At 38.9% G+C, this 288,358-nt stretch overlaps 10 protein-coding genes and 1 long non-coding RNA gene across 17 annotated transcripts; 6 read left to right on the top strand and 5 right to left on the bottom strand.

Moving 5' to 3' along the window:
• The first annotated feature begins 18,968 nt into the window (after positions 1 to 18,968).
• Positions 18,969 to 21,790, top strand: LOC148868330 (elongation factor 1-alpha). The gene is made up of 3 exons (XM_088968429.1): positions 18,969 to 19,037; positions 20,011 to 20,502; positions 20,604 to 21,790. The coding sequence occupies exons 2-3, from the start codon at positions 20,041 to 20,043 to the stop codon at positions 21,489 to 21,491; spliced, it is 1,350 nt and encodes a 449-aa protein (XP_088824555.1). The 5' UTR covers positions 18,969 to 19,037; positions 20,011 to 20,040; the 3' UTR covers positions 21,492 to 21,790.
• A 2,861-nt stretch (positions 21,791 to 24,651) lies between these two features.
• PDIL5-1 (PDI-like 5-1) lies at positions 24,652 to 35,715 on the bottom strand. Of its 3 annotated transcripts, none has more exons than XM_088968427.1 (5): positions 35,234 to 35,715; positions 34,677 to 34,735; positions 34,411 to 34,586; positions 25,271 to 25,375; positions 24,652 to 25,048 (listed from the first exon to the last, which is right to left on the bottom strand). In XM_088968427.1, the coding sequence occupies exons 1-4, from the start codon at positions 35,345 to 35,347 to the stop codon at positions 25,281 to 25,283; spliced, it is 444 nt and encodes a 147-aa protein (XP_088824553.1). In that variant the 5' UTR covers positions 35,348 to 35,715; the 3' UTR covers positions 24,652 to 25,048; positions 25,271 to 25,280. The 3 variants fall into 3 exon arrangements, with proteins under 3 accessions (XP_088824553.1, XP_088824552.1, XP_088824554.1); XM_088968426.1 differs by having other exon boundaries at positions 24,652 to 25,058; positions 35,234 to 35,698; XM_088968428.1 differs by having other exon boundaries at positions 24,652 to 25,054; positions 35,234 to 35,698.
• Positions 35,716 to 39,143: 3,428 nt separating this feature from the next.
• LOC148868328 (beta-1,4-xylosyltransferase IRX9-like) lies at positions 39,144 to 52,069 on the top strand. The gene is made up of 7 exons (XM_088968595.1): positions 39,144 to 39,209; positions 43,505 to 43,603; positions 44,037 to 44,135; positions 44,907 to 45,130; positions 49,796 to 50,311; positions 50,821 to 51,049; positions 51,674 to 52,069. Exons 1-7 carry the CDS (start codon positions 39,144 to 39,146, stop codon positions 51,851 to 51,853), a joined length of 1,413 nt encoding a protein of 470 aa, XP_088824721.1. The 3' UTR covers positions 51,854 to 52,069.
• A 108-nt stretch (positions 52,070 to 52,177) lies between these two features.
• LOC148868327 (vicilin-like seed storage protein At2g28490) lies at positions 52,178 to 54,397 on the bottom strand. The gene is made up of 5 exons (XM_088968425.1): positions 53,863 to 54,397; positions 53,593 to 53,774; positions 53,399 to 53,479; positions 52,908 to 53,312; positions 52,178 to 52,824 (listed from the first exon to the last, which is right to left on the bottom strand). Exons 1-5 carry the CDS (start codon positions 54,176 to 54,178, stop codon positions 52,351 to 52,353), a joined length of 1,458 nt encoding a protein of 485 aa, XP_088824551.1. The 5' UTR covers positions 54,179 to 54,397; the 3' UTR covers positions 52,178 to 52,350.
• Positions 54,398 to 66,265: 11,868 nt separating this feature from the next.
• Positions 66,266 to 70,863, top strand: LOC148868326 (protein IQ-DOMAIN 2-like). The gene is made up of 3 exons (XM_088968424.1): positions 66,266 to 66,796; positions 69,050 to 69,169; positions 69,767 to 70,863. Exons 1-3 carry the CDS (start codon positions 66,533 to 66,535, stop codon positions 70,490 to 70,492), a joined length of 1,110 nt encoding a protein of 369 aa, XP_088824550.1. The 5' UTR covers positions 66,266 to 66,532; the 3' UTR covers positions 70,493 to 70,863.
• Positions 70,864 to 72,142: 1,279 nt separating this feature from the next.
• On the top strand, positions 72,143 to 79,107 carry LOC148868325 (exonuclease V, chloroplastic-like). The gene is made up of 7 exons (XM_088968423.1): positions 72,143 to 72,856; positions 73,585 to 73,689; positions 74,707 to 74,828; positions 75,904 to 76,053; positions 76,263 to 76,416; positions 77,583 to 77,659; positions 78,548 to 79,107. Exons 1-7 carry the CDS (start codon positions 72,461 to 72,463, stop codon positions 78,759 to 78,761), a joined length of 1,218 nt encoding a protein of 405 aa, XP_088824549.1. The 5' UTR covers positions 72,143 to 72,460; the 3' UTR covers positions 78,762 to 79,107.
• A 3,200-nt stretch (positions 79,108 to 82,307) lies between these two features.
• On the top strand, positions 82,308 to 87,817 carry LOC148868324 (mitochondrial import inner membrane translocase subunit TIM14-1). 2 transcript variants are annotated; one of them, XM_088968422.1, is made up of 3 exons: positions 82,308 to 82,625; positions 84,128 to 84,306; positions 87,346 to 87,817. In XM_088968422.1, exons 1-3 carry the CDS (start codon positions 82,623 to 82,625, stop codon positions 87,500 to 87,502), a joined length of 339 nt encoding a protein of 112 aa, XP_088824548.1. In that variant the 5' UTR covers positions 82,308 to 82,622; the 3' UTR covers positions 87,503 to 87,817. The 2 variants fall into 2 exon arrangements, with proteins under 2 accessions (XP_088824548.1, XP_088824547.1); XM_088968421.1 differs by having other exon boundaries at positions 82,548 to 82,625; positions 84,017 to 84,306.
• A 3,181-nt stretch (positions 87,818 to 90,998) lies between these two features.
• Positions 90,999 to 230,349, bottom strand: LOC148868323 (tRNA ligase 1-like). The gene is made up of 27 exons (XM_088968420.1): positions 229,986 to 230,349; positions 228,856 to 229,344; positions 227,240 to 227,290; positions 216,210 to 216,292; positions 215,907 to 216,006; positions 210,497 to 210,575; positions 203,325 to 203,448; positions 202,356 to 202,462; positions 201,350 to 201,478; positions 186,010 to 186,074; positions 185,689 to 185,853; positions 185,419 to 185,579; positions 185,001 to 185,032; positions 177,977 to 178,158; positions 166,794 to 166,873; positions 153,980 to 154,045; positions 153,299 to 153,585; positions 152,493 to 152,600; positions 138,314 to 138,411; positions 138,077 to 138,137; positions 109,127 to 109,203; positions 97,387 to 97,458; positions 97,224 to 97,300; positions 96,000 to 96,080; positions 95,407 to 95,509; positions 94,915 to 95,073; positions 90,999 to 91,632 (listed from the first exon to the last, which is right to left on the bottom strand). The coding sequence occupies exons 1-27, from the start codon at positions 229,998 to 230,000 to the stop codon at positions 91,240 to 91,242; spliced, it is 3,444 nt and encodes a 1,147-aa protein (XP_088824546.1). The 5' UTR covers positions 230,001 to 230,349; the 3' UTR covers positions 90,999 to 91,239.
• Positions 230,350 to 236,170: 5,821 nt separating this feature from the next.
• LOC148868322 (uncharacterized) lies at positions 236,171 to 244,880 on the bottom strand. The gene is made up of 6 exons (XM_088971425.1): positions 243,438 to 244,880; positions 240,371 to 240,562; positions 240,015 to 240,254; positions 237,496 to 237,713; positions 237,048 to 237,302; positions 236,171 to 236,835 (listed from the first exon to the last, which is right to left on the bottom strand). The coding sequence occupies exons 1-6, from the start codon at positions 243,859 to 243,861 to the stop codon at positions 236,572 to 236,574; spliced, it is 1,593 nt and encodes a 530-aa protein (XP_088827551.1). The 5' UTR covers positions 243,862 to 244,880; the 3' UTR covers positions 236,171 to 236,571.
• Positions 244,881 to 262,076: 17,196 nt separating this feature from the next.
• LOC148868321 (uncharacterized) lies at positions 262,077 to 263,443 on the bottom strand. The gene is made up of 2 exons (XR_016107828.1): positions 262,854 to 263,443; positions 262,077 to 262,714 (listed from the first exon to the last, which is right to left on the bottom strand). It is a non-coding gene; the product is annotated as an uncharacterized LOC148868321 (long non-coding RNA).
• Positions 263,444 to 264,692: 1,249 nt separating this feature from the next.
• Positions 264,693 to 276,532, top strand: POP4 (ribonuclease P family protein). Of its 4 annotated transcripts, none has more exons than XM_088970928.1 (9): positions 264,693 to 265,161; positions 266,053 to 266,106; positions 266,184 to 266,260; positions 266,548 to 266,813; positions 274,223 to 274,291; positions 274,438 to 274,481; positions 275,114 to 275,215; positions 276,117 to 276,239; positions 276,342 to 276,532. In XM_088970928.1, the coding sequence occupies exons 1-8, from the start codon at positions 264,729 to 264,731 to the stop codon at positions 276,212 to 276,214; spliced, it is 1,143 nt and encodes a 380-aa protein (XP_088827054.1). In that variant the 5' UTR covers positions 264,693 to 264,728; the 3' UTR covers positions 276,215 to 276,239; positions 276,342 to 276,532. The 4 variants fall into 4 exon arrangements, with proteins under 4 accessions (XP_088827054.1, XP_088827052.1, XP_088827053.1 ...); XM_088970926.1 differs by having other exon boundaries at positions 274,438 to 274,496; XM_088970927.1 differs by having other exon boundaries at positions 276,117 to 276,532.
• The last annotated feature ends 11,826 nt before the right edge of the window (positions 276,533 to 288,358 follow it).

The following is a 288,358-nucleotide window of genomic DNA, read 5'->3' as shown; positions in this document are numbered from 1 at the left end:
ACGATACTCTGCATTTCAATTATATTAAAATATAAAATTTGTTTAATTGTTTTTTATGAATAAATAAGATTTACTTACAAAAATCTCCCTTTGGATTTTTTATCAATAAATAAGATGTGCGTCCCCCAATCCCAACTTATTCCCTAAATTTTGTGTCTAGTGTCACTTTTTAAAATGGGACAATTCAATATTTTAACTTTTAAAATGTGCCAATAAGTACTTGTATTTAATGGGTCCATTAACTAACTGTTAAGCAGAGTGTCATCTAATTTTTTTTATCAATCATCTAAATGTTGATAAAAAATGAATAATCCCAAATCCTTGATTCTTCTGTTCAAGAAAATTGGAATCACCAGAATGTTCACTGAGACATGACCCCAACTTTCTTTTTAAGTACAATAAACATTTCTTATACATGGTGGGATGCACCAGTGAGATTGGTGTGAGGTGTGATATGTGTGGAATAGATCCAGCTTCATAGGTCGTTAGTTGATGTTGATACCCATAAACCTTAGGTTTGAAAATCATCACAATGAGGGGTCAATTAACCCAAGTCAAACCCAAAGACACAAATTTTGGGCTTGAAACTGGTTGAACCAAGGTTAAGTCCGAGTTTACCAACTCATACCTAATTAGAGTTTAATAAAATAAGACTATACAACTCAGATATAATCCGAGTTTAATCGAATACAACTCAGGTTGGATTCAGGTTTAGGTTGGGTTGGGACGGGTTATGTGGATTGGATGGATTTAAAAGATTTTATATATTAAATTTTGGGCAAATGTCTTAAACTACCCTTATAATTTAGCTATTTGACTAACTCTACTTTTATTGTTTATATATTGTTTTAAAGTAGTTTTAAGTTTTTGTCAATTACTTTACTGAAAAAACGAAATGTCAAATTTACTCTCTACTATTTCTCAAATTTTCAAAATAAAATACAACTGATAAAAATATTTAGATGAAATGTTATGGGGATTTTGATACTGATCACCTCTTGTCCAAATTTCTGCTATGCTCAATCCGTCGTTGTAACTAACTACCAAATGCTCTCAATCCGCAAGGATATTTTATCGTCACTTGTTCCCCTCACCAAAGACCACTCTCAACCCTCAACAGAGAACGTTGCATTTTTTTATTTTATTTTATAAAGGGATTGTGATTGAAGTGACGAGCAAATTTAAAATTAAACCTGAACTCTGACTGTGTTCTACTTAGTGACGGTAGTAATGATAGCGGAGCAATACACTCCAAGCACCCCACATGCCTTAAAATCAGCTTGAATTCCAACACCAATTCAAGTCTTCCAGAGTCGGAGCCGGCGATGGAGGATGAATCTATTATTATTTTTGTTAGGAAAAGCAAATTCATGTAACTATCATGCCACTCTTTGTCTTTGATGAACTTGTGTTAATTAATCCAGATAATGTGAATTGTGCAGACTGCAGACCATCAGGTTTTTGCTGGCTAATACCAGAATAGAAGTAAACGCTTTGAATGCCAACATCTGCAGGGCCTTGGATGTTTTAGCAAAAGGCTTGGGAGATGCAAAAGACACCGTAATCTAGTAGATACTCGAAGGCGCCGGGGCTCTATCTCTCTGAGAACCAACAACAGAAATATTACCTTAGGCGGAAAACGCGATGAGATTTCAACAGCTGAAATTTCAGAACCGTATTCTACCAGATACTCAAAGGCGCCGGGGCTCTGAAAGCCAACAGCAGGAATTTTACCACTGGTTTATGTCATCAAATTCAGCACCACGCCACAGATTCATACTAACATCCCATGTTTTATTTTTCGAAAGCTGAAATTTTCTTTAAAAATTTCCCTTTTCCTTTTGTTCTTTTGTTTTCTTGTACGCCATTACAATTTAAAAGAAAAAACTCATAGATATCAACAAAGTTTAATCTGAACTTTGAGTTGCAGATTGCAGTTACAAAATGAAATCTTTTTACTCTGAATCTCAGATGAAGCTGACTCTACAAGATAACATCCATACCCTCTATCACTATCTACTTAAACCACCACAAGAAATTTGCATAGACCTGGTCATTCTTTAATGGGCATTTTTTCTACAACGGGCGCTATTTTTCACTGCATGGAGATGGAGATGGAGGTCATCTACGAGACGGAGATAGATATAGAGATGAAATTGGAGATGGAATGAGAAATGGAGTTGGAGATGGAGTCAAAGACCGAGAATGAGAGATTGAGTTGGAGTGTGATGAGGGGCGATTTGACCCACTAATATGAGGACACGTTTGGCGCCACGACACAATCAGGTGATGTATTAACACCACGCAACAAGCCACGAAAGCACCCCTAACGCCCTGAACTGCTAGACGACCTTGGCACCATCTCGACAGCGGAACTAAGAACCAACTCGGCAACTTAAACAGGTCGGCATGAGAGGTGACCTGCTTCTACCAATTTGACCTGAGTTCGGTTTGTGGCCTGTCTAACGTGATAGACGACCTCATTAAGTAGTTTACCATTTTCGACTTCCCCGGGATCACAATGCCATGTTGGAAGAGCCGGTTATCACCCCTTCCGTTTTGGGTGCTACTGGATAAACACCACCCGCTTCCACGGAGTCCACCTACGGATGTGAAACCACCTTCGAACTAGGCGGGCCGGAGATCTCACGCATGCTTCATGAGCGGTACGACAACTTGCTTATATAAAGGCGCCCCCTTCCTCAGGAAAGGTACACGTGATTTAGCTCTTGAGCACTCTAGTTCTCTTGCATTTTAGCAATCTTATCTCTAATTCGCTAACTTTAGCATCAAAGTGCTCGACCTCGGCAAAGCAACCTTGACAGTATTATTATTTTTTTTTACAGCTCGACTAGGTAGCCTACTTAGTTCGACGTCCGAGTTGTCCGCCAATAGGGAGCACTATATCGCGCATCATCAGAGTGGAACCATAATTTGGTACTTTAGGAATTTTAAAAATTATATTAGGCACGTGATGTCACTTATGAATGAAGTGTGATGGAAAATTAATCAAGGAAGGTTTTAGGCAATTGTTAGAAAACTTAAGAGTACTTTAAAACAATATACAAACAATAAAGGTATAATTAATCAATTAGTTAAACTATAATTATAGTTTAGAAAATTTGCTTTAAATTTCCAACTTAAAAATAAAATAATTATATGCATAAGTGATAAATTTCATCAAACTGAGCTTTCATTACAAACACGGAATTCAAACAATAAAACAAAGGACCTTGAGTGGTTCTATGAATTTGGAGAGGGTAATTGGGATTTATTTCTTCCAATTTGAGTAAAAATTGGTATATTAAATTTTGTGCTTGTTTTTTCAACCGAAAATGTAATAAGAGGCATAACAATAATTTGATTGTCTCCCTCTATGTCAAAATCAAGGCCGTGGTCTGTTTGTATGGTTTAATTGAAATGTCAAAAGGCAGAAATTTGGACAAGTATGGGGAGGTTTCATGGGACATGAAGGAAATGGTTTGGATATATGCTGATAAAGAGGGAGGCTTATAATTAAATCACACAACAGAAATACTATATTAAGAACCAAACGTGCGTCCAACGGGCAGGTGGTCTAGTGGTATGATTCTCGCTTAGGGTGCTAGGGGTCCCGAGTTCAATTATCAGAATGCCCCATGTATTTTGGCGTCATCTTTGTTATTTGGTTCGATGGAAATCATGGGTAGGAAATAAGAATTATCTTCTTGCAAATCCAACACATCCTTTTTTAAACTTGAATATGCTCCTAAGAATAGGGGTGTTAAATGGTATATGATCTAATCTTATTTAATTCATATATATAATATATTTATTTTTTAGTGTTTTATATAATTTATATATAGTAATTAAATTATATAAATAATTTATATACTTATATATTTTATATAAATAAAATATTTATTTTATATATTTATTAATTATCTAAGATAATTAATTGGTCGAATTCGAATCCATTAAATATCTGCATATTTAATCGAACTTGAATCCAAATATTAATTTTTAATATTTATCATATATCGAATTTTCTAATCGGATTCAAATTTGCTCCATTCAATATACATGCCATAATGTATGAGAAATCTTAAAAGGCTCTTCTTGGAAGTCACAAGCTTTGGTACACTTACTTTCAAGATCGACTTGAATTTGTTTGAAATCTCTTAATCAACCACTCACTGTATGAAACTCTTATCAACACTTTCGAATGAGATCTTGTCACGATTTCACAATGCACAAGATGCCTCGGATTTGGATCATGTAATGATAACGGCAGATTTGACCCTCTAGTGAAATTGTGACACCTGACACCTCATGCCAAGTAAGTGCAGCCTCTTGACAACTAGACAGCTCGAGCTAGCTACAGGCAGCTCGGCATAGCTCGCCACAGGCAGCTCGACATAACTCACCACAAGCAGCTCGACATAACTCGCCACAGGCAACTCGCCACTTATAGGCAGCTCGGCATAGCTCGCTACAGGTAGCTGGCCACTTATAGGCAGCTCAGCATAGGTCGCCACAGGCAGCTCGGCATAGCTCGCCACAGGTAGCTCGGCATAACTTGCCACAGGTAGCTCGACATAGCTTACCACAGGCAGGTAGCCACTTACAGGCAGCTCACCTCCTATTAGGCCATGAAGACTTGCCTCGGGTAGAAGCAACTCGGCACATTACCGGCAGCTCAGTGAAAAGTAGCTCGGTAAAAAGTAGCTCGATGCAAGGTAGCTCATTGTAGAGCAGCTCGGCATATCGTAGGAAGATTTCCTACATGACAACCATACCTGCCAGATCTGGTGACTGCACCCACATCTTTGGCCAGGCGGCGGCGTGCCTGCCAACTCTGACAACACCTCATGTCTGGCAGGGTCATACCCTGCAACGGATACCTACGCCCATCAGCTCAGCCCTATCAAATAACAGTTGCGGTAGAGAATCAGAGGGGGTTACGCCATATCTGTCAGGACACCGCTATATAAGAGCTCCGACCCCCCAGAGGTGAAATGGGGGATGAAAAATTGAGGTAACCCCTTCTCTCTAGCTCTCTCATTTCTCTAATATCATCTTCAAGCTTTCTACTATCAGAGTGCTAACTTAGCCATCAGAGTGGCCCCACCGGGTAAACACCCCCGGGTCCTCTGATTCAGTTCTTGTAGGTTCCTCAGCTCCCATTGTCTACAAAGAGGAGCAGATCATCTCATGCAGAGGGCAGTCAGGTTGCACTACACTAGGAGGCTTGCCAATAAGGCAGCGCACCCAGCAGCTCATCAAGGTAGCTCACCACTAGGGAGCTCGTCACCAAGTAGCTCACCACCAAGGAGCTCATCACCAGGTAGCTCACCACCAAGGAGCTCGTCACCAGGTAGCTTACCACTAAGGAGCTCGTCACCAGGTAGCTCACCACCAAGGAGCTCGTCACCATGTAGCTTACCACTAGGGAGTTCGCCACTAAGTAGCTCTCCACTAGGGAGTTCGCTATCAAGTAGCTCACCACCAGGGAGATCGCCCACCAGGGAGCTCTATCATCCTCTGAGTCACAGGCCACCTGAGAGCAAGTCAAATGATGAGGTACTTAGCCAAAAAATTGGTACATCACAAAAAAAAAAAAAAATTGGTGCGTGACCAGAAATGGTTACATCATGTACCTACACCCATTTGACCCCATATGGTAGAATTGTTTACCCACCACCGGGAGGGAAGAAAATGCTTTTGTTTTTAAATTTCATTTTTAAAATATTTATTTGTATACTATTAAAGTTAATGTTATGGATTTAATTAATAGAATCTAATGATGAGAAAAATATTTTTTAAATATAGGATTTAATGAGAGAATATACCTTAGATATGAGATTTAATGAGTGAAAACAGGAAAATAGTTTTATTTCCAATTTGTTTTAAATTTTACATTCTATTTTCATCATTAATAAAATCATTTCTTATTTATCATACTTATTCTTGTTTAATATACTGGATATATGGTGTTAAAATGTTTTCTTTTTTTTAATTTCTATATTATTTATGTTTTATCTTTTTTGAATTTTATTATTTAATTGTGAAAACATGGATCAACCCATTTGACCCAAAATGATTTAATTTCTTACCACCACCTAGATGAAAACACTTTTTTCAATGTATATTTTAAATGTACAAGCTTTTGTTTTATTGAAATTATTAATTTATTATATATAGATTAAATTAATAGAATTTAATAATGAGCATAAATAAAAATGCCCTAAATATATGACTCAATGAAGGTGATTGCAAGTTAATACCTTAAATTTTGGATTTAATGAGATAGAATTGAATATCTTAAAATTATCTCTTTTAAATCCATTTAATATCAATAACCAATTACCTTATTTGCCCTATTTTTTATTAATAAATTTAAATATGTAAGGATAAATTTTATCCTCAAAAAATTACAAAAATATTATTGAAGCTAGTCGTACTTTATATATATATATATACACAATTTCTCGGTTGGATTGGGTTATAGATAATCATCCCTACTATTTGGTGTCTCCCTTCGAAGTTTAGTAAAACTTTTATTCTTATCACCAATAATGGAAAAATAATGACCCAATCTATAAATGGTTAACTATCAAAATAAAAATCAAATAATACTAAACCTTTCTCTCTATATACTAAAACAAAACATGCTACATCAGTGGCCTTCTATTGCCCCCTTGCCCCAATCTAGCTTTATCCTCTGTCCTCAAAACATTGTGCCTAACACTCTCAACTTGCCATCTCAGCACCCTTATTTTCCTAAATTTTTTCTCTCTCATCAATCACCTAAATCATCTCATCTCCTAATTTTTCTTTTAACTACACTATCTCTTCCACCTATATATATATGTCTCTCTCCACCTTGCAAATACATGCTTCTAGAGTGTTGTGGTTCGCAGAAATAAGGGTCCATAATCAGAATCGAATTGTTCCATTCCAATTCTAGTTGTTTAATTCGGTGGAATTGGAATATCATTCCCATTCCAACCGGTTAAAAAAATAAAGAATGAAAATGACATAAACCCCTTCAAACTCTTATCTGATCTATTGTTTCTCCTTCCTTCAAACCCTTCGGCAGATGAATTCTAAAGATCTGAACTGAACCACTCTAGTGAGGTAAGTTATCATCTCTCTCTCTGTCTCCCTTCTTTCCTCTTCTTCTCTCTCACTTTTTTTCTTCCTCCCCCGTTTTTTTTTTTTTTCGTTTTTTCTTTTTTTCAGTTGCAATTGGTCATACCACCAAAGGCACTATTTCGAGTGCAAACTCTCATCCCTACAACATCAATGTATGATTTGTTTAAAATGTGGTAGCTTTTTGTTATTGATAGTAGTTTGTTTAGAGTCTTGTAGCCTATTTCATTGGTTTGCAATAAAATAACCTTTCATACAGGTTCACAATTTGTGGTTGCCTCTCTGTAAAATCTAGTATCGTACCCCGTAACTGCATTCAATAACCAATGCGTGCTTAGATCTTTTGTAAAAAATCAATACCTAATCAATAAGAAATAGGAAAAAAGAAAAACAATACTAATAAGTTCAATATAGTCGTCTCAGACCTAAAATTGGATATGCATCAATTCGAGTACTCATAGGTTCAAAACTAGGTAAAAAATGCATGATTAGGAGATGGAAAATGAACTTTCACATATTACATGCATATGGTATGTCAAACACCATAATCCCTCATTTGGCGTCATCCCACCTAAGTGAGGGTAGCCATCATTATCATGGTTGTTGTTTTTATATATTTATTCTTACATTTGATGCAACTTATAGCATCCTGGTTGCGATACTAGTAATAGTAGCTAGATGGTGAGTTAAACAATTAATTATATCAGTTTTTTTTTTTTTTTCTTTTTGAAAATTGGTCTCAATTCAGTTTGTTTTTTTGTTATTTTCTTTAATTTTGCATTGATTGGCGTCTGCATGGTGGGTAAGAAGAGAGTCATGTTGATGACAATTAATTATGTTGGATATTTTATTCGCATATGTATAATTGAATTTCTGATGTGTTTCTATAATATTTTATATTCTTTGGTTTCCCACGTTAGTTTCTAATGTTTCACCGAGTATGGATTGGATTGGATATAACATGATACATTTAAATTTAAACGGATTAGCTTCGATTTGGTTTGCACTAGATTTGGGTTGGATTGGATTCGGTCCATACTGTTTGGATCGAATTGAATTGGACCAAACCCGGTCCAATTGATAGCCCTATTATCTCTTTACAAGTCAATTGGATTGTGTTTGACTTAGATTTTCATTGATTTTTATCTTTTTATTTATATTATTGTGGGAAAAAACAAGAAAACATGGTTGATTATGATTCCAACCTCTTAATAAATCAATTAACATCAATTGGAATCCTATTCAAATTCCTATATCAACCAAACAAGTAGAGGGAATGAGCCATGTTCCAATTCCAGTTGCGAACTAGGCGGAGCCTTGTTTTTTCATAAATGTATTAAAATGATAATGTTTAAATTAAAACCTTGTTTAAAACAATTGAAGCTAAGTAAAAAATATCTAAAGTGTTATTAAGGCTAAGTTTGGAATGAGTATAAATGCAAATATGTAGAGCGCAAAACATTATATTTTGTATGTATTTATGCTGTACATATTTGCATTTGTACTATTTCCAAACTGAACCTAAGAGAAAAAAAAATAACACAATAAGGTGAATATTAAAAGTAAAAATTTAATAATTAGTTAAAAATCTTATTATAATTATAATTAATATTTAAAATGATTACTATAAAATCTATCTCTCTCCCTCACGTTTTGGGCCCGATGCATCACTATTTGTATTGACGCTTAAATTTGGTAAACACTATATAGCAAGAAGTTGAGTCAACAAAATATAAATTCTTAGTTACGAGTTTGAACAGATATTGATTTATCCAGTTTGGTTTGTCAAACCTGCTATATGATTTAAAAAATATATGTATTGAAAAAAATAGAAACATGATTAATTTCACTATTATTTTGCATTGTTTTATTAAAAATATTATTTTATTCAAAATTAATTTTAATTATATTTTAAAAAATATTAGTGTTGGCATTGGGAGCATATATATTATTGACCTAAGCGATCAAACCATTTATCATTGCGGAGAAGTACGGATTTGCCCAATGCAGATTTCTGATTTACACTGCAGAGTTATAAACATTCAAAAGGACCACAGCCCACACTCTATCCACCAACGCCCGCCTGTGAATTGGCATCAACTCTGAACTGGCACCTACCCCGATAGTACTTTGAGCCTACAAATTCTGACCCTGGGCTGATCGGTTATTCTCCCTTATCATTATGCCCCAAAACCACCAAGTCAATAGTTCCATTTCAGCCTTGAATTGCTCTTTTTAAAAATATATATAAAGAAATTAAAAAGCCTGTTGAAATGGTTAGAGAACCATTTGACCAAGCAATGGTTCACAATTTAATTTTATAATATGAAATTGAAATAAAAATTCAAAAATCAAAATAACAGGAAAAAAATAAGAGATAAAGGGCTGATTGGTTGGTAGGGGAATGATTGGAGAGAGAGAGAGAGAGAGAGAGAGAGAGAGATTCTTGCCCTAATAGTCCAATCTAGATGCTAATATTTGAAATACATGTAATATATTTAACAAAAACCGTTTAAACTTTTTGACCCAAAATGGTTGAACCGTTGACACGAAAATAAGAAGGAAAAATTGATTTGATTTATGGGGTTGATTTTTAAAACATTTATGAAAATGATATGACCTATAATGGAGGTCATGGATTGCCACCATAGTTACATGACTGTCGACATAAATAAAAAGAGTTTGGATCACCTGCCCACGAGAATTCTGCCCATGCCTACCCACAATACACTACCCCCCGTGAATTGGGAATATCTCCCCCTGCATAATACTAGAGATGTTCTCCATGTGTGGCTCCGATAAACGTGGACAGAGTTATTGTGGGCAGGAGATCCGAACTCAAATAAAAAATGTTGAATTTTTTAATACTCATGAAAATTATAAATGATTGTCATTTAAAGAAATTATTGTAAATGAATGTATCAAAACCATTGTTCTAACAACAATTTAACATGCCTTGAAGTGATATTTTAGTAGACTTGAAGCGAGTGCTTGAGATATTATTAGTAAAATTTTCACATGAGATATAAATGCTTTTTATTTTCAGCATTTTGTTGATTGTAATGCATCTTTTTATATAAACAATGGAAGTTTGCATTTTTTATGTGTTAGACCTATTAATACTTAGTTTAACTTTAAATTTATTATTATTGATGAGGGTGATTTGGCCCTCCATTGACCTGTCGATACGTGACATCTGTCTTTACTGCCTGACATCTATCTCAATGCCATGTGTAGAGTCGCGTATCTCTTTGAGTCAAGGAGGCGCACATCAGAATCAGTCTAGGATACCTCATACATAGCTTGGGTACCTCGATAGGGCACCTCATGCGCAACTTGGGCACCTCGGTGGAGCGGCTAGCAACACAACGTCCACAACCGACCTATGGTACATCTATTATCTTGTTGTTACTGGTCCAAAAGGACCTCGGTGTGAGAAGCGACCTCCCTTGAGGACTTGTCGGCTTATGGTACCTCATTAGTACCGGTCCAAGGGAGCTCAGCGTAAGGAGCGACCTCCCTCGAGGACTTGCCGATCCAATTGAGGTCTAGGTGGTGACATGCGAGATGTGCTCACCGACCTCCTCTATGTGTGTTCTATCATTCACGGGTCCTCCAAAAGTTCGCTCCCACATCGAATGTTTCGGAGAAAGGCACAAAAGCATATTTTGCATGCATAACTACCTTTGAGGACTTCGAACCGATCAATTACATCTTCCTATAGATCTGAGATGCGATGTGTGAACTCAAGCCAAACAATGCATATATAAAGGTATAACTTCCAACCTCATAAGCTATGCACGGTTTAGCATTCACAACTCTCTAGCACTCTCGCTTTTTAGTTCTCTAAAAACTATTTGTTGACTTAAGCATCAAAGTGCCCACCTCGGGTAACACTCTGATCTCTTTCTTTACAGCTTAACTAGACGACCTAGCCAATTCAACATTCAAATTATCTTGCTAAGAGGAAGCATTAGATTGCACACCATCAACGATTTATAAGAACTAGTAATTAAGTACATACGTTGCACGTGAGCAATTTTTCTTCATATCAATTACTTGAATTTTAGATATATCATAGACAAGATAAAAATTGAAAATTAACAAAAGTAACAATATAATTAAAAATAAACTTAAATGCTTATAGCAAACAATAATTATTACTATTATTATTAAATTTTGTATTGCATTTTTTATTTAATTTGATGAATATATAACATCATAAATGTTCTCGACAAAATTATGTACATTTTCATTTGGGGTGTTCTATCTTTTTTTTAATATTTATTATTCAATTATGACATCATGGGTTTCTTTGAAAAGTTGGATCATTGACCCACCATCTAGATAAGAAAATAGTTTTGCTTTTGAATTTGTTTTAAATTAGGGAAAAATATAGTGAGAGGTGCCTACATTTAAAATTAGGCTACAAGTTGGTCCACAAACCAACAAAACTTTGACTACCAACTTTACATTTTAAATTATAAAAACCCTTGCCATGCCATTGAGGGCTTATGTGGTTGTTGCAAACATAGAACTCTTATTCTATATCGGACACAACAAAAAGCTTATACCCAAATTGCCCTTTAATGTTGGGTGATTGGAAAATTTAAAAAATGTTTTTAGTCTCTCTCTCTCTCTCTCCCTCACACTCTCTCAGTCTCACAATCATCTTTATATGCTCAACGACTATGTGATTTGAAAATAAATAAAAATGGCTTTTATTTTTTGAATTTTTGTTCCCTTTATCAAATTCTCTCATTCTACCTCTCTACCTATCATTCTCATTCAATCTTTCTCATTCTCTTTCCCAATCGATCTCCCCTTCTTCCTTAATTTCTATCATTCTCCCTCAGTTTTTCTCCCGCTCCCTCTCTCATTCTTTTTTTATTTTCTTACACACATATGATATTAATCAAATTGTATAAAAGAACATGAGACCAACTTGGTATGGTTAAAAAATCATTACAACAATTTGATAAAAATTTACAAGAAACTCTTGGTTATGAAATTTACACCAATTGGAGAATGATAGAGATTGAGGGAGAAATGAGATATTGATCGAGAAGGAGAGTGAGGGAGAAGAAAATGAAAGATTGAGAGAGAGAGAGGGAGAGAGAGAGAGAGGGAGAATTTGATTTGGCCATAGACCAAAGCTGAAAAAGTGGGAGAGATAGAGGGAGCGGGAGATTAAGAGATGACTATGAGAGTGAGAGAGGAGGGAGATCAAGAGATGGATGGAGTGGGAGAGTAAATGAAAACCTATTTTCGGTATAAGCTTTTGTTGTGTCCAACATGGACTAAGAGTCCCATCTTGGCAACAACCACATAAGCCTTTGATGACTTGGCGAGGGTTTTTTATAATTTGAAATGTAGAGCCGGTTGTTAGAGTTTTGTTGGTTTCTGGACCAACCTGCAACCTAATTTTAAATGTACAACCAACTTTAACTATAATTTTCCCTTTAAATTATATTTTTCATTTGCATTATATAAAATATTTTTTACTTATCGCACTTAATTTTTGTTTGTCTTTGGTATCATTTGACTCAATACACTAACCTATTATCTAAAAAAAATAGTTTTGTGATTCTTTGTATTTTCTATCATTGGTAAAACTAAATTTCCATTTCCATCATTGATACCTGATGGAGCGCAATCCGGCCGGTCTTAGCTGTCAACGATTTTGCCTCTGAGCTGAAGCGACGAGGAGCCTGAAATGGAAAAGATGAGGGAACTCCAGGGGGAACCCGATGAGATAACTCCGAAGCTCAAGTTAGTATTCCCTCAAAGGCAAAGTATAGACCAAATGGCGCAAAGTTCACATACCTTGTCATTGGGGGTAGGGGGCTTTTTATAACCACTTCGCGCACTCGCTCTGAAGCCCTTGTCAAGTCGGGTATGATTATCCTTGCATCTGTCAGTTCGGGTGTCGTCCTTTCTGCTGGGACAGAACCGTCACTGCCTTTTGTCGAAACCATCTCTTTAACTGGAGATGGCGGTGTCAGGAGGCGGTGGCAGGTGGCCGTTTGAAGTGCGGTCGTCAAGCGTCAGATCCCAAGTCAGTCAGGTGCGCCGCCCTTGGGTACGGACTTCCTCGGAGTCAGGCATAGTACGGTTTGTTTGGTTTTGGTGTCCTAAGGGCGATGTGGTGGAATGGTGAGCGTGGCGAAGTCTTGAGTTCAGAGGTATATCATGTATTGCTATAGGGTAGGCCAGTTCGGCGAGGTGTGTCCCGAACTGCTAAGGCAGGCGTCCGACGCGGTGTATCCCAAACTGTTATAAGGCAGGCCAGTTCGACGAGGTGTGTTCCAAACTGTTACAAGGCAGGCCAATCCGGCGAGGTATGTCCCAAACTGTTACATGCAGGCCAGTTCAAATTACTGTTTGATTTGGGGCCGAAGGGTGAGTTCGGGCCCCTAGTAGGGAGTTCAGACCGTTGGTAGGGGATTTCGGTCAACCGGTTTCTCCCCTTGGTGCTCGCGCCTTAGGCGTGCTTTTGTGCCTAGCTGTTGCCTTTGCCACATGTTGTGTAACTGTGAGGTCGGGCCAAATCTTCCTTCGTCAATTGCCCCCCACTCATCACGCCAAGGGACTTTCCCTGGCGCGGGGAGTTTTGCGAGGTGGTAGGTGGATTTGTCCCATTCTTCGAATCTTGACTGCGCGAGGTGCTTTGCCAAAGTTCTCCAATTTTCTAGAGCGTCCGAAAAGGCGGGAGACGTGCCTCCTGCTTATGAATGTTGACGGACGTGGCAGCGTGCGTTTATTTTAAATTTCAAAAAATCGCGCCACTGGGACGTGACAGCGGGTCTTTTAATTTTGAAAAAAGCGCGCCTCTGCCATTTTGAGGAGACATGCGCTGGCAGTTGTCAGTTGTAGAGACGTGTGCAGCGTGCTGTCAGTTTCCGAAAGACGTGCGCCGGCGCGTCGTCAGTTTCAAAAAGACGTGCACTAACGTTTTGCTCTTTTCTAAAAGATGTGCACCAATGACGTCTCTATCTCAGGGGATGTGCGGTCGGCACGAATGCGAGCCGTCGGATTTGGCTTTGATAGGTACTATGGTTTTTGGTTACTGTAGCTATAAATAGTAGGGGACACCAGTTGATTTGTCACTTCTACAGTTTGCTTCTTGAGCTCGTGTCCAACTTTTCAGCTCGTGTTCAGGCCTTTCAGTTCGCGTCTAGGCTTGTTACTTCGCCTTCAAGGTTTTTGGCTTGTTCCAGTCTCCGCAGTCTTCAAAATTTTCTTCTGATGAGTACCTTCCTAAATCCACCTCTTCTCCTCGATGTCTAGCTTTGATAGCTCAGACGATTCTTCAAGTAGGATTGATGTAAGTTCTACGAATCGAGCCGTATCCCTCGACTGCTTTAGTGATCCTAAGGTGGAACTTGAGGATGACTTTGAACTCGTAGGCCGAGCCGCTTCAGGAAGTTTGGCATCTACCTCTCGTCGTGGTCGGATGCTAGACAGGTTTGGTCCTTCGACCATGACGCCCGGGGGCATCCAATCTCTACTTATTTCTTACAATCTGCCTGGGGGGTATACCTATTTCATTCCTTCAGGTAGTTTTCCTTGGGAACACGGTCCTGATGAGATCGTGATTTTTCGAGAGCAGCTCGTTGCGGAGCTGCGACTGTCTTTCCACCCACTTCTCATCGAGGTCATAAACCACTTCGGCGTTACCATTGGCCAGCTTCATCCGAACTCTATTCGGAACCTGGCGGGGACAGTCTCCCTTTTTTGCGAACAGAACTTCCCTTTAGACTTGGAGATATTCTCCTCTATCTTAATGCTCAAGAAACAAGCGGGTTCTCTTCCTGGGGGAAGACGAGCATATTACCTGTCTCCTCATCCGGGCTTTAAGCTTCTGCACGAACTTCCTAGCAAGGTCCTAGCGTGGAAGCGGGACTACTTCGGGGTGCGAAGTGCACAAGGGTGGCCTTTTCAGACCGGGTGGGCTGAGGTCGCTCCTGATTCTGGTGTCACTCTCGATAAAGAGACGGTAAAGGGCCTCCGGCAATGGGCACGACAAGGTTTAACAGAGGCCAAGCTTATTGCGGTCGGCCTGAGTTCGGGTAGGTTTCTAGCTCAGAGGTTTCTTGTTTGCTTTGTTCCTTCGTTTTTTCTGATGTCGAACTCTTTTCTACAGGTGTGATGGACGCAGAGATGACTCGTGGGGGGCACCTATTCCAAGGCATGAAAAGGAGGAAGCGGGTCGCCAAGCAAACTCGTACCAAGCTGCCCCCGGATGAGGAGCCTCAAGTTACAGGCCACACGCCGGAGGATCTGCCCAGGGAGCCCGAGGTGGCTTTGCATGAAGCGGCCGGGGTGCCTTACACTGAGACCACTCACACGGGTGCTCCCACCTACTCCAGTGCTCCTGCTCACTCTAGGTCCGCTCATACGCAGGTTGGGCCCTCGGGTTCGGGACCTCAAGTTGAATTCAGGAGCGTGTTATCGCCGAACTACGCTCTTCAGAAGAGTAGGGAGGCTACTTTCTCTGAGGAGATCGCGGCGTGGACCGATCTTCCTTTGAATCAGGTCGTCTGTCGTGCTGTAACTCATGCTATGGTGGTAAGTCAGATTTCGTTTGCCTTCTTCATTTTCTATCCTTCTTGCTGTTGTCGCTAACTTGTTTCTTTTGGTAGGTGAATTCTTCTATTCACGCCTTAGCAGCCCAGGTGGAGAGGAGCTCGCGACAGGCACGAGCCGCTGAGGCGGCCACTCATGCTGTCGAAGAGGCTTGCCGTGCCGCTGAGGCGAATACCCGAGCTGCTGAGGCGGCCGCTTATACTGCCGAAGAGGCTGCTCGCATCGCTCTGGCCAGGCAGGCAAGGTCTCAGCGGGATGCCGAGGCAATGGGGGTAGTCGTCAAGCACATGGCAGACTTGAGGTTGGACCTGCAGCATCAGGTCAAATATCTTCAGGAGGACATCAGGGAGAAAACGCAGATCTTTTCCTAAGGTATTGAAAACGCCAAGAAGAAGAACATTGAAGACTACAATGCCTCTTCGCGTTTGACGACCTGATGGTGGATTCTTACGGAAGGGGATTCAAGTTGAGCCGATGGATGATCCGGAACATGTACCCCGACCTCGACGTTAGTGCCATATCTACTTTGCGTATAACTCAGGAGATGGCCAATGCTGTCGATGGCGAGCCGGATTCTGAAGGCGAGGCAGGGCCTTTGGGTGTTGTTGAAGTGCCTTCTGATGGGGAAGAAGTAGCTCCGGGCATGTAAATTTTTTTTATGTACTCTCCTTTTTCTTGCAATGGAATAGACAATCTTTTTAGTTAAAGTGTTGCTCTTTTTTTCGAACTGATAATATGCCAATCTGTTTCTTGCCTGGGTTATTGTACTCGCGCGACTTGTTTCGGTCCTGAGGCTCTTGTAGCGAACTGATTTTTTTTGCCGAGCTGATAATATGCCCGACTTTTCTTTGCTTGCTTATGCCTAGGTTCCTATTGTTGGCTTTGCATTATGGCCCTAAGGATCTTTTAGTGATTTCGTCCACTTCGCTTGGCGGTTTATAGGTAGTATCGCCTTAAGTTAACAATGTTCCATGCTCGGGGTACTTGTTTGCCTTCTAAGGTTTTGAGCTCGTATGCCCCCCCCCCCCGAGCGCTCTCTTTACTTTATAGGGCCCTTTTCAATTTGGTCCAAGTTTGCCCATGTCGGGTTCGGGCACCATAACCTTACGAAGGACCACGTCGTCGACTCGGAAGCTTCGCTGCTTTACTCTGGCGTTGTAGTACCAAGCTACTTGCTGCTGGTAGGCTACTGTCCGGATGTGTGCGAGGTCCCTTGCCTCGTCCAGTAGGTCAGGGTTGGTACGTAACTCATCTCCATTTGTCTTATCGACATATGTTTCTAGTCGCAATGTTGGTACTTCGATTTCCGCTGGGATAACTATTTCAGTGTCGTAGGTGAGGTTGAAGGGGGTTTCTCCCGTGGCAGTTTTTTCTGTAGTTCGGTGAGCCCATAAAACACTTGGTAGCTCTTCCGCCCACAATCCCTTAGCTCGATCTAGACGTGCTTTCAGTCCGTGCAGGATGGCTCTATTCATTACTTCTGTATGATCGTTTGCCTGCGGGTGCGCGATTAATGTGAAGTTCTGCCGAATCCCCATGTTCTGGCTCTATTCAATACCCTATACATTAAATTTTCTATCATTGCCATCAAGTTTTGTATTACATTTCCATCATTGATAAAATTATTTCTTATGTATAAAACTTATTTTTGTTCAATATAATGGATGCATAATATTAGAGATGTACCCAATATTTTATTTTTTTATAAATATATAGCACTAAATATGTGACCAAAATTTTCTTTATCTTTATTTATTTATTTTGTTATTTTTGTGATTTTTTGTATTTTCTATTATTAAAAAAAATATTATTTGATTATGACATCATTTCATTTCTAGTTAGATTTTAAATTTAGCATTCCATTTTTATCATTAATAAAACACTTCTTACATTTCATAGTTATCTATTTTACCTTTTTTTATTTAATTATGACATTATTTATTAATCCATTTTACCCCAAATGGTCAAATTGCTTGCCCACCACCGGGAGGGGCGAAAATGATTTTGTTTTTAAATTACTTTTTGAAATATTTATTTTTATAATATTAAAATTATTGTTGTGGATTTAATTACAAGAATTTAATTATGAGAGGAATATATCTTAAATATAGGACTTAATGAGTAGAATAGGAAAATATTTTTATTTCTAATTGGTTTTAAATTTTCATTCCATTTCCATCATTAATAAAAATATTTATTGTTTATCATACTTATTATTTTTTAATATGTATGTTAAAAATGTTGTCGTTTCTTTTTTAATTTATATTTTTTTCATTTGATATATTTTTGAATTTTATTATTTAGTCGTGGCAACATGGTTTGACCCATTTGACCCAAAAATGATTTAAGATGAAAACACCATTTTTGTTAGGTAAACTTTAAAAGTATAAACTTTCATGTTATTGGATTTAATTAATAAAAATTAATGATGAGAAGAAATAAAAATACCTTAAACATTTGAATCAATGAACATGAATGCAAGTTAATAACTTAAATGTTGGATTTAATGAAAAAAATTGAATGCATTGAATATTTTAACATTACCTATTTTAAATCCATTTAATATCAAGAAACGATTACCCTATTTGCCCTCATTTTTTATCAATAAATTTAAATATAAAATGGTAAATTTTATCCTTATAAAATTCTAAAAATATTCTTTAATCTATTCATGCTTTCTAAAACAATATAGATTTTCCAAAATATATTGAACATTTTAACATGTACGTTCAAAACCAATCTAAATCTACACAATATCGTATCACCCTTCCCCAAACCTTTAGTCAAAGGTGGGATTGTTTCTGCGAGTGGCAACCGTTAAAAGATTTTACCAACATGCTAGCTGGCAGTCTGACACATTCGAAAAGGCCCTTCGATATTATATGAGCACTTTCCGTCTGTTTTTATGATAAAAAATTGAATGAGGAGGTTATTTGATATCATGTGAAATTTTGGGTATTTTATAACTTTTTAAGTTAAGATAAGGTAATAAAATGATAAAAGCCTATAATTGAGGGGTTGAAGTTACTAATCCAAATAAAGTGTTTGAAAATTGTACAGTCAAAGTTCGATCAACACAAATTGAGACAGTCTTTATGATGCAAGATTTTTGAGATCGACGGTTAAAAATGTTACTTAATTTTGAACCATTGGATAAAAAGTAGATCAAACGGCTGGCAGAAAAACCCTAGTCGCCAGTGAGGGTTAGTGGGCTTTTAAAGACGAGGAGTCCCTCTAAGCTCAGCCTCTTTCTCCCACTCTCTCCTGAAAGCCTTCGGCGACTCTATCTTGGGAGAGTTCATCTTCTTCTGGAGGTTAGATCTTAGTTTCTCTTCATGTCCAAATGGTTCTTTTAAGACGATGTTTCTACTCTCTAGTATTGTTAGTGTAAATCCATATGAACGTTTGTTTCATTTCTTTCATTTCATTTATCTATTTCCAGAGTATTTTGAATTTAATCTCAAGGTATTTGCATTTAGGGATTCTTATTTTAGCTAGTTGTTTTGTGACTTTTCTGCATGACTTATTGCTTTAGCTTTTAATTGGAACACTGGAGTTATCTGTGAGCTTGTTCCTCTCTTTTCGATCTGTGCTATTTGATTTGCATGGTTCTGAGATTTGTATCTTTAAATATGTCTTCCGAGTTTCATTTTGTACTATATCGTTTGTCTGCTATCGATCTTTTTTCCTGTTAAAATTTTGTACCCTCAAATGTATCTTTTGAGTTGTACCTGCTACTAGATCTGTTTTCCGTTTATTTATCCCTTTATAGTAATCTTCAAGTTCTCACAAGATATATCTGTTGGGTTTTCCACTCTTCCCTGGATCTGAAATCTCTTCGGAATGTTTTTATGATTTTTGTAAAGTCTCTTTTTTGTATACCAAAGAGCTTCGTTCGGTAGGGGAAATCTTTCTGTTATGATAGATTTATGGCATTAGATTTCGTGTACTTGGGTTTCTGTTGACACTGAGTTTTGATTTTAGATCTAAATGGCTCATGTCCTCGATTTTGCCTGCAAATTAGTTACCTTTCATTTAATGTATTGTTGATAGCCTTGCTGCTATGATCTGTTTATGTCATTAGATTTCGTGTGTACAGATTCTGTAGGCATGGTTGGCTTCGATTTTAGATCTAAATGGCTAATGCCCTCGATTTTTCCTGGAAAACATTATATTTCCGTTCATTTGCTTTTCATGAGATTTTGTTGGGATTTCTGCAAACAGTATACTACATATTTTTATTAATATGCTTTTGTATTCATATTCATTTATATTTCAAAATTGCAGATTTTCACTATTTTCCTTTAAAAGTTTACAATGGGAAAGGAGAAGGTTCACATCAACATTGTGGTTATTGGCCACGTCGACTCTGGTAAGTCGACCACCACTGGTCATCTCATCTACAAGCTTGGAGGAATTGACAAGCGTGTTATCGAGAGATTCGAGAAGGAAGCTGCTGAGATGAACAAGAGGTCATTCAAGTATGCCTGGGTGCTTGACAAGCTCAAGGCTGAGCGTGAGCGTGGTATCACCATTGACATTGCCCTGTGGAAGTTTGAGACCACGAAGTACTACTGCACAGTCATCGATGCTCCTGGGCATCGCGACTTTATTAAGAACATGATTACTGGAACTTCCCAGGCCGACTGTGCCGTCCTCATCATTGATTCTACAACTGGTGGTTTTGAAGCTGGTATCTCCAAGGATGGCCAGACTCGTGAGCATGCTCTCCTTGCCTTCACCCTTGGTGTCAAGCAAATGATCTGCTGCTGCAACAAGGTTAATGAATGAAAACTATGCTAGTCTTTTATAATTCAGTTATTTTTTTTAACTTGTGCATTTGTGATTTGATTATTGATTCCATCTTTTATGATGTGTAGATGGATGCCACCACCCCAAAGTACTCCAAGGCTAGGTACGATGAAATTGTGAAGGAAGTGTCTTCCTACTTGAAGAAGGTGGGATACAACCCTGATAAAATCCCCTTCGTTCCCATCTCTGGGTTTGAGGGTGATAACATGATTGAAAGGTCCACCAACCTCGACTGGTACAAGGGTCCAACCCTCCTCGATGCCCTTGACCAGATCCAGGAACCCAAGAGACCCTCGGACAAGCCCCTCCGTCTCCCACTTCAGGATGTCTACAAGATTGGTGGTATTGGTACTGTCCCAGTGGGACGTGTGGAGACTGGCATCCTCAAGGCTGGAATGGTTGTCACCTTTGGCCCCTCTGGATTGACCACTGAAGTTAAGTCTGTTGAGATGCACCACGAGACTCTCCAGGAGGCCCTTCCCGGAGACAACGTTGGGTTCAACGTGAAGAATGTCGCAGTGAAGGATCTGAAGCGTGGTTTCGTGGCTTCCAACTCCAAGGACGATCCTGCCAAGGAAGCTGCCAGCTTCACATCCCAGGTCATCATCATGAACCACCCAGGCCAGATCGGAAATGGTTACGCCCCTGTGCTCGATTGCCACACTTCCCACATCGCCGTGAAGTTTGCTGAGCTCCTGACCAAGATTGACAGGCGATCTGGTAAGGAACTCGAGAAGGAGCCCAAGTTCTTGAAGAACGGTGATGCTGGATTTGTTAAGATGATTCCCACAAAGCCGATGGTGGTGGAGACCTTCTCTGAGTACCCCCCACTTGGTCGTTTTGCCGTGAGGGACATGCGTCAGACTGTTGCTGTCGGTGTCATCAAGGCCGTGGACAAGAAGGACGCATCTGGTGCTAAGGTCACCAAGTCTGCTGCCAAGAAGGGAGCTAAGTGAAATATGCTGGTTTTATCGTCAGTTAGGTTATTAGAGACTTGTTACTCTTTAAGTTGTTTTCGGTTTTTGTTTTGCCGTTTGTGCAATGTTTTCAGTTCTTGTGCCGGTTTACTATATACTCTAGTGTTGTTGAGTGGTCGGATGCAAACCTGGGTGCTCGACAGGCGGTGGTGACGGTACTGGTTTTGGTTGGATGTCTGTTTTGTTTTTTTATAATTTGAGTTGAGATACTGTTTTGTGTCGCAAAGAACAAATTTTCAATTCTATTTGAGTTTATGGTATTATAGGTTCTTAATCAACGATTTATGGTGTTTTTTTCTTTGCATGTTATGTCTTCATTTCCTGGTTATCTTATCGTTCTGGTTTTTGGCTGACGTTCCAATATCTTCCCTAGCTATTAGGTTGCTAATATCTTGTAATTTTGATCTGTTAAATCGTGTCATTGCCATATCTATTTTGGTGTTTCATTAAGTTTAAAGGAACATCTTCTCTATCTATTTCGTGTTAATCCATCCAAATTTGCAATGAGGTGAATGGACTAGATGACATTAAAGTTTAACCTTTTTGTGAATTGAGGTATTTGATGGTTCTCTGAGCTTAATTTCCGTGATTGTTTTCCCCCCTTTTCTTCAACGATGTTTCTATAAATACGATTTTTATAACTTGCTATTCCGCTGCATGATTGGTGGTATGGTTTCATCATTTTCTAATTCCTCGTTTTTTCTTTCGTATGCCAAAATTATGCTGTGGGAAACGAGGTTAATGAGGATCGTAATGTGACGGTTTGACATAAGCTTAGCTTTGCCTACGTTTGGCATGTTTAAGTTAGGGACATGCCCGTTATTTTTGCTAGTAAGATTTTTGGGAGAACTGATGTCATCTTCAGGTATACCATGAGAAACTTAACTTGCTCTTTGAGGAGGGATGGTTGATCTCCTTGGGTGCTTAACCTTAGCACTCCTAGACCTTCATTCCCCTGTGGGGCGGCCCTGGTTAATGGCTAGAGTGTCTATTAGGGTTCCTCAAGGGCGTACACTTGCTCATGGGGATAGTGTTAGATCGGCATTGCGTTATCGATATTCAAGGGAGGCTTGGCATGCGGGCTTAGTTCAAGCATGATCCTTCACCACGCTAGTCCCTTGCCCAAGCTGAGTGAGCTATCCCGTTGCTTCTAGCGCACGTGTGTTCTGGCCCAAGCGGGTGCCTGTCATCATCGGCATTTAGGAGATCCATCACATCGGTGCTAAGTCACCTCATCATGGTCGCCTTGCATTATGATTGTCCCCTTAAGCACGTAAGCGACGTCTCACATGGACTGGTCTGAGTCAGAAGAGTGCCCCGGCCATTGGACTTGAGGTCATGATCTAGTGCTATTGACTTTGGTGGGGCCATCCCATCGAGCAACTTGTAGCCTCTTCGTATAAAGGCTTGTCCTGGCCTGCCTTGGCCAGGATGCCACACGGGTTTCTTCCGCTGTAGAATTATCCCCGTGACAGTAAGTCACAACTCACAAATTACCGAAGCGAAACAAATTCGTGCACTTTTCCGCTTTTCTTCTTATTAGATGATTGATGAAGTGCGAGCTCATATCAGCGCCTCAAAAGGCACAAGGTGGAAAACTGGGCTTTCAGTCAGTGCAAGGCCCGTTGGAGGTGGGTGAATATGAGCCTGCACGGCGATCTCGAGGTGAACTCGGCTTCAGTCAGAGGAAGGAGGCCCATTGGAACAGCCTTAATCGCCTTGCATGGAGAATATCTCCTCGTACATAGGTACGGTGATATTTCCAGTATAAAGCTATAAAGGCTGTTGGAATGATGTTCGAACGGGCCTTGCACCGATTGAAGCCGATCTCTTTCGATGTTCCATTTAAACGCATGATATTCATATTTTTGAGGTGGGAATTCATCAATGTCAGACTGAAGATAGAAGTATAGAACTGAATACATGCAGAAATTTTCATATCTCCTTTGTGTGTTTTATATTATGGAGAGAGATTCTTAATGCAAGGCTATAAAGGGTGTTCGAACGGGTTTTGCAGACTGAATCCGGTTAGTAAAAAATGTTCTCTAGCGACGGGAGACAAATGAGCAGCACCTCTCGGGAAACATTGGAGCACGGAGTCGAGTGTCTGCTTGCTGAGCAAATGAACCTTATATTGGGATACTATAACTTGGCTTAGAATATGATTAATCATACTGTTGGAACTAAGCAAAGACTTCGGGTATTCGTGCACAAGGACTTGTAATTTAACGAGCACCCAACTTGCTCGTTCATGGGCCACCAAAGCTTGAGATGGTGGATTTTAATTAGCCAAAACATAAAAAAAGAGATTTTTAGCAAAATAATGGAATATGTTACCCGTAAGACAACCCAATTCAAATTCTGAGTTTTGGTGGTCAACTATGGCATCATTCATGTGGCACTCAAGCCACTGCCAATGCAAACCATGAAACCAAGGGAGATCGGCTTCAGTCAGTGCAAGGCCCGTTCGAACATTGTTCAAATAGCCTTTACAGCCTTGCATACTTATATACTTTATTTCATGGGGTGATATTTCCTGCAAAGCTATGATGTTTGAACGGGCTTTGCACTGATTGAATCCCATTTCAAACCAAGGGGTTCTGTTCTCGGTTCAGGCATGAACATGCCTTTGCATGTGTTCAAATGATCTTCGGAATCAAGATCACGGCTTGGTTACCCAAAATAAACAAGTAAAAATAAAAAAATAAAATCAAGATCTTGGCAGATGAAGAAGACTGCTGACTCAATTTACATGCCATTCTCTCAGTCTTTACGCTTTCCCTTGCTTGAACTTGTTAGCACACACATCCCGCGGCTACAAGACTGAACGATTGATGCATATTTGCATCAACAATAGAACGATACAAAAGGGAATCCATTTATGCCCATGATGAGCAGCATATCAAACTCAGAATATCGTTGTGCTTTAGCAACCACAAATTCCGTAGGCTCCAAGTTACAATTATCAGTCCTATGAAATCATACCCCTTTAGGCTCACTTTGGGATGAGTAAAAATACAAATTTGTAGAGCGCATATACAAAGTTTTGCATTGTACATATTTGTAGTAGCACTCTACTCAAACTGAGCCGTAATTTATTCAGTTACAGAGTCAAGTCAATCAATCCTAGACTCCTAAGTTCACGGTATCAAAACTCAAAAAAATCTTGGTCACAATTTCTAATACAAAGGAGTTGGATAAATGATAAATCTAACCTGAAGCACCAAGAAGAAAAAAAAAACATAATCTCTTCAATATGAGTGAATTGTGCATCTCTACATAAATTGACTCTTAACCTAGTATTGCAAAACCCAGCTCATTAAATAAAATGAAATCACATGTAAAAACATACATTCAAATCATGTAGCCTTACGGGAGAAGCCCATCTCTGCCCTCAGTAATCTGCTATAGTACCAATGACATGGTGACTGAATCGACCATGATCTTTTTTTCTAGTTCCTGCCTTTTGGCTTCAAACTCATGATGACTTCATTGTCAAATGACAGGAAAAACTAGCTTCATTCTGTCATAAACTCCTAAAACTTCCTGGGGTAAATGCATGTAAAAAATCCCCATTAACAATGAAAGTTCGTAGTTCAATATGAACAAATTTTGCATGTTACCATAACAAAAGCAATTATTTGCTAGGAAAAAAACAAAAAAAGTTGCCACGAGTTTCATAAGCTGGTTACCTAAGTTACCATCTAGGGTTACAAACCAACAGAGAAGAATTCATAAAGCAATGGTAATGGATTAACCTGCCAGTCATCATAATTCTCCATCCTTGTCAAGTTGTGCTTTGGATGCTGCTTTCTCTGCTTCGTTCAAAGCAAATGCTTTGAATGATTCAATGTCTCTTGGGCCTGAATACATGTGAAGTGATAAAGAAAGTAAAGATCATGCCAGATCCACTATTTCACAAAAGTCCAATTTATTACACTATGCTCAAAGTACCCATATTGGCAATGATAATGTTTAGGTACAATCTGGAATTAAATTCAAATATACTGTTTCTGGTGCGAAAGGTCTAAGAACATGAGTATGGAGCTTCCCTATATAAATCCACCTATTTATGCCACTGGACCTTGTTGCTAATCCAGACTGTCCAGACAGGGAACCTAAATAGGCCACATGTTCAATCTGACAGTCCAAATCAGCTACATGCCCAACCTTCTAATGGATGGTCTTGGGTCGATAGTAATGTATTCATTTAAAACAGAAATACTGCCAATGTAGACAGCAGAGGCAGCACAAAAGCTTTACCCTACTAATATAGACCATTACAAACAGTGGCGGAGTTGGGAAGTTTCTTTTGGGTGCCAAGTTATATAACTTTTGTTTGGCTTATGGTAAGAAAAAGTCACAATGAGTTGAACTATTAAAAATAATTTCATAAACAATCTTCTAATATCTTGATTCATAATGTATTTAGAGTATTAAAAATTCGAAATTTGATATGAACATATACACAAGGAAGAAAGCAAAAGAACTAAACATCATCTCTTAGATAATTGATTAGGTGGAGATGGGGAAAGTAAAGGCCTAGGGGAGAAAAACGGTTGAACGCTAGTACAGTATTCATCAGTGATAAGAGGCTAGAACAAGAAATAAGTTACTGGTATTTGTTCAAGTTAAATATCAATCAGATTACAATAGAAACTAAAAAATGTGAAAATTGGAGAAGCCAGAAAAAATTAGGTACTTGTGAAACTTCCAAGGCAATTATGAAATTAGAATAGAAAGCTAAGTAATACTTAGTTTGCAAGCAGAGTTTGGGGCATAATTGATGTCCTGGAATAGAGAGGGAGAGGGAAAGGGCCTGTAGGAGAGAAAAAATATATAGTAAAAGAAAAGAAAAAAGTTGGGGGGGGGGGGGTTGTTTGGAACATGTGCATAGTGTCTTTTAGGCTCATATTTGATCCACCAATAAAAATTGAATCATCGAACAAGTGGGGCCAAACCTACTTGTCATGTGGAAGATTCTTTGATCATTCATCCTGTTTACTAAATAACTTGATTGGAAAACCTGCTAAACAAGAACACATATATAGACTCTTGGAGCATAGTCACATGCTATATTTCCCTTTAGGATACCATTTACAAAAGATTTGGGAAATTCATATAATGTTCAGGAATGGGTGGAAAGAAGCAGACAAGGATGCAATGAAGGAAGTTTCAATAATGATGGCAAAAGATGAACATATTTTTTTGAATACATTTATCAATGAATTCCTCATTTTTTCTAAAATGAGGTCCAATTCAACTTATAATCTGTTGAAATAATTTAGTTGTTGGTGTTAGGGTTTGTTTGTCTAGTTAAAGTGCTTTTTATTTCTATTTTTCCACTTATGTTATGTCTGTTATTGTACTCACTTATAGCAGGGGCACAAGGGTCTTCTCCCTTCTTATTTCTGCCGCCCTATATATATTATAATAAAGCTGGCGTCGCCAGCACTGTTACATTGCAAAATCCCTTATCTTCTCTTCTCCCTTCTCTCTTCTTCTCTCTTCAGAGCAGGAATACTAACTAAGGAGAGCAGATCGAACAGACTTGTTGAATCTAGGCAGAACAGAGATCCGAATCTGGACTGAGGAAAACAGCTCAAGAACTGGTACAGTTCTTCCGTTTTCTCTTCTTTACCTTCACTCGGTCCATAAAAAAATGCTTCACTCAGGAATGGGGGAATGGATATGAGTTTTCCCATGGCTGTTATTCCCTTCGATGGTCTGAACTACCTTGAGTGGTCTAGGGGAATAAAACTCTACATCACTGCTAGGGGGAAAATAGGATGCATCAATGGAAGAGTGAAGGAACCAAAGTACGAAAGTGCTAAATATGATAGGTGGAACCAAGAGAATAGTATGGTGATGTCTTGGCTCTTGGTTTCCATGCTGCCACAAGGAAGACTTTTATGTGGGCTGAAACTGCTTGTGAGATATGGGAACAAGCGAAGTCCACATATTCAAAGCAAAGACACTATGCCAAGATATATCAACTGCAAGCTGAATCCTCTACTTGCAAGCAGGGGGAGAGGAGTCTCTCGATGTACTATTCTGATTTTACATCGATATGGAAAGAACTTGATCACTATCAGAATGTGAATTGGAAGTGTGATGAAGATGCAAATGCATATAAGTCACTTGTATCTCAACAACATGTCTTTGCCTTCCTCCAAGGGCTGAATCTTTCGTATGAGTCCATCAAGGTGCAGATCTTGGGTAATAAAGACTTGCCATCAGTTCAAGAGGTGTATGCCTTGGTGCAGTCAAAAGATAGTAGAAGAAGTGTGATGAATGGTGTAGAAGGGGAGTCAGTTGCCCTAGCTGTCGGGGGAAATTCAGATACAAATGTCAGAGGTAGTTTTAAAAAATGTGACTCTTAGAAAAAAACAGATGATAAGAGCAAACTTTGGTGCCCTCACTGCCAGAAGACACTACACACGAGAGATACGTGTTGGGATCTCCATGGAAAACCTAAATGGGCACAAGATTTGGGTAAGAAGTCAACACCTGATCAGGGCAAGAAACCAGGCAGCAGAATCAGAAAAAGTATAACTCAACTAATATGGTGTCGACAGAGACTAGTCCTTTGGTAACTCAGGAGAGGCATCCCAGTTCTGACCCTAAGGAAGATATTATCAACTCCTTTCGTGAACATTTGGAATTGTATGTAGGACTCTTCGCCAAATGGATTCTGGTCCTACTCCCTCTACCTTGTTTGCGTCTACATCAGGTAATGCTGCCACAACCTTCCATGTGTCATCTCATACCACTGATTCTCCTTGGATTATTGGCTCTAGAACCTCAAACCACATGGCCGGTAAGTCAAATTTGTTTCAGACATATAACCTTCTCTCTGGGAGAGATAGGGTAAAACTAGCTTATGGTTCCTTTTCTACCATAGTTGGTCGAGTTACCATACCTCTCCCACTTGGCTTTACCCTTCCTAATGTACCGCATATTCCGAAATTACCTATTAATTTGTTGTCCATTAGTAGTCTAACTCACTCCTTGAACTGCTCAATCGATTTTTTTCCGTCTTCATGTGTGTTTCAGAATTTGGCCTCAAAGAAGACGATTGGTAGAGGAAGCATGGTGGATGGTCTCTATGTGTTGGAGAACAAAACTGGTCTTATGGCTACAGAGTCCATGAGTTCGTCAAGTGAGAGTCAAGCCTATCTATGGCATAGTCATTTAAGTCATCTTTCTTTTGAGTCATTAAAAGTTACGTTTCCAAAGTTGTTTGAGTCCTTGTCAGTGAGTCAGTTACAGTGTCAGACATGTCAATTGAGTAAGCATTGTAGAAGTTCTTTATCTTTGCAAAATAAAATATCTGAATTTCCATTTCATATTGTTTATTCTGATGTTTGGGGCCCTGTTACTCTACCTACTGAGGTTGGTTATAAGTGCTTCATTACCTTGATTGATGATTATTCTAGATACACTTGGGTTTACCCTATGCAATATCGAGATGAAGTGCCAAAAATTGTGAAAGATTTTCAACGCATGGTGTTCACTCAGTTCCAAACGGAAATCCATGTCTTCCAGTCGAACAATACGAAGGAATACTTCCATAGTGATCTCATGGACTTTTTGCTTCGAGTTGGTCACTTCAGCGAAGCTCTTGTGCTAGGACACCCCAACAAAATGGTGTGGCTGAACGGAAGAACCGCCACCTTCTCGAAATAGCTCGTGGCTTATTAATTCATATGAATGTGCCAAAACGTTTTTGGATGGATGCAGTCTTGTGTGCTACATATATCATCAATCGCATGCCCTCTCGGCTCTAGAGTATAAGGCCCCACATCAGCTTTTGTTTCCTACAGCCCCGTTGTCTACCATTCCGATGTGTGTTTTTCGGAGTCGTTGCTTTGTCCATAACATGTCCCCTACTCGAGGTAAGTTTGATCATCGGGCTATTCCTTGTGTTTTTCTTGGTTACTCTTTATCTCAAAAGGGGTATCGCTGCTATGATTCTACCTCTCGCAAATAATATGTCTCCATAGATGTATCATTCCTTGAGAATCAACACTTTTTCTCGATTTCTCCTTAGGAGGAGAGTAGGGTTGAGGAGAATCAGGCGACTCATACTCAACTACCTCATTTACCCGATCCTCCTCCATTCTGGGGTTTTCATCGTCACCATAAAAGCCAACAGAGTTCAAGAGCCGTTGAACCTGACACTATGCAACCAACATCATTGGATTCACTCGAGGCAGATCCGTCTCATCAACCAGGTACACTTGCTCCTATTGATATGTTTGTTCCTCTAAATGTTGATTCACCTGTTATCAATGATCTTAATATTCCTATTGCTAAGAGAAATGGTGTTAGGTCTTGTACCACTAATCATTATATCTCTAATTTTGTGTCCTATGATCATGTTTCACCTTCATACCGTGCATTCCTCTCTTCTGTGGACAATGTCCCCGTTCCTAAGAATGTGGCAGAAGCTTTGTCTAAACCTGAATGGACAAATGCAATGCAAGAAAAAAATGATGTTTTACACAAAAATGGCACTTGGGAGTTGGTGGACCTTCTTGAAGGAAAGGAACCAGTGGTTTGCAAGTGGGTGTTTACAGTGAAACACAAGGCTGATGGAACTATTGAAAGGTACAAGGTTAGACTGGTAGCAAGAGGCTTTAAACAAGTATATGGAGTGGACTATGCAAAGAATTTTGCTCCAGTAGCCAAGATGAACTCTATCAGGATTCTTCTTTCATTGGCAGCAAATTGACTGTGAACTTTACCAATTGGACATCAAAAATGCTTTCTTGAATGGTGACTTAGAAGAGGAAGTGTACATGACCCAACCTCCAGGGTTCTATGCCAAAGGCAGTGAACAAAAGGTGTACAGGTTAAAAAAATCTTTACATGGGTTGAAACAATCATCCTGGGCTTGGTTTAGTAAGTTCCATTTCGTAGTTCAACAGATGGGGTTCAAACAATACCAGTCAGATCACACTCTATTTGTGAAAAGAGGTGAAGGGAAAATTGCAGCTCTTATTGTGTATGTGGATGACATAGTGATAACAGGAGATTTGGAGACTGAAGTACGGAGACTAAAAAAATTCTTAGCCACTCAATTTGAGGTGAAAGATCTAAGCCCCTTACATTATTTCCTTGGAATTGGAGTTGCCCGCTCTCACAAGGGCATCTTCATTTTCCAACAGAAATATGTACTAGATCTACTAGAAGATACAGGCAAGTTGGGGGTAAAAACCAATTGATTCATCGATTCAATCTAATCATCATCTGGGAAACAGTCAGGGAGAGTTTTTGAAAGATGTGAAGAAGTTCCAGAAACTAGTGGGGAGACTTTTGTATTTGTCTATGACTAGGCCTGATATTGCATATGCAGTGGGTGTCCTTAGTCAATTCATGCACAACCCTGGGACAACTCACTTTGAAACTGCAGAGAGGATCTTGAGATACCTCAAGAAGTTTATTGGAGCTGGTTTGTTGTTCCAGAAACATGGTCACTTAAAGGTGGAAGTATATACTGATGCAGATTGAGTAGGAGCATTCAATGACCGAAAGTCTACAAGTGGGTATTGTGCCTTTGTAGGAGGAAACCTGGTCACATGGAGTAGTAAAAAACAAAATATGGTGGCTCTAGTGCTGAAGCAGAGTATAGAGCAATGGCTCATGGGGTTGCTGAAATCATGTGGATAAGAAATCTATTAGGTGAACTGGGTTTTGTAGTGAGCAATCTTATGTCACTCTACTGTGACAATAAAGTTGCCATCAATATTGTTGTCAATCAAGTCCTGCATGATAGGACGAAACACATTGAAGTGGACAAGCATTTTATTAGAGAGAAACTTGAAAATGGAGAAGTGTGTACTCCATATGTCAGCTCAAAAGAACAACTTGCAGATATATTCACCAAAGGTCTTCATCATGTGCGGCACAAGGATTTGTGTGACAAGTTGGGCATGATTGACATCTATGCTCCAACTTGAGAGGGAGTGTTGAAATAATTTAGCTGTTGGTGTTAGGGTTTGTTTGGCTAGTTAAAGTGTTTATTATTTCTATTTTTTCACTTTTGTTATGTCTGTTATTATACTCACTTATAGTAGGGGCACAAGGGTCTTTTCCCTTCTTATTTCTACTGCCCTATATATATTATAATAAAGCTGGCACCGCCAACACTGTTACATTGCAAAATCCCTTCTCTTCTCTTCTCTACTCCCTTCTCTCTTCTTCTTCTCTTCTCTTCTCTACTCCCTTCTCTCTTCTTTTTCTCTTCTCTTCTCTTCATCTTACTTCTGGTCGGCCATACTGTCAAGATAATCAATGCATTTTGGTGAGTAGATGAAATAGGTCCAATTCAACTTATAATCAAGTGCTTCTCATGGTTTCAAGATAATGGGCAATAAAACCAGAGGTGAGCATCATTGAAAACAAAAAGGAGAATCTCAATAAATTTAGTGCTAGTTAGAAACAAGATAAAGAGAAAACGTGATAAAAAGGTTACTATCTATAAGTCAAGAAATAGACATGTATATAAGCTCAGTTAGCTTGGCCTGCTTGTGAGAACAGCTTGCCTGAACTTGGCTTGTGCCTCATGGACTGAGCCTCTATGCCACATTTAGATCCATACGAGTCTGAATCAAGCTTGTATTGTTTAAAGATATGGGACATATAATCATCTAAATACAACCCGAGAGGGAAGCATAAGTTATTCCCCTGGGCAAACAATTAAAGATCCCAGAAACACATGAACAAGCAAAATTTCTTATCTTGTTTTAAATCTAAAAATTCAAAATCCTTTTTGTTTATCCAAAAAAATCACATTCGGGAAATAAATAATTGTTATATTCATTATATTTTTAAAGCATATCTGTCTTTGGTCTCTTTCAAATTTTAAGAATAAAATAATGTAAGAGCCAAAGAAAACCAAGAAGTCCACTTTGCTCACTCTAATCTTTCATCCTGACCCTCCTTTCCTACAATGGATAGTTCTAGTAAGTTCTCTCTTAACCTTGAATGGCATACTTGCTTTTCATAAAATCATATAAGTAATATATATTGATACATTTTATTATTAAAGACTTCATGAATGTTAGAAGCTTCACAGAATATACATTAAATATGATAGAGACTTTGCAATGTTGGAAGAAATTGAGGAATTGTCCAATACAAGAAATTTTGCTGAAATTATAGTAGGGAAACTGACCAAAGATTTGGGGAGAAAGCGACCGAAAGTAAATATGGATGAAATGGTATGAAGGAATGAAACCAAAGGCAAAACTCTGTTTTTTTTTTTTTCTTTTTTGATGAATCAATGGCAAAACTCTGTTGAAGCCAAAGAATTTAAAGGGACCAAACAATGGTAGATGATTCATATAATGAAGGTTTTCTCTTAGTCGAAGGAGGGTCTCCTTGCAGAAGGTCCTAGCAACAAACTTAAGAGAATGTATATAAAAAGGAGAGGGTGAGAGTCAAAAGTAGGAATAAATAATAGGAGGATGAAGGATTGACTTCTAAGCAGGATCAAGCATTTTTAAATTTCGAGACTTCTGTTCCTAATGAAATAAGACTTTTAAAGTTTGGACTATAACAAGTCTATTTCAGATATGGAGGAGGAAATTTGGGAGTTGCAATATAGCAAAGTTGAACAGATTGTGGATCAAGTAAGAGTGGTTGGGAAGAAAATTGAGCTGGAAGAAGTTGTTGAAGCAGAAGTTCAAGTCAAATTAGGGTCTTTTCTTCTTGGGTGAAGAAGAGTTTGCAAGAAAAGCTTTCATGGAAGTGGACACAGGATAGGAGGATAAATCTAGTGATTTTGGATGTTGAAAAGAAGGTGAGGGGAATTAGGGAGGTTTTGTTAAGTAAAATGGGGGCTTGATGTTATGGTCAAGGTTTTAAGGATTTATTGGATTGGGCTGAAGTAGGGTTTAATTTTGTTTCTGGGGGAAGATTCGTAGTTGATTAAGGTTATGGTGGGTTTTTTGGGTTTTGTCCTTTTTTCCTAGGTAACCTATCAGTGGCTGGTGTTATCATTTCTTTATTAATGAATTTTCTTTTTGATATATCTTCAAAAAGATATGATAAATTGGTTGAAAAAAGAGAAAGTAATGGCATGATATTAGCATTCCAAATGAAAAATTGCCAACTCTATCTGTGTCATACCAACTAAAAGATGAAAGAGCTATGTCAATGTTTTCCATGCAAGTGTTTTGTCTTTGGGAACTTTTGCTCCATTAAATAAATATAATATGAAGTTTCTTTGAATCCAAGCTCTGAGCTCATTGATAAGTGGTAAAAAGTCTCAAGTGCTTGAAGATAAATACCAAGAAAAAGAGATTTTGTTCACATGGATGATCTGGGGGAAACTGAAAGCAGATCTCATAACAATTCTCACTACATAGCATACTGTATCCAAGAAACAAGCTGTTCCAAGCAGAAATGGTGCTGGTGTAAGATTCCCCGACAGAATTTATTTTTTTATAAATAAATCACTAATTTACCAAATCAGAGTGTGAACTAGTTAAATGTGTGCTGGTTTAAGATCCCCCAACACATGGTAATTATAAATAGAAAGCTAACATTTAGTTTCTCTAGATCAACCTTTTTCAATGTATTAAGTTGGTTACAGACTGGCAGTGAAACCATACATGCTGGTAATGCATAGTGTCCATGACCAGATGGAGGTCTGGACTTGCCATATAAACCGTCCATGTCTTGGAAAAACAGAGGACCAGGAAACACTAATATTATCAAATTCAATTAATTGCTCCCTTGATATCTATTAGTTACGTTTTCCTCACAAGCAGATATACCCCAATGTAAAATAGGCAAAAGGAATGGAAGTAAAACTATTAAATTTGATCACAAGAAGAAAACCATAGATTCAGGACCATAGAGAATAAACTACGAACACTAAGATTACCTTGATATTTAGCAACTTCTTCTCCGTCATAAAATAACTTAAATGTTGGATATGAGTGGATGTCAACTTGTGTGCAAACTGGTTTACTTGTACTACAGTCAACTTGTCCTATTTCTATTTCATCTTCCCCTTCCATGGCTGCTCCCAAGTCCTCCCACAATGAACCCAAGTTCTTACTGAAACCCAGGTTTACCATTATCAGTGACCAGGCAATTTAAAAGGGCAAAATCCACACATGTAAAACCAATAGATATAAGGATATTTACCAATGCTTACACCAAGGGACACAGAATTTCACAAACCAAGCAGTATCCTTTTCCTTCACCTAAAATGAAACAGGAGAGAATAGAAAAGTAAATGTAGTGTTGTAGAATGTTGCAACCAAGAGAAATAAGATGCCTGAGCGGTGTAGAGATAACTTTGTAAATTGATCCGAGTTCACGACGCATGTAACACTGGTGTGCAAATAAGATGCAAGATGGTGATAAAAAAAAAGCATATTATGATCCTATCCCTGCTCCGATTTAAACCTAACTACCATACTCTTCAATGAAAACAGTGGTAGATAAGATCATACATCCAAGAATAACTTATGAAAGTCACATAAGGACCCAATTCGGTAAAAATGAAAATGCGTTAACACAATATATAAATTGAAGGAATTAAATTGCTTCGGGGAAAAAAATGATGGAATTAAATGACTTAAAAGGCAACAATCCTAACACCAGTTGGACATGGTACGGAACAACTCTTTGATCCAATACTGATAATAGATAACAGAACGAAAGAAGATGGAATAGGGAAGTTAGGGTTTGGGTCTTACCTTGTCAGTGAACGTATCTGGTGTAAGGGTTATAACTTCAGCTCGCGAATCTAAGATACCATCATGTAGAAGGATAATGAAGATAAACAGAAGAAAACAGGAAATGGATCTCATGGTTATGGAAGTGGTGACAGTGTCGTCTCCTTGAAATACGATTTAGGAGGCGTTACAGTATTGCCCTTTTCTTCATTCATCTTCTCCTAAATATGCATTCAAGAAAACAACACGATGAACGATGCTGATGCATCTCCTGAGCTTTGCGTTGGCGATTGGTGAATCTAGTTGTCGGTATGGACCGTCCGATGGACAAAGCAACATTGAATTTTATAATCCTAACTAGGACCGTACATACGATCTAACATCTGCCCTGTCTTGTGCTTCACTGCTTCAACCGGAGATCGCATCCGGGCCCCTGATAGAGCACAGCATATGTGAAAGTGAAACTCCTTCAAATCGGATCGAGGAGTGATCCATCTCGGCCCATATGCTTATATTGAATGCATGGTTCTAAAAAACGATCTGGAAATTGAATCATTCCGGCTACCGGTCTTTGGGTCGATGGTTCAATCGTCTGGTTCAAATAGATGATATTTTCTGACAAAAAATAAAAATGGCCAAAGCTGTTAAACAAGCTAATGGGTTGACGGTTCAATCACTCGGATCAATAGGCTGTTAAATTTTTCAACGATTTTTTGCCAAAGACTAGATTTTGAGTAAAATGGAATTGGTTGTCTGAACAGTTCCCGAGACGAAATCCAACTATTCAGGTCAACAACAGTTCGAGAACCATGATTGAATGTATGATATTATGAGAGTAACTTTCATACAAAATATTATTTTATGTTTATTTTAAATGAAAACAAATATGTATACTGATGGTGCACGATCTAGATACTCCTAGCTAGAAGATGATCCGAACTCCAATTGGGCGACGAGCTGGACCAATCTGCAAAATAGTAGATCAGAGAACCCGAGGTAGCTGACCTGGTGAGGTCGCTCCGATGCTTAAGTCAGTACTTATACCATGAATGCGAGCTGAATCTTGAGTGCTTGAATGGTAGTGAGTAAAATAATCACACATACCTTTGGCCTAAGGTTTCATATTCTTATATACTGGAGTAGTCATAGGCCTTACGAAAGAGCTCTGTGAATTCCGGGCTATGTAGATAAGGTTTGTTCTATTTTTGAAGGAGAGCAATATGTTGATAAGGTTTATCGTTTACCTCCGATCCAGGCGGAGCTAAGACGATTCTCATCGTGATCCCGAGAAATTCGAGGTCTGTTGGAGAGGCCTTTGGAATCGATTATGTGCCATTTCGGTTCTTTAACTCCGAACTGGCACTTCGATTCTTTATTCCTAAACTGTATTGAGTGTCAAGGTGTCTCTACGCCGAGGTGGTGTTTTAGGCCGAGGTGGCTGGATACTCGAGCTTCGAATGCTGCAAAGTGGGTTCGTTTGGATGAGTTGTCATCCCTCGAGCAGATTGCGTTTACGTGTCCTCTTCTTACTAGGTCGTGCCAAATCATCCATTATCAATTGCCCCCCACTCCTCGTGCCAAGGGTCATAACCAAGTGTGGGGAGTTCATGACGAATCCAAGTGGATTTGGCACGAATTTTAGATGATTTGGAGTGCGAACCGTTGGTCGGGCCTGTTCAACCATCTAGCTCAACCATAAAATGACCCATGTCGCATCTCGGGCACTGCAGACGTCACACTGTTTATAAACTCCATGGATGCCAAAGCGCGCTCAATCAATTTTGTCCTCGAGTAGTGTGCAGTCGGTTTTCATGGGAGTCGTCGGATCGTATAGGTCTCAACCGTTGATTGCCGAATGTGGTGGACTATAAATAGAGCTCCGAAGGGCCCATTACCTTTGCCATAAATCATGTAACTGAGCTCTCCTGAGATTGCATCAGAGTCCTTCAGCTCGCCATTTTTTCCTTTGTGTCCGAGATCGTTATCATCTTTTTGGTGAGTTCGTCTTCTTTCACTAGTTGTTCCCTTTTCCTTTTCCTGTTCACTATGTCTAGTGCTAGCATAGATAGGCTACTTAGCGGTTATAGTGAGCTTGAGGGTGCCAAGGTGCAGTCCTCGGCTCCCGTCGGTAAGGCCAATTCTTCATTAGAGAGCTCCTCTTTACACCTTTTAGGGGAAACACCTTTACTTGACGTCAAGCCATCTCGGCTTGAGGAACCTAAACCTCAGGTAGAGAAAATGACCTCTAGAGAGGGGGTCCCATCTACTTCTCGAGGTCGGGTTCCGAACAACATCGGCCCTTCCACGATGACCTCGGACAAATTATTGTCCTTGATAGCCTGTTACCGTCTCCCCGACACTCTTGTCTTCAGTATTCCTTTGGGTCAATACCCTTGGGTTCATGGTCATCACGAGCTCGCGGTTTTTGAGGAGCAGCTCGTAACTGGGTTGTGCTTCCCACTCCACCCTTTAATCATAGAAATCATTAAGTTCTTTAACATCACTATTGACCAGCTAGACCCGAATTCCATCCGTACCATTGTTGGCACGATCTCACTTTTCCACGAGTATAACCGACGTCTTACCCTAGACATCTTTAGCTCGATTTGCTCCATCAAGAAGAACTCTTCTTGCATGTGCGGGGACACTTACAAAGCTATTATGTCTCCCCTCGCCCCTGGTTCAATGTTATGTTCGGTAACCCGAACAAAGTATCAACCTAGAAGAGGAGGTAACTCGACTCACTAGCGAGTGGCCACTAAGGACCTTGGGGTGAGGCTAGATGCTGAGACTAGGGCGGTCATCAACTCTTGGAGGGACGTTGGCCTTGCAATGAAAGATTTCCTGGCCGAGGAAAAGCTCATGTGAGCTGGGCTAAGTCCTCCTGGTAGGCCTCCACCTCGGCACACACATTACTTCTCCTTTTTTTTCACACTTACTTCAGTTCGTAGATAATTTTTTTTTCTTCTCTCTTATAGAAGCTATGACGGGTGTTGACGCTGCTAACCTTATGAGGAGTGTTCAAAAGGGAAAGAAGAGAAAGGCCTCGAAGAGGTCACATCGAGAGGAGGTTGATTCTTTAGTTCCTGCTGAACACGAGGTTGTAACGCCTGAGCCGATCTCTATCGAGCTCCCAGGGGAGGAGGTTCGCCCCCAGCCTCTGGTTGTTGAAGTGGATGAGGACCAAGATGAGGGGGCCCCACCTCACGAGCCCGAGGGTACTTCGGTGCTCGAGCCTCAACCCCCCTCAGTGAAGGAGAGCATAATGACTCTGCGGCTCGGGCTTCTTAAGAGCAAGGATGTCATGTTTCCTACGGAGGTCGCGAAGTGGGCTGACATGCTAACGAGTCAACTCAGAGGGAGAGCGGCTAGCTACTGTATGGTGGTAAGTAACTTGCCCCTTTGTTTACTTTCTTATTCTTCTGTTAATGGTACTTACACTTTCTTTCTATTTATTAGGTGAACTCTGTTATCCACTCACTCGTCTACCATTTTGAGATCCGCTTGAAGTGAGCTCAGGAGGCCGAAGAAAATGCTCAGAAGCTTTACCGTGAGCTGGAATTAATTTGGGGTGAAGTTCTTATAGCCAAGAAGGGAGCTCGGTTTCCAGGAGGAGCTGATCCTTGTGCTAACGGAGGAGAAGAAGAATCTCAAAGGGGAGAAGGAAGCTCTCCTCCGAGAGAACAAGAACATCGAGAAGATGATCAAGGAGCGCACCGAGATCTTTGACACCGCCATCCAGGAGGCATAGATTCAAGAGAGAGATCGCATCGTCAAGGAGTTCAAAGAGTCCCCTAAGTTTCACGACCTCCAGGTCAAGTGTGGCTTTGGCTTGTACTGGTCAGGCTTCAAGCTCTGCAAGTGGCTGATGCGGTAGAAGTTTCCCGATCTCAACTTCAAATATATCTCTATGTCCATCGTCACTCCTGAGATGGCGAAGGAGGCTGACGAGGAACCTGACTCCTTCGAGGGAGAAAGTGATGATGAAATTCTCGAGGCGAGACCGTCAGGGGAGGCAGGCCGAGATGATGTGGAGGAGGACCACATGGAAACCGACCTACCTGCTGGAGGGGATTCCGACAGATCTGATGCTTAGACATGCCTCTGTTCTTGGACCCCCTATATATGATATATATCCCAGGCCTCCGAGCTCGGTTGTTGTAGCTGTTTTTTTTTTGTACTTGAAACTTTTGTTAATGAAACATGATATTTCGATAAGTCTCATGTGTGTGAGTACAACAAAATCCTTTTTGAGTATAAATTTTTCTAAATGTTGGTTATCCCGAAGTGTTGAGCTAACGAGCTAGACTCCAATTAGGAGTAACCTCATATCATTGTATGCCAAGGTGGATGGACACTGTAGGGTACATACCTGACCTGTCTACGCACGGGCTACTTACTTGCCTAAGTGTTGGCTATCCCTTAGTGCTGAGCTAACGAGCTGGACTCCAGGTGGGATTAACCTTATGCTGTTGTACGTCGAGATGGATAGACACTGTCGGGTTTGCACCTGAGCTGTCTATGCCTCATAGGCGACTAGGACTTGTCTGCCTATGCCGAAGAGGTGACAAAGACTTGTTTGCCTATGCCAAAGAGGCGACTAGGACTTATTGTAGTGTTGAGGTATTTTGTCAGTTCGGCACCATAGCCCTTAGGCTCTTGGGTGACTCGTAGTCCTCTCTCTGGTCGGTCGTCTTTTTCAATCAGTTCGGTGTTCACATAGACTTAGAGAAATTTTGCCTTGGAGTCACAGGTTCATAAGTAGTACCTTCTTAGGTTATCGATATTCCATGCTTGAGGTACCTGCTTCCCTTCTAAAGTCTCGAGCTTATATGTGCCCTCCCCAAATACCCGCTTTACACGGTACGAACCTTCCCAATTCTGTCCGGACTTACCTACACAGGGCTCAAGTACCATAATTTTCCGAAGGACCATGTCACTGACACGGATTTGTCATTTTCTGACCCAGGCGTTATAGTACCGAGCTACTCTTTGTTGGTAGGCTGCGGTCCGAATGTAGGTCAGGTTTCGTACCTCCTCTACTAGGTCCAGGTTGGTATGGAGCTCGTCATCGTTCACTTCTTCATGCAAGCCTCCAATCATAATGTGGGTACCTCAATTTCCGTGGGATCATTGCTTTTGTGCCATACGTGAGGTTGAAAGGAGTATCACCTGTCGCGGTCTTAATAGTAGTTCGGTAGGCCCAAAGGACATTGGGTAGCTCATCCACCCACAATCCCTTAGCTCAAGCTAAATGAGCTTTCAATCCACGGAGTATTGCCCTATTAGTTACTTTTGTTTGCTCGTTTGCTTAGGGGTGTGCCACCGAGGTAAAGTTTTGTTGAATCCCCATCTTGGCACACCAATTTTGAAACTTAACATCCTTGAACTGCTTCCCATTGTTGGATATCAGCACTTGGGGTAGTCCGAAGTGGCATACTATGCTTTTCTAGAAGAAATTATGTATATTGCGGGTTATGATCGTTACGAAGGGTTCGGCTTCCACCCACTTCGTAAAATAATCTACTTCTACAACCAAGAACCTCCTCTGCCCTATTGTTGGTGGGAAAGAACGAATGATGTCGATTCCCCATTGCACAAGGGGCCACGGGATGGTGAGGTATTTCAAATCAATAGTAGGTTAGTGGTGGATGTTGGCATGCCTCTAGCACTTATCACACTTTTTGATGAGCTCAAGTGCATCTACCTTCATCGTGGGCCAATACGATGAGGTGCTTTGCTTTCATTTCCCTTGCTAAGGTTAGCCCGATGACCAATGCTTCATATTTTGTCTCATTCTTCGATGCCTCAAATCCGAACCGGAGAGCATACTCTAGCTTCACCTCGCTTGGTCTGTACAGTATCAATCCTGCACCACTTCCCTACTGGTTGGACGAGGCGTCGACATGGAGGATTCAAGGCTCCTCGTCCCAAGTTGGTTCCACTTTGACTGGGACTGGCACCGCACTGGTTAATGCTCCCGTCGTGTGAGAGAGCTCGGTCAACTCGGGGTCACTGTGCTGAACGTGCACTCTGCTACAAAGTCGGCCAAGACCTGAGCTTTGACTACTAATCGAGTCTCATACTGGATATCATATTCGCTCAGCTCGATGGACCACATCATTAATCTTCAAGACACCTCAAGCTTGAACAGAATTTGCCTCAGGGGTTTGTTTGTGAGAACGACGATAGTATGGGCCTGTAAGTACGAGTGAAGTTTTCGGGCTGCTATGATTAGTGTGTATGCTAGTTTCTCGATCTTCGGATATCTAGTTTTTGCATCCTGCAAAATTTTGCTAACATAGTAGATGGGTCGTTGGACCTGATGGTTAGTACCGAACTAACCACTCATCGCTCATAGAGAGGTATAGCTTTAACACGTCCCCTTCTTTGAGTCGAGTTAAAACTGGGGCGATACCTAAGCATCTTTTCAGCTCGTCAAAAGCAAGTTGGCATTCTTCAGTCCATTCGAAGTCCTTGCTCTTTTTTATAGCTTTAAAAAAGGGTAAGCATCGGTCTGCTGATTTAGACATGAAACGGCTCAGGGCAGCTATTCGGCCCGTCAGCCTCTGGATCTCTTTTATTTTCCGAGGTGGTCTCATATCTAAAATCGCTTTTATTTTGTCCAGGTTGGCATCGATGCCGCGTCGATTGACTATATAGCCTAGAAATTTACCCGAAGTGACTCCGAATACGCATTTATTCGGATTCAACTTCATGTTATATCTTCGTAAAATTTGAAAAACATATTTTAAATCATTCAATAAAGAATTGAAAACTAGGTCTTCACGACCATGTCAATAACATAACATTCTACTTTATTACCGATTAACGGCTCAAAAATCTTATTTACAAGGCATTGGAATGTTGCCCCAACATTTTTCAATCCAAAGGGGTGACCTTGTAACAATATAACCCGAGCTCAGTTATGAAAGCGGTCTTTTCCTCATCAATGGGGTCCATCCTAATTTGGTTATAACCGGAATAGGCGTCCAGGAAGCTCAACAACTCATGCCCTGAGGTCGCGTCCACCGGGCGGTCGATCTTGGGCAGCGGGAAGCAGTCTTTTGGGCAGACTTTGTTCAGGTCGGTGTAGTCGATGCACATGTGCCATTTTCCATTGGCTTTTTTCACCAGAACTGGGTTATCCACCTAGCTCGGGTAATGGACTTCCCTGATGAAGTTTGCTGCGAGGAGCTTCCCAACCTCTTCATCGACTACCCTCCAACGTTTCAGGGCGAGGTTGCATTTCTTCTGCCTTACTAGACTGACTAAAGGGTCGGTATTAATTTTGTAAGTTATAATTTTTGGATCAATCCCGGGCATCTCTATTGTGAACCAAGCAACAATATCTAAATTTTAAAGTAAGAAACTTACTAGCTAGGTTCGAAGTGGTTCGCTGATCGAGGCATCGATCTGAAGAGTTTTGGATGGTTCGACGACAGAGACAGGTATGTGGACCGTCTCTTCTTTCGGGACAGCTCGTTCGTCGGTATACTCCACTGGTCGCTTAAGCTCGACATCCTCTACTAGCTTAGCTTTCCCTTTTAAGGCAGCCACGTAGCACTTGCGGGATTTGAGTTAGTCATATTGCATGATTCCCACTCTGTAATCAATTGGGAATTTTATCGTTAAATAGTAAATGGATACTATCACGCATAAAACATGCATGATAGGCCGACCTACTATGACATTATAGGGGGAGGGTGTCGCGACTACTAGGAACGTGTGTTCGAATCGCACGATATTTGGCCATGTGCCAGCTTCCACGGGTATTGTAATTTGACCAAGAGGTCTGACCTCCTCGTTGCTGAACCCTATAAGAGGCGTATCTGTTGGTTTCAAGTCGCTCTGCTATAACTGTAGTTTGTTGAAAGTCTCCTTGAAGAGTATATTTGCCGAGCTGCTTGAGTCCACCAAGATGCATTTTACCTCGAAGTCGTCAATCCTTAGCTTCACCACTAAGGCATCATTGTGAGTGTACTGGATCTCGCGCGTATCGTCCTCAGTGAAGTATATTGGTTCTTCGACCCGAGATCAGTTTGGCGGGTTTTTCTCTTTGTTCTCCAATTCGCGGACCGAGGTCCTCCCAGCTACTGACGTACATCCGGTGATGATGGACCTGTTGGTGATCACGTTAATTACTCCGCGGACTGGTCTTTCCTCTGGCAACTATCGCGGTGCTTGCTCATTCTACCTGTTGACCTTGGGGCCATTTCTCCTCTAGTCCCCTTGTCGATCTGCCTACTGATCTGCTTGTACCCTTGCTTCTCGCAATATGAAGTTCTTCAGGTACCCACAACGGATAAGTTCCTCGATCTCATCGCAGATGTTCCTGCAATTCTCCGTATTGTGTCCATGTTCCCGGTGGAAATAGCAATAAACATTTGGGTTTCTTGTTGTCGGCTCTCCCCTTAACTTAGGAGGCCATTTAACGAAAGAGGAATCCTTAATAGCCATTAAGATCTCTCATCGCTTAGCATTCAAAGGCGTATAACTCGTTTTCTCCACAGGCGGGGTCCTAGAGTGTCGACCTGACTTGTGGGTGCACAAGGGGGACCGACTTCTTGACTTGCTTCTTTCCTTGCTCGGGGATTTGCTTTTCTTTCTTTTCTGCCCACTATTGCTCCTTCATTCATTTTCTCTCTTCCTCTTTTCCGACAATAGATTGTCTATCTTTTGGTTGATCTTCTCCTTGGTACCGATGAACTGATCTGCCAACTTGAGGAATCGCTAGATTGATGTCCGGCATCTGCAAGCAAGTATCGTAGAAGCGCTTTAAATAGCTTCTGATTGATTCTCCTTCCCTCTAAACCATGTTCAGGAGGCTTTCTTGCAACTTCGGGCACTTCTTGCAGGTAATGAAGTGCGTAGTAAACAGGTCGACAAATTGGGACCAGCTTTTGATAGAGCCTGGCATGAGGTTCCAATACCAAGTTCAAACTACCCCCCTGAACGTAGTGGAGAAGGCTACACACATGCAGGAATCATCAGCCCCAGCTATGTGCATTTGAGATTATAAGGAATCCACATGATTGTTGGCGTCAAACGACCCATCATACTTGTCTAACAGGGGTACCTTGAAATCTTTTGGCATCGGAGTTGCCAAGAGCTCGAGAGACAGAGGAGATGACCGGCAAAGTAATGGAGGCGCAGTCTTCGTAGCTGTCGATCTCACTTCTTCCCTTTCTTTGGCTTGCTTTGCTTGCTGGCCTGGCTTCGCCAGCAGATTGTTTCTGGCCGAGGAGCGGCGTGTCTTGGACGTCGCTGTTGTTGTTTCTTCACCGGTTTGGCATTGGTATTGTTGATTTCGGTCTGATCCGGTATTTTGGTATCACCACGAGCATTATCGTGAGGTAGATCATGGTTCCTTCTTGGTAGGTTCTCTTGTTTTTGGGGTTCGCACTAGCTATCACGAGGGACGGAGGGGTCCTACCTCGAGTTCGCACGTCACACTCCGGGCTGGTTATTATCTCCTTGCGAGCTATCATTTTCCTATTGGGGGTGCCGAGGTGGATTGGCCCTATCAAGCTGACTATCCCCAGACCTGTTTCTAAAATTTCCTTCCAAGGCCGGAGGAGTGTGGTGACCGTCTCTCCTTCCACGGGGCAAAACTTGACCCCTGAGAGGAATCGGTACTTGCGAGGTCCTCTCACCTTGATGGGGGATCGGTTGACATTTTGGCTGGTTCCAGGCCAATTTGGGTTCTGGTCCTGACGCAACTTTGGGTTCCAGAGTGGAATCGGTTGCTGGTTCAGCTGCAGTGGTGGGAACTGTTGCTGGTACAGATAGTACTGCTGATACTGTTGGAATTGTTGGACTTGCTACATCTGGATCTATATTGTCCGGATGCACTGAACGGGGTCATGGAATTGGGAGTGCCCGATTCCAGGAGGGACCAAACATGGCTCAGAGAAAGTAACGCCCACTGGGGGAAGCGAAATGCTCACTTGTGTAGTGCCCTATGGTACGAACAGTGACAGGACTCCTGACACTGTAAGAGAGATAATAAACTGGCCAATGCATACCGTAGGGCCTTGGGGGAAGGTTGATTGCTGATCTTGCACCTTGTAACGTTCATCTCGATACCTTTTTTGGCATTGCTGGAAGAGTCCATTGGGATAAATAAAACTACAACTAAAGTTGGGATGACCTTTCAATTGGTTCCCACAGACGACGCCAATTGATGGTGCGCGATCTAGATACTCCTAGCTAGAAGATGACTCGAACTCCAATTGGGCGGCGACCTTGACCAATCTATAGAATAGTAGATCAGAGAACCCGGGGTAGCTGATCCGGTGAGGTCGCTCCGATGCTTAAGTCAGTACTTATACTATGAATGCGACCCGAATATTGAGTGCTTGAATGCTAGTGAGTAAAATAACCACGCATACTTTTGGCCTGATGTTTCATGTCCTTACATACTGGAGTAGTCGTGGGCCTTACGAAAGAGCCCCGGGATCTCTGAGCTGTGCAGATAAGGTTTGTTCCATTTTTTAAGGAGAGCAATATGTTGATAAGGTTTATCGTTTACCTCCGATTCAAGCGGAGCTAGGACAAGTCTCATCGTGATTCTGAGAAATTCGAGGTTTGTTGGAGAGGCCTTTGGAATCGATTATGTGGCATTTTGGTTCTTTAGCTCTAAACTGACACTTCGATTCTTAATTCCCAAACTGTATTGGGTGTCAAGGTATCTCTATGCCGAGGTGGTGTTTTAGACCGAGGTGGCTAGATGCTCGAACTATGTTGCGAAATGGGTTTATTTGGCTAACTTATCATCCCTCGAGCATATAACATCTACATATCCCCTTCTTAGTAAGTCATGCTAAATCATCCTTTCATCATATACCATGCCTAACTAACACAAAAAAGCGTAAAATTACGTTACCCAATTTCAAAGGCATGGCTGTTATCTATTAATAATACCAAGCATCACTCAAATATATTGGACAAATTAACAAATTGGAAAGACAAGCATCAATTTGGTTCACCTGCAACTTTTAGGGGGTTTTAACTTTTAACTTTGTTTCAACTGCTTTCAATAAGCTACGTGGCCTCTAAATCTCTATGTTACCTATTAATCCCCTGTTCATTAGTAAATTGACCACAATACTCATGCTCATTTGCCACTATATTGGATGCCATGATAATTTAGGATACGTGTGAGGTGGGTAAATAATTTTTTCTTTTTTTGGTAAATAGGTGGGTAGACAACTTAGTGCACTCTCCTTCTCACCTCTCTTTTTATATAACATGTAGCGTATAGAATGCTGGAAACTTGCTTATCTATGCATGTTTTTACGAGAGAAACACATGCTGAGCGATCATACTTACCTAGATAAGCAAACATAAATGGAACTTACGATTGTATTTGGAAACGATGCAAATGGAGTGTAAATTTTGGTTCAGGGTAAATTTGTATTTTAGTCTGTATGTATTTGACAACATTACATTTATGTATTGATAAATGACAGACCAATACATATTTTCATTGATAATAAGATATAAAAGTATGCAAATAGAAAAGAATTAAATTTGAATTCAAGTGGGCTTGTGATAAAAAAAAAGCATATGCTTTATTAGAATTCATATTTGCATCCATACGGTTAAGTCTGTTTTGGTAAGAAGATAAATTTGTCTATGCAAAACTAACTCAATTTTACAATTTATATGAACAGATTTGCACTCTACATATTTGCATTCACACTTATTTGCATCATTTCCAAACACAGCCTAAATAATTAACATGCTCAAATGTGCATTACTTTTGGACATTTGGTAGAGGATCCCACCCTGATTTACCACCAACATTTATGGGTGCAAATGGGTTATCCCAATTTGAAAGAATTTACATTGTGTTTGTTCCGGGCTTTTGAGTGAAGCATATTCAAATGTTGACAAATTCTCAACTCTAACCAATCCAAATTGGACGGCCCTATCAACATTTTGATTCAAATTACTTCTATTATGATTTATAGTTTGTTCGTTTCAAACATAATTGCCATCTCTACAATACATACATCCCAACCTAACATGATCTATAATTATACACACCGCAAACAGGTTTTGTACTTGTATATTGTCATTGATGGGCATAAAAGAATATATTGTCATTGATGGACCATGTTGTGGAGATGACAATCATGTTTGAGGTTTGGCTATAGACCATGTTGGAAGCAATATGTGATAGTAGATTGGTTTCCCGCAAAATTGGTAACCCACACATTTAAATTATATGGTTATATATATGGGCAGAGCCAAGTATAGTAATGTATTAAACTCTAGGTCAGTACTCACAAGAGCTCTACCTTATATATCCACAAAACACTATACCCATGAATTGAGAACATTTCTCTACATAATAACATACAAATACAGGAGATATTCGTTATGTGGGGATGTGATGTCATGCGGGTAGGAAATTCATATTGATGGGTCCTTGGCCCCAAACCTTTTGTTAAAACCATTATTTTATATATAATTAGTAAAGTGAAGGCAGGGTCGAAATAAAAGTGGGTCCTCTCCCCACACCACCCCCCTAAAAAATACTTCAAATTCTTATTAAAATGTTAGATCAGTCACTAAAAGAAACCAAAATATTTTTTTTTTTACTTATATCCCTAAAAAGAGCTGTAATAGACCCAAAACTTCTTGCTCCATCTCTATCTAAACCCAACCACCTTTACTCCTTGTCTCATTTTCTTGTTTAACTTTAACACCCCTCTCGTTTTCTTGTTACTGACCGACTTTAGAGGTAAATTATCTTCTTGGACTTGTGCGTATTTTTCTTGTCATCCTCTGTATTTCAACACTCGGTTCTGCAATGCACAACCTTTTCTGTGGCTGGAATCTCCTTCCCCGTTCCTTCTCTAGCACGAGGTTTTATTCTAGTTGAATGGACGTTGGCTTCTTCCTCCTGTAGAAAAGATGAAAATTGAGCACCAAATATTTGTGAAAAATAGAAAAGAATTAGCACAAGAAATGATGCAAGCTAGAATGTGCATGAGTGGTCATTGATGATTCACATCTAACAACTTCATTAAGCAATAATTGATATGAACAAAGTCTAAGGACCATTTAATAACAGCTGAAGTGATTGAACTGAATGATACTTGTTGCCTTGTCCTTGTATTGAGTCACTTCAGCCATTATCAATCGGCTAATTTGTTGGTATCAGTGTTTCTAGATCGTTAAGGAAATCGCAGTTGAACAAGCAAAAGGAAAATAAATGGACTGACAAGATATTAAAAAACTTGAAGTAAACTCAAAGAAGTGATTGAATCACAGAAAATAGGGTAAATTTCATATTAGTAGCATGAAAGACTCAAAAAGAAGTGATTGTGTATAGTCTCACTTTGGCATCCGAATTTTAAAACTTGTTAATTCCGTATTTGAATTTTCAAAATGTCCTTAATTTAGGGGCCGTTTGGTATGTCTTTTTGTACAGTCTTTCGGCTGTTTACAAGTTTAGCAGACAAATTTTTGGTCTATTCCTGTTTGGTTTATAGAAGATCTGGCCGCCAAAAGTTGGAGCATAAAAAAGACACAAGAAGCCCATTTTGGGTTGATTTTGAGAAGTTTCAAGTAAAGCTTTTTGAGTCTTTCATGTTTTATTCTCTCACAAAAAGACATGTATCTGCCAAACTAGTTTCAAACTACTTAGATCTTCATGTAAAACTCAATGTATCTTTTGACTGTCAGAACTACAAGAAGATTTTTCAAAAAAGACTTACCAAACAGACTCTGAAAAAGCTAAGCACTATTAAGTGGCATATGAAAGGATGCAAATGTCATATGATTTTTTTTTTTTATCAACCATATAAATGTCTAAATCCAAATGTCCGTTGTTTACCATTGCTTTTTTCAATCTTTGATTGGTGAGGAAGTAGATGATGAAAAATGCCTTATTTTAAGTTTAAGGTCACACTTTTTCAAAAGTTTTGAGAGTTCAGGTCTGTCCGGATTGACAAGTTTTGAGATTCCGGTACCAAATGAGATTAGACCCAAATTACAGGGCAATTTACCCCCAAAATAATAATACTCAATAGCGAGGAATAAAACAATAGATAGAAGATTGGAGTTAATAGCTACAATGGGCTCCTTTTCAACACACGAAATGTATAGAATTATTATTTGCTAGTTTGATAATGAATGACGATGACAAATGAGCAATCAGAGTTCATAATCTCACCGAATTAGAGAAGATCCCTGTTGTATTCTTAAGAAACACAGCAACACAATTCCATGCAACTTATTACATCAGCTGATGATGATTCAGCAGAACAGTGTGAGCTGAATCGTTGCTATGTGGGTCCTCTTTCCTGCATATGAAAACCACACGCTGGATCGTAGTGGTTGCATTGCTTAATAAGAATCATTCAAAGAAAATTTAATTAGGTGATGGGTTTCAATCTCAACGACAATTTGGTGAGAGAAGCAGCTCAACTCTTTTCTTTAGCCCGAAGAGACGACCAAATTAAGCAACAGACCAATGGCACCAAGCAAACAGGGTTGCTCTCTCACCTAATGATTTGTTTCAAGGATATACACATTTTCTTTTTGGTCCGTCGGTACCAATCGCAGGTCCAAGTTTTCGCCTCAGCCTGTAGAAACGTTACACCAACTGTCAGTGGTAGCGAATTTAAAAAGTAGTCTAATAGCAGAAACTCCGGTGGCGGTTCCGGATGGTTCTTCCGGTGATTCAGAGGGAACATCTCTACTGGAAGAAGACGAAGCAGAGTTGATCCCCAGAAAGCAATTGATCCTAATAACCCCCACTCGATCAAACGATCCTACACAAGGCGCGTTCCTGATGAAAATGGCCAACACATTGAAGCTGGTTCCTCCACCCCTTCTATGGATCGTCGTGGAGGCTCAGTCGGATTCTTCCGAATTCTCGGAAATGTTGAGAAAAACTGGAATCATGTACCGGCATTTGGTGTTCAAGGAGAATTTCACAGACCCAGAAGCCGAGCTGGATCATCAGATGAATGTTGCGCTTAATCACATCGAGCACCACCGGCTCAACGGGATCGTTCACTTCGCGGGAGCTTCAAACGTTTACGATCTTGATTTCTTCGAAGAGATCAGAGGACTCGAGTATGAAACTCCATACTTGTTGTCACCATTATTTTTCTGCAAAATAATTCATGCCACTCCGTTTTAGTTTAGTTCCAATTATTCTTGCCAAACACAGTCCGAAACTACAGTAAGTCAGTAAGTGTACTCCTACAGCCCTACTCCACCTTGATGTGGGTTCTAAAGTCTAAACTCTAAGCCCAATTGATTATGGGCTTGGGTTAAAGCCCACATTTCTTTGACAGTCTAAATCCATACATTCAATCCATCAACTAAACTTTTCTAGGTTGGTGGATACTGGATGGTGAATTTAATTTTGGATTAGGTTGGCTGATACTCTTAGAGTAGGTGAGTTGGTGTGGTTGGAGAGTATTAGCGATTTGAGTAAATATTATACGACTCCTCTTTATAAAGTTAGTGAGGGCATTTGCATGACAAAGCCTCCATAAAGTGAAGAACACCATCAATTAATTAGAAATCTCTACACTTGCATATTGCAGCTTGAATTAATAGCAAGAAATTGAGTGCAGGGTTTTTGGGACGTGGCCAGTGGCTTTGCTTTCTGCAAACAGAAACAGGGTGGTGATCGAAGGACCTGTTTGTGACTTCTCCCAAGTTATAGGTTGGCATCTAAGGAGCGAGAACAACCAGATGGACACGCCGCCTTCAATTCATATGTCAAGCTTCGCATTTAACAGCTCAATACTCTGGGATCCTGAGAGATGGGGCCGCCCATCTTCCGTTCAAGATAGCTCACAGGTTAGTAGCTTAAAATTATATAATACATTTCTGAGTATATAGAGCATTAATGGTTCTTGTGTGATGTGTGATTTGAATCAATCTTCACGTCAGTAGTACTCTGGGCCCCTTGAATCAAGTATTAGTTATGATTTGAATTAATCATGCAAACCTACCCAAGGTTTGGCCAACTAATCAGCCATTAATTCCACTCGGCGATATTAGCGACATGTGGCCTTGTTGATTAGTAATTCAAAAAGGTGGCTGTGAGGTGATTAATTCACTATTTATGAGATGACCCATATTTTCGTTAAGCACCCTAGCTAGACACAAGGTTCCAGTCCTATCAAATTCTGTCAATGGTCCACTGTCATCTGACTCAACTCAAAAGAACCGATTATGCCTGTAACATTTAGGTTTGAATATGCATCTTAATTTAATTGAAATTGTATATACCCTTTTGGGTCTAGATTTTAGTAGTTAAAAAACCATTTACAACCAAACTCTCACTGTCAAGTATTTAATCACAGTACGTGTTGTTTCTTAAATGATAAAATCCGTGTTAAATTTAATAAAATCTTGTGTCAAATGCCCAATGCTCTTTTCTTATTTTGCTTTACTTATTAGTTGATAAAATGTTGATAGATACAGAACTCGGTCAAGTTTGTTCAACAAGTGGTTAGTGAGGACGAGAGCAAGCTGAAGGGAATCCCGCAAGAAGATTGCTCCAAAATCATGCTTTGGCATCTCTACATACCATCTCGCATGATACCATTTCAACGCTCTCCTTCTCCTGTCGTTCAACCAGGAGGTACTCGTAGATAGCAACTCCAAAGAAAAGAACAAACAGGTGGAACGCATACAATTTTGATGTTTGAGTTTTCCCCAAATCTCGATTTTCTTTATATTTTTTGATAATATAATTATACGTATATTAATTTGTAGAGTTCAGTATTTTTGATTCTGTAAACATTTATTTTATTAGTCTTATTATTGTTCTATGGAGAAATTCCATGCAATGGACGTATTTGATATTGGAAACGGAAGCTTCTTACATCTTAGCTTCATGCCTGGTTAAAGCAGCCTAATGATCTAAAATTTCTACTGATCCGAGAAACGGAAGTTTTCCTTGAAAAAAAAAAAAAAAAAAAAAAAACTGAAGCCCTCTTATTCACAACTCAACAAGATAATAAGAAACAAGAAACCAAAACGGAGAACAAGGAAAAAACAAAGAAAAAGGAGAAGATGGCAGATACAAGATGCTCCTCAGAAAACGAGGCGCCCATGTCTCTTCCCCACATCTACAGTTCTCTGCATGAGCTCTAATCAAAGCCCATGATCATGTCGGATGCAAAGCTCTTGATATAAGAAGGTACACGCTTGGCCGATGATTCCTTGGGTTTCCGTGTCTTTGGTGGGGATGGCGATTTGTATGGGAGGATGACCGATTCTCTCTGTGCGTTGGTCAGGTTGCGGAACCTCTCTTCGCTCACATCGAATGCCGCGGCTAGCTCACTGCTGCTCATGGTCTGGAGGATAGAGCTCGCCCCCACCAAGAACTGGGGTCTGTTCTTTCGGGCCGATGTGGTGAATCCAAAGAATTCCATGGGTCCCATCTTGGATGCAATCTGGCAGAATGGGAAGTACCTGGGAACCCAGAATACGTCGCCCTCACTCACATCTGCGTTCATCGCCGAGGTCCCGTTCGGGAAAACAACCTCAATCGAACCGGTTCCACTCAACACTACCCCGTACTCTGTCGCCGTCGGATTGACATGTGGCGCCATCATCGATCCCTAGAAATCGAACGGAAAGATGGAAAATGTCAAAACTTTTTCCATTAGTGATGTTAATTAGGAGTGAGCGCAAAGCTTATTACCGCAGAGAGGTTAACGAGATAGACGCCAATGCCGGAGTTGCTAAGGGGGGTGTAGTCGTCCTCGTCAAGAGCAATACTCCATCCATAGTCGTTCTTGAAATCAGGTTGCCTGTCGTAAAGGTTGTAGGAGTCAGGCGATCGGACGGCATTATTTGGAGTTGCAACCTTCTTCTCCATCCCCAGAACAGACGTCAAGAGCTTCCTCCACGTCCATGTCTCCTCCTCGACCTGCTCTTCTTGGTCGGCGTCATCGTCTTCTCCCATTCTCTTTTGTTGCTCTAGTCTCTCTTGTTCTTTCAGTTTCATGATCGAGGCCCATCTGCTGGTGTCTTGGGTGTCCTGCACGTATATGATCGGCCCTCCTTGTTGTCTGGTCATGAGTTCTTTCAATTCGCTCGAGGAGACCTGGCATAATCATGGCGTCAGTGTTATTGACCATTTATTTTTCGATGGATGAATGTTGATATAATTATATATCGCCGTAAACTTACGTTAAATGCAGTTGCAAGAGTCCTGGGATCAAACCCTGAGAGTACTGATGCGGGATAGGATCCTCCACCAATGAAGAACGACTGCAAAGAGAAACAACCGTGAGAAGTATTTATTTTACAGTTTACAGAATCACAGAGAGAGAGAGAGAGAGAGAGAGAGAGAGAGAGAGAGAGAGAGAGAGAGAGAGAGAGACCTGGAAGGGACCACGTCCAATACTCTCTGTTGAGTCAATGCTGCAAATGATCTCGAGATTCTGTCTATCGTGGACATTCACCATGTAGAAAGCTGAACCAGCAGGTATTCTGTAAATATCCCCATTCTTCAGTTCCCTTTCCACCAATTCATCCTTGTAGACCGATCCAATCTTTGCATTGCCTGCATTAAAAATATCAAATTAAGAAGCAGGGAAGATAAAAACAAGAAACATTGGAGATGATTTCTGCCAACAAAAAGTCTTGGGTACCTCTGCGAACGAAGAAGATCAAACCGGAATCAATGTACTGAGGGACGAAAAGAGTCTTTGGTTCCATGGTGATGAAGCCAATGTGCATTGGGTTCTCCACACCCTTTATTCTGAACCCTCTCACAACTCTCATCTCCCCAGCTTCAGTCTTGACAACTTGCTTAGAGTGCTGCAACAAGAATATTTCTCTTCTCTCTTCTCTTCTTTCATCTTCTCCTCCTCCTCCTCCTCCTCCTGTGTGTCCCATAACCGTGGGAACTGAGAACAGCACCAGCAGTAGCAGCAATAACGTTGCTTCGCGTTTCATTATGGCCATAATTCCTTCTCTTTTCCCCTTCCCCTATCCTCCTTGTGGTTTTCTGTCCGTCACTGTGTGGAATGCTCGTTGCAGGGAAAGATGGGAGTTTATGAAGGGGAGGGTGGGGGATCTGTTGAAACACGTGTCAGTCATGCAGCGTTTGCAGTTTTGCTGGCTGTGTTCATCTCGTGCCACCTTTGAGATTTTAATAAAGCTTCGATTCTCTCGTATTACGAGGAGACTAGTCTTCAAAACTCTCCTCTTTATGGCGAAGAACCGGGATTGTAGCAGTCGAAATTGTAAGGCTTTTAAGTTCTTCGGTTTTCCATTGCCCACGTTGCAGACTGAAAAGAGAAACAACGCTCCATCGTTGCGTAGTTGTACCACCACATGGCATTGGCAAAAGCAGTGCTATCAACGCGGAGGCCCATCGGTCGTTCAGAACAACACATAGAAGGCAGAGAATTCGAGAAACTTAACTGAACACATGTGAATCCGACGATGAGCATCTGCTGTGGAATCATGGCGTCGAAAAAAAAAATCAGGATGGAAGAACTGTTTTTTTATCGATCTTTTTGGATTTCTCGGTCAAACCATGAGTCGAACAGTTAGTTCATGGAGAATTTGCCTGATAACGAGGTTATTACTTGGCGATGCGATCATCGGAACCTTGCCGGAAGACGTGCCGCGCGCCAAGAGGTTTGACCGGTTTTCTTGACGCATCAAATGGAGGGAGAATCGAGTGAATACAAATTGCCAAATTCAGTTAATCAAACAGTTGCTGTTGTATCTGGAAGACTGGTGTAGAGCTACAAATGGATTGGATTTAGTCCGACTCGATTGATTCATTTCAAGCCCGATTCGGACATTCAACCATAATCGGTTTAATATGATCCGTTTATTAATTAGTTTAACTTCGGACTTATATAATATTATTTTAAGGATAGCGTTGAATTTTAAATTCAGATAAATTTATTTTTCAGTAAATTATATGTGACAATCACCTCTGAAATTTTTACTTTGGGTGTGTTTGGTTGCTGTGCAATTTTATTTAAATTATTAATAAAATATTACATAATAGTGCAAATGAAAAGAATGTAAATTCTATGTTAATTTTGTTTTGTTTTTTTTTTATATAAAATAAAGTAAAATTTGAAATAAAAATAAGGGAAAATTCTCGATCAGAGTGATGATTTGATACTTGAGTGTTAAGTGACATCTGAAAAGTCAAAATTGCCCTTTAAATGCTATCTAATTCTCTTTATCAACCATCCAAATGTTGACGAAAATTTGAACAGTCCCAAATCTTAGCCTCTTCTATTCAAAAAAATTGGTGACTGTTTAAAAGAATCTAGAATTTGGAACTATTCATTTTATTGCCAATGTTTGGATGGTTGATAAAAAGAATTATATGAGATTCTTAGGGTATTTTTGACTTTTCAATATCACTTAATGGACTGGATTGTTATATTTTAAAATTTTGGGTATTGGATTATCACATTTTAAAGTTTGGATACCAAATTACACTCAAGCCAAAATATAGGGTACAGATCGAAAATTTTCCCTAAAAATAAATCATAATTTTCATCTAAATCATTTGCATTATCATAATCGGCATTACAATCAAATATACCTTTAATTTAGGTCAATTTAAAAAGAACATAAATATATATATATACAGTAATGTATTCTACATGCTGGATATGGGGAGGTCCAGTACTGTATTCTACATCCTGGATAGGGGGAGGTCTTGTAGGGGTGCTTACGGCCGAGTGGGCATCCCACAATCGCCCCTGATCACATCATCTTCGTGCATTGGGAACATCTACGCATGTCAAATACGGAAGATGTTCACAAGATGTAGGGCGTTTGTGGTGTGCGTCCGGTTAGGAACCCCTCGAAACTCATGCCTACCGGGGTGTAGGCCGGACCTGGACAGACCTTAATACTGTTGATACTTTATAAAATCTTGGCCCAGACCGGCCCTACTCATGGCCATGTCTATTTCTAATGAGTCCGGATCTCTTGCTCATGAGAATCTTGTTCACTTCTATCTACAATACATTATCCCGAATTAAGAACAGATTCTCCTGGATAATAATATACAAAAAAAAATGAGATATTCTTTATGTGTGACTACAATAAACATAGACATAGTTTATATGAACAAGAGATCCGGACTCATTTCCAATACCCCCTAACCCTTAAATAGAACAAAATGGCAAACAGGATTAGCCGACCCAGGGACAAGGCATAGACAATGATGATTTTATACGCAACCAAACAAGAGCCTATGCTACTTTTTGATCCATGGTTCCTGACTTTTCATATACAAATATTATTTAAATATGTTCTATACTCTGGTCTCGTATTTGTGTTAATGACAATTTTGCACTTTAATCAAGTGATGTATATGAAATTGCAACCATCCATATAAAAAAGTGCATCATTATTTCACATACAATAACGGTTGAAATTCTTGTTAGGAACAAATAACCTTAAGTTCTTATCAAAGATATTAGTATGAGAGGTCCAGCTGGCAATTGAACTTGTGTTCAAATGGCTATCACACCATTTATGTGAAGCTAGTTAATTAGGGCTGAACATTTGGTTTATTCGGTTAAAAATAAATGGAATAAATTAAAATTTTAAAATCGAAACAAAAAGATGAAAAGCAAGCTGAAATCGAATTATAAGAAAATCGAAATAATAAAAATTGAAAATTTCAGTTATTTTGATTAAAAACCGAATTTAATTATAATATTATATATTATAACCTATAATATATAATATATGTTATAATATATATTATGAAATTGAATTTCACTATAATACATTATATATAATATATTAATATATAAATATAGAGCATATTATATATTATATGTTATATATTACATATTATATAATGAATTTAGATTAATTTAGTTTTTCCAGTTAACTGAATTTCTAACTCTAAAAATTAAAACCGAAATTCCTAAAAATTGAGCTAACTGAACCGATGTACTTAAAAATCAAAAAATTCGAACAAAAAAATTGAAACAATTTTTTTTTAATTGAATAATACTAACCCTAGAGTTAACTTCTTGAGGAGAGATTAGGATTTAGGTGTGATCATTTCCAACAGCTTGGCCTTAAGAAATTTTTGGGTTTGGGCCTATTTTTTGTGTTCAAGTATTGTCTTACTTGTAATATGTTATTTATATATTTATAAATATTTTATAATATATATGTCCAATATAATAAAATATTATATATTTTTTATTAAACTTAGGTGGTTTTGGGTAGCGTGTGTATATCGTGGACAGGACCACTGTGAGATATGGCGTTCTGCTACGCATGGACAATCCTTGTCCATAAAATAGCGTGGATAGGGATGAGCTACATCTCAATTTATTATCCATAGTATTTTCTCGTGGATGGTTCACACTATAGTGTGGACAGTTTGTGGGAAGGTTTCAATGTAACGCATCCAATTACTCTCATTTTATTTAATATTTTAATAATTTTTAATATTTTATTAATAAAATAATAAATTTTAATGTTATTCTAGCACAAGTCCGACGCTTCTTCTTTTTAACTCTTTTTCATTATTTAAATATTAATTTTTTAATATTTTTATTAATAAAATAATATTTTTTATTTTTTTTAAATGCAATTATTGTCTACATATTGATGCCTTTTTTCAATTTATTTATCATATAAAATGCAAAAATTAGACATTTATGATCGACTGTGTAGATCTTTCATAAAATGTATATGAGATGCATGTAATCAAAAAGTGTGGTGTGGACTGGTTCGATCTATACAATCTATTCACAGTTCAGAACAATTGTGGACTATGGTGTAGTATGAATTAATCCCTGCCATAGAGTGTGGTATGGACCACACCACACCGACCAATTTCCCTGCCATAGGGTGTGGTATAAACCACACCACACCCCTTTAATTGGTGACAGGCCCAACCCGGGCTCGGGCTTACATTTCAGATTCAGGCCCAGGCTACAACCCTTATGACCTAGCCCATCATGACCCCTAGTCCCTAGGAGGAACATAGCGGTTAGTTTTCACACTTTTCAAACAGGTGCAGAGGGCCTTGAAACTAATGTAATGCCTCACACTTTTCATTTTCAAACATGCTACATGCCTCAGACTTTTCATTTTCAATCAACTTTTTTTTTTTCTTTTTTTTTCCTTGCTCGACATGGCAATTTGTCTGGTTATTAAAACAAGTCCTTATAACTTTCAGTCTTTCAACGTCCGTTGCTTAGTGCAAAGATAAGACATTGTGTGAGAACAAAATTCGGATTTGCTCCTTACAAAATCAATTCTCACATTGACCTCACAGATGTTGCAGCCACACAGGAACATCTCCTAGTTGTACGTTTTTTTTATTCATGGGGAGATGTTTCTGATGCATGGCTGAAAGGAATGTAAAGTGGGTGTGATGACCAATTTTGTTCTTGAGAAAACACTAATATATGTGAAAAATGCCAAAGGTCAGGTCCATTATCTAATCCTCCAAAGATCATGCCCTTTTAGCCTTGATTGCTGTCATTTGGCTGAATTAGATAAAAAATAGTGTTCATAAAAGAAATGCTTGAGTAGATTTGTTGATTTCGGAGGTATTATGTAGTGTGGATGAGAAATTGGTGGGTGCGGATTGATCCACACCACACCCTGTGACAAGGACCAATCCACACTACACCATAGTCCACAACTGTTCTGAACTGTGGATAGATTGTGTGGACTGGACTAGTCCACACCCACAGTAGTGCTCTATAGGTGTGGTCAACTTGGGCAGTAAGTCTTCACACAAGCAATACCATAAAACATGAATTTTACCTCTTGTTATGAATATAAATTACAAGGCTTTGCTTATTGGTGCAAATATATAGGAGGGCAAATGGAATTGGTGCAAATTCTGATTTACTTTTGTTTCAAAATGAAGCTCTGGTTTGGGGACTTGGTTTTAGCCAAAAGGCAGAAAAAAGTGCAAATTCCACTTTATGGATACCAATATATCATGAATCATAGCATAAAAAGTTTGGACAATGGGCATGTCACAATAGGGAAAATCTATGATGCAGAAAAGATATGGTATGGAAAGAGTTTTGATCAATCAAAACCCATCCCTGAATTTTGATAAACAACACCTAATTGGCTACCATATTTATGATTCCAGTTGACTGCTAAGTTTTTCAGATATCATATCTTTTTCATATCATTGTCGAACCCAACGAATTGGTGAATAATCATTAATGAAATTGAATTCGAATTCAAATTCAGACAATTTATCTAACTTTTGCAAACCTACCTCCAATTGGATGCTTTAGACCTTATTTTGATTAACTTTCCAGGATGAAAACAACAGATGCATTTTGCTGGAATTCCTAATAATTAGTTCAGTGGCATGTTCATTTACACATGCAAGACTATGGAGAGAAATAATAAAATAAAGAAGTGTCATTTTATTGTTTTTTTTTTTTTCAAAACAAAAGCAACTGCAACATAGACAAAATCAATATGTTTTTTGCTGATATGTATGGCAGTTCTTATTTTGCTTTGAACAATAAAATCATATACATTGACAAACACCCCCCAAAAATTTTGAGGGAGTTATTTTCATTGTACCAAAAAAGGAACTTCGGATGGTTATATGCATGTGAACCAAGGTAAAAATTGGCATTGTAAAGATGACAATAGATAATACTGTGACGGGTTTGGATATGATATGGAAAATATATGATATAAATGTGGTAGCCAATTAGGTGTTATTTATAAAAAATTTATGAGTAGGTTTTAATTGGTAAAACTCTTTCCATACCATATCTTTTCCGCATCATAGATTTCCCCCAATTCGTCATATTTGGATCATATATGAATATGTTCCTATCCGATCCAGTATTTTCATATTATCAATAACCTAGGTGGTTTAACCATTTGAATCATCACTTGGCTTTAACGTTGGCTTGGGTTAGCCTCAAACCCGCCAATTGGTTAATAACTATTAACTTGATAAAAAGTCGTTGACTTGGGCAATTGATCCACCAAACCATTTGGCCCAAGCAATGGGTCATAGGTCACAAATTACTATATACATAGGATGATAGAAAGCTTCTCGTGGCCATAACTTATGCACTTAGGGGGCGCTCGTTTTTAGAATTTTGAGACAGGGAAAGTTGGTCAATAATTATATGCAAAATATAATTGTATATAAATGCATGTGCTTGTATAATTATATATGTATGTATGCACATAATTTGTTTTTTTGCTAAATTATCATAGTAAGATGCATATAAGTAAATTAATTTTGTTCATGAAATACAGTATCAAAGTCATTTTTAATTCATTTAACTAATGGTATATAATATTTTGATAATCTTTAATTTAATTTATTTATACTATTCAATATCCATTTGTGATCCCAATTCAATTCAAACCCGATATAAATCAAGCAGATAAAATCTAATTCGATTTCGAACATAAATAAATTAAGTTTGAATCTATGATATGGGCTTTCTGCATGCATGTGGCGGGTTTTAGACCGTTTGTCAATACACTTTCCTCACTTCCTGGGCATTTTGTTTCCTTTGCTTTGGAAGTTCCTTTCAAAAGAAGATGATGGATTTGGTTGACAATCTTCCTGGAACATAACCAACTGTAATGTTTTCTCTATATGCGTAATGCTAACAAGAAGATCCAACATGGGAGCTACAAAGTGATGGTCCTCGTCTTCTTGGACCCCCACTAGAGCTCATCCTTTGCCTCCGGCAGCCTTATTTTGTTAGTTGGTAAACAGTCTTATATGCCTAGATGCATTATTGAGGAGATGTATGTGGTCATAACACTGTCAATTCCTCTTGAGTCTTGAAGATCTTAGTACATTTTTTCTCTGGGCAAACTGCAATCTGTTGTTATTTGGGCAGTCTGAACGAGAAGGGGAATCAGGAGATTTTTTTTGGGGGGAGGAGAGATTGTAATTTGCAAAGGAATTGTAGCTTGTAGGACCCACCGAAGAAAGGACACCTTCTGCCCCTTCTTGGAACAAGCAATGTACCACAGCTTCCCAACCAAGTAGTCTGGTTGAACCAGTATCACATCTCCCAAGATTAATAAAGTTTTAGTGTAATTTTCAATATTTGATATTTAAGCTCTGTTTGTTTGCCAGGCAAATCCAAACTGATGGCAAAATCTGTACCGATTTGGATTTGCGTGCATTTGTTTGTGACAATAATTTGCATCCCTATTCAATGCAAAGTTTGCACTTCTTTGTCTCATTTGTAATTATCGACAATGCAAATCTTATGTACCAATGGACTGATGCACAATTTGCACCTTCTTTCTATCTTTGTTTTTACACATATAATTTACTTTTCATTTTACTCCGGCTCAATTTGGAAGGGGTACAAATATAAATATGTACCATATAAATATATATAAAATATAAGGTTTTACACTATATATTTGTATTTATACTCCTTCCAAACTGACCTTCCCAGACAAACAACTTTCTTCCTATCTTGGTTTCTTCTCTTACAAACCAAGGGTCACATCAGGTTTCCATTTTACTCCTAGACAAACAAAACAAAGTAAAACCAAGGCATATGCATTCTCATGCATCTGTGCTCCACAAACAAATGGAGCCTTAATTCCAGTTTCCGGAGTGCTGAAAAAGAAATATATAGAGAAAATAAATTATATGATGTGAAGTAAAAAATGGAGAAGAAATAGGAAAAGTTATAGTTGTTTAAATGAGGTATTATTAAAAAAAATGAGGTATTATTAAAAACAAATAAAGATGAAAACGAGATAAAAAATAGGAAAGGTAAAAAGAATTTCGATTACACAAGGTTGAAGTTCAAGTACAAAAGTGAGTGGAAATTAAATGCATCCATTGATTAAATATGGACAAGACAGGTGATGGAAATTAAAAAAAAAAAGCATATCATGTGATAGTTTTGAATTTTAATAAGGGCTGATGTGTAAATGTTTAAATGAGGTCGTAGGGAATTGCTATGACCATAATTTCTTTTGAAACACTCAAACACCAAACAACTAATCACTATATTTTGATTAAGTTGTGGTATTTTATTTAATTAATGTAGACCGAAAGAACTTTCTCTTCCTGTTTTCATGGTTACCCAGTCAAGTATGAAGTAATATATTTTGCCAAACTAGTCTCATGACTCAGAAGGTGGCTTATGCTGAGTGGACAATTTTGGGTTAAGACAAGGTTCCTAAATCATCCTATTGATTTGTACGAGTTTATTCCTTTTGTTTATTTGGTTTAAATAAGAATAGGAATTAGAATTGAAATCAGTTGGAATGAGATTATTGATCATTTTTAAAAGAGAGGGAGGAAATGATTATTTCTTCAAACAGAAGAATACCATTCCACCAGAAATGAGAATAGGATTCTAATTCAGTTAAATCAAATGGTTGAATTAGATTTTAAACCCCTATTTCTACAAATCAAATTGCTCGAAAATTCTCATCATTTATTTATCATTATTTTTTTTACTTAGATCACAAGAATTGATGAACTAGCTAGTGGAAAACTAGTAAAGTCAGATGATCCAATGTGCGTTGTGGTTCAGTCTTAATAAATTGCTTGCAAAATGACAAATCCTCCATCTCTGTAGTCCATAGTCCATATACAAAATGATGCTTCTTTAAGCTATCCTTTCACGTGGATCAAAAAGTTGTAAGCATTTCTTTTTGTCCTACTGCCACCAAATGACCATATATATATATATATATATGGTAATGCTGATTGCTTCAGCCGTAGTTAAAGTTTATGCGTTTTTAAAGTGGTTTTCAAGATAGGACACTGTGGTGTTATACAATATGAATATTTCCAATTTCATTTTTGAGCAGAATAAATGAAAATTACCTTGCTTAACTTGTGATTTATGGAATCAAATTTGGAATACTTTTGATTCCTAAAACCGATATTCCCCTTGTGATGCTTTTGAAATTATGGATTTTAATGCGTAGTTCAAAAAAATTATTAAGATGCAAATATGTACAGTATAAATCTATACAAAATAATATAAAATATAAGGTTTTACGCTCTACATTCTTGTGTTTGTACTCATTCCAAATGGAGCCTATAGGGAAGTCTAAGGCTTATAAAAATAAACATTCTCTCCTCTAAATTTCTGGGCTCTTTTTTTTGGTAAGTTTCACCCTTCAAATTTTCTCCTCTAAATTTGAAGTGATACATGCAATCAGCGTTTTAAAAAATGACTTGGAAACGGAACTGTTCTGATCATCGGTTTCTGGGTCGGTGGTCTGATTGTCAGGTTCAAATGGATGGCCTATTCTGATAAATAAAAAAAAAAAAAATAAAAAGTAATTAAAAATAAGAAACGGTAAAAAAACCGTTGAACGAATCAACAGTTCGACCACTCAGGTCAACGAGTTATTAACTTTTTTAACGATTTTTTACTAAAAAATGTGTTTTAAATAAAACAGAACCGATTGTCTATATGGTTCTTGGGCCGAATGATCCATCCGTCCAAGTCAATAGCAGTTCGAAAACCTTGTACACAATTGATACTAGCTACGGTTATTTAGTTACCCGTGAGGGTACACAATTGACACTGGATAAACACAATATGTAACTACCCCGTGAGGGTAGGTACTCGTAATGGTGAGAACCCAATTGAATGTGATGCATCAAAAGAAAACGATAACCATCCCAAATTCCCAATCAGATGTTTAAAGATCGTCAAGAACGAATAAAGGTTATCATTCCCGTTATTTGTTATTCTGATTTGTCTTGGTTTTTTGCTTGGTTATAGGGCTTGTGGCTCGTTGTATAATTTTTGAGGGTCAGATCTTATACCCCCCTTTTTATGATCTTTAATAAAACTTTTTTTTCTTTTTTCTTAAAAAAATCATCTATCCATATAGGAGGAAAATCCACCAAATTATATAGGATTAAAAATGCTATAAAGGTTATTTTTGAAAAATTGTTTCATTTGTCCAGCTAACATTTCTTAGGAAAATGATATAGATGAATGAATTTGCCCAATACAAGATAACACTTCTCCCGGTAAATGCATTTACTTAATAATAAACAACTTCACTACAAAAGAACGGGGCTTAACTATGAAATAGTCCCATTCAAGAATGCAATTACGGTCTTGCCAATTTAGGCTGCTAATGAAATTAGGAATCCTTTAAGGGAGTGTTCGACCACATGATTGATTTTATTAAAAAAAAAAAAAACAATTGCCACAACAATAAAATTGTATTGTTTTTACTAATGTGACAGTTATTTTTATTTTCATAAACAAAACCAATATTTTGCTGATATATCGATTATTTCTGTTTTCAAAAATAAAACCAACCATATTTTCCAACACCCCTGAATCGGTCATGGAATCACTTTCTTGGTTCTTTACCGGCAACAAGTTCCCGATTTTGGACCACACGGCACAGTTTCTGTAATGAGCCAACAACTCATGAGACTTGGCCCAGGCCCAAAGCCTAACATGTGGGGCCCAGATTGCGGGTTCTGTACGTCTGTAACCGCATTAACAGTTCATTAAAAGATGAATATGATTGTTCATTGATGTCAAGATGTGATGACATTAATAATTTTGATTTTACCACCACAAACATGCTCCAGTGTGAAATCTGAACTTCAGTTTTTTTTAACCGACGAATGAAGTTGAGATTTTTTGGCGTGTTTCATCCTCTATTTGCTTCCTTTCTTTGTAGAGACTGGAGAGAAAAAAATAGGAATGATTTCTTCTTTTTAGTTATTTAAAAAAAAAAAAGTCTGAGGATAAGGATTCGGTCGTATTAAGTAAACCCCCGAAGAGACAGCGTAGTTTTGTTGTCCAAAAAATAAGTTCTTGTTCAACGGGACCCACTTGCCATCTGGGAGAATTCAGCTGTTATTCTCCAATTTCTTATCGTTGAAATTTCCTTCGCAAGATCTGCTTCTTCTTCTACTCTCTCAACACAACAGCGGTGCGTTCCAATCTCTCTCTTGTTGTTCTGTGGAGAGGAAGAGATACAGGGAGAGAAGAAGACGAGAAGATATATTACAGAGATCTAGCAATTTTCATAAACAGGTATACTTGTTTATCCTTTGCTTTGAATTTTAATTCCAGTTTTCTTTTATTTTTTTCTTGGGATTTATTTTCTTCCCCTTTTCGTGGGTTTTAGTTCAATTCTTTTCTCCTTGTTTTCTTACACTCTCTTTTGTGGCTAGATGTTTAAAGTTTTCTTTCCTTCGAAGATCTTGCCATTTCTGCTTTTAGGTATTGAATTGGTTGGTTGGATTAGAGCAAAGATTTGTCTGCCTCTGTTTCTCCGGTCCGACATTTGTTTCCAAATTGATTGTTTCGTTAAATTTTCCATGTTCTAATTATAGTAGATTTGTTTTCCGTTTTGTTTTCTAACAGCATTTCTGTCTTTATTTGTTTTAGAGTCATTTTCTTTCACTTAGATCATAAATGATGTCTTATTGTAGTTGGGCTCGTGATATTTATTAGAAAGATGGTTCCTTTGAACTGATTCGGAGAAGGAGATGGGGAAGAAAGGTAACTGGTTTCTTGCACTGAAGAAAGCTTTCAGCCCTGAACCCAAGGAGAAGAAAGATCAGGTATGGTGGTTTTCATTTCTTTCCTAGTTTTTGCTTATTGGGTTTCCTCTAAATTTGAATAGCGTTCTGATTGATTATTATTATTTTTATTGTACATTCTCCCATAGGGATTCGTCCAAAAGGTCTCTTAATTTGTTTTTGAGATCTTGAACAGTCTACTTTTTAATCATCCTTTCAAAGAGATCAATATATTACACGAAACTACATATGCTTGTTTTGTAAACTCATGAAGGTTTCATAAATTTTGTTTGGATTTGCTTGCTAAGTTGCTATGGCTTAGTTTGGAAGGAGCACATTACAAATACATACAAAATAATAGAAAATATAAGGTTTTGTACTCTACAAATTTGTATTTGTACTCCTTCCAAACTGAGCTTATATGTACTATGAATCACAATCGGTTGTTGTTCTTGTACTTAAATTTTAGACCAATCTAAAGCATCTCCTAGGTGTTTGTGGAAGTGCTCGTGAAAGATTAGGAACTTACTCTCCTCTGGTATTTTGTCAGCTATATTCAAGCGAAATTAAGATCCCTTCATTGTATCAGCTATCATTGATATAAATTTTGTTCTTTTTGTGGATATTTGTCTAACAGTATGCCAGCTATTTTGTGCACTAAGCATTCATGCCTTGGATTTTTCTTCTTAAAGACAGAGGGGGTGGGGATAGAATGCAAGGGAAAGGAAATTATTTCTTTGTTCTTTATTTTATTTTTTATTTTATGTTGATATCAAGTGTATTGTTTAATGTCTCAATGGGGTTGTTTTTTGTTACTTTTCCAGGCAAGGAGAACATTGAGGGCCTTGAGAGGGCTTGTTAGGTTGAAAACACTGATAAATGGAAATGCAGTTAAACGTCAAGTTGCAACCACTCTACAATGCATGCAGACCTTAGCCCGTGTTCAATCTCAAATCCGTTCAAGGAGGATTAGGATGTTGGAAGAGAACCAGGCTCGCCAGCGCCAACTCCAGCAGAAACGTGAAAAGGAGCTTGCGAATTTGAGAGCCTCTGTATGTACCATTTTTTTCTTTTCCTTTTTATTCTTCAGATACTTTTGGTTGTGTGTCTCTTCTAATCTTCTTGTCTAAGGGATTCTGGTCAGATTATTTTTAGGAAATAAAGTATTAGCAATGTGGCAAAAACATTTTTGGGGCGGGGGCTCTTCGATTGCTTCTGATTTGGAAACCATTTAAAACTTTTCTTTACCTAGATATTTTTCCCACATCTGCATTGAATGCTAGGCACCTGCTTGGTGATAGGGGTGCCAATTGGACTGGATTGGATCCAATCCGATCCAGTCCAGTGTGAGTCCATTATAAATGGACCAGGTCCAATCCAATCCAATGAATGTTTTGGACCAATTTGGACTGACCGTCCAATCTGTTCAAATTCATTTTGATCTAGATTGGTTTCAACCCAAACCCGGTCTATTGACACGTATATTCTTATCTTACATCAATGGACCAGATATTGGCTTAATCCAACCCAATCCAATATCAATTTGTTATGGATGGACCATGTCCAATCCAATCTAATAAATATTTTGGACCGGATTGGTCCAATCCAACATGTCTTGTTGGTCCGTCCAATCTGTCCAAATTGATTTTGGACTGGACGGGGCCCAATCCAAAATTGGTCCATTGACACCCTTACTTGGTAATGACACTTTTATTGGGACTATTAGTGTTTTAGGCTTGGTTGCTCTTTAGATAAAGAAGTATCAACTTACATCCATTCAACTTTTCGAACTTTACAGCTGAAGATGGTTTTCATTTCTCTATAGCATTAAAATTTTTAAAATATGTAAAATGGTATGTTTTAGCAAATTATACTATAAGAGTATCAGCACATGTTAGAAAATTAGTCAAATTTGGCAAGACATAAGTATCGAGAAATGGATTTTAGCTTTAAAAACTAGATATAAATGCATGATATCAACATATTACATAGGATACATGCATCTTTATCTCTGTCCAAGATTTTAGGAAATGGAGAGTTGTCTCCCTATTTCCTGTATCCATATGTGGTCTGTACCCATATCTAGGCATTAGAGGTTTTAACCCGACCTATGCCAAATGGCAAGAAAAGTATTAGGAGCTGTTTGATGACATCTGAAATGGTTGTTTGATTACACTGGGGCTTGTAGGTGAATTGTTAAAAGTGGTTAGTATGAATAATTTTCCAGCATTACTGCTATTCTTTGTACTCCCACACCTACCTGTTTTGATGGTGGGTGTTGCATAGACATGGACATGGCCACATGGGAGTTGGAAGATGATGCTGGTACAAGAGTATGACTTGGCATGACAAGAAAACATGGACTGGCAGACACATTTATAGAAAAGTATATAATATTAAAATAGTTTTTTTTTTTTTTAAATCTGATATTGCATACTTAAAAAATGGGCTTACAGTATTGTTTTTGTTACCAAAAACATTTAATATGAAAATAATGTTCATCTTGTACATTAGATGTTTATTTATGTCAAATAAGCCAGGGGATAAAGTGGAAACTTTACATGGAAGTAACCCTGAAGAATCCCTGGAGTGTCAGAATCCGGAGCATATTTGACACAGAAACATCGTCCATGAAACACTGTTTGCATGTATTGCAATAAAACTTTTTACTGTTATTCATAAAAGACAGCTAAAATGGCTGAATTAAATGACTTATTTCTTTGTCTTTTAGTGACCAGTTAATGGCTGAAACTGAAGTTAGGTTGATTACATTACTTTTAAATATTTCTTATTTAATTATTTTATCCACTAAAAGAGAGAACAATAATCATTCAGTTCAGCCACTTCAGCCATTATGAAATGATCCTTACTTTCACCTTCAGTTATATTTAATTTGTAGAATATTCAATTGTTGTGGTTAAGACAACTAGACACGTGGATGATTCAGAGGGTTCCTTATCAGTTGGAATGGTGGATGTATGACAGATCCAGTGGCACCTCATCAGATGGAGGGTCTGGATCTACCAGGCTTCCCACCATGTGAGCAAAGCTCCCTGTATGGATATAGCTTTTTATGTTTTAATTAGGTTTGCTTTATCAGCAAGGAGATATTCATTTGTGAATTTCTATTTACCTTGGGTCCCATGTTTAGGCATTTCTATATTATATAGCTGTAGATTCATGAATGTTATTAGAACAGACATAAAACAGATGCCAGGAAGCTCTTGTTTGCTATGTAACTTACTGCTTCTATGGTAAATTCTTGTCAATCTAATTTGCATGTACTTCTCTGTGCTCTGCAACAGATGGGAGAGGATTGGGATGACAGCCTGCAATCCAAGGAACAAATCGAATCAAACTTATTGAGCAAGCAAGTGGCTGCTATGAGAAGAGAAAGATCCCTTGCTTATGCATTCTCTCACCAGGTAAGCTCTACCTATGTTTTCTTACTCTTATTCTCCAAGTGTAGGTTTCATATCTCTGATTTCTCATCTTGTCTAAACATTGTTTGAAATGATAAACAAGAGTTGGGATTTGGGAAACATGGTGAACATGTGATGTTTGTGATTTAGCATGGGTTAAAGGGTGCCAAGGCCTGGTTGAGTTTTCTCTAAATTTTTATGACATAGTATTTGACTTCATTGAGCCATAAAATCTTTTATGGAAAAAGGAGTATAGACCAAAAAGGACTTGAATTCTTGAAGTTTGTCAGATTTCTTAACATTCAGTCATGTCTCTTGCATGGCATATTTTACCTGTAAGAAGAGCAAGCTTATTTGCCCAGTTCATAATTTAACAATGGGCAGACCAAAAAAGACATGGGTGACAAATGATTTAAGCACTCATAATTTAATAATGGATATGACACTAAACATAACTGAATGGGGGAAACAGGATTCATTTAGCCCACCACATATAGCTGGGATAAGACACAGATGATGATGATGATGAATCATATTCTCTGTTTCACAAACTTCAGAGTTACTATATCATATGTATAACTCAGTATGGTGTCTCTGCAGCAAACATGGAAGAATTCTTCAAGATCTGTAAATCCAACATTCATGGACCAAAACAATCCTCACTGGGGATGGAGTTGGTTAGAACGATGGATGGCAGCCCGACCATGGGAGGTTCGAAGCATGGCAGAAAAAGAACTGAACGACCATGCATCTGTAAAAAGTGCAAGCCACAGTGTTGGAGGAGAAATAAGTAAAGCTTATGCTCGTCGTGACCTTAATGCTGAAAAGTCTTCACCAAAAGCCCCAAAACCAATCCGCCCTGCCAGCCGACAATCCCCATCAACTCCCCCTTCCAAAGCGCCATCTTCATCTTCAGTAGCTGGGAAACTGAAGAAAGCAAGCCCAAGGGGAAATTTGTTTGGCCAGGATGATGACTCAAGGAGCATGCTCAGCATACAGTCAGAGAGGCATCGGCGGCACAGTATTGCAGGCTCATCAGTGAGAGATGATGAGAGCCTGGCAAGCTCTCCATCTGTCCCAAGCTACATGGCACTCACTGAGTCTGCCAAGGCTAAGACCCGGTTGCAGAGCCCATTGGGGCTAGAGAAGAATGGAACAGGAACCCCAGAGAAGGGATCAGCTGGATCTGTGAAGAAGCGGCTGTCTTTCCCAGCTTCCCCAGCAGGGGTGAGGCGACATTCAGGTCCACCCAGGGTAGACAGCAACTCCATTAAAGACATTGGTGTACCTGCAGAAAATAGTGTGAGCAATGGAGGGAGCAGATAGTGCTTGTTCAATGGGAGAACATAAGACAAGACGTGTACGTTCATGGGTTAGGAAGGGGTCCCAAGAAGAGGAAAAATAGGAAGTGTAATTGGCTATGGATTTGTACTACTTTAGAGCTCATATTTATTGTGTAGTTGGGTCTGGTTTGGGTGAAAAACTGAAAACTAGTCCCTCTACTGGGGTGAGGTTTCGTCCTTGTTTTTGTTCTGTTTCCCTCATTATGTTGTGTTCCCTTGACACTTGGACGGGAACCCAATTCTTTGTATTGATTGTGACTCCAGACAAACGGCTGTGGTTTTGTTCCTTCGTTTTTCTCCATGTTCTTATTCGCTTACTTGAAATCTTGAATAGAAGGAATCCATTTGTTGTAACAGTATGTAACTATGTAAGTATGTATAGTATTACCCTGCATGGCTGATGGGTTTGTTGACCTGCGCCCTTTTTTCTTATTGCAGAACCTTAAATCCTTTTTATCTTAATCAATTTGCAATCAATTCAAATAGCCCACCCAGGGCAAAAAAAAAAAGGGGGGGGGGGGGGCGATACCGACAATAGCCTGGGTCAAAATGGCTTCTTTTTTCTTAAAAATTCTCTCATCATCTTTGGGAATGAAATTCCATTCCTGCTGATTTAACCAAACAGACTGGGAATTGACCATTCCGATTTAGATTCCGATTCTGATTCCAATTTCAATTCTGACTATGAACCAAACAGACTCTTCTTTTCTATTGATGTACTTTTACATCTTATTATCAATGTAAATATGTATTGGAAAATGTATTTCTTGTTATTTGTCAGTGCATAAATATAATGTTGCCAAACACACTCAAAAACTCAAAAACAAACCATAGTGCAAATTTACCCTGAACTAGCATTTATACTCTATTTGCATCGTTTACAAATGCAGCCTTATGGTCTTATACTGGTTTTCTTTGTTCTTTTAACTGAGTAAGGGTGTTTAAATTCAGTTATCAAAAATAAAATCGAACCAAATTAAATAAATCAATTCGGTTTGATTACTTTGATTTTTGGTTTGGTTTAATTTAAGGAAAAAAAAAACATTTGAGTTGAACCAAAAACTGAATTAATCAATATATATATATATATATATATTTAATTACAAATATTAATATTAATATTAACATTGATAGTATATAAACGTTGGTTGTATTCGTGAACCATATGAAACATGAATGCAGTTATTATTCTGTAAATAACTAACTATTTAATGATGATCATGCGATCAAAATTGAAGTCTTATGAGCACTAAAATTGATCTCACATCAAAGTTAGATAATGAAAATACATATACACATGAATCATAAAATTAATGCTCATAGATCAAGGTTCAAACTTTCAATGAACCACAAATAGAAACAACCTCTTTCACATTTTTTGTTCAAGAAAATGGTATTGAGGGAGAGAATTGGGAGGGAGGGGATAGGATTTTTAGACATGGAATATACGTCAGCCGGCCGGCCAACAAAAAGCCAAACCACCCAGAAATTAGTGGATTGGGCCGGATTAGAAATTTAAAGACAATAAAATTTTAGAATAATCACGAAAGATATTAGCAGAGTTTTGTTTTGATTTTTTTGGGAAAAGTACGGAAACACGATTTAGAATTCTAAATTCCAATCCCCTACAACTAGCCCTCTCCTCCTATAAACCAAATCCTGCCTATGAATTTAGCATACCGTATGCATTCCCCCATACTTTGGGCCTAGTAAATTCCGATCTTGCTTGGTACTTCTCTCCTTTTTTTTTTTTTTTCGGTATCGCCTGCACTGGTGTGCGACCATGCGTTATGCAAAGGTAGCAAGTCAGCGGGTGACCCGATATTCTCGGTGGGAATAGTGAGCAAGGTTTTAGGGAAATTTTTTTGTAGTGGAAGAAAACGGATAATCATAAGGTATTGCTCAATCGCGGTAGCTTAACGGTTAGTTAGTTCTAAAAACTGAATCATAGATGAGTATGACAGAATCACCGATCAAATCATCCCCCATTGACATTCCTGAAATCCCAGTTGAGATCGTCAGCGAAGAAGAAATGGCTCTCATCGAAGCTGCCTTGGCTGCTACTCGTTCTTCTCTCTCCTCCTCAGTTGTCCCGTCCTGCCCTTCTCGACTTTCTCTCTTATCTACAATTTCCTCCAGTCAATTCCAAAGTAATGCAAAATCAACTGAAACCATCACGTTTCATTCCAAAAGGCCATTATCAGGGTGTTCAGAGACCCAAACTATTAACGACGTCGAAGATTTGGGAAATTTAGGGCGTGCCCAGAAGAAAGTCAAGGTACCCAAATCGTTGTTATATCGATTTCGGAGGAAAAAGGGAATGGCGGTTACCGATATAACTTCCACGGTACGAATTTTTCCGCCACTTGTTTTCTCTTCTTTTTTGTTATTAACAGTTTAATTTGACTGAGATTCTTCTGTTATGTAATGGACAGAAATTAAATTGATTGAGCTGAAGTAATTTTATTTGTTTTCCCTTTTCCTGTTGCAAGAATTTGGTATATAACTTAATGAAATGTGAAATGTCTTTTATCTCTTTGTTTGGGTCTATAGCATTCGTTGACGGTGATGGTATAGCATCTCCTATAGCTGCATATATTAGGTTTCCTTATTCATATTGTTTGTTGCCTCATGGAAACACCAAAGTCATGCGGGAAAACAAAACTTGAATGTTTGAAATGGCCACTATATTGACTGAACATAGTAAACTATAATGGGAACTTTGGGTTCAGATTTGCATTCATTCAGGACTTTCAAGTGCATATGATATCATTCTCCAGACAGGTGTTGGCCAAGCTTTAGATGAAGACACTTTATTTAATCGTATCCCATCTTTCCTTATTATTTCCTGGTCTTGAAGCATTTGTAAAGCTTGAAAAGTTTGGCATTTCTGTTCCTTCATTGTCCTTTTAAAATATCTTTTGCACTGTTTTGGTCGATACAATGTACTTTTTTATTGTCTAGAAAAGTTAGCATAGGTGGTAGCATAAATTTAATTTTACAATTTCATTCAGTTCGATTAAAGTTGATTTAATCAAGCTTCAATTTTCCTTTCTTGCTTATTTATGATAGTAGGAGTGGTGTGAAAAACAAATGGAATTTTCTCTCCTCCGTGGCAAGCCCAAAAAAACTAAAGCTATGGAAGCAGGCACTGCTCGACACGAGAAGCTAGAAGAAGAGGTAAGCTTTCAAACTTAAAATAGAATAAAAATTTGTTCTTGTGTTTGCACTACTCCATTGCCATTTTTCTCTCAGTTGTCTATCAGAAACTCATACTTATAAATCTTCAAGTCCTTTCCATCCTTAGCTGTAGAAATCGAGAAATTGATGGTACTATTTCTGTCATTCTGTGTGCTTCTTTTTCCATTCATCGCTAAATCTGATATGAGGAAACTTCATGGAAAATGCCATGTAAGTTAATAAATTTTCTCATTCAGGACAAGTATGCCATTCATCGAAATTACATGGGTTTCTGATTGATTAAAGTTTTTCAAGTATCATACATTTCTGGTATCATAGAAATTGTCTTTTTTTTTCTTTTGCTAAGGTGTCATAAAAAGTGTAGTTCACCTTCACTTTTATGTTATTCCTTCATTGATGTCAGGTCATTGCGCAAATCAGTGAATTTTGTATTTTGGAGAAATGTAATCAAATCAAATATATAATTATAATTAGGAGCGTAAGGGATGCATAAGTTTAGGGAGAGCAATTCCAAATATTGCCACCAATATTACAGAGCAATTCCAAATATTAGAACTATTCATAACACTAAAACCGACTAGTTAGTATGATACAGTATTGTTTGGTTATGCTTTCATAGGTATGCTGCACAGAGTATCTAAATGATTCTAAAATCTTATTTAGATTCCGAGTACAAGTAGAAGTGATCACAGACACATTCAATTATTGATGTTACATATTATTAAACTTTCTTAATTACCGGTACCTTTACTTTTTTTTTATCATAACAGTAATTTTATTAAAAATATATGGAAATTACAACCAGATTGGAGGGGTAAGACATCTTAACCCTCACTTACAGACATCTTAACCCTCACATGACAAAACACTGTTACCTTTACTTTCAAAACATAAAATGCACATTTTCTTTCTTATATTTGCAAATGCTGTTGCTTATATTTGACCTTATATATAAGATGTAATATATGATCCTAATATTGTCATGTGATAGGACAGGTTATTAAAAAAGTAAAAATTCATGTGAAGTCTGTTGAAGATATTTGGGCTTTGAAGCTCATGAACTTTATTGTTGGGGCAAATCAATTATTCTTTGAAGGAATGACCCGTGAGCTGCCGCTGTAAGTTGGGTACCATTGTGGTAATTTCTATTTTCATCCTTGGCTTTTGCTAGTAGAATTATTATCCAGTTGTTGCATGCCAATGCCCTTTTTGTGCATCAGTAATTGGATGAGGATTCAGTTGGGTATGGAATGGAATGTATTGCATCTGTATAACCAGTTTATCTTTATCTGTTGCTAATACGCGTTTTTCCTTTATATTAGATTCTTTTCAGAAACGGACTTGTATAATGGATGATATGCAACATAAAGACCATCTAAACAACTCTAAAATTTCATTCATGTAAAATCAGTTTGGACCCTGTATCAACTGCTTTCTACTATGATCATATAACAAATGAACTAGGAGAAAAGAATATGGATTGATGGATATTGAGAGTCTGCTTTATCTCTCTGTTCCATTGCACTTAGAGGATGCCTCAGGCAATCCAAGCCAACCCAACTTTAACATGAATGTGCAAAATTTTTTAATATTATTACTACGACTACCATTGTAACAACAGTTTCTATTCTAGTTTGGCGGCGGCATGGTGCTAGTACTTCTTTTAAGTATATAACATGAGATCACTGGGCTGAGAATCTACTGCTGATTCTTTTGGTGGATTTAATTACAACTCAGTTTTTCAGGTTGTGCTTAAGTTGGATGCCAACCCCATCCAACTTGTCAGAGTTGCATCCTAGTTGGTAGGTAATCATTTGACTGGGTTGAGTTTCATTGAGGGAGAGTATTGCCTAGGTGTGATGCATTAAATGGTTGGTTCCATTGTGTTCCTTCAAGCAAAGTAATCTTTTACTTGCACTACAAGTGCCCTTGTCTTCCCTGACAAAGTGAAAGGATGGTTTTAGAAATTCCTTTGAAGTCAGCAGGTGAACCATATTGATAAATCATTCTAGGTGATTGATGGGTTCTAACTGCATGTTTTGTGCAAAATGGTGTTCAAGTTTCTTCCATTGCTTCAATAAGAATAATGGACCTTGGATTTTAACTTACATTAATGCCAGATTTGTAACATTCTTGATGACTTTGTACTTGGCATTTCTACTGACAAGATTGATTACCCATTTAACATTTCAGGATAGGTTTTCTAGAAGGTGTGTGGACAGTCGGGGTAATTGATGAAATCCGAATGCCTTCAACCGGGAATATTAGAAATCCTTTATTAGTGGACACTAAAACTCGTTCTCAAGCTACACTTCCATCAGAAGCACAGAAGAGGAATGGAAGGTATGCACCTTTTTACCTTCTTTTTTATATACTTTTTTCCCCTCTTGGATGTGGTTAGCATTTTTATCTTGAAAAATTGCTTGCTAATTTACTAGGATCATTTTTTTTTAATGAAGCAATCTCTAGTTTTTTGCCTTATTAGAAGCTGTTTATATCATAAGGATGACTTGGAAATTGATGAATTATGAAGTGTAATATTTTTCTGGCAGGCTTCAGTTAATGTGCTATAAGTATTTATGGGACAATGTAATGAGTGATAATTTTCCCTCCGACCATTTCTTTGATTTCTTTCGGTTGAATCCTGAAATTACCTTATCCAAAGAAATTAAAGAGCAGACTGCTAGCTCGGGTTTCCCTGCACAGGTAAAGGATTTTCCCATCACCGATCAACGGTCTATTTCCATGCATTACAAGTTGGTCCTTTTCTTCATGTATCTGATACACACACACACACACTTGGAGCCATTGTTGCTTGGACTCTCCTCGATGGATGATGCTTCCATGTTTGACACATGTCAGAGTCCAACAGCATGGATTCTTGAGGACAGTTGTATGTAATATTCCTTTTTTTATCTCCTAAATTATTTGACATAAAAGATGATATACAATATAAATGCCACTTTTCATATCGAACTTTACTTGGTAACAAAGAAAAACATTTTAGACCCCTTTTTTATGGGATTTTTTTATTTATTTTATTTTTTATAAAAAATGAACTATTTTAATAGTATATACTTTTACATGGACATTCCAATGGGTCCATGTTTTCTCATCTTGTCGACTTAGACTCTTGGGCATGTGTTGGATTTGGACTCCTGTGTCTGGATCCATGCAACATTGACTGGAGCTTTTTTTTTTTTTTTTTTTTTTGGTTGGAGCATAATTTTGAAAAGCTCGATATTTTAGTTGGCTGTAACTAAGAAGCTTATAAGATTCTTGAGTATTAATGTAATGGTAAAATCTCGTGTTGGCAAGCATGAGAATGTGGGTTTGAGTCTGAGGGCATCCACTTTATGCCAAAAAAAGCCAAAGTTTAGGACTGTACCCAGTTTACCCCTCTCAAGTCCCCAGATAGATGGGATGAACATTGGGTAGTGGCCTTTTTTAATTCTTTGTTTTATATCTTTTAAATTATTGAGCATTGGTATGGCCAATTTGATCTCCATAGTTGGCCTGGGCAGTGTCATTTTTGGGTTATGGTTGATCCAAGAGACAAAATGAATGAATGACATGGACCAATACATAAGTGCCAATCTACTTGACGACAAGTTGGTCATAAGGCATCCCTTGTATTGAGGAGGTGTGGGTCTCCAAGTCGTGTGCACCCTGTTACTAACCCATTGACTGGGTCTATAGTGTTAGCACCTGGCCCCTATGGGGGATAAAAGCTGCATCACCAATACACCCCCCCCCCCCCCCCCCCCAAAAAAAAAAAAAAAAAAAAAAAAGAAGCATGTCGGTGGCAGCTAATATAACTTCAACAGTTTTATACTCATTTTTCTCCCTTTTTTATTCTTTTGCATGTACAGACCCTCAAAGAAATAATGGTGTACTTCAGGAATACATGCTGTTCACTTCCTCCAGCTAATGACCAGCTTCTGTTGAGGTGATAAAAATGTTTAAGACTTATGACAATTTCTAACTAATTGCAAGTCCTTTGCACCAAAATAGTGCATGGGGAATGGTACTATATGTGGATGCATGTTTTATAGCTTGCAGAATTGGATGCTTCAAAGGTTTCCACATATTTTCCGCATCATCTTTTTATAGTGAGATTCAGCCCAACAATCTTGGAAAGCAGCCCAAAGAGTTCTGTTCATGGGTCGTATCGTATGGGTATCGGTGTACCCAGATACATTTAGATACACCGATACACAGTTTTTTTAAACATTTAAAACATCCCAGTCCTCTTCCCCAACCCCCTGATCATTATAAAATAAAAAAGAAAAAGAAGAAAAATAAAAAAAAGGTGAGTATTGGCCATATCAATATGCACTGATACTCATGTTATCAATGTTTTAGTCTTTGGATGGATCAATGGCATAGAGCTGATTTGGATGTGTATTATAAGATGGTCTATCCAGAAGGTAATCAGATTGCCAAATCAAGGGGTTTAGTGACTTGGTCTCCTGGCTGGCTGGCTACACCAAAAATCCATGTGACTTAAACAGGGTGTCCCTACTGAGATTACTTTTTGACTTGCCTCTAAGACCTTTGCTTTGTAATACACCAATGAGAATAATTTGTCAAATACTGGTATAGGTAAAATGTAAGCATTGAACCACTCCTATCCGGGTATATCTCCCATGTTACAAATTGACCATTCAAGTGAATATAACCATCTGAATATTTCAGTGGATTTTGGATGGTTATGAACATTTCAGTGGTTTTTTTCCCCAGGGTACTGTTAACTGTATGTTCCCTTCCCATGCATAAGATGAATGCTTACGTACAGTCTTTCCTTTAATGTAAAACCAGTTTTTGATTGGTGCAGATATGAATTCCAAGGAGACAATTCATTGATTGGTGAAGATGAGTTCATGTACAATCCCGAGTGGGTGAAGAGTCAGATTCAGTGCTGTCTTGAGTTCTGGTCAGGAGAGAGAGAAGCCAGGTATGTTCTGGTTGAGGAGCGTTGGAAGTGTCGGTTTTGTAAATTTTCTTCCATGTGTCCTGCAAAAAGCACCTCTGATACTGTAGTGAACTAGAAAACAAGCGGCGGCATTCTCTTCTCGTCTTGGTTCAATAAGCTTTCATGGTCTTAGCTCTACTCATCACCAGGAAAATAAAACTGCTGTGTGCTGGTAGGAGGCATGGCCAGTTGCTTTTTCATTGAGGGTTGATGGAGCAGATGTTGATGGATGGGGGCCTCCTGGAAGGACGAAGCTTTATGTAAGAATAAATTATATTGTTTTATGAAGAATTTGAAAGCTCTTTTTAATCATGTATTTATACTAAGCCGAATTTGTGGATGCATGTATAATCCTGTTCTGTTCACGTATGCTGGTGCAGACCTCTTTATGATTATGTTATTTATTAGGAATTCGATTTCAATGAAGAATGACATATAAGTAAACGGGTAAAACATACTAACTTAAATTTTGAACTAGTGCATCGGCATCGCATGGATGGCATTCTGTCGAGGCTTTAAACTTCAGAATCAAGTTGCAGTTTGAAGATGGATTAGAGAGGGGAATCGTTTTTAGAAGTAGAAGGCGATTCTGCCTCTCCCTTACTTTTTCTTTGTTGAGCATTTTTAAACTGCTTCAAGCAACACTGAATGCTAGAGTGCAAAACCTTGTATTTTGTATGTATTTTTACTCCTTCCAAATTGAACTGTAAGAGCAAATTTTGAAAAAAAAAAAAACCCATCATTGATATTTTTGCAATAAAAATGTTTTTAATATGCAAGGAACCTGGAGTTATTTTAATGAATTTTAAAGCATGGTTGTCTGAAAAACGATATAATCTCGGTCCTTCAAAACAATGTCATTTTTATGTGTAAATTGCAATTCGTAATTTGTGTATAAAAAGAGTTGCATAGTATTTTCCTTTCCTTCTCTCCCCTCTTATTCTTTGTAAGCTATATTGTCTCATATGATTGAAAGTCGGATTTGAGCATTTTCGATGTGAGGTGAGGTCTTTTGGACCTTGAAATAAGCCAATCACCAAATGATGGTGGCTAACTGGCTCAGGATCAAATCCTATAGGAAAAAAGTCATTCAAGTAGGGCTTCAAATAGTGTTGTGCGAATTTGAGTTCCATTAAAGAAGGTTATCCAATATAAGTATATATTTAAAATTTACATACTATCTATCTGTGAAATTGGTTTTAATGTTGCATTTTTATTATTCATTAGAACAAAATTCATACAAGTTATTTTTAATTCATTTCGTTTGTGAAATATAATATTAAAGTCATTTATTAGTTCATTTTATTAATTTTATTAATAGGGTAAAATGGTAAATCCCTTAAACCTTCTCTGGGTTTTCCAAAAAGGCCTTAAACCTCCATGAACTTTGATTTGCCCTTAAACCTCCTTTCACTTTTGGGGATAAAGGGACTTAGAGACTCCTCCTGTTAAACTTTAACCTTTAATTTTAAAGCTATTAGCAACTATTGATGTCATGAATTTAAACATATTATAATACTAATTTTGCCCTTATATAAAAATCAACGATTGTTTGATGACTGAAATACCCGGAGAAGTACAGGGGGATGCATCCTGACCGTGAATTGATGCTAAATTCACGGGCAGGATGTGGTTTATAGGAGGGCAGAGGGCTAATAGTAGGGAGGGCTGGAATTCAGAATTCTGCATCGTGTGTTTTTTTTACTTCTTCCTAACATTTTCTAAAAAAAAATACTTTAAATTTTTAGGCTATGTTTGAAAGGAGTACAAATACAAATATGTAAAGTGTAAAATCTTATATTTTGTATTATTTTATTTGTATTTATACTGTACATATTTACATTTATACTCCTCCTAGAGCCTTAACAAAAAAAACCCCTTAAACCTCTCTTTACCTCTTCTTTTTGCATTATTCTTATGGAAGGATTTGTTTAATCTACCTAAAACGGGTTTGTTTTTGTGGTAAAAAAAGTCAAATACTAAAATATATTTTACTCATATTAACAGTGCAAGGTAAAGCTGAAATTAGCAAAATCTACTAACTTGATTACCGCTGTCAATGGGACAGCCACGTCCCGATTTTTAATTGGGACAAAACCATAGACCAAGAACAGTCATGATTAATAGTCGTGCTAATCAGGTCTGACCCGATTAGACTCGACTATACTAAGAGCTATAATTGTTTAAATAAATAGCAACCTAAAATTGGTTTTGGATAATGTAATTTCAATAAATATATATGATAATAAAATAATAAATTATTCATATATTAATAAATCAAGTGTTTTTAATCAAAGTTTATCTTATATATTACCTCTCGAATTTTACTTTTACACATAAAATATAAATACAATAAAAATATAAAAAATTAGGAAACCTTTATATATTATTTACAAAATAATGGATTTGGGTCTGAGCTGATTAGAACAAGTGAAAACCATAATCGATCCAATTATTAACTGGGACAAAATCACAGAACTAAAACCACTATAATTAGTTTGGTCAAGCTGGGTCTGTCAAATAGAATGTAACCACAACTGACTGTTGACAGCCCTACTTAAATGTGACAAAAGGATATCTAGTATGTGTTTGGTTTCATGGGCGTTTATAGATATATTGTTTATTTGTACTTTTTCACTTTAAACATTTACTTATATTTTTTTCACTTTAAATGTTTTTTTTTTTACTTTAAACATATCATGTTTTTGTTATTTGGTTGGGTTTTACTTTAAACATTTTTTATTTTCTACCTCATATTAATACCCATTAAAGTATGCCACATTAGCATTTGGTTTCAAAAAAATGCTAGGGCATTGGGGGAAATAAGAATTTGACATTTCTCCAAATGCTCCGTGCACAAAAATCAAAGCGTTTCAATTTTTTACCGTTTATTTGATAAATGGTGAAACCAAACAGTTGTTTCACTTTGCTTCATTTGCAATAAATGTCGATGCTTATGTGGTGCTGATGTAGCGGCGTTTTTTAAATAAATGCCCACGAAAACCAAACACAACCCTAATTTTTAATTAATTCTATTACATTAGATCAAACTTGAATTTGAGTATATATGGATTTGACTATAATGCTTGAAAGACATGATATTAGAAGAAATTGTAACCAATCAATGAGCATCATAAAAATAGTAATCAATTAGATGAATCTTCATCAAATTCGCAAGGGTTGTGATTGGTTAAAGTCTTTCTGATATCATGTCTTTCCAATATCATAAGATTTTTCCCATATTGTATGTGAATCTGATTCTTTTGGGACGACGATAGAACTAAAGGCTGTGTTTGGAAATGATGCAAATAAATGTGAATGCAAATATATAGAGTGTAAAACGATTCATATAAATTATAAAATTAGGTTGGTTTTGCATCGACAAATTTACCTTCTTACCAAATAGACTTTTAACTACAATGGATGCAAACATGAATTTTAATGAAATATACACTTTTTTTCTTAATCAAAAGGCCACTTGAATACAAATTTACTTATTTTTTATCGATGTACTTTTACATCTTATTATCAATATAAATATGCATTAATCTCTCATTTGTAAATATATAAATATAATGTTATCAAACACAGATAAAAATAAACCAAAATGCAAATTTCCCCTGAACTACAATTTACACTCCATTTGCATCGTTTCCGAAACGCAGCCAAAATGTTTTCTCACAGCCTCCCCATGGTCCCCATACCACAGGCGTGCAGAAGTCTTTTGTGTACGTGGGGTCGGAGGCCGCAGAAGTCTCTGGATTTTCCGGTCGGAGGTCCAGATTCCTGAACCGGATACCGGTTTTTCTATGGGCTTTTAGTTTTAGGCTTTAATTTACCCAGAAGGCAAGAACCGAGACCGTAAGGAGAGATTGATTTTACCAAACTAAAACAGAGATTGCTTCATCATCAATCTCACTCACATCTCTAGCGTGAAATGGTGAGTTCACTCTTTTCTTTTGCGTTTTTCTTTTCTTCAATGTTGTATGTTCTGTCAATTTCATCTATCAGAAAAAAAGTCGTATCGATTCTGGGTTCTTGTACTTGACTGTTTCATCTCCGTTTTGTTGAGTTTGATTCGTCTTAGAGGGTAGGTCATCTACCAGCGATCATTCCTATTCCTAGAAGGGGAAAAATTTAACCTTTATCACCTGTTTATCTATTTGCGGTGATGATTTCCGGGATGAGTGTTGAGTATTCTTTTGTTTAGGGTTTTTTTTTCCCTGACTATTTACTAGCGGAGGCTCGATGACATTGAGTTAGGTTTTCGTTAGTTTTAACGTAGCTATTCATTTTGTTTCGTTTGTGAAATTTATACACATGCTCACATAAAGATAGATGGGCACAAGCACAAGAGACGCACGCTTGACAGCTTTAAATGAATTTTTTTTTTGGGTGCAGAAAGTGCTTCTAAACAATGTGTTTTAACCGAATGGAATTTGTGCAAATTTGTGGGCTGTCGCTGAAAGATTGACAGTATGTTATACATGAAGCTTCTGTTTCTAAATATTTTTAAGTTCTTTATGAGGCTTGATATGGAATGAGATTTGAACACCTTGGAAAAAACATCCCATGGTTGAAATTTGGATGTTGAAATACATTACTGACAAAATTAGGGAGGATAAAATTAGAAATGAACCTATGATTGGAACCTAAGGTTGTTCTAATAAATTGTTTTGTCAGCTATTCTGATGAAATTGATGAGAATAAATGATTTGGTGCACCTTAAAAGCTTTAAAACGGTGAGGGAAGTCCAAAGGACATTGGCTGAAAGTAATGAAAATACTTGAGGACTTATGTATCTAGAAAGGATGAGCTGGCAAAGTAGACTTTGTCAGTTAACATGGTTCAGATGGTTTATCCTTCATCTGTCTTGAAAGCTGGCTTCTTTCCTATCTACTTTGATTGATTGAGAATTTTTGCTAATAAATTTCTTGCAGTAGTTTTGTATAATAATCACCCTTCTTAAGAGAGAGTAGATATCTATCCAATCTTCTTAAGTTGGTAACCTCTTGGTCATTAGGACCATATGAACCTTGTTCCTTTAATGGAAAATCTACTAGCCCCATTTCTCTAGTCAATGTTTTTCATACTTGTTGATGGTGCTATCATTCTCCAACATCTGTTAAGAATCTTTTCCAAAGCCTTTATAACATTATTTGTTTGCTCATTTCTATTTCATCAGAAAATATTTTATTTTTTGATCAGTATCAGAAAGCATTTTATTTTCAGTGGTTCATTCAGAAATATTACTATTAGATGATATCTGATGATTAAATATCATTTTTTGTCATAGTACTTGTCAACTGATTTACTTGACAAAATGAATAGGGAAGGGGACTAACTTTAATCTAGGATAGATAGTACAGCATTCCTCTTCTCAAGGTAAGCATTGACACTGCAGTAATTTTAACGAGAATAATGCTGATTCATGTGAATCAGGCTTCACCATTTCTAGCTGGACTTGCAGTAGCTGCTGCTGCTCTTGCAGGAAGATATGGAATCCAAGCTTGGCAAGCTTTCAAGACACGTCCACTCACACCAAGGATTCGTAAATTTTATGATGGTGGTTTCCAACCTACCATGACAAAAAGGGAAGCAGCTCTTATTCTTGGCCTGAGGTAAATAATTGGTTATTTTGAAGTGTAGTAGAGCAGTGTTTTAAAAGTGTAATGGCCATTTTGTGCCCGAGATGCAAGGTGAGGCGTGTGCCTTTTGGAATCAAGGCACAAAATTAAAAAACTCAAAAATTGCAAAAAAATGTAAAAATTCAATAATAAATTAAGAAAATGTTAAAAAAAGTATTAATTAAAAAACTGAAACCTTAGTTTAAACTGAATGTTTTAAAATGCTATTAACTCAAATTATAATACATAAATATAACATATAAAACATATTTAAAGTGTAAAAAGCAAAAATAATAACCAATCGAGGGCTGGCTCGTTGGTGTGTTAGCTGGGTTATCCCAGCATTGATGCGGAATCAAATCCTGCAATCAGCACTTTGGGAAAAAAAAGGGGGTAAAGGGGAAAGGGGAAAGTTATTGTTGATTAATAAAAAAAAAAGAAGCAAAAATAAAATAAAAAATAGCATACAAAACATATTCAAGCATGCCAAACTTTTAATTTCTTTATTTCTCTCCCAATTGCATTATTTCAAATAGATAATGTGATGTTAAACATCTTTCATTCTTAATTCTACAAGCAACCTTTGTACCAAGCCCCTTGAGGCAAGCCCAAACAAGTCCATTTTAAGTTCTTAAATTCTTAATCCCTACAAAAAATGGCTTTATAATTTTAGTTATCTTTTAATATATATCTTTTATTAGGTTATAAATAGAAAAACAGTACAAATTTCGAAAAGGTGCACGTTCTGGCTGAAGTGCGAGACACACTAGGTGCACACCTAGGTACACCAGGCGCGTACATTTTGAAAGTGCTGTGCCTGGGGCCTAGGTGAGGCACATACCTTAAAATGTGCCTTGCCCGAGTGCCTGGCACATTTTAAATCACTGTAATAGAGTGAAGATTTAAATTCAATTATACCGGTATGAAAAAAACAAGATCCTTGGTTACAAATGACAAAACAAAAGGCTATGTTCTGTGGAAGCTTCCCTAGTTCACTCAATTAGGGAACTTTTTCTCCAGAAATACATACGTTGCATGTCTGTAATCTGTATAGTTCTTGATAACATTCACCAACTTGGTGGATTCACCTAACCTTGAATAGTCATCTTTTGCCTAACTAATTTAATTATTCTCTATTGTTAGTAAACAGCATAGTTTTCGAGGCGCCAAGATGAGCCTAGGTGACAGGAGGTGCCTTGTTGCCTAGTTGCATAGGGATGGATTTTTTTTTTAAAATAAGAAACATGAATCCTAAGGTAGTTCCCTGGGTTCCATAGAGACCGGAAACCATCATTCATTAATAATTATCTATAATCTTCATAACAAATATAAACTTTCGTATTAAAGTATAAAAATCAACATACACATGAGAAGAAAAAGAAGAAACAATAGGAAATTCATAAAATATAGGGGCTGAGACCCTCTTTTTGTCCTAGGAAAAGAAGAAGAATATGTTGATTGGATAAAATTTCAAGTTCTTTGAGGGGTCAAGACAGCATACACCGATACATGTGTCAGTTGAACCCTAGTAAATGAGAAAGTAATAAAAAGAAGCTAGCATGTAAACATACAAAATGGATATTTTAGTTTAGAAATGTCTATTTTGTTATTATAATCTCAAAAAATGGAGAATATGAAAGTATTTCATTGTGCCATATACAAATTAGCTTGGTGATCAAGTGAGGCAACTCTCCATGGGCATGTTATTGCTAGGTGTTGCCTTGACTACGATGGTAAACAGGTGGTAATTTACAAATTACATAGGGCAAAACATGTCAACAGAAAATCATTGGGTATCTTTTTGTAGCTACTAACTACTTGATTTTATTTTTCATGAAGTGGCTGCTCTGAGACTTCAACGTTCTCATGCTTTCCAATCTGAGGTTTTATAATTATACCAAGCAATGGTCCATATTACGAAATTAGCATAACTCCAAATAACCAGTTCAATGCTTTCTTATTTAAATATCCTTGTGAAGAGGGAAGTTCATTCAACAGAGGGAGCATTTGATGAATTGGGTGGACAAAAATGCCCAGTGAAGGATTAGCATGCTCACCTATGTGGTGAAGGTTTGAAAATTCTTATATATTCAAGTGGTAGCTCTTTTTTTTTCTTGATTTTTGGTATTCCAGTGTTTGGGTCAGTCTGTCAGTACGAGTTAGCGGGATTCACGGATAGGGAACCATGGAGAGCCTGCAATTCTTTGGGTTTGATCCCATGCCTCTTTTGGAGTGGTGTTGAGTGACCATCTCAACCATTGGATCAACATTTAAATGCTAGGTCAATTGATTATAAAAAACTCTGCCAGTAAGCCTGCCTTACAGCACTGGTCCGAAGCCTGGATAGAGAAGGGTTGCATCAGAATGGTGGACGGCACAAAAACTTTTCCAAATTCTCGTGATCACGGATGTCAACTCTTTGCAAGGCAGCTTTCTGAGTAGGTAAATAGAAAAAGTTCTTATTTTTTTGAAAGGGAAAGTAAGAAATTTATTGATAACAGATGAAAATATTACAACAGTTTCCCGGTGAATCTCACCAGGGAGAAAGCCAGCTTACAAATTCCATACAGATTGAGAGCAAAGCAGCTGAAAAAGTTCTTTTACCCGGAAAAAAAAAAAACAAAAAGAAGTTCCATCAACACTTTCATCAACTTTTCATTAAATTTGCCTTAGATTCGAATAAATGGTACGTAGTAGCAGCGTGGATGTCAGCATGTTATCCATGATTTTGAGAAATGGAGAGGTGTTTATATGTCAGTATCCTCATCTGCATCCCTATCGAATGTAATAAAACAAAGCTCCTATATTATTTCACCCGTTTTGTGCTTCAAAAAGGTCAAACACACGAACCATCATACTGTGTAGATAGATATGGCAGTTAATCGTTATGTAAAATTTTCAGCTCGTTTTCAGTCTATTTCTGACTCTCAACACATCCGACCATTGCACCTTACAGCAGAAGAATATAACTAACTTTTGCACGCGTGTGCGGGTGCATGTTTTACTTATTTATTTATTTGTATGTCATGACAGGGAAAACGCAACCCCAGAAAAAGTGAAGGAGGCACACAGAAAAGTGATGGTTGCAAATCACCCAGATGCAGGCGGTAGTCATTACCTCGCTTCTAAAATTAATGAAGCAAAAGATGTAATGCTGGGAAAGACAAAGGGAAGTGGTTCTGCATTCTGATAAACTGGAAAATCCATACTGCAAGACCCTTTTGAAAGCTTGGATTATGTCCTCTGTGAAATTTGCAAATTAACGTGGTGGCTCCTTACACCCATTTTTGGTCATGGCATTAAGAAATTCACAACTCTTCATTGGAGGAATACCATTTATATTTGCTTTGGGGGAAGATTTTGATGGAATGGGATGGGATGAGAAATAGAAAATGGGTGTAAAATTTTTAGGTTCTATTGTTTGGTTGTAAAAGAGTAGTGGTGGGAGCATCAGCGCCAATAGCATTACTAATTAAATGAATAATTAATTAACATTTTATTTTAATTTTTATTAGTGAATAATTTGCTATTATCTAACAATTAATTATTAATATATTATATTAATAATTTACTTTTAATTTGTTAACTAATTAATTTAAACATTTTAGTTTTTATTATATAATTTATTAATGGGTCACTGTCTAATATTAATTCTTAAAAAATACAACGGAAATGTCTTTTTTAATGTTAAATAAGTTTCTCTCACTTTTTCCACTTTTTTCACACCAAAATAATACTGATTTTACTTCCAAAGAATTGAGAGCTGCAATCCCACCTTTTTTTTTTCTATCTCATCTTAAGACATGTTACAAATCAAACATTGGAAATGAATAATATTCATTAATATTCCCTTTTCTTTCCACAATCTAAATGCAATTTGGCTTGGATTTTCATAAAGAAATGCCAAGAGATAATACAGTGTATGCAACTGGATCAAAATATTGATACACTTGATACTATCAAGTGGGTATGAGACTATCATATGGATGATACTCATTTGTTTTTTTTTTTTTCTTTTTATGGGTATTAAAGAGATGGTGACAGCCCTAAAATTTTGAAACCCCCAAACCTTTTCTGTATTGGTGTATTGTGTTGATGCCGAGGTTCAGATACGGGATAGGTATGGAAATTGGGTGTCTCGTCTTTTTAATGTGTATTGGACTTGTATTGGACCGTATTGGGGGTGTATCGAGGGCGTATCCGGGGTGTATTGGTAGCGTATCGACAAAAAAATATGGCAAAAAACTAAAAAAATAAAAGGGGAAAACAAGCTTCATTTTCCTGAAATAAGCATTCTTTCACCCTCAAATCAACTTAAAACTCCAAATCTCATTATTAGAGTGCTAGATTTGCAGAAATTTGCAAGAAACAAGTGTGAATGGTTAATTTTTTTTTAAGATTTTTCAAAATTTGAAAAAGTATGGCAAAAATAGATAAGTTTTTTTATAATATCTTGTGATTTCTTTTTTTTCTTGAATGTTTAAATTTATGTTGATCTACAATTCTTACATTCAAAATCACATTTTTTTTTTGTTTTGTTAGTAGATCTATGGAAATTTCATGAAGATATTTGGGGAAAAAATAAATTAACAAAAAATTTGAAAATATAGTTTTTTTTGCCTATAAAGACTAAATATGTTTTAGATCTATGTATTTATCTATCATATCTATAGAGCAATTGAAATTTCTTCTTTAATAACTATATATATTTTTTATTTTTATATTATTAGAATTAAAAAATAAATAAATAATTAATTATATTTTATCATTTGATCACAATGATTGAATATATTATAATTCTACGAATCATCTATCATATCCACAAAGCAATTGAAATTTCCTTTTTAATAATTATTTTTGAATATATTATATAATGTTTATTTATAATTTTTGGAAATAAATAATAAATAAAAATTATTTAAATAATAAATAATTATTAATTATATTTTCACTTAAAAGTTGAGCCAATATATGTTTTATGGTTGGATAGGAGAATTGGGTTTTCCCATTCCATAAAACATTAAAACTTAAGAATTATAATTTATAAATTATAGTTAAGCATGAGATTTTTAATGAAATTATAATTAATTACAATATATTTCTTCATAAACCATTAATATCTTTTTTTTATTTTTATTTTGATTAATCACCCATAACTTTCCCTTTTTACCCTCTTTTTTCCCAGAGTGCTGGGTTGTGGGACTAGATTCCAGGTCACTACTGGAACAATCCAGCTAACACACCAATGAGCCAGCCCTTGATTGATTGTATCTATGCTTATCTTAGTTGATGCAAATGCACCCCATATTTTGAACCTTGTTTTATCTCCTGCACTGCTACGCCATATTGCATAAAACATTCGGCAGATTATTAGCACGCCAATTTTATGTTAGGAGCACTGCGTAGTGCTTCATCTTGATCTATTCTCTCTTTTTAGAACATAATGCTTCAGCATTAGTAGAAATGGGAAATGTGGACAAATTGACACTTTAAGATATTACGTATTTTGGAGGTAACAAGTTGTCGGATTTTTCTGTGATTTTGATTTGTAGGCATGGATCTGTGCCACTTTAATGATCGATCGAGCCATTTAAAGTATGGATGTTCTGTTGAAGTATGCCGTTGTTGAACAACTGACACTGTAATGCTGTATTTTAAACTTTATTAGAAGTCTCAAATTCCCTCTATTTGAATAATGCCAAAGTTCAAAATCAGACACAACTAGTATATCAAAATTATTTCTGTACAAAAAAACTAGATTTCATGGACTATTAGCAAAATCATGAACAATTATATTATAATTTAAAAAAAAACGAAATTTGATTCATAGCAGCAGCATCGGCAGAAGTTCCAAACTATATCAATTTAATCTAATAATATAATCAGTTCAAAGTTTTTTTCTTTTACTTTTTTGGTAAACTCAGTATAAAATATGAAAATTTCTCAAATGATTATCAGCTTTTGCAATTAAACCCCATCAAATGAACATCTATCTATAGTTATATTAAGTGGACACTTGCCTTTGTTTCAGATTATAAAAATTAAATCCAAATACCATAAATCATATCTGGTTTAGTACTTATGCATGTGCTCTTATACTATGTGCAACGCGTGTGCGTTGATGCTTGTATTAGAACAAGAAAAAGTGTTAATATCAAAATACACTATGGAGATAATGCCATCTACCGAGAAGTTGTTATTCCTTTTCTCCTAAAAAGGATGGCCAGAAAGTGCCTGTTTCTTTATTCCTTTAACTCTTTTAATAGTTTCTTTATAAAAATTCTCTATTTCCTTACATTTTCCAAATAACAAAATTTGTCCTTTTCTACATGACAACGTCTGTCAATATCAAAATTCCAAACCATGATTACAATTGAAAGTACATTAAATAATGTTAATTCTTTTTTCTTTCTATTACGTAACCTCTTTGTTTTCTTGCAGATACCATCTGATAAAATCTCAAGTAGGGATAATATGTAAATTACATGATCAATGATGCATTATTTAGTAGAAAAGACTTATGCCGTAAGAGAAGGCATGGGAATAGGAATATTTTCTTATTCTCTGATAACTGAATTCCCCAATTTTTTTTTCTTTTTCTTTTTTTCTTTTTCCAACCCATAGGAACCTCATTTAGTACTACGATTATATGTCAGGTAGAGTAGCAAACAATGGAGAGAAACGAAGATATGGAAGCATTTATTTTTATCATATAATAATTTTGCAAAATGTACACATCTATAAGATAGGAGGCTTTGTAGTTCCTAACAAAATTCCCCCACTTCCCTTGACACCTTTCTATCCATATCTGCAAAATCCAAAGAAAAAGTGGTTCCAATTGCTGAGATAACGTCACTGATACAGGACCTTAAGCAGGCAGCACAAAACCACTTGATCAACACCCAGACGTTATATAAACTTGGCAACTCAATAAAATTCCAATGATCCTGATACAGTGGTAGATGGGTCTATCTCAATGCGAGTTGCCTTCCCCTCGGAAAGGAGCTGTGGTAGCGTGTTGGCTTCCTTGGCTGCAACTCCCTCTCCAGTCCATAAAGTGACATGGGGCCATTGGTTTTTCGACGTTATCTTCTCACCATTAACAAGGCCAAGGTGAGCTTCGAATGCAGCCAATTTATCAGAAAAGAGAAGTGCAGTCAGATCAACAGGGACATTTTGGTGGAGGAACACGCCATAACTGGCAACAGCAGTGACACCATGGCTTCTCTTATGAGCAAGAGTCACATGAGCCTTCTTGAGGGAGTTCTCCAAATCTTTATCCTTGAGAAAACCTTCCACCTGGGGATACTGCTCCTTTATCTACATAGAGATGAGGACAAGAGAAAAAATTGCAGTTATTTTTTGATATTCCCATTAGAACTGGGAAGCAGTCACCACATACACCTGCCATGTAAATGATACTAGGTCGGACTAAAACAAGAAACCTAACGCTAATTTGAACACCCCATGAAGGCAATGGACATAAGTACTAAGGTCTGACCATAAGAACTAAGCCAATGCAACTTATATATCTCTGATTCCAAAGGGGCGCGGGGGCTGTGGAGTTGAAGGATTTCAGACCAATAAGCTTAATTAGTAGTCCTTACAAATTATTAGCCAAGGTATCACCGAAAAAACTCAGAAAAATGTTGCATGAGGTTGTGGGAGAAAACCAGATGTCTTTTGTGGAAGGTAGACAGATTTTGGACAGAGTTCTAGTGGCAAGTGAATGTATTGACTCTAGGTTGAGGAGTGGAAAAGCTGGTTTCGTTTGCAACATAGACATTGAGAAGGCCTATGATCACGTAGAGTGGAGACTTTTAGAAGAAATTCAAAGACTAATAGGATTTGGTGAGAAGTGGAGAAGCTGGATGTTTCCTTGTGTATCTTCAGTCTCATTATCAATACTTTTAAATGGGATATCATTGGAATTTTTCCACTTTCTCCCATGCTTTTTGTATTGGTAATGGAGATGCTGAGCATGCTGTTGGAGAAAAGTGTTCAGTTGGGTCTGATAGAAGGGTTTCAAGGTGGGTGGAGATGGTCCTTGTAGCTGATGACACTTTGATTTTCCTAGATGCATCGGTTGAGCAGGTTTTAAACCTGAGAGCAATTCTGGCCAACTTTGAACTGTTAACAGGTCTAAAAGTGAATCTGTCCAAGAGCATGATGATTAGAGTTGGGGAAGTTGTGAGGGAGGTGTTAGTAGAATGTGCTGAAACCTTTGAATGCAGAATAGGGGAGCTTCCATTTACTTATCTGGGTCTGCCGATTGGTGGAGTTTCGAACTCAAGTGTCGTTTGAAATCAAATTGTGGAGATTGAAAAAAGATTGGATGGTTGGAAAACCAAATATCTTTCTTTAGGGGGGAGAATAACTTTAATCAGAAGTGTTCTCTCAAATTTACCAACCTACTACATGTCCTTACTGAGGATTCCACCTTGGGTGGCTGAAAGAGTAGAAAAGCTTCAGAGGGATTTCTTATGGAGAGGTGTGGGAGGGGAAGGAGGGGATAAGAAGTTTCACCTGGTAAAATGGAAGAAAGTAAGTAGGCCAAAGAAGAAGGGAGGTTTGAGGTTCAGAAGAATGAGGGTCTTCAATAAGACCTTGGTGGGTAAGTGGTTGTGGAGGTAGGAAAATTCACTGTGGAGGGTGGTGGTGGGGAAATATGGGGTAGTGAGATTTGGGTGGGAGTCAAGGGAGGTGAGGGCTTCTTATGGGGTGAGTTTATGGAAAGGGATCATGAAGTTCAACCAGGAATTCAAAAATCTGACAAGCTTTCTAGTAGGAGACGGATCAAGGAATCAGGTTTTGGGAGGATGATTGGAGTGGGATAGGCAAATTGAATGAGCTGTGTCCAAGGCTGGATAGGCTGGATGAACCTGAAGTTTCTATCAGCCTGTGTTATGAAAGGAGAAGAGATCAACTGGTGTAGTGCCCAAAATTCAGAAGACCTTTATTAGATAGAGAGGTTGAAGAATGCAATACATTATTGGAGAAATTGGAGGAGGTGAGAGTTTCATCAGCTCAGTCAAGGGATGAATTGGAGTATGGGGAAATCGGATCCCTCCCAGGGTTGAAGCATTTGTATGGTTGGTGGCGATGGATAGTATCTTGACTGCGGATCATCTGAAATCCAGGGGTTTCAACTTGGCTAATATGTGCTTCACGTGCAAAGAGAAAGAGGAAGATGTTAGCCATTTATTTTTCTCATGCAAGATCTCTGGATTTTTGTGGAAGCTGTTTGCTGCCATGTTTGGAGTAAGAGACTATAGTCCAGTTTCTCCTGCTGAGATCTTTTCTTCATGGCCCAAGATAAGAGGAAGCAAGAAAGCAAAGGTGGTATGCAGCTGCATTCCATTTGAAATCTGCTGGAATATATGGAAGTAAAGCAAAGGTGATATGGAGCTGCATTCCATTTATAACCGCACAGTGTGGATAAAATTGTGGAAGCTGTCAGCAAATCTGTTGCAGATTGGGTATTAATATTACCAGAATTTAGACAAATCACGAGGGAGGATTTTGGGGTTTCAAATTTGTAATGTGGAAAATATCGGTTGAAGGCTTATCGTAGTTTTTTTATGCTGTCGTAAGTGGTGAATGGTGATACCTTATCACCTTTCAGGATGTTTATTTTTCTTTCTTTAATGAAATTTTATTTTACCTTAAAAAAAAAAAAATCAGTCACAGACAGGTTAAATAAATTTGATGCTGCTCTCCCCAAGTTTATCTCAGCTCCTTAAGGCCTTGTTTAGTATCATTGCTATTTTCTCAAGAAACCGCCACGCCTTGGAATTTGTTAAAGTACCCCAGGTTCTATGCATATTTTATAATATTATTTGGTTCTAACTAGACACCATTAGGTGCAGCATAGGCAAAAAGGAGAAAACGTTTTCTCCATTGCAAGAAATATCAAAATGACATTTTCTCTAGAAGTTGTTTTCGGTTTTCACATAACCCAAGGTAGGGGTGTTACTTGAAACAGTTTGAAAATGCTTAAAAAAACTCAACCAAACATGAAAAAGTAGAAAGGACAAAATGCCTATATGGTGCTGACATGGAGGAAACGACAATGATAGCAAATACATACTAGATTTCAGATGTAAGCATCCTTCAAAGAATTCAACTAATGGACATGTAATCAGTGAATGTCAACCTGAGAAAAAAAAATCAAGCCTTAATACAATGATGGGTACTGGGTATGTGTCCATCAGTAGGGTCTTCGAAGGACACTTGTGTCCTTAATTCAAGGTGCCATTTTTTGTTTTTGCTTCCCCCAACACACAGACATAAGAAAAAGATGGTTCAAGTTCAAACTTGGAACTTTCCAATATTGAGGCCCAGACCCAGAACCTAGTTCATATATATATATATATATGGATTTGGACAGAAAGGCCATTGTAAAGGCTTTGGTTATGAGTCTAAAGTTGCAGTAACCCCTAGTAGGTCCAGATAAGCAGCTTGTGGGGCTAGGCCGTTGATGCTCCTAAGATGAACTAGTAAACAAACAGTTGAACACCTTCCAGAAAAATGCAAAGAACAAAAGGTTCAGTTTTATGGCTTTAGCCTATTTATAAAAACATATAGAAAAGGAATAGTTACCTTATCCAGAAGGCTCCTGATTTCTGTAACAGGCAGAGTGACAGCTGCAAAGACAATTGTCCCAAACTTTCTCTTCTCAGTAATCGGTGTTGTACAATCACCTCCTGCAACAGCTTTTAATTGCTCCAATGCTTGCTTGACAGCATAATCAAATGGAACCTGGAAAGGGACAACCCATGCAGGAGATACACAATCAATGATAACAATGTACTGGCACTAGAAAAAACCATAATGTTGAAGCCATTTGGTTGGAACGATGTGGTTTACTTTCTTTTCTATCCTGTCCACAGAAAGGGGGGGGGGGGGGGGGCAGGGGAGGGGGTGGAGATGGGAGAGGTTGTCATAACTAGAAACAGATTAGGAGTAACTACTACAGTAATTATATCTCCGCTAGTTGATTACCAATTGATGGAACTGAACATACTCCACACAACATAGCAATTAATAAGATCAGCAAAATAAAACCACAAAGAAACTAAATATGGTACTTACCTGAACAGAACTAAGATAATTTGCATTTCCAATCAGGCTTTCTCTTAATTGCTTCTCCCAGTTAACCCACGCCATTGCATATGGTCCTCTAGTGGAATCCAATCTAAGTTCAAGAATTTTAAGAATAGTAAATGTAATTGTCAAATGGATAACAATAAGGGCCTCTACGAAATTAGACTTAAAATCTTGGTATTAACAAGACAACAACATTTTATATTTTACTTTGTTGATAGTGTTTCATCACAATGAGTGCACAAACTTAATATAAACTTGTAATTCTAAATTACAACCAATCCACATCAAGAGAAGGAAATTGTTAGATTTGAAATGGCTTGCTACACCCAAGGTTTGATAATAAGCATTACTGAGTTTTAAAACTCATCAGTTTTCTTGGTCCATGACATCCCTTATCACCCCTAGTTATGAGGCACATGGTGCAGAGCTTTTTTATGTGCTTGTGTAAAACTAAAACATATCAACCCGTCAGGTAATCACAAGTTACAGATAAAAATAAGCTTTTGTATTTTGGTAGATTGATCTAAAGACAGGAAGACTGTTTTTTGCCCTGCTAATTACTAAACCTGTTGAATTACCTTCCATGCTTGAATATATGAAGCCTGTAAAGAGTCAACCCATCCTCTAATATTGATTTAACAGGATTAGGTAAAGGACACCTGCAAATATAAATGCATATGCAATCAAAAAGGGGGAAAGTGATTAAAGTGAAAGAAAGATTAATGACAACAATACGAAGTAATTGCATGTTCACAAGATGACTCTAAAATGTAAGGCAAATATGAAGCAAAATACTTCTCAGGAAAAGTTTCATTTGATAGTTTTCTTAGTAACTTTAGAGGGAAACTGGACTTGCATCAAAATTGAGCTGCAACTACCATAATTTTATTATCTAAAAGGAAAATGTGAAGTTGTGAAATATAGATATGAAATAGGAAACTATCATTAAGGATTTTTGGAGTAAGACTACAAGTTATAAATGGTTTGTTTATGTTATCCAAATACAGAATGGACACAACAAGATATGGTATTGGATACAAAATTTACACTTAAAATTGAAGTATCCAACATGATACAACACCCTTATAATGATATCTGGATATTATAGTGGTTTATTGATACGAGAAAGACATTAAGTCCTCTTGCTGTTGGATAAATGCATCTGTAGGCAAGTTTCTGGATGATTTAGGTTTAAAAGGTGAAAGGCAAAAGTTTACTCACCCACAAGCCTTCTGAAATTAAAAGGACAGCCAGTGCATGAGGCTCACATCAACGCAGGGTCTGGGGAGGGACAGATTTATGCAGCCTTACCCCTGCACATGCAAAGAGGCTGTTTCCAAGATTTGAACCTTGGTCACCCAGGTTGCAATGGAGCAACCCAACCGTTGTGCCAAGGCCCACCCTCACATTGCTTCTGAAATTATAAATTTGAAATCCATAAATATGATCCCTAGAGATACACATAACTTTCACTGGAGAATGGAACTGGTCAGTTGTACAAAACCCCAGTCCTACCTCTCACAATTCATACATTTGAAAAATATCAAGTTTTTTTTTTCTTTTTCTATTACAACCCTTTTTGCTTTCTAAGCATTTGAATAAATTGATTTTAGTAAATCAGTAAGTTTGGGTACATGGAGGGAGATGCAAATCATGCCCCTTATGGGAGGAATGACAATCTCTGCTTGGTTCATTAACAAAGAAAAATCCCTATAAATCTATAGAATGAGTGTCATCAGAAAAATCTTGACAACAAAGACTGCTCAAGTATCCATTATCAAGTATATAAGAAGTCTACTAACCTATCTGCCTTGAGCAACGGCATCTTGACAAGTGCACCAAACCGATGAACCAAATTACTCTCAAATTCTTTACGATTCTAGAAAAGCAGTACAACAAGGAAGAAGATGAGAAAATGCTTAAATATATTTAACAAACACTCCATTGATAGCAAAATTATCATACCTTGCCCTCATAAAGGTGGTAAAACTTTAGCAGTACATAACCAGCATTTGGAGATGCATTGTCAAGATTTCCCTTTAATATGAACAATAATAAATTATATAAGCAAAATGGATGGATTGGGCCTTATTTACACTACCACCCCCTATATGAGAAATAACTAATAAGCTTGCTGGAAAGGAATTTTATTATCTGTTAATAAAATTTGCAAAGTACCTCATTTCATATTTCTTATGCATCAATACTTTAATGCTAAATATATTATGATAGCCTATGCTATATGAGCATTATCAACCTAACCAAATAAAGTAATTAGATATAGGCAAACAAGAAGGCTAGCATCAGAGTACTAATGCAGTGAGGCAATGACTAATCTTCTGGTCTCTCTAGGCAATATGGTGACTGGTCAAGTCAGTCAAAAAAGATATGTTCTAAATTTAAGATATGGATACAGTTTCATAGTTTCATGTATAAACTAATAAAGATTACAAGTATGCAATAAAGAGATAGAAAAACATAGAATATCAAGTATACAATCTTGGCTAGCACAAAAATAAAGGCTAAATAACTTGATAGATTTGATCACCTTGTTTGTAGCAACTCATACAAGCAGACAACAGAGTTACAAATAACACTTTCATCATCATCATCATCATCATCCAAGCCTTATCCCAGCTATACAGGGTTGGCTACATGAATCCTGTTTCACCATTCCATTCTGTTTAATGCCACATTCATTGTTAAATTATTAGCACTTAAATCATTTCTTACTACTTTGATTCATTTCTGTTTAATGTCATATCCATTGTTAAATTATTAGCATTTCAATAATTTCTTACTACTTTGATTGGTCCACCCCTACCCCTTCTAGTCCCTTCAACTTGCAAAAGATCACTTCTTATTAGTGGTGTCAAAGGTCTTCTATGCACATGACCAATCCATCTTAGTGATGACATATCCCCCATTAGTGTACAATAATATAACTTAAAATAAGGAAGCCCATTACAACATAACAGAACAAAGTATGACATAACATAAATGGGCTGAAGTCCATACTTATTAGGTCCCACAACAGTCCCCCTCAAGCTGAGTATAGATGTCCATCATTCCCAACTTACATACTAATTCTCCAAATCTAGTTCTACCAAGATCCTTAGTAAAGACATCAGCAACTTGTCTTGCAAAGAGAATATAAGGACTACATAGTTCTGCAGACACAACCCTTTCTCTCACAAAGTGTCTACAGTTTTGATGTGTTTGGTCCTATCATGCTGGATAGGATTGTTAGCAATGTTTGCTGCAGCTTGGTTATCGTAATAGATATTCAAAGGACCAGACATGACAATTCTCAGTTCATTTGGGAGTATCTTGATCCAAAGAAGTTCAGAAATTCCATGTGCCATGGTTCGGTATTCCGCTTCATCACTTGACCAATCCACCATGGTTTGTTTCTTGTTTCTCCAAGTCACTAAATTACAACCTACAAATGTGCAACATCCAATTGTAGATCTCCTATCACCAACAAACTCAGCCCAATAAGCATCGGTATAGGCTTCTACATCAAGCTTATCATGCTTCTTAGCCAACAATCCTTTTCTTGGATATGTCTTCAAGTACCTCAAAATTCTTTCCATTGCCTTCATGTGTGAAGCTCAAGGAGAATGCATAAATTGGCTCATAACATGGACAACATATGCAATATCAGGTCTAGTGAGAGACATAGAAGTTTACTCACAAGTCATTGGTATCTTTCCTTGTTTGGGTAAAGTTCCTCATCGTTTTCCTGTAATTAGACTTGTTCACGGGCCGGGCTTCAGGCCCAACTTTACACTGCCTCAGGCTCGGGCTTCAGGCCAGACCCATTAGAATTTTGACAAAAGCCAAGCCTGAGCCCGGCCCATGAACTGGTCTACTTGTAATCAATGGTTTTGCTCTATAGGGGTTTCAATAGGCCTATTTTCCAATTTCATTGTCTCCTTTAAGAGACCTTTTTTTTAGCCCTAAATTTTACTCTCAATCGAGGGTGACCATCATAAATTTTATTAAAATAATGATCAAGATAAAACCTATGAGGGAGGACATAAAAACCTTACCCCTCAAGAAAATCTGTACATCAAGTTTTCGGCTTATAAATATATACAACCACAATAAACAGATCCAAAAATGAGGAAAAATAAAAAAAAGCTCAAATATAAGGGAGACCATAACTATCATCATAAAAAATCCTATGAACATGAGAGGGTATGGATAGAAGGGCATCATAAATAACTGAGGATTGCTAATCAGATTAGCAAAGGCATCGACTAGTTGAACCTTCCCTGAACACATGCTGAATGATAAAGTCCATGTCTTCCAATGTCCCAAAAAGCTCATTCTCCCAATATTAACCAAAATCTACAAGTCCGAAAAGATGTGAACACGTCGATAACCTAGAGACCTTACCAGCATTATACCACCATGAAGAGCCAGGGATGTAACATACAAATTATTGTTCTCACCATACAAATTTGCAAAAGCAGAAATGAAATCACCACTCTTTGCCCGAACTACACCTCCTCCTCCATAGACCCCGGGATTCCCATGAGAAGCACCGTCAACATTTAATTTTACATAGCCAAGATAAGGGGGCTGAACACAAACCAAACTGTACCTCACCGACTGAACTTGGAGAATAGGAAGATGAAGGCAACTAAGGGAGAGCCTTTGGTTATTAGACACCATCTTCCAAACTTTAGATGTGAAAGGAATCTCTCTAAGCCAAAGGATTATTCTTTGAATAACTGTATAGGAGCAGACAAATCTCCCTTCCCATCGATGCCTATTGCGTTCCTTCCATAACTCTCAAACAATAAACAATGGACAAAGGCCAACAATGAGATCATATTGGGAGATCCAAGGCATACTTTGACAAATATAAATTCCTTCCTTAGACCCGTCCACCTCTATACCTAGGAAGTACCTTAGAGATCCCAAGTCCTTTTATCTCAAATTCCAAGGCCAAAAACTATTTAAGCCTTTTGATTTTCTCTATACCTAAAAAGTACCTTAGAGATCCTAAGTCCTATATCTCAAATTTTGAGGCCAAAAACTATTTAATCCTTTTGATTTCCTCTAAATCATTTCCTGTAACTATCATATCAACATACACAATTAGTGCCCAAGGAGAAAAACAGCTCGATGATGCTTGCTAAGCTGACATGAATTACACTCAAAACTAGTGTTGGATGAAAGCGGAGGAACCATGACATGAAGACTCTACACTGAAGGATGACCTATCCGGCAATGAAGTTGAAAAGGAGACACATCAAAAGTAGAAGACTGAAGGGTAGTATGTCCTAAGCCACCTGGTGAATAGTAAAAGCCACCCAATTCAACTCCACCAATCTGCCTTTTTGTCTTTAAGTCCTGAAACACACAATAAGAAGGAAAAAGGTAACAAAACAATCAAGTGACTTTGAAAGCTTACTCATAGACATAAGATTGAAAGGGAATTGAGGAACATAAAGAACAAATGGTAATGAAAGTTGGGATGTTGGGTTAACATGTCTTATGCTAGATGTAGAGAAAATGGTTGACCATCTTGTGGTCCCCACCTTCTCATATGTTTTTCTTGTCTATAGTGCTGTTAGAAGACTGTTAGAATCTTTTTTTTCTGTTGTTTCTAGTGACAGGGGCATTCCTGTCATTGTACACTTAATGTTAAAAACCTTATATTTTAAACATCATTTCGAGCAGTAGACTAAGCTAGCCAAACCCTCACAATCTTTTCTATTCTCTTTTCCTCTTCTTCTCTTCTCTCTTCTCATCTCTTCTCTTCTTTTCCTTTTTCTCCTCTTCATTTTCTGGTTTATTCTTCTTACTAGACAGCTCTGAACCTTCTTGGTTTCAGAAAACTTGGTACCAGAGCAGGCCTGGACCTGGCTTGAGCTCTTATGTAGGTGTTGACTGGCCGACTACATGAGAGTTGTTCTAAGGCTGGAAGTTTCAGATTGAGTTGCCTGGTTCTTGGAGGTCATTGGAGATCGTAGAAGGTGCCCAAGATTCAAATCTCTTGGAGAGTTGTCTGGTGACCAGGAGGAACCGGAGAAAACAGGTTGGTTTCTGATTTAGAGCTTAAGTCAGACATTGAGAGTTGTGCCCAGTAGTGTCTGGGTTATTTTTTGTTGTTCTGGACTGTTAAAAGTGTCCAAAAATTCTTTGAACTAGTACAGCTATTCGGCTGTTCTTTTAGACTTCTTTAGCCCAGAAATTTCTTGGTTGTTTCCATACTTTTTTGGACTGTCAAGCGGCTGAAATATCTCTGGAATCAGTACTTCTGGTTGTTGTTTTTCTTGGACTGTTTTTGGGCACCTGTACGGACTGTTCTCTGGGCTGTTTTTATTTTCGACAGTGTGGTCTCCTCTACTGCCCACCTTGTGTTTGTAAAAAGGTCTCTTTACCAGTACGAACTGTTCTCTGCTTCTGAATGGGTACTGTTGGTCAGTACCTGGAATTTCTGCTTAGAAGAGGAGTTTGGGCAGTGCTGTACCCCTCATCCAGTGTTCATTTTTGGACCACTTCAGCATGGAAATGGCTGGAAATGAGAACAAACCAAATGGAGATGGACTTGTTGGAGATGTAAACTCTACTGATAATAGTTGATTTCAGATTACAACAGTCAAGTTTGATGGATCAAACTATTTGGAATGGGCCCAATCAGCTGTGATGGCCATTGGAGGGAAAGAAAAACTAGGGCATGTGACGGGAGACACAAAGAAAGCAGCATAGGAGGACCCTTCCCTTGCTAAAGGGGTTCAAGAAAACTATATGGTTATGACTTGGTTATGCAATTCCATGCAGTTTCATATCAGTAGAAACTATCTTTGGGCAAAGACAGCCAAGGAGATTTAGGACAATATGAAGGAAACCTATTCTCAGCCCCTTAATGGTTCTAGAGCCTATGAACTGAAAATGGAAGTGAAGAACCTTAAATAGGGGGAGAAACCTGTGTCAGTATATTTCTCCACCTTGAAATCATTGTGGTATGAGATTGATCATCTTGAGACTATTGAGTGTGAGAGCCAAAAGGATGCTGCTACATACAGGAAATTGGTTGAGAAAAATAGTGTTTGAATTCCTGGCAAGGCTGAACTCTGACTATGATATTGTAAGACAACATCTTCTCACTAGAGAATGTGACTCTTTATCTCAAGCCTACTCTCTGGTACACAATGAGGATAGTAGAAAGAAAGTTATGTTGCAGATCCCATCTATGGAATCAGCTTTAGCAGCAATAAAACCAAATATTGGAAGTGATAAGAAGAGAAGAGGATGAGAAGGGAGGAGAAGAGATGAAGAGGAAGAGAGAATAGAAAAGAATGTGAGGGTTCGGCTAGCTTAGTCTACCGCCCCAAATGATGTTTAAAATATAGGGTTTTCAACATTAAGTGTACAATGACAAGAATGCCCCTATCACTAGAAACAACAGAAAAAAAGATTATAACAGTCTTCTAACGGCACTATAGACAAGAAAAACATATGAGCAGGTGGGGACCACAAGCTAGTCAACCATTTTCTCTACACTCCCCCTCAAGTTGGGAAAATATATTGTTCATTCCCAACTTGCTTAAATCTGACTCAAGCTTGATTTTGTTGACTGCCTTGGTGAAGACATTGGCAAGTTGCATATTAGTGGCAACATAAGGAAGGCACACTTCTTGAGATGCAACTTTCTCTCGGATGAGATGTATGTCCACTTCAATGTGTTTGGTTCTATCATGTTATATTGGGTTGTGAGCAATGTTAATTGCCGCCTGATTATCACAATACAACATCAAGGGTCTTTCAAACTCAATTCCCAATTCTGTAAGGAGAGATTTCAGATTCAGCTTCAGCACTGGACTGAGCAACAACATTTTGCTTCTTGCTCCTCCATGAAACTAAATTTCCTCCAACAAAGGCATAATACCCAAAAGTAGATCTCCTACCATCAATACAACCTGCCCAATCTACATCAGTGTATACTTCAATCTTCATATGACCACTGTTTTTAAAAGGTATACCTCAGCCTGGACACCTCTTCAAGTAGGCTAGAATTCTCTCAACAGCAAGAAGGTGTGAGCTCTTGGGAGAGTGCATGTACTGACACACAACACTTACAACATATGAAATGTCAGGGTGAGTCAGACATAGGTAGAGAAGTCTTCCTACAAGCCGTTGATACAAACCTTTATCTTTTTGAGGCTCACCATCCTCAGCATTGATCTTATGATTTTGCTCAATGGGAGTATCAGCAAACTTAGCTCCTAGTTTTCCTATCTCTTCCAAGAGATCAAGAACATACTTCCTCTGGGAAATAAAAGTGCCATGCTTGGACCTTGCCACTTCTATCCCAAGGAAATACCTCAACTCACCCAGGTCCTTTACTTCAAATTCTTGATTCAGCAGCTGCTTAAGAGAGTTAATCTCATCAATATCACTTCCTGTCACCACAATGTCATCCACATATACAGCTAAGAGAGTTAAAGAAGATTCTTTCTTCTTAAAGAACAAAGTGTGGTCAGATTTGGATTGGACATAGCCAAATCTTTCCAAAGCAAGTCTTAATCTATCAAACCATGCCCTTGGTGATTGCTTTAGACCATACAAAGCTTTCTTCAACTTGTAAACTTTCTTACCAGCCTTTGCACCATAGAAACCAGGAGGTAACTCTATATAAACCTCCTCCTGCAAGTCACCATTTAGAAATGCATTCTTGACATCCATCTGAAACAGAGGCCAAGAGAAGTTAGCAGCAAGAAACAGTAAAACCCTGATGGTATTCATTTTTGCAATTGGTGCGAAAGTCTCCAAGTAGTCAATACCATAAGTTTGAGTGTATCCCTTAGCCATCAGTCTAGCTTTATACCTTTCAACTATACCATCAGCATTATACTTCACTATGAATATCCACCTACACCCAACAGGCTTCTCTCTTGGTTGATCAACCAGTTCCCAAGTATCATTCTTTATAAGGGCATCCATCTTAGCCTTCATTGCATCCTTCTACTCAGGGACAATAAGGGCCTCTTGAACTGTTCTAGGAATGGGAATGGCATCAATGGAGGCTAAAAATGACTTATATGATGATTAAATGTAATCATAAGAAAGGAAATGAGAGATACAATGGGCAGAGGATGAGGTACACTGACGTTTCCCCTTACGTACTGCAATCAAAAGGTCAAGGTCATCTGAAGATGGCAGAGGTACAGTAGTGGAAGGGGGGATGTCATTAGTAGTAGGAGGTAAGGAGGAAGCAATACCTGAATCTGGTGTTATAGAAGAGATAAGAAATGGCCTGGATTGGTCATTACTAGAACCAACTTTCCACCACCATCTTCTGTGAAACACCCTTAATTCTTTACACTTTTGACAACTCCCTTCAATACATTCCTTACCACTTGCAAGAATGTGCAAAGGAACATCTCGAGCAAATACACCCTTCTCACTACTCTCCCCCTGAGGTGAAACCCTAGGGTAATAAGGAACATCTTCAAAGAAGGTGACATCCATGGATACAAATCTGGTTCTCAAGACTGGGTCGTAGCAACAATACCCCCTTTGATTTTGTGCATACCCTAAGAAAATACATTTGGCAGCCTTTGGATCAAATTTTGAACAAGTAGGCCCAAGGATTTGGACAAAACAAGTGTAACCAAAGGTTTTTGGAAGAATAGAGAACTGCTCCTTATCAGGATACACCAAGTTAAAAGGAGTTCATGTCCAAGACCCGTGAAGGAATCCTGTTAATCAGATAAACAACAGTAAGAATGGCATCCCCCAGAAACGAATAGGAACATTAGTATTCAGCATGATGCTTCTTGCAATTTCAAGGATGTGTCTGTTTTTTCTCTCAGCTACACCATTCTGCTGAGGTGTATGAGGACAAGTGCTCTGATGAATCACTCCATGTTCAAGGATATAAGAGGATAGGGGTTTTGCAAAATATTCTTTGGCATTATCAAATATGAGATTTTTTATTTTAACCCCAAAATGAGTTAGGATCATTTCATGAAAAATGCGGGTCAAAGTGGGAACCTTATCCCAAGAGCGCATGAGGTAAACCCTTGAAAATCGAGAGTGGTCATCAACAAACAATAGACAGTATTTGTACTCACCCATAACAGGAAGATGACAAGGCTCCCAAACATTAGTATGCACAATTTCAAAAAGAGCAGAACTTCTTTTATTACTTTGTGAATAAGTTGATCTACAATGCTTTTCCAACTCACAACACTCACACTTCAGACTGGACACTTGGATTGACTCAAACAAATTAGGAAAAAGACTCCTTAAAGACCCAAAAGAAAGATGACCCAATCGATTATGCCAAAGCATAATCCGACTCACAAACTATGACACAAAAAACTTCCCATCTTCTTTCCTCTTCCCAGGTGGATGTTCAAGCAAGTAGATCCCATTCGTCTCACGACCAATCCCAATCACCTTCCTTGTAGCCAGATCCTGGAAAACATAATGATCAGGGAAAAAGGTTACTGAACAATTCTGGTGTTTAGTGATACTACTGATAGAAAGTAGATTAGTGCTTAGTTTAGGAACATGCAAAAACTGAGGATAGGGAAATAGTATCAGAGACATTGATGTCTCCCTTGCCTGAAATAGGGACAAGAGAGCCATTAGCAATAGACACTTTGTCTCTTCCAAAGGACAGGCAATAGGTGTGAAATAATGAAGATAAACTGGTCATATGATCAGATGCACCTGAATCAATAATCCAAAAATGGCTAGTGTTACCTGGGGTAGAGGCATGATAGGCAGAGGCCCTAGTACCTGATTGGGCAAAAGCAGAGGTGGAAGTAGTATGAGACTGTCCAGAGCCACCAACTTCACTCTCCAGCCGAGGCCCTTTTCTCCTCTTCATTTTCTGGTTTATTCTTCTTACTAGACAGGTCTGAACCTTCTTGGTTTCAGACAACTCTAGATGCTGAGGATTTATATCCATTAGAAAGAGTAATAAGCAGGAGAAGACAAAGGAGTTATGTGAGAAAAGTGGATGAAGTACCTTATATGTGATTGATAGCTCCTAAGTCAATGACCCATGGGGATGATGAGGTAGAAAGAAGGAAAGTGGAGTCAATGCCTGATGTCTGGGCAAGAATAGCAGTGGAAGAAGATGAAGGGGAAAAAAATCGATTATACTCTTCATTAAAACTAATTATCATCACCCCTTTTGGCTGATTACTCTTCCTTAGAAATAGTCATTGTCCCCCCTTCTAGCTAATTGTTTGTAGCAATGATCTGTGATTGGGATTGAGACATATTATCCTAATAGGTGACTTGGTTGGCATAACTTCCTGGTTTCTTCAACAAATGGCAATACTCATATGTCCCTCACGATGGTAGTGTGAGCAAAACCGAACCCCATACAAATCTCTATAGTAGCCAATTGTACATCCTTCCAGTTCACAATGAGTGCAAAACTTAACATTACCACTCCTGCCTCGTCCACAGCCACCTCTACCAGCTGGAAATCTAGGACCACAACCACCATTTCCACGTCCTCCTCCATAAGTACCACAACCACGTCCACTACTTCTAGATACAACAACTGTTGCTTGATCAAATGATTGGGTGGATTCAGATAGCTTGGCCCTTTGAAGTCTAGAACATACAACCTCCAAATCAGGTAACTCTGGATTTCCCAAAACCTAAGCTCTCACTGATTCATACTCAGGCTTGATCCATGAAAGAAACTTAGCTACATATAATTCTTTTCTCTACTCCTGCATAACTGTAACATCACTGGTGATAAGTTGGTATATATTAAGCTCCTCACTTCTTCCCAAATCTGTTTTGAAGTATCAAGAGTGCTGCTGATTTTTGTTTCCATGGAATTCCACAGCCAAGTTTTAATTTGTGCATCTTCCTGTAACCACTCCAAATACTTGGAATTACAGTCCTGGGTTTCTTATCAATAAGATACTTCAATTTCCCAATAGCTGTGAGTGACACTTGTACAGTTTTTGTCCAAACAGCATAGTTTTTGTCCAAACAGATACTTCAATTTTACCTCCATTCTATCTCACTTTTCTAAGAAGGATGAGATCACCACTAGATTTTACCAACCTGATCACTCTCACAGTCACAAATCACATGTCGTGTCATTATTAAACACTTCACAGCATCAATCACCTTTCTAAATCATCACAGCATCAGTCACTAGGCCAAAAAAATCACTCTGCAGCATTCCATCTTGGTTTTGACTCACTAGAAGGACACACACTTCACTATTCACCTATCACAACAGCTGTGATGGTTAAAACCATCACTAATCACCAAGAAAACTTTCTAAATCTGGTCTGATCCCCTGTAGCAGTGAGTACCAGTCCCCAAAAAGAAATCCTAGGTAGATCGACTATGAAAAGAATCCCTAACAGACCTCTTTCACGTTTCCTGCTCTGATACCATGTAAAATATGGTATTACAGAGGCACTAAACAACAAGGAACAGTGATGAAAAGAGAAAGAAAGAAAGAGAGAAGAGAAGAGAAGAGAACCACCAAACTGTTTTGAGAGAGATTAGAATGTCTTAATCTCCTCTTAACGGCCCAGCTTTATGTTAACTTTAAATTATGGATAGACTTACAAGTATGTCCTTCTTTATGAAAAACAGTGGACCCTAAGATAGAATTACTTAACTACCCTGACACCCATGTATAACCAAAATAATTTTCTTTCAGTACTTTCAAACCAAACACAGCCTTAGAAGATAGACTATTAAATAGGTTGTGAGCTCCTTAATGATTGATTGGAATGTAGGGATAATTACTATACCCCTAAATATTTTATTGTATAACTATTTTATCCACTAAAAGACAAAGCAATAAACCATTTAGTTCTATTGCTATGTATTAATTCACACATTGTACCATTTATATTCATTCAGCCTACCACCTATTCATACATTTTATATTTATATGCATTAGTAAATTAGTAATCCATCTTTATATAAAACCTTTGTCAAATAAGAACAAAGAATGTAAAATAGAGATACTCAAATGAAGGTAAATTAGGTGTGCATATACACCACTGAGTCACTTATACAATTACATGTATGAACTTTCAAAATCACATTTAACAGATTGCATAAATAAAATTGTGCCAGGCTGAGCTTGACCACGCTCTGAGGTACCTAACCCAAGAATGATCTGCCCTTGTCATGGTTTACAACGGGCTTGGGTGAGACCAAACCTTTATGCAAAAATTTAGGACCAGGAAGTGTGGCCATAAATCCATGATTACCCCTATTTGGTTGTTTATTTCTGCAGCTATTGAACAGGATCATCTTTCTATCCAACAATAATTCATAGATACACATTTTTCATAAGAGCCACTCAACATACACCATATGATTTTTTGTAGTGGGATTTATTTCTTTCTCCTCATTTCATTTATCAATACAACTTATCCTTATAAAAACATGCCATGAATAAGAAAATATATATGACACATATGTATTAATCTACTCTTGCAGGTTGCAAGTTATACTTGATAGTAGATATTGATAACACATAGAGCTTTCATTAACATATTAATAGCTAATAGAAACCAATAAACCATGAAATCAAATGGGTGCCTCAGAATGTTATAAGACATTAAAAGGTCATTTGATTGTAAAATATTTATTACAAAAACATTTATTGTGTACAAATGCTTACTAAAGTTTAAGATTACAAAAGCAGAAAAAAGTTGAGATAAATACATACTGGATGATTAACTCTTTGAAGTACACGGAACATGAAAACAGCTAGTGCATCAAGTGAATAGGGATTTGAATAATTTCCTACATGTTTCAAATAAAAAAGGAACATAAACATTTAAGAAAAAAACTCAACAGAGAATAAACATTGAATCAGTTGTACAATCTAGGTAATTTGGGTTTGTTGCTTCTCAGTGTTTTGGAAATAGTTTTGCTACTTAGGGGGTTCCAGTCATTTTTCAAAATGAGAAGGTCAGTGATGTATTCTTCTACTCCACTAATAATACTGAAACCATAGCCTGCACTGCAACTACAGTTTAGAATAAAGAACTGGCAAAGTAAGGGGGCATTCTACAACATGAATGTTTTGTTAGGGGTGTCCATGAAAAACCAAAAAACCGAACCAAACCGAACCACAAAATGCGGTCGGTTCGGTTTTGGTTTGGAATTTTTGAAAAACCAAAGGACCGGTTTGGTTTTTGGCTAACCTACAAAAAAACTGGCAGTTAACCGAATTGACTAGTATATATATTTTATGTATATTTTATATATATTTTTAATATATGCCACATATTTTCTATATATTATATAAACATATTCGTTATATATAAATAAATACTTATATTATATTTATAATAATCTATTTATAAATATATTATATATTTTTAAAATATTTATAATATATTATGTTTCATTTATTATTTATAATATAATATTATACTGTTGGTAAATTAAGAAAGTTTGGATTTGATTGATTTGAGATTTGAATAAAATTAGGAAAGTCATATCCTAGGATTAAGGGAAATATTTAGTTAATCCCTGATTGCGAGAGATTCTAGGGGTTTGTCTTTCCTATCTTTTCTTATTTAAGTTGTATGCTCAATATGTTTTTGTATGAATAAAGAAAATCTTCTTCTGTTTCTCTCCCTCTATATTTCGCTACATGGTATCAGAGCCTTAGGGTTCGATCATGAATTTTAAGGCCGCCATGGTTGGCTCTGGTTCAACCTCTTCGGATGCTACCAGCAGTATGACGTCTTCGGAGGGAGGTGTTCAGCCAATGACTATTTCTCTTTCTGAGAATTCTCTTCAAATTACCATTCACAAATTGAATGGAAAAATTATCTTGAGTGGTCTCAGTCCATGCGGTTGGTGATCAACGGCAAAGGGAAACTCGACTATTTGAACGGTGAAGTGAAACCGCCAGCCATTAATGATCCAAAGTACAGGCAGTGGCATTCGGAAAATTCGATGGTTACCGCCTGGTTGATCAACTCTATGGATTCGGTGGTTGGAAACCATTCATGTTCCTGCCGACAGCTCGCGATGTGTGGGAAGCAGTTAGGGAAACCTATTCAGATTTGGACAATCATTCACAATTGTTCGAATTGAATACCCGAATGTGGAAGATGCAGCAAGATGAACGTGAAGTAACAGCTTATTATAATGAGATGATGGCTGTTTGGCAGGAGTTGGATTTATTTGAAGAAGAAGAATGGGAAAGTCCGAGTGGCAGTGTTCGATACAAAAAGAAGATAGAAAGAGGCCGGGTATTTGTTTTCTTGGCTGGTTTGAATAAAGAACTCGATGAGGTTCGGTGACGTATCTTAGAGCGAAAGCCCTTGTCGACTATAAGAGAAGTTTTTTCTGAAGTGTGTAGAGAAGAAGCACGACGGCAAGTGATGTTGAAGAATGTTAGTGAAACAAAAACATAGAATGAGGGGTTTGCTCTTGTGGCCCAAGGTGCAGACTTAGAAGGAGATAGACGAGGAGGAAAGTAGAGGCCTTGGTGTGACCATTGTAGAAAGCCGTGGCATACTCGGGAAACCTGCTGGAAGTTGCACGGGATTGGAAGAAAAAACCAGGTAGTGATAACAAGTCAGGGGGAGATGTCTGCGCATTTCAAGTGAGCAATTTGGATCCAGAGCAGCAATCATCCTCAGAATGCCTTCCTTTCACAAAGGAACAAATAGAGCACTTATATAAAATGTTTCCATCTCAATCTTTAGGAAATTCTAACCCATCCTGTTCTCTAGCTCAGTTAGGTAATTTTTTCACTGCAGCCATTGCTTGTACCAAGTCTAATGGCTCTTGGATATTAGATTCAGGTGCCACTGATCATATGACCGGCACTTCACAATTCTTTTCTTCATATACACCCTGTGCAGGGAACCAAAAGGTTAAAATTGCAGATGGCTCCTTTGCTACTATTTCTAGGAAAGGAACAATGTCTATTTCTCCTTCTCTAAACCTTAAAGATGTTCTGCATGTTCCTAACCTATCATACAATCTCTTGTCTGTCAGTAAACTAAGCCTTGATCATAATTGTCGAGTTAATTTTTGGTCTTCTCATTGTGAAATTCAGGATTTAACCTCGGGGGAGATGATTGGGGGTGCTAAACAGGATGGTGGCCTCTACCTCTTTAATAAAGGATCAACCTTTGGAAGGCAAGACCGACAGACTTGTTTCAATTTTGTTTCTGTTTCTAGTGACAGTGAAATTTTGTTATGGCAATCGATTAGGACATCCTAGCTTTCAATATTTAAAGCATTTATTTCCCAAGTTATTCATGAATAAAAATTATTCAGTTTTCCAGCGTGAATCTTGTGAATTAGCAAAACATCATCATGATGTTTTTCCATTTCAACCATATAAAAAGTCAAAACCATTTAGCATGATTCACAGTGATGTTTGGGGTCCTTCTAGAGTGACAACACTTTCTGGAAAACGTTGGTTCATTACTTTTATTGATGATCATACTAGGGTCACTTGGGTTTTCCTTTTAAAAGAGAAATTTGATGTAGAAATTGTGTTAAAAAATTTCTACAACATGGTTCAAACACAATTTCAGACTCAGATTAAAATTTTTCGAAGTGATAATGGAAAGGAATTTCTTAACAATGTGTTAGAAATTTTTTTTGCTGAGAAAGGAATTGTACACCAAAGTTCGTGTAATAATACACCTCAACAAAACAGAGTGGCTGAAAGGAAAAACAAACATCTCCTTGAAGTTGTTAGAGCTCTAAGTTTTAAAACTAAGTTCCTAAGTATCTTTGGGGAGAAGTCGTTTTAACAGCCACTTATTTGATTAATAGATTGCCTACATGAATTTTGGATTTTAAAACACCCATACAGTTTTTTAATGACTGTTTTCCAAACTCTCGGCTAGTGACAAACATTCCCTTAAAAATTTCTAGAAGTGTGGCCTTTGTTCATAACCATGATCCTAAATGTTCAAAACTTCATCCAAAAGCACATAAATGTATTTTTGTAGGCTATCCCACTAATCAGAGAGGTTACAAATGCTTTGATCCAGTTTTGAAAAAGATGTTTGTGTCTATGCATGTCACCTTCTTTAAAGGAACCTCGTACTACAGCAACTCCCATCTTCAGAGGGAAAGCAACACTAGTAAAGATGGTTTTTTAGATGGTTCTGATTTAATGTTTGAATTTGTCCATAATGATGTTCCTCACAACCAGTCACTGAAAGAAAGTGAAGAAGAAAATACAAAATTAGTGGAAACAAATGAATTAAATATTGAAAATGTTGAGTCTACCAATGAGCAACCTTCGGTAATGCCATATCAAAATGAAAAAGCTGAAACAACAGAGATGCGTGCGAAAGGTATAAAGGCCTTGTATATTCAAAGGAATATCTAGCACAGAAAAGGAGAGGCACTATTCCGCAGCATCAACAAGAATCTGATTAGAGGTTGAATCATGATGATTCTTCAAAAGTTCTTGAAAATATTCCTCCAGGTAATTCTAAGTCAAACTCTTCTAGTCAGCTTGATCATCCCATTGCTCTTAGGAAAGGTGTTAGGTCTTGTACAAAATATCCTCTGTCAAATTTTGTATCTTACAAAAACATTTCACCTTCATATTATGCCTTTATTTCACAAGTGTCTAGTGTATCCATTCCTAACAGTATCCATGAGGCTCTAAATATTCCTGAGTCAAAAGAAGCTATTTTTGAGGAGATGAGAGCTTTGGAAAAGAATGCTACTTGGGAGAAAGTGGATTTGCCGGATGGGAAGACAGTTGTTGGTTGTAAATGGGTGTTAACTCTGAAGTACAACTCAGATGGATCTTTGGAGAGATACAAGGCTCGCCTAGTAGCTAAAGGCTTTACTCAGATATATGGAGTGGACTACTCTGAGAACTTTTCTCCAGTGGCGAAGCTAAATATAGTTCGAGTACTCTTATCTATTGCAGCTAATCTTGATTGGCCACTGAGTCAACTGGATGTGAAGAATGCCTTTTTGAATGGAAACTTGGAGGAAGAAGTATATATGGAGCCTCCACCTAGCTTCACTGAGAAGTTTGGAACTAAGGTATGCAAGCTAAAAAAGTCTCTATATGGACTTAAACAGTCTCCCACAGCTTGGTTTGAAAGATTCACAAGGTTCGTTAAAAGTCAAGGCTATGGTCAAGGACAATCTGATCATACTCTTTTCACAAAGAGATCCACCAAAGACAAGGTCTCGGTTTTGATTATCTATGTAGATGACATAATCTTGACTAGAGATGATATTGAAGAGATGAGCAGACTGAAGCAGAGCTTAGCCAAGGAATTCGAGATTAAAGACTTAGGCCAACTAAGGTACTTTCTTGGAATGGAAGTGGCAAGATCAAAGAAGGGCATTGTGGTTTCGCAACGAAAGTATATTCTAGATCTCTTGAAAGAAACTAGAATGAGTGGTTGCAAACCTTCAGACACTCCGATAGAAGTTAATGCTAAGCTTGGAGAAGTTAAAGATGGGGTTCCAGTAGACACGGGTAGATACCAAAGGCTGGTTGGAAGATTGATTTACTTGTCGCATACACGTCCTGATATTGCCTTCGCTATGAGCATGGTGAGTCAATTTATGCACTCTCCATACGAAGAACATCTTGAAGCTGTGTATCAAATTCTTAGGTATCTAAAAGGCACACCAGGAAAAGGACTATTTTTCAAGAAAAATGAGAAGAGAGGGGTTGAGTTGTATACAGATGCGGATTGGGCAGGTTTGATTATTGATAGAAGGTCAACTTCGGGGTACTGCACGTTTCTTTAGGGCAATTTAGTTACTTGGAGGAGCAAGAAGCAAAGTGTAGTTGCTAGAAGTAGTGTTGAGGCTGAATTCAGATCAATGGCTCAAGGAGTGTGTGAGGTTCTTTGGCTAAAGAGGGTTCTAGCAGATCTTAAGAGACCAGTGAGTTTTCCTATGAAATTGTATTGTGATAACAAGGCAGATATCAACATTGCTCATAATCCGGTTCTACATGATAGAACGAAACATGTTGAGATTGATAGACACTTTATAAAGGAGAAGCTTGAAGAAGGAATAATTTGCACTCCGTTTGTACCAACCACACAGCAAGTTGCAGATGTTTTGACTAAGGGCTTGTCGAGACAGCCATTTGAGCTTCAAGTTAGCAAGTTGGGCATGATAGATATCTTTGCACCAACTTGAGGGGGAGTGTCGGTAAATTAAGAAAGTTTGGATTTGATTGATTAGAGATTTGAATAAATTTAGGAAAGTCATATCCGAGGATTAAGGGAAAGATTTAGTCAATCCCTGATTGCGAGAGATTCTAGGGGTTTGTCTTTCCTATCTTTTCTTATTTAAGTTGTATGCTCAATATGTTTTTGTATGAATAAAGAAAATCTTCTTCTATTTCTCTCCCTCTATATTTTTCTACATATACATATAATTATATAATATATATTATAAATATAAAAAACCAAAAAATCGAAGAACCAAGGTTAACTGGTGGTAACAGTTCAGTTTCGGCTTGGAGAAATGGAAAAACCGGTACCACCGGTTCGGTTTGCAAAATATGCCCATGGTTCAGTTTGAACTGTGGACACCCCTAGTTTTTGTTTTCATTGGTTTTTGGAATTGGCACATCATTTATTTCCTTCACCTTTTGCACCTACTTCAGTCGAAGGTAATTCTTCTGGAGTTATTACTAAGGAAAAGATGTGGCAACTAGTATCTTCAGCCATTTCTTTAGCTTTCTCTACTATTGGTCTATCTGGTGAGTCTTCTCTTTATTGTCTACACCTAGTCATCTGTGGGTAATTGACTTTGGTGCCTCCAATCATATGATGTTGGCATACTTTGGTCAGTATTTTAAACCTAAATCCTTGAATAGACATATCATTACAGCCAATGATGAGAAACTTGAGATTCTTGGTTACAATGACTTGAATTTACATCTCCTTCTTCTCAGTTTTCTCTTCCTAAAACCCTTTTTGTCCCAAAACTTACTACCAATTTGATTTCTGTTGGTCAGTTCGTAGAGGATGGTAATATGCTTTTTTTCTCATGATGGATGTTTTATCCAGGACTAGCAAACTGGGATGATGAAGGGGAAGGGGCGTAGACTAGGTTGGCTATTCGCTTTGGAGTTTGAGAAATCAAGACTTCACTTACTTCTTCATGTTTACTTTCTACTACTCCTAATAGTGAACTTGTTTGTAGAAATAACGAGTTTTATGTTTGGCATAGGTGCCTAAGTCACCCTTATGTTAAAAGACTTGAATCTTTATTTCATTCTGGTTGTTTGTCTTCTACAACTACTTATTTGACCAATATTAATAAATCTTGCATTACATGTGGTGTGAGTAAGTGTCATGCTTTACCTTTTCCATCTGTTGCTGCACATTCTTCTATTCCTTTTAAGTTGATTTACAGTAATGTTTGGTTGTCTCCTGTACCCTCAAGTTTGGGATACCGATACTTTGTTATATTTGTCTTCCTTGAAAATGTTTCTTTCTTTGTTGATACTGTTAAACTTCCTGCACTTTCTTCGTCGACCCTTTTGCAATCTCTTCGCAGTATGTAAGGAAGTGAATGGTTGCTCCAACATCTACTCCTTTGGTCCCTTCTCCACCAGCTCAAGGTTCTTCTCCTCCTCTTGATACTGTAAGGATTGCTACATAGCCTCCCTCCTCTGCTTGTGTTTTATTCTCTTCTAATCCTCTACATTGTTCTTCTCGTATTTCTAGACCCCCTGACCACAATGGTTTTCCCTCCGAGATTCAAGCACTTACAAAGAATGATACTTGGGATCTTGTTACAATGCCCCCATATGGCTTAATTATTAGCAGCTTATGGGTTTTTCCATCAAGCTGAAGTCAAATGGTAGTCTTGACAGATACAAAGCCTGCCTACTTGCACAGGGGTACAAGTAGGAGTATGGGATTGATTATGAGGAAACATTTACACCAGTTTCAAGGATGAATACAATATACTTAATCTTGGCTATCTTAGTAGCAAAACAATGGGACATCCATCAAATGGGTGTCAAGAATGCTTCCTACATGGTCACTTTAAGGAAACCGTGTTTATGAGACCTCCGTCTATATATTGTGATGATCCTACTTTGGTTTGTCGTCTTAAGAGGTCTCTTTATGGACTCAAACAGGAACCTTGGGATTGGTTTGATAGGTTCCGTTCTGTCATTACTCATTATAGAGGTTGGATTAATACAAAGCCTCTCTAATTATTTTCTCTTCATTCTAAAGTAAACTTAGGGAATCACTCTTCTTCTTCTTCTTCTTCTTCTTCTTCTATATGTTGATGATATACTCATTCCAGGCGGTAACCATGATGGTATTACTCAACTCAAGAATCTCTTGAGTCAATTGTTCAAGATGAAGGATCTTAGTCCTTTGACCTACTTTCTAGGGCTAGAAGTGACTCGTTACTATAAAGGATATTTTGTAAATCAGAAAAAAACTATGCTATGGACTTGATTCAGTTGGCTCGCTTCACCTATGAAAAATAAGTGGATACTCCTCTTGAGATATACCTCAAACTATCTAAGGATGATGGTGATCCTCTTCATGATGCTACCCTATATTGACAACTTGTTGGTAGTTTGATCTATCTCGTCATGACAAGGCCTGGTATCTCTTATGCATTTCAAGCTGTCAGCCAATTTATCTCTTCTCCTAGACAACCACACATGTCAGAAGTCCTCCAGATTATTTGATATGTCAGGGGTACTCTATCTCATGGACTTCTTTTCTTATCATCATCATCTCTGAATTTGGTAGCTTACGCTAATGTAGACTGGGCTGGATGCCCAGACACTAGAAGATCCACCATGGGTTGGTGTGTATGCTTGGGTAGCTTTCTTATTTCCTAGAAGTGAAAGAAACAATAGATTGTTTCCAAGTCCTCCACCAAGTCAAAGTATTGAGCTATGTCATTAGTTTGTAATGAAATTGTGTGTCCTCGGGCTCTCCTCAGTGACATACTGACGTTCACATTCAGATTCCTTTTCTTATTCCCATCCATGCAGATAATGTCAATGCCATAAAGATCACCTCTAATCTTGTCTTTCATGATGCACTAAACACATAGAAGTTGATTGCCATTACATCAGGAGATTAGTGTCTTGCTAGCATTATTACTCTTCCCCACATTTCGTCTGGTCTTCAACTTGCTAATATCTTCATGAAGGCTATGACCTGTCCTTGCCATAAGTTCTTAGTTGACAAATTGATGCTTCTACCTTGACATCAGTTTGAGAGGGATGTAGAGATACTATGGCTTGACTTGGGTGGGATCACCAATTTATCTTGTAACTTATGTACAATATATCATTTGTTCATTCTTTGTTTACATAGTCTTTCCTTACGTGTTTAAGAAGGGCACTGTTGAGCAAGGGAAAGAGAAGAGAGGAGGAAGAGAGGAAGAGAAGAGAGGAGAGGCGAGAGGACTGAAAGCCCCAAAAGAATACTGCAGGCGTGTGCAGTAGTTATTATTTATACTAGTCAGGTCGTACAACATAAAATATGGGGAAATTACAACAGTACCCTTGCGGTACTAAACCTGTGTACAACATCTGTCAACACTCCCCCTCAAGTTGGAGCATAGATATCAATCATGCCCAACTTGTCACAGAGATCATGATGTCTGGAGTGGTTTAGCCCTTTTGTAAAGATGTCTACAAGTTGGTTCTCAAAGCTGACATAGGGAGTACATACTTCGCCTGTGATGACTTTCTCTCTGATAACATGCTTGTCAACTTCTATGTGTTTCGTTCTATCATGTAGCACTGGATTGGCAACAATGCTTATAGCTGCTTTGTTATCACAGAATAGAGTCATAGGTTTGTCCACTGGGAAACCCAACTCACTCAACAGATTCTTTATCCACATACCTTCAGCTACTCCGTGGGCCGTAGCACGATATTCAACTTCAACACTGGATCTAGCTACCACGTTTTGCTTTTTACTCCTTCATGTAACAAGGTTCCCTCCTATAAAGGTGCAGTAGCCACTAGTAGACTTTCTGTCACTTTGAGATCCAGCCCAATATGCATCTGTATAAACTTCAACTTTCAAATGCTCGTGCCTTTGAAATAACAAGCCAGCACCTGGAAACTTCTTTAGATATCAGAGGATTCTCTCTGTTGCTTCAAGATGAGAGGACCTAGGTGCATGCATGAACTGACTGAGGACACCAACAACATATGCAATGTCTGGACGAGTCATAGAAAGGTATAACAATCTCCCTATAAGACTCTGAAACTGTTTCACATCCTTGAGAGGTTCACCTTGGTTGTCACCTAATTTATGGTTGGGGTCAATGGGAGAGTCATTTGTCTTCACCCCCATCTTTCCAGTGTCCTGAAGTAAATCTAGGACATATTTCCTTTGAGAAATGAAGATACCCCTTTTTGATCGGGCAACTTCAATTCCAAGGAAGTATCTAGCAAGTCCTAGATCCTTCACTTCAAATTGAGTGGCAAGAAAACCCTTCAACCTCTGAATTTCATCATTCCAGTCACCAGTAACAATTACGTCATCTACATATACTATTAAGGCAGCAATTTTACCTTCTCCTCTTTTTACAAATAGTGTGTGATCTGATTGACATTGCTTGTATCCTTTCTGCTGAACCGCAACATGGAATCTGCTGAACCAAGCTCTTGGTGATTGTTTCAGCCCGTATGATCCATCAGCTAGTCTCACCTTGTCTCTTCTAGAAAGAAGGTGATAGGTTTGAAAGTAAGAGGATGTGCCAGTCATGTGTTTTGACGCTCCAGAATCAATGATCCATGGAGAGTCAGGGTTGTGAGAAGCAACATGGAAAGTTGTGGCAGGGTTACCTGATGTAGATGCAAATGAGGTTGAGGGAGGAGCATCCATCTGACGAATTGCTCTACCATAGAGCTCTAAATGGTCACAGAAGGAATTCATAATATCCTCCCTCGAGTCAGATCCAGTGAGATGTGTCTGAGTCACAGTAGAAATGGGGGGCTGATTCTCCCGAGTAACCATGCTGGCCATGTGGTATTTCTTTGTACCTTGCTGTCTGGACCTCTTATTCACATCTGATCCTTGCTTCTTAGTCAGATCTTGAGCCCATTTTGGTTTCCCATGAAGATCCCAATAGGTATCTTTGGTGTGTCGGGGTTTCTGGCAATGGGTGCACCACAATTTTTCCTTATCTTCTGTTTTTTTCTAGAGATCTCCTTTCTTGGAAGAAGATCCCACACTAGTAGAGACACCCCCTTTTGTTGCCAACACAACTGCATCCCCACCAAGGCTGTTCATCAAATTCCTTCTGCTCTCTTCAGATTGTACAAGAGCATAGACTTCCTGAATTGATGGGAGATCCTTAGAGCTGAGAATCTGTACTCTGATAGATTCATACATAGGATTCAGACCATGTAAGAAGTCAAACACTCTTTGTTGGGAGACAAGTTTCTTGTACATTTTGGCATCCTCATCACACTTCCAATCCACATTTTGGTAATGGTCCAACTCCTTCCAGACAGAAGTCAAGTCAGAGTAATATACTGATAAACATCTCTCACCCTGTCTACAAGTAGATGATGCTGCCTGTAGTTGATAGATCTTGGCATAGTGTCGCAATTCTGAATATGTAGACTTTGCTTGTTCCCAGATCTCATTTGCAGTTTCAGCCCACATGAAATTCTTCCTTATTTGAGGTTGCATGGAGACCAAGAGCCAAGACATAACCATACTGTTCTCCTGACTCCATCTATCATATTCAGCATTCCCAGAGGGTGGTTCTTTGATTCTCCCATTAATATAACCTATCTTCCCCCTTGCAGCGATGTTTTACTCGATCCCTCTTGACCCCTCTAGGTAATTTAAACCATCAAGAGGGACAACAGCCATAGGAAAGGATAGGTCACCCCCACCCATTCCATTCAGCATTGAGGAAACTCCAGATGTGGCTGAATCTTCACTACCCATGCTTTCAGGTTTAAGAAAAAAACAGCAACCAAAGAAGGAGTATTGCCTTACAGAGCTGTTACAGAAACAAGTCCATATGACCTTCAGTCCACAAAAGAAAGAACAATTGCTATTCCAGCACACAAACAGGTCCTTCTGACCTACGGTTTCACTGGGAGCCAAGACTGAACACTGCTGTTGCAGTACTTGAACAGGTCTGTATGACCTACGGTTTTGTAGGAATCCGAAAAACCAACACTGCAGTTGCAGTACATAACCAGGTCTGTATGACCTATGATTTTACAGAGGTCATATGACCCCCCAACAGAATGGAAAATACAAGGTGAAGTTCACCACACACTTAATCGGCAGACCTGGTACAGTGCCAACTTCAGGGCAGCCGAACAGTCAATGAGATCAAAGAAAAAATAGGGCTACTTCAGTCCATCAACAGGGTAGCCGAATAGCAGTAACACAAAAAAGGACACACCACAGTCGGATCTTAGGGCATTAACAGTCCATCAAAAAGGTGCAAAGTAATACAAAAAAAATCAGTTGAATACCGGGGCACCCGAACAGTAGATGAACAGTACCTTCTTGAACATCAGATGATAGCCTCTCTGTAGACTAGAACTTCCTCTACGAACATCAGATGATAGCCTCTCTACAGTCGAACAGACAATGGATACAACTTCTGGGCTGGAAGATGAAAAGTCTCTATAACTAGAACCCTTTTCTGCACTGGAAGATGAAAAGTCAGGCAGGCATCTTCTTGCATAAGGTCGAACTGAACACAACAGATTTGCAGTTCGATGGATACAGCTCTGGGAGATGAAGAGACTAACTGCTCAACATTGAACACAACAGATTTGCTTGGCACCACCCTTAAGGCCTGGACGACTTGCTTTGATACCATGTTGAGCAAGAGCAAGAGAAGAGAGGAGGAAGAGAGGAAGAGAAGAGAGGAGAGGCGAGAGGACTGAAAGCCCCAAAAGAATACTGCAGGCGTGTGCAGTACCCTTGTGGAAAAATATGGGGAAATTACAACAGTACCCTTGTGGTACTAAACCTGTGTACAACAACATCTGTCAACACGCACAATGGCCCTTCTCCTTTATGTAATCCTCTGATATATAATACAAATCATTTTGGGTGTTTGACATGCTTGACATACCCGTTTCAAATTTCCTTGTCTCTTTTGAACTAACTCTGACAAGGTTTTGCATCGGTTGGAGGGGACCACTATCACTCCATCGACCTCATTTGCGTCTTCATTAGGTAACCAAGATGCCTTCCATGTATCATCTATTTCCACTGAGACTCACTGCTCATTGACTCAGGGGCCTAAAACCACATGACTAGTAAGCCCAACTTGTTTTCCACTTATAACTTTTCTAGAAGGGACAAAGTGAGACTATTTGATGGTTCTTTCTCCACTATTACTGGTCAAGGAAATATTTCTCTCCCTATAAGTCTTAATTTATCACCTATTCTTCATGTTCCTAAATTACCTATTAATCCCATACCTATTAGTAGATTACAAACTCCTTAAATTGTTATGTAACTTTCTACCCTCATGTGTTTTTTAGGATTCAACTTCTAGGAGGACGATTGGTAGAGGGTTCATAGTTGATGTTTTATACACATTTGAAAGTGGAGATGGTGCAACATTGTCTAAGTTTGTTGGGTTTGCTAGTTAGTCAATGAGTCCTTGTAATAAAGATGATGTTTATGTTTGGCATCAGTGTCTTAGTCACTTGCCTTTTGAGTCATTAGAAGTTTGTTTCCAAACTCGTTTATATTTGTTTATGTGTCATCTTTTCTGTGTCAATATGTCAATTGAGTAAGCATCGTAGATCCACTTTTTTTCCAAGTAATAAAAGAGCATCTTCTCCTTTCTAATTATTCAATTGATGTTTGGTGCCCTGTTTTCCTTTTAACTGATGTGGCTACAGATATTTTATTAGCTTTATTGATGATTTTTTTTGGTATACCTGAATTTATCCATTCCGGTCTAGAAAGAAGGTTCCAAAAATTATACAAAATTTTCGCCGTATGTTTTTCAAGTGATTTCATATTGAGATAAAAATTTTTCAATTAGATAATGCTAAGAAGTATTTGAAAGGTGATCTTCAGGAATTTTTTGCCTCTTGTGGTTCTCTTCATTGAAGCTCATGTCCAAATACACCGCAAAAAAATGGCGTTGCAAAAGGAAAGAACTATCATCTTCTTGAATTTTCTTATTCATATGAATGTCCTAAAATTAGTTCTGGATAGATGCCACTCACTACCACTTATTTGATCAACAGGATGCTTTCTCGCCTCCAACAATACTAGGCCCAACATTAGGTGTTACTCCCTCGGTTCCCCTTGTTCTCTATTCCTCTTTGATGCTCAGTCATTGAAGATCATCTTCTCTTCATTGATGCTCAATCTATTCCTTGTGTGCTCGTTGGGCATCTATCCTCAAAGAAGGGATATAAGTGTTTTGACCTTAAGTCCCAACGCTATTTTGTTCCCATAGATGTATCATTTTCTAAAAGTGAATCATTCTTTCATCCCTCTCCTCAGGGGGAGAATACTATACTTGAGGATAAGTAGGTTCAGATTACTTAGATGTCTCTCCCTATATTTATTCCTACTCCTGTTCCTACTTCTTGACCTACTCAGGCTCTTATCGTGACTGTTTCTGTCACCATTGGGACCATCGAAGCTTGCAAGATTTGGAAAAACCAGACCATGCAACCAAAACCAACAAGATCTTAGGAGATAAATTCACAAGGAATTATCATTCCTGTTGACTATCCCCACTAATGTTTTTTCTAGTGGTGTTCCTATTGCTATTGATGACCTTGATGCTCCTATTGCTATCTATAAGGATGTTTGTTGATATACCACAAAACACTCAATCACACCTTTTACTTCTTGCAGCCACTTGTCTCCTTTTTGTGTTTTTCTTATAGCTATTTCCCATGTCTCTTTTCCTAAGAATGTCATAGAAGCCTTGGTTTCACCTGAATGGACAAATGTTATGAGGGAGGAAATCTAGTCCCCTTACAAAAATGGAACATGGGAGTTAGTTGATTTTCCTTATGAGAAAGAGCTAGTTGGGTGTAAGTGGGTATTCACAGTTAAGCATGCACAGATGGTTTAAAGGAGAGATACAAGTCAAGGCTGGTAGGTAGCAAAAAGATTCAGACAAGTTTACAGGGTGGATTATGCTAAAATGTTTGCCCCAGTTGAAACTGAATTAAATAAGAGTTCTCTTATCCCTAACCCCCACCCTTAATTGGGATTTTCATCAATTTGATGTTAAAAATGCATTCTTGAACAAGGACTTGGAGGAAGAGGTATACAAGATTCAACCTCCAGGATTTTGTGTATAAGGAAATGAACAAAAGGTTTGTAAATGAAGAAGTCCTTGTACAGGCTGAAGCAATCTCCTAGAGATTGGTTTAGTAGATTTAATAGAGTTGTCCAACAGATGGGCTTCAAGCATTGCCAATTAGATCATCACTAGCAATCGAGAGTTAGAGACAATGAAGCTGAAGAAATTTTTGGCTTCTTAGTTTGATTTGAAGGATTTGGGCTCTTCCTGGTACTTTCTAGAATTGAGGTTTCCCACTCCAATGAAGGCATCTTAATCTCCCAAAGGAAGTATATTCTAGATCTACTGTAGGATTCTGGTATGTTGGGAGCCAAGCTAGCTGACACCCCCATTGAACAAAATCATAAGTTGGTAGATAGTGATGGGGAAGCTCTTTTAGATATTAAGCAGTACCAATGAATGGTTAGAAGGTTTTATACTTGTCCATGCCTAGGCCAGATATTGCCCATGTTGTAAGTGTTGTAAGCCAACATATGCATGCCCCAAAAAGAACCCATCTCTTGGTAGTAGAAAGGGTTCTTTGGTAGTTGAAGAAACATCTAGGAATATGAAAGTTGAAGTTCACACTAATGCAGATTGGGCCAGATCCGCGTATGATTGTATGTCTACCTCAAGATATTGTACTTTTGTTGGGGGTAACTTAGTGACATGGAGAAGAAAAAAACAGTATTGTGGCCAGATATGGTGTTGAAGCTGAGTATCGTGTCAAGGCACATAGTGTATCCAAGGTGTTGTGGATCAAGAACTTGCTTGAAGAGTTGGGGTTTAATGTGGAAGTACCTATGGCTCTCTACTATGACAACAGGACAGCTATATAGCTGCAAATTCTTGTTTTACATGATAGGACAAAGCACATAGATATCGACAAAAAATTTTATAAGGAAGAGGATTGAAAAGGAAGAAGTGTATACCCCTATGTAAGCTCTAAAGACCAATTAGCTAATTTTCTTACTAAAGGTGTGAATTCTCTGTGCCAAAATGACTTATGTAACATGTTGGAAATGATTGACCTCTACGACCCAACTTGAGGGGGAGTGTTGAAATGTTTGAATATGTAGGCACAAGGGCATTTATGTCCTTTCTTATATATTATGTCACCCTAATAATATAATAAAAGAAGTGGGTTCCACTAGAACTACATTATTGGAGTTTTCTCTCACACTTGGTTGTCTCTTTCTCTTCTTCTTCTTCTTCTCTTCACTTCTTTTCTTCTTCACTTTTGCAGGTCTGAATCCATGTTTTATAGTTCCAGTGTTCTCATTCATCATTGGGGGGGGGGGGGGGATGCAGTCCATACAACTGTATTTCTCATAAATAGAATTCCCTCTCAAATTCTGGGGTTTAAAACTCCTTTCAGCCTCTTATATCCCAATGATGACCATTTTGGTGTTCCTCTATGTGTTTTTGGCTACACACGTTTTGTTCATATTCTTAGTCACCTCAAGTCGAAATTTGATCCCAAGGTTGTGAAATGCATTAATAAAAAAATGATACTATTGCTATGACCATGTAACTAGAAATAGATATGTACCTAATAGGGGTGCAACTCGGGTTGGCCTAAGTTAGCATTTTACACTACCTCCTGCTTGGGCCTTCAGGCTAGGCCCATTTGAATTTTGACAAAAGCCCAAACCTAGCTCACCCAAGTTGCATCCCTAGTGTCTATGGATGTATCCTTTTTTGAATCTACTCATTATTCCTAAGGGGAAAGAGGAGTGAGAGTGGTCTTAATAGTCTCAATATACCCTTTCCTACTAAGAAAAGGAAAGGTGTGTCTACTCCCATCTCTTGCAGCCATTTCAGGTAAGATCTGATAATGGCGATCCACTTGACACTTCAATCACATTACCACCTCCTCAAGTTAGTATAGGTACTGGTGGCCCAAGTACTAGTATGACCCTTTCTTCTAATGTTGTTACTGATGATATTACTCGAAATGTTGTTATTGCTCATTTTTCTGACATTGACCTTCCTATAAAGGGAAAAGGCATGCATTATCTTCTTTTACTACTCATAGTTTGTCTTCTTACATCTCTAATGACCATTTGCCTCCTGGATTCCTTTTTGGCTTCCAATTCTTTTATTCCTATTCCTAGGTCAGTGGCTAAGGCTATGGAAATACTTGAGTGAAGAGAAGTTATGCATGACGAAATGGATGCTCTGATGAGGAATAAGGAGTGAGAGGTTGTTGATCTGCCTAAGGGAAAGACTCCAGTTGGCTATAAGTGGGTGTTGAGCAAGAGCAAGAGCAAGTGAAGAGACGAGAGGAGAGAAGAGAGGGAGAGAGCAGAGGAGAGCCGAGAGGACTGAAAGCCCCTTCTGAACTTAGGGGGAGAAAGAATGATATGTTATTATTTATACTAGTACAGCCGTACAATGTAAACAAAGGAGATATTACAACAGTACCCTTATGGTACTAAACCTGAATGCATAAACAACTGACAACACTCCCCCTCAAGTTGGAGCATAGATATCAATCATGCCCAACTTGTCACAAAGATCATGATGTCTGGAAAGGCTTAAACCCTTTGTAAAGACGTCTGCAAGCTGGTTCTCATAAGTGACATAGGGGGTACACACTTCGCCTGTGATAACTTTCTCTCTGATAAAATGCTTGTCAACTTCGATGTGTTTTGTTCTATCATGTAGCACCGGATTGGCAGCAATGCTTATAGCTGCTTTGTTATCACAAAATAGAGTTATAGGTTTGATCACTGGGAAACCCAACTCCCCCAACAAATTCTTTATCCACATGCCTTCAGCAACCCCGTGGGCCATAGCACGATATTCAGCTTCAGCACTGGATCTAGCTACCACATTTTGCTTTTTACTCCTCCATGTAACAAGGTTCCCTCCTATAAAGGTGCAGTAGCCACTAGTAGACTTTCTGTCACTTTGGGATCCATCCCAATCTGCATCTGTATAAACTTCAACTTTCAAATGTCCGTGCTTTTGAAACAACAAACCAGTACCCGGATACTTCTTCAAATATCGAAGGATTCTCTCTGCTGCTTCAAGATGAGAAGACCTAGGAGCATGCATGAATTGACTGAGGACACCAACAACATATGCAATGTCTGGGCGAGTCATAGAAAGGTATAACAATCTCCCTACAAGCCTCTGAAACTGTTTCACATCCTTGAGTGATTCACCACAGTTGTCACCTAATTTATGGTTGGGGTCAATGAAAGAGTCAACTGGCTTCACCCCCATCTTTCTAGTGTCCTGAAGTAAATCTAGGACGTATTTCCTTTGAGAAATGAAGATACCCTTCTTTGATCGGGCAACTTCAATTCCAAGGAAGTATCTGGTAGGTCCTAGATCCTTCACTTCAAACTGAGTTGCAAGAAAAAATTTCAATTTCTGAATTTCATCCTCCCAATCACCAGTAACAATTATGTCATCCACATAAACAATTAGAGCAGCAATTTTACCTTCTCCTTTTTTCACGAACAGTGTGTGATCTGATTGACATTGCCTGTATCCTTTCTGCTGAACTGCCACATGGAATCTACTGAACCAAGCTGTTGGTGATTGTTTCAACCCGTATAAGGACTTCTTCAACTTGCACACTTTCTGAAGAAAGGAGAGGAGACTTGTGTGTTCTGCAATGAGGGTTCTGAGAAGAGTTTTTCGAACTCCCTCTATCTCAGCCCTCTAACACTATTTTATTAGATATATTTGAGTAATTACAAGGAGGCCCTTAGTTGGGCAAGAATTTACAAAGAACTTAAAAAATAACTTAATATTGACAGGATGGGCCCAAAATAACAAGAAGAATAAACAACCTATGGGCCATTCGGCCCATCTTCTCTACACTCCCCCTCAAGCTAAGCATAGATGTCAATCATGCCAAGCTTACTGGTATCATGCTGAAGTTTTGCCTTGGGAATGCCTTTGGTAAGAAAATCTTCCAACTGTCCTTCAGATGTGATGAAAGGAAGACACACTTCACCCGAAGAGACCCTTTCCCTAATGAAGTGTCGATCAACTTCAATATGCTTGGTTCTATCATGTTGCACTGGGTTGTGAGCAATGTTGATGGCAACCTAATTATCACAGTACAACATCATTGGCTTGTCATATTCAACTCCAAATTCTTCCATCAAAGATTTTAACCATAATAATTCAGAAACCCCATGTGCCATGGCCCTGTATTCTACTTCAGCAGAAGACCGAGCAACAACCGATTGTTTCTTGCTTCTCCAAGAAACAACATTACCAGCTACCAAGCTGCAATACGTAGAGGTAGATCTTCTGTCATCAATGTTCCCGGCCCAGTCAGCATCAGTGTAAGCTTCAAGTTTCATACGACCATGCTTGGCAAACAGAATACCCTTTCCTAGGGAGCCCTTCAAATAACATAGGATTCTCTCTGCAGCTGCCAAATGAGTGTCTCGAGGAGCATGCATGAATTGGCTAATGTAACTGACTGCATATGCAATATCTGGCCGAGTCATGCATAGATACAAAAGTTTCCCAAGAAGTCTCTGAAAGATTCCTTTGTCTTCTAACAATGTCCCTTCTGAGGCTGAGAGTTTATGACTCATATCAATAGAAGTAGCAGCTGGTCTAGCACCCATCTTTCCAGTTTCAGAGAGCAAGTCAAGAACATACTTTCTTTTGGAGATAAGAATCCCATCCTTGGATCGAGCCACTTCTATTCCAAGAAAGTATCTCAATTCCCCCAAATCTTTAATCTCAAACTCTGTATGGAGAAAAGATTTTAGATCATGAATTCCTGAGGCATCATTACCCGTCACTACAACATCATCGACATACACAATGAGGTATACTGCCAGAGGTCCACTCCTCTTCACAAAAAGAGTATGATCGGACTGTGTCTGCACATAACCAAAGTTAACAAGTGTTGTTCTAAATCTCTTAAACCATGCTCTAGGGGACTGTTTTAGTCCATAAAGAGATTTCTTCAGCCTGCATACCTTCCCTTTTATATCAGTTCCATACATCCCTGGAGGAAGAGACATGTAAACCTCCTCATGTAATTCACCATTCAGAAATGCATTCTTCACATCCAATTGATAAAGGGGCCAGTCAAAATGAGCAGCTAAAGATAGAAGAACCCTCACAGATGTCATTTTGGCAACAGGTGCAAAAGTCTCTAAATAATCAATCCCATATGTCTGTGTGTAGCCCTTTGCAACTAGCCTGGCCTTGTACCTTTCAATGGTGCCATCAGCTCTGTATTTGATAGTAAAGATCCATTTGCAACCAATAGGATCCTTCCCTTCAGGCAAATCCACCACTTCCCATGTGTCATTCTTGTGTAGGGCATCTATTTCAGATTTCATAGCATCCCTCCATTCTAGAATCTTAAGAGCTTCTGACACAAACTTGGGAATAGAATGAGAAGCAACAGAAGAGAGATAGGCAAAATATGAAGGTGAAAGCAAACTGTAAGAAAGGTGCTTGGAAATGCAGTGTGCAGTGCACTTCCGTTTTCCTTTCCTAATAGCAATGAGAATATCAAGGTCAGGGAAGGATGAATCCAAAGGTGCTGAACCAGTACCTGTTGTCTCTTCTGTGACTGGAAGTGTAGGAGGCTCATGTGTTGTAAGAGAAACAACCTACACATTTCTGGATCTTCGCCTTTGATACACCTTGGGATTGAGGATAGGACGAGGAGGTAGGGTACCGGGACAAGGAGAATGGAGCGACTGGTCCAACCTTGATTCATTTGAGGGAGAGGCAGACACATCAAGGGACTCAACAGGGACAGGAAGAGGAAGAGCAAAAACCTGTGTCAAATCCTCCCCTTGTGGACAATATCCTTTTGGAGAGGAACCATAAAAAGGGGAAGACTCATCAAAGGTGACATCCATTGAGACATACCAATTGCCAGACTTTGGATCAAAACAGCAATAACCCTTCTGTTTGGGGGAATAACCAAGGAAGATACACTTTTGGGCTTTGGGTTCAAACTTATGCCTTTGGACACTTGGAACATGTACATAACAGGTGCAGCCAAAGACACGAATAGGAACAGGAAAAAGGTCTTTGTCCGGATGAAGAAGAGTGAAGGGAGACTTAAACCCCAAAACCCTGGATGGCATGCGGTTTATAAGATAGGTAGCAGTAAGTACAGCATCACCCCAAAAACTGGTAGGAACATGTGAGGCAAATAAGATACTTCTTGCAACCTCAACAATATGCCTATTTTTCCTCTCAGCAACCCCATTTTGTTCTGGGGTCCTAGCACATGAGCTTTGATGAATAACCCCCATGTCAGAAAGATAGTAGGATAGGTTTTTCTCAAGGTATTCTTTTGCATTGTCCGATCTGAAGATTTTAATTCTAGTATCAAATTGGGTTAGAACAAATTCATGGAATTGTTTTACAAGTCTTGGAACTTCATCACGGAATTTCATCAGGAATATCCAAGTGAATCGTGAAAAGTGGTAAGGTCCCCACACATCAGAATGCACAATATTAAAAGGAACAAAATATCTTTTATTTCTCAAAGGATACTTGCTTCTACAATGCTTTGACAATTCACAAGACTCACAATGAAGACTGGACAGACTAATTCCCTTAAACAGTTCAGGGAATAGATGACTCAAAGCCGAAAAAGACAGATGACCAAAACGACAATGACACAACATAATCCGACTAACAGACTTTGAAGAGACAGATCCAAGAGCAACATTCCCAAGATGATCAATGCATTGTCCCGGAGTATTAAGCAGATATATTCCGTTCGCCTCATGGCCACTCCCAATCACCTTCTGATACTCCAGATCCTGAAAAACACAGTAGGAAGGAAAAAAGGTTACACAACAGTTTAGTGACTTGGTTAAACTACTCACAGACAACAAATTTGTATTTAGTTTAGGTACATGAAGGGCAGAAGGGAGGTACAAGGAATCCGTAGCCTTGATGGTTCCCTTACTAGAGATAGAGGCAAGTGAACCATCAGCTAAAGTGATTTTATCACGTCCAGGAAGTAAGTCATATGAAACAAACAAGGTAGACAGATTGGTCATATGGTCAGAAGCACCTGAGTCAATAATCCAAGAGATCTTGAGATTACCTGAAGAGGTAGCATGATTAGCAGAAGCCCTTATACCTGAATGAGCAAATGCTGAAGTAGTAGAATTTCCTGAAGGGTCGGTAGCAGAGGTCACATCACTCAGCTGACTGATCATCTTCCCAAATTTTTCATATTCTGCTCTCATGGCTGCCAATTGTGCAGAAGCAGACATCTCTTCACTATTTGGCCCGACAACTACATTTGCACTTCCTGATCTTTTACTATCATATTTTTTATGAAACCTGATGGGAACAAGATTAGGATGTAACTTCCAGCACTTGTCTTTGGTGTGCTTCGGCCTCTTGCAGTACTCACATACAACTTCTTTCTTTCCTGTGCCACTAGAAGTTCCAACATTCCCTTTAGGTTTAATCCCCATATTGGCAAAGTGATCATTAATATCAGCCCCTTGAACCTGAACAGCCCTTCTGCTCTCTTCACTACTCACCAATGCATAAGCTTGTGACAAAGATACACTCCTTGGAAAGAATATTCTGTTTTGTGATATCATATTCCGGGTTTAGTCCAGTTAAGAACTCAAAAACCCTGTTCCTTTCAACCAATTTTCTGTAGGTCTCTGCATCATTAGTGGTGTCCCAAGTTACAACTTCTATTAGGTCAATCTCTTGCCATAGGGATTTCAGGGTTGAGAAATATACAGCAAAAGGTTTCTCTCCTTGCCTTAAGTTCTTTACATCACTTCTCAATTTATATGCCCGGGCCACATTGAGTTTTTGGGAATAGGTTTTTGCAACACTGTCCCAAATTTCTTTTGCTGAATTCATCCATAGGTAGTGTTGACTGATTTGTGGCTGCATTGAGTTCACAAGCCACCCAATAACAGTGTAATTTTCTTGCATCCACTTCTCGTAGGATGGATCATCTTCTGGGGGAGCCTTCTTACTCCCTGAAATGAACCCCCACTTTCCTCTACTACAAACATGAATATTTACTGATTGTGACCATGCCAGATAATTAGTTCCATCTAGTTTAACTGTGGTCACAGTCAATAAGGAATCACTTGGAGTCCCCTGACCCAGTCCATATTCAACACCACTTTTGTTTTCAAACTCTGAGGAGGACATCATGTAAACACTCCAAATATGATTTCAGATGACTTCTACAAATATGCTGGATAAGAACAAGCAATAACTGAGTTCAGCCGACCACAAGGAGGCAACACACTGAGTTCAGCCGACCACAAGGAGGCAACACACTGAGTTCAGGCTTCAAGAAGTAATCAGAAACTCCTAGGCACTGTGCACTCAGCCGAAGTACTTTTTCAAGGTTGTACACTTAGCCAAGAAGAGTAAGTACCAATCGGTATTGCTGAATAGGCCTTTTCACAAACACAGTGTGGGCAATAGAGACAACCCCACTGTCAAGGAAGAGAAAAGACCCCAAAAACAGTTCGTACAACCCCCTAAAACAGCCGAATAAGAGTAACAATACACAGCCTTGTTACAAGGATGTTTCGGCAGGTTTTAACAGTCCAAGAAGAAGAGAAACAACAGCCTAGAAATTTCTGGGTTAAACCAGATTTAATGCAGTTGAAGGTAGTACAGAACAGCCAGGATTTTCGGACACTTCAACAGTCCAAACACAGTCGAAGGTAATACAAAATAGAACCAGAAAACTGAGCACAACTTACAGTTCGAGCTTCAACAGTCCAAACACAGTCGAGCTTCAAAAACAGAACCGAGCTGTTCCCCTTCCCTTTTTTTCTTCTCTGATTCTTCCTGGTCACCGAACCCCTTCTCCAAGAGGTTCTAGTCTTGGGATCGTCCAATGACCTTCAAGAATCAGGCAGTATGTGACTAAGCCTCCAGCCCTAGGATGTTCAAGTTCAGATACGCTCTGATACCATGATGAAACTGAAGAGAGGAGAGGAGACTTGTGTGTTCTGCAATGAGGGTTATGAGAAGAGTTTTTCGAACTCCCTCTATCTCAGCCCTCTAACACTGTTTTATTAGATATATTTGAGTAATTACAAGGAGGCCCTTAGTTGGGCAAGAATTTACAAAGAACTTAAAAAATAACTTAATATTGATAGGATGGGCCCAAAATAACAAGAAGAATAAACAACCTATGGGCCATTCGGCCCATCTTCTCTACAGGCTAGAAACCTAGGAGGTTGAATCATGTACACTTCCTCTTCAAGGTCACCATTCAAGAATGCATTCTTGATGTCCAGCTGGTGTAAAACCCAATCCAGATTGGCCGCAAGAGAGAAAAGGACTCTAATGGAATTCATCTTGGCAACGGGGGCAAAAGTTTCTGCATAATCAACTCCATACACTTGAGTAAATCCCTTTGCCACTAAGCGAGCTTTATACCTTTCCACTGTTCCATCAGCCTTATGCTTGACTGTGAACACCCATTTACATCCAACTGGAACTTTTCCCTTAGGAAGATCAACAAGTTCCCATGTGCCATTTTTGTGAAGAGCATTAACTTCTTCCCTCATGGCATTTGTCCATTCAGGAACTGAAAGAGCTTCTGCCACATTCTTAGGGATAGGGACACTGTCAATAGAGGTAAGGAAGGCACGGAATGAGGATGAAATGTTCTCATAGGAGACAAAGTTGGAAATGGGATGTTTTGTGGTGCACAATCTAACACCCTTCCTGTGAGCAATGGGACGGTCAAGATCATTAGTAGTAGAGGAATCATTTTCAATAGATTCAAGTACGTCATTGGGAGCTAAAATACCTAAGTGAGTATGATCCTCCCTTGAGGAGTCTAGTGGCACTGGAGGTACAGCTTCCGGATTCTCTACAGCTCTTGGATTTGGCTGGCCTTTGCGACGATGAGAAAAAAAACAGAAAGGTGGAGGGTCAGGGAGAGAAGGAAGCTGAACCAGTTTCTCCTCATGTCTACACTCCCCCTGAGGAGAAACAGGATAGAAAGGCTCATTTTCAAAGAAAGAAACATCCATGGAGACATAGAATTTACGAGAAGCAAGATCAAAAACACGGTATCCCTTTTGAGTGAAGGAGTAACCAAGAAATATGCAAGGTATAGCCCGAGAGTCCAATTTCCCACGGGTGGGAGACAGATTTTGGACAAAACACCGACAACCAAAGACACGAGGAGGAATAGAAAGAAGGGGAGCCTTAGGAAAGAGAAGTTGATGTGGGGCTTTGTACTCTAACCGACGAGAGGGCATACGGTTTATAAGGTAAGTGGAACAAAGAACAACTTCAAGCCAAAACCGTTTGGGAACATTCATATGAAGTAGTAAACCTCGAGCCACTTCAAGGAGATGTCGGTTCTTCCGTTCGGCCACACCATTTTGTTGTGGTGTGCGGGCACAAGAGCTACGGTGAAGGGAACCATGCGAAGCAAAAAATTCAGTGAGGTCACTATGAAAAAATTCTTTTGCATTATCTGATTGGAAAATTTGGATTTCAGTTTGAAATTGAGTGAAGACCATCCGTTGGAAATCTTGAATGATTTTTGGTACTTCTTCCCTAGTTCGCATCGGGTATACCCACGTAAATCTAGAATAATCATCAATGAGGGTAATGAAATACTTGTAGCCACTCTCAGATGGTAAAGTAACAGGGCCCCATACATCAGAATGAACAATGTGAAAAGGAAATTCAGATTTACTATTTTTCTGAAGAAAATGAGTTTTTACAATGTTTACTTAACTGACATGTTTGACAAGAAAAATCGGAAATAGACATTAAAGACTCAAAAGACAAATGACCAAGACGACAATGCCATAAATAGACTTTTTTCTTACAGGACTGACTCATAGACTCTGTAACATGAAGACCAGCCTTATTCTCCAGCATGTAAAGTCCATCAGCCATACGACCCCTACCAATCGTCCTCCCCGAGGCCAGATCCTGAATCACACAATGAGAAGGGAAAAAAGTCACTGAGCAATTCATGGAATTAGTAACACTACTAACAGAGAACAAATTAATGGGAAAGTTTGGAACATGAAGAACATCAGAGAGGGTAAGGCCAAGAGGAAGAGAGAGAGTTCCTTGACCAGCTATGGAAGAGTATGATCCATCGGCTAGTCTCACCTTGTCTCTTCCAGAAAGAGGGTGATAGGTTTGAAAGTAAGAGGACGTACCAGTCATATGTTTTGATGCTCCAAAATCAATGATCCATGGAGAGTCATGGGTGTGAGAAGCAGCATGGAAAGCAGCGGCAGGGTTACCTGACGTAGATGCAAATGAGGTTGAGGGAGGAGTATCCATCTGACGAATTGCTCTACCATAGAGCTCTAAATGGTCACGGAAGGAATTCATAATTTCCTCCCTCGGGTCAGGTCCAGTGAGATGTGTCTGAGTCACAGTAGAAATGGGGGGCTGATGCTCCCGAGTAGCCATGTTGGCCATGTGATGTTTCTTTGTATTTTGTTGTCCGTACTTCTTATTCACCTCTGAACCTTGCTTCTTAGTCAGATCTTGAGCTCATTTTGGTTTCCCATGAAGATCCCAACAGGTATCTTTGGTGTGTCGGGGTTTCTGGCAATGAGTGCACCACAATTTTTCCTTATCTTCTGTTTTTTTCTGGGTATCTCCTTTCCGGGAAGAAGATCCCCCACCAGTAGATACACCCCCTTTTGCAACTAACACAACAACATCCCCACCAGGGCTGTTCATCAAATTTCTCCTGCTTTCTTCAGATTGTACAAGAGCATAGACTTCCTGAACAGAAGGGAGATCCTTAGAGCTGAGAATCTGAACTCTGATAGATTCATACATAGGATTCAGACCATGTAAGAATGCAAACACCCTTTGCTGGGAGACAAGCTGTTTGTACTTCTTAGCATCCTCATCACACTTCCAATCCACACTCTGGTAGTGATCCAACTCCTTCCAGGCAGATGTTAAGTCAGAGTAATAGACCGATAAACACCTCTCCCCCTGTCTACAAGTAGAAGATGCTGCCTGCAGTTGATAAATTTTGGCATAGTGTCGCAATTCTGAATATGTAGACTTTGCTTGTTCCCAGATTTCATTCGTAGTTTCAGCCCACATGAAATTCTTCCTGATTTGAGGTTGCATGGAAACCAAGAGCCAGGACATAACAATACTGTTCTCCTGATTCCATCTATCATATTCAACACTTCCGGAGGATGGTTCTTTTATCCTCCCATTAATATAGCCTATCTTCCCCCTTGCAGTGATGTATAACTTGATCCCTCTTGACCACTCTAGGTAATTTAAACCATCAAGAGGGACAACAGCCATAGGAAAGATAAACAAAGGAGAAATTACAACAGTACCCTTATGGTACTAAACCTGAATACATAAACAACTGACAACAGGTTTTATAGTGAAGTACAGGTCATATGGTAGTATTGAAAGATACAAGGCCAAGTAAGTAGTAAAAGGATACACACAGATGCCATCTTTTCAATGATGCCAGAGTATAATATGAGGAGACTTTCTCTCCTGTTGCAAAGATGCCATCTTTTCATGCCTTGCTATCTTTGGTCATACAGTTTGATTGGTTACTATTGCAGGTTTTTTCACAAAGGAACAGGATAGTATGGTTTTACAAGCTTAAGAAGGCATTATATGGCTTGAAGCAGTCACCCTGTGTTTGGTTTGCCTGATTTAGGAAAGCGCTACAAAAGATTTGTTTTGTGCAGTCCCAATCAGAACATACTTTATTTATGAAGAGGAGTGGCCAACTGATCGCCTTTCTTATTGTGTATGTTGAAAACATTGTAGTGATAGGCGATGATACAGAGGGTATTGCACCCTTCAAGCAGTTTTGGGCCTCAGAATTTGAAATTAAGGACCTTGGAGAGTTTAGGTTCCTTGGTATTGAGGTAGCTAGGTCTAAGCATGGTATTTACATATCCTAGAGTAAGCATGTGTTCAGTGTTGGGTTTGCTTAGAGATACAAAAATCTAGGAGTGAAACCTATAAATACTCCTATTGATCCTGGTCATAAAATATGTGTTATTGAGGGGGAGATTCCAGAGGATCATTCCATGTATTAGAGACTAGCAAAGAGACTATCTTTGCATAACCTGGCCAAATATTTCCTATGCTGTCAATATAGTAAGTCAGTACATATATGCTCCATGTACATGACATATGGCTGTAGTGGATCAGAATTTTTCTTACCTAAAGTGTAGTCCAGGTAAGGGTATCCTATATAGGAAGCATGATCATATAAAGGTGAAAATCTATATTGGTGCAGATTGGGCTGGGTCTCTGGATGATAAGAGATCTAACTCGGGGTATTGTACTTTTGTTGGTGGAAATATGGTGTCTTGGAAGAGTAAACAACAAAATATGGTGGCAAGGTCTGATGCTAAGGCAAAGTATCGTGCTATGGCACATGGTCTATCCAAGGCTCTATGGTTGATATCTTTACTAGAGTTGGGTAGAGCTGTGCAAATGCCTTTATTACTGTGTTGTGACAATAAGGATGCCATTAATATTGCACATAACCCTGTTCTATTCAGCATGATAGAACCAAGCACATTGAAAAGTGGATAAACACTTTATATGAGAAAAGGTGGTACTTGGTGATGTGTTCATTTCTCCTGTGAAGACGTACCAGTAGTGGGCAGATATGTTAATGAAAGGAATTCCCAAAGCAGCCCCGCAATTTACACTTGGCAAGCTGGGCATGATTGACATATATCCTCAGCTTGAGGAGTAGACTTGTAATTCTGTTTGTCATTACTTGAAGTGTAAAAGGAATAGGAGCCTCAGTTGAGCCCCACAACTTGTTTTCATCTCTACTTCTCTTCTTTCTTCTTCTGCAATTACTCTCTTCAATTGAAACTACATAAGATTATTCAATCTGAAAACATTCTCTGATTGACAATTGTATGGACATTGCCAATGGAAACTTGCATGTGGATCCCATGAAAATCAAGCTTCCAATAACTTGGTGTTGCATAGGCAACATAACTGTAATGAGACTATCACAGTACATCTAATTAGATGGAATCTGCTAGTAGAGTAAAATCTGATGTGCAGTCACAGTTCTCTAATACTGAGGACTTCATGATGAATTTAAATCTATTTGTGCCTTAACTACCTACTTCATGTGATCTACTTCTGTGAGCTTCTGAAACCTGTAAGGTTAACTGCTAAATCTAGAAAGCAATTTCAAAGACTGACTGTAGTAGTAACTATGAACTATAGCGAGGAACTTCTTCCCCACTGGTTTGATTATTCCAATCTTTTAGTTGATATCTTCCCTCAAGCAAATACTAACAAAGGAGTCAATCTAACTGTAGTAAATTGCTGTTCCAGGAAAAGCAGACTCAATACAAAACTTGCACTTCCAGGGGCATAATAAGGTGACAACCTTCAGAATCAGGAATAATTGGAACAGCAGAGGCCCTTGTGCTTTGACACATGTCCTCAATCTGCAATTTTAGGAAGCATCTATCAGAATGAATCTCATGGTTGTGTTTATTTGGATGTAAAAGGTAAACAAAATTCAACCTCCAAAAAGGGTAAATAGTAAGTGAATTTCAGAGTGGCTTTCCTTTCCCTTGACATTGAAACAAGCAAAGCCTATTGGGAGAGAGTTAAAGCTTACCTGCCTCCAGACCTCTTCATTTGGTGCATTTTTGTCAGCAAGAGTTACAGAATATGGTCTTTTCCTGCGCTCTTCTGCAACTTTTGGCCAATATCTTCCTGTGGGCAATGAAGTTGAACCAAAATATATATAGCCTAATATTAATCACACATATATGACTTGAAAATTAAGAGGTTCTTATAAAGAAAACTACTGATAAATCATGGTATAACACTAATACAATGACATGCTTGGATGCTAATTTCTAAGGCAGTGATATGCCTTGTTTTATTAGTCTTATCTGCTTAGTGTTGTACTTGTTTCCTTATTTCAAAATCTTTGGGATATTGGATTTTTACATTATATTGAATTATTAAAAATGATTGTATATGTTTAGAAATTTAGATGTGTAAAATGAGGCCTACAGATATTCATAGACATGTAACCGGTTGCATACTTGTTTTCCTTCTATAAAGCCCAATAAAGTTGTCTGTAGTAAGAACTTTATTTAAAGTAGCTGACCATACAAAGAAGGGTACTTTGGTGAGACAACTGCACACCATATTTTTGTTCCAGAGAATTCCCCCTCTACATCTGGTCATAATGTTACATAAGGATTTAACAGAGAAAAGACCACACTTCCCCCAAACCCAAATTCTTTTATTATCCCTGTTAAAGTTCACCTGAGAATTGTATAATTTCTGCAACAGTTCCATCAAAGGATTCAACTCACAATTATTCAAATTTCTTCTGAAGATATGTCCTCCACAATCTGAATTTTTGCCTATTTCCTACTACATACTTAGACTATTTTCTGTAAATTCACAATTCTTTCCACACTGTGCAACCACAAGGCTATCATACATCACCTGGATCCCATCCCATGTCTCTACACCCATATTTTTCTTTAATAACCCTACTCCATAAGCTGCTCTGATTCTTATTAAACCTCCAATACCACTTCCATAACATAGCCATGTTTATATCCCTCAAGCATACAGATTGATTCAGAGAGCATATAGAAATGAGATGTGGACTTTGATTAATATTCACATGCTTAATAGGAAAATTCAACAATAAGCCATTTCAATGGCTAATACAGATGAAAATTATACCTACAGTAATTCAGATAATGCAAAAAAAAAAAAAAAACGAAAAGAGAGAAAGAGAAAGAAGAAAAAAGTTTCAGCAATAGGTTGTGGAAGAAGAAAAGAAGGCCCATAAGACCCATAACTAAGAAACATAACTTTCAAACACTACTTAAAGGAAATAAAGAACACTAGGGCCCATTCGGTCCATTCTTACACTCCCCCTCAAGCTGAGCATAAATGTCAATCATGCTTAGTTTGCTTACGTAATGTTGAAGCATTGCCTTTGGGATTCTCTTAGTTAGAAAATTTGCTAGCTGCTCTTTTGATGCAATGAAAGGTAGGTACACCTCTCCAGAAGCCACTCTCTCCTGTCTAGCTCAATGTGCTTAGTTCTATCATGCTGAATTGGATGGTGAGCAATGTAAATAGCAGCTTGGTTATCACAATACAACATAAGTGGCTTGTCACATGAAACACCCATCTCATTAAGGAGAGATCTAATCCGTAACAACTTAGAAACACCATGGGTCATATCTCTATACTCTGCCTCAGCTGAAGATCTAGCAATCACTGACTGCTTTTTGCTTTTCTAAGAAACAATATTTCCGATTACCATAACACAATATCCTGATGTGGATCTCCTGTCATCCACATTTCCTCCCCAATCAGCATATGTATGCTTCTACCTTCATGCGTCCATGTTTAGCAAATAATATACCCTTCCTAGGGTTCTCTTAAGGTAGCAAAACACCCTTTTTGCAACAGCCATATGTGTGTCTCTAGGAGCATGCATGAATTGGTCAATGACACTCACAACATATGAAATGTCTGAACGAGTCATATATAGATAAAGAAGTTTCCCTAGCAATCTCTAAAACACTCCCCTATCAACTAAAAGTTCTCCATCATTAACTGAGAGTTTATGATTCACATCAATAGGGGTAGAGGCAGGCTTAACACCAAGTTTTCCAATCTCGATAAGAAGGTCTAGCACATACTTTCGTTGAGAAATAAAGATACCTTCCTTGGACCTAGCAACCTCAATGCCCATAAAATACCGCAACTCCCCTAAATCTTTAATTTCAGATTCAGAATTAAGAAACTTCTTGAGAGCACTAACTTCTTCTGTATCACTGCTAGTAACCACAATATCATCTACATAAACTATAAGGAATGTCACCAGAGTGCCTTTTCTCTTAACAAAGAGGGTATGATTTGATTGAGTCTGAGTGTAGCCGAACTGAACCAGAGCAGTCTTAAACCTGTCAAACCAGGCACATGGAGATTGTTTCAAGCCATAAAGTGATTTCTTCAATTTACACACCTTACCCGACATTTCCTTGCCATATATACCAGGAGGAAGGGACATATATACCTCTTTAGTGAGATCACCATTCAAAAATGCATTCTTAACATCAAATTGATACAAAGGTCAATCATAGCTCACAACTAAGGATAAAAGAACTCTCATCGAAGTCATCTTAGCAACTAGAGAAAGGTCTCAGTGTAATCAATCCCATACACCTAGGTATATCCCTTGGCAACAAGCCGAGCCTTATACCTCTCAATTGACCCATCTGCACGATACTTGATAGTGAAAACCCACTTGCACCAAACAGGTTCCTTCCCAATTAGAAAGTCAACAATATCCCAGGTATTGTTTCTATGAAGGGATTCTATTTCAGTACTCATAGCATCCCTCCAATCTGGTGTGGATAAGACTTTTGAAACAGACTTTGGAATGGATTGAGAGGAAATGGAGGCTAGAAAGGCATAGTAGGATGGGGACAACAAGCTGTAGAAAAGGTGTTTGGAAATATAATGAGTTGTACATTTCCTCTTACCTTTTCCCAAAGCAATGGGTAGGTCAAGGTTTGGAAACAAGGGTGATGGTGGAGGAGGTGATGAACATGTCCTCTCTTCAGTAATCGAGAATGCCTGAGTCTCAACTGGAGGTGTGTGATAGACCTGTGTTTGCCTTAGCCTTTGCCGCTAGTACCACTTTTGGAGAATAGGATGAGTGGAAACAACTAGAGGACTAGTAGGAAGGCCTCAAAGGAGAGGATCCCTCCATGGGAATGGGGGTAATTGTGGACGGCTTGACACAAGACTCAACTGGAGTTGGTAAAGGAAGGGATGAGGAAAACAACTCGAGAGATCTCTCCTCTTTAGAAGGATGACTATAAAAAGGAACTAATGTTTTCTGGATTACAGCAGTCAAAGAAGAGGGAGAAGAAGAAGAAGAGAAGAAAATCTGAGAGGCGGCATAATTTCTTCTGCCGACCCAACAAGTTTATATAGAAGATTATAAAATAATATTACATGAACAAACTAGAATGCCCCTGATTAGTGATGGGACACCTAGACAAATAAAACAATTAAAACATTAAAGAGGTTTGGGCCCAATAACTAAGAGCATAAGGCACAACTAAGACCAACTTAAACACTGATAACAGCTGAACCAACACTCCCCCTCAAGCTAAGCATGGATGTCAATCATGTTTAGCTTGCCAAGTAAGTCTGAGAACTTCGTTGAAGCTAGTCCTTTAGTTAACACATCTGCAATCTGCATCTCAGAAGGAGTATAAGGAATGCGGAGTTCTCCTGAGACAATTCTTTCTCTAACGAAGTGCCGGTCAATCTCAATGTGCTTCGTCCTATCATGTTGCACTGGATTATTTGCAATGTTGATGGCAGCCTTGTTGTCACAGTACAGCTTGAGAGGACACTCGACTTTTACCCCGAGCTCACCAAGAAGGGTTCTAAGCCACAGCAGTTCTGCAACACCATGGGCCATAGATCGATATTCAGTCTTTGCACTCGATTTGGCAACCACATTCTGCTTTTTACTTCGCCATGTAACCAGATTTCCTCCAACAAATGTGTAATACCTAGAAGTAGACCTCCTGTCCCCAATAGAACCAACCCAATCTGCATCAGTATATGCTTCAATTTCAATTTTGTTGTGTTTTTTGAACAGAATTCCTTTTCCTGGGCAAGTCTTCAAGTACCTGAGAATTCTTTCCACTGCTCTCATATGAGGAATCTTTAGAGAGTGCATGGACTACCTAACAACATGCATAGCATAAGCAATATCCGATCGAGTGAGAGACAAATATATCAACTTGCCAACCAATTTTTGGTATATTTCTTTATCAAAAATTGGTTGGCAAGAACATACTTCCGTTGCCAACCAACATGTATAGCATAAGCAATATCCAATCGAGTGAGAAGACCATGGTTCTTCTCTATTGGAGTATCTGCTGGCCTGCACCCCATCATACCTCTCTCCTCTAGTAGGTCAAGAACATACTTTCGTTGACATATATAGATGCCCTCTTTTGATCTAGCAAATTCAATTCCAAGGAAGTATCTTAGATGGCCCAAGTCTTTGATCTCAAAATCAGAAGCCAAGAACTCCTTTAATCTTTTTATCTCTTCCAGATCATCCCCTGTAATCACCATATCATCCACATAGACGATTAACACCGTAAGTCGGCTATTTTGTTTCCTTATGAACAAAGTATGATCTGCACCACTCTGAGTGTATCCCACTCTTTTCATGGCCCCACAAAGTCTCTCAAACCAAGCCTGAGGAGACTGCTTAAGACCATATAATGCTTTCCTCAGTTTACATACTTTCCCATCAAAGCCATAACATGGTGGAGGATCCATAAATACTTCTTCACGTAGATCACCATTTAGAAAAGCATTTTTTACATCCAAATGATGTAGCTCCCATGAGAAATTTGCAGCCAATGACAATAAGACCTGGATTGTGTTAAGCTTCGCAACTGAAGCAAAGTTCTCTTTGTAGTCAATCCCTTCCTTTTGAGTAAACCCCTTTGCCACAAGTCTGGCCTTGAATCTTTCAATGGACCCATTCTCCCTATGCTTTACAGTGAACACCCACTTGCATCCTACAGTGCTCTTCCCTTCTGGTAGATCCACTAATTCCCAAGTCTTTGCTTTCATTTCCTCATTCATAGCCTCTTTACATCTTGGATCAGACACTGCCTCTGAGTACCTAGTAGGAACATGTACTGAGGAGAGAGTAGACACAAAGGAATAATAACGAGGAGATAAACATGAGTAAGAGACAAATTCAGCAATGGGGTGTCGGATAGTACCAGAGCGGGTAGACTTACGAAGAGCAATAGGGAGACCCAAATCAGAAGTATGATGGATAGGATTACCTGAAGTTGCTGAGGCAAATTGATCCGAGTCCGATTGATTGCTTCCATGAGTTGGAGGGTCTTTTTTCCTTCTGTTGTAGGTGATTCATATATCTTTCTGTTGCTTATTGGTGTCTCCAGTTACATCTGCAACATCAAGAGTAATGGGAGCATTGCTGGTTTCACCCGGTATGCTACAACCAGGAGGATCAGGAGGAGAGGATGGAAGGCTCGAGGTAGAGAGAGGCACAAAACAGGAGGGGGAGGAGAATCCAAAGAAGAATCCTCTTCTATCCCACTAGTCTCCCCCTGAAGAGGATTCTGGGAAGAATGAAAATAGGAGTGAAACTAAAAAAATATCACATATTTTGTGACATACTTCTTGGTGATGGGGTCATAACACTTGTAACCTTTCTGGGTAGGAGAGTACCAAGAAAGATTCCTTTCGTAGCCCTAGGATCCAACTTGGACTTCTTCGGATCCTTAATGTGTATAAAGCACACACAACCAAAGACTCTAGGTGGAAGAGGAAAATCTGGAAGATTAGGGCAAAGAATAGAGAAAGGAGTTTTCATACCCAACACCTTGGACGACATCCGATTTATCAGATATGATGCAGTAAGGACAGCTTGAAACCAGTAGTGCTTGGGCACCTTGTGCTGAAATAATAAAGCTCGAGCGGTCTCCAATAAATGCCTATTTTTGTGCTTAGCAACCCCATTTTGTTGAGGGGTACTAACACAAGACGACTGATGTATCATGCCAGCATCCTCCATGAACAAGTTCAACAATCTTTCAAAATATTCTGCAGCATTGTCTGAACGGAATTGCTTAATCTTCTTGTATGTTATGGGCCCGGGCGTAGGATCTCGTCACGGGTCGGTCCACGGGGAGAACCTCTTGCTTCCCCCTGCGCCTTCCCTTGCGTGTAGACCCTATTGTGGAAAACCGAATGGGTGATTTGTCCAAGAGACCACCCGAACTCTCCTCACTCTTCTCTTGACTGGAAACTGAATATTTTATTCCCAAATACAGCTCCTTAAATAGGAGATTACAAGAGGAGACTCCTTACTCCATTCGGCTAAGCTAGGACAATCCAACTTTAAATCAAACTCCTACTTCTAACAGACTTCTAACAGAACTCAGTTCTTATCTCTAATAGATAAGTAAGAATAGAACTAGATAAATAAGAACAGAACTCCTACTTCTAACAGACTTCTAACAGAACTCAGTTCCTATCTCTAATAGATAAGTAAGAACAGAACTGGAATAAGTAAACTATTGGCGAGCTGGCAAGAAGAGATGACGTGGCAAGATAAGCTGCTGTGTGGGCCCCCCCATTGCTGCTACCGGCGGCGGTAATTCTTCCCACGAATGAATCCACAACATTACTCCCCTCTTGGACTACGAGCTTGTTCTCAAGCTCGAATTCAGGATGGGTGTCGAGAAACACCGTCAAAGGAATCCCGGATAGGTGGAATGACTTTGCCCTCCTGGATCGGGTTCCAATGAAGGGGGTTCATCCTCATCTTCCTCTTGTTTCACCAGGAGGCAGAAAAGTCTCTTGCAGTTGTGCTCTACTGAGTAGAGTTCATCGCAATTAAAACATTGCCCCCTCGCCCTGCGTTCTGCCATCTCAGCCCTGGACAAGTGCTTAATAGGGGGTGTAACGACACTGCTCCCCACACTGGATGCTGATCTGGAATCGGTGCTCGTCTGTGGCTTCCATTCTTGGCTGGCTGCTGGATATGGAGCCATTCCGAGTGGTTCCGGGGATGCCCATGCTGATGGAGGCCGCCCCATACTAAAGGTTCCGTGGCTGAGTTGTAGTTTGCGTTTGAAGGTGCATGCTAGGTTCATGGTTGTGACCAGGTTGGGAGGGTGTTGCATCTCCATGTCCACTCTTAGGAGTTCTGCTAGCCCCGCGGTGAACATATCGACTTGTTGATCTGCACGAACTGAGGTTGCTCTGGCGAGAAGGGTTTGGAACTAGCATTGGTATTTTGCCACGGTTCCAGTTTTCTTGAGGTTGATTAACTCGCCCAGCGGGTTGCTTGTCAACGGTGGTCCGAACCTGAGGAAACAATATGATTTAAACTGCCCCCAACTAAGCCCGGGTTCTTGCTCCAGTCGGTAGAACCAGAGTTGCGCCTCTTCTGATAGGTGGAAGGCGACCAGACTGACCTTATCTTTGTCATCAGTGCGCTGATTACGGAAGAACTGTTTGCAGCAATACAGCCATCCTAACAGGTCTCTGGTGCCGTTGTAAGATGGGAATTCCAGCTAGTTACACATGGGAATAACTGCGGCTGCCGGAGCAGCGGTCTGCTGTTCGCTGGACGTCTCTACCCAGTCCGGACGGCGACTGTTTGTGGTGGCGGTTCCCTCAGAACTTCTGTCCTTGTTGGAGAAGCAGGCGTCGCAACTCCCGGACATCATCCTTGACTTCATGAACCTCCATGCTGGTTTCTGCGAGCCTATGTTCCAGTTCGTGGACCCTGGAAGACAGCGGCTCCTGTTCCCCCATGATGGTAGGCTCTGATACCAGAATGTTATGGGCCCGAGCGTAGGATCTCGTCACGGGTCGGTCCATGGGGAGAACCTCTTGCTTCCCCTTGTGCCTTCCCTTGCGTGCAGACCCTATTGTGGAAAACCGAATGGGTGATTTGTCCAAGAGACCACCCGAACTCTCCTCACTCTTCTCTTGACTGGAAACTGAATACTTTATTCCCAAATCACAGCTCCTTAAATATGAGATTACAAGAGGAGACTCCTTACTCCATTCGGCTAAGCTAGGACAATCCAACTTTAAATCAAGCTCCTACTTCTAACAGACTTCTAATAGAACTCAGTTCTTATCTCTAATAGATAAGTAAGAACAGAACTAGATAAGTAAGAACAGAACTCCTACTTCTAATAGACTTCTAACAGAACTCAGTTCCTATCTCTAATAGATAAGAACAGAACTGGAATAAGTAAACTATTGGCGAGCTGGCAAGAAGAGCTGACGTGGCATGATAAGCTGTTGTGTGGGCCCCCCTCACTGCTGCTGCCGGCGGCAGTAATTTTTCCCACGAATGCCTCCACAACATTGTCAAATTGAGTCTCAATCATTTTACAAAATGCCATGGCTATCTGTGGCACTTCATCACATCCTTTTAACAAGTAGATCCATGTGCATCGTGAATAGTGATCAATAAAACTGATAAAGTAACGAAAGCCATCCATAGAAACAAGGGGTGAAGGGCCCCAAACATCAGAATGGACCAAATCAAAAGGAGCTTGAATTTCATTACTAGAAATTGGATAAGGAGTTCTACATTGTTTTGACAACTGACACACTTCACAAACTATACTTTTACTCGAAATACCCTTAAACAATTAAGGAAATAGCCCTTGCAATGATGAAAAAGGTAAATGACCTAGCCTAGCATGCCACAAGTGTAACCTAGCTATTGACTCCCCATTATTCTGACTACTGATAGCAGATGATTGTAAGGCCGAACTTATGTCTGCATCAAAATAGTAGAGACCTCCACACTCATGACCGCTCCCAATCGTTCTCTTCGTCAATCTGTCCTGAAAGACACAATGAGTAGGAAAGAAAGTTACACTATAGTTTAAATTCTTGGTAAGCTTCGAAACAGATAAGAGATTGGAAGTAAGATTGAGAACATGTAGAACAGATTGAAGAGAGAGGTTCTTGCTTAGGTCAACTCCCCCTTTCCCGGAGATGGTGGAGAAGGAACCGTCAGCAACCCTCATCTTAGCTTGGCCAGACATCAACTGGTAAGAAGAAAATAAAGAGGACATGTGTGTCATGTGGTCAGTGGCACTAGGATCAATAATCCAAGAAGTAGAGCCAATAGAACTAGTTGTACTATAAGCAGAGACTATACCTGATTTGGCAAGAGAGGCGGAAGCAAGAGAATTAATCCTTAGACGGGTTAAGGCCCAGCTAAGGACTTCTACCTCATCAGCAGTGAAACCCAAGGATTCGGATGTGGGGAAATTAGCAATCTGTCCCATGGGAGAAGATGCAACTATAGATGTGTTCTTCGAGCTATCACCACTGTTACTAGTAACATGATTCCCACTTGCTGTTTGATTCTTCTGGGGCTTCCTGTCTTTCCTTAAAGCAGCTGGTTTCAGATGAGGATAAAGAACCCAACAAGTCTCTTTCACATGCCTTTCACCACCACATTGAGAGCACTTAAGATGCTTCTTGTCTGAATGCTTGTTCCCCTTTTGGCTTGAAGAAATTAGGGCTGAATGTTCAACAGGCTGTTCGGCTGGCTGTGTTTGAATGTCAACTTGCATCTCTTTCCTAACCTCTTCATTCCTTACTAGATAATAGACATGATGTAAATTTGGCAGTTCATCCCTTCCCAAAATTTGAGACTTTATGCTCTCAAACATTGGGTCTAAGCCAGCCAAGAACTTAAAGGCTCTACCCTCCTCAATTTGTCTGTCATGCCTCTCCTTGTCTTTTGCATTCTCCCAATCAAGAATAAGATGGTGATCGAGTTCTTCCCATAATCCTTCTAGGGTTGCAAAATATGTTGCAACTGTCATGTCTCCTTCTCTCAATGCAGCAATGTCTTGATTCAGCCTATAAATTCTGGCATTGTTCTTTCTCTGTCCATAAGTTTTAGAGACTTTCTCCCAAATCTTAGCAGCAGTCGGAAAGTGCTGAACAGTCCTGGCCGCTCTTGAAGTCATCGAAGCAAGCAGCCAAGACATAACGGTAGCATTTTCCCTACGCCATACTGCATACTCAGCACTATCCACTGCAGGTTCCTTCTTTTGTCCATCTAGATAACCCGTAAGATCCCGGGAAGTAATGAAGAGCATGGCTGAAACAGACCATTCTCTGAAATTATATTCATCTAACAGTACACTGGTGATCTGTAAGCTATGCAGATTTGGATTTTCTAGATTAGGAGACCTCCCACCAGGTCTATTATCCCTAGAAGACACTTCCCCTGATATTGAAAACATATCCTTCCTCTTACAGTGATCACAATTGAAAAAACTCAGTACAACAAGCACAATTTCAGACTTACCGAAGCTGTTGCAGGCCTGAAAACCCCTTGTAACAGAACTGAAACCAAGAACACTCCACTTCTGTACAGTGCTGAACTCTTCTGGACTGGACTGGATTGGACTTCGATTTCTGCTGTAGTAGACTGTGACCAACTGTACGAACTGAACTAGGACTGTTGAAGTCAGCCCTTCCACCTAGATCTGTTCCACACAGATCTCTCTTAGCAGCCGAATGACTACTACCTGCTGTAAGGTGTCTAGTGGGGCATCTATTTCTGGAACAAACTCCCTTTGGGCCCTACAACCAAGGGAGACCCTAGATACAGACCTTGTTGTGCTCTACGGTCAGCCCTAGGGTTTCTTCACAGTGAACCTTGCTCCGTAATCAGACAAACGAACCTTGCTCTGATACCATGTTTGCTGGATTACAGCAGTCAAAGACGACGGAGAAGAAGAAGAGAAGAAAATCTGAGAGGTGGCATAATCTCTTATGCCGACCCAACAAGTTTATATAGAAGATTATAAAATAATATTACATGAATAGACTAGAATGCCCCTGATTAGTGATGGGACACCTAGACAAATAAAACAATTAAAACATTAAACAGGTTTGGGCCCAATAACTAAGAACATAAGACACAACTAAGACCAACTTAAACACTAATAACAGCCGAACCAACAACTAACTTTGCAAAGGTGACATCCATGGAAACAAACTGGTTGCCACTAATGGGATCAAAACAACAATATCCTTTCTGTGTGAGGGCATAACCAAGGAAGAAACACTTTTGAGCCTTGGGGTCAAAGTTGTGTCTTTTGGAATTGGGAGTGTGGACATAACAAGTGCAACCAAAGACCCTCAAAGGAATAGAGAAAATTTCAACATTAGGAAAGAGGACTCTAAAGGGAGATTTTAACCCCAAGATTGGAGAAGGCATGCGGTCAATAAGGAACATGGGTAGCAAAAAGAATGCTCCTTGCAACTTCCACAATGTATCTATTTTTCCTCTCTGTTACTCCATTTTGTTGTGGAGTGTAGGCACAAGAACTCTGATGAATAACCCCAAACTTCTCAAGATAGGAGGTAAGGTCTTTCTCAAAATATTCCTTAGCATTGTTTGACCGGAATATTTTAATGCGGGTATTAAACTAAGTGTATATGTGTTCATGGAACCATTGCACAAGTTTAGGCACTTCAAACCGAGAGTGCAAAATGTAAATCCAAGTATATCGTGAAAAATCATTAATAAACAGGATGAAATATTTATACCCACCCATACATGGTAAATGGTAAGGCCCCCGCACATCAGAGTAAACAATATTAAAAGGAATTGTTGATCTTTTATTACTTGAAGGATAAGAGCTCTTACAATGCATTGAGAACTCACAAGACTCGCAATGAAGACTCGATAGACTAATTCCTTTAAATAACTCTGGAAACAACTGACTTAATGAAGAAAAGGGCAAATGACCCAAACGACTATGACATAACATAATACGACTAGTGGACTCGAAAACAAATGCGGTTCTCTTAGGTTGTACTTGGCTCTGCTCAAGCATGTCTAACAGATAGATCCCATTCGCCTCATGGCCACCTCCCAATCACCTTTTGAGATTCCATGTCCTAAAAATCACAATATAAAGGAAAAAAAAGGTCATACTGCAATTTGGGGGTTTAGTCAAATTACCAACCGAAAGAAAATTGATATTAAGTTTTGGTACATGAAGAACATATGATAAGGTTAGGGCATTAGAAGTCCTAATGCCTCCCTTTCCCATGATAGGGGCTAGGGAGCCATCAGCAACGAATAACATATCCTGGTCAGAAAGAAGTTGGTAAGAGGGAATAACTATGAAACACCGGTCATATGGTTAGAAGCACCAAAATCAATTATCCAAGGGATTTTATGAGTACCTGAGACAGAAGCATGATGTGCAATGGCATGAATACCTGAGTGATTTGCAAAGGAAGGCTCAATCTCTGAAGGAGCTATAGTAGTGGTCCAAGTGACTGATGATTTGGCCATACTTCTCATATTCAGCATTGGCGGCTGCAAGATGTTCTCCCACTGACTTCACTCCACTATGTCCTTGTTCACCTTGTGAAGAGGTGGCTACATTTGCATTTCCATCTTTTCCAGTTTCAACCCTTTTCTCACCATTTTCTTTCTTGAATATGGTAGAAACGAGCTCTGGATGCATCTTCCAAAATGTGTCTTTAGTGTGTTTAGGCTTCTTGCAATATTCACAAATAACATCTTTTTTCTCAGTGCTAACCTTCAACTTCATCCCCGCATTAACATAGTGATCAACCTATGACTCAACATACTAAACATGTCTTCTGCTCTCCTCACTGCTCACCATAGCATATGCCTGAGACAAAGTCACCCCATCCTTTGATAAAACATTCTGCTTCACAATATCATACTCCGAGTTGAGTTCGGTGAGGCACTCAAATACCCGGTTTCTCTCCACCAACCTCCTATATGTTTCTGCATCCTTTTTGCAACCCCAAACAACAGTCTCCATCATATCAATCTCTTGCCAAAGAGATTTCAGCATAGAGAAGTAGACTGCTAAGGGCTTCTCCCCCTATCTAAATTATTCACATCATGCTTCAATTTGTAGGCTCGAACAACATTAAGCTTTAGAGAATAGGTCTTTGTGACACTATCCCACACTTCTTTTGCAGTTTCCATCCACAAGTAATGCTGACTAATGTGTGGTTGCAAAGAATTCACTAACCAACCCACTACTGTGTAGTTTTCCTGCAAGCACCTTTCATAGGTAGGATCATCCTCCTTCGGTTTCTTCTTGCTCCCGATAATGTAACCCCATTTTCCTCTACTACACACGTGTATCCTAATATATTGAGACCAAGCTAGATAATTGGCCCCATCTAGCTTCACAATAGTCATAGCCCCAAAAAGACTCTCCACTGAACCCCCACATCCAAACCCGGAATCTGTGGAATATTTGGTCTCCCCTCCCATTTGCTCCATTGGGTAAACAGATGCAAATATAAATCAAATTAGGGCTTTACTAGGCTAGATTTACTATTCTTAACAAAGAATAACCTCTCAACCCCCCAAATTTAGGGTTTCACAAGGTCCTACGAGATGGGGAGAAAGGGGGAAACTTCAACTGCCCCTTCCAGAGGTTCCAAAATTCAATCCAACCAAAACCACCCCTAATAGATAACAAAAGGCTTACCTCTGATCCCCAAGTGCCTGGTTCAAACTGTCTCTACAACCTATAACAAGGTTTCTCCAGTTATCTAGGGTTTTTGGGAAAAATCTCCAAGAACCTACACTAGGTTTCGACTAAGGATGAAAAACCTCCACAAAACTCTCCAAAGACCTTCCTAACTGAGTTGCATAAGTATCTGATTGATCAACCAGTCAGTTCTCCATACACATTATGTATGGGAAAAGAAGGAGAAAAAGTCGAAAGTAAGAACCTGCTCTGATACCAAGTTGAAAAGTACACCTACAGTAATTCAGATAATGCAAGAAAAGAAGAAAAGAGAGAAAGAGAAAGAAGAAGAAAAGAAGTTTCAGCAATAGGTTGTGGAAGAAGAAAAGAAGGGAAGAGAGAAAAGAAGAATTCGAACCTCTCTCTCTAGCCCCCTTTCATCACTTTTATTAATAATTCTAAGTACAATTACTTGGATGCCCTTAATGGGGTGTCCAGCACTAAATAAATAATTAAAGAAAATAAAAGAAGGCCCGTAACTAAGAAACATAGCTTTTAAACACTACTTAAAGGAAATAAAGAACACTAGGGCCCATTCGGCCCATTCTCACTACAAATACAACGACCTTCCATAGTTGATTCAGAGAGCATCTTATTACAATGAATTAATATCCATATGACCAGACCACAAACCTTTGATAAGATCACCCATGAGACTACTGATAGGTCGGTCATCTCCAAGTCCACCTGGAACTTTCAGAATTGCCTTGCACAGTGAAGACTTGGCACAACCTGGTATTCCTGAAATAGAATTTAATTCAAGATGGTTAACGGGTGGATGCATAGAGTGCAAACAAAGAGAGATGTAAAATTTTTAGTCATATACCTTTTGTTACTTTAAAGAAGTAGAAATTTTACAAATGTAGTACTAAGGAATAAAATAATACAGCAAAGTACACGAATAAAATAAAAGTATAGAACCTATATTAGGTGAGTTTAAGGACAGGTCTTTTGGGTGGGAGTACCTACAAGTGTCCAAAAACTCTTCAAATGTGAAACTACCTAAGATAGGATAGTCAACTGCATATTGGTAATTTGGCACTGTTCAATGAACAATATAGTACGTAAGCCAGAACTTAGAAGGTTTCAAACAAGCTACATTTTTTTGGTACAGAAACAAGCTACATTTGGTAACCAGTGTGCATTCCCTCATTTTATTCAGGTAGGCATAAAAGATTTGATAGACCATTCTATAACGGAGGAAAATGGAGAGATGTAAAGTGAAATGCATAATAAAAGTTCAGAACTTAGATATCTTAACATTACACATGCAATATGTGATATTCCAACCCTGAAGAATACTTGTTGAAGCTAGTCCTAATACCCAAAAGGCAATAAGAAGTGCAGAAATAGTGTTGTTATGCTTATGCATGCATTATTTTTTTATGATTGCATATAAAACACTAATCCAGCTTCAAGCCATACAGGGAAAACTTCACCTGGAAAGAATACAATAAGACCCTCCCTTTTAGGGGCTAAGTCCTTGACTGTAGCACCTGGGCTTGAAGGCGTTGTTTCCTGCTCTCTATCAAGGTCACCCTCTTCATCCCTGCCTCCAATAATAGCCAAGAAGTCTTCAGCTCTTATTAAGTTCCCAGCAGATCCTATCAAAGACTGATTCAATGGACTGCGCTTTGCATATTGCTCCAGGAAAGGCTCTGCTTCGCTAAGATACATGGATGATGATGGTTCTTTGTTCCCACACTTCCTTCTTATGTATATAGCCCTGTATATGAAAGAACTATCTGCTTAACACAGTGATATAACTCACCACCCTAAAAAAAGAGAATGATACTTATATGATTTCTTTGGTGCAGAAAACACTGTTGCATTATTAAAAGTGCATGCACTTAAATGGTGCAGTCTGACATAGTGAGGCATGTGGATCCCATAATTGATGAAAAGTAATCAATCATATGCAACTATAGGATAAAGCATAACTTGCTGGTAAAAAATGCAAGTTACTTTTGTTGGTACTAGTACAGAAAAACATGCTTCATTAAAAATGCTCCAATACGAAAAACAGCAGCAGCAGCAGCAACAACAATAATAGAGGCAGATGGTAGAAAACATAATTAAGAGATAAACGAGAATAACATACAGAGTAATATTGACATTACCATTCATCTAGCATCTTGCTGAGTTCTCTCTGCTTTGCAGCTGATGTGTTCCATATTTTCATTTGCCTGTCAATGTTGAGATAATGATCATATATACATTTGTCCAACATTGTAAGAACATTAATATTAGAGATTTGATGCAATCTAGCTAGCTTTAGATTTCTTAGAAAGATAGAATGTGTGAAGCAGATAAAAACATTTTTAGTAGATGTTTTATGTTAGTTGTTTTCCATGTTCTTATGTTTTGCCATCTATGTATATCACTTTGTTGAAGATTAATCAGTTTTATGATGTTTTTTATGAGTAGATGTTTTATGTTAGTTGTTAAATAGGAGGTGGGGACCACAGTAGTTATGTGAGTCCAAATTTCATTATGTTTTTGTGTCTTATATATGCTGTTTCAACTTCTCTTCTCCTTCTCTCTTCCTTCTTTCTTCAAGAAACTCCTTTTATTTCATATTTTTTAATTCAGCAAGCTTTCTACTTGGTATTAGAGCAGCGGCTAGGGTTTCTAGAAGCATTCTCATGCAGCCCTAGATGAGCCGACTGCATGAAGTAATAAAGGGCTGATCTACTGTTTGGCATCAAAATTAGGAAGAACTAGAGTACGGAGAAGAGTCCCAGAAAAGTTGGACTCTTTGTTTTTGATCTGATCTTGGGCATCTAGGTATTGTTAGCTTTATTTTGATTTTCTGAAGAGTGCAGTTTGGTTTTTGGATTTTTCTAAGCCTCCTGAAGTGATCGATTCACTCTTCTCTATGTTGGGAGGCGTGGGGAGGAGAGAGATTTCTCTCCATCTAGGTTTTTCTTCTTCCGGAAGGGTTTGTTTCTGTGTGTGTGATATTAAATTGTTTTTGGAAGGTTTCCAATCTATTTTTTCTTACTGTTGAACTATTTGAAGTAACATGGAGAGTTGGAATATCAGGATTTGGGATGGAGTGACTGAAACCTACTCTCAGAAACAAAATGAAGCCAGAGTCTATCAGTTAAGGAATCAGGTGATAAGTATGAAACAAGGAGAAAAACCTCTTGCTGTGTATTTCTCCATGCTGAAAACCCTATGGCAGGAAATAGATCACTTAGAAACTGTGGTATGGGAAAGTGTAAATGATGCAGCAACCTATCATAGACTGGTAGAGAGGAATAGGGTTTTTGAGTTCTTGGCAGCGATGAACCCTGAATTCGACATTGCTAGGCAACATAGTCTTTCTAGGGACGGTGTGGCACTCTCTCAAGCCTATGCCTTTGTCTTTGGAGAGGAGAGTAGGAGGAATGTAATGCTGAGACAGCCTGGGATTGACCAGTCGGCTATGGTTGGTACAACAAAACCTAAGCTGAATGGAGACAGGGGGAGTAGTGAGACTAGAAGGGAAGATAAGAAGGACTTGGTGTGTGATTATTGCAAGAAACCTAAGCATAATAGGGACACTTGCTGGAAGCTTCACCCAAATCTTATGCCTGTCCAGATATGGAACAAGAAGGGAAATGCAAATGTAGCCACTACAAGAGACTTTTCGGTCCCTCTTTCCCAAACGGATTGGGAATCCATTGCAGTAGCAGTAATGAGGACAGAATTGGAGAGGTTTCGACAACTTATGAGTAAGAAAGATTCACCTAGCACTAGCCTTCCAGATGGACCGCAAAATGCAGGAGCCAGCTACACCTCTTCCTTTGCACATACAGGTAGTTCATATGCAACTGCAAATCTTGCATCCACTTTAGGTAAGGAGGGACCTCCTTGGATTATAGACTCGGGAGCATCTAAGCACATGACTAATGCCCCTACCCTTTTCAATTCCTATCAGTTGTGTTCTGGTAGAGACAAAGTCTCTACAACAGATAGTTCACATATTCCCATTGCTAGGAAAGGGACAGATAGAGTGACCAATGATATAACTCTGTCTTCTGTTTTACATGTCCCCAGACTTCATACCAACCTACTGTCTGTTAATTCTTTGACAAAGAATTTGAATTGTTCTGTAACCTTTCTTCCTGGTAATTGTGTTTTGCAGGATCTGGAGTCAAAGAAGATGATTGGGAGTGGTCGTGAGGTGAATGGAGTCTACCTTCTGGATGAGATTCCGAGACATCAGGGCCATCATGTTAGCAGCAGCAGTAGTAGTGGGCCAGAGTCATAGAACCAGATTATGCTTTGGCACAATCGCTTGAGACACCTTTCTTTTAGTTCTTTGAAATGTCTTTTCCCAAAGTTGTTTGAATCTGTTTAGTTATCTACTTTGGAGTGTGAGAGTAGTCAGTTAGGAAAGCATTGTAGACAGTCTTTTAAACCAAGTAATAAAAGAAGTACTTTTCCTTTTGATATTATTCACACTGATGTATGGGGGCCATATCATATCTCCCTTCCATGGGAGGATTTTGTTACTTTCTCTTGTTTGTGGATGATTATACATGACATTCTTGGATATATTTGATGAGATCACGTGATTGTTAGACTGTCTTGTATGCCCTTAGCTTCAATCGGATTTGATGTACTTTTGTTATTTAGTGGAAATAAATTAAAGTGCATTTTTTATTCATATTGTTTGGTATAATTCTATGTAAGACCCTAAAACTGGACACTTTTAGAAACTTGTGTTAGTTTTAAATGTTCACAGCCATTGGATAAGTCTGGGGAGATTTATCCTGCCAAGGCTGATACTGATGTGCCACCAAGTGTTGGGATGGCTTGTTTCGGCCATCAGGGTAAGACCCAAGGCAAATGCAGCATGAGATTGCTTGAACCCTTGAACCGGACCAGATTTCCAATATTGCCCTAAACCTTGGAGACAGATGGGCAAAACTGGAAAGTTACACCTGACCCCTAGACTCAATTATGACACATCACTAGGTGTCGGATCGGGCTGTCTTTGATGTGTCAATCAGTGAGATCCTTAGTGGGGGTCAAAACCTGGACATGTTGGGGCAGTCTGAGAATTCATCTGAGTGAGTGGTCATAGTGACAGGATCAGCCCCTTTGTCGGACAATGGTAATGATTGGGAATGCATTCTCTCTGATGGAAACCAAACTGCCGGCAGTTGATTTCAATCGTTGGAATTTTGTTTTGCAAAAATAAGATATATATATATATATATATATATATATATATATATATATATATATTGTATATGTATGGTTTCAAAAGATTTGCAAAAGGTTTTAATTCCCGGGATCCATGTGAGTAGAGAGTGCGGCACTGTTCCTTGCAGCCGAGAGAGAGGTCTTCTCTTGTCGGGCAGTGCTTGATCATTAAGGGCTGAGAGGTTAAGTGTAAGACCATTTAGGATAATACCTGATGGGCTAATCTTGCACCTACCCACAGTCCCTGGGTTTTTATAAGATGGCTTGGCCCAAGGACCACTTAATGTAAGTGTTGGGCCCATAGGGTCCATGTGATGGGCTCAAGGGGGTCACTGAGTCTTTTAGTGAATTCGGCTGGGCCTTGTAATAAAGGCTGGGCCGAACCCATGTGGCTGGTGTGTAGATCAATGCTTGGGTCCCACGCCATACAAAGAAGCCCAACTGGGCAGCAGTTTGGAAACTAGTTAAACACTGAACACTTAATGGGCCAAAAGCCCATTTCGAACTGGGCTGATATGATCACCAGTTCATAGGGCGAATCTGAGATTAGTGTTAGTAAAAGGATTGGGTCTTTGACCTTATCCACTCTAAGAGACCAAATTCAAATTAGATTTGAATCTGGTAACCTCCTGATAAGATCAGGAGTTAACTAAATTAATCTGCAGATAAGATTAAGATTAACCTCTATCCAAATACTGATTTGGATTGGGATAACTCCCAAAAATATTGGGAGGTTTCTTAATCAAGAAGAAAGAGGAGAAAACCCTAGCAGAAATATCAGATTTCGAACTAGGGGTTTTGAGTAAGCAAGAAATACATCCTGCAATCTAAGATTTGATCTCTCACAGACTCCAGAGAGAAGAGACAGTTCTGCCCTCTTCGTCCTTGGACTTCTCCTCCTTCAGCCACCGCCACTACCTGTTGGAAGATTGGATCTTTGCAGCAACAGGAAGTCAAGAAAGCAGTTCTTGACAATAGTCTTGCAAGATAGAAAAAAGGATTCGGTGTTCAAGATTTCCAGAGGGTTCTTGTGAAGAATCCAGTGTGTAGGACGCACCCTGCTGGTTCCGTTCCATCCACAGCTATGTCATCTTCAGCAGGAGCGGATCTTGGTTACTTCTTTGGGCGTGAACACCAACTTTGGGAGATATTATTTCTCCAGATCAGGTATAATCCTTCATGTTTCCTTTTGGTCCAGATCTGGTTTGTTTATGGTTCAAGTAGGATCCTTGAATAATGTATTCTAAATTTAGGGAATATGATTCCCAGTTGGAAGAAGGTAGGAAATTTTTTTTTGAAATTTGCCCTCCTTTCCGCACCCTTCTAGGCGTCCATTAGATGGATCCTACCATTCTTTCAGTGATGAGGTTCCTAACTTGGTACGACAGTTCCACCAGATGGTTCTTACACAATTTGGAGTGAGAACTAAGGTTTTTAGATCAGATAATGCCAGAGAGTTCTTTGAGAAGGAGCTGACCACGTATTTCCTAGAATATGGGGTAATTCATCAAAGCAGTTGTGCATATACACCACAACAGAATGGAGTTGCTAAGAGAAAAAACAAACACATTGTGGAGGTGGCAAGGAGTCTTATAGTGTGTGCTTCAGTTCCTGTGCAGTTCTGGGGAGATGTTGTTCTTACAATCGTGCATTTGATTAACCGTGTTCCTTCACGGACTTTGGGGTTTAAGGTGCCATTTAGTCTGCTTTTTCTAGATGGGGAGATATTACATATACCTTTGAGGGTTTTTGGGTGTGTTTCCTTTGTTTACATTCTTGGCCCTCATCACAAGAAATTGGATCCTAAGGCCAAGAAATGTGTTTTTCTTGGGTATGCTCAGAACCAAAAGGGGTATTGCTGTTATGACCCAGTGTCGATGAGCAAATTTGTCACAATGAATGTTGCCTTCTTTGAATCCACCTTCTTCTTCTCGAGTGGTTCTCCTCAGGGGGAGAGTTTTGGGGAGGAGAACTCATAATCAGTTCCTCTTCCTGTTTCTTTGGTGCCTTCATCAGTTCAGCTAGCTCCTTCATTAGTTTAGCTAGCACTTCCATCAGTTCAACCAGCACCTGCACCTCCAGTTTCATTACCTGAGCCACTACGGGCAGCCTCACAAAAATATCAGCGCCGACAGATGATGGTTGACTCCACACATCCTCAACCCACACCATTCTCTATCAGTCCTTCTGAAACTCCAGATTCGGAAGATACAGTTCTAGGTATTCCTCTTGAGCCTGAGCCTGTTATGTTTTCTGATGATAATGTTCCAATCCTTAACACCATTGTTGCAGTTGATCCCACTGATCTTGATCTTCCCATTGCATTTCGTAAGGGGAAGAGAAAGTGTACAGCCCATTGCATTTCACACCATCTTTCCTACAGTGCCTTATCACCCTCCTACCGTGTTTTTCTTTCTTCCCTGGATTTTGTGTCTATACCCAGGAATGTTACTGAGGCTCTCTCTAAACCTGAGTGGAAAACAGCCATGCAAGATGAGACGGATGCTTTGGTTAAAAACCAAACTTGGGAAATAATTGATCTCCCCCCAGACAAGGAGACAGTCGGATGTAGATGGGTAGTCACAGTGAAGTATAGGGTTGATGGCAAGATAGAGAGGTACAAGGCAAGGTTGGTAGCAAAAGGGTATACTCAGACCTATGGTGTTGATTATCTGGAAACCTTTGCACCAGTAGCTAAGATGAGTTCAGTTCATATCCTTTTATCTCTAGCAGTCACTTATTCATGGCCTTTGTTCCAGCTTGATGTCAAAAATGCCTTCCTCAATGGTGATTTACAGGAGGAGGTATATATGGACATTCCAACAGGCTTTTATGAGAATGCTGGTAAGGGAAAGGTGTGTAGACTCAAAAAATCTCTGTATGGATTGAAACAGTCACCTAGGGCTTGGTTTGACAAGTTCAGAGGGGCACTCATCCATTTTGGATACACACAGAACACAGTCTGATCACACTCTTTTTGTGAAGAGGAGAGATGCTTTGGTGTCAATTCTGATTGTGTATGTGGATGATATAGTGGTGACAGGAAATTATTTGGAAGAGATTGATGATATAAAAAAATCATTGCAGCAAGAAAATGAGATCAAAGACCTTGGTGAGCTCAAATACTTCTTGGGGATTGAAGTTGGAAGATCCAAGCATGGGATCTTCATTTCATAAAGGAAGTATGTACTTGACCTATTGCGGGAGACTGGGAGGTTGGGGACCAAACCAGCAGACACTCCTATTGATCCAAATCACAGAGTTAATGGTGTGGGTGGTGAGTTGGTAAAGGATGTAGGGAGATATCAAACAATGGTGGGCCGATTGTTGTATTTGTGTATGATACAACCAGATATTTCTTATGCTATCAGTGTTGTGAGCCAGTACATGCATTCACCTTGGGTTCAACACTGGGAAACTATTGAGAGGATACTTGCATATCTGAAAAAGCACCCTGGCAGAGGGATTCTTTTCTCAAATCATGTGAATCTGAAGCTAGAGTCCTATACAGATGCAGACTGGGCAGGATGCTTAGATGACAGGAGGTCTACATTAGGAGTGTGTACCTTTGTAGGTGGAAACTTGATCTCCTGGAAGAGTAAGAAGCAAGCGGTTGTGGCAAGGTCAAGTGCAGACGCTGAGTATTGAAGGGATAGGATATCCATCACATGGACGCCCAAAGATTGCGGAATAAGGGGGCGAATTTCAAAAAATTTTCTCTCCCTTCAACTGGGAATCGTATTCCCTATTTAGAAAATCATATTTTCAATGATCATTTTTGAACCATAAACTGAACCAGATCTTAACCAAAAGGAGTAGGGAGGGATTATACCTGATACGGAGAAACAGTATCTCCCAGTGGAAGTGTTCACGCCCAAGGAAGGTTCCAAAATCTGCTCCCACTGAAGATGGCACAGTGCAGGGTGGAGTAGAATCAACAGTGTTCTTCCAAAAGAACTTGACCCTTCGCAAGAATCAACTGGATGGCTTGTGAATACAACTCCAACCAATCTTTTCTCCAAAAGATTGGTATCAAGATCGAATCTTGATTACTCCTGTAGAGAGGAGGAGATCGAACTGCTGGAGGCGGCGGCTGCAGGAAGGATGCGGTAAGAGAGTATTCGCAGGGAGCAGAATTCTCTCTTATTGTGATTTCAGCTCTGAAGACAGAAGTTGTGTATTGCATGTCTAAAGGCTGCCGCCCCCTCCTCCTTTTATAATCTTAAAGGGATCAACTCCAAATCCCATTAGGAGTTGGTGATCCAAATCATATTTGGATTAGAAGTCCCTTTAAGTGATAAGGGATAACCCTTATCTTATTTGCAGATCAGATCAGCCATCTCCTAATCTAATTAGGAGGCTTCCAGATCTAAATCTTATTTAGATCTTGGACTCTCTAAGTGGATAGGGTCTGGGCCCAATCCTATCAGCTGATCCATCTCAAAATTCACCCCTTTAAGTGACTAATCAAATCAGCCCAATTCGAAATGGGTTTAAGGCCCATTTAAGTTTATGTATTCACTTAGCCTTCCAAACTGTTGCCTAGTTGGGCTTCCTTGTATGGCGTGGGACCCAAACATTGATCTACACATCAGCCACATGGGTTCAGCCCAGACTTTGTTACAAGGCCTGGCCGAATACATTGTTATGGACAGTGCACCCCCTGAAACCCATCTCATTGGCTCTATGGGCCCAACACTTACCCTAAGTGGTCCCTGGGCCAAACCACCTTGTAACACCTAAGGACTGTGGGCAGATGCAAGATTAGCCCATCAGGTATTATCACCCTTAACCTCTCAACCCATAATGATCATACACTGCCCGACAAGAGAGGACCTCTCCCTCGGCTGCAAGGAACAGTGTTGCACTCTCTGCTTATATGGATCCCGGGAATTAAAACCTTTTGCAAACCGTTTAGAAACCATTAAATATATACTTTTATATCTCATATAAAATATATTTTGCAAAACAAATCTCAACGATTGAAATCGACTGCCGGCAGTCTTGGTTTCCATCAGTGAGAGTGCTTCCCCGATCATTACCTTTGTCCGACAAAGGGATTGATCCTGTCACTATGATCACCCACTCGAATGAATTCTCAGACTATCCCAACATACCCAGGTTTTGATCCCCGCTAAGGATCTCACTGAATGGTATATCAAAAATAGCCCAATCCCACACTTAGTGCAGTATCATAATCGAGTTTAGGGGTCGGGTGTAACTTTCTAGTTTTGCCCATCAATCTCCAAGGTCCAGGGCAATACTGAAAATCTGGTCCAGTTCAAAGATTCAATTAATCCTACACCATATGTGCCTAAGGTCTCACCCTGGTAGCTGAGACAGGCCACCCCAACCATCTTGGTGGCACCACAATGTCAGCCTTGTCAGGATAGGTTCCCCAGACCGACCCACTGGCTGTGAATATTCTAAACTAACACGAGTCTCATTAAGTGTCCAGTTTAAGGGTATTACACAGAAACATACCAAGGGAACATGAATCAAATATGCACTTTTATTCATTTACAATAAACTCATAAAGTACATCATTTTTTATTGAAGCTAAGGGCATACAAAACTGTCTAACAAGTATAGATCCATGGGTCATGGTGTCTCAGAACTTCTTTGGGTTAGATCTCTTTTGAATGAGATCGGGGTGAAAGCAGAAGAACCTATGATGCTATAGTGTGACAATCAGGCTGCAATCAATATTGCCCACAATCCAATTCAGCATTATAGGACAAAACACATTGAAGTTGATAGACACTTTATAAGAGAAAGGGTAACAGCCGGAAAAGTCTGTTTTATGTCTCTTCAGAGTTGTAGCTGGCTGATGTTCTCATTAAAGAGGTGGCAAAGAACAAGCTTGAACATGATCTACGCAAGTTGGGAATGTGTGACATTTACTCTCAAATTGAGGGGGAGTGTTGAAGATTAATCGGTTTTATGATGTTTTCTAAGAGTAGATGTTTTATGTTAGTTGTTAAATAGGAGGCGGGGACCACAGTAGTTATGTGAGTCCAAATTTTATTATGTTTTTGTGTCTTATATATGCTGTTTTATGTCTTGCCGCCCTATAAGGGCATAGTTGTCTTAGTATTGCTCTATTATTTTAATATAAATAATAAGTGAAAGGAGCGGCCAGATTATTTCTCTCCTTTCTTTTCAACTTCTCTTCTTCTCCTTCTCTCTTCCTTCTTTCTTCAAGAAACTCCTTTTATTTCATATTTTTTAATTCAGCAAGCTTTCTACTCATTTATATCTTAAAATTAACTTAAATTGTCATGTTACTATCACGTGGTCACTTGAAAGTAGGTCTGTCCAATTTTTCTGGAGAATCTTAATTTATGGTTTAAGTTATTTCAGAAGAAAAGACTAACATCTAAATTTATAGGATTTTCTTTTGGGAAACTATAGATGTGTTTTGTAAGCCTCTTGGAAACAGTTGTTGTTGAAGAGAGTAAAAGATTTCTATTGTTCCAAGAGATTTGGAGAAAACAGCTTGCTATTCGATTTGTTTTGGGGGGGTGTCGAGCTGTTCTCACAGCCACATACTTACTCCTTGATTCTCTTTTCTTTATTGTTATTGTCTTCATCTTATTTTAGTATTCTCAGTAACATTCTTGTAACCTCAAGGCCTGGACCCACAAATGGTGGCTTACCATCTGTTTTTTAGGGGTGCAAGATGGGTACCTCATTTGAGGAATTTACACAGCATAAAGCCTGAATCCCTTCAAATTTTAACAAATGTACAACCAAAGCCTTCTCAAGTTTCACCTTATTTCCTTTCCATTGTTACATGTCACGAAGACAATAAAAAGGACAAGTATAACAGCCATGGATCAATAAGGAATCTATGCTCAAGGGATAATAGCAACATAAAGGAGGCAAGTTGAAGTGCTAACTTGACTGATGATGGCATGACGGATTGGAGGATAAATGTGGAAACCCATTTCATGACTAAGAACCACATAGAAAGCCATCTGAATTGGAAGCCTGAATTGGGGTTGAGGTTTCAAGATATAAATTCTAGAATGTCATGATGGTTTGCAAGCTGAGGAGTTCACCAGTTGGTTGGCCACCACTGATAAAATGTTTGAGCATAATTATGTGCCAGAGGATAAGAAGGCAGAGCTTGTTTCCTTAAAGTAAAGGTGTCAAACTTCTGGATGGTGGTACCAATTGCTAATCAGGTATCAACAAAAAAAGAAAACCTAACATTGCAACTTGGGAAGATGAAGAAAAGGTTAATGGAGAATTTCCTGCTTTTTAATCATGTTCAGAACTTTAGATCACAAATCAGTGCATGGTCCTACTGCTCCAAGAAACCATCTTGCAATTCCTATAACTTGACTGACTAAATCTGGTCCAACTGATAGAAATCAGACCAGCAGTTCTTTTTTCTGTTGTTTAAAGTGCTATGAGTCTAGTCATGGGATTGTAGGAGGCTCATAGTTCTGAGGGAAAGAAGTTCTTGGTTATAGGAGACTATGATGATGAAAGAGATACTGATCCAAATGATATACCTCATTATGATGTGTATAATGATAGTGATGATGGGCAAAGTAACACCTATAGTTTCTTTAAAAGACAATGTCAATAAATTTGACCCCAATGAAAGATGAAAATGCACCCAAATCAAAGGTCAAGGCAAACTTGAACAGGCCTAGAACCTTGTATTCTATTGTCACTTCATCCACAACTTCAGCACCAAAGTTCCTCCTATTAAGTCAAATTCAATGGACCCAAAAGTCAAGGACAATATCAATGAAATAAAGAAGAAGATTTCAAAGACACCATTCCTAGCTCTACCTGATTTTTGAGGAAGTGTTTCAAGTAGATTGTGATGCATTGAGGATTGGCATAGATCTGTTTTCAGCCAAGATGGTAGCAGCCTTTGATATTCAACTTATAAAATCAAACTCTATGCTATGGCATAATTGCTACAATTTGGATGGCATTATTTGGTATAGAAAGACTTCATCTTGTTTTCAGATCATGAAGCTTTAAGTCACATCAATGAGAAAAAATATATTAAACCACAGCCATGCAAGGTGGCAGATCAAGAGTAAAATTCCACCTTGGCTGGAATACATGAAAAGGTAACTGATGCACCAATTAGGAGGTAGTCTTTATTATTATCTTTTGATTGGTAAAGATGAAAAACTGTTAAATTAAGAGTAAACGAATACAAAGAATAATATAAAAAGTAATGTGCCAACTGCCAATCACCCTAACTATACACTTTTTATGCATCTCCCCTGGTCAATTACACCCCAATACAAATAATCCCTAGTTGCACCCTGTTTTGCCTATCAACCAATGAGTTGGCTGATCTCAGAGCCCATATATAAACTATATGCAGCTCTCTATCCAGCTCCTTAATTTCCTTCATAATGTGTCTATACTTCGAAGAAACTGTCCCGCTTTCTGTGAGCTACCTCACAATTACATCTGAGCCTCCCTTGACCACCGGGTTTTTAAGGTTTAATTCCAAGATTAACTTGGATGGATGCAGTTTAGAAAACACAGGATCATTAAGAATTGGAGGAGTGTTCCAAGTTTGTGAGGGAATATAATTTCATTATTTTGGTCATGGTGACTCAACTTGTGCAGATTTCTTGGCACATACAAAGGGATTGAGACTTATCAAATATTTAAACCCAAGACCTGGCCCAAAGAGAATAAAGATTGATTATACATTTAAATGTAGATGCATAAATCAGTGCAAAAACGAATAAGAGAATAAATATTGATTATATATTTATCTAATTATATAGTATAAAAGATTTACCATTGGTGCCCCAAATATTACCATAAGGGCCAAGGTCCATTAATCACATATTACAGATGTGACAAACAGGAGAGTCCCCTCAAGTGTCATGATTCATGTCAAGTCTTGCTAATTACATAATGCACACAAAGGGTAGTGAGGTTATGCAGAAATACCAATGACTGTGAGGTAGAGTCTTTTGTGCAAATGTTAACCTAACCCAAACAGAAATTTCTCTACTAATCTTTCTTTTATGTCTTCCATTTGTGGGCCTGATGTCCCTTTTCCATGGCATTGGGTATGGGCTCCCAATCCCCCCTAAAGTTTTCCTCTTTATGTGGATTTTTACTTTGGGAAACTCCTGTTCATAAATCATATGATACCCAAAGGGAAGAATGTGCTCCTTGTGTGAATCAAACGAGTTCATTGATCACTTTCTCATCTATTGCCCCTCTAGATGTATGGTGGCACTTTGTCAAGCTGTTTAAAAGACAATGCATTATCCCTGGCTTTCGCTCCTTGGTTGATGTCTAGCCAACTAGTGGTCACAGTAAAGAAGTAAGTGTTTTGTGGTGCATCAAACCTTTACCATTTGTTGGTGTATCAGGAAGGATCAGGAATAAGAGGATTTTTTAAGAAGAAACATTACTTGGTGGGTGCTGTCAAAGAAAATAATGAATGCCAATTCTTGGATCATATCATAGAGGATTCTAGGGGTATGAATTTCAGACATTTTTTTAATGATTAGAATGGAGTTGTCTTTGAGGATCCACAAGGCACAAGTGTGGACTATATACTGATTGGCAAGACTTGGGGCATTGCTGTATATATGGGGCTACCGATAGTTTATATAGTAATACAATGAATACTTATCAAAAAAATAACAATAATGCATACAATACTGCCAGATATTATCCTCCAATTAATTGCATCATCTTGCTCTCAAACAAAACATAGGGACTCACCTCAAGTAGTATTCTTTGTAAGCAGCTGGACCTAATTTGAAGAGAATTGATAAGCCATTGCGTATCAAGAAAGTTCGTAACTGTGCATTGTAGACAACAAAGGCCAACCACCACAGTGTGAAATATGTTATCACATTGCACAAGAATTTACATATTCATGTAGAAGCAGAAAATTCCAATATGGCACATAAAATGAGACAAAAATTCTTATTCACCCATATAAGGTCACTGCCCTTCCACATGAAGTGCAAGTGCAAGTGCAAGCGGAAGATTTGGATATGGTTGTGGATTTTTGGTTGACATGAGTAAAATGAGTGAATTATCACTTTTAGGAGGATTTTTCATGCTCAAGGGACTAAGGGAACAGACTTGAAGAAAAATCTGAAGATATGGGATGGTTGTAGGGTGCTTCCTAGAATCCAGTGAGGTTGATGGAAGTTTAGTGACAGGGTGTCAAGCTGAGGACAGACTAAGGTGCTGGAGGGAAAGGAACTTTGGTATGTAGTTTGTTTCTTTTGGTGGGGCATTTTGTACAATGGAGTGGTAGCTCTAAAGTTTCTGGTTGTGGCAAATCTGGAATGGTCTAAGGTATTCCTGGGCTTGGTTTTGATCCGGCTGTCCTATACTGAGGATGAGCCGATGAGGTTTACTAGTTGATTTCCACTGAGGTAGCTTTTCTATATGGAATCCTTTACTTATGCCACTCTATGATCTCTATTTTCTATTTTTTGGAACTTCTGGCCTTTGTATGAAGACAGATTTCTCCTGGAGACACATGCAGGACAGAGGAGTTTCTTCTTGTGCCAAATTTAATTAAACATTGAAACATATACAGATCCTTTATGCTATGGTTTATTATTGTTGGTTCGGCTGATATTTTGTTATCCTCTTGTCTGGGTTGGGTATTAAGTCTTTAGTTAATGGGCCTATTTTTATTTAGTGTCTTATTTGACTGGGTGTCCCATCACAATCAGGGGCATCCTGGTCCTTTTATGTAACTTTATGTACTGTTATTATATAAGTGAACAGGGCCGGCTGATGAACAGTGCCCATTCGAACATTTCTTCCTTTCTCCTCTTCTTCTTCCTCTTCTTCTTCCTCTTCTTCTTCTCTGCTCACTTGACAGGTTCAGTTCGGCAAACATGGTATCAGAGCACTAAAACTCGCCTGGTTACAGCAGCTGCCTCGCACCTTTCTCTCTCTCTCTCTCACCTTTCTCTCTATCTTGGTACTGCAAAGAAACCCTAGGTCTGGTCGTAGAACCCAGCAGAAACTATATCTAGGGTTTCCCTTGGTTGTAGGGCCCAAGGGGAGTTAGTCCCAGTAGATGATGCCCTAAGAGACACACACAGCAAGTTGTAGCCATTCGGCTAAGTGAGATCTGAGTAGAACAGATCTGGAAGAGAGGACTGATCTCAGCAGTCCTAGAACAGTTCGTGGGTGAGGGTTCAGCCTGCGATAGCAGTGGTTAGCGCGTGGTAGAAGCCACAACAGCAAGGTCCAGGATGCGGCAACAGTGGCTATACACAGCAGAAGGGTTTCAGTTCGGTGCTTCAGCAGTTTGGTGGCAGCTTGCAACAGGAGTAGTTAGAGCAGTACAGCAGAGTGGAATTTGGTATTTCAGCCCTGATACGGACCCTCCGGTCTGAGTTTACAGTGCTGCAAGCTCCGTAAGTCTGAAGTGGTTTCATATAACTTGTATGACAGTTTTTTGTACTCTTGAAAGTCGGAGAAGATGTCTTCCATATCCGGGGAAGTGTCTTCTAGAGATGTTAGGGCTAGTGGGAGGTCTCCTAATCTGGAGAACCCAAATTTGCACAGCCTACAGATAACAAATGTGTTGCTAGACGAATACAACTTTAGGGAATGGTCTGTTTCAGCCATGCTCTTTATCACATCCCAGGATCTTACCGGCTACATGGACGGGTAGAAGAAAGAACCCGAAATAGAGAGTGCTGAATATGCTATTTGGAGAAGAGAGAATGCTACAGTCATGTCCTGGCTACTTGCTTCAATGACTCCAAGGGTAGCTAGGACCGTTCAACACTTCTCCACAGCTGCCAAGATATGGGAAAAGGTGCCTAAGACCTATGGGCAGAAAAAAAATAATGCCCGAATCTATAGACTGAATCAAGATATTGCTGCCCTGAGGCAAGGAGATGAGTGTTGCAACATACTTTGCTACATTAGAAGGACTATGGGAAGAGCTGGATCATCACCTCATCAATGACTGGGAGAATGCCAGAGACAAGGAGAAACATGACAAACAAGTTGAACAGGGTAGAGCATTCAAATTTTTGGCTGGCCTAGATCCAATATATGAGAATATAAGGTCCCAAATTCTGGGAAGAGATGAGATGCCTGACTTACATCATGTCTACTACCTTGTGAGAAATGAAGAGGTGAGAAGAAAAGAGATGCAAGTTGATGCTCAGACTAAACTAGCTGAACAGTCTATGGAACATTCAGCCCTGATTTCTACAAATCAAAGGGGGAACAAGTTCTCTGACAAGAGACACCTGAAGTGTACTCACTGTGGGGGAGAAAAGCATGTGAAAGAGACCTGATGGGTTCTCTATCTTCATCTGAAACCAGCTGCATTGAGGAAAGATAAAAAGCACCAGAAGGGCCAATCTGCAAGTGGGAACCTGGTAGCAAGTCATAGTGATGGAGGTTCCAAACACTCATCCACAGTTGCTTCCTCTTCCATGGGACAGACTACTAGTTCCCAAGGACATGGGTCTATGGATTTCACAGCTGATGAGGTAGAGGTACTTAGTCGGGCACTGGCCCGCCTAAGGACAAATTCCCTTGCTTCCACCTCCCTTGCTAGATCAGGTATTGTCTTTGCCTTTAGTGCAACTAGTTCCATTGATCCAGCCTACTGGATTATTGATTCCGGTGTGACTGACCACATGACTCACATGTCTTCTTTATTTTCTTCCTATCATTTAATGTCTGGCCAAGACAAGATGAAGGTTGTTGATGGTTCCCTCTCTACCATATCTGGGAAAGGAGTGGTTGACCTAAGCAAGGACCTCTCACTCAAATCTGTCTTGCATGTTCCCAATCTCTCTTCAAACCTTTTATCTGTTTCAAAACTCTTGAAAGTATAGACGGCCAGAAATAAGAGGAAGAGAAGAAGGGGAGAGGAGAAGAAGAGAAGAGAGAAGAGAGAAGGGTTTTGCAATGTAACGGTGTTGGCGGCACCATCCTTTATTTTAATATATATAGGGCGGAAAAAATAACAAGGGAAAAGACCCTTGTGCCCCTGAGTACAATAGCAGACATAATAGAAAGAAAAAACGAAAGAAAAGAAGCACTTTAACTAGCCAAACAGACCCTAACAACAACAACTAAATTATTTTAATACTCCCCCTCAAGTTGGAGCATAGATGTCAATCATGCCCAACTTGTCACACAACTCTTTGTGCCGCACATGATGAAGACCTTTGGTGAAGATATCTGCAAGTTGTTCTTCTGAGCTGACATATGGTGTACACACTTCTCCATTTTCAAGTTTCTCTCTAATAAAATGCTTGTCCACTTCAATGTGTTTCGCCCTATCATGCAGGATTGGATTAGCAGCAATATTGATGGCAGCTTTATTGTCACAGTAGAGTGACATAGGATTGCTCACTGCGAAACCCAGTTCACCTAACAGATTTCTTATCCACATGATTTCCGCAACCACATGAGCCATCGCTCTATACTCTGCTTCAGCACTGGATCTAGCCACCACACTTTGTTTTTTACTTCTCCATGTGACCAAGTTTCCTCCTACAAAGGCATAATACCCATTGGTAGATTTTCAGTCATTGACTGCTCTTGCCCAATCTGCATCAGTATATACTTCCACCTTTAAGTGACTGTGTTTCTGGAACAACAAACCAGCTCCAGGAAACTTCTTGAGATATCTCAAGATCCTCTCTGCAGCTTCAAAGTGAGTTGTCCTAGGGCTGTGCATGAATTGACTAAGGACACCCACTGCATAGGCAATATCAGGCCTGGTCATAGAAAAATACAAAAGTCTCCCCACGAGTCTCTAGAACTTCTTTACATCTTTCAGAAAAATTCTCCCTGACAGTCTCCCAGATCATGATTAGGTTCAATTAGTGAATCAAATGGTTTTACCCCCAACTTGCCTGTATCTTCTAGTAGATCTAGTACATATTTTCGTTGGGAAATAAAGATGCCCTTGTGAGAGCGGGCAACTTCAATTCCAAGGAAGTAATGTAAGGGGCCTAGATCCTTCACCTCAAATTGAGTGGCTAGGAATTTTTTGTCTCCGTATTTCAAGAAGCTCTTACCTCCCCAGGGTAGCGGCAAGCCATGGAAGAAGAACTCTCTGCTCTACAACATAATCACACGTGGGAACTCACCGCTCTTCCTCCCTGTAAAGCACACTGTTGGGTGTAAATGGGTCTACACGGTGAAGTATCTTCCTGATGGCAGTGTGGAAAGATTGAAGGTGAGGTTAGTGGCCAATGGCTATTCTCAGTTGTATGGTGTGGACTATATGGAGACATTTTCTCCTGTGGCTAAGACTGGTTCAGTTCGGGTGTTCATTTCATTAGTTGCTATGTATGATTGGCCTCTTGGTCAACTTGACATAAAAAATGCCTTCCTACATGGTGATCTCGTTGAGGAAGTGTATATGGAGCAACCACCAGGGTTTGTTGCTCAGGGGGAGGCTGGTAAGGTGTGTAGGCTCAAAAAGGCAATTTATGGACTGAAACAATCTCCACGTGCTTGGTTTGGCAGGTTCAGTGAAGTGGTGAAAGCCTTTGAGATGAAACAGTGTCAGGTTGATCATTCTATGTTCAGCTATAACTCAAAGGATGGGAAAATCTTGCTAGTCGTGTATGTGGATGATATTGTCATAACTGGGAGTGACAACAATGGAATCGACAGGTTGAAGAAATTCTTACAGGACCACTTCAACACGAAAGATCTGGGGAAGCTGAAGTATTTCCTGGGAATAGAGGTTGCAAGGTCAAAACATGGGATCAACCTATGTCATAGAAAATATGTTCTTGATCTACTTGAAGAAACAGGGTTGTTAGGTGCTAAACCAGTAGAGGCTCCTATGGAACTCAATGCCAAGTTGAGTGTTGATGCAGGTGAAGAGTTTGATAATCCTGGAAGATACAAAAGGTTGGTGGGAAAGTTGAACTACCTGACCATTACCCGGCCAGATATATCATTTGCTGTGAGTGTGGTGAGACAGTTTATGCAACATCCTCGGGTTCCTCACTAGGAAGTTGTTCTGATAATTGTTAGGTACCTAAAGGGTGCTCCAGGTCGTGGTTTGTTATACCAAAATGGAGGAACTCTTGAGATAGTAGGGTACACAGATACTGACTGGACTGGTTCTATATCAGACAGGAGATCAACTACAAGGTATTGCACCTTCCTTGGTGGCAATCTTATAACTTGGAAGAGCAAGAAACAAACAGTGGTGGCAAGAAGTAGTGCATAAGCAGAGTACAGGGCTATGGCTCATACCACATGTGAACTAGTATGGTTGAAGAACTTGCTACAAGAGATGGGATTCTCAGTTGACAAACCCATGAAACTATACTGTGATAACCAAGCTGTTGTTCACACTCTTCCAATCTCATCTTCCATGAGAGAACTAAGCATATTGAGGTTGATTGTCACTTTGTAAGAGAGAAAGTGATAAGTGGGGTGATAAGTATTTCATTACCTTGATCGATGATTACTCTAGATACACCTGGGTTTACCCTATGCAATCTAGAGAGGAAGTGCCTAAAATTGTGAAAGACTTTGAACGCATGGTGTTCACTTAGTTCCAAACTGAAATCCTTATTTTCCAGTCGGACAATGCAAAGGAATACTTCCATCGTGATCTCACGGAATTCTTTGCTTCAAGTGGATCACTTCAACGAAGCTCTTGTGCTAGGACACCTCAACAAAACGATGTTGCTGAAAGAAAAAACTGTCATCTTCTTGAAGTAGCTCGTGGCTTCTTAATCCATACAAATGTTCTGAAATGTTTTTGGATGGATGTTGTTCTATGTGCTATGTACATCATCAACTGTATGCCCTCTCGGTTACTAGAGTATAAGGCCTCACATCAGCTTTTGTTTCCTACAGCTCCGTTGTTCCCCATTCCAATGCATGTTTTTGGGTGTCGTTGCTTTATTCATAACTTGTCACCTACTCGGGGTAAACTTTATCCTTGTTCTATTCCTTGTGTCTTCCTTGGTTATCCTCTATCTCAAAAGGGGTACCGTTGCTATGATCCCGTCTCACATAAGTACTTTGTCTCAATAGATGTGTCATTCTTTGAGAATCAACCTTTCTTCTCGGTTTCTCCTCAGGAGGATAGTAGGGTTGAGGAGAAACAGGCTCAAACTCAACTACCTCCTCTACCTAACCTCCATTCCGCATCTTTCTTCGCCGCCACAAAAGCCAGCAGAGTTCAAGAGCCATGGAACCTGACACTATGCAACCAACATCATCGTCTTCACCGGAGGTTGATCCTTCCCATCAGCTAGGTACACTTGCTTCTATTGATATGCCTGCTCCTCTCAATGTTGATTCCCCTATCATTAATGATCTTGATGTTCCTATTGCTAAGAGAAAAGGTGTCAGATCTTGTACCACTAACCATCCTATCTCTCACTTTGTGTCCTATGATGATTGTAGAGAACACTGATGTGGGCCCCACAGTAGTGGTCCCCACTGTGTTCATAGGACAGCATGTGTAGTTATTTGTTTCAATTATAGTAGTGTCAGTTTGAGTCAGTTTGTTAACTCAGTTTTTATTTACTTTATTTATCATGTAAGTACTAAGGGCAGATGTGTCCTTTCCATTATGTACTGAACATAAACTATAAATAATAAGAGAGTGGCGGTGGCAGACCTGTTAGAATCTGTCCCTCCTTTCAACCCCTTGTGTTCTCCTGTTTCTCTTCTATTCCTTCTCCTTTCTCTCACTTTTCTTCTGTTTTGTAAACCTAAAACCTATTAGGATTCAAGACTGATTACAGTCTTCTCATCTTCTTGCGGCAGAGAGAATATTAGCATACTTGAAGAGATGCCCGGGTAGAGGTATACTGCTCAAGAACAATAATCACATGAGGGTGGAAGTCTATACAGATGCCGATTGGGCTGGGAGTGTTGATGACAGAAGGTCTACCTCTGGATATTGTGCCCTTATGGGAGGTAACCTTGTCTCTTGGAGGAGTAAGAAGCAGAGTGTTGTTTCCCGCTCCAGTGCTGAAGCGGATTACAGGTCAATGGCTAACGGAGTGGCTGAAATCTTATGGCTGATGTCACTACTTGAAGAGTTGGGTATTGACTATGAAAAGCCCTTAATGTTGTATTGTGATAATCAGGCAGCTATTAATATAGCCCACAACCCAGTGCAGCATGACAGAACTAAACATATCAAAGTTGATCGACATTTTGTGCGAGAGAGGGTCACATCACAAGAAGTGTGTCTTTCGTACATCACATCTAATATCAGCTTGCGGATATCCTCACCAAGGCTATACCATGGAAGAAGTTAGAGATAGACCTATCCAAGTTGGGAATGATAGATATCTACTCCCAACTTGAGGGGGAGTGTAGAGAACACTGATGTGGGCCCCACAGCAGTGGTCCCACTGTGTTCGTAGGACAGTATGTGTAGTTATTTGCTTCAGTTATAGTAGTGTCAGTTTGAGTCAGTTTGTTAATTCAGTTGTTCCTTATTCAGTTTTTATTTACTTTATTTATCATGTAAGTACTAAGGGCAGATGTGTCCTTTCCATTATGTACTGAACATAAACTATAAATAATAAGAGAGTGGCGGCGGCAGATCTGTTAGAATTTGTCCCTCCTTTCAACCCCTTGTGTTCTCCTGTTTCTCTTCTATTCCTTCTCCTTTCTCTCACTTTTCTTTTGTTTTGTAACCCTAAAACCTATTAGGATTCAAGACTGATTACAGTCTTGATCTTCTACTATGATATTTCATCTTCATATCGTGCATTCCTCCCCTCTGTTGACAGTATTCCCATTCCTAAGAATGTGGCAAAAGCTTTATCCAAACCTGAATGGACAGATGCAATGAAGGAAGAGATTGATCATTACACAAAAATGGCACTTGGGAGTTGGTGGATCTTCCTGAAGGGAAGGAACCAGTGGGGTGCAAGTGGGTGTTCACAGTGAAACACAAGGCTGATGGAACTGTTGAAAGGTACAAGACCAGACTGGTGGCAAAAGGTTTTACACAAGTATATGGAGTAGACTATGCAGAGACTTTTGCCCCAGTAGCCAAGATGAACTCTATCAGAATTCTCCTTTCACTGGCAGCAAATATTAACTGGGAACTTCACCAATTGGACATCAAAAATGCTTTCTTGAATGGTGACCTAAAAGAGGAAGTGTACATGACCCAACCTCCAGGTTTTTGTGCTAAAGGCAGTGAATAAAAAGTGTGCAAGTTAAAAAAATCTTTATATGGGCTGAAACAATCTCCTCGGGCCTGGTTTAGTAAGTTCCACTTAGCAGTTCAACAGATAGGGTTCAAACAATGCCAGTCAGATCACACATTATTTGTGAAGAAAGGTGAAGGGAAAATTGCAGCTCTAATTGTGTATGTGGATGACATAGTGATCACAGGAGAGTGGGAGGCTGAAATACAAAGACTAAAAAAGTTCTTAACCACTCAATTTGAGGTGAAAGATCTAGACCCCTTACGTTATTTCCTTGGAATTGAAATTGCCCGCTCTCACAAGGGCATCTTTATTTCCCAACGGAAATATGTACTAGATCTACTAGAAGATACAGGCAAACTGGGGGTGAAACCAATTGAACCTAACCATCATCTGGGAGATAGTCAGGCAGAGTTCTTGAAAGACTTGAAGAAGTTTCAGAGACTTGTAGGGAGACTCTTGTATTTGTCTATGACCAGGCCTAATATTGCTTATGCAGTGGGTGTCCTTAGTCAGTTCATGCACAATCCTAGGACAACTCACTTTGAAGCTACAGAGAGGATCCTCAAATACCTCAAGAAGTTTCCTGGAGCTGGTTTGTTGTTCCAGAAACATGGACATTTAAAGGTGGAGGTATATACTGATGTTGATTGGGCAGGGGCAGTTGATGACCTAGGGGAAACCTAGTCACATGGAGAAGTAAGAAGCAAAGTGTGGTGGCTAGGTCTAGTGCTGAAGCAGAATACAGAGCTATGTCTCATGGAATTGCTGAAATCATGTGGATAAGAAATCTGTTAGGAGAACCGGGTTTTACAGTTAGCAGCCCTATGTCATTCTATTGCGACAATAAGGCTGCTATCAACATTGCAGCTAATCCAGTCCTCCATGATAGGACGAAACACATTGAAGTGGACAAGCATTTTATTAGAGAGAAACTTGTAAATGGAGAAGTGTGCACCCCATATGTCAACTCAGAAGAACAACTTGCAAACATCTTCACCAAAGGTCTTCATCATGTGCAGCATAATGATTTGTGTGACAAGTTGGGCATGATTGACATCTATGCTCCAACTTGAGGGGGAGTGTTGAAATAATTGATTTTATGTTTGTTAGGGTCTGTTTGGCTGATTAAAGCCTTTTTTATTTTAATATATTATTGTACCATCACTTAGTAGGGGCACAAGGGTCATTTCCCTTCTTATTTTTTTGCCCTATATATTATAATGAAGTGGGTGCCGCCAGCACTATTCCATTGCCTCAATCCTTCTTTCTTCCTTCTTCTCTTCTCTTCTCTCCTCTTCTCTTCTCTTCTCTTTTGCTGTATTCTTAAATCAGATTTACTGTCAAGAGCACTATATATGCTTCTTGATAAAGTCAAACTCGGGATTCAATCTAGCTAGGAAATCAAAGAAACTTTTCTTCTCAAATACTTCCAGTACTGCTTTCCATCTTCAAGATCCTTCCATTCCAAGGCTGCCAAGTGATCTATTTCTTCCTAGAGTGACTGTAGAAAAGAAAAACGCATGGCCATTGTCCTCTCCCCCTAATGCATACTGCAAGCCTCTCTCCTAAGCTAATCCACTCAGGTTGTATTTCTTGCCTAGGAATAGGTGGTAGTACCCAAATATCCTTGGCAATGGAGAGGAGTGTGTATTTATGGGTGTTATGTGACTGCATAGAGCAAATCAGCAAAGACATTACCAACAAACTGTCCTACTCCCACATGGGAAATTTTTGGTCTTCAGGCTTCAACTTCACTTCCTTCCCTGTAATGAAACCCCACTTATCTCTTCCTCTAATGGTAAGCTTGAAAAATTGGGACAATTCCAAAAAATTGGTCCCATCAAGTTTTATGGTGGTTATCATACCACTAGAAGTGTCGACATGTCTAATTAACACTGAAAACAACCTGTATATCCTTGGATGACTTCATGACCCACAGACTAGCATCTTGATCACCCAACAACACTCCAACAACCAATCGGCACACAATAGACTTAAATAAAAAGGTCAAATCTTGGTTAAGAAACAAAAGGAGGCCAAAAAAACTGGCTGACAACAATAAAGGGAGAGAACAAAATCTCCCAAAAATCATCCAGGGTTTAGAAATTGTGAAGAAACTTCCCATCACTAGAAAATGTGCACAGGGGAAATAAATCTCATGCAAGGAAATAATTTTAGGTGCACAGAAAATCCTTAAACATCAAATATGTATTTCTACCATTTTTTATTAAAAAAATCCAGGAATAAATCATAGAAGCTTCAAACCCCTATAAGAACCATAACAAAACTTCCTAAAATCATGGTGCATCCGACTATACCAGATTCAAGAGTTGGTGCTACCACCTATATGAGCTACTAACATCATCTGGCAGTGGGCTGATGTCAGTAGGTCTTCCTGGTATGAAGGTTAGTAGGGGAAGCTTTTTCCAAGACCCTCGGAGGGCTCTAATGTTGAAGAGAGGTATGTTACTATCCATACAAAAGGATGCAAAAGACAATAAGCCCATACATAAACATTCTCAACATGAGAAAAGAACCAAAAACCAATCTGGCCTTTCCCTCACTCTTATTGGGCGTGATGATTCAACCTACACTCTACTTCCTCTAATTAGATTATCTTGTTTGCCAAACCATGTATTGCCAACAATGGTCCATTCCATACACTTATTTTCCAAAGGTTGCAGCTATAAGCCTATATCAAGTTGTTTCATTAACAAAAAAAAATGCGTGTACCTTGTATGTAAGAAATTTTAATTTGATCATTAAATTTCCATCTTCATTATCCAAACCATATGCTCCTGATGTACTTCTGTTGTAGTTACCATTGATGTTCCTGACTAGCATGTTACTGTCTTTTGCAAATTCAGCAGCTTTCTCCTTATTCACCTTGAATAAGTTTATATCAACAAAAAAACCTGAGAGGAAAATAGATTTATTAACAATAGACCTATCCATAAGCTAGATACAGCAAACAATCTTATTGCACAAGCATGTATTGAAATAGTGATATGACAAAAGAAACAGAAGAGTACATAAATCTATTTGGCAAGTTAGAATAAAATAAAATACCCTCTTCTCCAGATGCATGATGGGGAAAAAATGTAAATGGGTTCTTTTTAGTCAAGTCTTTTTATGAAGCATTAATGAGAAATCATGTGGAACACTCATATATAAAGGGTGTTGGGTCAATCCAGCAAGAATAAAATGTGTCAGCATTCCTACTTTCACTTGATAATATTCTGATGGTGGACCATTTGAAGAATAGGCAATTTTTGAATTACAAGATAGCTTCATGTGCGACAATCATGAAGAATATGTATCACATGTATTTAATGTCCAGACCTGCTCATCTTCATGATGTCTTCTTTTTGTGTGGTTTTCATTATGCAGGTGTTATATGGTAAAATATTTTTTGTAGTACTATTCAAATTGGCATTTATTGGGGAATATAGGATGTAAGTAAAACAAGAGTTTTTAAAGGGAAAAGAAGGAATAATATAAACACTTCACATGATATAGGACATGGGATCACTCTTTGTGGACTGGTTGATAGATCAACTTATGTTGGAAGATGCAAGTCACTCACCTTTTCAAATATTTTGTCTACCTTGGATATTTTAGTTGTGAATGTATAGATGCTTTCATGCTTGGTGTAGTTACTTTTCTTGTCCAAAATAAGCATCTCATTCAAAGGGAAGACCAACCAATATGCTAGCTTATAAAAGAACCACTACCCAATGTGTAGGTGCCAACTATCTAGGGTTTTGGGAGGGGTGGATCAAATAGTCTTTCTAAAAATGGTGTGTAGTGTGGATAGGCCTTTTCTAGGGATCAGCCTTCCAACCCAAATTGGCTATGGTTATTGATTAGACAGTGTATGCCATTGGCTACATCAGTTTGATGTAAACTAACATTTGTTGTTGAATAAAATCAGTACATTTTATTTCATGCGTGTTATGGTGTGTTTCCATGAATGTTGTACATTTATGAGACTTGTAATCTTAAGTGTTCTCAGCCAAATAATGAACTTGGGGGAGTTTTATCATATCAAGGTTGACACTCCTGTACTGTTGTAGTGGTGAAGCAGTTTGTCTCAACTGCTCGGGTTAGACCTAAGGTACAGTGGGTGGGTGTTTAAGAAATACAGAACATGACCATTTCCAATTTTACCTTGGACCTTGGAGACAGGGGTCTGCTTTTGATGTGTTAGACCGGCCTGCTTTTGATGTACCAACTAATGAGATCCTTTTGGGGTCAAATACTTGAGTATGTTGGACCAGAACTAGATTGAGAAGCCACTTGAGTGAGTGATCATTGTGATAGAATTAGCCATTTTGTCAAACAAAGAGAATATCCCAGAGTACACTCTCTCTGATGGAAACCTAAAAATGCCGACAGTGGATTTCAACTTGTTTTGAAATCGGATTTGCAAAATGTACTGATACTTACAAATAGTTTATTCTGGTAAAGAGTTTGCAAAATGGTTTTAATCCCGGGATCTATTTGAGTAGAGGGCTCATAGGATGGCTGAAATCCAAGACAATTTTATGACACTTGTTGGGACGAATTTGGGCCTAAGTTAGACCTAAACTTAGTGTAGGGACAATTCAGTAAGTTAGACCTAGTGAATGCAGCCTATGTACTTTAGTATGTGGGCTGAACCCTGTTGGTTTAAATTGAGATATATGTGGATCCTACACTACACAATGATAAGGTTCAATAGCTGGTCAATGTTGTGAGAGAATAGTGTAGAGAAGATGGGCCAAATGGCCCATAGGTTGTTTATTCTTTCTTGTTATTTATGTTTTTCTGTAATGGGCCTTATTCTGGGCCCATCCTGTCTATATTAAGTTCTTTGTAAATTCTTGCCCAACTAAGGGCCTCCTTGTAATTATTCAAATATATCTTAATAAAATAGTTTTAGGGTGCTGAGAAAGTGTAGGTTCGAAACTCTCATTCTCAGACCCTCATTGCCGAACTCTCAAGCTCTCCTCCAGTTTTCCTCATGGTATTAGAGCATACCCGAACTTCAATATTCTAGGGCTGGAAGCTTAGGCTCATATTGCCTGATTCTTGGAGGTCATTGGAAGTGCCCAAGACTAGAATCTCTTGGAGAAGTGGTTCGGTGGCCAGGAAGAATCAGAGAAAAAAAAAGGAAGGGGAACAGCTCGGTTCTGTTTTAAAGCTCGAACTGTAAGTTGTGCTCAGTTTTCTGGTTGTTCTGTATTACTTTCGACTGTGTTTGGACTGTTGAAGTGTCCGAAAATCTCTGGTTGTTCCGTATTACTCTCGGCTATGTTTGGACTATTGAAGTGTCCGAAAACTCTGGTTGTTCTGAACTACCTTCGGCTGCCATTGAATCTGGTTTAACCCAGAAATTTCTGGGCTGTTTTTCACTCCTTGGACTGTCAAAACTGCCAAAACATCCTTGTAACAAGGCTGTGGATTGTTACTTATATTTGGCTGTTTTGGGGGGTTGTACGAACTGTTCTTGAGGCCTTTTTTCTTTTTGACAGTGGGGTTGTCTCTATTGCCCACACTGTGTTTGTAAAAAGGGATATTTCAGCAATACCAAGTGGTATTTACCTTGAAGTCCAGATTTGGAAAGGTACTTCAGCTGAGTGCCGAGAAGTTTCTGTTTACTTCTTGAAGGCTGAACTCAGTGTATTGCCTTTTTGTGGTCGGCTGAACTCAGTGTGTTGCCTTCTTGTGGTCAGCTGAACTCTGTTCTTGCTTGTCCTCATTCAGTATATTTGTATTAGTCATCTGAAATCATATTTGGAGTGTTTACATGATGTACTTCTACTCTCTTCCCCTTGTAACAGGGTGATTATTAGTATTTTGCTTGGATCAAGATGACATAAAGGCAAAGTGATCAATCATAGGAGGTTACATTACGGTTGTCCTTCTACTCTCTTCCCCTTGTACAAGGGAGTGTGCAGAGGCAAGAGTGGCAATTCCGGCACTAAGAATAGATTGCTTGATAAAATCAAACTCTAGATTCAAGCCAACCAAGAAATCAAAGACTCTATTCTCCTTTATGTACTTTCGATATTGCTCACAATCTTTAGGTGATCCATTTCTTCCCATATAGAATGTAGAAGAGAAATACATAGCAACAAATCTCTCCCCCTGACGCATACTGCAAGCTTCCCTCCAAAGCTGGTACACTCTAGTAGTATTGTTAACACGGGAATAGGTGGCAACAACTCTATCCCAAATATTTTTAGTCGTCGGAAGAAACATGTAGTTTTGGGCAATATGAGGTTGCATTGAGCAAATCAAGCATGACATTACAAGGAAGTTATCAGATTCCCATTTTTCATATTTCGGATCTTCCAGGTTTGGCTTCACCTCCTTTCCTGTGATGAATCCCAGTTTACCACTCCCAGTAATGGTAAGTTTAGCAGATTGAGACCACTCTAAAAAGTTGGTTCCATCAAGTTTAATAGTAGTTATCATACCACTAGAAATGTCAACACTTCGCATCTGTACACCCTTAGATGATTCCATATTTTATCAAACACTTACGCATCAACCAAAAAGGAGCCCCCAATACTTAACCATAGCTAAGGACCCAAGAAACTAGGTCACCACACGGTTAAGAACAAAAAAGCCAAAAAAAACTAGGTTGGCAGCAAAATAAAGGGAGAAGAAAATCTCCCAAATATTGTCCAGGGCTTAGAAAATTATGGGACCAGTTCCCGTTTCTCCCAAAGTGAAAAACAACCTGAGTGGTCTAGGTTTTGTAGTAAAAAAACTGGTTAAACATAGTGTATAAGGCTCGGCATCACATTTGGAATTTCTACAATTTTCTACTTGAAAAGTCCACTAAAAATCATAGAAGCTTCGAACAGAGACAAGAGTCATACCAAAAATCTTCTAAGACCAGGGCGAATCAACCATGTAGGACTCATGTACTACCGCTGACACTTGTACAAACTGCTGACATCATCCGGCAGTAGTCTGACATCAGAAGTTCATCTCGTGGAAGAGAGTCAGCAAGGAAGGTGTTCCCAAGTGCCTTTACTTGCTCTGGTACCAAGTTGTGAAACTAGTGTTGCAAATCTAGGGTTTGTATGAGAGAGAGAAAGAAGAAGAAGAAGAATGTGTCGAGAGGTGTGGTTCAGTTACTATTCACACCCTCAAAAGGCACTTTATATTTTGAAACAAAAAATTGCAAGGAGTTCCTACTTGGGCACCCAAATACAAAGAGAAGAGGAAAAGACTAAAAACACCCTTGCCTCAACTTTCTCAACAACAATCAAGAAGAGATTTCTTGCTAGAACAACCCTAATTCAATCCAAGGGAATAGGAGTACCTTTCTTCTTCTCCCACCTCAGTCTTTACAGAAAAGAGCCTTTTGAGTGAAAAAGACAAAGCACCATTGTTGGATTTGATCAAGCTTGGAGGGTGTAAAGCTGTTAACATCAATTCTCACTTTGAACTAGCAATTTGATCTCCAATTTTGGGCTGTGCCATCTTCAGATTTGGGGATCTTTTGGACTTGATTCTTTGGGCATGACTACCACCTAGGGAGTTGCTTTTGTGGACTTTGTATGAGGTAAAATTCCACCCAATTACAGGAATTAATTTGGCATGATATTCTAGATCGATCCTAGGGGAAAATTGTTTCTCATGAGAGATCCAATCTCTCTTGGGCTGATTTCAAGAATTTTTGAAATTCACCTTTCCCACAATCAAGGTTTGACTTTTATGGTTCTTCCTCAACCTATTTTTCAGAAGTAGACACCAAGAACTTTTTCTAGCCACCTATGAACCCTTGTGGCTAATCTCTCAAATTCCACTTAATAGTCTAGAACTGGTCCAACTTGTCATACTTTGGATAATGCCTCATCAAAGTCTTCAAAGCTGGAAGGTCCAAACCAGTGGATTGCTTTTCTATCCATATGAATTAAGGCCATCGCCACTCATTAATGGCTTGGTACCTCCTGAAACTCAAAGCATCTCTTTGCACAATAGATCCAAGAGACAAGACCCTAGCTAGTGAAGGTTGGAAAATCCATCTTGACCGATCAAGAAGATTTTCCACCAAACCTTCGTGCACTGCCCTAATTGGATCCTTTTGAATGGCTCTCCTTACCTCCTATTGTAGTGTCCATCTTCTCACACTATGACATGATCACTGACAGAATCTCCATTTCACATAGATCTCCAATGAACTTAAGCAAATCTACCTTGATCCGGTCAACTCGTTCCTCCATGGGCGTTGATCTAATGATGGTCATCTCAAATCTAGCTCTGATACCAAAATTTATGAGATACTGCTGATCTCAAGAGTCTTCTTTGAAGGAAACTCTTCCTCCTGAAATAGAGAGAGAGAGAGAGGGAAAACTCTTCTATGCATTTCCATTACTCGGTGACCTATTTATACATTTCTGATTACATCACAAGCAAGTATTGGGTCTGTTTGCGAGGTCCTCAAGTATATCCGTACTTAATGGGCTGGGCCTAATGGATCCTTATGGTTTATAGGCAGCTCCATCAGTCCTGCAGCGAACTCATGGCAACTACACCATCCACTAAAGACCATAATGATAGGGATATTAAGAATCTCATTCAATCTATGATCTGAGCATACCCTTAGGAGAATAGGGGAATCCTGTTGTAGCTTGGTAGAGGTAGATATAGTGAAGCAAACCCTTCGAAACATGAGGGTATCAATTATAAAGGTTCACAGTGAAAACCCTGAGAAAATTCTACGGATGATCTAAGTATTTCATGGAGGGATAAGTTCTAAAGTTTGGTTGCTGCCGGGCTTGGAGAAGGAGCTATTGGGGTCAGTGGCAAAAAGAAGAATATGATGATGAGACAGGGCATGGGCCACATGGCAAAGTGATTAGCAAATTTTAATTACAGTAAAATTTCACAAGAAAGGAAACTAGAAAAGAGAAAGTGAAAGATTCCTACTCAAAAATATTTGAGAATGGAGTAGTCAAAATGTCAAGGTTTACAATAAATCGGAAGATAAATCATATGTTGCTTGCTGTATATGCAGCAGTAGGCTGTCAGCTATATGTCCTGTATGTCTCAACTAAAGGGGTATTGTTCCTAAAGGATTTCAAAGAGATCGATTCTGATCTGGGTTACAAAGATAATAAGGAGAAAAAAGTGATTTTAACAATTCCTTGATTCCATGAACACATGGAGGAAAACATACTAGCTGTAATTCTTCTACCTAAGCAGATCACAAGTGTTACCTTTTTTTAAACCACCTACCTCCCTAAAGAAAGTCCTTATTTCAGCAGGAGAATGACCTCCCACACATTCCATGAAGAAAAAGAGATTGGACAAAGTTATTGGCAGTAATTTGACTTCAAAAAAGAAGGATTGAGATGACAATTTTTTTTACCAGAAACAACTCAACATTTTATTAAGTATTGTTAAAGAATAATGTACAAATCAAGTGTTCCAATTAATTGGGTTAGTCCTGCTACCCAACCATTTTGAAATACTTTACAAGTCCTCCCTTGTGTAACCCCAAAACAATTGATTCCATGTTGCTTCTTGTTATTATCCCCCAATGATACTCCTAAGTCCACTATCTACCTCATCAATCACTTAAGAAAACACTTTACAATTTGGTAATAGCTTCAAAGTTATCAAACTAGAAAAATTAATTATTTACATCGTCGAGACCATGATAATTTGAAAATAACTTCAAGACCATCAAGCTAAAAAAATGATGCTTAAATGATAACCAGCTTAATCGAATCTTAAAAGAAAGATATCTTACCCCTATACAATGGCCATAATCCCTGATTGTACCTGGAACACACCAAATTATTTTAATCTAAAAAAAACAAAAATGGACTATTCATGATGGAGAGATAAGGAATTATTAAATTAAATTTGATATAGACAAATATGAGTAATCATTTCAGATTTTCAGTTAGTTCTTAGACAATAAAAATAGTTGATTGCTGTTACGGAAAATCTGTTGTAATCAGTAGAAGATGAGAAGAAAAAGAAGAGAGAAAGATATTGAATAGGGTGTGTTAGTCCTTAGAGATTGGCCCACCCTAGATCATATACTTATGCATTTAAACAAATGAAAATTACAGTATTTCCCTCTCTTAGTAATACAATACAGCAGGTTATTTCTAAATTCTAAACACTTCTACAGTAGTAAAAAATGTAAATTAAAATTTGACCTCATCTCCTTCTGATATCGTCGGAAAGCTGAATCACTGTGTACATGAATAACCATTTTAAAGTGAAGATTATCATCTGCCATAAAGTCCAACTTGTGAAAGTTACAGTAACACTTAAAAGCAGCTGGATAATGTTTTGATTTCATCATATGAATCATTTCCTGGAATAATTGAAAAACAAATACATTGTTAGAAGGCCAATGAAGAGCCTAGCCACCAACAGGTGAGGCCTTACAATAGGAGGCTGGTTTATAATGGATGTGGCCTGACCTGCAATTTGATGGTAGAAAAATTCGCTGGGTGAGCCTTTAAAAATTTTGAAATGACAGATCGATCAGCATTTCTTGAACGGACACAACCATTTCCATTTCCAAACCAGTCTGAGTAGTTAGAACAGAAGGAGGTCCCAACACTTTGGAGTAGTGCTTTTATTTGCTACAAAAAGCAAGAAGGAAACGACGGAATAATAATAGTCATTCCAATTTTCAAGACCATGAGACAAAATAAGTCAAAGCAAAATATATATGTACATAGAGACAGAGAAGAAAATAGAAAGACCATATTCCATATAAGAAAGCAGACAAATTTTACCTGCTTTTCATTCGACCGATTAGCTGCACATATGTCACGCAGACTTGGTCCCAAGTCATGACCATCTGGAGTTCAAGACAGAATTTTAAAATATATATGACACAAATCCCAAAATTAAAATATAGTGCTTATTCCAAAGAAATATTCATTCAGAGATGGAACATATGAAATGAATTAAATATGTTCTTCTGTTCTCAATTTTATATGTTGTTACAGGAAGAAATTTTAAACCAAGGGAAAAAAGTGATCATTGCACAGGGCTCTAACAAACAAAAGAATTGTTTATTTGATAAGTAAAATCAAGCTTCATTAATCAAGAGATAAAGGCATTACAAGCATACCTTAGATAGGCACAAATCTACCTCTCCCAGGTACAGTTACATTTATATTTGAGCCCAATACAAACAGTTTCTATTCATCCCATTCCATTTGCCAATTTCCTCACCCATTGTATCCTCAAATTCATATTTCTAGTGATACATTTAAATTTCTTCATCTAATCTCTATAGCACCAAATTATATAATCTAGATAAATCAGTGACCAATATTAGAAAACACTAAACTACCGTGGTGTGTCATGGTGCAAGTGGTTAATGTGGTGCCTCCACGTGCGGTGACCAATATTAGAAAACACTAAACTACCGTGGTGTGTCATGGTGCAAGTGGTTACTGTGGTGCCTCCACGTGCAGTGACCAATATTAGAAAACACTAAACTACCATGGTGTGTCATGGTGCAAGTGGTTACTGTGGTGCCTCCACGTGCGGTGGTGACCAATATTAGAAAACACTAAACTACCGTGGTTTGTGTTAAACGTGTTAACACTACACGTGTAGTGCTTTCTACTATTGTAGTGACAGGGCTTTAACACACCGTGTAGTAGTTTACAGCCCTACTACACACACCGTGTGTAGTGTGGGGCTGTAACACAACCACTTGTGTTAGGTGCACCAATTCCACCTTCCACCTTTGCATGGTGTGTAGTTTACAGACAGCCCTATTAACACAGGGCGCAAGTGGGTGTGCATCGTGGTGGATGTGCTGACACTGCACATCCCCTTCAGTGACCATGTTTAAGATATTCAATTCATTTGCATTCTGTATTCCTTGCAGGACAAGAAGGAATTCAGCCATAACAAACCAATGAATTGTTATAAAATGAAATAAAAATAAAGAAGAAAATACACGTATATAAAGGAATTATTTCTCCTTTAAGTGCAAAAAAAAAACTCTTTCGTGGATCAGTCATGGTCTCTGCGTTTAATGTAAATTGCAAATCTGCATCTTGATAAAGGTTGACTAAATGTTCGTTATTTTATTCTTGAGTATAAGTTTCAAACAGCAAATTCAGGTTTAAAAAATCTGTTTATGTTCTTTTATTGGAAAGTGGATGGAGTTTCTTGCAGAAGGTTGATCAGATAGGAACAATGATATTTTGAGAGGTATTTCTTACTCCAGTTGTTAGAAAATCTTGAATTTGATAACTGTTGTGATCTAGATAGCCTTGGGATGAATGAATCTCCATAAATACAATAAAAACAACAACAACAAATAGAGATGTTGAAAATGAGAAAATGATATTAAGATAAAGGAATCACACCTATCTTCTCAAATCAAGTATGGATTATGGAATCACATCAAACTTAATATGAGACCTTCGATCACAACAAAGTAAAAATCTTGAGCGTCACACTGAAAAAAGGCAATATAATTTGAATGACTTCAAAACTTACTAGAACTGCAAAAAGACCTTCTAACTTGTCTTTAGAAGAAAAACAGTCCTTGAGAATAGAGGACTGTTTAGAATAGATGCAGAAATCAAGAAGAACCAGCAGAAAATACTTCTTCTAAGAATAGAGGGTGAAGAAGAAGATGGCGGTAAGAAAGGGTTCAGAGAGAGAGAGTTTCGAACCTTACCCTCTTCTCTTACACCCTAACACTGTTTTATTAAGTTAACCTTGAATAATTTACAAGAAGGCCCTCAGTTGGACAAGAAATTAAAAGAACATACCATAGAAAGAATGGGCCCAGAATAAGGCCCACTACAAAAAGGAATACAAACAGTAAAAAATGATAAACAACCTATGGGCCATTCGGCCCATCTTCTCTACACTCCCCCTCAAGCTGAGCATAGATGTCAATCATGCCAAGTTTGCCAGTATCATGCTGAAGTTTTGCCTTGAGAATACCCTTAGTGAGAAAATCTGCTAACTGTCCTTCAGAGGTGATGAAAGGAAGACATACTTCACCCGAAGAGACTCTATCTCGAACAAAGTGTCTATCGACTTCAATATGCTTAGTTCTATCATGTTGCACTGGGTTGTGAGCAATGTTGATGGCAGCCTGATTATCACAGTATAACATCATTGGCTTGTCATGCTCAATCCTCAGTTCCTCCATCAATGATTTTAACCATAATAGTTCAAAAACTCCATGTGCCATGGCTCTGTATTCTGCTTCTGCTGAACATCGAGCAACAACGGATTGTTTCTTGCTTCTCCAAGAAACAATATTACCAGCCACCAAGCTGCAATACCCAGAAGTAGATCTTCGGTCATCAATGTTTCCAGCCCAGTCAGCGTTAGTATAGGCTTCAAGTTTCATATGACCATGTTTGGCAAATAGAATTCCCTTTCCTGGGGAGCCCTTCAAATAACACAGGATCCGCTCTACTGCTGCCATATGAGTGTCTTGGGGAGCATGCATGATGTGGCTTATGCAACTGACAGCATATGCAATGTCTGGCCGAGTCATGCATAGGTACAGTAGTTTCCCAAGAAGTCTCTGGAAGACTCCTTTGTCTTCTAACAATGTTCCATCTAAAGAAGAGAGTTTATTACTCATATCAATAGGAGTAGCAACTGGTCTAGCACCCATCTTCCCTATTTCAGAGAGCAAGTCAAGAGCATACTTCCTTTGGGAGATAAAAATCCCATCCTTGGATCTAGCAACTTCTATGCCAAGAAAGTATCTCAATTCCCCCAAATCTTTAATCTCAAACTCTGTATGGAGGAAAGATTTGAGATCATTAATTCCTGAAACATCATTACCAGTCACAACAATATCATCTACATACACAATTAGGTATACTGTCAGGGGTCCACTCCTCTTCACAAAGAGAGTATGATCAGACAGTGTCTGTACATAGCCAAAGTTAACAAGGGCAGTTCTAAATCTCTCAAACCATGCTCTAGGGAAATGTTTTAGTCCATAAAGAAATCTCTTCAGCCTGCATACCTTTCCTTTCATATCTATTTCATACATCCCTAAAGGAAGAGACATATAAACCTCCTCATGTAATTCTCCATTTAGAAATGCATTCTTTACATCCAATTGATACAGTGGCCAGTCAGAGTTTGCAGCTAAAGATAAAAGAACCCTCACATATGTCATCTTGGCAACAGGTGCAAAGGTCTCCAGATAATCAACCCCATATATCTGTGTATAGCCTTTTGCAACCATCCTGGCCTTGTACCTCTCAATGGTGCCATCAGCCTGATATTTGATGGTAAAGACCCACTTGCAACCAACTAGATCCTTCCCTTCAGGCAGATCAACAACTTCCCAAGTGTCATTCTTGTGCAAGGCATCAATTTTGGATCTCATAGCATCCCTCCATTCTGGAATATTAAGAGCTTTTGACACAGACTTGGGAATAGGGTTAGAGGCAACAGAAGAGAGATAGGCAAAGTATGAAGGGGAAAGCAAACTATAAGAAAGGTGTTTGGAAATGCAATGTGTAGTACACTTCCGTTTTCCTTTCCTAACAGCAATGGGAATATCAAGGTCAAGGAAAAATGGCTCCAAAGGGGCTAAAACAGTACCTGTTGTCTCATCTGTAAATGGAAGTTCATGAGGCTCATTTGTTGTAAAGGAAACAACCTGCTCATTTCTGGATCTTTGCCTCTGATACACCCTGGGATTAAAGAGAGGACGAGGAGGTAAAGGGGGATGAACACTAGGATAGGGAGAGTGGAATGACTGATCCTCCTTTGATTCATGTGAGGAAGAAGGAGGCTCAGTAGGAGATTCAACAGATACAGGAAGAGGAAGAGCAAAGACCTGTGACAAATCCTCCCCCTTTTGACAATGCTCATCCCTAAAGGGACCATAAAAGGGAGAAAGCTCATCAAAGGTGACATCCATTGTGACATATCGAGTGCCAGTCTTTGGATCAAAGCAACAGTAACCCTTCTGTGTGGGGGAATAGCCAAGAAAGATACACTTGTGGGCTTTTGGTTCAAATTTATGTCTTTGGACACTAGGAGTATGTACATAGCAAGTGCAGCCAAATACACAAAGAGGAATAGACAAAAGGTCCTTGTCCGGATTAAGGAGACTGAAGGGAGACTTAAACCCTAAAACCCTAGATGGCATACGATTTATAAGGTAGGTAGCAGTGAGAACAACATCACCCCAAAACCTTGTAGGAACATGTGAGGCAAACAAAATACTTCTTACAACTTCAACAATATGCCTATTTTTTCTTCCAGCAACGCCATTCTGTTCTAGGGTCCTAACACAGGAACTGTGATGAATAACCCCCATGTCTGAGAGATAGCAGGATAAGTTCTTCTCAAAATATTCTTTTGCATTGTCAGATCTGAAAATTTTAGTCCTGGAATCAAACTGGGTTAGAACAAATTCATGGAATTGTCTCACGAGTCTTGGAACTTCATCACGGGATTTCATCAGGAATATCCAAATGAATCGAGAAAAATCATCAATAAACAGGAAAAAATACTTGTAGCCACCCATAGAGGGTAAATGGTAAGGCCCCCACACATCAAAGTGCACAATATTAAAAGGAAAAGAAGATCTTTTATTACTCAAAGGATAATTGTTTCTACAATGCTTTCACAACTCACAAGATTCACAATGAATACTGAACAAACTAATTCCCTTAAACAGTTCAGGGAATAAATGACTCAAAGCAGAAAAGGAAAGATGACCCAAATGAAAATGACATAACATAATTCGACTAAAAGACTCTGAAGAAACAGACCCAAAAGCAACATTCCCAGGTTGATCAGGACATAGTCCCAAAGTACCAAATAGGTATATTCCATTCGCCTCATGGCCACTCTCAATCACCTTCTAAGACTCCAGATCCTGAAAAACACAGTAGGAAGGAAAGAATGTTACACAACAGTTTAATGACTTAGTTAAACTACTTACAGATAACAAATCTGTATTTAGTTTAGGTACATGAAGGGCAGAAGGTAGGAACAAAGATTTGTAGCCTTGATGGTTCCCTTGCCAGAAATAGGGACAAGAGAACCATCAACTACGGTGATTTTATCACGTCCAGGAAGCAAGTCATATGAAACAAACAAGGTAGAAAGATTGGTCATGTGATCAAAAACACCTGAATCGATAATCCAAGGGATCTTAAGATTACCTGATATGGATGCATGATTGGCAGAAGCCCTTATACCTGGATGAGCAAATGCAGAAGAGGTTGAATTCCCCAAAGGGTTGGAAGATGAAGTCACACCCTCTACATGATTGATCATCTTCCCAAACTTTTCATATTATGCTTTCATGGTTGCTAACTGTGCACAATTAGATATCTCTTCAGTATGGTACTTGTCACTATCTGGACCAGCAACGACATTTGCACTCCCTGTCCTTTTACTATCATTCTTTTTCTAAAACCGAAGGGGAACAATATCAGAATGTAGTTTCCAACACTTGTCTTTGGTGTGTTTTGGCTTCTTGCAGTAATCACATACAACCTCTTTCTTCCTACAGCCACTAGAAGTCCCTGCAACTCCTTTGGGTTTCACTCCCATATTAGCAAAGTGATCACTTATACCAGTCCCTTGAACCTAGACAATCCTTATGCTCTCTTCACTACTCACCAATGCATATGCTTGTGACAATGAGACACTTTCCTTGGATAAAATATTTTGTTTTGTGATATCATATTCTGGGTTTAGTCCGGTTAAGAACTCAAACACCCTGTTTCTTACCACCAGTTTCCTGTAGGTCTCTGCATCATTGGTGGTGTCCCAGGTTACAGCTTCTATTAAGTCTATTTCTTGCCACAAAGACTTCAGGGTTGAGAAGTATACAGCTGAAGGTTTCTCCCCCTGTCTTAAATTCTTCACATCACTTCTCAATTTATAAGCTCTAGCCACATTTAGTTTTTGGAAATATGTTTCTGCAGCACTGTCCCAGATTTCCTTTGCTGAATTCATCCATAGATAGTGTTGGCTAATCTGTGGCTGCATTGAGTTCACAAGCCACCCAATAACAGTGTAATTCTCTTGCATCCACTTCTCATAGGATGGATCATCCTCTGGGGGACCCTTCTTGCTTCCGGAGATAAAGCCCCACTTTCCTCTACTACATATATAAATCTTTACCGATTGTGATCATGCCAGATAATTAGTTCCATCCAGCTTAACTGTGGTCACAGTCAATAAAGAATCAATCGGAGTCTCCTGAACTTGTCCGAATTCAGCAACATTCTTATTTTCAATCTCTGAGGAGTCCATCCCTTTAAACACTTCAAATAAGATTTCGACCAACCTCAACAAAAGTACTGAATGAGGATGAGCAAGGGCTGTGTTAAACCAGCCTCAAAGCAGCAATACACAAAACCAAATCACACCCGGAAGCTGTGAGAACCAAGACTAAAGCAGCACCTTGTTGACTACACAAGACACTAAACAGCTTGGTTTAGCCTTCAAGAAATAATCAGAAAACCTCCAAACACTGTGAACCCAATCCAAGCTCCTTTTCTAAACAGAAATTCCAGGTACTTACCAAAAAGTACCCCAAAAAGAGCAAAGAACAGTCTGTATTGATGAAGACTCCTTTTTACAAAATTTCAGATCTTTTTTGGGGTTTCGAACTCTTTTAAGGAGTGAAAACTGTATGGACTGTTGCTGTTGTGTTTGCTAATTGGTTTCAAATCAGACTTATACTGGTTTCATGCACATATACCGTGAATACAGATTAGTTCTATACTGATCTTTGATTGTGATTGATAGTCCAAGTGCTGTTCTTCGACTGTAGTAACCCTATTTTTTGAGACTACTGGTTCTTGAACGAAATGGAGTTTGAAAATCAGGCAGAAGGCAGTTCTGGGAACAGCAGTTATGGTAGTGTTTCTGAGACAGGCTTTCAGATTACAACCGTAAGATTTGATGGATCAAACTATTTGGAATGGGCCCAATCAGCCATGATGACTATTGAGGGAATGGCTAAATTAGGGTGTCTCTTGGGAGATATGAAAGAACCTTCCAAGGGAGACCCCATTTATACCAAGTGGGTCCAAGAAAACTACTTGGTTATGACATGGCTGTGTAATTCTATACAACCTCATATCAACCGAAATTACTTGTGGGCAAAGACAGCCAAGGAGATATGGGATGTTATGAAAGAAACTTATTCCCAACCCCTTAATGCTGCCAGAACTTATGAATTGAAATGTGAAGTGAACACTCTTAAACAAGGAGAGAAATTGGTTTCGGTCTACTTCTCTACCTTGAAGTCCCTGTGGCATGAGATTGATCACTTAGAGACTCTTGAGTGGGAGAGTCCCAAAGATGCACAGACCCACAAAAAGCAAGTCGAGACAAACAGGGCGTTTGAGTTTCTGGTAGGTCTGAATTCAGAGTATGATATTGTGTGGCAACAGATATTGACTAGAGATAGTGTGACTCTCTCTCAGGCATACTCCTTAGTGCTAGTGAAGAGACCAGGAGGAAAGTCACGATGCAACCTCAGCCTCTTACACCAGCCCTTGTATCTGTTAAACCCAAATCAGGAGGTGATTCAGAAAGGGACAGGAAGAAGGAAGATAAAAGAGATGTGGTATGTGAGCATTGTAAGAAACCCAAACACACAAAAGAAACATGTTGGAAACTGCATCCTCATTTGGTCCCGACAAAGTTGAGAAGCAAGAAGGGTAATGCTCATGTGGCCATGAAAACTGATTCGACATCCTCGTCTGGCACAAGAGGCACACCTTTAGAGACCTTAGATGCAGTTCGGGCTGCTTTAATATAGTTGGAAAAGGAAGTTGGGAACTCAGCTCAACCACCGTCGTCACCATCAGCCCCTGCCACATTTGCTTTCACACATTCAGGTACTCGAGCCTCAGCCTACCATGCCTCAGCTCCAGGTACTACTGAACCCTATTGGGTAATAGATTCAGGTGCATCCGACCATATGACTAGCTTGCCGTCATTGTTTACCACTTATCATTTGTCTTCTAATAGGGATAAAGTATCTATTGCCGATGGTTCTCTTGTCCCCATTTCTGGCAAGGGTGACATCAAGCTATCGGATACTATCTCCTTGTCTTCTGTCTTGCATGTTCCTAATCTTGATACTAACCTTCTTTCAGTTATTAGTATTACCAAACATATGAATTGCTCAGTAACTTTCTTCCATGACCGATGTGTTTTTCAGGACTTGGAGATGAAGAAGATGATTGGGACTGGCTGTGAGACAAATGGGATCTATCTGCTCGAGAAGAGTCAGTGGATAAGAAGTCACTTGAGTATGTTGAGTTGTCCCATATGAAATGTGAAAGTTGTGAGTTTGCTAAACATTGTAGAAAATCTTATTCATTGAGTAATAAAAGGAGTAATAGTTCTTTTGATATTGTGCATACTGATGTTTGGGGGCCATATCACATCCCTTCTATGAGTGGGTGCAGATATTTTTTGTTATTTGTTGATGACCATACTCGGTTTTCTTGGGTTTATCTTATGCGTTCACGAGATGAGGTTCCCGCCCTGACCCAAAACTTCCACCAAATGATCCTAACCCAGTTTGATGCCAAGATCAAAGTTCTTAGATCTGATAATGCAAAGGAATACTTTGCTAAGCCATTGGCATCTTACCTTCTTAATCATGGGGTTATCCACCAAAGCACTTGCCCTCATACACCTCAGCAGAATAGGGTTGCAGAAAGGAAGAATAGGCACATCTTGGAGGTGGCTAGAAGTATTATGTTTTCCTCCAATGTCCCTATTCGCTTCTGGGGTGATGCTATCCTCACGGCGGTATATCTTATTAATCGGGTTCCTTCTCAGGTTCTTTATATGAAATCTCCTTTTTCCCTTCTATACCCAAATGAGGAATTGTTTACTGTTCCCCTTAAAACATTTGGTTGTACCTATTTTGTTCAGCTTCTCGGACCCCATCACTCCAAGTTCGAACCAAAGGCCTCCAAATGCATCTTTCTTGGTTATGCACAAACTCAAAAGGGTTATTGCTGCTATGGTCCTGTCTCAGGGAAGAAGTTTGTCTCCATGGATGTCACTTTCTTTGAGGAGGCACCCTATTATTCTCGGGTTTCTCTTCAGGGGGAGCGTAGTGGGGGTAGGGTTAATACTTTGGGGGCTGTTTCCTTACCTATTCCATTGGGTGATGAGGGCTGCAATAGTGAGGGTGGTCAGAGGGATCAGGAGTTGAGAGTCTATCACAGGTGATGCAGGCAGGTTGATCCCGGTCATCAGCAGTCCAGGCCAGCTCCAACCTCTTCTGCCGCTCCAAGTCCAGGTATTACAGTCCCAGGGCCCACAGAGACTCCTTCCACTGTTGCCACTTCACCTGCTGCAGACGACCTTGACCTTCCCATTGTCGTCCGTAAAGGGAAACAGCATTGTACCACATCTACAGCCCACTGCATTTCCCAGTTTTTATCCTATGGTCGCCTATCTCCCTCCTACAGGTCCTATCTTACTTCCGTTGCCAATGTCTCTATTCCAAGAACAGTGCAAGAAGCCCTATCAGTCCCGGAGTGGAAAGATGCAATGCAAGTTGAAATGAATGCCCTGTTGAAAAATAATACCTGGGAGCTAGTTGATCTGCCCAAAGGAAAAAAACCAGTTGGATGCAGATGGGTATTTACTGTGAAGCATAATGCGGATGGCTCCATTGAGAGGTACAAAGCTCGGCTAGTTGCAAAAGGGTTCACCCAGACTTATGGTATAGATTACTTGGAGACCTTTTCCCCGGTAGCCAAGATGACCACCATTTGAGTTCTATTATCTCTTGCAGCAAGCCACACTTGGCCTTTGTACCAAATGGACGTTAAAAATGCTTTTCTGAATGGAAACCTGCAAGAAGTTTACATGCGGTTGCCTCCTGGATTCTATGATACAGAGACAGGTAAGAAGGTCTGCCGGCTCAATAAAGCATTGTATGGTTTGAAGCAGTCACCTAGAGCTTGGTTTGATAGATTCAGACTAGCCCTTGGGAAGTTCGGTTATGTACAGACCCAGTCAGATCATACATTGTTCATCAAGAGGGTGGAGTCCTCTCTGACACTACTTGCAGTATATGTTGATGATATTGTGGTGACAGGAAATGATAGCCATGAGATTGAGTCCCTCAAACAGCTCCTTCATCAAGAGTTTGAGGTGAAAGATCTTGGTGCACTACGGTATTTTTTGGGTATTGAGGTTGCTAGATCTAAACAAGCGATCTTTGTCTCTTAGAGGAAATATGTTCTAGATTTGTTGGCGGAAACTGGAAAGTTAGGTATCAAGCCTGCGGATACACCCATTGAACAGAACCACAAGATTAGTGCAGAGAGTGGGGAGCCTCTTAAAGACAAATTTATGTTCCAGCGATTAGTAGGAAAGCTCCTATATCTCTGCCTCACCGGGCCAGATATCAGTTATGCAGTTAGTGTTGTCAGCCAGTACATGCATTCTCCTAGAACCACGCATCTTCTTGTAGTAGAAAGAATATTTGCATACTTGAAGAGATGCCCGGGTAGAGGTATACTGTTCAAGAACAATGACCACATGAAGGTGGAGGTCTATACGGATGTCGATTGGGCTGGGAGTATTGATACAGAAGGTCTACCTCTGGATATTGTGCCCTTGTGGGAGGTAACCTTGTCTCTTGGAGGAGTAAAAAACAGAGTGTTGTCTCCCGATCTAGTGCTGAAGCTGAATACAGGTCAATGGCTAACGGAGTGGCTGAAATTCTATGGCTGAGATCACTACTTGAGGAGTTGGGTATTGAGTATGAGAAGCCCCTGATGTTGTATTGTGATAATCAAGCGACTATTAATATAGCACACAATCCGGTGCAGCATGACAAAACTAAACATATTGAAGTTGATCGACATTTTGTACGAGAGAGGGTCTCATCACAAGAAGTGTCTCCCATACATCACATCCAACATGCAGCTAGCGGATATCCTCACCAAACATATACCAAGGAAGAAGCTAGAGGCGGATCTATCCAAGTTGGGAATGATAAACATTTATTCCCAACTTGAGGGGGAGTGTAGAGAACAGTGATGTGGGCCCCACAGCTATGGTCCCACTGTGTTCGTAGGGTAGAATGTGTTCTAGTCATCCTAGGGTTAGCTGGTGGTCAATCGGTTATTTCAGTTTTATTTTGTTCTATTTGTTATGTAAATACTAAGGGCAGATCTATCCTTTCCATGTAATGAGCATAACCTATAAATACAACATAGAAGTGGCGGTGGCAAAATATTCAGATTTTGCCCCTCCTTTCAACCCTTTGTGTTCTACAGTTCTCTCTTCTCTTTCTCTTCTCTTCTCTACATTTTCCTTCTATTTTCGAACCTGAAATCTATTAGGGTTCAAGGCTGATAGCAGTCTTGAACTTCTACACAAATCATATGAAACAAACAAGGTAGAAAGATTGGTCATATAATCAAAAGCACCTGAATCGATAATCCAAGGGATCTTGAGATTACCTAACATGGTTGCATGACTGGCAGAAGCCTTTATACCTGAATGAGCAAATGCAGAAGAGGTTGAATTCCCTGAAGGGTTGGAAGATGAAGTCACACCCTCTAGGTGACTGATCATCTTCCCAAACTTCTCATATTCTGCTTTCATGGCTGCTAGCTATGCACAAGCAGACATCTCTCCAGTATGGTACTTGTCACTATCCGGACCAGCAGCCGCATTTGCCGTCCCTACCCTTTTACTGTCATGCTTTTTCTGAAACGGAAGATGAACAAGGTCAGGATGTAATTTCCAGCACTTGTCTTTAGTGTGTTTTGGCCTTTTGCAGTACTCACATACAACCTCTTTCTTTCCAGAGCCACTACAAGTCCCTGCAACTCCTTTGGGTTTCACTCCCATATTAGCAAAGTGATCACTTATACCAGCCCATTGAACCTGGACAATCCTTTTGCTCTCTTCACTACTTACCAATGCATATGCTTGTGACAATGAGACACTCTCCTTGGATAAAATATTTTGTTTTGTTATATCATACTCTAGGTTTAATCCGGTTAAGAACTCAAACACCCTGTTTCTTTCAACCAGTATCTTGTAGGTCTCTGCATCATTAGTGGTGTCCCAGGTTATAGCTTCTATCCAGTCTATTTCTTGCCACAAAGACTTCAAGGTTGAGAAGTATACAGATAATGGTTTCTCCCCCTGTCTCAAATTCTTCATGTCACTTCTCAACTTGTAAGCTCTAGCCACATTTAGTTTTTGGAAATAGGTTTCAGCAACACTATCCCAGATTTCCTTCGCTGAATTCATCCATAGATAGTGTTGGCTGATCTGTGGCTGCATTGAGTTCACAAGCCACCCAATAACAGTGTAATTCTCTTGCATCCACTTCTCATAAGATGGATCATCTTCTGGGGGAGCCTTCTTGTTCCCGGAGATAAAACCCCGCTTTCCTCTACTACATATATAAATCTTTACCGATTGTGACCATGCTAGATAATTAGTTCCATCTAGCTTGATTGTGGTCACAGCCAATAAAGAGTCAACAGGAGCTCCCGGAACCTGTTCGAATTCAGCAACATTCTTGTTTTCAATCTCTGATGAGTCCATCTTTTAACCACTTCAAATAAGATTTCAACCAACTTCAAACAAACAACACCGGATGAGGATGAACAAGGGCTGTGTTAAACCAGCCTCAAAGCAGCAATACACAAAGCTGAGTCACACCCGAAGCTGTGAGAACCAAAAAGACAGAAGCAGCACCTTGTTGACTGCACGAGACACCAACCAACTTGGTTCGGCCTTCAAGAATAAATCAGAAAACCTCCAAACACTGTGCACCCAGTCCAAGCTCCTTTTCTAAACAGAAATTCCAGGTACTTGCCAAACAGTACCCCAAAAGTGCAGAGAACAGTCCGTACTGATGAAGAGACATTTTTACAAACACAGAGTGGGCAGTAGAGAAGACTACACTGTCAAAGATGAAAACAGCCCAAAGAACAGTCTGTACAGGGGCCCAAAAACAATCCAAAAGAAACAATAACCAGCAGTAGTGATTCCAGAGGAATTTTGGCAACTTGACAGTCCAGAAAATAAATGAAAAACAACCCAGAAATCTCTGGATTAAACCAAACCAGAGGATAGCCGAATAGCTGTACTGTTTCCAAAGAAACTTCGGACTTTTAACAGTCCAGAACAGTAAAAAAATAACCCAGAAACAACTGAGCACAACTTACAATCTCTGATTTAAGCTCCAAATCAGAAACCGACCTGTTTTCTCTGATTCTTCCTGGTCACCGGGCCACTCTCCAAGAGATTTGAATCTTGGGCACCTTCTTCAATCTCCAATGACCTCCAAGAATCAGGCGACACAAGCTGAAGCTTCCAGCCCTAGAACAACTCTCATGTAGTCGGCTGGACAACACCTACATGAGAGCCCAAGCCAAGTTCAGGCCTGCTCTGATACCAAGAAGAAAAACAGTCCTTGAGAATAGAGGACTGTTTAAAATAAATGCAGAAATCAAGAACCAGCAAAAAATACTTCTTCTAAGAATAGAGGGTGAAGAAGAAGATGGCGGCAAGAAAGGGTTCGGAGAGAGAGAATTTCGAACCTTGCCCTCTTCTCTTACACACTAACACTATTTTATTAAGTTAACCTTGAATAATTTACAAGAAGGCCCTCAGTTGGGCAAGAAATTAAAAGAACATACTATAGAAAGAATGGGCCCAGAATAAGGCCCACTACAGAAAGGAATACAAACAGTAAAAAAGGATAAACAACTTATGGGCCATTCGGCCCATCTTCTCTACATCTTTTTCACCGATTACAAAAAATAACATGAACTTCTAAAACAGGTTTCCACCAAAATAAGTCCTAAAACTACTAGAACTCTAATTCAAAAACTCAAGTAACCCAAAAGGTAGAAATCCCATCACAGATTTATTAACTGTCATAAATTGGCCATATTCAATTGGTCATGAAATCTTGATGCTGGTGGATAACTAATGTAAAGAACACTGATGTGGGCCCCACGGCTGTGGTCCCCACTGTGTTCGTATGACAGAACATGTAATCTTTGTTAGTTATATCAGTGTTAGTTGGTAGTTATTTCAGACAGCTTGTTATTTCAGCTTACTATTGTTTTATTTGCTATATAAGCATTAAGGGCAATTCTGCCTTTTTCTACAATTAGTGAACATAACATATAAATATGAAGAGTGGGGCGGCAGATTCATTAGATCTGTCCCTCTCCTTTCTAAACCCTTGTGTACTTCTGCTTCTCCTCTTTTCTCCTTCTTTTCTTCTTCTTTTCTCCATCCGAAACCTTTTTGAATTCAAGACTGACTGTAGTCTTGATCAACTACTACTAACTAGTATCCAATCAAATGGAACCAAATCAAGTCAAAATTTAGGCCGCAATTTGAGCGAAAAACATGAGACAGCTTTCTCTCCACTTCATGTTTAGGCCTAAAAAATTGCAAAACACATTGAGTTATCATCTCCTTTACATCCTGCATCACATTTTCAGCAACTCATTTGGTTCAAGACCTTCAGGTTTTTGGCCTAGTTTTGATTTAATTGTGGAGTGTGGACAATGTATAAAAGAATGTTTCTGTTTTTTTTTTTTTTTCTATAGTGAGAATCACATTCTTTTTCTAGGGTTTTTTAAAACACTCCCTCAAACTTCTCACCTATTGTTTTTTTTTTTTTCTTTATAAAATACTACAAGAACTTAAGCCATCAAAAAGAACCTCACCCCCAAATTACATATGCTTTTCCATACCCAACTTGTGGTGGCTTGGTTGGTAAGTTCTCTGGCTAGTTGTAGCAGAGACTTGGGATCAAATCCCATTGTCACCAGGGTTGGGGGCGTTTATGGGTATGGAGGATGGGCTACCCCCATTGTGTGGCCCCATGAAGCCAAAAAGACACCTCAAAAAAGAAAGCATACAAGAAATAAAATATTAAACGAAATTCGGACATTAATTGCAGAGTTTGAAACATAAATGGATTGAAGAACATGCTACATTACCTGAATACAGACCATGGTTGGTGAAAAAAAAGAACCCAGTTACAAAAGATCGAATATGTGATGGATAAAGAAATGGATCAAACCACAACAGAAATGCTATTATTTGTACCTCCATCTGATGGCGGTGGAGGAATATCTCTCAAAACTTCCTCCATATGTTTTGAGCTCTCAGGGCTAACTATGCGAGCTACAAGACCCTCCAAGATTTCACCTTGTACCTTGACATGATCTTTTGATCCTGTACATTGATTCCAAGAGAAAAAGCAACTAAACCTAATTATGTTTACTACTAACATAAAAAGGAAAATGGAAACTAGCTTCATTAACCTGAAAGAAGAGGATAAAGAACGAAAACTGATTTAGTAAAAATTTTAGTCAAATGTTAAGCTTCAAAAAAATACATAGATTTTGAAGAATCAACATCATACTAAACAATTTCCTTTTTAATTTCAATTATTGATCGATGGAGATTATTCGGTCTCATTTCCTCACTTTTGATTATGAAAGCAGATAAATATTTTTTTTTAAAGGTAAGGTAATTTTATTAAATATCATATAAAATACAAAGGGCCCGACTGAAGGGCTACATACCAGACTTAAAGGCCCTACAAAGATTACAGATCAAACAGACTAGTAGACCTCAACTGGGTGCCCAGCACCCTGACCTGCAGACCCTTAGCTGTGGCAGTCCAAGAGACCAGTTTGCCAAAGCAGATAAAGATAATTGTACTAGCATAAGAAGAAACAAAACACTCCAAACCAGTATTTATGGACCACATAATATAGTTTGGAGGAATTGTGAATGAAGTATCTTTTAGAAAAAAAAAACTATTCTTTCTCTTCACTTCTTCAGTGGTTCTTGCACCCCTACAAGAATACACTTTGCTGTTATTATCATCCTTCTTTGTTCCACTGCTGTGGCAGTCCTTTTTCATAGGATCGTGTTCACTTTGATTGATGTTGTTCCTGACTCTCTTTTATTTATTAAGACATCAATTTCACTATCAAACATGGAAAAACCTGGCATTTAAACCAACATGAAAAATAGTAAGGAAAAACAAAACAGTACTTTGGATTCTTAGTTTCTTAGACCAAATTTCACTTAGAGGCTCAACCTGGAACAGATATATCAGCAACTTGATCAAGAGCTCTGCATATAGGTGTTGCAGTTCCTTCCTCACATAATGCATCATATGCAGCAAAAAAAGAAGTCACAGATTTCCTTCAGTAACCAAAAAACAACAATCAGAAACTAAGAACTTTGATCTGATAAAATAAATTAGCATTTCAGAACAAGAATTTTTTTTGTGAAAGTTAAGAACAACTTTTATCTCAAAGTAAACTGGACATCATTTTAAAAAACAGTAATCCATAGTGTTTTTATTGTTTTGCTACATCACCTTCCCAGGATCAATCATCACCATGTTTAATGAAAACCAAAGGAAAACGTTCTTGTTTCAAAAGAAGAACTAGATGAAAAACAAACTTGGGGATAGAAAAAAATAGGAAACCATAACTTCAAAGAAAGCCCAGCCACTTAAGTTTAAAATATTAGCTTTTATCACCTAAACCATATATTGATTCTAAATCATTGCATAACGTGTGAGAAGGATGATGAGGGATATTATTACATCTTTTCATTATGGTGGAGTAATTAGTGATTTATCTTCCCAACTTTGGTGGCTAAGAGAAACTTTCTGATGCTTCCATTTGCTATATGTTGGATTATTCCAAATGAGCACAAGAAAGAATCTTTCAATATGAAAAGAGCGATCCTAATTATTTCTATGTATGGTAACTTCCATTTCTTTTAGTCATCCAACATAGTAAGAAAGTTGAGGAATCTCAAATAGGAATTCCTTGAAAAGGATCAGAATAAAGTCATTCTATAAATCATTTTTGTGTACCCATCATTATACTTTCACACTTCCTATAAATCCATCTGGCAGTTATTTATTGGGGAAGGAAGTCAGCATTAGTGTATTACCAAACAATCAAGATTAATTGGGATTAATACACGCTTTCCAGCATTTGCATCAATTTTAGTTACAAGTAACACCATGATTTATATCAGAGATCCTCACCTTGTTGAGAATAACCAAACATGATTGGTAGGTAGGCGCCATTTTCTACAAAAAGCAATTATATCAGGAGTAGAGTAAAATTTTGGTCTCCCATTTCCCAATTCTGTGACTGCTGTTACCACAACTGCTCAGAAGAAAGACAGTTTGCAAGCAATTAGATAAATTATATTAAAGGGACAATTCCATTCAGAGAATCCTAAAGACAAAAATTCAACAACTTGTTAATGGAAACAATTCTTCCAAATGGATTTACTAGCCCCTGCACCCAACAAAACCCAAACAACCCATGGAAACTAAAAAAAAATATGGAAATGAGTAAGTCTTCTCCCCTTTACTTGTTGAACTCCAGGCCGAATGTTCTATTAGAACAATTAACTTGGGACTCTGCAAACAAATGTGAAAGAAATACAAAAACAGAGCATAATACAAGTAATAAAGATTTCAATCAACTTCCTTATTTACTGAAAACCCCAAGTTTTAACAATGATGGATCAAACATAAGCAGAAATCAAAGCTCAACAGTTCACATGTCAATATAAGCAATCAAGAGTTGTATTAGAAAAAGTTTCAGCACAAGAAAACAAAGACATGAAAAGAAAACTTTGGGGCCACTCGCTTCTCCTTTCTATTTAACGCTTTCAGGATCCTAACAACTCCCACCAGATTATAACCACAAACTGCCAACAGAAGTTCCCTAGTGTTGGCATTTTTTATTATCTATACTACTATATCAAGCAAAGAAATCTTCCTCTTCTCAATGAGACTCCATGTTGTAAATCTGTTAGTATAAGCCACAGGGGTCTTTTTGTCCTTTTACCTTTCTTTTATTTTATTGTAAGTTGTCACATCTGTTGCCCTAGTGTATATTCTAGTTCGGGTGCCACCAGCTTGACTTTTTGGTGCCTTTCCAATCTCTTTTCTTCTCTTCTCTCTTCTCTTCTTCCCTTTCTTCAATTGACCTGATCTGAGAGCTCTTTTTTCTTACTCATTCCTTTTTTCTCTTGGTCATAGGACCAAGGTGAAGTACCCGTGGTACTCTCTGTGACAGACAGGTGCTGTGAAGAGGTGTTTGGAAGTGTATACCTTCCTTTTTCAGTACTGTGGATCATGGGATCCTTCTTATACTAAGGTATGTACCGTTTCATTCATGCTAGGAGCGTGCAGTGAGCATTGAATGTTACAGCAGGAGTTTTTTGTGAGACTGTATGCCTATATTCATGAAGTAAGGAGACTGATTTTCAGTTAGGCTAGGGTTTTTGGATCTCTATTCCTACCAGATGTCCTTGAAACTCTTTGCATGGAACTAGTTTGGTGATTTTTCTGTTTGGAAATCTGCTGTCTTCCCTTTTTTTCTATGTGCTGTTACAGCTTTCTGGTGAGGTTTGTCCTCAGTTACAGCTTGTCTATGGCTTCTTGTGGTGGTTGTTGTTCCTTGAAAAATGGCCACTGAAGATTCTGCATCTTCCGGTGTTACTTACTCCCATGGAAACCTGAATGTAGGAATGGACAGCGTGCATTTCCTATGGATATTACTCCCCTTTATGGGCTTAACTACTCAGAGTGATCTAAAGGAATCAGGTTGTATGTCACAGCTAGGGGAAAAGCTGGTTACTTCAACGGGGAAGTTAAGGAGCCCAAGTCTGGGTCAGCTGAACATGACAGATGGGACCAAGAAAATAGCATGATGATGTGCTGGTTGTTGGGTTCCACGCTGCCTCATGTACAAAATAACTTCATGTAGGCAGACACAACTTGTGAGATTTGGGAACAAGTTAGGCAACTTACTCTGAGCAGAGACACTATACGAAAATCTATCAACTATAGGCAGAGTCCTCTACTAGCAAACAGGATGACCATAGTCTATATGTTTATTACTCAGCTCTTACCTCTGTCTAGGAGCTGGATCACTATTAGAATATAGCATGGAAGAGTGATGATGATGCCAAAGCTTATTAGAAGCTTATGTCCCAACAGCATGTCTTTTCTTTCCTTTTGGGGGGTGAATCCCGTCTATGAGTCTCCCCATGTTCAAATTTTGGGAAGTAGTGAACTTCCCTCAGTTCAGAAGGTGTATGCACTGGTTCAATCAGAAGAGAGTAGAAGGAACTTGATGAATTCTTCTGAAGGGGAGAGCCAAGTGCTTTATTTGCAAAAGGGGGCAATTATGGAGGGAAGAAAAGTGACTCTATGAAAAATGATGATAAGGATAAATTGTGGTGCACACATTGTTATAGGTCTAAACATACCCAGGAGACTTATTGGAAGCTTATTGGGAAGCCCAAGTGGGCTTTCAAGAATCAGGACCCCATAAAACCTGGCCCAAAGAGGTATAATTCTGCAAATTTGGCCACTCAAGAGTCTCAAAATAACAGCTCGACTGCAATTGTGGTGCACACATTGTTATAGGTCTAAACATTCTTATAGTTCTCACCCTAAGGAGGACGTTATCAATTCCTTCCATGATCACCTGGAGTTGTATGGTAGGACCCTTCAATAGATGAATAACTCGGGCCCTACACCTTCTACCTCGTTTGTGTCTACCCAAGTTCTTGATTCCCCTTGGATCATTGACTCAGGGGCTGCAAACCATATGGCTGGTAAGTCAAATTTATTTCAGTCTTATACTCTTCTTTCCAGTGGGTTAAAGTGAGATTGATGACCCAATAGTCATCCCCAAGGAATACAACCCAAGTTACAATGAGGCCCAATATAGTTGCTGCCTTGCAGCCCCTTGTTTGGCTAAAGTATTTTCTAACCCATTTGCACTCCTCCTAATTCACCTAAAACCAGTATTTATACCCTTTGCTAACCTTTCCAATTCTCAGAAGATATGCTTAAGGGTCCATGGGACATGTCTGTTACATTTTGCCCAAGAGAGTACAACTTTTGAGTACCCCTCCACTTCCACCTGACGAAAACCCAATTTCTTTGCCAATCGGAGGCCCTGTAATAATGCCAATAACTCAGCCTTTGTTGAGTTTGTAATACCAATTAGCCTTGAATATAGAGCCAATATCTTCCATTCTTTATTTCTGATTGCTCCTGCCACTCCCGGGCTGCCCATAGAGCTTCCATCAAAATTCAATTTCACTTTGTTTACCTCTGGTGGTTTCCACTCAAAATTCGTATCCCTCTCTCTTGGTCTTATGCTCTCTAACACTCTTCATGTTCCTAAAATTCCCATTAATTTGTTATCCATTAGCAGTATTTCTTAACCCTTAAACTATTATGTAATACTCCTTCCTCAGTCTTGTTTTTTTCAAGATTTGACCTTCGAGAGGAAGATTGTTAGAGGCAACATGGTCGATGGTCTCTACATTTTGGAGAATTAAATTAGTCTTATGGCATTGGCATCTGTGAGTCTTTTGAGTCAATTTGTTTGTCAGTCAAATGAAAATCAAGTGTTTGTGTGTCATATTTACCTCGGTCACCTATAATTTGAGTCCTTGAAAATTTGGTTTCCAGAGTTGTTGAAGTCTATTTCTGTTTCCAATTTGCAATGTCAATCATGTCAGTTGAGTAAGCATTGTAGAACAAGTTTTCCTTCAATTAATAGAATACCAATTTCTCATTTCCATATTGTGTTTTTTGATGTTTGGGAGCCTATGACCATAACTAGTGAAGGTGACTATAAATATTTTATTAGTTTTATTTATGACTTTTCAAGGTATACATGGATATATCCTATGCATTCAAGGGATGAAGTACTCGAGCTTGTGAGAGATTTTCAATGCATGGTTTTCACTCAATTTCATAGTGAAATTTAGATTTTCCAATCAGATCTAAAGAATAGTTCCATCGTGATCTCATTGAATTCATTGCCTCTCACAAATCTCTCCACCACCAACTCTTATGCTAGGAAACCACAACAAAATGGTAGTGCAGAGCAGAAGAATCGCCATCTTCTTGAAGTAGCTCAGAGTCTAATGTTGCATATGAATGTCCCAAAAATGTTTTTGGGTTGATGTTGTTCTAACTACTACTTATGTTATTAACCACATGCCATATAGATTATTGAGGCTCCTCGTCAACTTCTATTTCCTCACCCCCCCCCCCTCTATTTTTTATTCCCTTATGTATTTTTGGCTTTTGTTGCTTTGTCCATGATCTATCTCCAACTCCAGGTAGGTTTGATTCCAAAGCTATTCCTTGTATCTTCCTTGGCTATCATTTCTCTCAAAAGGGTGATAAGTGCTTTGACCCGGTTTCCCATAAACATTTTGTGTCCATGAATGTGTCCTTTTTTTAATCCACAACTTTCTTCCCTGCCTCTCTTTTGGGGAGAATAATGTGGAACAAAGGTAGGTCTGACAAGTCCATCTTCCTTCTATCCCAAAATCCCAAAACCTGCTCCTTTCTGTATGTTTTTTAGGCATTGTAAGGATCAGTGGAGTTCAAAAGGTATGGATTATCCTAATAATGTGCATCCAACATCATCAAACTCTTTGGAGGCAAATTCTCCTCAAGCACGTACTCTTATTCCTCATAATACTTATGATCCTATTGCCATTGATGATAATCTTGGCATTCCTATTGCTCATAGAAAGGGTGTTGGGTCGTGTACTACTAAACACCCAACCTTCCCCGACCCACATTGTTGGAAAACATATGAACCTTATGTATTAGGTGTTGAATTTAATAATATTTTGAATTTTATGTGAAGGATAATTGATAATCTATGTGTTTTTTACATGTCTTAATCAAATAATTGGAAATTTTGTTGTTTGTTCATGTTATTTTACTTATTTATTGCCTATATATAACACCAAATAATAGGAATTAGATGCAGGTTCTAAACCCAACCCACCCTACACTTGAAGTAGGTAGGATAGGGTCAGGGAGGGTTTTGCATCTTCATATGTAGGGAGGGTTTGGATTCTCAAAATACAATCCGTTACGGGTTTTGGGGCAGGTATAAGTTTGGAGGTTTAGGAAGGTGGGTAGGGTTTAGAATTTACAAAATCCACTGCGAACCCACCCCGTTGCCATCCTTACCTATAAAAATGTTTCACCTTCTTCTTGGGCCTTTTTGTCTACCATTGAGAGTGTTTCTATTCCCAAGAATGTTGCAAAAGCTTTATCTATACCTGAATGGAAAAATGTAATGAAGGAAGAGATTTGTGCTCTTCATAAAAATAATACTTGGTAGTTGGCAGGTTCCTAAAGGCAAAGAGCCAGTAGGGTTTAAATGGGTATTCAGAGTAAAACTCAAGGTAGATAGCGCAATGAAAAGACACAAGGCAAGGTTAGTAGCAAAAGAATACACCCAAGTGTATGGGGTTGATTATGCTAAGACCTTTTCTCCAATTGCCAAGATGAACTCCATCCAGATTCTCTTGTCATTAGCTGCTAACTTTGATTGGGAACCTCACCAATTAGATATTAAAAATGTTTTTCTACATGGAGATTTGGAAGAGGAAGTGTATATGGTTCATCCACTAGGATTCTTGCAAAAGGAAGTGAAGGAAAAGTTTGCAATTTAAAGAAATCCTTGTATGGTTTGAAGCAATCATCTAGAGCCTGGTTCAATAGGTTTAACTGGCTCTCCAACAAATTGGGTTCAAGCAATTCTGGTCAAACCATACTCTCTTTTTCAAGAGAGATCAGGAAAAGATTGTAGTCCTCATAGTGTACGTGGATGATATTGTTATTATAGAAAATTACAACTCTAATATCCAAGCAGTAAAAGGATTTCTTGCTTCACAATTTGAAGTCAAGGATCTAGGTCCCCTATGTTATTTTCTTGGAATTGAGGTTGTTCGTTCACAAAAGGGTATCTTCATTTCTCAAAGGAAATACACTCTAGATCTATTGCAAGATTCAGGTAAATTGGGGGCAAGGCCAGCAAACACTCCCATTGATGCCAATCATAGACTTGGTGACTGTGCTTGGAAGCGTGTAAAGGATGTTAAGAAATTCCAAAGTTTGGTAGGAAGACTCCTCTACTTGTTAATGACTCGACCGATATTGTATATGTAGTGGGGGTTCTTAGTCAGTTCATGCATGCTCCTAAGACTTCACATCTAGAAGCTACGGAGAGGATTCTCAGATACATAAAAAAATATCCAAGGTTGACATATTGTTTAAAAAGCATGCTCACTTGAAGGTAGAAATGTATACTAATGTTGATTGGGCAAGTTCAATTGATGACAGGAAGTCAACCAATGGATATTGTACTTTTGTTGGTGGAAATTTAGTCACTTGGAGGAGCAAAAAACAGAGTATGGTGGTCAGATCATGCTGAAGTTGAATACAAGGCAATGGCACATGGAGTTGCTGAAGTTCTTCAGGTGAAAAATCTAATTGGTGAAATGGGCTTTAACATTGATAGTTCTATGTCACTTTATTGCAACAATAAGCAGCCATTAATATTGCTGCTAACCCAGTTCTCCATGACAAAGCCAAGCACATTGAAGTTGACAAGAACTTCATAAAAAACTTGAGAAAAGTGAAGTTTGTACACCGTATGTTAGCTCCAAAGAGCAACTAGCTCATGATGTTCTTACAAAGGGCCTTCACTTCTCGTGGCACAATGAATTATGTGACAAATTGGGGATGATTGAATCCATGACCCAACTTGAGGGGGAGTGTTGTAAATCTGTTAGTATAAGCCACAGGGGTCTTTTTGTCTTTTTACCTTTCTTTTATTTAATTGTAAGTTATCACAGCTGTCGCCCTTAAATATTCTGGTTTGGGCACTGCCAACTTGACTTTTTGGTGCATTCTTCCTCTCTTCTTCTCTTCTTCCCTCTTCTCTTCTCTCTTCTTTCTCATTTTCTAATCTGATTACACCCCACTCATATTTTTCAACTTTGTTCTTTAGTTACCATTACTTCAAAAACAATGAAAATTAAATAGGTGAGGATAAAGTAGATCAGGGATTGACTAAAACTTCTACCATGAAGCAAATGTAAGCACCAATTAATGCAACAATTATAACTAAAGAAAATCCTGCAAACATGCAATTCATGTAAACCTGAGTAAAAAGTTCTGTAGAAAACACCACAGACCAGTAATCAAAGCAAACTAAGAGCCATAATTTGACATTTTCACTGGACCATAATGCGTCTTCACAACTTCCCTTCACACTTAGGTGCTCCCAGCTTTTACAGGCTTCATTTGTGATTAACTCCTCAATTGGGTGGTGAAAGAGAGAGAGAGAGAGAGAATACCATAATCATCCCTAGGCCGTTGTCCATGGTCTCCTAGAACAGAAGTTACTAATTCCATCGATATGCACATATGATTCCTCTGGAAACAAAGTAAAATTTAGGTGATCTTTAGAATTTTCACAAAAGTTAATGCAATATTAAAAAAAAAATTATTGTACACCATTCATTTCCTCAGAAGATGTTTATATGTATACAATGATCACATATTTCCTAATAAGAACAATTAATAGTTCCATTGATGTGAACATATCATTCCTCTTGATGAATGGTTGGTAGTAGGTGTATTTCAATATGAAATTACTAATATAAACAAAACAACTGCAGGCCATGAACTATGTGAATATAGACATGCGATGGCAATTCAATAGCAAGTATACAGAAATAAACACACACCTATGTATGCATAACTTGCAATTAAGAAAGGATTTGCCTTTAATTAGGAAGCTATTTTGGGTATAATATAAAGGCCTTTTGAAGCCTTGCTACCCTACTTTTGTGCAATTAATAAATTTTATAAACACAACAAGAAAAAAAGTAGGTTGATTACTTTCTATTCATCTAAGCAATATCTTTGCATCTGGACTGTTCATCCCTCTGGATCTTTTTACTGTGCCTCCTTTTTTCAGGTAATATGTTTTTCCCTTCCTTCTATGCATCCTTGTCCAGTTAAAGAAATTCAGAGTAGACCTATGCCCCCTAATGTTAGGTCTTTTTGCTGATAGTGTCCAATGAGAAAATTAATAACTGTGATATTCTTCATAAGAGAAGACTAGCTGGTGTTTATCCCCACATATTTGCCTTTTCTATTAAGCTAGTGGGAAGATTTCTTACTCCTATTCATTTGTTACTTCCATGTTGGAGTTGTTCACTCTTTTTGATTGTATGTGGAATCTTCCCTCAGATATGGTTTGTTGTTCAGCCCATCAACATTCAGTTAGCCAAGAAAAAGAGGGGGAATCATGTGGCACTGTACTAGGGCAGTGGTTATATGTATGATTGGGGAAGAAAGGAATGCAAGGTTATTCAATGAGCAAAGATGCACCAAGGAAGCAATTATGTAGTATATCATGGTGAGAGTGGTGCATTGGCCAAAAACTATTGATAATTTCACAGCATTCTCAATGGATGGAATATTTAGAAGTGTAGAGAAGATGGAGGGTAGTGTTGTACTTTTACTCTTTTTATTGTATATTATTAGGCATGTATACTTGTGCACTGCCTTGCCTCTTTATTTTTATTTCTTTTGTAAGGGCAATCTTGTCCATTCACTTTTTAATATAAATTCATATTTCTGGGTTGGTTCGATCATACTGATCAACCCTAACAGATCTGAAGTTTCTTTTCTCTCTCTTGTTGGCTTCTCTTTCTCACAGATTAAAATGGTACCAGAGCGGGTTGTTCTCTGATTCATCTGGCAATATTTTCAGACTGTATAGGTTTTCTTTACCCTTGCAATTGATTCTTGACTGTTTTGATCAATCCAAGAACCAGTTTTCTCTGTTCAGCACAACCAGCAAGAGAAATCTTAAAACTTCAAAGGAGGTGCCGCCTGGTCATTTTCTACATATCTGAAAGTCCCATCAGCTGGACAAGGATTGAAGGAGATCAATCCATCTCCTTTGGGCAGCAGCAGTCTTTCTTTCCATTTTTGGACTGCAATTTCAGATCTCAGTCTTGCTATTTTTTGGACATCTTCATTTGACTGTAAGAGGTTTTTCTTTTCTCTTTCAACTCTCCCAGATTGGTTCCTGAGTTTATACTACTTGCTTCAGCTGTTTTTTCTGTGTTTCATTCACTATGGGACTTGAAAAGGGTGAAATCATTTCAGTAAAATGTGATGGAAGCAACTATGCACTTTGGAAGTTACACTTCAAACATTTTGTTGAAAGGAAGGGTATGTGGGGCTATATTGATGGTTCCACATCCATGCCTAACGCTGCTGATGTCAAAGGACTAAAACAATGGAAAAGTGAGAATGCACAGGTTGTGTCTTGGATCCTTGATTCTGTCACATTGGATGTTAGTATCCTAATGAGGGGACTCAAATCTGCCCATGACATGTTTGAATATCTTGAAAAGGTTTATTAGCAATCAAACATGTCTAGGAAATATCAAATTGAGGTTGGCATATTTTCATATGTTCAAGGAGAGAAACGGATTCAAGAAATTATGCTGGTTTCGTGAACCTCTGGACTGAATATGAGTTGGTTCACTTTGGAGATATTTCTACAGATTGTTGTGTAAAAACTATAAAGAAACACCTTAATAAGAGGAAAATTAGGCATTTTTTATGCACCTCATACCTGATCATGAAACTGTGCAATCAAACATACTTAGTAGAAAGCCTGTTCCTGGCCTTGACATAATTCTTGGAGAGTTATTAAGAGAGGAAACCCAACTCCATACTTAGTTCTTGACCTTGACATAATTTTTTGATCCACTCTTGATGATTCCACTTATGTTCTTCTCCTTCACATGCGTGGGTTATTGACTCTGGGGCATCAAAGCACATCACTAGGGCTTTCTTCAATCAGTCTTCTAAACCTTACATCTCAGTTAGCCACATTGTTTCTACTAATGGTGTTCTCTTCTTATATGTGGTTGTGAAGATTTATTCTATCCACCTCTCAGTCTACACCATTACATCTCCCCAAAACCTTTTTTGTGCCTAAGTTGACTATTAGTCTTATTTCTGTTGGACAACTTGTGGATGATGGCAATATTGTTTTGTTTACTCGTGATGGTTGTTTTATCCAGAACCAGCACATTGGGGAGATGAAGGGGAAGGGGCGTAGACTTGGGAGGTTTGCCTATGAATGTTTCTTCATCTAAAAATATTGATAAATCTTGCTTAACCTGATGCTATAGTAAAAGTCATGTTTTTCCTTTTTCATCTTCTACTAAGCATGCTTCTACACCTTTTACCTCATTCGCAGTGACGTTTGGTCGTCTCCTGTTATTTCACGCTTGGGTTATAGATATTTTGTGTTATTTATTGATGATTACACTAGATTCACGTGGGTTATTTTCTTCATATTAACAACAGAATAGAGGAGAAGAAAGGAAGAAGAAGAGAAGGGAAAGAGAGGAGAGAAGGGAGAAGAGAAGAAAATGCTTTTGGAGTCAACTTAACTGGCTGGCGGTGCCAACTTATATTAATATATATAAGGCAACCATAATTATAAGGGAAATGACACTTATGCCCCTACTTAAGTTATAGAACATAAATAAAGAAAAAAAAAAGCTACTTTAACTAGTCCAAACGGAGCCTATATCAGCAGAATACAAACATAAGAAATAAAGTGAACATTCCAACACCCCCCCCCCTCAAGTTGGGACATGGATGTCAATCATGCCCAACTTGTCACACAAATTATTATGCCACACATGATGAAAGCCCTTGGTGAAGATGTCTGCAAGTTGTTCCTCTAAACTGACATATGGAGTGCACACTTCTCCACTCACAAGTTTTCTCTAATAAAATGCTTGTCCACTTCAATATATTTTGTTCTATCATGGAGGACTGGGTTAGCAACAATATTGATAGCAGTTTTTTTGTCACAAAAGAGTGACATAGATTTTAACTGCAAAACCCAACTCTCCTAACAAGTTTTTTATCCACATGATTTCAGCAATTCCATGAGACATAGCTCTGTATTCTGCTTCAGAACGAGATCTAGCAACTACACTTTGCTTCTTACTTCTCCAAGTGACTAGGTTTCCCCCCACAAAGGTACAATATCCACTAGTAGATTTTTTTTTCATCGATTGCCCATGCCCAATCAGTGTCTATATACACCTCCACTTTCAAATGCCCATGTTTCTGGGTTAGCAAACCAGCTCCTAGGAACTTCTTGAGGTATCTAAGGACTTTTTCTACAGTTTCAAAGTGAGTTGTCTTAGGGTTATGCATGAACTGACTAAGGACACCCACTACATAGGCAATATCAGGTCTGGTCATAGACAAATATAAAAGTCTCCCTACAAGTCTCTAAACTTCTTCACATCTTTCAAACACTCCCCCTTACTATCTCCTAACTGATGTTGGGTTCAATGGGTGAATCAATTGGTTTCACTCCTAACTTTTCCTGTATCCTCTAATAGATCTAGTACATATCACATTTGGGAAATAAAGATGCCATTTTTAGAGCGAACAATTTCAACCCCAAGGAAATAACATAAGGGGTGGGTTCAATGGGTGAATCAATTGGTTTCACTCCTAACTTTTCCTGTATCCTCTAATAGATCTAGTACATATCACATTTGGGAAATAAAGATGCCATTTTTAGAGCGAACAATTTCAACCCCAAGGAAATAACATAAGGGGTCTAGATCTTTCACCTCAAATTGAGTGGCTAAAAATTTCTTCAACTTCTGTATTTCAGTCTTTCAATCTCCGATTACTACTATGTCATCAACATACACAATTAAAGCTGCAATTTTCCCTTTACCTTTCTTCACAAATAGAGTATGATCTGATTGGCATTGTTTGAATCCCATCTGTTGTACAGCTAAATGAAACCTACTAAACCATGTTTGAGGTGATTTTTTTAACCTGCACACCTTCTGCTCACTACCTTTGGCACAAAAACCTGGAGGTTGAGTCATGTAAACATACTCCTCTAGGTCACCATTCAAGAATGCATTTTTAATACCCAACCGGTGAGGTTCCCAATCAAGATTAGCTGTCAGTGAAAGGAGGATTCTGATCAAATTCATCTTGGCTACTAGAGCAAAGGTCTCTGCATAGTTTACTCCACACACTCATGTAAACCCTTTGTCCACCAATCTATCCTTGTACCTTTCTACTGAACCACCAGCCCTATGCTTTATTGTGAATACCCACTTGCAACCCACTGGTTCCTTCCCTTCAAGAAGATCCACCAACTCCCAGGTGCCATTTTTGTGGGAGGCATTAATTTCTTCCTTCATTGCATTTGTCTATTCAAGACAATTTGCACGGGTTACTAGATGAACTCTATCAAAGTCCTTTTTTTTCCTTAGCCGCTAATCTTAATTGGTACCCTTCAACAGTTAGACATCAAAATGCCTTCCTGAATGGTGATCTTGAAGAAGTGCATATGGTCTTATACGACCTAAAACAACCACCAAGGGCCTGGTTCAATAGGGTTTCATTTAGTTGTACAGAAAAGAGGTTACAAACAGTGCCAGTCCAACCATACATTGTTTGTAAAAAGAGGGGAAGGTAAAATTGCAGCCCCGATAGTATATGTCAATGATATAGTTATCACTAGTGATTAGGAAGATGAAATTCAAAAGCTAAAGGAGTTCCTTGCCACTTGGTTTGAGGTGAAAGATCTAGGTCCTTTAAGGTATTTTCTTGGAATTGGATTGTATATGTCATACATTTGTCGTGGTCCTCAAAAAAAATATATTATCTATAAATTACCTCTAGAAATTCATTGAATTCTGCTTGCTTTTTCCTCGCTTCAATGCCCCATGCCTCGCAAAATATCCATCCAAGAACAAAAACACCAACAGCTGTGTATCTGCACCAGAAATAGATTTGTTGATCTTTTTCAACTCATTTTAGAAACTGAAACTATCAAACAACCAAAGGAAGGAAAAAATGAGAAAAAGGAAACAAGTTGATTAATACAAATACATACCAACAACCAAGTATCAAATTACAAGCTTAAGATAAAATCAATTAACGAATAGAAGTAAGGAGCTATCCAGATCATGGGCTTACATATTTCCATAGCTATTCTTGGCATATGCTCCACCCTCATGCCCCGCATACATGAAAAGTGATCCAGAGTGTTTAAGTGAAACCTGTAGAAGATATTTTCTATCAAATTACATGTATAACTTTTAACTAGATCACTTGAATATTAATGACACAATATTTTCTCATTCAAACACTATGTAATCATTTAACAAATAACAACTTATTTTGAACAGAAATATAATATAATAAGTTAAAAAAGGAAGTGGAACAACAGTGCTTCTTTGCTTGTAATATTATATGGAGTATAGGGTTTATATCTGCTCTTTCTCCATTGCCCTAATAAAAGGGTTACTTTAGTAAATGTCCCCAAATAAGCTAACTATGAAGCCAATTTGCAATCCATCATAAAAAGTTGCCTATCTTGGGTGCCTAGGCTGCTTCTCTGCTATGATTTTTTCTTATGATAGATAGAGAAGAAAAATTTATTATAGAAGCAAAAATACAAGACAGGGAGTATGAGGTAACAATGCAGCAATAAACACTGCATCATGAAGAAACATTAGAAAAAGGAGACTGCAAACTAATCAATCAATCAATACAAATCAACTATACCAAATCCCAACCCAAATGCATCTAAACCAATATTTTTGAATTCTAGGTAAGCTAGTGTCAGAGTTGGTTGAGTAAGGGTAGATTAGTCTTTTCATTACTTTTTAAGTTATGTGATGATGTGGCAATTCTGTTTTAGTTCTTTTAGTTTACTTGTCCCATGCTTAAGTAGGGGTATATTTGACCTTGTACCCTAATTATAATATAATAGAGATTATGGTCAACTAGTAGGGTTAATCTCTCTAGTTCGACAGCTTCTTCTTCTTCATTAAAACATGGTATCAGAGTGTTTGCTGAAATAGGGCTGTCGAATGAGAGTAGAAGAGGAAGAAGAAGAGGAATAGAAATGAAATGAGCGGCAATAATCACTTCGGCCAGCCCTAATCTATTATATATAAAGGCATTACATAATGTTACATGAATGGACAAGACAGCCCCTGATTAGTGATGGGACACCTAGTCGAAATAAACATTAAGTAAGATTAGGCCCAGTAACAAGGCCCACTAACTAATGACTTAAGACCCAACAAAAAGTAAACATACAAACTAAGACAGCCGAACCAACACTCCCCCTCAAGCTAAGCATGGATGTCAATCATGTTTAGCTTGCCAAGTAAGTCCACGAATTTCACTGTAGCTAGCCCTTTAGTCAGAACATCTGCAATCTGCATCTCGGAGGGAGTATAAGGAATGCAGAGTTCTCCTGAGACAATTCTTTCTCTAACAAGGTGACGGTCTATCTCAATATGTTTTGTTCTATCATGTTGCACTGGGTTATTTGCAATGTTGATGGCTTCCTTGTTGTCACAGTACAACCTGAGAGGGCACTCAATCTTTATTCCAAGTTCACCAAGCAGGATCTTCAGCCATAAGAGTTCAGCAACACCATGAGTCATAGCTCGATACTCAGCCTCTGCACTAGATCTTGCAACCACATTCTGTTTTTACTCCTCCATGTAACTAAATTTCCTCCAACAAAGGTACAGTACCCAGAGGTAGACTTCCTGTCCCCAACAGAGCCAGTCCAATCTGCATCAGTATATCCTTCAACTTCAATTTTACTGTTTTTCCTGAACAGAATCCCTTTCCCCGGGCAAGACTTCAAATATCTGAGGATCCTTTCCACAGCTTTCATGTGAGGGATCTTAGGAGTGTGCATGAACTGACTGACAACATGTACAGCATAAGCAATGTCAGGGCGAGTAAGGGACAGGTAAATCAACTTCCCCACCAGCTTTTGGTATCTTTCCTTATCAGGGTAGTCCTCTCCTACTGACACCTGTAGACCATGATTTTGTTCTATTGAAGTATCGGCTGGCCTACACCCCATCATGCATGTCTCTTGAAGAAGATCAAGGATGTATTTCCACTGACATATATAGATGCCCTCTTTGGATCTTGCAACTTCAATCCCAAGAAAGTATCTCAGTTGGCCCAGATCTTTGATCTCAAATTCAGCAACCAAAAACTCCTTTAGTCTTTTAATCTCTTCCTGATCATTCCCTGTAATTACCATATCATCCACATAGACAATAAGTGTCGTAAGTTTGCCATTTCTCTTCCTTATGAATAGGGTATGATCTGCTCCACTTTGAGTGTAACCCCCTTTCTTCATGACTCCACATAGCTTCTCAAACCAAGCTCGAGGGGACTGCTTAAGGCCGTAAAGGGCCTTTCTCAGTCTACATACCTTTTTGCCAAAAACATAACCTGGTGGAGGATCCATGAACACCTCTTCATGCAGGTCGCCATTCAAGAAAGCATTCTTCATGTCCAACTGATGTAGCTCCCATGAGAAATTTGCAGCTAAAGATAATAGAACTCGGATTGTGTTGAGTTTTGCCACCGGAGCAAAAGTTTCTTTGTAGTCAATCCCTTCTTTTTGAGTAAACCCTTTTGCTACCAGTCTAGCCTTGTACCTCTCAATGAACCCATCCTCCATGTGCTTCACAGCGAACACCCACTTGCATCCAACAGTGCCTTTCCCTTCTGATAGATCCACTAATTCCCAAGTCCTTGCTTTCATTAAGGCTTTCATTTCTTCATCCATAGCCTCTTTCCATTTTGGGTCAGATACTGCCTCAGTATACCTGGTAGGAACATGCACGGAAGATAGAGCAAACACAAAAGAACAATAACGAGGAGACAACTGTGAGTAAGACACAAAATCAACAATGGGGTATTTGATAGTACAAGAACGAGTAGACTTATGAAGGGAAATAGGAAGATCTAAGTCAGAGGAACTGATAGGATTACCTTGAGTTTTTTAGACAGGTTGATCCGAGTCCAATTGGTCGCTGTCATGAGTTAGAGGACCCTTCTTCCTTCTATTGTAGGTGATTCTGATATCTCTTTGCAGCTTGTCGGAGTCTTCAGTAATATTTGCAACATCACTAGTAGTAGCTGGTACAATGGGAGCCTCACTAGATTCACCCGGGATACCACAACTAGGTGGATCAGGAGGAGAAGATGGAAGACCTGAGGTCAAGAGAGGTACAAAGAATGGAAAAACAGAAGAATCCTCTTCCATCCCACTAGTCTCCCCCTGAAGAGGATTCTGGGAAGATTGAAAATAGGATTGAGACTCAAAGAATACCACATCCTTTGTGACATATTTTTTCTTGTTGACTGGATCATAACACTTGTATCCCTTTTGAGTAGGGGAGTACTCCAAGAAGATTCCCTTTGTAGCCCTAGGATCCAATTTGGTCTTCTTCGGATCCTTGACATGTATAAAGCATACACAACCAAAGACTCTCGGTGGAAGAGAAAAGTTAGGAAGATGGGGGCAAAGAACAGAGAAAGGAGTTTTCATCCCCAATACCTTGGATGGCATTCGATTTATCAGATATGATGCAATAAGGATTGCTTGAAACCAATAGCTTTTAGGAACTTTGTGCTGAAATAGTAAGGCTCGAGCAGTCTCCAATAGGTGCCTGTTCTTGTGCTCAGCAACCCCATTCTGTTGGGGGGTACTAGCACAAGATGACTGATGAATCATTCCAGCATCCTCCATAAACAGATTCAATGACCTTTCAAAATATTCTGCAGCATTATCTGACCTGAATTGTTTGACCTTCGTACCAAATTGTGTTTCAATCGTTTTGCAAAATGTCATGGTTACCCGCGGCACTTCCTCTCGTGCCTTTAATAAGAATATCCATGTGCATCGAGAATAGTGATCAATAAAGCTGATAAAATATCGAAAGCCATCAACAGAAATAATGGGAGAAGGACCCCAAACATCAGAGTGGACTAAGTCAAAAGAAGCTCGAATTTCATTACTTGAAGTTGAATAAACAGTTCTACATTGCTTTGATAGTTGACAAACTTCACAAACTAACTCTTGACTTGAAACACTTTTGAATAGTTCTGGAAACAACACTTCCAATGATGAAAAAGGTAAATGACCTAGTCTAGCATGCCATAGATGTAACCTAGCTATTGACTCCACATTAGACTGACTACACATAGCAGATGTTTGCAAGGCTGAACTGATGTATGCATTAAGGTAGTAGAGACCTCCACACTCATGACCGCTCCCAATCGTTCTCTTCGTCAAACTGTCCTGAAAGACACAGTGAGTAGGAAAAAAGGTTATGCTACAATTCAAATTTTTGGTAAGCTTGGAAACAGATAAGAGATTTGAAGAAAGATCGGGAACATGCAAGACAGATTTTAGTGAGAGGTCCTTGCTTAGGTCAACCACTCCCTTCCCAGAGATGGTAGAGAGAAAACCATCAACAGCCCTCATTTTATCTTGGCCAGACATTAAATGATAGGAAGAAAATAGAGAAGACATGTGTGTCATGTGGTCAGTTGCACCAGAATCAATAATCCAAGAGGCAGGATCAATAGAACTAGTAGCACTAAAGGCAGAGACAATACCTGATCTGGCAAGGGAGGATGGAAGAGAATTGGTCCTTAGATGGGCTACGGCCCGACTAAGTACCTCTACCTTATCGGCAGTAAAACCCAAGGACTCGGTTCGAGGGGAATTAGAAGTCTGTCCCATGGAAGAGGAAGTAACTGTAGATGTGTGTTTTGAACCATCATCACTTTGACCCATAGCCAAATTCACACTTGCAGATTGACCCTTCTAATGCTTCTTATCTTTCCTCAATGCAGCTGGTTTCAAATGCGGATGGAGAACCCAACAGGTCTCTTTCACATGCCTTTCCCCTCCACAGTGGGTGCACTTCAAATGTCTCTTGTTAGAGTACCTGTTTCCCCTTTGATTTGTAGAGATTAGGGCTGAATGCTCCACAGGCTGTTCAGCTAGTTTTGTTTGAATATCAACCTGCATCTCTTTTCTTCTCACCTCTTCATTCCTCACAAGGTAGTAGACATGATGTAAGTCTGGCATTTCATCCCTTCCCAGAATTTGGGATCTTATGCTCTCATATATAGGATCTAGGCCAGCAAGAAACTTAAATGCTCTACCCTCTTCAATTTGTTTGTCATGCTTCTCTTTGTCTCCAGCACTCTCCCAGTCAATGATAAGGTGGTGATCTAACTCTTCCCATAGTCCTTCTAGTGTAGCAAAATATGTTGCAACACTCATATCTCCTTGCTTCAAGGCAGCAATATCTTGATTCAATCTGTAAACTCTAGCATTATTCTTTTTCTGCCCATAGGTTTTAGAAACCTTTTCCCATATCTTGGCAGCCGTGGAAAAATGTTGAACAGTCCTGGCTACTCTTGGAGTCATTGAGGCAAGTAGCCAGGACATAACCGTAGCATTCTCTTTGCGCCAAGTTCCATATTCAACACTTCCCACTTCTGGTTCCTTCTTCTGCCCGTCTAAGTAACAGTGAGTTCACGGGATGTGATGAAAAGCATGGCTGAGACAGACCATTCCCTGAAGTTGTACTCATCCAACAACACACTTGTGATCTGTAGGCTATGCAGATTTGGATTCTCCAGATTAGGAGACCTCCCATAAGCCCTAACATCTCTAGAAGACACTTCCCCGAATATCGAAGACATCTTCACTTACTTGTAAGTGTCAAGACTGTAACTGCAATGTATAGAGAACTGTTTCACACTTACGGAACTTGTTGCACTGTAAACTCAGTCCTAAGAACCAGACACAAAGCTGAAACACTGCACACTGTGCCCAAATTACTGCTATCAGCGAGTACTACACTGCAACTTGCTGTGTCGGCTTCTACTGTGTGCTAAACACTGCTGCCGCAGGTTATAACTTCACCCACGAACAGTTCTAGGACTGCTGAAATCAGTCCTTCCGCCTAGATCTGTTCTACACAAATCTATCTTAGCCGAATGGCTACAGTCTGCTGTACTATGTCTATTAGGGCATCAGCCTCTGGGTCTAACTCCCCTTGGGCCCTACAACCAAGGGAAACCCTAGATGTAGGTCTAGCTGTGTTCTACGACCAACCCTAGGGTTTCTTTGCAGCAACCAACAAGAAGAATGGGAGAGTTACCTGTGAGTCGAAGAAGATGCAGTTGTTGTAACCAGTCGTAAGATCAGTGCTCTGATACCATGTTTGCTGAAATAGGGCTGTCGAATGAGAGTAGAAGAGGAAGAAGAAGAGGAATAGAAATGAAATGGGCAGCAATAATCACTTCGGCCATGCTTTAATCTATTATATATAAAGGCATTACATAATGTTACATGAATGGACAAGACTGCCCCTGATTAGTGATGGGACACCTAGTCAAAATAAACATTAAGTAAGATTAGGCCCACTAACTAATGACTTAAGACCCAACAAAAAGTAAACATACAAACTAAGACAGCCGAACCAACACAGAGCACTAAATACAGGAGAAGGTTCTGGTTTCAAGTACCTGGATCTGCGATCTCCTATTCTTCTTTTTCTTATTTTCTGGGCTGTGATCTAAGGTGCACAGGTAGAAGGCTGCAGCAAGTTTTTTTGGTAATCCAGGACAGCCGCAATCTTCATTACAGGTGTTAGGAAGGTGTGGCAGCCCTAGGTTAGTAGTTCTAATACTGCTGTCACCATGAATGACAGCCCTAGTGGTCGTGTAGTGGTTGTTGAGTAACAGCCATGGTGGTTAGTTACCAGTAGTGGTTTGGAGAAAAAAATTGGGGCTGAAAGAGTGGCCAAATGTGTCTAAATGGTGGTTTACATCAAGCTCTTTGATTGTGGCTGGTTGAGAGATTGTTGTAAGTGATGTGGAGACTGCTGTAGTGTTGACCTGACAGCAGTATATTTTTAGTGGTTGTCTAGTTGATAATTCAGAATTAGAAATCGTATTGGGGAGCACAATGGCAGCAACTGGAGATGGTGGTAGTGATCAGAAACCTAGTGTGATGATCCCCTCAGACTATCTAGGTGTGCAGATAAACATCAATTAAACTTAATGGTGAAAATTATGTGCCATGGGCCAAGTCAATGGAAGTTTTTCTCAAGGCGAAGAAGAAGGTGAAACATGTGAAGGAGGATAAACCATCAACTAAATCTCCAGGGTTTGATGACTGGGAACAAGAAGATGCTCAAATCATGACATGGTTGTGCAACAGTATGGAACTCAAAATAAGTGTCAACTTTATGTTCTTAGATACAACCAAAGAAATATGGGAACATTCCAAGAAACTTTATTCTGAAAAGGATAATACTACGAGAGTATATTAGCTCTATCAGGAGTATTTCAATTTACAGCAAGGAAATCAAACCCTAGAAGAGTATTATGCCAGTATGAGAAACCTTAGAAATGAACTCAACGTCTATCATCCCCTAACTCCAGATGTTAAAATTCAGCAACAACAAAGGGAGCAACTAGATGCAACCAGGTTCTTAGTGGGGCTGAAATCAAAGTATGAACCAAATAGAGCACAAATATTAGGAGGTTCTGCTCTTCCTACACTTGAGGAAGTATTTGCTCGTCTTCGTAGGATTTCATTAAGACCCACAGAGAATACCACAATGTCTAACAGATCATGTTTATTGCGGCAAGAGGAGGTGGACATGGTAATAGAGGGGGAGGACATGCATTTCAAGGAGGCCGTGGTGGTCTCATGTTTGGTCATGATGGTGGAAGTGGTGGAGGTCGTGACTCAAGGGGAGGTCGTGGTACAGGAAGGAGAACACTACTAGAAAGTGTACACATTGTGGTAAAGACGGACATACGATTAATTTCTGTGCTCTCCATGGCCCACCCTCTACATGGGCTAATCATGCAGTTGCTAGTGGGGGTGATGGAGTGATAACTAACAGACAAACCAAACACCTTCCACGTCTACATCTGCTTCCGGGAAGGAGATGATGAGTATACCACGAGATGAGTATGAGAGGTTCCTTCAGACCACTTCACAACATACCACTGGTACTCTTGCACACTGAAGTATGGCCTGTCTACCATCCAAACCTTCTCCTTGGATTATTGATTCTGGAGCCTCTGATCATATGACCAGGACTACATATGTGTTTTCTTCCCTCTGAAACTTCTACATCACACATTGTTACCTTGGCCAATGGTTCTTCTTCACCCATTGGTGGTGTTGGTAATGTTGATACTACATCTCTTTTTTTATCATTTGTTCTATACGTGCCTAAATTTCCATTCAACCTCTTGTCAGTTAGTAAATTAACTAAGGCCCTTAATTGCTCTTTCACATTTTACCCTTCATCTTGTGTTTTTCAATGTGAGTTGTGTTAGTATGGGAAACACCATCGGGTTTCCTTCAGTCCTAGGGTTGATAGCCGTATGTTGAGTCATTTTGCTTTAGTGCACTCAAATGTTTGGGGTCCAATTAAAGTTGAAACCTATAATGATTACAAGTATTTTGTCATTTTTATTGATGATTGTTCAAGGATGACATGGGTTTATTTAATAAAGAAAGGAGTAATTGTTTTCTATTTTTCAAAAAATTCCATGTTAAAATGCGTACGCAATTTAGGGTTCCAATAAAAGTTGTTCGTTCAGATAATGGTCGTAAATACTTTCTTACTTCCTTTCAACAATATTTGGAACAACATGGCATCATTCATCAGACTTTGTGTGCATCCACCCCTCATCCTAGTTACTTCCTTTCCATAAGAGCTGCATCCTAATTGCCTTTTTCAATCTAGTTACTTCATTAATCCCATACACAAAGCTGTAAAACTTTATTTTAACCCTAACTTCAAATAAAATTCTCTTTTGTTGATAAAAAAAGGCAATTTATGGAGTGAAACAATCTCTTCGTGCTTGGTTTGGGAAGTTTAGTGAAGTGGTGAAAAATTTTGGAATGAAACAATGTCAAGTCGACCACTCAATGTTCAGCTATGATTCTGAAGTTAGGAAGATTTTATTAATAGTTTATGTAGATGATATAGTCATAACTATCAATGACAGATTAGGGATTGACAAACTAAAGGCCTTTCTACAAGACCATTTTCAAACAAAAGATCTTGGGAAGTTGAAGTATTTCTTGGGTATAGAAGTTCCCAGGTCGAAACAAGGTCTAAACTTGTGCCAAAGAAAATATGTTCTTGATTTGTTGGACGAAACGGGACTGTTAGGTGTGAAACTAACTGAAACACCCATGAAACCAAATGCTAAATTGAGCTGTAATGTTAGGTGAAATGTTTGATGACCCTGGAAGACATAGACAGCTAATGGGGAAGTTGAACTACTTAACCATTACAAGACCAGACATCTCATTTGTTGTTAGTGTGGTGAGCCAATTTATACAAAATCCCTGAGTACCTCACTAGTTCTTCTTCTTCTTCTAATCTCTCTCTCTCTCAGAATATAACATGCCTGAACCATTAAAGCAGCTTCAAAAATCCTCCTTTCTTTCCAAATGCCCCAGCAGACATCAAATGGAACATGAAATAGGTATGAAAACTGGTTTCTGAAATAATGAAAAGAAAAATGTACAACTAGAATATGCAGCGCAACATAAAAGGTTATGCACATCCTCTTCCTTTTTGTTTCACATGAAATACAGAATAGTCATCTGAAATCAATGGCTCTTTAAGTGAACCACTGTTAGTACACTACCCAATAAAAATGCTGCCAAAAAAAAATACATCTACTATTGGTGGAACAGGACTACACCATATTCCTAACTTCAGAATAAACCACCTGATTTTTAATCAAATCAGCATAGAATGACCTGACTGAAAAGCTTCCCATTCCTGCTCTCATTCTACCATTTTGCATCTGGAACTGATGTAGAAATTTGTGTTGCTTCCAACCATAAAAATAATCCTTCTCTGCTATGGGTTTATTATTGAACAAGAACTGATCAAAGAGTCAATTATCCCGGGAATCCCCTTCAATCCCCACTCTCTCAAATCCTAATTAAGAAATAATATCACACAACATTGTTAGCATCATCGACTTTGTCCTTCACAAAGTCCTTAAATTACAACAGGACAAAACTATTGTATCATCACTTTGTATTTGAACAAAAAACCCTATTTCCATTTTTCCTTTGTAATTTAATGGACTGTAGCAGTCCATGCCCATAAAACTAGGATAGCTCAAACTATTTTAGAAATCTTTCAAGATCCAGTGCCATCGCAGAAATTCAAGGGAGGGATAGATTTAATAATTGAGATCAAGGGTTTACTGAGATGAGAGAAGGAGAGAGGGGAAGAAGGGAGGTTCTGCATCAAATTTTAGGAGCAGCTGTTCCAATACAACCAATCTTACACCACCAGCCCCAAGCCCAGACAAAGGAGGAGGGTTGTGCCACACTGGCAGCTGGCACTGGAATCCTTGCCAAATTCTCATGGTCATGGAATGGAAAAACAGGATTCATGTAGCCAACCCCATATAGTTGGGACAAGGTTATTGATGATGATGATGATGATGAACTGATCATAGATTTAATTATAAAAAGAATAAGAACATCAGAAATGTCCAAGAGAGAATACAGTGTTTTAAAAGAAAGAAGAGCAAGGAAAAACACAAGGGCCTTCTAGCACCCAAGGTGCAAGGTGATGCACACACCAGAATGAAGCCAGGTGCAAATAGTTGAAAACTTAAAATACAAAAAACATGAATACATTAAAACATGGAATCTAGAATTGAAAAAAAAAAAAAAAAACTTTAAAAAGCTCATTAACTCAAGCCCAAATACATAAGCATAAAATAAAACAAATCCAAAGTGAAAGAAAACAGACATGGAACTCCCAAAAAGGTGGGTTTGGGTTAAACAGAACAAAAAATCTGTTCATGTGCCAGGTTAGTTAGTCTGACCATCCGATTCAACCACAAGTTGAAAACGTTGATTTAAACTACAAGTAGGAAGATTTGAAGTTAGGTCTTTAGGTTCAAAGAAAATAAATCCACCACTACATCATGATTCAATCACATATTTTTATTGCCTTTGTTACTTGTCTTTATTATTGCCATACGCAAATGCACATGAACATTTACTAGTTTACAAAAGAAGAAGATAGTACACTAAGTGAAACAAGGAAGGGACACAATCACATATATAGCAACATCACTACCTCTAACGTAGCCAGGCCATGAGAGACCATCTCAATCATCCTTGTTCTAACCTGCCAGTATAGAACAAAATAATCAATCACCAGTACTCATGAACAATAATTCTCAAATGATCATTTCCAGTATCAGGAAGAATAAAGTGAACAAAAGAAGAAAAGAATTTATCATTTGAAAGTTATCCTTGTAATCAAATGTAAACAAGGTGTGAAATTATCAATAATAGCCCAAAGGATTTTTCCAATGATAATAAATCAGAAGCATGTGAATTTCAATTTCTAAATCACAATCACAATAATTCTACTAACATAAAATAATGAAAAGATGGTCACACTTGTTTTTTTATCAGTAATCAATTCATTTCATTAAGATAAAATTGAAACGTACAATGAGATTCTGTTACAAGAAACCCCTTTTACCAATTAGTTCACCCAAATCACAAATTCACAATGTCACCCAAAACAGTTGCTCCCTGTACACCCCTTGTTTTGCCAAAATATCAGCCATCCCATTGGCTGTTCTCTTTACCCATCTGGTTGTTGCCCCTATCTCCTTTACTAGTTTTGTCTCCTACAAAGATGGTCAAACTTGTTTTATCTCCTACTAAGAGACACTTCTATTCTTTGTATCAGGAATGTTCTGTCCACACTCTTTCCATGTATATTGTCCTTTACTTCTTAACAATTTTTCATATTACTATTAAAAAATGTTAACAGCCTATGTGGGCGCGCATGCAAGACTAAACTCTTAGATTTCTACTTTTCCTCTATTGAATACTGAAAAGACTTTTCCAATAAAGGTTTTCTGCAAAGTGCAAACGCTGGGTTAGTTGCTATTGTACTAGAATTTGTGCCATTATATTTAATATTCCTAATCCAGCTTAGTTACAAGAACATCTGGAGCAACAAGAAGAAATGGTGATCCATGGAATGGAACTTGTTAAATGAGCAAACAAATAGAAGGGCCAAATCAAAATCATGGTGTAAATTGATTGAAGCACCCACTAGAATGTAATGGTCTTTAAAATTGTATAAATTAATGTGGGCCAAGATAAAGAATGCATAGAGATATAAGAATGTAAGTAATTTCTAAGCTATATGTATTAAGGAATTTCATGATAGAGGAATCATGGATCAACATATGACAATAACTCTACTGTTCTTACTCCCAAGAAAGCTGGGCTGGAGTCCAAGAGAATATCATAGAATAAAATCATTTATTGACTGCAGGAAAAATGTCAACACATATGGAAATAAAATATTGCAAGTATAAAAATAGCAATCCTATATAGCACGAATAGTTTCTTTATAAAAACAAGTAAAATTTTACTCTTTGAAGGAATCACTCCCTTTGAAAGTCTACTGTCCTGTATAATCAGACTTCATCGGTTTGACTGACTGCAATATGGAGTTTTCCTTGGCACAAGTATTAGTAGTTTTTAATCTAGAAAGGAACCCCCAGACTATGCAATACAAGCAAAATGTAAGTATGCTTCCCCTGTTTCATGTAACTAATTAACAGCATGGGCTGGAGGGAGACAAATTTTCATCTGTAATCAAAGTAGGAAATTCTGTTCCAATGTGCTACATTACCAAGAAGAATAGAGAGGCAAGATTAATACCTCTTGGTCTGACTTCTCATTCTCAAATTTTGGATAGAAAGTGGCTCTGATTTGTGCCGAAGTGTACGTGAAGTTGTCAACGGAGAAATTTGCACCCAGAAGACCTTTGAATAATTTATTCAATCCAGTTCTACTCTTGTCAACTTTCATTTTTTCGGCATAATCTTCCCCAATATCAACAGCCACGGAAGTTTGTTCTGGAGTTGCAGTTTCAACTTCAACAGCCATAGCTCTGCACACTGTTCCATGTGACTTATGCTTCAAGATGGCTGTCTGACCTTTCACAGGAGCTTGATTCGAGAATGGAACGCTCCCAAATTGTATCGGTGAGATTGGAGAAGAGGCTTGTCCACCAGTTTCGTTAATACGCAACGCAGTCAGCCTATCTGCAATAGATTCAGCATTCGCTGGTGTACCCTCAGTGGACATAGATGGTCTGTCAAATTTTGGCTTCTCTTTCCATCTTTGTTCTCTTATTCCATCTTTTCCCTGCACAAAGATTCAAGGAAGGTTAGAAAATATTATCAAGGAAAAATACCATTATCCTTCCTTCCCTGCATTATTAACAAAAAGCTGATAGGAGTAGAGGGAACAGAATAAGGCAAGTGATCATCTTAAGCACTTCATTAGTTGATTTTAAGAATCTTTATTTGATCATTGTAATTCAGACCATAAAGAAGAGGAACCAAGGAAAAGATTCTTGAAGATTAAAATCCAGCATTCAGATTACATTTCGTGAATAACAACTAAAAATCATCGTGTTTGAGGAACCAACATCGTTTATGAGAAATCAAACCCATCAAAATTCAAGGGAAACAACGGAATCGTCACAAGGAGAACACATTGAACATAAAAGGCGCTCTAAACAGAATAAGATCGTCATCTTCATCTGCCTTATCCTGCCTAAGTGGACTCAATGGAATGAACGATGTCCCTCCACTTTGCACTAAATAAGGCCATAGAAGAAGAGCAAGATGGCCATAACAACAACGACGACGACAAATAAACCATCACCAGTTCCAACTCATCTAAGAAGGTAGTGGTACATTTCCTAGATAATCCTTCGAATAAACCGTAATATAACGAAAACTTGTATAGCCGAAGCTTGTAAGAGAAACCGGTCGTCGTACCCTATGATTCGGCATTGATGAATCAGATACAGAGCTGGAATATCTGAGAGCTTCAGCTAAAGCAGTAGGAGCTGATCAAGAAAATGAAGAAGAACGATTGAATAGAAGAAAACTCTGGAGATTGATTGTCCTTTACAATGCCGGCATTCATAGAGAGCTCCTTTGGCGAGAAAGATATATTATATACACGAAATGAGAGGAGCGAGGTTTGCAGAGAGAAAGAGAGAGAGATGAGGGAGAGGAAGAGTAGGTCAGCAAAATAACGGGTCAACAAATCTCTCATGCTGTTGATTTTGGTTCCTCTTGACTTACGGTACCCTCTCGAATAACTCCTCGCTCTCCGTTGTGTGTACACTGATTGAATGACAAAACGATGGAACTGCCTCGTGAGTAATATTGGTTCACGCAGAGAATTTCTTGGTTCCTCGCGACTTGTTACTATTTTGAAGTTCATAGTGGCAAGTAATGGTTTCATTCACCTGCAGCTGCAACATGCCAAATGGATCGTTTGCAATGTCGCCTGTTCGAATCCCACCTTCACCCGGGATTGGGTTATGGGCTTATGATTTGACTCCGGATCTCTTAACTAAAGTTCATCCATGTCTATCCACAAAACACTATTTTCTGCATTTGGAATATCTCTCCATGCATAATAATATGCAAGAGGATGAGATATTCTCTATGTGTGATTATGTAAGGGAATTGTGGCCTTATGCAGTTTGGGTTGGGGGCGGGCTTCCCCTATTTGTGTAGTCCGTGGAGGATGGAGCAAAAAACGGTTTCATTCGGTTGCACATCTCTCCTCAAGATTGCTCGCATCTTCAGATCTCCTCGCAAAAAAATGCGCCGAAACGCAAAAACTCGTCGGCATTTGACAAATATGTTGGCAAACTTGGCATGTGTCAAGGTAAATACGGGCTCGGGAATTAGGCTCTGTTTGGTTAGCAGGAATAAAAGTCTAAAATTGAAATAGACATTTTCGATTCAAGTGTTTGGTGGGACAGAATCTCATTGCCATTTTTGGGCTCCCATTTGAGGCAATGGACATTCCCTCTCCTTCTCATGGGAATGAAATCCCATTCTAGCTAATAATGATTTCCATTTTGATTCCTCTATAAACCAAATAGTTTATGGGAATAGACCATTCTGATTCTGATTGTGAGGGATTTCAATTGTAAACCAAAAAGATCCTTAATGGTTTCATGGAAAATTAAGACTAGATTTGAAAAGAGTGCAAATATAAATATATACAATGTGAATATAAATTTAAAAATACAAAATACAAAGCTTTGCATTGTACATATTTATATTTGTACTCTTTCTAAATCAAGCCTAAATGAAAAATAACAAAATATACATTACCCAAGGGGGTATTCTATAATGTGAACCATTTTTATTGTTGTCAGTTTCAAAAACAAATCAAAACTATTTAATTTGAAAATAATTTATTTTTCAAAATAAAAATACAAAAAAATGTATTCTTGATTGTGTATATATTTTTTTGTTTTCATAACTGAACTAAAAAAGCATGTTCTTGAATTGGAATTTTATGATTTTAAAAACATATTTTCATCTTTTTTTAATCTCATGTTATATAAATCATATAATTTCTAGGTTAAAATTATTAAAAAAAACTTTTGATTGTTCCAAAAATATATATTTTTTGTTCATGCGACGACTCCCAAAAACTAATGAACACATTACCTTATAAATATTTAATATTGAAGCATATTTGGTCTCTTCATCCATAGCATAAGCTAGAATCGGATCCACAGTCCACACCACTCCCAATTATGACACATATCCAGCTCTACACTCTAATTTGTTTTGCCTTTGTTTTTGCATTTTCTTCTTTATGGACTAGCACAACACCCAGCCCCGCTCTGTTTTTAGAAAACTCTGTTGATCTGAGTGGTCAGATGCCCTTGATTCAGAATAACCTTGGTGTATGGATAAATATATGGCCGATAGCATAGCATACACCACTGTATGAATATCTTTGACTTGTCTCCCATCTCAGGCCTGTTTACAGTCAATCAAACTAATGCCATATCAGCAAGTTATTTGCTTAGTGTGACCAAAGTTTGGCAAGATAGTTGAGAAAATCTGGGCAACTAATCCTACCTTGTGGAACACTTGTCCCTTGATCCAAGAGGTTGAACAAGTCCAAGTGGTTGGTAAATTCTGGGATAAAAAGGGCTATCCCTTCCAACAGTAAAATTTGGTACCGTTTGTGTGCTAGAAGACCCAATATAAATATGGCACTCTAGTCTAACAACAGGATACAAGAAATATCCTGAGAAAACTTCCTTGGTTCGTATTCACAGTTTCCGGTTTCGTATTGGAGTAATTGTGCAAGTGGCATAGCCCATTTATCTTTGTGTGTTGCTTCTGCTTTGCAGGGTCTTTCGAACTCACGATGCAGTAGTGATCATTGGCAGTCTGGCCCCGCCCATACAGATCCGGGCCTGGCCTATAGCTCTTGACATATGTGTTAAATCCAGTCAGGGCACAGACTGGCCCAGCCCATAATCATCGATACTCACGAATCACTAAGTCGCATACCTTCCTAATTCCTTCAAAAATGTCTATGACCTTTCTTGTTGAATCCAGATTTCCTATTCACTTTTCCAATCCACTCTCTACCTCCAGTGAATTGCAGCTACACATACCTCAATTCATAAAAGAGATGTGTGGCTGCAATTCACGACGGGTAGAGAGTTAATAGGAAATCCCGTTTGTTTCTTGTCATATTCACTTTTTAGTTTTTTTTTTTTTTTTTCTTATCTAACAGGGGTGCAACTTGATCCCCATTAACCTGAACCCAACCTGGAGTAGGCCTCATGTAGCGGAAAGCATTTCTAGCCCAGCCTGGCCTGCCTTGCAAAAAAACCCAAGCTTGGGCCTAAGTTTTGTGTTCTGGCCCAGCCCAGGCACATATCAGGCCTCAAAGTTTGCAGGCCTTGCATACTATATATATACAGCATATTATAAATAATACTAGCGGGGGACCCGTGCGATGCACGAGATTTATTAAGTGAAAGTTAAATAATAGAAATGGTCATTTACTAAAATATCCTTTATAGTTTCGTGGATTTACTAAAATCTACCATATAGTTAGCATATTACTAAAACACCACTTATAATTTGTAATGGATTTAATCAACCTTTCATTAGATGATAGTGGAAAATGACAGTATTGATCATAATATTCATTTAATTAAATTTAATCAAAAGAAAATAAAAATAAAAGTACAATTTTTTGCCCTTAATAAGACACGGACAACCATTATACTGGCTATATTTGGTCAATTTTGTTTTCTATACAAAAAAAAAATTGTTAAAGGTATTTTTAGAATAAAAAAACACGGGCCTAATGGAAAAGTAAATACTCTTTAATAAAAGGTTGATTAAATAAATAGGTTGTAAAATATATAGGATGTTTTAATAAAATGAAAACTATAAGGTAGGTTTAAGTAAATACGTAAAACTATAAGGTGTGTTCTAGTAAATGACCCTAATAGAAACACATATGAGTATACAATTGTTTTATATATTTCAATTTTTAAAATAATTAATAATATTCATATTTTATATAGTACTTTTAATAAATTTTTTATAATACAAAAATAACAATAATTAATTTCAGTTAAGTTTATTCATCAAACTAATGAAACCGACTAACCCGATTAACTAAACTTGAGTTTGTCGGTTTTCTAGTATTTTAGGTCGGCTTTGGTTCAAAAAATTCCCAATTCAACCAAGTTGGATCAGTTTCACTTTGGCCATTTGTAAACCGACCAAAATTGAACAACTTAACCATGAATAGAAAATAATATTTTATATTTTAAATATAAATTTTAATATAAAAATGTAGAAAACTTCTCATATTTCTTAGTCTAAAATGTTATATATCATAAATCTAATTTTTAAATTTATTTTATAATAATTGCACTATAATTTTTAAAATTAAATTAAATTATTAAGTTTAAATCTTTTGAACTGATTGGCCAAACTAAAAAATCAACCCAAACCGACACAACTTGAGTGGGTTGGTTTTCACAAAAGGTCAGTCAGTTTCAGCTGACCAACTCCCCAACCTGACTAGGTCAAATTGATTGGTCAAATAGCCTACAACCAACTGAACCAACTCATAAACACTCGTAGTTTAAGCTAAATTAACAGTATTGTCTCTAATAAATAACAATAGTTTAATCTCTAATAATTATTGAAAACTTATAGCAAAAATACACAATTATTGAAAATATATTGATAATGAAAAATACAATAAGTACTAAAAATATATTAACTTAGTCAATAAATAGTATAATATCAAATAATAGTTTAATATTAATAAATATTAATCAATAAGTTATAACTAAAATACAATAAGTACAATAAATTAAATTTAAAATTTTCAATAATAGTAGTTTAATCTCCAACAATTATTGAAAGTTTTATGTTAAATAACAAAACAAAATAAATTTATACCTAATCATTGAAAATGCATTTATTACAAAAAACAATAAATAATTGCTGAAATACAATAAATATTAATTTTAATTTATATAATTATATAATAAATACAGATTAATAGTTTAAAATTATTATTAACAAATATTAATTTTTTTTAATGTTATTTTCTCAAATTATTACTTGATATAAGTGAAATTAGTTATTTGCAACATTATGAAAATATTAAATTATTATTAATTTCAATATTTTGCTATAATTATTTTTCTACTTTTCAGATTTTTTTTAATTTATTACATAATTTGTTTATTTTAGCTATTTAAAATCTAGTTATGTTAAATATTTTGTTATTTAAAATATTTAATTATTTAAATACTTAAATAATATGTTAAATATTTAATTTTTAAATATTAATTATTTATTGAATTTAATTATCCATAAAATCATAATTTATATTATTATTATTATATAATTTTATTATTAGTTTTGTAATATATTAAATTATTATTTATTTCAATATTATGTTATAATACTTTTCTACTTTAAAAATTTTTATTTTAATTTATTACTTAAATATACAAAATTGTTAAATTTGTTGTTATTTGAATTTTATTTATTTAAAGCTATTACATATTATTAAATATTTGAAAAACATTTAAATTGATAATTCAAAAAAACATAATTTAAATTGTTAGTACATAATTTCATGATATTTTGTATAAAAATATAAAATTATTTTTATGTTTTTAATAAATATTTTAAATTTAGTATATAATTTTGCTAAAATATTTAAATAATTCTTAAACTTTTTAATCAAAACTTTCTTTAGATAGATATAGATAAAAAGTAGGGGAGAGGATAAATAGGAATTATAGATAATTTAGGAGATAAACTCTCTACTAAATTAGAGATAATTTTGGAAATAAATAGGAATTAGAGATAATTTAGAAGATAATTAGGAATTAGAGATAACTTTGGAGAAAGTGGAGGATAGTGGGGGAGGTAGTTTAGGAAAAATTTTAGAATAAGAGATTATTTACGTTATTGGAAAAATGCATCTCATTGGTTGTTTCAAAAATGACATGGAATTAAAAAAATAAAAAATTAAAATAATGAAAAAATTTCTAGACTTCCTTGTTTTAATATAAATATAAATACAAATATATATATTTATTTATTTATTGCAAATATTTTATACATATTACTTCAAGAAACATGTTTTTTGTTTCAGTTTTAGAAACCATAAAAAAATGAAGACAAGTACAACCCGAAAACATGCTTTCCATGTTCTTTTAAGAGCCAATCTGTGTTTCCAAATCAGATGGTTCGGATTTGATTTTTGAACTCACAACAAGAAGAACAATGCACCAAAGGTTAATGGCTTGTTTGCAACGGCTTTTTCTAACTTAAAACTGCTAGAATTTCAAAATAGAATCACCGAAGTTTAATGATAAACACTTACAAAAAGGACAATGGTTTACTTTTTAGACAATAAAAACGTGCACTTCCAATGCATTAGCCGATCCATTAAAAATTAACGGCAAATTGATATAGATGAGGATATTTTCAAATGAGAAGTGAATTTAAATGCAATGAAAACCCAAAGTGGAATTGATTTATTTTATTTGGTTTACCAAAAAAACAGATCGTATTATATGGTTCACCGTATCAAAGTGGAATTGATAAGTGAAGAGTTTCTATATGCTGCAATGGGCACAAAAATAACTTTAACAGGTCGTATTATATGGTAACTGCATTCCACTTTTGTTCCTTAAGAACCTTGCAGTACAGAAATGCTTGTCGAATTCAAAATTTTACAAGAATATAATAAGAGCTGCGAATTAGAATAACCATTTCTATGAAAAGGAAGCAACACAGATTGAAATTGCTCCAATTTCTTCTGACCTTGCTTGATCTCATTCAAAACTCTCCATGTAGTCCATGCTCATCACCCGCCCGTGAGGATGTAGAAATGGGAAAAAATGACTAAACTTGTAGGCACTTTTGCTCCATGAGAAAATGAAGCACAACAGTGGTATTTACACAAGTTCCTTTTCTTTCCTTGTTGATTCAGATCTATACCAGAAAATTTGAAGTTAAACCAAGTTATACTTCAGTACGTGGTAGAATCAATCGTAAGGGACACCTCATCAGGTGCATCCATTCCCCCAAAAGAGATTTGATCCAATTCCATTGTCCTGTTGAGTGGACCTTGTGGTGTTCCAAAAAGAGTAGAGAATATCTGCCTATGACATTCATCGCAGAAACAGAAATATGAAAAGTGGCCCTCACCAAAGAGCTTATGCACTGTGGCTTCTGGTAGAACCCGACGTACAAAGTCGGTCATTAATGGTGACACAACCCCATCATCCATCCCCTGTTCAGCATTGGAACATTATTCAACAAATTACCCTTGATATATACTACCCATTTTGCATTCTACTGAACTACTGAACAGTAAGAAGAAAGGCAAGGAGGATACCTCTCAAACTAACATTTCTGGTAAGATAAATAACCTTTTAACACTTGTAGTAACTATTCTAAACTTTAGCCAAAAGAAACATAAATTGGAAAGGAAGATACACAGACCTGCCATATGTGTACTGGTCCAAGAAATCCTGTCAACTCCAGGTCAGCTTGACTGTAAATGGATTTCAGCCAAGGGAGGATACCTCTCCCTTGACGCTTCTTCTGTACCTGAAGGTCTGCAAGGCTAAAACCCCAATTTGACACCTGTAATACTGCTTCTTCCACAAATGGTCTTGGATTTCTTTGGCGGATCGATTCCTCCACATCCCTTTGCCAATATTCTTCAAAGTTTGGGTCCTCTATCAGAATCCTGTCCTGAATAGTGTAACACAGACCAGACAAGTAATCTTTTGTCAATCTGTAATATTAGCCTTTCCAGCTGAGGAAAGCATAACGAAAAATTATAATGACAACTGAAAACATTGGAATTTAGTATTGGCATTATAATTAGTTAATATTGAAAGGTTTTAGATCAAATGGAATGAAGTGAAAGTGGTAATGCAGTCACCTTCTTTCCTAATGACAGTGATAACCACTTGTCAAGTTGACCATGCTTTCCAGATAGGAAGCTCTGCCTGTAGAAGTAAGGAAGAAATCTTGGGAACCTCCGGGCTAGAAAGTACATCATTTTTCTTCTAAATGTCCATTTTTCCCAACTTCTTTGTTTCTCTTCCTTACTCATTGCTGAATCATAAGGATTAACCATTGGAGCAAACATGGCTGCACCTGCAGGTTTTGGTTGCAGATGCATCAAAAACAAAATTGCTACCAGAATGCACAAAACACCTTAAATTTTGTGACGAATAGTGCATCTTGAGCCAGTGAAAGTAATGTCAAAACCTTCTCAACTGACAAAGGGTTCTGAAAACAGCTATATTTTTACCCCACATGCATTTTTGAAGTCCATGCATCTATGCCCTCAGTACAATCCATTAACCAACCATCAACATCCCAACTGAAATCATTAAAACATCAGATGAACAACACTGGCAACACTAAATTTATAGGAGGAATCTAATATAACATGTCATTTAGGCTAACCATGTCTTTGCAGTTTAATGTTGAGTTCCTTGAAGACTGGAAATTTTCGTCACTTCCATACTGATGACAAAAAAAATAACTAGCAACATAATAACTTTTCCCATTGATCCAAGACCAATGTACAGTTGCAAAAAATTTTTGAGCTAGATGGAAACAATACAAGAAATGTAACCATTATCCACTAGAAACCAGCAAACAAAAGAGAACAGAAGGAAAGGAAGAGAGGAGAGAGAGGAAGAGAAAAGCTTGAGAGGCAAAAAATCTATGCTGGTGGCGCCCTCTTGAATATTTATATTTAAGTGACAGTAAATAAAAAAGGGAAAAATTACAGAATGCCCTTACAGCACAAGTTATTATAAAAACACATAAAATCCCAACAGTAACCAAAGGTGGCAGCAAAATATTTCACTGGTAAAAAAACTTGTTGAAAGTCTACTCCAGGAAGCTGAACTTTTAGGTTGAGTTCACATATCTAATTTTACTACTGGATGGATTTTTTTGTGAAGAGTTACACAAGTAAGCCCAGAGTTTGCCTGTGTATCCTGGAAATTTCAAGCAGGTAATAAGATACTTCAGGAGAAAAATATTAACTTGTATTTTCTGATTTATCATTGGAATAAGGTGTAGATGATGATAATTTTATGAATTTTGGTACTTGGTAGGCATTATAGGCACAAATCAAGGCATGACCAAAACAATTTTCCTTTATGATAATCTGTTCGACTTCAAGGCAAAGCCTCTTTCATAGTTATGTACTAAAATAACCAAAACATGGAGCAGGAACTTGAATGGATATAGAGCAGGATCATAGGAGTTGGAAATTTGAATGCATAAGCCCATTTAGAGAGAAGACTACCTAGAGAAGAGCCCATTCATATAGAATCTCAACAGACAACTACCATGCCACTACCACTCCATGAATGGATTAATTGAGTGACTACTGACTAAGACTCGCTTTGATATCCATCACTAAACTAAACAAAGTAACAAAAATCATAAGAGAATAAATGTAAATGAATATGCCCAGTTTACTGGGTTCTACCACTGCAGGGCCCAAGGTTCAAAGTAACACCCAATACACATGAACATGCATATTTGGTGTTTCTTCACTATCAAAAACTATTCATTTTATTATATTTTTTTCTTTGGGATTATCACAGAGGACCAGTGTTTATGTTACTTGACACTTAAAAAAAGCATATTGAAGACCTCCCGATATGGTAAGATACGTCTGATACGGGTGTATCATGTCAAAATTTTGAACCTTAGCAGGGCCCGATCATACTCAAAGAATAGCTTGATCTACCAAAGCAAAGTGAAGAGGGCTTTGATTTGGTTACTGTGTAATTGTATCTGTCAATTAGGGGGAGATAGCCATGTTAGAAGGATGAGAACAGAGAGTTACAAAAGGGAGGGAAAGAAGGAGAAAGGAGAGGGTTAAAATAGGGAGAGATAATGTGTTAACCACGTGTCTGTGAATATTTGTGTGTGTGTGTGTGTGAGAGAGAGAGAGAGGGGTACAAACCTACTAGGGATTGGTTTATTGCTTTGTGTGGTATATGATTAGCCTAGATATTGGAGGGGAAATTTCCTCCAACCTACACTATATAAAAGGAGCCTAAGCTGTTACTCTTCTCATAAGAACATAACTATGAAATTAGGATCATTTCATAGCATGCAGTTCTGGTTACTCTGGTTTTGTAAAATTACCGGAAAATAATTTCCCTTTTGTTGTACCAATAAACCCATAATAAGAAAAGGATCAGTTCTCCCAAGGATGGTTTCTTTTTTGACTAATTTTCATTGATTATGCAATTATATCAAATAAACTCTGTTAACCATATAAGTTCAATTTCTCGAAGGAAATATGCACTATCCTTTAGGTGCTACTGCAGACTGATGAAGAAAAGTACAACAATACCACCTGCAATTTAATAAAGAAGTCAGGAATCCATAATTGCAAAGTAAAAGAGAAAGCAGAAATACCAGCAATTTTATCAGGAATATATCTCAGTGCAGCCCAAGCATGGATGCTTCCACTTGAGTGACCCACCACCCAGAACTTGTCAGTAACACCAACAGCATTTGCTATGGACAAAATATCCCAGGCAGATGAATTAAGATTCCTGTCAGGATGAGGATCACTCTCTCCAAAACCAGGAAGATCATATGTGACCATGTGAATACCAAACTCCTCTAGAAGTGATGTTTTAATTCCAGGTATCCCTGTAGGGGGATGGTATGGAAAAAAACATGACAAAACTTCATCAGCAGAAAAAAAAAAAAAACACTTAGACCACTTTGCACAATGCAGTAATACCATACTGAAACAATTGATTCACCTCCAAATCGGGAAGAAAGAAAGGAATGTGGAGCAATCAGAGAGAATCTAGCCCGGTCAGCTGAAACGCCTTGTTCATGATATGCCATGTACCTTCCATCCAGAAGTTGAAAACGTGTAGCACTTGGAGGATGTATTTTTACTTTCTTTGTCACTGGAATTGTACTATCATGTCCAGTATTTATGCCCAATGCTGCACATATGACATGTCAGAAAATTATAGGCAGAAACAAAAAATAAAGGTTAAAACATCATATTATTGGGTATTACTATACAGAGAAAAGGAAGGGATAAGAAATTAAACATCAAATTGATGGAAGCGTTAGTTTTAGTTGTCTCTTCTAAATTAGGACATCAACAAGTATACTGTACTTTTCAATAGGCTTGAAAAGTTGCCCAGGTTTCATTTCAACTATCTCAATTTTCCTTCTTCATTGGGCTTTTCATTTAGATATTACTCCAAACTTTGTGCATATGATCTAATAAAAGTTCAGAATTTTTTTCTTCTTTTCTTTTCTTTTCTCAACAACAAAAGAATCTATTAAAAAAAATGTTAAACCCAAGTCACTATTAACAGAAGTGGAAAAGGGAAGATACAAAAAAAGAGTTAAAAATGGCATATGCAAACTTATGACATGATACAAGACATGCATGGCATACTCTTCACAAGATTTTGTGCACTAGCATGTGCTTTGGCATGTGATAGCAAGTATTTCAAGAAGACAAACAGTATATGGATTTTTCTGATATTTTTGGGTGATATCTAAGTAACTCCCTTCCTATTGGAAACACTGCTAGGTGACCTTGATTTCCACCACAACCAAACTATTTTTTTTTCTTTCCTTTTTAAGTGTTTTGAGGCTCGGTAAAGAGATTTAATTTCTTTTCGTTTCCTGTTAGTATATTTACCCTCGTTAGCAGTATGGTAGCCTCTCGTTTTATAGGTCAGGATGCTAGGCACTCCAAACCCTTTTTTTCTCAGGTATATGAACTCCAGAGTCCAGGTACCTATTCCAATCAACAATCTATTCTCCTCCCTTAATGTTTTTGTAAGTGCCTTCTACATTGTTGGGAAGTTCAACAAATTGGCTGTTTAGTTACAGTGATTGGACTAAGTGCTAAAGTTAGGAAATTCCACTGATCCTCACAGAGATAACAGAAGTTACTTATGATGCTTGACACCCCTGTGGCCCTACCACATAAGGACATTGGCTTAAAATACGATAATGGAATCAAATATTTAACTATAGTTGATGTTTCAACAAACAGATGTACCATTACTCCCGCAAGTAATCTGCTATGTGAGTATGTGTGCTTTTTTTTTTTTTGTTTACTGTGGATGGTAATCTCTTTCGAAGATGTACCAGAGTGAGATTTTAGGAATCTGAATGGTGTGGGGAAGGAAGACTAGGTGACATTTGTCCAAGATTGTAAAGGCCGCACACGAGAGCATCACAGTTAGTCAATGCTTCGAAAAGAGTGGTGTGAATAAGTTGTGTGGAGTCTGATATTCAGGCATATCATATTAGATAAAGAATTGGAAGAGTTTTCTGTTTTATTTTTAATATTAGAGGCACTGAAGGTGGATACTAATGAACTAAATGCAAGATTGTGGAAAGAATGTGTGGATGAGAATTTTTCTGTTAAGCTGTTTTACAAGGTGGTTACAAGAAGTTAGGTTGAAGGATCTGATGTTAAGAGGGTATTGAGAAATCCAGTTCTTCCTACATTTGAGGCTCTTGCATGGTAATGTTCTTGAGTAGTAATTTGATGTTAGGTTATTTGAAATAAAGGGGTTTCCGGCTTCCAAGTATTTGTTTGATGTATAAAGAAGTAAAGAACATGAGGAAGACATGAAACACTTGTTCATTTGATGTAGTATGACAAAATTTATGTGGGATTTCTTCTTTTCTATGTTCAAGCGAGATATTATCAACCTCTCCAAATATTAGGTGTGGTAAGAAGGTCAAAGGAGAGAGAGAGAGAGAGAGAGAGATTTTAACACCATATAAAGAGAGAAATAGACACATTTTTTAAGATAAAGCAATGTCTAAAAGCAAGCTAATTGCAGAATTTTGCTCACTGATTGTGAACAGGTTGCTAGCATATCCAGAATTAAGGGTGTAAACAGAAAGGTGTGGTTACAACTTGTGGGCAATGTTGGGTCTTTGTAATGGGGGATCTTAAATTGGATGTGGGGAGTGTCATTGTACTTAATTTTCGGTGAAGTTTGCTTGCTATTTGTTAAGAGCACTTCACAAAAGATTATATCTTCTTCTTTTTCCTATTTATGAAAGCAGTCCACCAGGAGTAAATCTTCTCCATTTCCAGGTAGAGCACTTTTCACTGCATGTATCAATTTATTTGGGAAGCTGATTGCCACATTTTTGGCTTTTTTGTATTTGCCTCTCTCTCTCCTTCATCTGTGTTCTTCTTGGATGGTTTATTTATTTATTCTACATTGCTGATCAAAAGAAAAAAAAATGGGAAATGCAAATCCATAGAGATAAAATTATTTTCTTTGTCTGAATGTTTCTAAATAAGCTAATCTTCTCTGTACGACATTCCATAATGACTAGTCACTAGATAACCAACCAAATGTTATCATCCTAACTAATAACTAAGGTACAGCTATTGCAGTTGGTAGCATACACCATTGACAGGATTCTGCATATGCTCAGGTTCAGCGTGAATGAGCCACCGTGGTCTATAACAGGGTAGGATTAAAAATCTTCCCTATAGAAAAGCAGGAGTTTTTACAACATAACAATCAGATTATGAGGTAATTACACCCACAGCGAGGGAGAGAGAGAGAGAGAGAGAGAGAGAGAGAGAGAGAGAGAGAGAGAGAGAGAGTACGAAGCTGATAAATCAGTTATGGACAACTAATCGGAAATAACAAATTTCTGATTCAAGAGCAATAGGAGGGTGCAAAAAATTAGTATAACTACTGAAGCCCTGTAAAAGTAATATCTTAAGCATCTGATGCCTTCTAACAAGATTTGAATTATGCAACAGAATTTATTCATCTTTATAATGGGTTGATGATACAGAAAAACCTGAACTACCTGCAAGTGCAAGGATGAAGACGAAGAACACCACCGACCAGGCATGAGCAGGATCCCGGTCCTCCGGCAAGAATTCGTTCATGAAGCTTAGCCTACTAGAAACCTTCGCCCAAGGCCCTCCCAACTTCTTAACAATATACGAGTCCTCATTCCCAAGATTCTGTTGCACTATATCCCTGCAACCCCTGGCCAACTCCTGAAGCATTTCGGCTACAGACTTCAGAAATCCTTTAACCTGATCCTTTAGGCTCTCTATTTCAGCACCATCACCTTCGAGCCCCTCGACACCTATAAAATCCGCCCTTCTCGTTTCCAGAGCAGCTGGAGTGGTTCCAATTCCGTCGCCGGCGTATCTTATCCCTGTGTCCTCCACAAGGCTTGCGAGCTCCTCTCGCCATGACTTCGATGCTGTAACTTCTGACATTTATACAACATACACCTACAAACACCTAATTGCAGGATCACAACATCAAGTTCTCAGAATCCGCTTTCATGAATTTAACACAGAGACGACGCAGAGATGCCAAGTCGATCGCTAGAACTCATTTTAAAGCAGAAGTCCTACATCAACCATCGCAGTAGTTCCAAACCCCTATAAAACAAAACTAATATCGGAACTCCATTGGCGTGATCCGAAAAGACATTGTTTAATAGCAGAAACCCTAGCCGACCAGCAATTAACGGACTAGATCCCTCCAAGTAAGTCAATACAAAATGGCTAAAAGGCAAAAGTATCGACACTCTTTTTTTTCCCTTTAGACAGACGGACAGAGACGTGGATGCTGAAATTGTTGCTGGCTTGCTGCAGGTCTATTTGTATCGAATACCAATACGAATGGGCACTTTAACCGTCATCGCCATTAATGGTCGTTTAAGCTCTTCAACGCTCTGAACTAGACTTGCCGAGGACCATGAACCACAGTGGTTATGACTTGTGAAAGTACCGGTTTTGTTGATTACATCAGCTGGAAATCGAGGGCTGTCGTGTAATTAACTGCCTGGCCACAGGCTAATTGGTGGGTGATGGAGTGTTTTTAACGGTTTGTCACCTGTAATCGCCGGCTAAAGTGTAAAGGCTCCTTGACGCTGTGGAGTGACGTGCGGTGTGTGCATGTGACGAGGAATGTTTTTTTCTTTACTTCACTCCTTTTTTTAAAGCTCGGTGTTGAAAACCGGGAAAGATACTCTGCTTCTCTCCTAGCTTCCATTCCAGTGTAGATGGCTGAAGTGGAATATCCTAACCGTCCACTGATGATGGTCATTTTGGATTGGATGAATCAAGTCAACAACAGACCGTTAGGATGAACCAACGAATAGTTTCCTTTTGGCTCATCATCTGCCACGTTTAAAGGCATGTTGAAACAGAAACCTAGTGCTGTTAATCAACACAGGCAAACTTGACATCGCGATAGTGAGAGCAATGATTTTTGGAAGGGTAGTTGTGGAAATCGGGAGGAGTACCGATGGCAGGTTACTTGGGAAACGAGCGGATCCCCTCTTTCGCTTTTTTTATTTTTTTTGGGTAGTGGGCTGGTGGTTGGTGGGCCCCGAAGGCCTGCCAATGTCATCAATATGTAGCCGTGGTTGGTGGGCCCCAATTGTCTTTCACCGATCAACGCCTGAGATTTGGTAGATGGTGGGACCGGGGGACCTCGATTTCGTAAAGAGAACTTGTTGATTCAAAGTGGAAATGGAAGATGAAACTTAGGGGTAGGGGGTTAAAAAAGGAATAGTTGGATTTGGACGGTTGACTTGAACCATTGGTGAGTGAACTGAGATGAGGCTAGTAGGTTGGTGGTCTACATCCATTGGAAATGAGTCTTTCTTACTGAACAGATGACAGGTATGCGATGTTTATAGAACGACGGAGGAAGCGATAGCCACGCACCACGTGCCTGGCGACTGGCGTGGGTGTTTCGTCAATGCATCGATGAAAATTAGAGATATTTTGGTAAATAAAAATAATTGGTGTTTTTGTCTTTGTGCGGATGAAACTACTCGAGTTTGCTTAGCAATTCCCTACCATAAATTACGAAGAAGAAGAGTCGGTGGTTACAGACTTACGAGCAACAATAGTCAATAGTGTGTAGGATGACATAGACAAATGGATGGTCCCAGATCCAGGACATGGTTTGGTTGTTTGAGGCACGTTGATGCAATATGAGTGGTGGTTAGGGAGTTGGATTTGGCTCATAGTCGTGGTATATGAGGTGTATTTTCTCTCAATAATATGCAAGTTGAGCCATCAACAGGTTGGAAGAATCTCTAACAATGCATCCAACTCGTACACGTATCTCTGCCTCGGTCTTTATAATTTGGCCCTACTATTGGACCCCGAGCAAGTGAATAGATTCCTCTAGATAAAAAGATGATGTAAAGCTAGCGTGGAGATAAACTACTGCGAGCTGAGAGCGACTAACCGTATAAGGATAGAATGTCCTTCAGTATTGCAAATCTTATATAAAAGAGAACATTAATAAAGGATTTGTAACATCCGAAACCCTTACGCACTGTGAAAGAATGGACCAGATAGAATCAATTGATTGGAGGAGACATGCCAGAAATCTTATGAATGATAAATTTGTAGTTGGGGTTGTTTGATGAAGTCGTGAGGAATCAAATGGGCAGTTAATATTCATTGGACCGACTAGAAGTGGTTGAAATCAATATTGTTTTCGGTTGATGGATTTATATGTACTTTTCACTCATGAACGCTTATTAATTTGCGAGGATAAAAGATTGACTCGATCAATAATCCAATGACCTAACCAGTTGAAACGCTAAAATTTTAAAATTTTCAATCAGGTTAGTTGGTCACGGATTAAATATCAATTAATTTCTCTTTTTTCTTTTATATTTTTAGTCATTTTCATCATTATTAATAATAATAAATATCATTTATAACACTTCTTTTTTTATAACTAATAAATGTGTATGTGCTTTATACTTAGTAATTTTTATGATTATAGTAAATAATATGTTTCTAAAATTTTTTATATTTCTTTGCCTATAAAATATATTATTGTTTATCACATTTATTTTTTTTTAATATTTTTAGTTGATATAGGATTTCATGAAAGATTAGGAATTAATACCCTAAATATGAGACTTAGTGATAGGAAACTTAATGATGAAAAATATAGTAGTTCAAATTACATTTTGTATCCCACACAATTAGAGAGAAAGAATAAATTCAAAAATAAGGGTATTATAGTCAATAATATGATCTAATAAATGTTAATGGGACTATGGGAGCCAATACCTTAAATATAAAATTTTATTAGATGGATTTAGATGGGGAGAAAAGTAACTATTCAAATTACATATTTGTCCTTACAATTAGAGAAGGACCAAATTCAAGCAATCAAAACAATATTGAGTTATTCTGAAATTCTTTCATGTGCTTTTATAATTTTGTTTGTTTTTATATTTGCACTATTTGATTTATCACATCATAGGTTGAGTTATTTGACGGATAGTTAAACCAGCCACACTTGAAATAGTTTCATTTCCATATCAGCTTTTTTAAAATAATGGTTAAAGAGTGATTTTCCATATTTTACTTATTGCAACATTAGTGTCATTGCTCACATTTGAATTGCAATTAATTGATATATATGCTCAATTTGGAAGGAGCACAAATACAAATATATATATATAGTGCAAAACCTTGTATTTGTGTATTATTTTTGTATGTATTTGAACTATATATACTTGTATTTGTACTCTTTTCAAATTGAACCACGATGCCAAAAAGACATGCACTAAAGAGCTATATCCAATCAATATATCCACTGAAATTTAATAAATACCACCTGACTAGTTAATACCTTTTATGATACCTGTTGATTGGTTACATATTTTTTCTTTTCTAGCATCATGACTTTCCAATGTTATAGTTGAACCCTTATAAGATAGGGTAACATTTGATAAAAAAAAAAAAAAAAAAAAAAAAAAAAAAAAAAAAAAAAAAAAAACTAAGGGAATTTGAATGGGGAATGGGAATGCTCTATTCCCATTGTTTGGTTTAGATATGAATGGGGAAAGGGAATTTGAATAAGCATGAATTGGATTTCATTCCCAATGGAGAGGCAGGGAATGTCCATTCCCTCATATAGAAGAATGTAATTCCAGTAGGAATGAGAGTGGGATTCCAATTCCGCTCAACCAAATAGTTTGAACAGGAATAGACTATTCTGATTCCGATTCCAGACCCCTATTCCCATGAACTAAACAAGGCCTAAATTTATTCATGCACAACATAAGGGAAAAATGGAGGGGTGCATCCGAAGTCTTTATGCAATGGGTGAATTGTAAACATCATTTTGACTGAAATGATATAATTCTACAAAACAAATTTGGGGATAATTAAGGAACCCATGTATAGCTCCAATGGGTGATAAAAATTAGATAAACTAGATTGAGATGGTTTAATCACGTGCATGGAATACTATCAACAATACCATTTAAAGGGGGTTAGGTACAATGCAACCCAATGCAGAATTCTGAATGACAGCCCCCCATGGTCTATTAGTAGCCCCCTATAAACCGCATCACACATGTGAATTTGGTATCAATTCACGGTCAAGATTCATCCCCCTGTACAGTGGGGCTAAAAAATTATGTTCTGGATTGATCAATTATTCTCTCTTAATAAGAACGATGGACAAACTGAAAATAACTTTGTAGAAGAGAAAGAAGCTACCCAATGTAACAAAAAACGTAACAAAAGTGGTTTGTAAAATGAGAAAGGTGCAAAAATGGAGTTAAGATCTCTTACCTACACCTCAGTTGACAGTGAGAACATCTCCCATATTTGCATGTTACCATTCATGGGGAGATATTCTCAATGTTAAGGGTGCAAGTTGGGTGGGTTGAGTCGAGTTTATGGTCAACCCGAGCCCAATCCTAAAATTTGAGTATAAAGCCCGAGCTCGAGGTCAAGCCCGATTTTCTCAATCCGAGCCTAATCCGCACTGTAATTTGATGCATTCGGATTGGTCAATGAACCCACTCTAAAATTATATGTATATATGTATTTAATCAAATATGTATGCAATTAAATATGTATATAAATGTATATATATACAAATATATATGTATATATATGTAAAGATGTAAGCAAAATTAACATATATACATATTTGTATAGTTGGGCTGGGTTTGGGCTAGGGGTGGCCAAGAGCCGAGTTCTTCACAAGCTATTCGATTTCAACTCATGAGAAGTCTAACTCGGCTCAGTTTCAACCAAGCTTCAGTCGAGCTCGAATAACTACATATATAATAATAATAATAATTGATGAAGGAAGATTTGGCCCGACCTCTCTATTACGTGACACGTGGCAGAAACAACAGGTCGGCAAAAGGGGCCAAGCCTAGGCGGGAACAAGGGGACACTAGCGGACTAAGCTCCCTACCGGGGGCCCGAACTGACCCACCTTGTAACAGCTCGGGATACACTTCGCCGAACTGACCCTTGTAACAGCTCGGGATACACTTCGTCGAACTGACCCACCTTGTAATAGCTCGGGATACACTTCGCCGAACTGACCCACCTTGTAACAGCTCGGGACACACTTCGTCGAGCCCACCCACCTTGTAACAGCTCAGGATACACTTCGCCGAACTGACCCACCTTGTAACAGCTCGGGATAAACTTCGTCGAACTGACCTGCCCTATAGATACCTCCGAGCTCAAGACCGCCTCGCTCAGCACTCACTTGGCACCAAAACCAAACAAGTCGTACCACGCCAGACACTAAGGAAGTTCGTGCCCAAGGGCGCCGCGCCTGACTGATTTGGGATCTGACGTTTGGCGGCAGCACCCTAAACGGCCACCTGCCACCGCCACTGACACCGCCATCTCCAGTTAGATGACGGTTAGGCAGTGACGGTTCTGTATCAACAGAAAGGACGACGGCCGAATTGACAAGCACAAGGGTAATCATACTTGACCTGACAAGGGCCCCGGGATGAGTGCACGAAGTGACTATAAGAGCCCCCTGCCCCCGACAACGGAGGTATGCAAACTTGGCGCTATCTGGTATTACCTTGCTTTTGAAGGATTCTAACTTGAGCTTCGGAGCCTCTACACCGGGTTCCCCCCGGAGTTTCTCCATCTCCTCCGTTTCAGGTTCCCTGCTACCCCGTTCGGAAGCAAGGCAGCGGACAGCTAAGACCGGCCGGATCGCGCTCCATCAATTGCCATCGTCTATGGGAAACGTTGCAAAAAGCCTCCCTCCAAACTTCGATAACCCCCTTTTCTTCAAAAAAAAAAACCCAACACTCATGGCCTCCTCCAGCAACACCGGACGTGGCACAGAGACAAACGCCATCGGGGAGCAACTTCAAGTCCCCGTAGTGTGCGTTGGACAGTTCACCATTCCCCTTTCGGCGGATGGGATCCCCAGCCTGAACGCGCCACAAGCAGTGGCACCCGTAAACCCTCCTACCACAAGCATCCCTTTTCCTCTCCCCATTGAGACAACCTTCACTGAAACGGCTGTCGTCCCCCTGGCAGCTAGCCAAAACCGGTTGGAGGACCTGATGTAGTGCATGCGGGCAATGCAAGCCCAAATGCAACAGTTCCAGCAGCACCAGCTTCACCAGCACCAAGTACTACACAACATCTCCCAGTATCACTATCAACAGCAGTTCCCCCAACTGCCACTGAACCAACCATTACTTCCGCCTCGCCACCCCGCTCCGAGGTCGGTCAAGGCCTCCCCGCAGGATGGGCGCCCCCACCAGGTGAAGGCCTCCTGGCCCCAGAACCACCCCAATAGCCAGGCCTCGTCCCCAGGCCGAAGAGAGAAAAATGTCATCCCCGCCTCGCAACCCGCAGGCGGGTCGAGAACCTCGCCCGCGAGGTCGGCACCCCGGCGCTCCATGCCCGAGCTCCCGCTCACCGAAAACTAATTCGCACCGCTGGCGGCAGACTACCAGCATTCTGGGCCCATTGAGCTCGGTAACACAGAGGCCAGCAACGCCAGCAAAAGGCCCGCTCAACGACGAAGGCGCCGGCGAAGTCGCCGAACCGCCACCCGCGCCTTGTTGGAATTCAGAGGCAAAGACACGAGCTCGGACGAGGTAGGGGCTGCCCCGGTTCTCTCGGTTCCTTCCCCCCTCGCATCGGAACTCCTGGCGGTCCCCTTACCCAAAGACTTCAAGCTCCCACCTCTGGACAAGTACGACGAGTCCTTCGACCCCAACGACCACGTTGACGCCTTTCAGTCCCAAATGCACCTCGCCAGGGCCAGCGAATCGTGCATGTGCGTGGCCTTTACCACCACCCTCAGGGGGGTAGCCCGCACTTGGTACAGGAACCTGGCTCCCGGGTCGATAAAGTGTTGGGCCCAGTTCGTGCAAGTCTTCACCACACACTTCGTCACCAGCCGACGGTGCCCCAGAATAGAGGAAAGCATCTTCGGAGTGGTTCAAAGAGAAGGAGAACCTATTCGGGGCTACATCAAGCGGTTCAACGAAGCATGCTTGCAGATACCGCGGTTGGACCCCGCAGTGCAGCTCGCGGCGACCAAAAGAGGGGTGACGCACAAAGAATTCAAATGGCACATGGTGGCCAACCAGCCCGCAACCGTGGCCGAATTCCTCAAACTCGCGGATAAGTTCATGAGGACAGAGGAAGAAATCAACCAACGAACCGAAGGTGGGAACGAGAAAAGAAAGAGAGAAGATGAGCTCCCCAACCCGGTGAATAGAAAAAACCCGACCCGGGAGTCGAAGTCGAACCTGTCATTCCGGGCCTCCCTAGCGGTTCGGATGGACTACACGCCGTTAAACACGAGGTGGACAGAGATCTTAATGACGATCAAAGGCGGCCCCGTACATTAAGTGGCCACCTCGCCTAAAGGGAAATCCGAACAAGAGAAATAAGAATTTGTATTGCAGTTTCCATAGAGACCATGGTCATAGCACCAAACAGTGTAACAACCTCAGGGACGAGATAGAGGGGCTCATCCGTCGCGGATACTTGAGAAACTTTGTACAACACAATAATAAAAATAAAGCAGGTCGGCAAGGGGAGCACGAAAAGGATGCCCCCGAGTCTAGCAACAGACCTGTCGAACCGTTGCAAAAGTAGCATCCAGAAGAGAGGCCAGTTCGGGGAACCATCCATGTAATAGTAGGAGGTTTGGTGGTAGCGGAGTGTACCGCGGCAGCAGCCTGGACTTCGGTTCCCGAAGCGGCCCTCGAAGAACGGAACCCCCCAAAGAGATCAAAGACCGGAGAACCAATCTTTTTCACGGAGGACGACGCACGAGGAGTCCACTACCCCCATGATGACGCGTTTGTCATTAAACTAAGGATCAACGACTTCGAGGTCAGGCGAGTACTCGTAGATTCGGGCAGCTCAGCGGACATCCTCTTCAAATCAGCATTTGACCAGCTGCAGTTACAGAGGAGCGAACTGAAGCCCGCGAACACTCCCCTGGTAGGTTTTAGAGGAGAGGAAGTCAGGCCCCTCGGAAAAATAATTGTCCCTGTGGAAGTCGGCACATGGCCTTGTGCAGTCAGACTCAACCATGAGTTCATGGTAGTCGTGACCCCCTCCCCAAACAATGCCATAATAGGGCGGCCGATCACGCGTATCCTACGGGTAGCGGTCTCCACCTACTATTTGGCCATGAAGTTCCCTACGGACTTCGATGTAGGGGTAGCGCGGGGCGACCAGCTCGAGTCCCGCAAGTGTTATGTTGCCGCCTTGAAGGGAAAAACCAAGGCGGCCGACGACCTCGAACTGGAACGGCCTGCAGAGCAAGGTGAGGAACGAGCTTCGCCCACAGAGGAAACTGTCGCAATCTTGACTTCGGCTACGGACCCGGCATGCACACTTCAGATCAGAGCTTCCATCGAGGATCCCCTACGAACCGAACTGGTGAGTTTTTTACTTCAAATTTTAGATATTTTTGCCTAGTCCGCGGCCGACATGCCCGGCATTAGCTCCAGACTGATAACTCACAAACTTAATACTGACCCTGTAGTTAGACCCGTTAGACAGAAGAAACACAACTTAGCCCCAGAACGCTGGAGAGCGGTCGATGAGGAGGTCGAGAAGCTCCTCGCAGCAAACTTCATAAGGGAAGTCCATTACCCGAGTTGGGTGGCCAACCCGGTGTTGGTAAAAAAGGCAAGCGGCAAGTGGCGCATGTGCGTCGACTATACCAACCTGAATTGAGCTTGCCCGAAAGATTGCTTCCCCCTCCCCAGAATTGACCGCCTAGTGGACGCGACCTCGGGAAACAAGTTGCTAAGCTTCTTGGACGCCTACTCGAGTTACAACCAAGTTAGGATGGACCCATCCGATGAGAAAAAAACCAGCTTCATAACCGAGTTCGGCCTGTATTGCTACAAAGTCATGCCCTTCGGACTAAAAAATGCCGGAGCGACTTTCCAAAGACTTGTAAATAGGCTATTTCAGCCCCTGATTGGTACGAAGATAGAGTGCTATGTAGACAACATGGTCATCAAGACTCAGTTTTCACAAGAATTAATACAAGACTTAGATTCTGTTTTCTAAATCCTGCGTCAGTTTAGCATGAAGTTGAACCCCAACAAGTGTGTCTTCGGTGTCACCTCGGGCAAGTTCCTATGCTACATTGTCAATCGGCGTGGTATTGAGGCCAACTCGGACAAAATAAAAGCCATTCTAGATATGAAACCACCTCGGAAGGTAAAAGAGGTTCAGAGGCTAAACGGCCGCATAGCCGCTCTAAGCCACTTTTTGTCTAAGTCAGCAGACCGCTGTCTACCCTTCTTCAAGGCAGTAAAAGGCAAAGGGTTCGAGTGGACCCAGGACTACCAGTTCGCATTCGATGAACTAAAAGGTTACCTTGCTAGTGTGCCAACCTTAGCCTGGCCCGAGGTGGGCGAGGTCTTAGAACTGTACCTCTCGGCGAGCGACGAGGCGGTTAGTTTGGTACTGATAAAAGAAACAGACCGGGTCCAATGACCCATCTATTATGTTAGTAAAATTTTGCAGGGAGTAGAGGCAAGGTACCCGGAGATAGAAAAACTAGTATACGCCTCAGTAATAGCAGCTCGGAAACTCTGCCCATACTTCCAGGCTCACACCGTCATCGTCCTAACTGACAAACCTCTTAGACAAGTTTTACTCAAATCCGTGGTCTCCGGCCGACTGACGAAATGGGCCATCGAACTCAGCGAGTACGACCTCCAGTACAAACCGAGAACCGCTATCAAGGCCCAAGCTTTGGTAGATTTTATCGCCGAGTGCACTTTAAGCCACGAAGCCCCACACGTCGAGCCCGAGGTCCCCAGTTCGGGCGAACCCGGAGCTCCTGAGCCCATTGAGTCCGAACCGCGTGAAGTAGCAGCCAGTGTGGCATCTCTCCTGGTCAGACGAAGCGCAAACTGGGATGAGGAGCCCTGGATCCTTCACGTGGACGGTTCCTCGAACCGGCAAGGCAGCAGAGTTGGAATAGTCTTGTGCGGCCCGGGCGGCACAAAATTAGAATACGCACTACGCTTTGAGTTCGCAGCATCCAACAACGAGGCAGAGTACGAAGTACTGATCGTCGGGCTGGACCTAGCGCGAAAGGTAAAGGCAAAACACTTGGTCATCTGCAGCGATTCTCAGCTCGTGGTGAACCAAGTTACCAGCGAGTACGAAGCACGCGATCTCTCCATGATCGCATATTTGGCCAAAGTAAAAGAAGCCCTGCTCAACTTCCAGTCACACATCATCAGGCAAATCCCGAGGTCAGAAAACACTGAGGCCGACGCCCTGTCCCGGTTAGCTAGTACGAGTCACAACAATATGAGAACTGTGTACATAGAGAACTTAGCTCAGCCTAGTATTCTCGGGGGGACAGAGGAGGTCGCTCCCGTCTTAGAAGCAGATCCGAGCTGGATCGATCCACTCGCGAGCTTCTTGATAGACGGAACCCTCCCTGCAGAATGCAATGCGGCCAAGAGGGTACAGCACCAGGCGGCCAAATACGTCATAATAGACTAACGGTTATACCGACGGTCGTACACGCTTCCCTATTTGCATTGCCTGCGACCTACCGAAGCCGAGTTCGTACTTCGTGACACTCATGAAGGCCTGTGCGGCGGACACTTGGGGGGCAGAGCACTTGCCCAAAAGGCACTTCGACAAGGATACTACTGGCCAACGATGAAGGCAGAAGCTGTCAAGCTCATCAGAAAATGCGACAAGTGTCAGAAGCACGCTAACATCCACCATCAACCTGCCTTCGACCTCAAATACCTCGCCAGCCCGTGGCCCTTTGCACAATGAGGCATCGACCTCCTAGGGCCATTCGCACCAGCAACAGGTGGAAGAAAATTCTTAGTTGTTGCAATAGATTACTTTACGAAGTGGATAGAAGCCGAACCTCTGGCAACTGTTACGGCTCAAAACATACAAAACTTCTTTTGGAAGAACATAGTATGTCGGTTCGGGTTACCTCGGGTACTAATCTCCAACAACGGCAAACAGTTCGAGGATATCAAGTTCCAAGAGTGGTGCCAGAACATGGAGATTCGGCAAAATTTCACGTCAGTCGCGCACCCGCAGGCAAACGGTCAGATGGAAGTAATGAATAGAGCCATCTTGCGCGGACTGAAAGCACGTCTAGATCGAGCTAAGGGATTGTGGGCCGAAGAGCTACCAAGTGTCTTATGGGCTCACCGAACTACCAAAAAAGCAGCCATGGGAGAAACCCCCTTCAACCTCACCTACGGCACTGAAGCAGTGATCCCGGCCGAAGTCGAAATACCAACGTTGCGATTCGAAACATACGACGATCGGACGAACGGAGATGAGCTACGTACCAACCTCGACCTACTGGACGAGGTAAGGGACCTTGCGCACATCCGAACAGCGGCATACCAGCAGCAGGTAGCTCGCTACTACAATAGCAGAGTTAGGCAACGAAGCTTCCGAGTCGGCAACCTGGTCCTTCGTAAGATTATGGTGCCCGAACCCGGCATGGGCAAGCTTGGACCTAATTGGGAAGGGCCCTATAAAGTAAAAAGAGTGCTCGGGGGCACATACGAACTCGAAACTTTGGAAGGCAAACGAGTACCTTGAACGTAGAACATCGTGAACTTAAGGCGATACTACCTATAAACCACCAAGAAAAGTGGACGAAATCAGGCCCTATGTGCCACAAGGCAAGCCAAGAGGAACTAAGGCGTAGACAAACAAAGAAGAGCACATTATCAGCTCGACAAAAAATCAGTTCGCGGCATAAAAGACCGCGGAAATTTAATAACCCGGCAAAGAAACAGTTCGGGGAAGATGAGCAAGGGGAAAAGGACATACTCCATTGCAAGAAACAGTACATTGGCAAAAAAAAAAAATTTACATGCCCGGAGCCACTTCTTCGCCATCGAAAGGCACTTCAACAACACCCGAAGGCCCTGCCTCTCCTTCAGAGTCCGGCTCGCCATCGGCAGCATTGGCCATCTCCTGAGTTATACGCGAAGTGGTTATGGCACTTACATCGAGGTCGGGGTACGTATTTCGGATCATCCACCGGCTCAACTTGAACCCCCTCCTGTAAGAGTCCACCATCAGATCGTCAAAACGCGGAGAGGCAATGTAATCTTCAACTGCCTTCTTCTTGGCGTCTTCAATGCCTTGGGAAAAAATCTGTGTTCTTTCCCTGATGTCCTCTTGAAGATATTCGACTTGATGCTGCAAATCCAACTTCAAGTCCGCCATATGCTTGACAACTACCCCCATGGCCTCGGCGTCACGCTGAGACCTCGCCTGTCTGGCCATCGTGACGCGAGCAACCTCTTCAGCAGCATAAGCAACCGCCTCAGCAGCCCAGGTATTTGTCTCTGCAGCACGGAAGGCTTCTTCAGCAGCATGAGCGGCAGCCTCAGCAGCTCGCGCCTGTCGCGAGCTCCTCTCCACTTGGGCCGCCAAGGCATGAATTGAAGAATTCACCTACCAAAAGAAACAAGTGAGCAAATGACAGCAGAAGCAACAAAATAAAAAAGGAAGACAGAATCTAACTTACCACCATGGCATGTGTTACGGCGCGGAAAGCGACCTGATTCAAGGGAAGATCGGTCCACGCAGCGACCTCCTTAGGGAAAGTAGCGTCCCTACTTTTCTGAAGAGCGTAGTTTGGCGTCAACACGCTCCTAAACTCCCCTTGAGCTCCCGAGCCTGAGGGCCCAGCCCACGTATGAGCAGACCCGGAGTGAGCAAGAGCACTTGAGTACGTAGGAGCGCCCGTATGAGTGGTCTCAGCGTAAGGCGCCTCGACAGTTTCGTGCACCGGTGGAGTCACTTTGGGCTCCCTGGGCAGATCCTCCGGCGTATGGTCTGGGGCTTGGGGCTCCTCATCCAGGGGCAGCTCGGTACGAGTTCGCTTGGCGACCCGCTTCCTCCTCTTCATACCTTGGAACAAACGCCCCCCACGAGTTCTCTCCGCGTCCATCACACCTGCAGAAACGAGTTCGACATCAGGAAAAACGAAAAGAACAGAGCAAGCAAGAACCGCATAGCTAGAAACCTACCCGAACTCAGGCCGGCTGCAATAAGCTTGGCCTCCGTTAAGTAGTGGTGGCACTTTAAGCCTTGCCGCGCTCATTGCCGGAGGTCCTTAACCGTCTCTTTATCAAGAGTTACGCATAAATCGGGAGCGGCCTCACCCCACCCCGTCTGAAAAGGCCATCCTTGTGCACTTCGCACGCCGAAGTAGTCCCACTTCCACACCGAGACCTTGTTAGGAAGATCGTGCAGAAGCTTAAAACCCTGGCGAGGAGTAAGATAATACGCCCATCTCCTCCCAGGAAGAGGACCCGCCTGTTTCTTGAGCATCAAGATAGAGGAGAATATCTCTAGGTCCAAGGTGAAGTTCTGCTCGCAAAAAAGGGAAACTGTCCCCACCAGGTTCCGAATAGAGTTCGGATGAAGCTGGCCAATGGTGACACCAAAGTGGTTTATGACTTCAACGAGAAGGGGATAGAAAGGAAGTCGCAACCCTACAGCGAGCTGCTCTCGAAAAATCACGATCTCATCGGGACCGTGTTCCCAAGGAAAGCTACCCGAAGGAATAAAATATGTGTACCCCCAGGAAGATTGTAAGACGGAAGTATGGATTGAAGCCCCTCAGGCGTCATGGTCGAAGGACCAAACCTGTCTAGCATCCGATCTCGGCGGGAGGTAGACGCCAAACTGCCCGAAGCGACTCGGCCCACTGGTTCATAGTCCTCAAGCTCCACCTCAGGATCACTGAGGCAGTCTGGGGACACGGCTCGGTTGGTGGAACCTACGTCGGCCCTACTCGAAGAATCGTCTGAACTATCAAAGCTAGACATTGGGGAAAAGATAGATTCAAGAAAGTACTCACCGGAAAGTTTGAAGAACAAGCCAAAGAACCATGAAGACTGTATAACCAGCCTTGACGCGAGCTGGAAAAGACTTGGACGCGAGTTGAAAGGTTGGACGCGAACTCAGTAGACAAACCGCAGAAGTGACAAACCAACCGGGATCCCCCACTATTTATAGCTACAGTAACCAAGAATCGACCGTGCAGACCGAAGATGATCCGACAGCCCACGTTCTTACCAACCGCACAACCCTTAAGGTCGAGACGTGATTGGCGCACGTCTTTCTGAAAAAAGCAAAACGTCAGCTCACGTCTTTTTGAAACCGACGTCGCTTCGACACGCGTCTTTTTTGAAACTGACGCGCCACACGTCTCCCTGACAGTCGCCCGCGCACATACAACAGTGGCGCGCTTTTTTGAAATGACCCGCTGTCACGTCCCAGCAGCGCGAATTGGTTTGAAATTTAAAGCGCGCGCTGTCACAACCAACAACGTTCTTGAGTAAGCACGTTTCCAGCCTTCTCGGAAACCGAAAGAACCCTAGCAAAAGCGTCTCGTGCAGTGAAGGTTCGAAGGACGGGACAAATCCACCTGCTACCTTGCGAAAATTCCCCGCACCATGGCAAGACCCCCGGTGTAAGGAGTGGGGGGCAATTGATGAAGGAAGATTTGGCCCGACCTCTCTATTACGTGACACGTGGTAGAAACAACAGCTCGGCAAAAGGGGCCAAGCCTAGGCGGGAACAAGGGGACACTAGCGGACTGAGCTCCCTACCGGGGGCCCGAACTGACCCACCTTGTAACAGCTCGGGATACACTTCGCCGAACTGACCCTTGTAACAGCTCGGGATACACTTCGTCGAACTGACCCACCTTGTAATAGCTCGGGATACACTTTGCCGAACTGACCCTTGTAACAGCTCGGGATACAATTCGCCGAACTGACCCACCTTGTAACAGCTCGGGACACACTTTGCCGAGCCCACCCACCTTGTAACAACTCGGGATACACTTCGCCGAACTGACCCACCTTGTAACAGCTCGGGATACACTTCGCCGAACTAACCTGCCCTATAAATACCTCCGAGCTCAAGACCGCCTCGCTCAGCACTCACTTGGCACCAAAACCAAACAAGTCGTACCACGCCTGACACTAAGGAAGTTCGTGCCCAAGGGTGCCGCGCCTGACTGACTTGGGATCTGACGTTTGGCGGCAGCACCCTAAACGGCCACCTGCCACCGCCATCTCCAGTTAGATGACTGTTAGGTAGTGACGATTCTGTATCAACAGAAAGGACGACGGCCGAATTGACAAGCACAAGGGTAATCATACTTGACCTGACAAGGCCCCCGGGACGAGTGCACGAAGTGACTATAAGAGCCCCTTGCCCCCCGACAACGGAGGTATGCAAACTTTGCGCTATCTGGTATTACCTTGCTTTTGAAGGATTCTAACTTGAGCTTCGGAGCCTCTACATCGGGTTCCCCCCGGAGTTTCTCCATCTCCTCCGTTTCAGGTTCCCTGCTACCCCGTTCGGAAGCAAGGCAGCGAACAGTTAAGACCGGCCGGGTCGCGCTCCATCAATAATAATAATAATAATAATAAGGGAAAAGTAAGGAGACACACGATGCGGAATTCTGAATTCCAACCCCCCCTACAACTAGCTCTGTCCCCCTATAAATCACATCATGCCCGTGAATTTGGCATTAATTCACGGTGAGGATGCATTCCCCCTGTACTTTGGGCCTAGTAAATTCTGAGCTGGGCTGATTTGTACTTCTCCCTAATAATAATAATAATAATAATAATAATAATAATAATAGTAATAATAATAATAATAATAATAATAATAATAATATAAAATTATAGAAAATAATATATATATATATAATATTTTATTTATATATATAATAATAACTAATTATTATAATTCTTATTTTTTTAATATCAAATAAAAATATTTTTTATATATAATTTTTTTTATTTTTGTAAAACAAATTTTCTCAAGTCGAGCTCGAGTCGAGCCTCGCACTATTCAGCTTGAATCCACCCCTAGTTCGGGCTACCTAATGGCCAAGCCCAAGCCCAACCCAAAAAAATAAAAAATTTGATTTTTTGGGCTCAAACCCAGCTTGAGGACCGAAAATCCAAGCCCAATCTATATAAAATTTCAGGCTGGGCCAATTCAGGCTTGGTTGAACCCGCTCAAGTGTGGGTAGGAGATCTGAATTCACAACAATTTGAAGGATTTTACTCACCCTCATGATATTTAGGCTGTGCATGCATTTGGTTGCAATGCAAAATTCGACCAAGTGTAAAATTTGTACTTGGTTCAATTCTACTTTCATTTATTTGTAATTATGATTTGCACTCACACCTAGAGGTGAGCATAGTTCGGTTGAAACTGAATAACTGAACCGAAATTTTGGATTCAATTATTTTAAGAAAACGGTTCGATTAAGGTTTTTAATTACGGTTTTGGTAATATCAGTTTCGATTTTGATTGTGGTGTTTAGAGGTTCGGTTCATCGAAATAACCAAATTTCTAGGGATATAAATGGGTAATTATACAGGCCATTACCACTTACCAGATGGTAGGCGCTACTTGATCGGATTGCAGTTGCGAATGTTTATCGGTCATCACCACTTCACCGATGGGTTTGCTTCTCCAAATGGAATGATGCAGTGAAGAATATCTGCAATCCATTTTCGGGAGAAGTCCCAATGTAGTGTTTGTCTGCAAAAACACAGTGGAAGGTCTATTTCAACTGTAACAAGCAGAGTTACAATGTCGAGAGCAGGACCTCTTGTTTCCTTTTAGGGGGCGTTTTCTCTGCAAATCGTTCACGTCTATCGTGGGAGCGACGCCTCTGGAACTATGGGTATGTAAAGATCAGTAGTAACTGCTTTTTCCATGGCTGTCCCATGTTCATTATCATAAACTCAAATCCTTCCTATTTTCATGTGTCTCTCTGCTTTCAAGTGCTGTAAATTCCAAATTCCAAATTTCTGCTTTTCGACCTAAAGACTGGGCCCAATACAGTGTAAATTCAAGCGCGAAGCCCGAAGCCCGGCCCATAGAGGTATCGGGGATAATGCATAATTCCATCTTGCACTGCTTTCACCATCGAAGTATTGGGGATATGGGGAGACAATTCATTTTCATGACTAATCTTGAGAAGCCCACCTCATCCTTTCAATCTTTGTCCAAGCAAGGGAACTTCTTCTAACTGCGCATTTTAGAATCATGTCGGTAGTCAATTATCTCAATTTATACTTATCTCAGAACTAGAACTAGGGGCGCAAATGAGTCGGATCATGATCCCAAATCCGATCCTATTTGGTCAAATTCAATAATCTCTATTCGGATTTTTGGATTGGATTGGATAAAATGATCCAATCAGAAATCGGATTGGATTCAGGTCACCCCTGACTGATACGAGAAGATTCGATCTGATATATATTATGTATTTATAAATAAATAAATATATATATAATACATATATATATATATTATTTATTTATTTATAAGTATTATTTATATTATATTTTTATAAAATTGTCATATTATTTATTTATTTATAGAAACATGTATATATGATGAAAATAATTAAAAATACTTGTATTTTTTATTTAAATGAGTATATTTAATTTTCTTTTAATAATTTATTAATTTTAAAGAAAACAAGTAAGATCGGATCAGATCTGAAGGTTCGACTTACAAATAGGATTCGAATTCAAATCGAGTCCTATCAGATCCGATCGGATCAAATCCAACAAGAACAATGTTGGATCATATTCGAATATACCTTGATTTGAATTCGATCCGATGTATTTGCATCTCTACTCAAAACCCATAACAATTTGGTTTTTAGAATCTAAACCCTCTTCACACATGAAAATACAAAACCCTCCCAGACCTTATCCTACTCACATTCAAGAGTAGATGAATTGGGTTTAGGATATGCATTTAATATCTTATTATTTTCTGTTACATATAAACAATAAATAAATAGAATAACACAAACAAACAACAAAAAATTCAATTATTTGATTACAACATATAAAAAATAAATTATCAATTATCACTCACAAAAAATTTAAAATATTATTAAGTTCAACACATAATAAAGTTTAGGACAACTCTACCCTTATTGTTTGTTTGTGAGTGTGACATATATAAATTATCCTAAAATATCCCTAAGCTTAATTTTCCCTAACATTTGATCACGTATAACATCGGTGACTGTGACTGATACTTCTCTCTCTCTCTCTCTCTCTCTCTCTCTCTCTTTATTTCAAAAAACACCCTTTCGAATCTCCCTCTCTCTCCTCACCTCCTTCCCGGACTATCAACGAAGGTATTGTCGCCGCTGCAACCTTAAGCTGTGGTTCTTCTCTCATTTCGTCCCTCGTTCTGCTCCTCTTATTTGGTGTGGCCCTATCTCTTCCCGAGAAAGTCAAAGACGCCTCCGGTGGCTCCATCTCTATCGTTCTCTTCACCCACGGCTATAATAAGCGGAGAAACAGAGCATCACCGCACCCCTGATTTTCTTCATTGGTCGAACTGATATGGTGATGATGGCCACCAGTCAAATATATTTTCCTATCGTTCTTCTTTTAACCAAAATTCCCACCTAAAATGTCGCCCCTTCTTGCTAATCACCTGGATACAAGCCCGAGTCAGCATTGCAGTTTGAGAGAAAAAGAATGGTTCGGGACGATAATAACTGAGACCCCCTGTTGAGTGATCGTTTTAGGCCAAAACACGATTCAGATTTATTGAGATGACTGATCATAGCCATACTCGGGCAATAGTTATCCTTCTATCGGCGTTGCAACTCTAGCTCCAAAGTTGGTGACCTTGATCGGAGAGAGAAACTACAAGAGTGCAGAGGTGCGTCTGTGAGTTGCTCCACTAGAAAAGAGGCCCGCCATAGCTTACATCACGTATTGGCCAAAAATTGGGGTTTAGGGTTTAAACCCAAAAAGGATATGTCAACACTAAAACCAGAAAGGATTTAACAAATTAATGGTTAAAAAATAAATAAAAGCAAAGAATCAACGACAAGTACGTACAGGCTCAAAGCAAAATTCTGATTTCAACTGAGCTATAAACATTAAAAAGGTCAAAAAACCCTATTTTATACTCCAATACCCGCCTGTGAATCCACTCCAAGGCCTACAAATCCTGAGCCTGGGCTGCTTGGTCATTCTCCCAAAAATCAATGCTTACCAAAAGAAAATAATCGATTTGATCGTGCAATACCCACTTGGGAGAAAGGGATTTCATTCTACCTCCCCTATCACCTGGTGGACGTCCCCGCTCCTTCTAACTCTCCCATCACCCTTGCCCCCATCGTCACTTCCGTCTGCTGGACCCCAAAATCCCTCCATTGTGACCTCAATTCCAATCTCCTTTTAGTTGTATGCATGTAACAAAAAAACGATTCAACCCCCGTTCTTCCTCATATTGCAAAACTGCTAACACCGTAACACAAGAATGGCTCAACCCCGTTCTTTCTCATATTGTAGTCACATCTCTTTCACTTGCTTTTCCCCATAGATCGTCAGAAAGGAAGTGGAGCATTAAGGATTCATTCCTTCATATTCAAGGGCGTGATTCCGTTCTCTACTTGATGAACGTAGTTGGTGGCAACTGTAGCGACGATTCCGTAGGTTGATGTTGTCGAACTATATAGGTTTGAATCGGTTAATACTTCATTTTGAAAATTTGAAGGATAATAATGAATAAAATAGTCTTTTTATTATTGCCGTTAACGCATATCAATGGCAAAGACATAGTCAACTATCGGATTAGACAATACATAAACAGTAATGGTAAAATTAGTCAATTAGGTAAAGGATAATTTAAAAAATTTGTTACTTTTCAATAATACATATCCTACCTATATTCCATACGAATTGTAAAATCCCAAAACTTGTCCCTGCCCCAAACCATCGTTCAATTAAAAAAAAAAAGAAAAAAAATACCCATTACATGGAAACAAATACCAACGGGGGGTATGGTAAAAATTGCCATCTCTACAGCCCACCCATAGCATTGGCATTGAACTTTGCAAAGTGGGCCTGGCCAAACAACCTATATGGCTGCTTTTAAAAGAAGTGTAAAACTTGATCGATGTAAAACCTTACTATTGGTTAAATTTTACCGATGCTTATTTGGAGTATAAATCAACATCGATGTAAAACTCTACTTTGATTTAGGTTTGTAAGTGTTTGGTTGGAGTGGAGTTTTATATATTATAAATCAATATTTACACCATTTATGATAAGGTTTTACATCAATTATCGATGTAAAAACTACATAATAAACACATTTAATGGTTTCGTGTGAGTTTTACACCACTTCCAAACGCAGCCTTACCGTGCTTGATGAAACAACGAAGCCCCCTGTGTTTAGTTAATCACTAGGGCCTGGTGATTTTTACTCTTTTTCAAATGGACCGAACCCCACCTCCCAGAGCCAAAAGCCAAAGAGTGGCTAGAGGTGTAGTGTAAAGTGGGGGCCTATGGGTGGCCCATGCAAAGTGCGGGTCTTGTTGCTCTCCCTAGTAAAAAATTTGGGGATCGGCCTGACATGGCCCATGACCCAAGCCCATGTGGGTCCATACTATGCCATGGATTAGGTTGGCCTGTGGGCCGAGCCTTGGGCCAGATAGGGTTGTGCATCGGTCCAAAACTATTTATTTAAAAAATTTCAATAAAAAACTTAAAATTTTGATTTTATATGAATTTTATGTATAAAATTACTTATATATATATATAATATTTAAATAAATTAGTATAATAAAATTTAAAAAATATTTTATTAATATATTAACATATAATTATATAATTATATATAATATATATAAATAATATATATGTGACATATCGTGGGCCATGCTAGGCTGAGTGTGGGCGGCACGACCCGCTTGGTTGTGCTGTGCCATGCCGACCTGTGGACTTAAAACTTCAGGTCCCGCACACTATCATGCCAGCCGCGGGCGGTACGGCCCGATTTATACCTCTAACCCCAAACGCTACCTACACTGTATCAGATCCGTATTGCTCCCGAACGGGCACTATACATGTTTTGAAGAAGCTGATAGCGTTAGTTTTGGCGGGTGGGGGGCAGGGTATACGGCCTGGTTTGCCATGGCAACTGATACAAATCAAAGCGTTTCAGATCAGAAGAGACGCACGTTGGAAGCATTGGAGAGGAGATTTGCAGTAGCTAAAGCCGAACTTCTTCAACAGCAACAGAGGAGTAGAAAGCGGTCTCGTGAAGAAGAAGAAATAAGACATAACAATAATTCTCCTTCAGTCACATCGTCTCATGATGCACCCGTTATAACTTCTTCAACGCAATCTTCCAAGAAAGGTTTTTATACCTTCTTCCTTTTTTATGCTTTCTCTCTAGGGTTTTTGATTGATTATGATTCGTATATATTTTGCCAGCTCTTTCTCTTTCTTTTTCTCCTGTTTGTTTTTTGCTTTTCTAATTATCTATTGCAAATTATGATATTGTTTTGTTGTTTCTAAAGTTTCTTTCTCTTTTCTTGGTATAAAATTGGGTAAATCCCCAATGAAGCTGGAAAAAATAAGTAAATTAGAAAACTATTAGGGAACTTTGTTTATTCCTAAGTCATCTAAAACTTTAGAACACCTCCTATGAACCTCGATTGAGACATGATTGTAGAGTGGGTGGAACATGGTCACCACTTTTATTTTATTGCCGTGATTAGATTTTTAGGTTGATTCTGTTATACTGGAGGGGAAAAATGTTATGTCTTTGTTATGAAAGAAATTGCTTGAAACTAGTTATCATTTTACTACTTTAAGGGTCATTTGAGTGAATCCTTAGGCTCAGTTTGGAAGGAGTATACAAACATGTAAGTGCAATTGTGCAAAACCCTGTATTTTGTATGTATTTGAACTGTACATATTTGTATTTGTACTCTTTCCAAACTGAGCCTTAAGTACAGTACTAGTCCCTTCATTTGGATGGAAGTAATTTTGAACCTGGATAACTTGCACTGTCAATGTATTCTTCTGGCATGGATACATGCGTTGTTTTGCAGGCGACTATGATCTCTCTCTGTCCCCATGACTGTCTACTGGTGACTTTATTGGTTACTCATATGCCTTGCAGGTCTTGATACAACCTCCGCTTTGCTGACTGTATATTTTTTGTTATAATGTGCCCGCATAAATTTATAAAAGCACATACATTTATATTCTTAAGCTTTACTGATTTTCATTCAAACTTCAGGCCATTTTGCATTCTCTAGTCGTACTCCTTCACGAGGAACTCCTCGAGTACCAGGTAGATGTTCTTGGCATGCTTCTGGTTTATAGAGTGGGAATACAGCTGGCCAATTCTAAGGTGCTTATATTGTACAGATGTTGAAGCTGACGGACTTACATATTCTCATCTTTGTCAACCTTTACATGGGAACCTGCTTAGTTCTGGTTCTGAGGTATGTATTTGCATTATAGCTGAGCAATGCTACAGATACACTGTTTTTTCTTGTACTTCTTATAACCACATTACTAGACCACACATTTGGCACGTTGTATCAGTTCAGTTGACCCCAGATGGGCCCCCAGACAATGTTCCAGATGTCTAGTGCAAGATGCGTAACATGCGCTTGTAAAGAATACAAGAAAAACTTTGTATGGTGACATTTCTCTTCATAGGCAGCATGAATACAAGAAATAATAGCTATTTTGGTCCTTATATTTGAGATATACATGGGAAATGCAGCTATCTTGTAAAAAAGGGAGCACAGTTGATAATGTTATACATGAGCTGCTCCAAAGTGGTGATTCGGCCCAGAAGTACATGCAGGGATCTAGAAGCAAGAAAATAGACAATTGGATCCTTCTTGATAACTTTGTACAAAGTCGTGGTATATCAGTTAGTGCTCGTATCAGGGCTTTACAGAGTCATTCAAAACGTTCCAAAAGTCATATGTCAATGAAGCAACTTAAGAAGTGTGGGTCATTTGATCTACCCTCAGAGTTTCATAGGTAACCTTTATGGTTTCTTTGTAGCTTGCATATAGTTACTTTTGCCTTCAGTACTGTGCTTTATTTGTTCGTTTAACCCAGTTTTTCTCTTCTCTTATTACCTAGTTCTGTCATGTAAGGCATTTCAGTTTTACCTTATACTGTTGTATTAGCTGTTATTTTTTACCATGCCAGTCTACCATGTATTATTGACTAAAGGAGATGCTCCTTAGTGAAATTGACTTTTTGAAATTCAACTTACTTTGCTTTGCTTATGGGAAAGCACATAGGGGTGTAAATGTCCTGTCTAAATTTTGTATAAGTTTGGATAAAGAGTGTTTGAATCCTGAAAATTTTGTAGGTATAGGCCAATCCTTCATATCTCAAAGGTGATTGCTTTTCTTTATAAGTTCATAATAGAGATCTGCCTTGATATTCCTTTTTTATTCAGGACAGGAAATGCCCTTACTCAGATTCCCAAGTTAAAATGGTCTGTGTATATTATATTATATTATCACACTTTATATATAATGTGGTAGTTATTATTTATCATTATTTATAATATAATAGGTGTCAAGGTGTTGAGGGCCCGGGAATAGGATCTCGTGATGGGTCGGCCCACGGGGAAAACCTCCTGTTTTCCCTTGTTCCTTCCTGCTCGTGATGAACCTATCTTGGCACCTTCAGTGATTTGTCCAAGAGATCACCAACTCTCCTAACTCACTCTTGACTGAATAATTTGATATATCATTCAATAATGGGGTCTTCTTAAATAGGAGATTACAAGAGTCCTAATCAAAGGGAGTCTCCTTGCTGAATAGGGAGACTTCCAGTTTTATCTTGCTAAGGATAAGATAAGCTAATCCTAATCTGATAAGCTACTAACAAGATAAGATAAGCTAAGCTAATCCTAATCTGATAAGCTATTAACAAGATAAGATAAGAGATAAGAACAATAAGATAAGAACAAGCAAAATGAGTTAATCTAATCTACATAAGGCTGCTGTTGCCAAACTGGGTAGGATGAGCATCACTGAATCCTTGCTGCTGTTGGCGGTGGGCCCGGGGCCTGTTGCTGCGGCGGCGATGGTACGTCTTCCCGAGGAAGGCGTCCATAACATTACTCCCCTCCTGGACTACGTGCTTGTCCTCAGGCTTGAAAGCTGGATATGTGGCTTGGAACTCTGCCAATGGGATCCATGTGGCTTCTGTTGGTGGTAGATCACACCATTCCACCAAGACTTCAAGGATTCCACGATTAAAATGAGAGCGGGTGACAGTTTTAGGCTGGGGGACCAGTTTGCCATCTTTCAAGGGTGGTAGGGAGGGAACTTGGTTCGGGGGAACACCCGTAAATGGTTTCAGCAAGGAGATGTGGAAGACATCATGAATTCGGCTAGTCTCTGGCAATTCCAGCTGGTAGGCCACACTGCCAATCCGTCGCAGAACCTTGTAGGGCCCATAGTACTTAGGGGCCAGCTTCGGGGCAGCCTTGTGGCGCAAGGAGCGCTGCCGGTAGGGCTGGAGCTTCAACCAAACAAATTGTCCTGGATCGAACGACAGTTCCCGGTGGTGCTTATCATAGTGGAGCTTCATGCGGAGCTGGGCCTGCTGTAAGCGAATGCGAACGTCGGCGAGGAGGGCGTCGCGGTCCTGTAAGGAGTGATCGATTGCGTCCAAGCGAGTAGATCCAGGCTCGTAGGACAGCAAGCGGGGAGGATCCCTGCCGTAAACGACGCGAAAGGGAGTCATGCCGAGGGAGGAATGGTAGGCTGTGTTGTAGCAGTACTCGGCCCAAGGAAGCCATTCCAACCACCGTCGAGGTTGATCGCCTACGAAACAACGGAGATACATCTCGATAGTGCGGTTAACCACTTCTGTCTGACCGTCGGTTTGTGGCCGGTAAGCTGATGAGTAGGCCAGGGTGGTGCCGTGTAGTCGGAATAACTCTTTCCAGAAGGCACTAGTGAAGACCGGGTCTCTATCGCTGACGATGGATTCCGGCAACCCATGTAAGCGAAAGATATGTGTAAAGAAGGCGAGGGAAACCGAAGTGGCACTGTACGGGTGTGATAGAGGAATGAAGTGTGCGTATTTAGAGAAGCGGTCGACTACCACAAAGAGAACTGATTTGCCCCCTACCTTGGGAAGTCCCTCAATGAAGTCCATGGAGATGTCGGCCCAGATCTGCGATGGGATGGAAAGGGGCTGAAGGAGGCCTGCCGGGTGTAGGTTTTTCCATTTGTGCTGTTGGCATGTGGAGCAATTTTGGACAAAATCTCGAATAGAAGTCTTCATACCTCGCCAATGGAAATCAGTCCGGACGCGGTATAGTGTTTTTTGAATGCCCTCGTGGGTGGAGTTATGGATGCTGGTGATGATGGTGGGAATCAACGGGCAGTCTGCTGGAAGATGGACTCGTCCCTTATACAGTACCAACCCGTCGTGAAGTGACCAATCGGGGTCGGTCGTGCCGGTCTGGATCTTCTGCAGTAAGAGCGACCATTCTGGGGACTGTGGTGCTGCCTTCTTAATGTCGTCAAACAGAGAGATCCGAGGTTGGGAAATGCTACATAGAACCATCACGTCTTCTTCTCGCCTAGACAAGGCATCAGCTGCGCGATTAGAGGATCCCGCTTTATATTCCACCCGGAAGTCAAACCCGAGCAGTTTGCTAACCCAATGCTGCTGAGGGGAAGTGGTGAGACGCTGCTCTAACAGGTATTTGAGGTTGTAATGATTAGTTTTGACGATGAACGACCGCCGTCACAAATACGGCCTCCAGTGCTGGATGGCTCGGGCAAGGTCGATTAGTTTGCGCTCATAGGCTGGAAGCTTCAGATGCCGGTCAGCCAATCTGCGGCTGAAGAAGGCGATCGGGTGCCCTTGCTGCTGTAGTACGGCCCCGATACCCACTCCGGAAGCATTGCACTCGACTGTAAATTCGAGTGCGAACTTAGGTAATTGCAGGACAGGGGTTGAAGACAGTGCATTTCGCAGTGACAGAAAAGCTTCATCAGCTGCGTCGTCCCACCGGAAGGAGTTTCTCTTCAACAGGTTGGTTAACGGGGCTGCCAACACTCCATAGTTCTGTACAAATTTGCGGTAGTAACCCGTTAAATCGAGGAACCCGCGTAAGGCCTTGGCGGATTGAGGTTTGGGCCATTCTGTTATAGCCTGAATCTTGGAACTATCAACTGTTACACCCTGCCCATGGATGATGTGGCCGAGGTAAAGAACCTGTCGCTCCCCGAAGGAGCACTTGGACCGTTTCAGGAATAAGCTGTGTTGGCGTAGGAGTACGAAAACGGTCCTCAGATGGTGGACATGCTCTACCCATGATTTGCTGTAAACGAGGATATCATCAAAGAAAACTAAAACAAATTTGTGCAGATGGGGCTGGAATACCTCGTTCATTAGTGACTGAAATGTAGATGGTGCATTGGAGAGTCCAAATGGCATGACTAAAATTCGAAGTGGCCATGGTGGGTGCGAAAAGCAGTTTTCTTCACGTCACCGGGAGCCATGCGAACTTGGAAATATCCGGACCTGAGGTCCAACTTAGAGAAATACTGGGCACCATGCAACTCGTCCAGCAGTTCGTCAACAACGGGAATAGGGAACTTATCTTTGATCGTCCGGTCATTGAGTTCTCTATAGTCAACATAGAACCTCCACGTTCCATCCTGCTTCGCCACCAATAGAACCAGCGAAGAGAAGGGGGAGTGACTTTTGCGTATGATCCCTTGGTTCAGCATCGCTGTACATTGTTTTTCTATCTCATCCTTCTGTAAGTGAGGGTAGCGATAAGGCCTGACAACGACTGGTGCTGAACCCGCCACCAAAGGAATACAATGGTCGCAAGTTCGGGAAGGGGGAAGGCCCTTTGGTTCCTGGAACAGATTTGAAAACTTGGCGAGAAGTTTTTCCATGGCTGTTGGTTCTGTTTGGAGTGCATGAACCTGCGGTGTCTTTTCTTTAACCCTGCAACCGTGCCATGAAACTTGCTTGCCATTCAGATGGAAGGTCATGGTGAGTGCGCTGAAGTCCCACAAAATCGGGCCTAGGGTAATTAACCATTTGACCCCAAGAACAATATCGAACCCATCCAATGAGAGTACAAATAAATCAACAAGAATTAGTTCAGAATTGACCTGTATTGGGACATCCTTACAAATCCCTGGACTGTGAACTTTTTCACCATTTGCGACGGCTACCTGTAGTCGCGGTCGGAGTTCCATTGGTAGTTTTAACTGTAGGGCTGCATGTTCACTTATGAAGTTGTGTGTGGTCCCTGAATCGACGAGAATGCGCACCGGCTGACCTGCAATCTATGCCTGTAACTGCATGGTCTGAGAGGTTTTAATACCGGTGATCGCATGGAGAGAGATCTATGGTTCGAATGTGATGGGTTCCCCTTCCTCCTCCTCTTGCTCATCTATGAGAAGGCAAAAAAGCCTCTTGCATCTATGTCCTGCCGAGTAGAGGTCATCACAGTTGAAACATTGACCTCTCGCTCGGTGCTCTGCCATTTCTGCCCTGGTCAAGCGCTTGATGGGAGGAGTGACCATGTTACTGCCTGTACTTGTCACTGCTCTAGAGGTGGTGGTCGTGGGAGGCTTCATTTCCTGGCTGGTAGCAGAAGAGGGGGTCGTTGCTGCTGGTCTTGGGGGTACCCACGAGTTCGGTGGACGACCCACATTAAAGATTCCGCGGCTGAGCTGCAGCTTGCGCTCAAATGCGCGGGCTAAGTTCATGGCTGTGACCAAATTTGGGGGATTCTGCATCTCGACATCCACTCGCAGGGGTTCTTCTAACCCTGTTGTGAACATATCGACTTGCTGGTCTGGTCGCACGGAGGATGCCCTCGCGAGGAGGGTTTGGTACTGTCGCTGGTATTCAGCAACTGTTCCGGTCTGTTTAAGGTTAATTAGCTCGCCTAGTGGGTTGCTGGTCAATGGGGGTCCGAACCGAAGAAGGCAATAGGATTTAAACTGGGGCCAACTGAGCCCAGGTTCTTCTTGCTCTAACCGATAAAACCAAACTTGTGCTTCTTCTGTTAAATGAAAGGCGGCTAGGCTTACCTTGTCTTGGTCATTTGTCCGTTGATTCCGGAAGAACTGCTCGCAGCGATACAGCCAGCCTAGGGGGTCTCCGTTGCCGTTGTACGATGGGAACTCCAGCCTGCTGTACTTGGGGATGATGGTTGCTCCATGGCTGACGGACTGCTGTTCGCCGGAAGACTCTGGCAGATCTGGCCGGCAGTCGTTAGCTGTTGTCCCTCCGTCAGAGTTCCTTTCCCTGCTGGAAAGAAACATCTCCATTAGTTGTTGCAGTTCTCGCACTTCACCTTTGATCTCACGAACTTCGGAGCTGGTCTCCACGAGTTGGTGCTCGAGGTCGTGGACCCTGGAAGGTAGCTGTTCCAGATCTCCCATGACGCCTTGCTCTGATACCAAGTTGTTGAGGGCCCGGGAATAGGATCTCGTGACGGGTCGGCCCACGGGGAAAACCTCCTGTTTTCCCTTGTTCCTTCCTGCTCGTGATGAACCTATCTTGGCACCTTCGATGATTTGTCCAAGAGATCACCAACTCTCCTAACTCACTCTTGACTGAATAATTTGATATCTCATTCAATAATGGGATCTCCTTAAATAGGAGATTACAAGAGTCCTAATCAAAGGGAGTCTCCTTGCTGAATAGGGAGACTTCCAGTTTTATCTTGCTAAGGATAAGATAAGCTAATCCTAATCTGATAAGCTACTAACAAGATAAGATAAGCTAAGCTAATCCTAATCTGATAAGCTATTAACAAGATAAGATAAGAGATAAGAACAATAAGATAAGAACAAGCAAAATGAGTTAATCTAATCTACATAAGGCTGCTGTTGCCAAACTGGGTAGGATGAGCATCACTGAATCCTTGCTGCTGTTGGCGGTGGGTCCGGGGCCTGTTGCTTCCGGCGGCGATGGTATGTCTTCCCGAGGAAGGCGTCCATAACACAAGGCGCTAAGATGAGGATAGGTGCGAATCCAGGCATGCCTAGGCAATAGTTTCTCATAAAAAAGCTTGGTTACATTTTCCAAGGTTTCTTTAAATGACTTGGCTTGTTTCCCAACTTGAAGTACCAATTATCAAGCCTTAGAAGTAGAAGTAGTACCACATGGAAAAGAATAATAAACAATAAAAGTACCAATAATAAAATCAAACAAAAAAAGTAGAATGAAATGTTACATAGCCTATGAGGAAAAGAATCAAAAGGACAAAACTTCTATTCTGTTAATGCTAGAGGGAGATACAAAGAGAATGTATGTGTTCGTATATCAAAGAATGTGAAAAAAGCAAGTTTATTAAGTCAGCTGCATTGGTATTAACTTTTCTGAATTGTGTAATTCAGATCTTGTCAGTTACTGGTGGAAGCATAATGGGATATAGGGACTTTCTATGAATCTTATCACATTCATCTGAGTGATGTTGTTGATAATGATATCTGATAAAAGAAAATGTTATAGATATTGATATATCTTGCTACTAGGAACTTCCTGTAGCAGGTTAGTCTATGCCATGCATGCAAATATGAAAAGAATAAAGAGTGAAGTGAGATATATCATGCCAGAGTCCATTGTACTGGTAGTGTCCAAATTCCAAAATGACATTACTTTTGTGCTTGAACCATCTATAAAAGTCTGTCAACATACATTTGCTCTGAAATTCGGCCCCTTCAGGCCTTCACACAACTAAGATAAGCTTCCATTGTGCATCCCCAGTTCCAATTTCCCTACTTCCATAATTTATAAATCAGCATTTTCATCATCTAAGAGAGAGAAATGAAGTTTATAAGCTTCTCTTTCCCATTGGTTCTTATCTGATTAATTCTTTATTAAGACTTGTGTCTAGGATCTATTCAGTCGTATCCTATTTTTCTAGTCTTTGGCTTGTGAAGTCCACATATAAACAAGACTATCAGGTAGTGGCTTCTCTATGCTGCATTGGCTATAGGGATCTCTATCTTATTAATAGATTCATTTCTATTTCTTATGAGGAGAACAGAGGACTGATGAAAACTGATATGTTTGGTGTGAGGACCCATGGCTTCCCAGATGTATGTTGCACACATGACCCATAAGGTCATGGTCAAGGTCATTGTTGGGCAAAATGAATTTTCGCTTACTCCCATTCTACTCGAGTGGCAAAGCATTTGGACTCTCCAGAATCCAGCTTGATCAGCATTTATGCCATTTTAGTTGCTCTTCCAGAAGATGGATGAAAATGACAATAGTTCCAGTTAGGGTTCATGAATCTTAATTTATTGGTATTTCAGAATGCTGTGGAAATTGAAAAATAAACAATTCTTTAACTCTTTAATTTTACTTTTGTTTGAATTTCTCTTCAATCACTTTCAACCTTGTCCATTGGGTTTCTCTTGCAGATTTGATATTTTCAAGTCAATGCATGAAATGTGGAAAGGCTATATCATGCAACTTGTTAAGATTATGGGGTGAGATATTTCTAGTGGATGCATGACATTGTTGTGACTGAAGTTTCTGCTATTCTTGCCTTGCTGCTTATCTTGTTCCCATTTAGTGTACATAATTTGCTTTTTAAACCATTTCTTATCATATTTGTTTGCATATAATATTGCAGGAAAGGCGAGTTGGCGCAGTGTTTTCTTACCGCAGACTTACATGGTGCTATACTTCTAGGTTATATGTTAGAAATTTGCAGTGACTTCCACTTAATCATATATCAAAAGCTCTTTTTGAGGAAATGTTTTTTGAGCATGAAGGATATGAGTTTTGTCATGCCACAAATACAAAATTGTTCCCCCCTTCCTGAACAAATTAGAGCCATCCAATATGTGGACCACTTCCTCAATCATAGAAGTGATACAAATGTACCAATTTTTTATCCTTAGCATCACTCTAGGTTTATCCTCTTTCATTGGGCTGAGCTCAAAACTCATACGATGGACATTCGTAAAGTTTCATAGCATTGTCTTGGATGCCTATCACTCACTATGTGGCTGTCCAAATCACTGTTCAATTTTGCATTGGCATGGATGGTTGGATATCTTATTTATATATGATATATCTTTAGACTAGGGCTTAATGACCTTACAAGAGGTGAACCACTAATAGAGTGATATAAGTTTTGTGCATATGTAGATAAATGTCATAGGCCAAACTTTCTTTAGTAACATTAACCTACTATAATCCTATCAAAAAAAGGAAAAAAAAAACCCTACTATACTTTGTTTAATGTATATTGGGTAATGATGGATCTCTCATCTTATTTTTTATTTATTAATCTTTTTTTGTAGTTGCCGAGTGTAAAGTAACTGCTTTCAGTGGAATTAGTGGCATCATGATTAGAGAAACTGCTGAAACATTTGGAATAATCACACAAGATAATAAGCTCCGAGGTATTTCGCTTCTGATTTGAAGTTATAGTCTTATTTATTCACATATTACTTAAATGTTCATTGATGGTAAGGGAAATAGTGGTTTGACTTGATTTTGATGTGCTTGTGTTAATTATTGGTAACAATGTTAATTTATTTGCTTAGTCCTATGAACGTTTATATGTCATGAATGTATAAATGCCGTGAGTAAAACTTGCAAATGAACATATTCATGAAGATACCATCTATTTGTATATCCATTAAAAATAAAAAGAAAGCACATTCGCCATGATGATATGGTTCCGAAATACATTGACATTTGTGATTATCTCCTAAACTGCCCTTTTTCTCAAAAGAAGGGCTATGACTTCTGAAGAAGCCAAATATCTTATTTTTTCCAAATCTTTATTCCTATATTTTGTTACAATAAGGAGAAAATGTCAAAATCTCCTTCAAATTTGCTGTATGTTCCTATTTTCCACTTTCTTTTAGTGAGCATGTTGAAGAAATCGAGTTCTAATAAAGTTGGTGATATATCATTAATGATTTTGTATTTGTGAATACTACAGTATTGCTTGTAAGAGGAATAAGGATTTCCCAGAGCTCCTGAAATGTTTTGGTACATGTTATTTGAATGGAAGCCTTCTACGAGGAAGGCTTATTCAATCCTAATATATGTCCTATATCTGATTTTTTTATTTTTTTTTGCAAAATTGTTTATATTCTAAAATGAAGAATCTACAATTGTTCTTTTGCGTCATGTATGAGAACTTATGGAAAAGTGGGCATTTTGAGTCAATTTTAGCACTAAACTTATTTACTGTTTATTTGTTTCCTCCATATTTGAATGGGATTAGATAATCATGTAGAGAGTTGGATGAGCCACTTGTGGGACTCATGAGATTGTTTATGTCATTTGCAGCGGTTCCCAAAAAGTCTTCTGTTTTTATATTTCAAGCTGGTTGCTGGAAAATTACATTACATGGAGACAAACTCATTTCAAGAAATTTCGGCTTATAATTTTGTTCGCGGCCAAGTCATCCAAGTATAGTAAATTAATCCAATTTAGTAGTTTGATTAATAGCCGAGTTTGTTTTTCCCTTGTTTTAAAATGGTATAAATACTCATTGAATACTATTTGAACAAGATATCAATCTTGATGGCAAGGATTTAGCTTCTTGAAGTGAAAACATTGACCATGTGATATCTCATACATCCATCCCAGGAACAAGGTACGATAATCTCAATATGTGATTTTCATGTATTCGGTATTCGAACAATTGATACTTGCTAAAAATCTAAATTTCACCTATTGCCCAGTTTGATACGTGGTTTCCACATCTACTGCTAAAAATCTCAATATGAATACTTTGCTCTTTGCATTCATCTCATAATATTCCATCACCTAACATATCCATTTATGCTAGTTTCATATTCCACCTTTAACCCCTCCTGCAAGTCCACTGTTTATTTAATAAATGGGGAAATATAACTGTGACCGCATGTCTCACTATTTCTGAGAGAGTGGTCATCAAAATCAAGGTTCAAAGTATTAACATGCTTGAGCATATAACTAGGAGTTTGGATTTTCAACCCATAAGACACTTAAGTCTTACATTGTGAACATCTTCCCATGAATGACAACATACAAGTATGGATGTTCTAGATGTGTGGCTGCAATGTCTTGTGGGTAGGTGTCAGTAGCATCTTTGTGTGTAGCAGATCAAGCGCTGTAATTAGTTTGATACTTTTTGTCAGATGAATCACTAAGTCTATGTTTGGTTTGAAGGAAAAGGTAGGGAAACCATACAAGGTTTTTATAGGTTTCCCTACCTTTCCTTTCCTTTCATTTCCCTACTTTTTTCCTTTAAACCAAACATAGAATAAATGAAACCGAAACCTATTGGTCTTTTATATAATTGGTGGATGATGCTTCAGTGGTTATATAATGGCAACGGGGCGGGGCAAGAAATTCTAACCCCATTCCCGTCCCCATGGTGGGGAATAGGGATCCCCAATGTTACATAATATAGTTGGGGCGGGTTCCATGACAAGGTTGGGGTGGGGTGGACAAATACCATCCCAGAACCTCAATCAGTAGAGTGGGGCCCTGCAGGGACAGGTCAAATTGCATCTCTAAGCTAATTTCAAGGTTATTGGATTGATAAGGAGCACTCGGGAAGAGTTTATGGTAGTATGGTACTACTCAACCGATTGAAGAAATATGGCCTGAAGGAGGTGATGGATGGACTTGGGAAATACAAGTTATAGATTTCAACGAGGAATACGTTTTTTTTTAAGGCTCACTTTGGAAAGGGTACAAATACAAATATTTAGGGTGTAAAACCTTTACAAATACAAATATGTAGAGTGAAATCTTGTATTTTGTATAATTTTTTATTTGTACTGTATATATTTGTATTTGTATTTTGTACTCCTTCCAAATGGAGCCTAAGAGTTTACATTGATTGATAACTGTAATAATGATGTTTCACTGGATCCGAACGCACTCCAAACCCTCTACTAACAGTCATGATACCTGAAGAGCTTTTGTCAATCAAAACTCTCCATGAATTTTGATGAATGCCACTTTAACTTAGAGGCAGGCTCTCCTCACTGGCCAGTTGCTTGCATTCCTGGATCATCATAGTGGGGTGCTTACCTGTAAAGTGGGAATTTCGGCTTAATAGGAAAGAGGGTTCTTGCTATGAATTGCGTTTTTGCAAAAAAAACAAGCGACAAAGTGCCTCTTTAGGAGGGCACTTGTTAGGCCCATCCAAAAAGCCCATAAACAGTGTTTGCTAAGATATCAATAAAGCCAAAATTTGGTCATAGTAACATGGCTCTTTGTAGAATTGTCTCGGGGGAAAAAAAAAAAGAAAAGAAAAGACCGAAAAAAGAAGGTTTTTTGTACAAGCTTCTTCAAAGCAGCCGAGTTAAATTTAAGATCTCTCAGAAACAAGCTGTAAATGCCTGGTCGGGAGGGTTTTTACTCTAGTTGCTACTTTTTGGTTTTATGAGGTAGGATCCACTCAGAAAGCCTATAACAATGCTTTGTGAAAACTTTCACAAATCTCAAATTTGACTATTGTTCAATCACTTAGATGGTTCTTTGTTTTTGCTGCGAAGAAAAAAAAGGTTCTTTTGATGAATTTACATGTCCCTCCATTCCCCACTAAAGCTTCTTATTTCTTTTAGTATCTTCCTTTTTAATGTGTTATTTTGAAAGGATTTAGTAGCTTTCCATTCTCCATTAAAGCTTCTTATTTATTTTTGTAGCTTTCTGTTCTCCATTAAAGCTTCTTAGGGCCCATTTGGGAGGGTTTCAGAAAGCTTCTTTCACTGAGCTGCTTTGAAGAAGCTATTTCTTGGTTGGATGAAATCATGGTTGGGTTTTCCAGGTTTTTCACTAAACATAGCTTCTAGGCATTCCATGTGGGGTTCACATTTCAGAAGATGTTGCATGAAAACCCTCCCAAATGGGCACTTATTTCTTTTAGTATCTTTTCAGAAATGGCTCACAAAGCCCTTCCAAACAGCTAGCTAACATTTACCAAAAAAGGGGATTATTAGCTAAAACTCCCCTTCACTTTTCCATTTCTCTTAAATTTACCCTGTATTTTCAGAACCTCCATAGGCCCCCCCGGGCAGAGAATTTTTGTTTTCTAAACTTACCTTATGTTAGGCCACCATAGTAAACCATTAACATAAGTTGTCCGCCATTAATTATTTTTATTTTTAATGACAAAACTAACTATAATCCTATGTTAAATAATTGTTTTGAAGAGTTGGGATAAATTTAAGAGAAATGGAAAGGTGAAGGGAAATTTTAGATAACAACCCAAACAAACAAAACAACTTAATACGTGCTGGCGGAGGATTTGTCATATTTTCATCATTCACCGCTGCAAAAGTAAGATGAGCAATGATCCGTAAACGCAACCATGATGAAAGATATTGATCGTTCTACCTATATTATATTTTCTTAGGCTGTTCCATAATGGATGAAGTTGCTGAACTTAAAGATTTATTGCTTTGTTTTAAGTTGTTAAAATAAATAAATAGATGATTCAAAGGTATGATTATCTATCCAACCGTAAAAAGCCCACAATCTCATTAAAAACTTATTCGGCAAGGCTGTGTTTAAATGTAATGCGAATTTATTTGCACTGATGCAAAATTACGGTAGTACAAATGATTTTAATGTAAATTATGATTTATTTTTATTTCAAAATTTAATTTATTTTATTTGACTGCAGTACAAATGAAGTAATGCAAAGCTTGAAGCAAAATAAAGTAACACCAAAACAAAATTAAACTAGAATTTGCATTATTTTTCATTTGCACTCCCATGCATTTATGTTAGTGCAAATAAAATTGCACTGCAACCAAACATAACCAAAAAATTAAACACAAAGGCTGTTTTTGGTTGCAGTGCAATTTTATTTGCACTAGTACAAATGCATGGGAGTGCAAATGTAAAAAATGCAAATTCTTTAATTTTATTTTGAATTTTACTTTATTCTACTTCGTGTCTTCATTTACTTCATTTATACAGTAATCAAATAAAATAAACTAAAATTTGAAACAAAAATTGGTCAGAGTTTACATTCAAATTATTTGCACTGCTATGATTTTACATCAGTGCAAATTTATAATATATACATGTATATATCGTTAGTTTTACCAAATTGCCCCAGTTTTCATAATCAGATTCACCATTGAAAGGGTCAAATAAGCAACGCTTCGAAAATACAGTCGAGACAAAAGATAATTTTTTCTTCTACAGTTCGACCCAAAGAAAAAAATCGTAGTTGTAAAAAGTTGACAGGGAATCAAATTTGTTCAACGTTCAATTTATAATAATTGATTGGTGCCTTGAATGATATACTTCTCAACTTTTTTATATTGAATGCGATCCGTCCAATTGACAAATGAGGATACGACAAATGAGCGTTTATTCTTCTGCTAAGTTTGCCGACCACACACACATATGCCAATCATAACACACCAGAGTCTCATATTAGGAATATCTCACATTTTTTGTATGTTGTCATTCATGGAATGGGAGGTGTTCCTGATGTGTGGCTGCAGTATGTTGTGGCCAGGATGTTCTCAGTAGATAAAACATGAAATGAGAGAATAACATTTCATTTTCTTGTTTAACTTGGCCCCCCTAAAAAAATTCCTGGCCATATCAATGTAACACATGGTTGGTATGGCCAATAGTTTGGCTAGGTAATTAAGAAATATGGGACGTATAACCCTATCTAGTGGGACACTTGTCCTTGACCCAACAAGCTAAACCGGAAATTGGTCCATGTGAGAATCAAAAAATTATCTTATTACTATTGGGGTGCTCAAAAAAAAAAAAAACACAGTAATATTCTTTTTATGGATTCTACACATATAAATAGGTGGCCCTCTCCTAGAGTAAAACGATCTCTAGTTAATCAAGCTTTAGATGATAAAAGCCACATTGAACCTCTGCCAAGCTCTTGGTCATTCTAGATTTTTTAATCAAGTGCCCTTTATATATAATACTAGTGGGGACCCGTGTGATTTGTTAAGCAGAACCTAAACAATAGAAACATATAAGAGTATACAATTAATTTATAATTTTAACTTTTTAAATAATTAATAATTATTTGTATTTTATATGCTACTTTTTATAAGTTTTTACAATACAGAAATAACAATAATTAATTTCATCTATGGTTGTTCATCAAATTGATAAAACCATCCAACCTGACCAAGTTTGACAAATTTCGCTTTGCCCATTTGTAAACTAACCAAAATTGAACGACCTTACTATATATATAATTTTAAATATAAATTTATGATATAATTTTTATAACGTAAATTTATTTTTTTTTATTTTTAATTTATTTTTTTAATAATGTCATCGTAATTTTTTAATTTAAATTTAATTTTTTAAATCTAAATCTTTTGAACCGATTGACCAAATAAAAAATCGACCCAAACCGATATGACCTAAGTTGGCTAGTTTTCACTAATGGTTAATTGGTTTCAAGTGACCAACTCCCCAACCTGACCAGGTCGATTTGGTTGGCAAAACAAACTACAACCGAATCGAACCAACCCATGAACACTCCTAATTTCAACTAAATCAATATTCTAATCTCTAATAAATAACAATAATTTAATCTTCAACCATTATTAAAAATTTATAGCAAAAATGACAATTATTGAAAATATATTTGCTCCTGCTTGGAATGGACATGTGCACCTACATCAATATTGATAATGAAAATACAATAAATAACTAATAAAAATACAATAAATACAATAATTATAAAAATACAATAAATGATAAAAAAGATATTAAATTAGTCAAAAAATAGTGTAATCTCGAAAAATAGTTTAATCTCTAACAAATATTAATCAATAAATCATAACAAAAATACAACAAATATAATAAGTAAAATAAAATAAAATTAAAAAGTAAAGTAACAGTAGTTTAATCTCCAATAATTATTGAAAAATTTCTGTTAAACTACAAAACAAAAGTAGATTTATAGATAATTATTGATATATTTATCACAAAAAAACAATAAATAATTACTGAAAATACAATAAATGTTAATTTTATTATATATAAATATATAGTAAATATAGATTAATTTTTGAAAATTATTATTAATAAATTTTATTTTTTGAAAGTTATTTTCTAGAATTATTAATTGATGTAAGTGAAATTTGTTATTTACAATATTATTTAGTCATTTAAATAAATTTAAAATATTAATTATTTATTGAATTTAATAAGCCATAACTAATTTATACTATTATTACATAATTTTGTTGTTAATTTTGTAAAATAATAAATTATTATTAATTTGAGTTTTATGTTATAATTATATTTCTACTTTAAGATTTTTTTTAATATATTACATACTTTCATTATTTTAACTATTTAAAATCTAGTTATGTTAAATATTTAGTTATTTAAATATTTAAATAATATGTAAGACATTTAAAACTTTTCATCATTTGAATTTTATTTATTTAAAAGTTATTACATAATAGTAAATATTTTGTTATATAATTATTTAGCTATTTTTTATTTTTATTTAAGATATTTATTTATTCAAATATTTACATAATATTTTATTTTTTAATATTTAAATACCATTTAAATTGAATAATTCGGAAAATCATAAAATCATAATTTATATTGTGACTTGTGAATACATAATTTCGTGATGAACTTTGTAAAAATATAAAATTATTAATAACATGAATATTATTAAGTCTATTACAATTTTTTTTTTTGTGTTTCTAATAAAAATATAAATAAAAATGATATAAGATAAAACTAAAAAAATTCAAAAAAGAGAAAATTTCAAGACCGGCATAAAATCAACTAACCTCCCAATTATTTGCTACAAAACTAGGTAAAAACTTGAAAGAAAGATTAGGAAACTGCTAATTCCTACCTCATCCCCAACCCAAACAGGCAAACACAACCTGACAGCCGTAAGGGTGACATCTAGGACTCCCATCTGCTGATTCAAGAAATCATCCATTGAAATATCCCATTTGGATTTTTAATTCATTGGGCCCAATTTGTAGAATGAAAACGTTCTTTTTGTTAACGTGTGGACCAGTCAACAGACGGATAAGTAGTAGGACACCAGATAACAACGACATATCATCGATGATCCAACGCTCACATGATGATAAAAAGGTGATCCGATACAGTGTGAATGTGTTTTAGCCCATTAAATTCTCCAGTGGTTCTTTATTGCTCGAGCGTAGGGTATGAGGCCGAGAATCTCCTGGAGTCCTGGGTGGGGGCCTACAATCTACATCCACAAAGAAAATGAGGGTGGTCTATCCGCAATCTGGGGAGATGTTCTAAACATACAACCGTAGTATCTATGGGCGTGGGAACAATTTGTAGGTAGGAGATCCAAACTCGTCCATCTGTGTTCCGACCTTTCATCCTTATCCCATCCGTGTGGGGTATGGATAGGTAACCATTTTGGGGACCTGTTTCCGGGTCAAATGGATCGATTATTTGGTTTCAATGGATGATCTATTTTAATTAAAAAAATAAAAATAACCAAAAACTATTATTTAGATTGACAGTTTAACAGTTTGATTGTTTGGGTTAATGGGTTATTGACCAAATTAATAATTTTTTTTATCAAAAAGCAATTTTAGTTTGAAATAGAACCAATTACCTGACTGGTTCTCGGATTTTCCAGTCCAACTGTAAGGTCCGGTCTGATTTTAAAAACCAAGGGTAGGAGATCCTATCTCGTCCATCCATATTCCGACAATCCGACCTTTCATCCTCATCTCATCTATTGAAAAGGGTGCTTTTTGATCACCTGAAGTGCCAAATAGTAGGCCATGTGGTATAGCCTTGTCCCAATTTTTGGGGGACATCCACCACCTCACATCTATTACCTAGGTTTTCTACATTTGTTCTTTCTTTCCTTTTTCATTTTTTTTATCAAATTTAATTTGTTCTTTCTAAGTTCTCCAAAACCGACTTGCCAAGTTTTACATGATGTACCAATGTTCAATTGGGCCCAGATTATACATGGTGAAATGTGCCTATGAGGTCAGAGTGAGATGCGCTTCATGAGCAGCAGATCCGATCTCTAGCAAAACAGCTTTATACATGGAGTTTTTATCTGCAACGTCATGAAACAAATTGAAATTGTAAATTAGTAAATTCCACCAACGTACCTTATATTTTCTGAAAACTCCACTACGCTTTCCTATTTTCTTATAATTTACCTTTTCTTCTTATTAGTTGTGTGTTAATAATATCTCAATGAACTTTTGCCAATCATCTTCAATGCTTCATCATTATCAAACAAGGCTATATGGGATCATCTAATGATTACATATTTCATCATTTTTTACTACTTCAACCTATATTCTCTTTCATCTACCTTGATCCTTCTAATATCTTCAACTTGGAACACAGCTTAAAAAGGTTGATAGTGCCCTTCTTAAATGATTCAAAAACTTCAAACTAACTTAACATGTAATTACAATATTTGGCATGAAGTGCCCCTGATATGGTTTACGCTATTTTAGCAACTTGAACCACCATTAGTGTAATGTTGTCATTTTCTTTACATGTACTGTTGATCTGTTGACTGTTGTCACTTTATGGTTTATACTAAAAATAGTAGAGGTTGCTGAAATTTTCTGAATATGAGGGATGTGGGCGTAATTTACTGTAAAAATTAAAAAACATGAATATAAGAAATCAATGTTTTCAACCCGCCGTTGATTTGGCTAGTTGAATCGCTCAAACCGTTATACGGTCAATATTTTGGGTTCAGTTTGAGTAAAATTTGGAGAAAGTCAAAAAACTGTTGACTTAGATGGTGTTTGGTATCGATGTAGTTTTTGGAAGAAACAGTGTCAGCTCAGCATTGGAGATGTGTTTAACAGAAAAACACCTAAAAAGTTATTTGGTTGAGCTGTTTAATAGCTCAGCATTGAAAGAAATGTCTCTCTCGAAAATCGTGTGAACTGTTTATTAAAAACACCAATTTTGACTTTTTTCATTTTCAAGACCGATTTTTCACTATTTGGCTTATATAGTGGTGCCTATTGGCACTGAGTCGTACAAAACGTTTAAAGCAGATTGTTGACCCATTTGATCTGGTGGTCGGGTCATAGGTAGCATACTAATTGTGTATGCGTCCTAGGCACCTGGCCCTGTTATTTAAAAAAAAAAAAAAACCTTTTATTGTCTCAAATTACAATTTTTAATATTTTTATAAATAAAAATTTTAAAACTGAATTAAAAACATAAATAAAATATAAAATATTTTATATATTACATACAAAACATAATCATACCTTATTTATTGATAAAATGCATATTTATATAAAATATAAAGTATTTTATATATTTCATATGGCTGATGTGGCACGATTTGACCCATCCGACCTGGCCAATTAAATCGGTGACCTGCAACCCAGAGGCTCCAATCAGTTTTTAAAACAGTGTAAGAGACATAAAAAGAAAGAAAGAAAGAAAAACAATTAAGGAATCGGCAGTACTAATGGCTCTCCTTTATTTAGGTCCTCCTTTGGCTATGTTTGGTTTGAAGAAAAAAGAAAGGAAAGAAAGGGAAAGGTAGAAAAACTCATACAAGGTTTGTAAAAGTTTTCCCACATTTCCATACTTTTTCCTTCAAACCAAACACAGCCTTTCTTTTTTGGTTTTCCCTTTCGGTCTCTTTTCTATTGGCAAAATCCAAGTGCATATGCGTGCAGCATAAAATGTGATTGGTTGAACATAGTGATGAATTTATGATTACATTTTGTGATGATAAATTACTTAAACGTCTTTTATAATTTTTGATACTTGTGGTTCATTATTCTGTTTATATTAATAGAATTGGGATATGTAACTCACATATTGCTCCTCACAGCTCCATCCCATTGTGTATTGGCAATATCTTCTCATGAATATTAAATGAGGTCAATGTGACGAGCATTCTCTAAGGAGCAGATCCACATTCATGTTAATAGTACTGTCCTTTCCTAAGCTTTCTGATATTGTTGCATCTACACCTCTTCATTGTATTAAGCTAATAGAAGTGGGCAAAATTATCAAAATATATAGTTTTGACCATTTGAATGGTAAATTGACTTTCTAAATATGTCTTTCCCTATTACACTGACCATAAAATTCATAAAATTTGTGTTTTTTTCTACAATTTCTGTATGGCTTGTTGCATTGAATATATATTTTTTATTTTTTTTTTAATTTTATGTATTTCCTACATTTTCTAATTTTTATGGAAATATATACTTTTATTTTTTTTTATCATATTCTTTGTTTTCTGCAAATCTTGCCTTTTTTTCTTGCGACATATTTTTATTGAAAATTTTATCATTTTATGTATTTTTCTACAATTTGTTGAAATATATTTTTGAAAAAACATAACATTTTTATCTGTTTTTTTTTTATTTTGACTTATTTGTTAATATAGTTTTTATTTTATTTTTATCAATTTTCATGCCTCCTACTTTTTTTTGTGTGTTTTGAGAACAAAATATGGAGTGTGTGGGTATGTGGTTCAAAACCGGTGTGTTGAGGTGGGTGAGGGTCAAGGTGGGCTCTAACCCACTATCCAAGCAAGGTATAGATGATTCTTTTCAGGGTATTTTGGTTAGTGTAAAATCATATGTTCTCATGTCGAGTTAATGGAGGGGGTGTAGATGCAAAAATGTAAAAAAAAAAGTCAAAAGGAGGAAAATGTTATTATCATAAAGTAGAATACTGAACTGCAATTGTTTGGAGGTACAGCGGAAGTTTTAGCAAATTACCCTTTTGTTAAATATGAATTAATAAAAATAAATAAATTTTACATGAATGGTTGAGATTTGGATTTAATGTGCAACCTAAATGTATGTAGCTGAACTTTTTTGTTAATGAGGTAATAGCCTTGTGTTGCTACTGTGTTTTTGGTTAGTCAATACAAATTTGTGAAAAAAATGTATTCTCTGATATCACATGCCATTTTAATTAGGAAAATGCATGTTTAAGAAACATCAATTTTGATGTTTTAGATAGAAATAGTAAATTTGTATTGATCAATTCAAAACACTTGAAATAGAAAAATCTTTTTCATACAAATCTATATTGATCAACTTTAAACATAATGGCAACGCAACACCACATCACCAAACACCCCCTTAATTACTAGGAGAAATCTCTTAGGCTACGTTTTGCCGGGCTTCTTGCCTCTAAACAGGCTTTTTAAGAAGCGCCTTTTCGATAAGCGCATCTAAAAAATACTTAAAATCCACTTTGGTAATGAAAAATTCAATCAATCAAATGAGAAAACATATGAAACATACCTATTTCATTGTAAAACCCATTGTTGGGGGCGTTTGATAATAAGTAAAGAAGGGGTGAGATGGAGTGGCGAGAATCAATATTTGGGCAATTTTTTTAGGAAACGCAAGAAAAAACAGCGGAAATGGAACCTAAATTGTAACTTGTAACTTGATGCCACTACAAGTGATGATAAGTGAAAATGGAAAGCCATAAATGAAAAGTGAGGAAGATGGGGTGAGGGATTTAGAGTCATGAGGGGCACTTTGGGTATTAAGAAAGGTTTATATAGGCAAAACTAGGATGGAAAATAAGAAGCAGCATTTCTTGAAAGTGAGAGAAGCCAAAAGCTGCCCATCAACTGCTTTTTTTAATGGACTTTTTGGATGGAAAAAGCCTATTTGCTGGTTTTTCACTAAATGCTTTTTGGAGTTACTTTTGACTTCTAAAATGTAAAAAAACACTAGAAGCACTTATTTTAAGCCCTACTAAACATGTCCTTCAATTACCACCATGTTTTAGGAAATTAACTAAAATTACCCTTGGTGTTTTTTTTATACAATTAACATCATGGTTAAACATAAATATATATTAAAATTGATTATTTTACCTTTCAATTATTCTTCAAACCTTCAAAATACATACGACACATTTTCTAAGTTCTAACTAGTAAACCATGGCTATGGACCCATGCCACATGTGATATAATGCCTTCTTTTCCCATCTTCTTCTCTCCTTCAACTTATCCTCCATAACATTAGAAGTCAATTGTTAGAAAGGGTAGGAATACTTTAGGGTTACTTAGGTTCTGCTTGATTTCACTTAGAATAAGCACTTATTTTAACAAGTGTTTATTCTAAGTGTTGGGACAACACATTAATTGGCAATTAAGTGCTTATGCATGTTTGGTAAAAAAGTCACTCAGATTTTTTTTTTTTTTTTAAAGAAGCACTTATACAAAAAGTGACATGGGAGTTGCTTTTTTTAGCACTTATTGGAGAAATGCTTATTCGAATAACATGAGATGATTCAATCCCTAGTTTTTCTTCCCTCTTATTCTATTCGAATGCAAGAGACGCGGGGATGGCACACAAACTACCTTGGCAACCGACAATGACCGGTGGTGAGAAAAAAGACTGGCGAACAAGTCGTTTTGCCATTGTGTACCGTTTTATGCATTTTTCCCTCGGATTTGAACTAGTTTTGTGGGTTTTTTAATGCCTAAAACTCCTCTCTTTTTTTTTGTGTTCTCATGTCTGTTTTGGGCAAGTTTAATGGCGAGAACCCACCGTCCAAACACTGGCGAACGAAGGTTA

Source organism: Nelumbo lutea, chromosome 2 (assembly GCF_056320005.1).
Source record: "Nelumbo lutea isolate HS-2025 chromosome 2, American lotus-T2T, whole genome shotgun sequence".
Taxonomy (NCBI): domain Eukaryota; kingdom Viridiplantae; phylum Streptophyta; class Magnoliopsida; order Proteales; family Nelumbonaceae; genus Nelumbo; species Nelumbo lutea.
Note: the sequence above shows the minus strand (reverse complement) of the source record. Positions and strands in the feature narration are given on the sequence as shown.

What these genes read in the sequence shown, in the direction of transcription:
- POP4 (XM_088970926.1), top strand. Translation starts at nt 264,729, where the DNA reads ATGCCGACCTGTGGACTTAAAACTTCAGGTCCCGCACACTATCATGCC. An exon ending in AACGCAATCTTCCAAGAAAG is followed by an intron (nt 265,162 to 266,052) that starts GTTTTTATACCT and finishes TTCAAACTTCAG; the next exon opens with GCCATTTTGCATTCTCTAGT. An exon ending in CTACCCTCAGAGTTTCATAG is followed by an intron (nt 266,814 to 274,222) that starts GTAACCTTTATG and finishes TTTCTCTTGCAG; the next exon opens with ATTTGATATTTTCAAGTCAA.
- PDIL5-1 (XM_088968427.1), bottom strand. Translation starts at nt 35,347, where the DNA reads ATGAGATCCATTTCCTGTTTTCTTCTGTTTATCTTCATTATCCTTCTA. An exon ending in CAGATACGTTCACTGACAAG is followed by an intron (nt 34,736 to 35,233) that starts GTAAGACCCAAA and finishes GTTTCATTTTAG; the next exon opens with GTGAAGGAAAAGGATACTGC. An exon ending in GTCCCTTGGTGTAAGCATTG is followed by an intron (nt 34,587 to 34,676) that starts GTAAATATCCTT and finishes CCTGGGTTTCAG; the next exon opens with TAAGAACTTGGGTTCATTGT.
- LOC148868322 (XM_088971425.1), bottom strand. Translation starts at nt 243,861, where the DNA reads ATGTCAGAAGTTACAGCATCGAAGTCATGGCGAGAGGAGCTCGCAAGC. An exon ending in TCTTTCTTCCCGATTTGGAG is followed by an intron (nt 240,255 to 240,370) that starts GTGAATCAATTG and finishes ATCCCCCTACAG; the next exon opens with GGATACCTGGAATTAAAACA. An exon ending in GACCAGTACACATATGGCAG is followed by an intron (nt 236,836 to 237,047) that starts GTCTGTGTATCT and finishes AATGCTGAACAG; the next exon opens with GGGATGGATGATGGGGTTGT.
- LOC148868326 (XM_088968424.1), top strand. Translation starts at nt 66,533, where the DNA reads ATGTCTCAATGGGGTTGTTTTTTGTTACTTTTCCAGGCAAGGAGAACA. An exon ending in TTGCGAATTTGAGAGCCTCT is followed by an intron (nt 66,797 to 69,049) that starts GTATGTACCATT and finishes GCTCTGCAACAG; the next exon opens with ATGGGAGAGGATTGGGATGA. An exon ending in CTTATGCATTCTCTCACCAG is followed by an intron (nt 69,170 to 69,766) that starts GTAAGCTCTACC and finishes GTGTCTCTGCAG; the next exon opens with CAAACATGGAAGAATTCTTC.
- LOC148868330 (XM_088968429.1), top strand. Translation starts at nt 20,041, where the DNA reads ATGGGAAAGGAGAAGGTTCACATCAACATTGTGGTTATTGGCCACGTC. An exon ending in TGATCTGCTGCTGCAACAAG is followed by an intron (nt 20,503 to 20,603) that starts GTTAATGAATGA and finishes TATGATGTGTAG; the next exon opens with ATGGATGCCACCACCCCAAA.
- LOC148868328 (XM_088968595.1), top strand. Translation starts at nt 39,144, where the DNA reads ATGGCGAAGGAGGCTGACGAGGAACCTGACTCCTTCGAGGGAGAAAGT. An exon ending in GTGATGATGAAATTCTCGAG is followed by an intron (nt 39,210 to 43,504) that starts GCGAGACCGTCA and finishes GAAGTTCTTCAG; the next exon opens with GTACCCACAACGGATAAGTT. An exon ending in AAATAGCAATAAACATTTGG is followed by an intron (nt 43,604 to 44,036) that starts GTTTCTTGTTGT and finishes AACCATGTTCAG; the next exon opens with GAGGCTTTCTTGCAACTTCG.
- LOC148868325 (XM_088968423.1), top strand. Translation starts at nt 72,461, where the DNA reads ATGAGTATGACAGAATCACCGATCAAATCATCCCCCATTGACATTCCT. An exon ending in GCACAGAAGAGGAATGGAAG is followed by an intron (nt 76,054 to 76,262) that starts GTATGCACCTTT and finishes TTTTTCTGGCAG; the next exon opens with GCTTCAGTTAATGTGCTATA. An exon ending in GCTCGGGTTTCCCTGCACAG is followed by an intron (nt 76,417 to 77,582) that starts GTAAAGGATTTT and finishes TTGCATGTACAG; the next exon opens with ACCCTCAAAGAAATAATGGT.
- LOC148868327 (XM_088968425.1), bottom strand. Translation starts at nt 54,178, where the DNA reads ATGGCCATAATGAAACGCGAAGCAACGTTATTGCTGCTACTGCTGGTG. An exon ending in GATCTTCTTCGTTCGCAGAG is followed by an intron (nt 53,775 to 53,862) that starts GTACCCAAGACT and finishes TTTTTAATGCAG; the next exon opens with GCAATGCAAAGATTGGATCG. An exon ending in ATCTCGTTAACCTCTCTGCG is followed by an intron (nt 52,825 to 52,907) that starts GTAATAAGCTTT and finishes TTCGATTTCTAG; the next exon opens with GGATCGATGATGGCGCCACA.
- LOC148868324 (XM_088968421.1), top strand. Translation starts at nt 84,107, where the DNA reads ATGCTGATTCATGTGAATCAGGCTTCACCATTTCTAGCTGGACTTGCA. An exon ending in GCTCTTATTCTTGGCCTGAG is followed by an intron (nt 84,307 to 87,345) that starts GTAAATAATTGG and finishes ATGTCATGACAG; the next exon opens with GGAAAACGCAACCCCAGAAA.
- LOC148868323 (XM_088968420.1), bottom strand. An exon ending in AATTATTCCTGATTCTGAAG is followed by an intron (nt 109,204 to 138,076) that starts GTTGTCACCTTA and finishes TGAAACATGTAG; the next exon opens with GAAATTATTCAAATCCCTAT. An exon ending in ATTATCTTAGTTCTGTTCAG is followed by an intron (nt 95,074 to 95,406) that starts GTAAGTACCATA and finishes GTCCCTTTCCAG; the next exon opens with GTTCCATTTGATTATGCTGT.